Raw genomic sequence first — 241,399 nt, 5'->3', positions numbered from 1 at the left:
CAGCAATAAGAATAAACACGACGATACATGAAATTGGTACCATAGGTAGTAGGTACACGCAAAAAATGACGCTATATACAATGGTTGCGATAATAACCGACTGTTCTGGGCTCAGACAAGTGTCGGCCACCGAAGACAAAACCAGGCTCAAACCCTAACACTTAGGTGTTCTTTACGGGGGCGAGGCACGAAATATCCCTCAACACATAGTCTACTTTCACTTTCCCCGTACTCTCATCATAGTTGCAGACGGCAACTTTAGCTCTACGAACCACAGGCTTCCCTTTCCTAATTTGTGGAACTATCTCATGCACCCTCCCAAGTTGATACTTCCCACGTTTACCAATGTCCTGGAGAGAACCTACCACTACAAGTTGACCAGGCTCCAAATTCTCGGCCATTTTTAGCCATTTTTTTCGGCCCTGAAGACCTGGCAAGTAAAAATCGATCCATTTACTCCAAAACTGCTGAGAAAGTGACAAATTGAACCGATAATCCCTTCTTAATTGGTCACGATCATGTGGTTGCCCAACAGCACAGTATGGGTCTAAGTATGGGGTCAAAAGTGAGGCAGGGGTGATGACAGTAAAATCCCTAGGGTCGTCACTCAAAGGTACCAAAGGGCGTTCGTTCACGATCCGAACGGCACTGCCTGTGTACGTAAGCAGTTCAATAAATTTGGGCTTACGAATTGAAGAGTCCAAAATGTGAAAAAATGCAATTTTAAATTGTTTAACCATTGCCTCCCAGGCGCCACCTTGCGCCGGAGCATACGGAGGTATAAATTCCCAGTTTATCTTTCTCTGTCTCAGGGCGTTGTGAAATTCAGCTGATTCTATCAACTCGGGTAACTTCTTAGATGCTGCCTGAAAGGTACTTCCATTGTCGGAATAGATAGCATTAACCTGCCCACGTAAATCTGTAAACCTTGTAAAGGCAAGTAAAAAATCACTCAGCGACAATGACGTAACCAGCTCAACATGAATAGCGCGAGATGCCATACATGTGAACAAGAGTCCCCAAGCTTTTTTGTGACTTCTACTTTCAACAAAGGTTAAAGGTCCAAGATAGTCTAAGCCGCAATCAAAAAAGGGTTTCCTATGCGCAGTTGTGCGAGACAAAGGTAAATCAGACATGAGCTGCCTTATAGGCCGTGCTTTCTCAATCGCACATACACCACAATCATTAAGATACCTCTTCACGGAGGCATTACCATTAGCGATCCAAAACTTCTGTCGCGTAGACAACAAAGTGTGCTGTACTCCACAGTGCGCATTTCCATTATGATGCGACAGTACAACAAGCCTAGTGAAGGGGTGCTTCGAAGGCAAAACAATCGGATGCTTTGCTTCAAGAGAGATCTCGGGAGAATTACTTAAGCGCCCTTCAATGCGGATTACACCAGCGTCATCTACACAAGGTCTGTACTTTTTAAGTGAACGTAATTCTTTCAAGCGTTCCTTCTCACGTTGCGAAGCGCCAACACTACCTCGCTTTATCACTTCCTCAAGGGCATCCGGCGATCGTTTGGTCATTAAATGTACCACCTCGCCATACACGCTCTTCTGAACAAACTTCACAGCCAACTCTGAAGCACTGTTAAGATAAGATGCATCCAGTTTTGGCTTCACAAAGCTACGCTTTCTCGTTTTACAGCACAAAAATTCAACAAAAGCAACCAAATAAGCGATTCTCTTTTTCATAACATACAAAGAAGGTGCGGCCTCGATCAATCTGTGAAGACCACCCTGTCCAACGTCAAGCGACTCCTCTTCGTCACGAAGATATAGGCTATGGACAGGTACTGGAGTGGCATTTTCTACAGATAGAATTTCCTCACACTGGTAGAGAAGACTAGAACCATTTAACCACAACTCTCGAAATTCTTTCTTTGTAATAAGATTTGGCCTTGTGCCAACATCAGCTGGGTTCATATCGGTAGGGCAAAAACGCCAATCCTGGGCTCCAGACAACAATAAAATATGCTCAACTCGACGCGTAATAAACTTATTCAAACGTAAATCAGGGTTTTTAACCCACTGCAACACAGTAGGGGAGATGCAGGACCTATTATACATTTTTTTCTTTTTTGCTCTCATTTTTTCAGCTCATATCAAAATTAGACAATTTTTTTACAGAATACGGCCAAGGTCAATGGTTATTGACTGTATAAATATCTTGATAATCGGATTTATTTTTGTGAAGTTAGAGCTTATACAAACTTTTTTGAAGAGTGTATAATAGGTCCTGCCCCTGCAGGACCTATTATACACAAGCGAACATTGAAAAACAAAACATGTTTTTTCACTTTCACAGTAAAAACAAGAACATAAAAATGTGAAATAATAATACTTAGTGTTTATAAACACTTTAATTGCCAAAGTAAGATTGATTAGCATTACATCAATAGCTCTTAATTGGGGGAGAGGCGTCTTCATAAGGGGGGTGTTAAACTCTTTTCCGCCACGGCCAAAATTCACTATTTTTGTTGAAATGACTTTTGGAGCTTACGTGTAATATAATGTTGCTAGAAAAGTAAGGCTTAATTTTAAAACATACAAAAGTTAATTCTTCAAGTGCCTTAACTCATTGTATAATAGGTTCTGGACGTTACTGTATAATAGGTCCTTCAAGGAATCATTTTTATTTCTTAGTTAATACAAAAGTATCTACACAAGCAATCACTCTGAAATTTTGTGACAACCTAGGTTAATCACCACACAACCGTAAATAAATGCAAACTTTTGCAAAGAGCTTTAATAACAAAATTTATCGCGTTATTGCTGAACTTCCAAAAATTTACATTTTGACCCAAAAATGGAAAAGCCTGTGTTTCTCTTGAACCGAAAGCTTTTATCACACGAAACTTCATATAACTAAGTTGGACTAAAATCTCGATCCAAAACCATAAAAACCGAAAACATTCATTTTGAAGTAAAGAAAATACAGCGCTGTATAATAGGTCCTTCTGTATAATAGGTCCTGCATCTCCCCTACAAGAATCACACCAAAAAAACTTAAGGCAGTCGAGCATCTTCAATGCCTCGTAGGCCTGCTTCACGAGTCTTGCTGTATTCAAAGCGGCAACAAGCTCTTTCCTAGCTATCGGCCAAGAAAACTGATTTTTTACAACAATGGTAGATTTACCCAGAATGAAAGACACACTCGGAACTCCGTTAACCAGTCTACGTAAGTAAACAACAGAAGAGAAAGCTTGATTCGAAGCATCACTAAACCCATGCAATTGATATGAAACAATATCATCCGGACTGCACACACCAGAGTTTGCAAAATACCATCTCGGTAACGAAAAGTCCTTAAGCAGGTCCAAAGAGCGAAGCCACGACTCCCACTCTTTAACAAAGCTATCAGGGACCTCGGTGTCCCAATCAAACTTGTCTATCGCCAATTGCTGAAGTATAAGGCGTGCTTTTAGAAAAAATGGCGCTCCAAAGCGTAGCGGATCAAATATTTGTCCAAGCTGACTGAGCATACTTCGGCGCGTGTGTTTAGCTAAGGGCTTTAAGGAACATGCGATACGCATCTCGTCAGACTCGGTTTGCCACACACAGCCCAATGTCTTCGCTGATAGCAAAGTCATATTTTCAGTCTGAATGTCAATGTCACGAATCAAAGGTGAAAGCATCTCATTATCCAAATTTGACAAGACAATCATAGCCTCCTTGTTAGCACTCCACTTACCAAGTTTAAACCCACGGCTATCAAACAAAGCAATTGATTCATGAGTGATTTGCTGAGCTTCCTCTAAGCTATCAGCCGAAAATATAAAATCATCCATGTACATATTATTTGCAATATTGCAGAGAGTCAATTCACCAGCACTGCTGGGATTCTGCTCGATCATTTTCTTTATAGCCAAGCAAGCGATATACGGGCTACTCTTTATTCCCCAAGGGTGTACACAAAAACGAAATGGTACCATCCTACCATTTTCAAGGTCATCATCTTCAAACCACAATATAAGAAACAAATCCCTTTGCGACTCGGGTAACTTTATTTGAAAGAAGCATTTAGTCACATCAACCATGAGACCAAATCTACCAAGCCGAAATCTAGCCAAGACATCTACCAGAGGGTTTAACAAGTCAGGACCCGAAAACATTACATCATTAACACAAGTTCCTCGAAATTCAGACTTGCCATCGTAAACAATGCGCTTTTTTAATTGTGACGTAACAAAGTATGGTAAATACCATTCAAATCCCTTGACATTTCCTGCTTCACCAGTACGTTCAATATAGCCATTTGATTTAAGATCTTTCATGGTGTCAGTAAGGAAATCACGAAGTTCAGGTTGTTTTAAAGCCTTCTTCCCTAAAGCAGCAACTCTATCTGACGCCAACACAAATTTGTTAGGTAGATCAATATCTTCCTTCAACGGAACAGGTATCTCAAATCGACCATCTTTCAACTCAATATTCGGTTCAACAAGTTCTCTAGCCAAAATGTCATTGCAAGACAATTCACAGGTTTCATTTTGCAACGTCAAATCCTGAATGAATTTATTCAGGTCTGCTATTTCCATATCGCGAGACTCAATTTTACGCTGAAAGCCAGAGATGACATCCGACTCTGAAGACGTCTGCACTCTGCACACTTTAGCAACGCTTTCATCTAAGGGTGACTTACCACCACAAGCCAACCAACCGAGAGGAGTGAGCAAAGCATGTGGTTCACTACGATTTTCACCAACACGCTCTTTTTTTGCACGCATCAAATAAGCGTTGTCGTTGCCAATCAGTACATCTACAGTACTACAATCATTCAAATGAAACATATTCACGTCATGAAAATGACGGAAACCATTTAAATCTTGTTTATGCGGTAAAGTTTTAACATCGTCAGCCCAAGCTGGGTTAACCACCGAAGTTATATCACAAAACAGTTCATCTGTCTCTAACGACTGGATGTTGAGTTTGACAAGGTCAGCACAAGTAGCTTTCTGACCAGCCAGGGTATCCATTTTAAACGACGCTTTATCGTACGGTTTAAGATCAAGTTCACACACCAAATCACTCGAAACAAACGTCAACTGCGAACCAGGATCATGCTGACAATACACCAACTTCGATTTGCCAGTCATTGGATTCAAAACACGAGCAGCAGTAACGCGGTTAAAAGCTGCTTTAACATTTCCAATCTTAACATTACGCACAGGAACTCTGGCACGAGCATCATCTTTCCCAACCGAATCCAGAGAATCACGTGACGTCACATAAAAATCATGCAGAAGAAAATAGTGTTTCCTATCGTTGTTAGGCCCACACTTACGACAGTTATTTGCATGAACGCAATCCCTAACCATATGCTGGCGCAAACAATTCAAGCATTTGCCAGCTTTCACAATGACATCTCTCCGATCTTTAGGTGTCAAGCGCAAAAATTCTTTACAATTAGACAAAAAATGATATTCAACTTGACCACGTGACGAACAACAAATGCATGCCGGCAGGTCTTTACGTCTAGCCTCACCACCGCGCGGTGCGCCAACAACAGTCGAGTACTGCGAACTCCCTGACATCACATCATCATGGGGTTTTACGGACGTTTGCCTAACCGGACATGAAGGCAATTTTCCTTTGCCAAACTTTTTAAATTGCTGCGACTCACCAGAATCGCCCATTAGCATAATGCTAAAATCAGTCGACTTAGGCGTTTCCTCCCGTACTACAAATTCAAACAAACTCTGAAAAGTAGGCTCATCAGTGCCACCATACTGATAACCTAAAAAGTCAAGATAACGCTGCTTAGCGTCAAACGGGAGTCGCTTAGCCAAATCCAAAACAAAACGTCCTTCCAATTTGTCACGCTGACCATAAGCTTGCGCGTAAAGCAAACACTGCGATAATTCATCTTTAAACTCTTTCAGATCACTGGAAGAGGTCGAAGTCAATTTGCTACCATAGCGATACTTTCTAATTTCTGGTTCTGCGAAAAGACCTCCACGAACCCCAAAACGCTGGGACAAGCGAGCTAACGACATTTCTATCCTGTCTTCCTCTGACAAGCCAGGGGTGTCAGAAACCAAATTAGCAATCGTTTGCGCAGCTGTTCTAACACAAGCTGCTTGTAACAAAGTCAAACAAGTCCCCTTAAAGGGCGAAGCTGCCATTAAGGCCGTAACACGATTTTTAAAGAAGATAAATGGCATATTATTACCATCGTAACCAATCAAGGCCGCCTTATCGAAAAACGTCCTACTATTTTGGTATTCAAAAAAGCAATCCTGCTGTTGAGAACTTGATTTAGCGGGAGAAGACAAGCTATATCCCTTAAGGGGCTGAGTGAGCTCAGTCACGTGCACAGCCCGATCACGATCCTCACACACGTTAAAATCAGGAGACGCGATACGCCTCTCACAACCACCCAAATTACGTGTAGCTGGGCGATCAAAACCTAGCGGCGCAGAAAACTGTGAAGGGGGCAAAGCATTACTACTAATGGCGGCCCCGTGACCTGTACGCTCTGGGGGAGGAGTTCGGTTGTAATTCGCAGACCTTGGCTCTACAGCATTCGGAAGACCCTTAGCCGCGGCCCCGAGACCTCCTGAAACAGCTGGAAAACGTGTGGATTGCCCTGGTCCACTCACAGGTTGAACGGGCGTTTGGAAAAGGTTATGTAAATTAAACTGCGATTGATGTTCATTTCTGGAATGCCTAGAAGAGCCCTTCTTAGAGCTACGCCGAGAGCCCACCTCTGATCAATATTCAGCTAAAACTACCTCTTTACGTTGTTCAGCCCTCAACTGAGCGTCTTTGAGTGCAAACTCAGCAGCTCTCGCGGCGGCCTCAGCTGCTCTCGCTTCGGCCTCAGCTCTCGCGGCAGCCTCAGCTCGAATGGCCTCAGCTCTCGCGGCAGCCTCAGCACCTCTCGCTTCGGCCTCGGCTTGTATCTGGAGCTCCTCTCGTCTTAGCTGCAGGTTAATTTGTGCCACTATCCGAGACGAAGTCCTAGACATCCTAGTGCTTACATTTGAGGCGCTAGCCTCAGGATGTATGTCAGCATCCAACATATCTGAGAACTCACTTTCTTTTTGTTCAAAGTTATTTTTTAACGAGTTAAATTCGGGATCTACCCTATCACGAAGTTCTGCCAAGATTGCAGAGTTAAAGATTTTAGTCAAAAGAGCATGGAAATGCTGTAATTCCTCTTCTAAAGTAGATAACTTAGATCTAAAAATTAACAGTTCCTGCTTATCACTCAAAGAACCTAGGGCTACAGAAAGTTCCCCAATTTCAGTCAAAATATCCCTTCTAAGATGCCGGGCCTCTCGAACTGACTTAGCCTCATCGTTACTGGGTCCCTCCCCAGAATGGCCTGCCCGACCGCAAAGAACATCATCAGGCTTAAACTCAGTCGAGTCTACGGCGGTCGAGTCCCTGTCGCCACCGATGGTTGACATATTAACTGTTGGGGCTAAATTTAACAATTAAAAAAATTAAGTTACACAAACACACAAAATTATTAGGCTACAATAGTTATAAAAAACTTAATTGCAAAGGCCGTAAAAATACAAAAAAGAATTTAAATGCACGATACCGTAGCTGTACGGGTATGAAGTCCTAAAGTCCACAAACTTGCTTGGATTCTTCCACTTGAATCTACAAGCACAGATGGATTGTCTTTAATCTTCTTTCTTGCCAATGAATGTCAAAGTTATTTTTCTTCAGTACCAAACTGAGAAGAAATGTCTTTACTTTTCTTTGCTTCTGTAAGAGTGTAGACTACCAACCAACAAATCTTCTTTTATTATTTTTTGTACTTCTAAGTAGTTTTTCTGCACTAGCTGACAACAAACACGTCGTTTATTTTTATACCTTCAAGTGCTTCTTGGCATACCAGCTAACAAAAATCGTCTTTTACTTTTTGTGTGCTTCTTGGCCTACCAGCTAACAAGAACTCGTCTTTTATTTTTTATGGTCACAGCGGTAAACCATAATCTCTTCGTGGGAAAATTGTAACATAAAGTTCCCGGATCCGTTTGTCTGCATGTAGTGACCGAAAAAGAAACACTCCTTGAAACGTCTATTCAATAAGTGTATTCCTGTAAAATTAGCCCGCGGCTATCGAAATCGAGATGCAACGCCTTACACCTCTAAAAACTGTCACTACGATACAGATTACTTGGATAAAAGACGGAGAATTTGTCCAGCTAGCAAGCACCAAATAAACCAGTTAAATGTGCGACCGACTTCCAACAAACAACTTCGAGAATGAATCAGAAAAATTTGTGATAACTCAAAGGCACGTCAGCAGTTAGCGCAACGCAACATTTCATGTTTAAACAGGTTTCAACTGAAACAGATTTAAACAGGTTTGACACAAGTCTTACGAACCATGGTGCAATTTTGGCACATGTTTTAGGAATTTCCATGACGTAATATTCAGTAGACTTGAACGGTTTTTATATGACGTTTGATTAGGTGAACAATTGTCTGGAACACCTATCACATCACGATTTTAGCAGATTTTACACAAGGTCTTTGTCTTTATTGTGATATTTTTTCGTTTTTTCTACCTGAGACTTGAAGCCACTGTGCGAACAATCCACATAGCTTTCCTGACACAGTCTTTATTAAAAATCTTTTGCGTGTGCATCATTGGAAGTAGGCTAATATATTTTTCTGAGCTGCTGCACAAATTGTCCAGAACCATGTTGATTTGAGGAAAAGTTTGTTATTTTTTAAACTTGGATTTGAGACTGAAATTAAGAGCTTATTCAATGTAGATAGGGATATCTTGACACTACGGGATGCGAAAATCGAAATCTGCCCATCCAACTGAAGGGCTAAGTAGGCTATGCTGTCTTCATTGTGTTGAACAACGCCGTGTCACTGCATTAGAATGTTTGTTTTGCACTGGCTGTTTTCACTTGATCGTTTCATTAAAGTGGTATTTGTTATGTTTTTTACAAAAATATTAATAGCTTACCTATTTCATAAGTTTATTGCCTATTAGACCTACACAAAAAATTTTCATGAACGGACAAAAAAAAACAAAAAAACAACGACTATTGCCGTATTTTGCATTAACTTGGCTAGCATGTGGGCTATACAAAACAAAAATAATGCACATTAATATCATTGGACAATTAGATATTATAACTACAAACTGTAACCACAATCAAGTGATGACATAAATTCAAATGTTCGCAGTCTTGCGTGTACCACCACTGGTAAGCTTGCGAGCTGTTCGAGCCATCTTCGCGGGTTCCTCGCGCCTGGGAGCGTTCAAACGTTTTAGTCCATTTTTGCGAAACAATACGAAGTTTTTACAATCAATTCAAAGTTATAGTGGCCTATGGGACAAGCTTCATCAGTCTGCAAGCCGAATGACGTCCCTGCGGCATTCTTAATAGCTCTAACAAAAGCAGAGCGTGGGTTTGGTAAGGTGAAGATTTGCATACAATAAACGTTTGAACGCTCCCAGGCGCAAGGAATCCGCGAAGGTGGCTTGGAAAGTTTGCAAGCTTACGAGTGGTAGGCATAGTTCACGCAAGACTGCAAATATTTGAATTTATGTTATAACTTGATTGTGGTTGCAGTTTGTAGTTATAATAAGTTATCTAATTATCCAATGATGTTGATGTGCATTATTTTTGTTTTGTGCACGTGCTAGCCAAGGTAAAGCACAATAGGGCAACTGTTGTAGGCCTATTTTCAGAAGTTTAATATAAAATGAACAATAATAACAGTAGTAGCCAACCAAGTGAGAAAAGCATTTACCTCTAGTACTTACTGATTCAGTCAGTGTACACTGTACAGGGCCTATAAGAGGGGGGTACGGTGTACCCTTGAGGGCCCATAGGCCTGTGATTGTTGGGGGGCCCGAAATTGTGATTTTATACTTTACGCGCAAAAATGTTGGTTAAAACCATTCTAAACGACTAAATTCAAGCATAAAAGTTGTTATTCTTTAGTCCCGGGGGGGGGCGTAATGTAGCAAAAGGGCCCGGAAAAGTAATTGAGTGCATTGCACGCAAATTAGGGGCCCAAAATGGTGATTTAATGCTTTTCGTGCAAAAATGTTCTGTTTAAAACACCCTAAACTAAGTCATAAAAGTTGATTATTCTCCTGTGCGGGAGGGGGGAGGCATAGGGTGGCAAAAGCAATAGTTTGAGAGTGTTTTTGGAATTTTGTGTTTTTTAAAAATTATTTGAAAAAGGTAGTTTCATGCTTATTTCTCTTCAAAATGAATTTCGAAGTTGGAGCAGGAGTCAATACTTTCGGAGCAGGAGCGGAGCCGAAGTAAAAAAAAAGTTACTTCGTTCACCTCTGCTCTAGGCATGTGGTGAATGCAAAAGTTAATGAAGAAAGGTTATTAGTCAGATGATTAATTTGATTATGTCTTCACAAGATGTTATGTTGGAGCCTTGGTAAAGAGCTTGACTTGTTGTACCAGATTATATAACACTCAGTAACGTTAGCGGATTTAAACATTTTTTATTAAACACACAAAAAAACAAGAAAAAACTACTAAATCCAACGTTTTCGACACCACATAGTGTCCTCATCATCAGGAATAATTATACGCTACATCTAAGAGAAATAAATGAATAAATTTGAAAATTTTACATTTTAAAGCTGTACAAACGACACCTCTCAACAGCACCATCAACAACTGACACACGAATTCAATGCAGGATAGCCTACACAAATTGGCGAGGGACAGATCACATGATATGCACAACACTAAATAAGTCTTATTGCAGCCTGATGCTATTACTGCGCACAGATGTCCAACTCTGCAGTAAAATGTTGTATGGTGTGCAATACGCCGAAGCAAACATCACGCGTTTTGCCAAAGACAAAGGGGGCCCGGAATGATTCTTCGTACCCCTAGTGAAAATTTCTCTCAGAGGCCTTGTCAGTGTATTAAAGCAACGCAGTATATATGTAGTAAGAAAGAAACGCAAAACAATCAACTGAGGATTGTTGTACAGAACGCTTAATTGATTACACGCGCAGTGCGGTGGTAATCAATTCCAGCGTCTGTACCAGAAAACGCTGAATGTAATTAGGCCTATGTAGTGAGACAGGACACGAGTTACATAATATCAACTTAAATAAAATGGCGACTATAACACCTCCCCGATAATTTTATACACAAAGAAAAATATGAACAAGACACCAAATTAAATAATAAAACTCAAAGTCGTAAACGAGCCGGAGGTCTGCGGCGACGGCTCGACCTTCGTGGATTGTGTGGCCCGAATTCCGGTACAGTAGATGTCTCGTCCGAATCCGTTCGAGCTGAGGTGGAGACAGCGGAGGAGTCAACCGTTGGTGTAGGAGTTTCTCCCGGCTCCTGGTCCTCCGATGATGGATAGCGAGGTTGTAGTTGATCCATATGGCGCCTCCACGTTGGATCAAGTGGCAGTAGACGTACCAGGAAGATTCGTCTGCACTGTCGCTTAATTACCTCGGCTGGAATCCAATGAGGGTCCTGCCTATGTCGTGGAGTGAAGGATAGCGCGTAGCAGGGGTCTCCTGGTTTAAAATGTCGTTTTGTACATTCGGAGGCGTCCGTGTTGCGAATTTTTTTGTCTGGGTAACACTTGAGACGATGTGGGGAGAAGCGTGTTGATCTTGGTTCGAATCTGATGACGATTGTTGAGTAATTGGCGTGGAGAGTAGCCACCCGGAGTGGGCGTGCGTCGATACTGCTGTAGGAACTCCAAGACGGCTTGTTTCGGGAGTAGGGAAGATTTGCGAAGTGCTTGCTTGAACGTACGTACGAGGCGCGCCGCCGCTCCATTGGTTTCCGGATGGTAAGGGGCAGGGCCCGATTAACCATGAGGCACACGAGGCACAGGCCCCCTGGTTTTGGGGGCCCCCAATTTTTTTTCATTAATACCGTAACGTAGGCGTCATTACTTTTATAGGTTTCAAGCAGTGCCGTGTCAAGGGGGGCCCGGATCCCAGGCCAACCATCTCAAGGGGCCCACAAATAATAGCAGTGGCCGAGTGGTTAGCGCGTTGGGCTCGCAGTCGAGAGCCTGCATGTTCGACTCCAGCCACCCGCACTTGCTGTTGTTTCTCTGGGCAAGAAACTTTACGATAATTGCCTCTACCCAGTGTTCGATTTCGAGTAATGGGTAGTACCAAATTTAAGTCATAAGTAGAGTAGACAACCGGAAACATACATTGCCGTCGGCTGCAGCGTGGGTCAGGTGTATGTCGGAAGGCGTACACCGATGCATAGCGCTCAAGTCCGCTTTCCCGCAATGCAGGATAAAGATGAACAAACAAACAAACAAATTTTTGCATTTCAGAAAAGTGTTTTTTGAGTTGCTAAAGTTCACTGCATGTACTTGTCCATTAAGAAGATGATTTTGGCCCTTATTATACTACAACATCTCAAATTTGGGCCAATTATACAAATTTAGGCCCTAACTACACTGAAACATCTCTAAAAACACCATTACTATCTAAAAACAAAGTTAAAATGCGATAACGTTAGTAACATGATCTGCAGAAATGTATTTAACATGTAACAGGTTGGATGCAATTGAATATATGAATTCAAAAAGGGCCCAATTGCCACAAATTGTTTTTGGCACAACTGTTTTAATTATTTTGCTCATTTACTTTTGTGGTGAAACTTCGACAAAGAAGCATCATACCTAAAAAGTTCACTCAGTGAGGATTCTGTGGAGAAACTATAGAGATTAGAGAAGTTAAAGTGCAATTGCTGTAGTTAGGCCCATTTCAAAATCAATGGAAAAATTGATAGAGTATTTTTTATGTGTTTACCGATATGTTTGAAAAATCTGGCTGTTTTTTTTTAAGTATCATTTAGAAGACATAGAAAGAAATTGGAAAGCACAAATAGTGAAATAAAAAAAAACAACTGGAAGTCCCTTTCTGAATTCACATATTCAATTTCTTTTCATTGAAAGAAATCGAAAAGCACAAAAAGTAAAATAAAAAAAATGAGGTTGGGTCCTTTGTGAATTCACATATTCAATTGATTTTCATCAATAAAAGTGTTTTGTTTTAAAAAATTGTTAGCTGTAAGCAAAATAGCATTTCAGATAGTTTAATTATCATTTCAATTTTAACATTTACAATACCATAATTATAAATATCCTTGACTAATGATGTTGCGAGCATGAAAAATCTGTCCTGTACTTTTAGCAGAAACGTTCTTCTGTATTTACTTTTTCTGAATATATGCACATGAAATTGCTCTTATCTTCAAATACCTTAGGTTATAAGCCTGGCATATCACATGTTGTACGGTACAAAACAAAAATCATTCTTAACACAAGGGACCTGTTTATTCGTACCACTAACCTAGGCTACCATACCCTAAAAACTTTAATTAACTTGAATACCTACATAAAATTATGAAAGCTTTGCCTTGGAATGAAATAATGTTGAATAAAAATAATTTAACACCTGATCCTCAAAACGCTTTACACTGCTTTTGTATACAAATTACAGTACCATCCAATCCAATCAGGCAATGTTTTCACCTTGGTTGACAGAACAAGTAATGTTGCCAGATAAAACATAAAAATATACACAATATTAAGGTCTGCTTGACGATAGAGGGCCCAAAATTATTCTGGCCCCGGGGCCCACAAAGAATTTAACACAGCATTGGTTTCAAGGAACCATTAATAAACTCTGCTAGTTCAAATTCAAATGTAACCTATATTTTGCTAGTGTTTCCTGTATGAAATTGAAATGAGATCAATTGCCAATCTGTTAGAGAGATTTTTCATCCAATAATTTTTGTAATAAGTATAAAAGTGTTCATACTGTTAGAAAATTGTAGGTAAATTGGCTAAATTAATATTTATGAAGTTATAGTTTTGCTTGAACTATTTTTTAGCCCATATCATATTTCATCATTTGCAGAGACTACATGGCATTGCTTTGAAAGCGATTGCCAACAGGGGCCCCTAAACTTAGCTGTGCCTCGGGCCCCCGTGAGCCTTAATCAGGCCCTGGTAAGGGGCACCCGTGATGTGCACCATACCCCTCTCCTTACAGAAAGTTTGGAATTCTGTTGATTTAAAAGTAGTAGCCTAGCATTATCGGTAACTGTAGTATGGGGATTGGGGTGGAGTGAAAAAACATTTTTATAAAATTTTTATTAACTTGGGGTTGGAAAACTTGCCAATAACTACTAAAATTAGTTGTGCAAAATTAGAATGTAATCTGACGAGAGCTTGATCTGCCACCAGCCACTTGAAAATTTACCATTGGGCCATTCCGTGTCAATTCACACAGTCAAGAAATTCAACCTCTTCAATTTTTCTTAAATTTTACACACCTTTTCATTATCTTATATGATAAACACCTGCAAAATTTGAGTGAAATTTATTGTGAAACACAAGAGTTATAAAGCATTTAGTTTGGGGGGGGGGTCTGCCGAGGGGGCACATTTTTTTATTTTTGGCCATGTTTGAGGTCCTATTAGGCTACTGCTTAAGTAAATTAGGTAAGAACCCAATTTTTTTACAGGTGGTAGTACTGCTGACAAGTAGGCCTATTGAAAACACAACACCGTTCACATTGTCACTTTAAAAGGTCAAAGGTCAAAGACATCCAAATGTGTCCGTTTTCAGCTCTTGGCTAAAATTTTCCAAAATTTTAAAACCTTGCCAAGACCCTAATTTTTGATTGGTTTAGGCTGATATTTAGTAGAAATGTTGTTTACAGGATTCTATATGAACTGAGAAAATTTCAGTACAAAATATTAAAGGAGTTGGGAGGTATTTAATGTGAAGCATGGGTCGAAATGGCAAAAAGCAAAAAAAAAGGTCCTTTTAATATTCTGGTTACCCATGACCCAATGCCAATTGAAAATTTTTTTTGAAAAGACAATTTTTTTTCAATAATGTTCACTTTTACTACCGTACGCAAAAAAAACTTTCTTAGACAATTTTTAATGACGTTAGTTTCAAACAAAAAGAATTGGATAGTTTCGCAAAAAAAAAATTATTTTTCACTGTAGCCTATGAAAAGTCTTAGAAAAATTTTTTGAAAAGACAATTTTTTTCAATAATGTTCACTTTTAGTACGTAAAAAAACTTTCTTAGACAATTTTTAATGACGTTAGTTTCAAACATTAAGAATTGGATGTAGAAAAATTTTTGAAAATTTTTTTTGAAAAGACAATCTTTTTTTTCAATAATGTTTACTTTTAGTACGTGAAAAAACTTTTTTAGACAATTTTTAATGACGTTAGTTTCAAACATAAACATTTGGATAGTTTCGCAAAAAAAAAATATTTTTCTCTGTATGAAATGTCTTAGAAAATTTTTGAAAATTTTTTTTGAAAAGACAATTTTTTTTCAATAATGTTCACTTTTGCTACGTAAAAAAACTTCTTAGACAATTTTTAATGACGTTGGTTTCAAACAAAAAGAATTGGATAGTTTCGCAAAAAAAAAAAATATTTTTCACTGTATGAAATGTCTTAGAAAAATTGTTTTGAAAAAACAATTTTTTTCAATAATGTTCACTTTTAGTACCTGCAACTTCTCGTCCATGCCTACGGCAATGTTCACTTTTTTTTGAAAATTATCGGGTACCGTAGCCTAATTGTCATTGCCGTTTTTACATCGTTTCAACGTCGCTAAACGTTGAAATCGTGCAGAAAAAAATAGAAATAAAATGTTTGAACAATTAAATGAAAATTTGTCATGTCAGTTCAGTTGAATTGTTTTTATTTGTGACCATCATATCAAAAACAATACACGTCAACATAGCAAAGGTCGAGAAAAAGGTAGAAGCGACAAAACGCGAACGTTAAAACGTGCTTGTGAAAGAAATTTGGCACGGCCTCAACACCTTCAGAAAAATTAAAGATATGAAGGGAAAATAAAAAAAAGATGTTACAAAAAAAATCATGTTTATGTCTATAAGTTACTACTTTTGAATAGTTAAAATGATTACCGGTAGTTTGGATCAACAAATGTGTGGCCTACAGCTTGGATTGAAAGGAAATTATCGGGGGCCCACGTCTTTTAGGCGCAGACAGTTAGGCGGGTGCAACCTAGTTCGTACCTTGAAAAGATCGAGAAAAAAAATTAAAAAAAGCCGAAATCGCTGATCGCAGTTTAATAGCACAAAGCCGAAGTCGCTGATCGGAGTTTTCCCAAACAATTTTAAACAAACTCGAGGGTTAGGGTTAGCGGAAACTGCAAAACTGCGAAAAAATGTTTGTGGAAACTGCGATCAGCGAGGGTTAGGGTTAGAGCATAGATTACTCTATGGTTAGAGTTAGGGTAAGCGGAAACTGCGGAAAAATGTTTGCAGAAACTTCGATCAGCGAGGGTGAGAGCATAGATTACTCTATGGTTAGGGTAAAGGTTAGCAGAAACTGCGGAAAAATGTTTGCGGAAACTGCGATCAGCGAGGGTTAGAGTTAGAGCATACATTACTCTATTAATATGGTTAGAATTAGGATAAGGATTAACGGACAAGGATGCCAGAGCTTGGTTTTTCCACCTAGATCTGGGTTTTTTTGACCACATCTGGGTTTTAAGTTTTTTTATTTCAAATTTAGGTAAATCTAGGTTTTTTTGGTTTTTAAACTTTGTATTATACAGAGCTTGCACGGTATTAAGACACTGGGATCTTCGATAAATGGTCCACACTGCAACACAAAAATGATGTTTGTTTGTGGTATCCAGGCTTAGGCTACACCTGGTGGTTGAAGATTTAGATTAAGTGGACGGGAAGGCAAGGAAGTCAATCTTCATGTCCACCTTCAGGCATGTCTTTAAGTGTCCTGCCAAAGACACAGCCGCATGCTCTTGAGCGGTGTCGAACCGGCGGCCCTTCGATTGCCCTTTCAGGGCTCTCACCACTCGGCTATGCAGCCGACACAAAAAATGATAAGGTACCAGTAATGTTTTTTGCATCAGCTACTGCAGTCAGTGAGGTACAGGATGGAAGGAAGGAAGAAATGATCCAACTTTATGAAAATGTGGATGACTAAAAATTGGAGTAGTATTTGTGTTACTGAACATTTATGTATTGTGAATTTGAGTTATTCTTTTCAACATTATGTTCAAATGAAAAAGGCTATGCAGGGTTTATTGCTAAAAACCAAGTTATCATAGTTGCACACCAAACTGTAAGCAGGCATGATGATTCTTCTCAGCCGCAGTCTACGACTCACACAGCAAAAAGTTTAGTTCAAAAGTCAAAACTAACCTTAATGGCTAGCCTATACAGTACACTCATACATCTAGTCAGTTTTAGAAATTTTGGTTAAACACACACTGAACCTTGCTAGCTAGACGCTTTACCATAAAGGCAATTTTGAACGAAAATTTTTGCTGTGAGCCCATATAGGCCTACCAAGCTCTTGTTTTTGTATATAGTTATATTACATATATATTAACTACCATACCAACATAAAGCATGCACCGTATATTGCATAATTATATATACGATTATACGTGTCACTATTTGTAGCTTTCTGAGGCTTTTCTGTGTAATGATTTAAAATGGTGCTGAAAGCACACGCAGGTTTTTTTAACCGCTTTACTACATATTTTCTGGACCTGGGTTTTTTTTGCCTCATCTGGGTTTTTTTTAGCACACAATCTAAGTTTATTGGAAATTTGTCGCTGGCATCCTTGTTAACGGATACTGCGGGAAAAAATTTGCGGACACTGCGACTAGCGGAAACTGCGGAAACTGCGATCAGCAACTTCCGCTTTGTTTAATTTTTTTTCTCGATCTTTTCAAGGTACGAACTGACGGTCCGAACTGTTCATGCCGGTACGAACTAGGTTAGGTGCGGAGCACTGTGGCGCCCGTTCATTTAGGTGCTATTACTAGTAAAGTATAGACTAGAGATTGTATCAGCTTGGCAGGTAGGGCAATGCTTTTCACACAAAATCTTATATTGAACAGAAAAGATAAAATGTTGTTTTGTTAATGCGCGTGTGGAGATGAGGTGCGAGACAACGCTCTAATACTCTTGATATTAGCACATCTCCACAGGACATTTGCTATGCATCCTGAACACAGGTTGCAGAAAGAAGGAACCTTACTTAATCTGTTATCTTTTGCAATTATTTCTACTCGGGATGGATTGGTCGTGTGGCGAGTTCCTATGAGACAATGCTCTACTACAACTACATGAATACATTTCTAGAGGGCATATGAACCCTGGCTACAAGCATAATGGTGCGACTTTGCTCGTTATTAAACCTAGTCGGGGTTTTGACGGAAAACTAAGTTACTCTTCACTCAAGCCTACCACCTGCTTGAATATAGGCTGCGGTATGTTTTTTACTGATGTTTAGTGTAGTTATTATTTGACTTACTAAAAGTGAACTCAGTCATGTTCAGAAACTTGAATGTTTATTGATAACGCTATTGCCGACGCAAACCTGGACTAATAACAAATAAATGCCGAACACGCTCATTAAAATACAATATATATAATACCTTATACCTTTCTGCTCAATATTACATTTTGTGTGAAAAGCATTGCCCTACCTGCCAAGCTGCATACAATCTGCAGACTTAACTAGGAATAGCACCTAAATGAATGGGCGCCACAGTGCTCTGCACCTAAATATCTAGACGCCACAGTGTGCACGCCTATTTGACCAGCGCCTCACTGTCTGCGCCTAAAAGATTTGTTCCCATTATCGGGTACTGTACGGTACCGTAGCCTAGTTATCCCAACCAGTAAAAATTTGTTCCAAGAACCCAGTTAGCCTAACAGTTCATTTTTACATTGTTGTAACAGATAACCATTAACCAAATGTATGGTCTATCGTTTTAACGTCGCTAAACGTTGAAATCGTGTAGAAAAGAGAACTTTAGCAATTATTCTTGTATACCGGTACATATATATAGGCCTATATATTTAGTTTAGTTTGATTGTGTAAGTATTGTGTTGTTGTTTATCAGTAGATTTTCTGAAGCATATAAGCAAGTGTTTATAGTTGATGGAAATGGAGAAAATGACTAGTTCAAGCAACCCACAGCATTCCAATGGGCAACAGACACAGTACAATCAACACATTGATCTAAGTAAGTCATCTATTGGTTGTAAACTATGTGTGTGGTGTTAGTTGTCTGGGCCACGATGCAAGCAAGTACCGTAGGCTATACCAACGTACATAGTTGGTTAAATTGAAAGATTTGTTTACGGCGCAAGTTTGAATTAAACGTATTGTGAAATTCAAAAATCATTTGTATTATATCTATTTGACTGTTGTAGTCGGGTAATTCCATTTATAATCAAACACCCCTTGTAACCACTAGTCACAGATTTTGCTTATTTTAACATATTTTATACATACTAAAAAATGATGAAAATAGCAAAAAAATTTTTTGAAATATCTTCATTGGAGGCCGAGATAGAGCACTTTGAATTTTCGGCCACTAGTAGGATTTTGGGAGCTGAGCACAGCCATTTTTTCATTTCACGCCTTCATTTTTTGATAATAACTCTTTACCTTGAACGATTTTCATAATGAAAACATGCATTTTACCAATTTAAGACCCAAGGAATTCATTTTTGCATTTTAAATTATGCTAAGATGAACATTACAAATGGTAATTTAGGTTTAAAGTTTTTCTTATTTTATTTTTGATACGCTAACTTTGGGGGAATATTTCGGAGCGTTGGGAAAAAGGTGCAAAAAAATTTTTTTTTTCTTTGAACAAAGCAATTGAAGTATAATACTTTTACTAAATTTGGTTGATGTAAGTTTTGCATAAACCAAAATAATCAACTTAGAAAATACCAGTAATTTAACTAAAATTGTTATGAAGAAATGGCTATAAAGTTAAAACATAGGACTTAGAGCACATCAAATGCTCTTTGAACATGTTTTGCAAGTGTATTTGAGGACAGTGTATCCCTATTCCCTATTGCCTTAGTTCTGCTCTAGTTTATTCCTTTGTCTTAAACTACAACAGAATGACAAACTCAGTAAACTTATATATACCGGTACCATAAACATTGTAAGAGATCTCAATACAAACTACACAAACTGAAATCACTTTGTTCATCAACTTTTAGGGTTGGATGCATCAATAGCAGTTTTTTAAGTGGTTGATTAAGCCAATTTTCTGATTGGGTAATTAAGAATCAGTTTTCACAGTACACAAGTATCTACATTCTACAAAAGGTCATTGAAGGTTTGTTCAATTTTCTTCAAGTCTTCTTTTTTGATTACATAGTTGCGTCCAGATATTGTTACAGGGGTAGGAGATGAAACAACACATAAAATATGCTCAGAAGGAACACAGCAGAAATCATCCCTCGGCCAATAGAAATATTGAGATGGTCCATGAGGTGCCATGAACTTGATGTCGACATCTCCTTCGTCCCTAAAAACTTCTTGCACCATGCCAAGCCACCAATATAAATCGTATGTGAATGCAACATAGCCAAAGAGAGGCAGTAGTTTCAAAGAATTTGTGTATTCCAGTAAATTCTTTGTCATCACTAATCCTTTTACATGTAATACTGTGAGAAGATTTTGGTTTAAAATAATGAAAAGATTGGGTGCCATGCACAGTGGAGCCTTGAACATACCTTTCTATTGTGTCGAATTCTTTCAAGTTCATTGCTTTGAATGTCAAAAAACTGTATGCCTTATATGTACTCTTTACAGAATTTCATTAATGCATCAAAATCGAGAATTTGGTTTGTGTAAGGTCTTTGAAAACTTGCTCTAGTGGCCAATCATTTCACTGTTCCTCCTATTCCATCACAAGGAGACTTACCATGACTGGTGGCAAAAAAAGTCCAGGAGCAATCCATTCCAAAATCAGTTTTATGATACCGTAACACAGGTTAAGCAGGTTTTTGTAGTTTTTGTACTGAGCTGCACATCCATCAGCAAAATATTCAATTTTCTTTATTTTTTGTTTAGTTGAAGGCGTACAAAAGTTGTAATTTGTTGAACAATTTTGTAGACAAATCATGCTGTATTATGGCACAAATCATCTGAAATAAAACACTTGGATTGTTGGATCCGGCCACCCTCGGTAATGGGGACATCACCGGATTAAAACTGGACTACTACTACTGGTGGACAAATTTATTTTTAGAATTCTTGTAATAAAATGCCACTGGATGTATTGAGCATTGACTTTCCAGTGGAATGATTGCACTTCATCTTGAACAACAAACTTGTAATTTTCTGCAATATCTAAAATTGATTGATTGTTATGGTTTGTTTTATGTCGCTTTACAACATCTAAGGTCTTTTAGCGAAAGTCATTTTTATAACAGCCATTTAGCAGTTACAACACAACAGGGCATAGTGAAGGGTGCAATACGACACAACACAACATAATACGATAATACAGTAGTTTAAACACATCATTAGTGGAAACGAGAGTCTTGTGCGAGGTTAGGCCTACGAAAGTCAGATAGGTACTTCTTTGGAATTGCACGTTTGGTGTAACAAAAGGAAACAAAATAAGGAAAGCCCAGCCAGCAAATCAATCACCTTCCACACCGAATCAATGTCTGTAGACGTTGAATCAATGCAAAAGGCGATTGATCTCTGGCTGGAAGCAGACAAGACACAGGTGCACTACAGTATAACATGGTTGATTACAGTGATTAGAATAATAATTTAAATGAGCTTATTGCAGGAGTTTATAAAAGTCAGCAGATGCTTAATAGTTGGACGATTTACAGCAAAATTTTTCAATGATATATTTATTCCATATGTACATGCTAAGATTTTGTCCAAGACAATTATAGAATAGCAACACAGCTTTCAAAGTTTAGTGTTTGTTTGCGTTCTGACAGATACTTAGCTTGGCACTTAGCTATGAAAGAGTGTGCTGTAAGCTTGTCCACTGCTTGTGTTAGAATGTCTATGAAAGATGATGAAGAAACTAAGGTTTTTGGAGTTGATCGATCAGTGGACTGCCATTGTGTATAAACAATGTCATCTTCAGATTAACCTACTAGCTTTTCTGTTAAAAATTGGTGTAAAACTTCTCTTCCAGGACAACTTTCACATCTATGCACCATGCACATTGCACATCTTATTTTCTGTGTTACATACAATCATGGACATAAAATCTTTGTAATTTTGAGTCATATTAGTAGCAATACATAGTAAGATAGTGTTCTGGTGTTGTGTACACACACAGACTGAGTGTGTACCACTATGTGAGACGTTAATACACCATTTAGAGCACAAGTGTCACAAAATTTTGATCAGACTAGCTGTGTGATATCAGCTGACTAATAAAACATTGGTAATTTGACACATCAAAAATTCATAAAAAAACGCACGATAATATGGCTGAACCCTACAAATATTGTGACAAAGCATCAGTTATGTTTCAATAATATTCATTTTTTTGATCATATGGGTTGATATTTTCTAAGTTGAATATTTTGGTTTATGCAAAACTTACATCAACCAAATTTAGTAAAAGTATTATACTTCAATTGCTTTGTTCAAAGAAAAAAAAAATTTTTTTTGTACCTTTTTCCCAACGCTCCAAAATATTCCCCCAAAGTTAGCGTATCAAGAATAAAATAAGAAAAACTTTAAACCTAAATTACCATTTGAAATGTTCATCTTAGCATAATTTAAAGTGCAAAAATGATTTCCTTGGGTCTTAAATTGGTAAAATGCATGTTTTCATTATGAAAATCGTTCAAGGTAAAGAGTTATTGCCAAAAAATAAAGTCGCAAAATGAAAAAATGGCTGTGCTCAGCTCCCAAAATCCTACTAGTGGCCGAAAATTCAAAGTGCTCTATCTCGGCCCCCAATAAAGATATTTCAAAAAATTTTTTTGCTATTTTCATCATTTTTTAGTATGTATAAAATATGTCAAAATAAGCAAAATCTGTGACTAGTGGTTACAAAATTTGAAAAAATCTGATGATTATAAATGGAATGCCCCTTTCAATATCTGTACAGTAGGGTGGGTCGATTTCTCCATTTATCATATGATTTTGAACATAAGTGCCACTTTACCTTCTAAACATTTCCTCAAAGTTTAAACCCGTTTTGTGCACAGCAACCCATTACCCCAATGACCCTTTGTTTTTATAACAGGGTTGCCAAATTGGGCAAAAAGCTGCGGAAATTTTTGTCATTTAATCTCATTTTTTGCCCAATCCAGCAATCCTGCGCAGTGAGCAAACCTCTAATAGTTGTGCGGTTTAACACGCCACAAAAAAAAACCTTGTGAAACTGACTCTTCATCTTATTAATCCGATAATGATCTGAGTTTCAAAGAGAGTTTCTCAACAAGTAGTGCCTACAATACCATCCCAATCCCTTGTGTTGCAAGGGAAGCAGATCGAAAGATGATTTCTGATGAAACAGTTGCTGCTATTGCTACTGCTACTTTGCAGGGTGTGGTAGGAAAAGACTTCTCCACATATATCATTATTAACCCACGGAAAGTGAGACATAGCCGAGTCAAGAGGCGTACTGGATTGAAACCAACCCAACATGTCATCAATAATTTTATATCGCTCATTTTCGATGGGAGAAAAGATGAATCATATGTCTTTGATGACTACCACCACAGAAGAAAAATAAAAGAATACCATTAGGTTTTACTGACACAACCTGGTGACATCTACATCTCTCATGTCACAACACCAAGTAGTCGTTCAGTTGACATTTTTAAATGTATGATCGACGACAATATGAACATGGATGGAATTCTAATAACAGGTTGTGACGGGACAGCAGTGAACACTGGAAATCGTAATGGAGTAATTGCTAGAATAGAAGATCATATCCATTGTAAAGTTCAGTGGAATATATGTTGGCCTATGCTGCCCATCAATGAGTTACCATTGCAACATCTATTTGGATTATTTGGAAAGACATCTGGTCCAGAAACATTCATTGGTGAAATTGGCGATATTCTGTGGTCAAACCATATAGAGCCTTGGAGAACGCATTGTTTGATAAAATTGAGAGTCACCATTTGCCAAAATTGGACAATTCAAAGATCTAAGCACAGACCAGATATACCTTTTGGAAATCTGCCATGCAATCGGTTCTGGGGAATGCTTTGAAACACTCTTACACAGAGATTCTGGGAAATATATTTATTCACAGGAGCAAATTGAATGTGCCGCTATCATAGGCGTCGATTTTTTCTTAGAAGAGAGGAATTCTGGGTGGGCGAGAGTTTTCAAACAGATTTCATTGAATGTGTATGTTCGCAAATTCGCAATGGTTAGTCTTTCTCACAAAGACTGCTTTAGCGTCGCTGCAGCAATTAAGCTTTAATAGGTTTGATGTTTGCTTTCTTGCGATCTTATGAGCGCTGCTAAACTAAACAAACTTCTTTTATGTTTTCCTTTGCGACCTAAAACGCGTGTGACTCGTGACCTGTTTTCTTTAAAGTGGCGCCTTCGGATTTGCTGCAAAATGCTCGGACAGGTGACTACAGTAACAAGTACCATCAGGATTAAGACGCATCCACTGGAATTTGGAAAAAAGCTTCCTTTGCAACACACGACCTTCCCGAGCCGGAAGCTGATCCGGCAGCAACCGCAGCATGCTAACGTCAAATGGAGCAGGAAGAGATCCATAGCTCATGCTGTCTTCTACAACTACCGGTACATTTCCTGAGACATTGACTTCACCACTGTCCATCCTTGAAGCATTGCTTTCTTCATCAATGTCATCTCTACGTCCATTCGTGCTGGACGTGGTTTCTTCAGCGTTATCTTGACGCCTTTTGGAAGCTGGTTTTAAGAATGCGCGAATAAATGTTTGACTTTGCTTCATGTTTAGCTTTTCAATAATGAAATGACAACATCGCGCGGTGCCCCAATTTATACCCAGCAACAACTTAGTGAGAAAAGATTTGTAAAAAGCGATTGTTTCAGTTCGTCTTTAGTTTGTATCGGTTATTCTATTGTCATGTTCATTGTTCATTATGATGTCATATTCCCTTACGCTGACTCCAGCGTGTTGCAGTTGCCATAGCAACAACAATGCAGTGAAAACCGCCTTTTCTCAACGCAGCGTTGTTGTGAAATTGCTTTGTTCTGTCGGATACTTAGCGAGAGACATATCGTAAACAAGAAGTTGCGCTGCAGTTAGTTGGATAATTCAGCGTTTGACAAAAGCGGAAATAATTGTAACAAACACTATAAAAGTGTCATAAAAACAGGGTGGGCGAAACGTATTTTGCCCACCCTCGTTTCACGGCAGGGTGGGCGCCGCCCACCCGGCCCACCCTATTTCGACGCCTATGGCCGCTATTATGTTGTTAGTCAAACCCATCCATTAGAGATTAGACTCTGTTAAGACATTGACACGATTCATTACAACTGTATATGGGCCTGTATGGCTTGCACTAAGATGGCCACAGATATCAGCGATGCTCCAGCAGTACTTTCAGCAGTACTCCAGCAGTCGGAAGGCGTACAGCCGTACACCAATTCATAGCGCACAAATCCGCTTTCCCGCAATGCAGGATAAAGATATGAAAAACAAAAACAAACAAACAAAAAGTTAATCTTATGCAATGGATTATATTGATATGATCGATTGGACACAGATTGACGTTACTGAACCACCATTATTATCATCTAAGGACTAAGAGTGAGGATGAACTCTGGGATGCAATAAAGTCAGTCCCAACCACAGACTCAAGCCGTTGAAAGAATGATTCGTGTAGTCGCTGAGGTCACCTTCAAAACTGTCGGAAAGGAGAAAAGAAACTCTATCTTAGATGCAAGGAAGCAGCGGCCTACATTTGAATCAAAGAAAGACTGTGTTGTTTAGTTTAACAATCAGGTCAGGCCCAGATTTGGGGGGGGGCAGAGGATGCAGGTGCCCTGACCCCCCTCCCGACTTTTGAAGGGTCTCCCTACGTGAAAAAAATGTGATTTTATGTTATCATTATTTTTTTCTTTCAACCTTTGAAGTCTCTGCAAAATGCTGTGCAGAGCTGGATTAATGCTACTGTAGGTGGTTTTACGCGCCGTGGGTGCAAAAACATTTTTTGCGCTGGGACCCCCTGATCTGAAAGTGCCGGGGCCCCTCATCAGCTAAATTCGGCCCTGATCTAGGTGTGGTTTTAACTCATTACATTTCAGTTGTGTTTCGTTTTCACTGTAGCCTACCTATTGAATCATATAATTCACTGTGAAGTAGAAATTGTAATTTTCCATACCACCTGGGGCAAGTGGTTAGGAGCACACCATCACATTGAAATTTTAACACCTTATTTAGTATGGCAAGCCTCGCCTAAATACCGATTTATGCGACAATCTGACAATTTTATGTGAAAATCGACCCATCCTACTGTACAGTGTATGAAAGGAGCAAATGTTTTTGGGTCAGTTTTTTTTTAATAAAATGAGCTACCTATACACTTTATTTTAATTCAAGGTTTATCAGCTTACATTGATTTATTTAGGTGGAGGAGATCCTGATTATGGATGTTGTGGTTATTTACTTCTTATTCTTTCTGGGTTCATCATCCTCATTACTTTCCCTGTTGCCATCTGTATGTGCATTAAGGTGATGTGATTATGTTTAAAATATGCCTATATATACATTATATACATATAGTACTGCAATAATGACTGTACATTGTACACTTGTACAATGTACAGTCATAAGAAACAGCACAGTCACATGTAAAAGTATCACACATTTATATCTTATATCACACACTTTTATATCACACACTCATATCTCTATTGTCATTTACTTTTTTCTGAATCCGCATGATCACACTGAGCCGGTTTCCTGCAATTTTTATTTTTCTGAGTCTTTTATGACATCACAACCAAGTTTTTGAATGCGATACTCTCAAAGTAAAAACTTCCGGAAAAATGAGCTGTTAGGCTAACTGGGTTTTTGGAACAAATCAAAGGGCTTCTGTGAATGTTTCTCAGTTTCAACGTATCCTAGTCAGCAAAAGTTCCCTTTTCTACACGATTTCAACGTTTAGCGACGTAAAAATGACAATTTTTGCTGGTTGGGATAACTAGGCTACGGTACCCGATTATTTACTTTCAATCCAAACTGTAGGCTACACATTTGGTTACTGGTTAGCCTTTTCATTTTGTGCTACAATGTAAAAATGAATTATTAGGCTAACTGGGGTCTTAGAACAAATTTTTGCTGGTCGGGATAACTACTAGGCTACGGTACCCGATAGTAGGCCACACATTTGTTGATTCAAGCAATCACTTCAACTATTCAACATAAACATGACGACTTTTAATTTAATAGTTGAAACATTTTATTTTTTCTGCATAATTTCAACGTTTAGCGATGTAAAAACGGCAATGATAATTAGGCTACAGTACCCGATAATTTCTTTTCAAAAATTTCAAAAAATCACAGAATAGGGAACTCGCCGAAAAAGGCTCTCGCCGAAACGGGCCACTCCGTGCAATTCTCTTACAGTCATAAATTACATGTTGCTGTTTTCAAAGTGTAATTTGTAGCACCAACGTCAATGTAACATATACAAATAAAAATGTGAATCAAGTTATACAAATTCACATGTCCAACATTATTATATGTATAACTGTTGAATGTAGTTGTTTGAGTGAAAAGATTAAGAGTATTCTACTATATTTTACCCTTAAAAGTTTAATGAAGTGTATATTTATATCAATTATGAACACTATTCAAAAAGATATTTTAACCACACATAACTTCAACACGTGAAAGATGTCTATGTACAATATTTTTTCATTTTTATTAGATTTTTCATATGAACATGTTTGTAGCCTCTTGTTTAAATACGTATATTATATTGTATAACTTTTATTGGAAAATGACTTTGCAAATATGGCATTGAGTAAGCAATGTGTTTTTCATTTGAGCATGATTTATCAGGCGGTCTTATCTTCAATTGAGTTTATGAATTTTTTCCTGGTTGTAGGTATATAAGTGTTATAATTGTGTTTTCAGTAACTGCATTTAAGCACGTTGTATGATATAGACTGTTGTCCATTATAACAACCAACTTTGTACAACAGGTTGTCCAAGAATATGAAAGAGCTGTGATCTTCAGACTTGGCAGATTATCTCCAGGTGGTGCAAAAGGCCCAGGTATAGTTCAATTGACAGTAAAGCAACTGTAGAGATCTTGAGAAATACATGTAATTCAGTTGTATTATATAAAAGAAGTTTCACAAAAGTAATGATAGTGGCTCATATTCTTTGTGCAGGAATCTTCTTCGTCATCCCTTGCACTGATGAATATCGAAAGGTGGATTTGAGAACTGTTTCATTTGACGTCCCACCACAAGAGGTGTGAAGCTAATAAAAGTTGCTGAATCTGTGCAATGAAACATTCCTAAAATTTATTAGATAGGCCAAATCAGTTTTTGAAAATTGCAAGTAGAAGCATGGTAAGTGGCCATAGTAGGAGCCACTTAGAAAGAACAGTTTACCTGAGATGTGTATGCTTAAGCCACTGTATGTTTTTATAGTGATTTTGGTATAATCGCCACTGCTACATTCTCTATTAATTTCTGATTCGTAGTTGCATGATTTTTTACCCAAGTCCAGTGTGGTGTCTGTTAACAATCCCAGTTGCTCTGCTGGAATCTATGAACGTTTGATTGATTGCAGATTCTCACCAAGGACAGTGTCACAATTGCAGTGGATGCAGTTGTCTACTATCGTGTTCAGGACGCTATCATGAGCATTGCCAACGTTGCCAATGCAGATGGAGCCACTAGGCTGCTAGCTCAGACGACTCTGCGCAACATGCTTGGCACAAAGAGCCTCTCGGAGATTCTAACTGATCGTGATCACATCAGTGCTGGGATGCAGGTGAGAATTATTTGGAATGCAGATGGAAAGATATGACCAAGTTTATACTTGTATTATTGCATCACACGATTAAAATTGACTTAATGGTGTCGAATACAGCTCATGTGTAGTATGACATTGTCCTACAATCTAAATAGATTTTCTTTATCAAAATTTTTCTAAAAAGTATTTTAATTCAGGTTAACTTTCGTGCAATTGGTGTCTTTGTCACCCATCACTTATGAATTATATATATAGCTTTGATAGAGAGATACTTTTTGAAAACCATAAACAGATAACAGCTTTATAAGATTGAATTGCATAATTCAAAAAATAATGCATAAAATAAAATAGCTACATAACTTCAAACGTTTTCGGCAAATCTTTCTGCCCTCGTCAGGAAAATATCTTAATCCATCTAAACAAAAACAAATATATATTCGTGAAATGTTAGTAATAAATTACTACCAGAAAGTTTTGCCGAAAACGTTTGAAGTTATGTAGCTATTTTATTTTATGTATTATTTTTTGAACTATGCAATTCAATCTTATAAAGCTGAACTTATCAATTATCTGACTTATGAATTAAGATAGTAATTTGAATTTGAGCAAAACAGTGCACTGTAACGTCGCCACAACCATAAGTTTCCATTAAAAAAAGACATAGAAGAAAGATGAACTAAGTAGTACGGTACTTGAACATATTCGCAATCTAGTCATGACTGCTTCTCCTATGACCTTCAATTGGGTAACACGACACGATTGGTGCTTAGAGTTATATATTATGACGATATCTTGTGTGGCGTTCGTGTGGCAGGCTGTCAACATACTTGCCATTTCAATTCAAATTTCAACTATATACAACATAACTTAACGGTACTTACCCAGACAGCAAAATCTGTTGTTTCTACATTAATTCAATGTAAAATTGATAGATTTTGTTGTCTGGGTATGTTTCTTTTAACGAAGCGTGTGGCCTGGCAAGTCTAGCATCGAAATATTTTTACAGCAATGAACTGTCGTTGTTGCATGTAGTTATAATATAAATAATATCATAATTTATTGGATTCTTGGTTACTTTGCAACGATTCGATTAAATGTCTTTTAGCAAAAGTCTTTTCAAATTCTTTATATCATTGTTGTGCACATGTCGGCGATGCTTTTTATGTTGAAAATGTGTCCTAATCGTGATGTCCCATCTGCGGACTAGCTGTGTGTTTGCTCTGACGATTTATGTAAACCACTTCATTAAGTTTAATTTCCTTATCTGCTCATGTGATTGCTAACCTTGCAGACCACCCTGGATGAAGCTACAGACCCTTGGGGAATCAAAGTTGAGCGAGTAGAAATGTAAGTATTTTTGTTTGTGCTGTAAATAGTTTAAAACATTTGTTGGAATTCTTCAAACATATTCGTCTTGTTGTATAAAATTATTCAAAGATTTCTTTTGTAAATTTGAATAATGTATGACCGTTTCTATCTGAAAGCACATTATCGCGCTCTAGTTGCCAAAACTGTCATTTTGCATCAGATCGACGTTTGGCGATGTTAAACGTCGTTACGGCTCTCACCAAGCCGTCGTCCCATATCAAATTTTCTGGATGCTTTACAATAGCCGCACTACCGTTGGAACTCAAAAGGAAGTTTCGCTGATAAGCTTGTAATGTCATTAGTGCAATGTCATGTTAGCGACTCAATACGGCTTTGATAAGGTTTTAGATTTCATTATGTTGAATTGAAACCGATTCATCTCTACGTTGAGACGGTTTATGTTCTCAAACTCATAACAACTAGTTTATTCTTAAAAACGTCACTAGCACCCTTTCTATTTCTTATTGCCGCATTGGTTTGTTTGCGCATAGTTGAAATGCTTGAAGTTTCTGGGTGCTTTGTTATACCCAGCATTCTTTTTAGAAGCTTGGTGCTTACCAGCTGCGTGCCTGTTATGCATACGGCGGTAGTATGTCTTTTGTTGGTTTGCGAACAAGACTTTATGCTTAAATGCTTTTAGTTTCTTTTTTGGCAGCACGTTTACCACTCAGACTCGACATGGGCTTTGCAAGGTTTGTTAGCAGAAGTCGATTTTCTAAAGGAAATGACATCATCGCTTGTCATGCGTGCGCCGTTTGTTCTGTGCTGTGGTAAATTCTGGTCTTTCGTTCTTATTCAGTCGGCTTTAACTAATCATTGTCATTTTTGGAATAAATGGCTTGAATTTTTTACAACACAATCCAAGCGACCTGTAGTTCAACAAAATGCATCTTCACCAAAGTTGTATATATCATAAAGATGTTTATTTCGCTCCCAAGGGCCTGTGTTAACGATTATAAAAACTAATCTATAAAAGTCTCTTGTGACTTGTTCATGCCATACCAGACTCCCTGAGACAACCTTGCAAAGCAATGTAGAAAAAGTCAAGAAGCGATGTTATCAAAACAAATATGTAATATTTGATGTCTTTGTTAACAATTGTTTAAAGTCATTTTTACAGCTTGAAATTTGGAATATTCTTTGCTTGAACACTACAGTTAAAAACACTTAAAAGAGCATTGAATCTCCGTCTACTGATCACGATCATGAGCGAAGTGTTAATGCAAAAACAACATTTTCAAGCAAATACTACTCTCCACTCCAGACAACAATATCCGTTCTTTTCACTTTGATTCAACGCCTGTTCACGTTGATGTTAAATCAATGTAAAAATGACGGATTTTTGCCGTCTGGGTCACTGTTGATCTGTCAGGCTTTTCTTTAGATGTAGAGTTCAGAATGCTTGGTTGTTGCTTTGTAATCGGTCAATTATAGGTTTCTCGGCTGTCGAGTGTCAAATAAATCAATTGCAAACTCAACCATTTGGCCGAATTCGACATAAATGTGATGTGATTTGATGATTGGTTTGCGATTTTGCGTATTTTTGACTCGCTTATCAGGGCAATGTAATTTTCGGCTCTTGAGAACGACTTTGAGTTAATTCAGGGGTCACCAAATTACGGCACGCGGGCCGGAACCGGCCCGCAAACTAATTTCATCCGGCCCGCCACCTGTTGCGGAAATAACAGCTGCACTACAACTGTTAAGGGAAAAAGTTACCAAATTTTTTGTAAAGGACTGACATTACTGTTTATCATTGGGCCACCACAAATGGGGACAGCCTAGGCCAAATTTGGAAAGATGTAATGTTTTTTCAAGAGCACGATGCCCTGTAGTAGCCTATATCACAGCAGGGGGTAAAATTTCTAGCAACCTTTCGATTTTCATCACAACTTTGCTATTCCACCGCCAGGGTTGATCTCTAAGTGGTCAAAACTGGGTTTTGACCACTAAGCGGTTTAAACCTGGTTTTAACCGGTCAAAACTAGGTTTAAACCGGTCAAAACTGGTCAAAACCCTGTAATGAGTTGCTTGATTGTGTTCGCCAGAAAATCACTGAAAATGTGAGAGAGAAGGTAGAAGGTGAGGGAGAAGGAAAAGATGAAATTGACTGTTGAATGAAGCATTTGAATATACTGGAGAGACTTGTTAATTCCAATTGTTCAATTGAGGTGTTCTACATAAAGTAGATAGGCATAAAGCATCACAACTTGTTCCTTTTCCGATAATCCTTTCTTGGCTTGACGTGTACTTTGCTTCAAAGAACGAATCATAAACTATCCTGCCTTTAATTTTTAAAGCATCTTAGAATATGCATTCGCATTGTTTTATTTTAACTGGATAAAATTTGATGGCAAATGTTTTTCATAAAAAAAATTGTTGGAATAAGTTCTTGTACTTCAGTTGGCTGTGCAAATTGTTCATCGTTCTACCAAGCATTTTTTGGTTCATCAGAAACTTCTTTTTAGAATTTGAATTTTCTCAATAATTAAAATAACCAACTGAATGAAATATCAAAAACAAACAGAGAAGTTGAATATTTTTTGTTCCAAATCCAGCATTTAGGTTATGTTGATCAAAACAAAATATAATTGAACATCATTACTAATAACATGGAGGGTAATACTTTTAATTCTATTGAAAAGCAAATTGATTCATACACTAAAGGGGTTTTGACCAGCAATAGGTGGTCAAAACTGCCCGGTTTAAACCAGGTTTTAACCGGTTTTAACCGGGCGGTTTAAATCGCCCCGGTTTAAACCGGGCGGTTTAAATCGCCCCGGTTTAAACCGGGCGGTTTAAATCGCCCCGGTTTAAACCGATCAACCCTGTCCACCGCTGACTTTGTTATTTATTGTGCTCAATTCAAGTCAATGGAGATTCTAAATAGTTACATATCTTTTCGCAATTTGCATCCGGCCCGCAGCTGTTAATCTCGCAGCAATCCGGTCCTCAGAGAAAAAAGTTTGTTGACCCCTGAGTTAATTAATGCAACACTGGAAGTATCGAGTAATTTTCCATGAAATTTACTAATCTACAAGTCGGTGTTTTGACTAAGAAAAAAATTACGTAACTTCCAGCCAAACGCGAGCTCATTTGTTACTCATGTGTCGTGATGCTTATAATATGTGGTTAGTTTTTAAGATGAGTCACCTGAGCCAGGTGCAGTACCGTAATTTGACTTCAATTTTGGTTTATTTATGACTCCGTGGTTTGCAAACTTTTTTTCGCTGCAAAGCGCGGAAGAATTTGCTGTACTCGCGACGTAGTTATGACGACTAATCACATAGATCAGGGGTTCTTAACCAGGGGTACGTGTACCCCTTGGGGGTACGAAGCACCAAAGCAGGGGGTACGACGTGCAGTGTGGAATTATATGCTATTTAGGCATATGTGTGAAGAATGCGTAACAAGTCACTTTTGTATACGTCTATATACTGGAGAGGTTTCTACTTCTCAGGGATGGATCCAAGACCCATTTGTTTTCAGCCTACATTCTATGAATGATAATGACTAACTGAAAGACTATCTTATTGAAATGAAAGCTAGTAGTAAAAGCAAAATGGAGTTTGATCCAATGCAGTTGGATACCTTCTGGTGTGCACAGCTCAACACATTTCCTCAGTTAGAAAAAAAGCTTTAAAAATCCTTGTGCTTTTTGCGACAACCTACCCATGTGAAACTGGGTTAACTCTTGTAAACATCAAAACTAAGTCGGGCAATCGTTTGGATCCAAGAGATAATATGCGTGTGTCTATCTCAAAGAAAGTACCTCGTTTCAACATAATCATTGACGAAAAGCAGCAATAAAAAAGCCATTTGTAGATTGACTGATAAATCTTGTCGAACTTACAAGACTGTTTTTAATGCACACATTCAACACGTAAGTTATAAATAGAATGAGTTTAATTCTTATTATTACAACTTTATTTGCTTTCGTCGGCCATTGCAGACAGGGGGTTGGAGAAAATTTCATGAAAGCTCAAAGGGTACGAGCGCTAAAAAGGTTAAGAAACACTGACATAGATCTACATTAGGGTGGCCCTTAAAAACACTTTTTTGGAACTTTAGTGATGGTTTAAAGTATTCCATTTGGTGAAAAAATATCACATGCAAAATAATTTTATAAAAATTTTCATGCTTAGTAGCTCAAGCCCCCTCATTTTTCTGCAGGGAGCCAAGTAGCTCCAACGTCCATATCTCATGACCACAAATGGTAGAAGCTTTATTTAAGTATCAAAAGATGCAAAGTGTAGGGTTTTCTATTATATTATAATTCTTCCGTGCTTTGCAACGAAAAAAAGTTTGAAAACCACGGACATAAAGTAAACAAAATTGAAGTCAAATTACGGTACTGCACCTGGCTCAGGTGACTCATCCTAAACGCCATTTGTCCTGAAACCGTAAAAAAACTAACCAGATATTTTAAGCATCACGTGAAGTGCATCACATGAGTAACAGATGAGCTCGTTTGGCTAGAAGTTACGTAACTTTTTTTTCTCACTGTCTTAACACCGACTTGTAGATCAGTAAATTTCATGGAAAATTACTCGATACTTCCAGTGTTGCATTAACCCAAAGTCGTTCTCAAGAGCCAAAAATTACATTGCCCTGATAAGCGAGTCAAAAATACGCAAAATCGCAAATCAATCATCAAATCACATCATATTTATGTCGAATTCGGCCAAATGGTGGATTTTGCAATTGATTTATTTGACACTCGACAGTCGAGAAACCTATGATTGACCGATTACAATGCAACAACCAAGCATTCTGAACTCTACATCTAAAGAACAGCCTGACAGATCAACAGTGACCCAGACCGCAAAATCCGTCATTTTTACATTGATTCAACGTCAACGTCTGCAGACGTTGAATCAAAGTAAAAATGACGGATATTGTTGTCTGGAGTGGAGAGTAATATTTGTTTGAAAATGTTGTTTTTGCATTTACACTCCGCTCATATATCGTGATCAGTAGACGGAGATTCAATGCTCTTAAGTGTTTTTAACTGTAGTGTTCAAGCGAAGAATGTTCTAAATTTAAAGCTGTGAGAATGAATTTAACAACATATTCACAAAGGCATCAAATCCTTCATAGATTCAACTTTAATGCGTCATATAGGTCCAGCTCACGTAGATTTCACGTGCAAAAAACTGCATTTTCCAACAAAATGAAGGGAAATACTGATATTCACAACACATTAGTGATATCAAGATGAATCCATTGCTCTAAAAGAACTGACCACTACTTTTATGCAACACACGGATTTGAGTTGGTGAAATGACTATTAATAACTACAATTTTCATTCTATTTGGCAAGACAACAAATTGAAATATTATTTTTCACATAGCCAGTTCGATGAAAATAACTAGCCATCAATTTTTTTGATTTACAATTTTCAAGTATGTACATCTACCAATGAACACGTTGCTGCAACAATAGCTGATTGCAAAAATTATATCATCATGTTTATTATTGCTTATCAGCAAAAAGAACAGCTAAGAGATGATTATCTGGAGTTTTGGAGTTAGTTATGTTAAGGATCAAATTCGTGGCTCCTGGACCAAAGCACCATGCCAGATGGTCAAAGGATGGACAGAGTGATTTATGCCTTTAAAGTCTGAGTTTTTTGAAGTCAAGCGCAACTCACACAGCGAGACAAAAAGAATTACAGAAGTGAAAATATTTGCGCCGCAAATTTATCTCAAAACTTGAATAGTGTCACCATTAGCAGCCTGCGCTCATAACAATGGCTCACTTCTCATGAAATTGATGGTAAATTACAAAAAAATCAATGGAGACATTTCCAAGGCTACTTTAACAAAGTTAGCAGCTCACGTTTGTTATTTATCTGAAAAGGTAATCGGTCTGGCTTTTTTGTTATTGCAGCGTGCCATGCTCTATGAAATATCAAATGATTCAGTCACTAGAAATTGATACAAGACGATCCACCAAAGAAAGTATAGATTAATTAGGAATCAATGGCTGTGAGCTAACAGACCCCGAAACATCAAATTTAACAGTTTTTTTTTTGTTCTAAAAACTGAGCCTTCCTATGAGCTTTCTGAAGAAAGATCCGGAAACATGGAAAGATGATCTTATCAACAGTAGAAGAGTTAAAAGGGATTAACGATCATGCAGAACGTTGTGTAGTACTCATTCAAGAGTATTGTGAATTAATGACAAAAGATGAGGATCAGCTCCCAGTACCTTCAAGTTGTACCGCAGCATCGGAAAACAATTCCTGACAACAAGAAGGGTATCATACAGTAGTACTACAGTACACTTACACAAAAAGAATACCATTTAACTGAAAGATGAGCAGTTTCAATGATACTCATTTTCTTGCATGTTGTGTTGTAATTATCAACCATTATTCTAGGCATATGAAAAAGCGACAATACCAGGACTCTGGGAGCAAGTCTTTCAGGCGCGTACAGTTAGGCGCCGGTCAAACAGGTGCGCACACTGTGGCGTCAGGATATTTAGGTGCGGAGCACTGCGGCCCCCGTTCATTTAGGTGCTATTTATAGTAAAGTTTGCATACCCCTATTTGACCGGCGCCTAACTGTCTGCGCCTAAAAGACGTGGACCCTGCCATGTGTTCACTTGTTAGGCTACAATACAGTAGTTGTTTACGCATTGTTATTTCACAAAATCAGTCCATTTGTTGCATATAAGTACTAAGTAGTTGCCAGTTAATTTAGTGCAATGGATTTATGTTGATATCACTAACACTGTATTGTGAATACTGTAGCCTATAGGTATTTTGCTTAAAAATCAGTTTTTTCACTTAACATGAAATCTACATTAGCTACACTAGACCGATGTGAAGTATTAAAGTTGAATAGAAAACCCTACATTCTGCATCTTTTAATACTTAAATGAAGCTTCTACCATTTGTGGTTCATGAGATATGGATTTTGGAGCTATTTCGCCCCCTGCAGAAAAATGAAAGGCCTTGAGCTACCTCTAAACGTGGAAATAAAATTAAATTATCTTGCATGTGATATTTTTTCACCAAATGGAACACTACGCCTGGCACCAATACAGTAAAATTTCAAAAAAGTGTTTTTAAGGATCGCCCCAATGTACGTTTACGATATCATGTTTTAAGTAATATGTGGACACACGGGAACAAAAATCAATAATCTATCAAATTCTATATGCTAATTTGATGTTTTTCATGTACATGTTATCAAAAATTAATGGAATTTTTGCAGCCTCTGCTAAGGACTTCTCACTTATTTCATTTGTAATCAATATATCGTTAAATCAAAGGCATGGTAAAACTGTAAGTGCTATTAGGCTGCCGACTAACGTTTGATTTTTAAATTAAGCATTGATCAACATTCTGCTGCCATAAAAATATGAAGTTGAACATGAATTTTTTTTAGTTAGGAAACCGAATCTTTGTGTGACGCCCTTTGACTTTTCAAACGACGCATCAGATCGTAGCGACGCACAGTTTGAGATCCACTGGTCCGTGTCATGTGTTCACTGTTAATTCACTGTTCGCAGCAATGGCCGAGTGGTTAGCGCGTTGGGCTCGCAGTCGAGAGCCTGCATGTTCGACTCCAGCCACCCGCACTTGCTGTTGTTTCTCTGGGCAAGAAACTTTACGATAATTGCCTCTACCCAGTGATCGATTTCGAGTAATGGGTAGTACCAAATTTAAGTCATAAATAGAGTAGACAACCGGAAACAGACATTGCCGTCGGCTGCAGCGTGGGTCAGGTGTACGTCGGAAGCCGTACACCGATGCATAGCGCTCAAGTCCGCTTTCTCGCAATGCAGCATAAAGATAAACAAACAAACAAACAAACTGTTCCACAACGTTAGATTGCTGTATTTAGTGCAGCGCTTTGTCATGATTGTTTGTATGTTCTTGTCAAAAGTGTAAATGCTGGCAGTGGTACCGTATCTTATAATGACTTGCCAGTTTTAACCTTAAGCATTGAATTGGTAATATTGCATAGGTTTTGATACAATGCAACACAGATGATCGATTGTGGTATAAACCAAACACCACTCAGACAGCAAATCAAACGTTTTTACATTGGCTTGCAGACGTTGAATCAATGTAAAAAACAGTTGCTTTGCTGTCTGGGCACACATTCTTAATTCAACAAGTCAAAGTGAACCTTATATTTCTTTGAAATATGGACAAGTTTGCACTGTGTTCCAACATTGCAATTGTATTGTTTTTGCACAACGAACCGTCTTCAGCTGACTGTGATAGGCTTTATTGTGCTTAGAGAATTTATTCTTCATTGACTGAAGTTGTTCTTATCAATTAGGTTGTAAAAGTGGGAAAGTTTTGTTGGATAGATTTCGTATTTGAAACAAACAGTATGATGCAACAATCGCATAATCCAGCATTTCTGATAAATGGTTATGAATGTAATTTGACACACTGAATAGCACCTAAAACTAAATGACCGAGGGCCGTACCTAAATATCCTGACGTCACAATGTGCGCACCTATTTGGCAGACACCGAACTGTCTGCACCTAAAAGACGTGTCCTGCTAAGCTACACACGAAGTTTATGATAGTGGGGTTTCAGGGAAGTTTCAACTTCGAAGTCATCCGATGCTTTAGTAAGCAGGCTGCAAGTAGAAAAAAAAGGAACAGTAGATGAACAGCCAAACTTTTCAATGTTCATTTTTTTATTTTCTTTCAATTTGTTTTGAGCTTACTACTTTCTTTGAAATAAATAAAAGTTTGTGCAATGGATTGAGTTTCGCTTATCAGCAGCTTGATCGTTGCTTACTTCACAATTTAGATTTTAACGACCTGTTTTAGCTTGATGCTGCGAGTTCGCTGTGGTAATAGCGAGTCGCACTAGCTTTCGGAACATAGTTAAGCTAGTGCAATTCGCTATATTACCACAGCGAACTCGCTGCTTCAGGCTAAAACAGGTCGTTAATATCTACATTGTGAAGTAAATAAAAGTTTGATTAACTTATAACGTAACAGTTGATTAAGTTGGTGTGGGATGCACGGCACCTTCTAAATGGAAGTATGTTATGATGTCAGAAAACACTAATTTACGAGTTGGTGTGGTGACGGAAACTGCTGTTTGATGCTTTTGTTGGCGGTTTGTTTGTTCAGACTCTGCTATGTGTGTATGCACTTTATGTTTATTTATGGAACGCCACATAATATGCAAACAACACACAAGAAATCTTTACGTTCCTTTTTCTGTTGTCTTTTTCAACAGCAATTTTCACTTTGTAATCGAAACTTCATTTTAATTTTATACTGAGGTATACCAGCAGGTTCAGTCACTTATTTTTTGTCTTATTTATAACTTTTATTTTTGTCCACAGCAAAGACGTTCGTCTGCCTGTGCAACTTCAACGCGCCATGGCAGCTGAGGCAGAGGCTGCTAGAGATGCCAGAGCGAAGGTAAGGCTTTTCAACTTTGCTTGATAGTTGTTATATGATTCAAGGTTCACTAGAACAATTTTAAATTCGTCGTCGTCGTCTGAGCTTCTGGGGCCGAGGGTCTATCCTTTTACCACCCCAGATTCACGATGTTCCCGGACTACACTGGAAGGCTGCTAGAGAGCAGCCAGTCTTTAGTTTCATCATCCATGACGCGCAGACCTTCCACTCCGTTAGGTGGCTTGAAGATGGTACAGTCATTGATGATGTGGTCTGCGGTCTGTTCCTCGGCACCACATTCACAGGAGGAGGAAGAAGCCATTCCCCATTGGTGCATGGTTGAGCGGAAAAGGCCGACGCCCGTACGGAGACGGTTGAGGCGCACCCACGCCTGTCTCTGTAGTGTCAGGCCGATTGGGCGTGTGTCGGCGTCGGGGATGAATGAATGGAGTCTGGTGGTGCTTGACCCCCATTCAGAACTCCATCTATGGTCCGCCCAAGTAGCCGCAGAGATGTCTTGTTCATCAGCTTCGTTGATCAGAAGCCGAGCGGCTGGCACGAATGGGTGTCTTGATTTCAGTCGGCGGGGGTGCCCGTTTGGGAAGGCAGAGATCTTGTGGTGGAGAAGATGATTAGGCTCCAGTGCCCGTCGACCGAGGGACAGAGTGGCTTCTTCGCGACGAAGCTCAGCAGGTTGGATGCCAGCGAGAATGGGGAGATTGTCCAATGGTGTGGGACGCAGGCATCCGGTCACTGTGCGCAGGGCGCTGTTTATGGCAGTGTCGATGTTGTGGCGGTGAGCACTGCGGCACCAGACAGGTGCACAGTACTCTGCTGAAGAGTAGACAAGGGCTAAGGCTGCTATTCGCAAAGTGTCAGCCCTCGCCCCCCAGCTAGAGCCTGCCAGGCGCTTCAGTAATGCAGCGCGAGATGTCAGTTTCTTGCGCAGTGACACCAAATGGTGGCGGTATGTGAGCGATCTGTCTAGTGTCACCCCAAGGTACCTTGGCTCGGGACAGAAGGACAGAGGTTTTCCGTTGTTGTGGACATGTAACTCACGATCAGCTTCCCGATTGTGTAGGTGGAAAGCTGCCGCCACAGTTTTGGTTTCGCTGAGTTTCAGTCGCCAGTTCTGGAGATAAGCTGAGATGGTTTGCATGTCCTGGCTCAAGGTGTCTTCTAGATTTTCCCACGACTTTGTGGATTTTAAATTGAAAAGATATCACATGTCCAAGAATGCCACACTACCGCGATACTTAGAGATTCTTATCACAATATTCAGAAACCACATAGGAATGGTTAGAGAAAACAGTTTGGAATACTTTTCAATATTTCACGTAGGCTACAACTGATAAAAAGATGTTTATTTTACATAACCTGAACGCCTTTTGACGTTAAGATGACGCATTATTCTTTGTTCGCTGGGTCACCTTTTCACATTGTCGTTTGGTCAGAAAGTTATATTGTTCGGTGACAGTGGGCTTACTTATGACATAGGAGTTACTTTTCAACAAAGTTAATTGAAACCAACGTTCTGATGATTCACGATGACAAATCAATCACTTGAGAATGTCTGCGTTGTCAAGCGTGATCGTGCGTTGGCATGGTCACGTGCCTATTTGAGCATCGACAAGACCTAAAATAGAACGTCTTTGTTGTACGTCACGGTAAACGTCTCTCAACGTTGTTTTAATATCTTTGAACGTCAAAAACGATTTAAACGAGCGCGTGACACCATTTCCACGGCTAAATTTTATCAAACTAAAAACTGACACAGCTTGGTTACTTGCATTGCTGTGATAACAGGTCACGAGTATATTGTTCAAACTGCTTGTGTTTATACAATATCTTTGTGTGAAGAGGTGTGGTAGCTTCAACCTACTTTGCCAGTAATTTTTAACCTATTTGTGCGACACGATTTTCACAACTGTGCCTTTTAGATTTTGAAATAAGATGTACAAGTCCTTGTAGTTTCATCCAATGCAAATTTAGTTTGTGTGTACAAACATCGAAATTGAAAATATTACCTGAGAACAAAAGTCCCTCTTTTGGTGTTCTCGACTGACAAAAAACACTGAATCAAAGTAGTGACATGTAAATATCATCGTATATGCAAGAGAACATTGCACACTTGAACTACATGAAGTGAATTAGACTGCATGTGAGTGTATCTCCACCGACTGAAGCTTTGCAGTTGTTTTGATTTTTTGAAGTAAATCTGAAGTTACATGAGTTGTTCAGTTAGCTTTGTTTAATTATGTGGCATGCCTTTGTGTGAATGCTGCCAATGGAGAAATTCCCGAGCAACATTCAGGCTGAGAATCCCATTCAATCCGTCAACTGTTTCAACCTACATACCGAGAAATAATTGGAAAAATCATTGATGTTACTTATGTAGTAGCTAGCAGAGTCTTAATATTGGGGTAGCTACAAAAGAACAACTACTGTCATCATTTAAAAGTCTCAACTCCCAAATATTTAGTTTTTTATCATGTAGCTGTGAAATTGATATCAGTGGAATCAACCCGTAGCAGACTTGGTTCCATGTGTGCTCGTATATTAAACGTTGTAAGTTGGCTGCTATTTCTTCCTGTGATGCTGTGAGTTATTTTGGCTCCACATACAGCATATGAGTCATCCAGTTTGATTGTACACTTGTACAGTATATTATCGAGCAGGTTTATAAATAAGTACAATTTGAGAAATATTTTAAATACTAATTATTTTGTATGAGCTTTCAAAGCCTTGGAGCTTGTCATGATTGCAAGATAATAACTGAGCCTCTATTAACCGTATCAAGATTTGAACCCGAAAGTACGGTACAGAGCAGTGCAACACTATAAAAGCATATGAAAGTTCTCTTGCAATATATGTCATCCTGCATCTTCACTAGGTCATTGCCGCCGAGGGAGAAATGAACGCATCCAGGAAGTTGAAAGAAGCCGCGGACGTGATGAGCGAGTCTCCCAACTCCATGCAGCTCCGCTACCTCCAGACTTTGAACGCCATCAGCGCCGAGAAGAATTCCACCATCATCTTCCCACTTCCGATCGACATGATCAATACCATGATCAGCAAGAAGTAGATTCCCATGGCAACGGTCGTACTGAAGTAGAGATTGTGTATTGTTATATCACTGATCGACCTCTTGCGTCATTGACGTTCTCTTTGTGTGAGTCTAATTAGATTTATACTAATCGCTATGTTCTTCATCATGAAATCACTCGTGTACAGTTTCACCTATAGCGCTTTGAAATTGATATCAAGGGGTGGTCAATTTTAAACTTCAAGGGCATTTTCCCACCTCAAAATGTTTGTGAGTACACCAGCAAATGGAGATTATTCTTTGACCCGTCAATTAGAAGTACGGTAAATACTTTTTTAACGTACCGGAACTTAGAGGATTGTTTTCACAACCCATCAATGCACTACGATTGACCACCCCTGGTCTCAAAGATCTTTTTCATCTGGATATTTTAACCTCATAATGCTTTAACGAATTTCTGAATCTCTTTAAAGTCTTACTTTCAGAATGTTATGAGCTTTCTATTGATGCTGGTGAGATTTGGCTAATTCTTCTTAATTTACCTGTTTGAGGCTTACATTACTTGGTATGTATTTCCGACGCTAGGCCTACTCGTTGCGCTAAATTTGTTATTGAATCAGATAGCTTTATATCATTAACGATGTTTTATTTTTGATCAATTGCACTAAATGTACTTTGTATCTTGTTTATTCCACTCTGAAAGAATGAAGTTACAAATGAGAAACTTACTTTGGCGATTATGTTATTATTTCCCATCAATGATTTGCTAGTTAGATACAGAGAGTATACAACATGTTTTCTGGCAAACTTGTTGCACCTTGGATGATCAAATATATATATTATTTTGCATATTGTTCTTGTGCAAAGGTAGTTATATAGTTTTAAATGCTCAACAAATAATGCTTTCCGAAGAAATATCATCACGTGCAAGTCCATTCTAACGAATATGCTACTTTATACTAACTTGCAAAACAACAAACGTGCTTTCCGTCCTTGCTTAGCACTCACTAGCAGCTATAGTTCAAGTCTCTACAAAGTCATATTTTTTGATTGAAAAGTCATTCTTGCGTCATAAGGTGATCAACTGATCATTCTGAAGGATGACATGAAAAGGAAGTTGTTTAATCTGTCGAGATGACCTCAAATGTTTTGTTTGTAGCGAGTTGTAAATCTACATTAATACATTTAACTAATTTGTTTGCAGATTTTATGTTTTGGTTTTTCGACTGTTCACCGGTTTCATGGGTTCTGACGTAAAATGGATTGCAGTTTGATGTCTTGTATCATTGTAAATACAATAACATGTTGTCGAAACATCTTTTTGTTCTTTTTACCTAGAAATTACGAAATAACCAATCGAAAACTATTATCTAGTCAAGGGGTGGTGTTGAACAGCCGTTTAGTAACCCCTTTTAATTAGCAAATACTATTTGAACTTGTCTACGAATTTACAGCGTAAACAATTCTGGTACCGTGAGCATTATCACTAAGTTTGTCATGTTTTTGTTGAATTAAGTCAGCAAAACACCACTACACATCCAAAAGTATGCAAATGGCAATTGCAGAGAACCCACGATGTCATAAAAAGTCAGTTTGACTACATTTCAAGCACCATTGTTCTCCAAATTACAGCATCTACAATTCTGAACTGCGTTTCTCCCGATTTCAAATATTCACATTGAAACCGCTCTTTTTCGATGTGCGTTTGATAAGCCCGTTATTCCATTGTTTAAGTGAAAGTTATGATCCTGCAGACTACTGTAGCTACACGTCAAGGATACTTTCACCACCTTCGGGTGCGTGTAGTTTGAATATCATGGAAGGTCCTCCCTTTTTCTTCTTTAGATTCTGTCTACTTTTACTTTCATTCCAGAAGTAGAGAAAACAGGTTTGCAGTAAAGTTCATATGCTGAGCAATTTGCTGATGAAAACAAAAACACTGTCCGAGCATTGAGATGAACAAATTTATTAAGAAATGACACTCTTGTAGGCAATTTAGTGGCGCCAAACATAAAAATATTCACTGGTCGGAAAAGGCAAAGCCGTAAGATTAAAACCAGTAACATAATGAGCAAATTTTCCATAAGAAGGTAAAAACGACACTGAGTAAAACTTCTTCGGGACACTGCTTTTTCAACATACAGTACAACCAGATCCTTGCGTAACGATTCAAGAATTTCAAAGCATTCGATTTAACGTGGACTTGGCAGTGGTGCTAAACTAATCAAAAAACAACAAGTGCAGTTCTCAGTCAAGAGTCGCTGGTTTTTGTCGTCAAATATCATTGGCAAATCGCAACGTTTTTTCGCAGGCGTTAAAGATCAATTCAAATTGAATTTTGTCAGCAAATAACTTGCAATTTTCTGATTGCCACAAACACATGCATGTGTAAAAATGTACGTTGGCAGTGTGCGTGAAAATTGAGCACTAAGGAAACACTTTTGTACAAAAACAGTTACCATCTAAAATTGCTCAAATCAACCAAGTTTCCCAAAACAAACAGATGGCGAGCAGATCTCGGATGTGTAGAAACGTTAACTGGTGTCAATTGGTGAACAAGTTAAGCAAAGGGTTCCCAGCTGAGTGTAGATTTAACTTTTGCGATGAAATCTATTACCGTATACAAGGGGAAAACTAAATTTACTGAAGAAAAAAAACCTACAGACTATATGATAAGCATTAAACACGTATAATCTGAAAAACTGCCGGAGGTAAATTTATCTGCACAGCCGGGCAAAGGATAAACAAAAGTAAAAACGTGGAGAGCCTCTGAGCTGAGCGATCCACCAATTTGTATGAGATACAAAAACTAAGGTCAGCTACAGATAAATGAGAGGTGAAAACAACATCGAGTGAAAGCATCAATGCTTTCATTTGTTGCTGCGATTGAAATAGCTGCAACTAATTATTGTCGCTTTATCACCTTGGACGTGATTGACAGTTGCGCATGTGAAGAAAGAACAGTATCATGACGGGTTTATGGCAGCTAGCTTGCGGCATTGGTTAACAATCCACAGACAAAATTCAAAAACTGGCTTCCAGTCTTGTCCTGCGATATCTTTCGTTGCAATGAAAGCTGTGAAAATAATATAAAAATGAAACAAACAACCCTGTAACATTGAAGAAATGGCAAAGTCTAGCAAACGATGTCATAACGTTGGGAGCAAGTCTTTTAGGCGCGTACAGTGAGGTGCCCGTCAAATAGGCGCGCACACTGTGGCGCCAGTTCATTTAGGTGCTATTTCTAGTAAAGTCTGCATATTGTATCAGCTTGGCAGGTAGGGCAATGCTTTTCACACAAAATGTTATGTTGAACAGAAAAATGTGTTGTTTTGTTAATGCGCGTGCATTTATTTGTTGTTAGTTATGGCTTCAGTGAGTGAAGCTGCTTTATCCGGCAATACTTTTCACACAAAATGTTGTATTGAACAGAAAAATATGTCATGGCTTACCGTGAGTGAAGCTGCTTAAACCGGCAATGCTTTTCACACAAAATGTTATATTAAACAGAAAAATATATTGTTTTTTTAATGCGCGTCTTCGGCATATACTTGTTGTTGGTCCAGGTTTGCGTCGGCGAAAGCTTTATCAATAAATTATATTCAAGTTCCCGAACATGACTGAGTTCACTTTTAGTTATATAAGTCAAATAATAACTACACTAAACATCAGCAAAAAATATACCGTAGCCTATATTCAAGCGGGTGGTAGGCTTGAGTGAAGAGAAACTTAATTTTCCGTCAAAACCCCGACTAGGTTTTGCCAAAGCTGAGCTGATACAATTTGCAGACTTTACTAGGAATAGCACCTAACTGAATAGCACCTATCCTGACCCCACAGTGTGCGCGCCTATTTGACGGGCGCCTAACTGTCTGCGCCTAAAAGACGTGGACCCATAACGTTCGACGTGAGCGTTTGAACAGTGCAATTCAAGAAAAACTCGCTATTTTCCAAGAATGATCGAATGTATCCTATTTCGGCTCAAAGCTCGTCTCTTAACGTTCGAGGTTTGTCGCGTCAGCATTTTCTAAACCTCTGCTAAGTTAACATGTGCACTGTGCAGTTTTGCTGATGGTCAGAAATAAAAACAATCTGTTGGGATCAAGATTCCAATAAGCCCTCTCAACCTGAAGACGACCATTGTCTGTATTCGTCTTAAAAAATTGAAGTGACAGTAAATCATGTCTTAAACAATATCATATGCTTATTTTAGCTACGCTTGCTTAAAATTACTCGTTATGACTTGATTCACGTTCAAGTTCTTTTATTTCGCATCTTCAGCACATGTGAAAAAAAAAACAATACAAGATTACAATGTGAACTACGTTGTTTGCTGATGATGATGGGAGTGGCAGAAGGACCGAACTGGTTCAAATAACTCTATTGGGATGTAAAGTCTGATTCAGGTGGATTTATGCTACACTAGTTTACGGTAAATATAAAATATAATGTTGTGATCAGACGGGTAAAATAAACACTATCACTAGTGTTATACAAACTGACCTTAATTTTATCGATGTAAGTCATGGAGCCTTTCCACATGCTCTTAAACGAAATAACGTCAGGTTGATGCTTGTAGAACTCAACAATTTGATTCTGCAGTAGACGATTGAAAGTTAGTGATATTGAAAACTCAGCTCATGCTCGGCAAAAGGTTGTTGCCCGCAAGGCAGAATTGCGTGTGATACAATACAAGTAGGCTAAAGAGTTTTGCATGTCAGAAAGTGTTGTTTTTCCTCAGCCGAGTGAAGAAAACAATCGACAGCAATGGGCAGTTAGACACCAGTGTTTGCCTACGAAACTGGGCTCATCAGAATCGTTCTGCCAATTCATGCCACAGAGCTTGGTTACAAAAAAATAATAATACAAATACCATTCAATAACATGAGACACTCTTCTGGTGTAAACTAAGCTAAACTATCACGAGGTATTTAAGGGAAAGTCCACATTTATTTCGCTTTATTAAGCAGACACGCCGATACTTCTTCAGGCGGCCAGGTCAGGTAATGACTACTTATCTAGCATATAGAACAAACAAAATACCATTACTCAGCAAAACCTATCCAGTAAGAAATAGTCACGTGTACCTAGTTGAAATAGTTTCAAAGTTGACATGCGCAACTAAAAATATAATAGCTTACCAATTCATGGGGAAGATCTTCTTGAACGCTTTGCTCAAGTAGTTCATTGTAAGACACTTTCATGGGGACGCCGAACCATTGTATGTCAGGATTCAAGTCTGCCGGTGTTGCCATCCAAAACATGTCAAAAGTAGACTCTGCCCTCACGCTATCACGAAAGTCGTATGGACCTAAAAATCGAGAATATTTACAAATCATGTGCATTTCACAACCGTTTGCGTGTTAATGGCTAACGTCTGCACATGCTAACTTTGATAAGTGAATTATATGTATGTTGACTTTTGCCATCAAAATGATTTCCGTAACGTCAATAATAACTGTTCAACCGGAATGCTATGCTCCCTTTATAAACTGTAAGGCCACAATGGGGGATGTCGATTGTAGTTAGATTTCAGGTGTGTTTTGTTCCCGACGCCCCACGGTTAGGGTGCATCATCTCCCCCTTATTTTTTAAATCAAAGTTGTGCCATTGACAAATGGTGTCCATTTTAGGTCAGACTCAGCCAAAAAAATTATGGGGGTTGTGGGACCCCTCCTACCACCACCTCCGCAACCCCCCAAATCCGCTTCACTAAAATCGCAATAACTCAAAAACCAAACAAGATAGACAAATGGTGTTTGGTATCAACATCATTGCAACTACTTGATTTAATTCAAATCTGCCAAAAAAGTTGCAATTTTATGTGAATTTTAATTTTCGATTTTGCGACAGGGTTTGTATGTTCATGTGTAATACGAAAAATATGAAAATCAATCTTCATGTTGACTTTTCCAGTCGCTTGTAGATTTCTGGCTGGTTAAGTTTAAGACTGCTCAAAAGTATTCTAGTCATTCTCAATAAATTCATAACATTTGAACTATTGAACTTATTCTATTACAGGGATAAGTACCTGTACCGGTACTGTAATTAAGCACGGCTATCAATCTTGTTAATTTCTAGAGCACGCTTCTTGTTTATTTTGTTGCAAGTTGTGCTTTCATGACTTCAAATAGAGCATTATATGATGATAACAACAAGCTTGGTGGCAAGATATCATTTGAGGATGCAGTTTTGAAAGGAGCTAAACTAATTCAGGTGTTCCCCAGCTCTAGTCGATAAATGTCTTGTTGATCGACATACATCGGTATGTCAACAAGACATTTATCGACTAGAGCTGGGGAACACCTGAATTTGAATTCTGTACAGAAAAGTGCAATTAAAGATCACATTTTCTCATGTACAGAATGCCAAAATAACGTTTCTATTAAGCAATTTGAGATCATGTCCAGAGGCAGGTCTGAGTATCAAACTAAGATCTTGGAAGCCTTGTACATAAAACGTCACAATCCACTTATGAACAGACAATTGTATGCTTGCGGCTCGTCTTTCTTGCTCTCTGTATTTTTAAAATTAGTTTTTTCACACCTTGCCTTTCTACCATATCATGTGATCTGTTTAACACCTTTTGATGCAGTTACCTTTGATTCTCGTGGAGCCTATCATTGAGTTTGAGCTAGTCAGAAGTAATGTGTAGTTTTTTGTCTTTTCCTGTTTATAGATTTAGTTTAACCATTGTATTTTATTCAGATGTAGTTAAGTTGTATGTATATTATTCCTGAAGAGGACATCTTGTGATGTCGAAAACGTTCGATACTTAATTTGTTGCGTAGTTTTGTGTTTCTATATGTAATAAACTTGAAGATAAAAACAGAGAGAGACTGTTCACCAGGCATTTTATAATAAAAGTAATTTGCGTTCTTCTGGTGACTATTTACTAGGTTACCTCCTGGTTAGGTTACTTAGGTTACCTCCTTGATAAAGTCAGTCGTGCTGACTGACGAAACGTCGGAAATACAAAAGCTAGTTATCATCTTTAACATCAGGAGGTAACCTAGTAAATAGTCACCAGAAGAACGCAAATTACTTTTATTATAAAACTTGAAGATGTTAAACTTGATCACGTTACTCGGCTTCGTATGCCTATATTTCCTAAATAAACAAAGAAAAGATGCTACAGACCTTGCTACTCAACTGCTGACAAAAAATGATAGCAGTGATATCCCTAGGGCGGACTATGAAGAGCTTTTACAACTACTTCTTTTTAGTTTTCAAACACCCCTCCCACACAAGCCATTCAAATTCAAAAAACCAGGTGCAAATTATAAAGCTCGATGGATGGCTAAAGTGATTTATGCAATAAAACTTTCATTGCTATCTATGGAGGCGGAAAAAGTGATGGATCCAAATAATGCCAGAAAATGCTTGATTTTACAACCCAAGGACACCAAAAAGCTGAACAGATATGCATTATGCAATGTTTCTTTTGTATGTGTACATTCCTTGGTGGTTTCGTTGTGGTTCTGCAATATCTGCTCCACAGGCTGACCTAGCAATGATAAAAACATTGCATCAATACAAACAGATTGATGCAATAGCAGCGTCAAGTGCTTTAAAAAAGCTCCATTTACATATGTGGTACTTGACTAAAGAGATGGTCCCACTTTCCCTGTTTGATGACCACGTTAAAGATGAAGAGAAATGGGAAATTGCTCAAGCTCTGTTAAAAGTAAAGGAATCAGTCCCTCAAAAGAGACAAGGTAATGGAAAGCCAACATTTCCAATGCTGGTTGATGAAAAATCTTCCCTGGCAGACTTGATAGGAGAAGATTCATGGTAGTTTTTTAAACTGTTAAAGTTGGAAACAGATTTTTTAAAAAGAGATGTTAAAGAGTGGCCAAAAGATGAACAATATTTAACTGGAAGAAAAAAATCAGCATCAATTACTGTTGTTAATGACTGCTCAGAGAGAGGAGTTAAGTTGGCCACAGACTTCCAACCATCAGCTAAAATACCAAAACACTTTGAGAATACACTTCAAGTGGTGGAGACAAGCAGATCCAATAGGCCAAACTTAAGGAAAAAGCCGCTCACATAAGATATGGTAGATTTATCAATTGTCTTACCAAGTGAGCAACACATCATTATTCATTACATTATAATATACTGATATTGTATCTACACCATTCATTTTTGTACACTTTTTTATTCCAAGAGAATCTCCTGGTAAGCAAGCACGCACATGTATTCCTCACACTGTACTAAGACAGTAACGTGTTTTTGATGTGTTGATATATTTCACTCTATCAGTGTGTGTTGTGTATCTGTATCTGTTTAATTGGAAACTGGGTATGGCAGCAAATAACAGCAGGCTTGCTTTACACCAAGATGGAAATAGTGCAAAAACTTGTATGACAACATTAAAATAATACAAATTGGCTATGAACTAACTTTATTAGGCCAGTTATCACAAAATCAGATATTTTATAGCAAATGATATTTCAAAATTTGATTGATTTTCAAATATTTTTGTATTATGCATGAACATACAAACCCTGTCACAAAATCAAAAATTAAAATTCACATAAAATTGCAAATTTTTTGGTAGATTTGAATTAAATCAAGTAGTTGCAATGATGTTGATACCAAACACCATTTGTCTATCTTGTTTGGTTTTTGAGTTATTGCGATTTTAGTGAAGCGGATTTGGGGGGTTGCGGAGGTGGTGGTAGGAGGGGTCCCACAAACCCCATAATTTTTTTGGCTGAGTTTGACCTAAAATGGACACCATTTGTCAATGGCACAACTTTGATTTAAAAAATAAGGGGGAGATGATGCACCCTACCCACGGTGCAGCATTAGCATATTTCTAAGAAACCGTTAGTGTGGATCGACAGTAGTTCTGTGTTTTAACTTTTCGCTTATTTTGTAAAATATATATGAAGTTGTAATTTAATTGATTAAAAGTAAACACAATAAGCGAGATCACGTTAAAAACTCAACAAAGATTATCAACCAAAAATCCACCAATTGCCGAATAGTAGAAAACAATAATCTGAACTTTAAACCACGGTTGAGCTGAGCTGTAGATAAACTAATGTGAATTAAAAAAAATGATTACAACACATATCAAATTCACCACATATCAAGCCAACCGTTGGATGAGTGTTGAACATGAGTTGCAATTCACACTGAACGTCGATATCACGGACTGTGGGCTCAGTTGGGTTGTTCGGATGAGAGTGGTACCAGCCAACACGTAAAAGTCCTCTCAAACCCATTCCGTTTGATATCTGAAAAACCACAGCTAAATGAACAAAGGTTTATTATAGGCAAAAGGCTGTGGTGTTAACGTTTACAATCCTTCTAGCAACCTCGTGCAATTTTACGACAATCAAATTAGGATACTGTAAATGCAAATGGAAAAGCCGAGATTTACAAGATAATTGATAGTTGATGCCCTATTTTTGATCAATAGGCTACGTGAAAATATGTAATGTTAACGTAGTTTTACTGCAATTTTGGGAAAATCAAACCCAAACACTGTTTGTACCTCTTGTTCCGTCACAGCTGCCACCTCAGGATCACCAAGCTTGCAACGGCACGGAAAAGCTTGCATTATATATAAGCCTGGAAATAAATTCCTTTACTTCAAAATTACATGTTAGATCAAAAATTAAAGCGAACAACTAAATACATTCACACCTCAACAGATAATTTCCACCGATGAAACCAGATTGAGGTAAATAATAGCAATTTCAATCACACGGTAACAAACGAATCAGCTTCTTGTGGCATATGAGATAACTCTTAATCTGTTAAATTGACTCAAAATTGAAAAGTAAAAGCAGTTGCCTGCTAGTAGTTTGTGGCGAATACAGACACTGCTATAATTCAATCAAATGCAATGTGTATATAACAACAATATTGGTAAATGAAGATCAATCAAGCCCTTAAACAGAATTTGCCTGTAAGTATTTTGATGAAAGTTTTCGATAACAGCTTTAAATTTAAAATTTTATTTCATGAAACGATGAGTTACACAGTGCAGTAGGTAAAAAATAAGCATTTTCCAATGTGTAGACGATTTTCAGCAATATTTTCGTGCTTACATTTCTTCATAGGATCCCATTTTCCACCAAGGTAACCTAGCATCTCGTTGGCGGTCATGTGGCTGTGGAAATCAATCAGAAGCAGCACAGAAGCGGACACCATCACAGAAAATGGCTGTGACTTTCCAAGATTGTCATCGAAATATTCATACTCAACAAATGTGTTGGGATCACTGCGTGTAAATTTATTTATGAACACGGTAAAAAACTATAAATACGTCGAGTGTTTAAAAAAAGATGTTCTAGCCCAATGTTGAGTTTGGTGACCTTGCAAATGCCATTGGTTATAAAACTACATTTTTTAAATTCCTCTATAATAAGAAATAAAAAAATAAGCAAGTGCTGTTATCACATTCCACCTATCTCCATAAGGTTTCAATTATTCAAATGTACAATTAATACTGAAACCAAACAAAAAAGGTACAACACAGCTTAATACGAGTGTGATAATTACGACTTCTCCACTCCTCGTTACTTCAAAAAGCACAACCTTTTTTTCAAAAGCAAAGGAAAAACGATGTCAGATTCCGAAACAAATAGTCCTTTATAGCTACAAACACATGGTACACGACTTAATACCCTGGTCCAAATGACGCGCAGACGAGTGACGCGATCCGTAGGCCGTAAGGCACGAATGAGGTATAACCTGAATGCCGGAATGCATAAATGACAAAAGGCCCGAATGCCGCAATGCAAGAATGTCGCGAGATTGGATTATATAGTACAAAAATTAATGGTTTTTTTTAAAACGGTACTAGTAATTTCAATTTTCATTTTTTACACAAACAAAATTGTTTTTGCACCTAACAAAATAAAAACAAGTCTTATTTATTATTCACAAAAAGTAATCGTCTTTTTATATGTGTCTTCATTTTTGTCTGTTATGAGTTTTTTTCGTGTTGCGCAAAAAGTAAAAATGACCAGGTTTTATTACAAATGCGTTTATAAGATAATAATGTGTGAAACTTCACTTGATTGTTCTCATACCTTGGCAACTGCCGACGTCAAATTCAATAGCTGGCTAAGCCACTGCACTCCCTTAACACTTCTCTAAATAAACATATGTCATCGTGGGCTTTCGATACTGTTGCCATCAATGCCATCCAGACAAGTATGTTTCAATCATGAAACGCTGTTTGACAGCGAGTCCAAACCTAACCGGTCTTGTTCGAAAACAAAACAATGTATATATACAACTGATTAGATAAACAAACAATGGTAGATCTCCTGTGTTGTTCCTGAAGCAGTGAGGAACGAGATTAACTGCGGGAAACCAGACTTAAACTTCGAGTTTGCCAAATGCTTCTTCTGAAAAAGAGTTCCCTGCAGACGTGTCGATTAAGTTTAAAAACCAACAAATGCATTAATGGCACCTGTATTTCATCTCTTCATCTTTATTTTGTTAAGTGCAAAAAAGCAATTTTATATTTTTATTTATGGAAAAAAAAATGAAATTGCTACCGTATTGAAAAGAAAAATTAATTTTAGTACAAATAATCAAATGTCGCGTCATTCGTGCTTTGCGGCCTAGGAAACGCGTCATTCGGACCGCGGCATAAAGTCGTGTATCCACGAACACACGATAACATTTGTGGAGGCCAAGTTGTGGAAAGTTTAAAAGATCAGCAGCATTTTTTTTATTGTTGTCTATAATGTCTAATTGAACTAGAGGTAACAGTGGCTTTCCTTGTTTATAATAGAGAAACAAACAAATTAAGTCGTTATCAGGGTTGTTTACTTGTCATATTTATATACTGTGTTACCAGTTGAATTTATGCTTCAACTCCGTAGCCTTTATTGATCTTCTGTCCCGATTTAACTTGTGATCCGAGTTCAGAGTTTTGTCTTCTTCCAATGGCTGCGTAAAAATACACCCGTAGCTTAAAAAATCACGCGTGTGGCATGGCATCAATGTCTTGTGTGTTGGTATCACAAAAATACAGAAAGCCAAAACATTCTTGAAATAAGTATATAAATGGAAAAAGAACTCAATGACACAATAATGCAAAGAAAGCTTACAAAAAAACTGAACTCGATTGATAAACTACTCATTTTCTGGAAACAGATTGAAACGATTAATATGTAAATAAAACCATACGTTTGCTGAAGCAGGAGGTAATCCAGAGACAAGATTAGATTGGTTGTGTTTACGAAACCAATTTGACTTGAGCTTGTCCAGCTTTTTTCCCTGGGTACAAAAAACGGACAATGGACACATAATAATACAACTTAAATTTCAGACATTTACCAACAAAAGAAAGTGGTTTATTTTACAATTTAAAAAGTAGCATCTACAGAAAAATAACACCAGGAAAATATCTCACGGCAATGCGCATTCATTATATTCATGAACTTAACTCAATTTATCAAACATATATATATATTGATTGATTTCACAGAGAATTTTCAAAACCTTTTATACAATAGCCTATATCAGAGGTGGGCAAACTTTTTATCCCGAGGGCCGCATTCAGAATCGGAATTTGTTCGAGGGCCGCAGTAGCCTACAGTATAATTAAGATTATAAACCAAAACATAAAATCTAAACTAGTCAAAACACAAGCTTTTATTTATTTTTAAAGTGACGAAAGAAAGGGAGATTTTGTATGCAGGGGCGCGGGGAGTAGGGGTGCTCAATGAGCTGCAGCTCCCTCTAGAGCTAATTCAGCCCCCCCTGGAATTTTCAATAAGTGCTTCAGCCCCCCCGAGAAAATTATGACAATTCAAGGTAGGCTACATAACATATTTTCAGAAAAATGTTCGAACAATAATTGCTATTATGAATCGAGTTGCTGTTACTTGTGGTCACGCTCATGATTCGCAATAAAGAGTCGTCAATCACAGGGAGAGGTACCTCGCAGTAGAAGTACTAGCCACCCTCCCTACTAACACGGCGGTCCATCGTTTATTGGATATCAATCTACAATAGTTACATTTCACGCTTACTTCTGAACATTACTATAATACATGATATTGCTTTGTCATGTCTAAAGATAGAAGAAGATAGTGCAATGAGAGGAGAAGCACTTGCAAAGATATTCGGCTTGGTAAAACAAGCACTCACGATGCACCTTTATTTTGCGATTACCTGCAGCGGTGAAGTTTTTCAGCCTGCAGAAGCCGTCGCAAGACAGCTTCAAAACGGAATGGCCCGTTTCGGTGAGTCCGATCCCTTAACGGGGGATTTTTTCATTTTTTTTTTTAAATTATCGGGTACCGTAGCCTAATTATCATTGCCGTTTTAGGGTTAGGGGTTAGGAGTTAGGGGTTAGAGGTTAGGAACTCACCGAATCAGACTCACCGAATCGGACTCACCGAATAGTAGCAGACCCGCTTCAAAACAAGAAGATCTCTGCTTCTTCAGCTTTGGAATCAATCACCATTATCCGCGAACGGATAAAAAATCTCAGAAAAGATTAATCCGTTTCCAAGATTATGGAATTAGCGCACGTCTTTGCGTCTGCCAATAACCTAAAGACGCCAAAGGATCCCAACTCCTGCAAGATTTCGAAACACAGAGGAATCGGATGCTTTGTCGTCTGCGGGAGAAGGAGCGTTGGAAATGGCAATAGCCTACATCGAGGCTCTTGATTTGGTTCAAGCTGAAGATTCGACCATGCGGATCTGCTTACAGCAGCCAACACAGAGAAGACCCTTCTGAGCTGTGCAAACGGTGAGGAACGATCTGATACCGAGATCAGCTTACCCGATGCCATTAGAAAAGATCGCCTAAAAACGGAACTTACCTTGCTCAGCGATGTTGTAGCCTAAGTGGAAAAACCGCAAACTCCGTTCAAAAGGTTGCTGAGATACTAACGCAACTAAACCCTCAAACACCACATCTTTTCAAATAAACGCGAAAATTCGTGGAGCTCTGCTCTTGCCTCCCGGTTTCAGCTGCATCATCAGAACGTTGTTTTTCTGCTCTAAAACGCCTGAAAACGTGGTTGAGAAGCTCAATGACACAAAAAAGACTTAGCCTACTCATCTTGCGTTGATGCATGTCCACCAAAGCATTTTGGACAACTCTCGATGTCAAAGAACTTATGACACAGTTCATAGAGAAAACACCTGAGCGAAACCAATCTTCGAAAGCGTGTGAGAACTCATTTCCACAAACTGTCGTTTTCATATCACTTTCTAATCTGTTCTTTATCATTTCAATTTCCTGAAAAGCTCCTTTGTTGTTGCCGTTCTTCATTTGTTACAATTTACAATGTGTGTGTTATGGCGTCATTTCTTACACAGGAGGGATCGAATGCCCACTTCCTACCAGTTGTAAATGTTCTCCCACATAAGGGGGGTCTGGGGGGCGAAGCCCCCCAGAAGCTGACAACACTACGGCAGCTTCAGCCCCCCCTAGAGAAAAATAGTTCCCGCGCCACTGAGTACATGTATTACATAAAAGATATAAAAAATGTTTGTCTCAATTATTTATTTGAATACAACCCACATCAAGATAACACTTTGCCAGACGCACTTTGAGCGAATTAAACAGAATACATCTGTGAGCGAATTAACATAATCAGAAAAACTGTGGCAATCGCCGCTTTTCTCTCTACCAAGAGTCTTGGCCTTGATCCAAGACTAAAACGAAAAAGAAAGTCTCATGATGCGACAGGCTGAAGTCAGAAATTTCGATTGTGACGTAATCGGCTGTTTAGCAATGGCTGCTTTGACACTAATAATAGCCATATGCATTCATGCAAGATAACAATGTGGCTGGGGAAACAAACTACTACAATGCGCCAAAAGGCTATAGGCTAATTTATCTTTATGAAGATGACATATAGGAAGAAAACGTTTAATTAAGTCATTGTAATAATTAAAATTGTCAAGCAATTTTAGGATTATTTTTTTATATAATTGCTTTAGGCTTTTGCGGGCCGTACAGATACTGTTGCGGGCCGTAGTTTGCCCACCTCTGGCCTATATGATAACCAGTGTATTTGATAAATAGGAGTGACTTTGGTTCACTAAGTTCTATGGCAAAATTGTTTTAAGGCACAAAATCTATGCCTTAAAACAATTTTGGGTTTATTTGGTTTCTAATTAATTGCTTTCATCATAAAGCAGGAAAAACAGTGAAATATATACACTATACAGCATAGAGTAGAGCAAAGAATTTATAATATTATATATGAAGACTTTTGTGACATGACTTTGTGGTGGAATATGTAGTATGTACTGGTGAGGTCAGACACAATTGCAGAATGACATGTCTATTGTCTATCACTGCCAATTCTTACCACACTTGGAAATCTGAGTTTACCTTATACTTTACAGAGTTCCAACCACAACCAGATTTCTTGGCAGGATTTACTCTTTTTTTTATGTATGTCGCCCATGAACTCGGAGATGCAAATTGAGAGTTGTCCCATGTAATTTTACCATTAGGCAATAGATCACCGAAATATTTCTGGCCCTAAATGCAACACAATCAAGTATACAATTAACAGTTAAAAACACACGAGATTGGTACAGTAAACACACTTGTTCAATTGTTCATGAGAAATTCCTGGGCTATGAAAACCAGTTTGTTGATTGTATTACAAAGTTGTGTTTAATGCACCTCAATCCAACTGAATTATTCTGCATTATCCCACCTTTAAAAGTGATTGAACAACCACTTGACTTCAAATCAATGTTTCATCAGATACAAACATCACATGCCTTAAATATTTTTTATTTCATATTTTTTTTAAAAGCCAACAAATAAGGTGTTGTAAAACTTTAACACTCTGCAAGTTTTTATACTTCACAAAAAAAAAAATTTTACAATCGTCTATCACACATGTTAATGGAGTTCACTTTAATTGCAAAATGATAGTTAATCTGAAAATGTTTTGTATATATTGTAAATTTTAACTAGAAATCCACATTGCACAACCAATTGAAATTTTGTAAGATGTAAAGTTTGGCATGGGAGCATGAATTAAAAACATTCTGTCAGTTACCATAAGAAAACATAATTCCACATCTAATCTCATAACTATATACCAAGTATTCAATAGACAAGACTCCATTCCCTGGCTCAAGAACGCCTTCTTGAAGGAGTGTCTGCATTGTGATCCCTCGTGATGAGTTACGTGGTGTAACAGTGCGAGGGGCAACATCCTGTAAAATATAAACTAATGTGTAATTGTCAGCCAGTCAAACCAAATGCACAAGAGAAACACTAGTAAAAAGCAATACTGTTAAGAATTAGGAAATTTTGTGTTCCATTTTGTAAAGACGATTTATGGACTATTCCATTCTTGAAAGGGTTACCGGTACATCATTGTATTAAAGGCAAGCAAGGTAAACATGGCTGTCAAAGCCTGGTTCAGGCAAGGCAATTGAAAAAGAACGAACAACCAACTGTTGTACAATCTCATGTACAAACTATTTTGGAACAGATAATACCATTTTTTTTGTCTGATTTTATTGAGTTTAATGGACATCAACGGAAAGTTTTTCAAGGGGAAAATTGGAAAAAAATGGATCAGAGTAGATTTTCTATAAGCAGACTTGTCATCCACATATCGTTTTTCAAATCAAATGAAGTTATGCACATGTTGCCGGCAAATGTGGCAATTAGCCCTGTTTGATAGGCTAATCCTACTGGTAAAGCAGGTAAACCCATAAATCCATGTCATAAAATTTAATTTTCTCAATACTTTTAAAAAGTCAAGTCAATTTACTTTGTTTCAACAGCGCCATATATTAAAAAACAACCAGAGTAAATGTAATTGTCAAAACAATGCATTTTGATAATTACATTTTGCCAACAAAATCAGACAAAAAGTATCGCCCCGATAGCTCAATTGGTTAGCGCGTCACTTCTGGAACGAAGAAGCTTCAAAGGGGTCATTCCATTACATTTCAGGTCAAAATTAGAGGAAATGCCACCCACCCTCTCCGATTTGGTTGATTTTGACATATGTGAGAGATGGCAACCCACTGAGCTCAACAAAAAAAAAAATTTTGAAATTGGTCGAGGGGTTTTAAAGTTACACCATTTTCAATTTTAACCACACGGTGGCAGTATTTCAGCTCCAAAGAGTAAAAATGCCCCAATATCTGTTATACTGAAGCTAGGAAGTTGATGAAAATATGTAGAATACCATTTTGGGGGATGAGGAATCCAAATTTGCTAACAGAATATAAGAAAAACATGTAGTTTTGGAGTAATTTGATTATAAATATTTTTTGAGGTATATATTTTGGGGAGAAATTTGCCCATGTAGCCAAAGAAAAAATAAACATTTTTTTTGGGGGGGATGTTAAGCTGGACTTATATTTTGATGAACACACTCCAATTTTGTTGTTCCATATTGTTCCTTGCCTGGACTGGTGGTCAAAGTTCTTTCTAAAATTTTGCAAATTTTAAATGCTGTTTTAACATTGTACAGTGGGGCATTCCACTCATTATCATCAGATTTTTTCAAATTTGTAACCACCAGTCACAGATTTTGCTTATTTTGACATATTTTGTACATACTAAAAAATGATGAAAGTAGCAAAAAAAAATTTGAAGTATCTTCATTGGGGGCCGAGATAGAGCACTTTGAATTTTCGGCCACTAGTGGGATTTTGGAAGCTGAGCACAGTCATTTTTTCATTTTGCGCCTTCATTTTTTCACAATAACTCTTTACCTTGAACGATTTTCGCACTGAAAACATCAGGGTTGCACAGAAAAAAGATGCAAAAAAGGTAGATTCATGCTTATTTCACCTCAAATACTACTTTTTGAAATGTGAAACACTTCTGCTACCTCGGAAGTGAAATTTCAGACAACGCTGACCTTCAGGATGAAATACAACATCGTTTAAATTGTGCTAGCACTGCTTTTGGAAAACTTTGCTCACGAATATTTGACAACCATAACATACGAAAAAGTGCAAAGCTCGCCGTCTACAATGCAGTAGTTATCACAACACTACTATATGCTTCCGAGACCTGGACCACCTACCGAAACCATATTAAAACTCTTGAAAGATTCCAACAACGCTGCCTGCGCAAAATTCTGAATATCAGCTGGGAAGAGAAAAAAACAAATTTGAGCGTGCTAGAAGAGGCTGAAACAACAAGCATTGAGTCCCGCATTATTCGAAATCAACTTAGATGGTGCGGGCATGTAGTGCGAATGCCAGATCAGCGTCTCCCTAAACAAATGTTCTACTCGGAATTGGCTAAGGGTAAGCATTCGGTAGGTGGACAAAAGAAGCGGTATAAAGACTCACTGAAGAGTAATCTTAAAGTGTGTAACATCAATTATACAAACTGGGAGGAAACCGCAGAGGACAGGCTGCTCTGGACATCTGCCACTCAGAAAGGTGTCGCCACGTTTGAGAAGAGCAGATCTAAAAGGTTAAAAGAATGCAAAGAAAAGAACGACAATCACACCCACAACCAACTCTCCCAAACGATCTTAAATGTACCAAATGTAACCGAACTTTTAAAGCCAAGATTGGACTAATTAGCCATTTAAGAACTCACCGTTAGCTTTTATTTTATTGCGAAGGCCATCATCCTCGAAGACGAGGGATAGCCATCATCATCATCATCACTACTTTTTACCAATGAAGTGCCTCTCACTCACAGTACATGCTGGCATAACTCAATAAAATAATGCACTAGGGCTGATGAGGCCTTCTTGCATAAATGAGTTTTAGTGTAGTACAAAGTGGCATTACTTGATTTTTGTGTACAGAAATATCCACTGTGTTTTTAATTTATCCTTGGAAATTTCCTTCACAATCACATCCTTAAGTCCTAATTTGAAGTTTGTTTTAAGTACCTTGTAGTACTTTGGTTCATTTTTTCAATTTTCTGATAAAAATTGGACAAATATGATGCTCTGGGTTTTTTTAAGTGGGTTTTTTTAAGTAGGTTTTAAAAAAAAAAAAAACACACAGGTTTTTTTGGGTCGGGTAAAATACCGACAACCTTGGAAAACATGCATTTTACCAATTTAAGATCCAAGAAATTCATTTACCGTAAATTGCAATTAAAAATATGCTAAGATGAACATTTCAAATGGTAATTTAGGGTTAAAGTTTTTCTTAATTTATTTTTGATACGCTAAGTTTGGGGGAATATTTCGGAGCGTTGACAAAAAGATCCCAAAAAAAAATTTTTTAAACAAAGCAATTACAGTATAATATTTTCACCAAATTTGATTGATGTAAGTTTTGCATAAACCAAAATATTCAACTTAGAAAATATCAACCCATATATATAGAAAAAATGAAAATAATTGAAACATAACTGATGCTTTGTCACAATATTTGCAGGGTTCAGCCATATTATGGTCCATTTCTTTAAGAATTGTTTTATGTGTCAAACTACCAATGTTTTATTATTCAGCTGATATCACACACCTAGTCTGATCAAGCCTTATCATTTCTGAACTAACTTTTCATTGAAGTAGAAAACTGCCTGGCCATGATGTTTTTATTATTCAGCAGGAAAGGAGTTGTTAAACAGTTTGGTTTGGAAAAGACGATATGCTGGATGCCACCCATTTCTGCACTTTTGAAACTAACTCCACTTTCTACATCAAATGGTAGAAGTTACACTTTTAGCTCGCAAGAACTGAACAAACTTGAAAAACTTTTTAACTAGACTGATGTGCAATTTGGTGTATTTTTTATTACTTGATCCTCACTCAATAATTTCTAAGCTGTACCTATGGGATTTAATTATACTTCTAACTTTTTGGATCATATGGATTGAAACAAATCACTGTCAGATGACAGGCATTGCAATTTGCTGTTTCAAAAATGCCAAAACTTCATGTCAAAGAAATTGGAATTTTGCCAAACTGAGTATCAGTTTTAAACTGCAGTCCCTCTCAAAAAACAGATGGAACAACTAAAATAACTCATCATAAAGACATAACATGAACAGGTAAATAATTTCAGAAAATTTTTTTTTGAGTTTGGTCATGGCTACATGGCCAAAGCACCCCCCAAAGTTATCCCCTCAAAATTTTTGAAACGTTGTTTTCATCTATAAATGATATATTTTCACCAATTTTGACAAGAAATTCAGATTCCTTGCCCCCAAAAATGGTATTCTACATATTTTGGTTGTTTTTTTAGCTATAAATTACAAGATATTAGCAAAACTTGAATTTTGGGGGGGCACGATGCCCCTGTCAGGTGGTGAATTTCAAACCCCCACAACTTCTAAACCACTTGGTCAATTTCAAAAATTTTTTTTTTGGTGTGCTCAGTTAATGATTGTGAACTTACTGCCAAAGTATGAAACATTTCCAAGAGTATTGGTTTTTTCATGACCTGAAATATAATGGAATGACCCCAAGATCAAGCGGCACTGGTTCGATTATCGGGGTGTGCGCTTGAGCAACGCACGTTAAGGACTGCTCTCCATTCAGCGGCATCTAATAGGTAGATGGAATAGTTCCTTGGCAACAAGACTTCAACAATCGGAAACTTCACTCTGTCAACCTCGGTGACCGGGCCTGCGTCAGTGATTCAAAGCCTCTACAAGTATGCGAAACTGCCAGGATTAAGCTCTGCAAGAAGCTTTCCCAGTCCGAGGATAAAAATTCAATCAATCGATCAATCGTAAACTATAAAGCACTACTTTTTAGAGCAGTAAATTTTCAATTGGCAGTCACCAAATTCTGCTTTTATAACATTACCATTTAAAGTGCATAAAAGTAGCAATGTCAAAAAAGAAAAATCTCACCTTTTTCATACTATTATTGGAATCTAAGCTTTCTGTTTCATCTGCGGTTGAATCATTTTCATCTGCAATCGAAGGACGTGAAGGCACAGCTATGGATGGTGCATGTTCAACTTCGTGATTTTGTAGAGGCAAGTTAGCAATGTTGCTTGGAGGGCGGATCAATGGGCTGGTACCAGTTAAACCAGTAAAAGACCCTGAAGTATCCATTGCAGAATGAGAAAGATGAATAAAAGTCTAAAGCTCACAATCTCTACAAATTTTTTTACCAACAAACTGCTGTTATCTTAATTTAGATATAAGAGAGGCACCTAACACATTGCAGCTAAATCTAAAATAAAGACAAGCATCAAGCTAGCATTGACAGTTGAACATGGTTGCAGTTGAACAGTTGGCACATTGACATTTGACAATCTAGGAGTGTTTAAGAAGTGTTGCCAGATTCTGACAAACAAATTTTCATCAGTCGACAGGAGCCTGAAAATTCTCCAACTAAGTGATGACTCATTGATTGAATTTTTTTCCTCGGACTGGGAAAGCTTTTTGCAGAGCTTTATCCTGACAGTTTCGCATACTTGTAGAGGCTTTGAATCACTGACGCAGGCCCGGTCACCGAGATTGACAGAGTGAAATTTCCGATTGTTGAAGTCTTGTTGCCAAGGAATTATTCCATTCATTAGATGCCGCTGAATGGAGAGCATTCTTTAACGTGCGTTGCTCAAGCACACACCCCGAGAGTCGAACCAGCGCCGCTTGATCTTGAAGTTGAAGCTTCTTCGTTCCAGAAGTCACGCGCTAACCAAATGAGCTATTTTAAGAAATTTTAGAAGCAAAATATGTTGACTTGCCTTAGGTGGCAAGTAGTTGGTGCCTTACTAACCAACAAGGCACAAATCAATTAGTTAACATTGATGTAAGCTTGATCGTTGCACCAAGCGTGGTGTAGTCCAAACCACCCACTCATAACTAGCCGTCAGTGAGACGGCGCGTAGCCATTGTTTTCTATTTTTTTGCCATGGAATTGATGTTTGTAGTTAACTATTGATTGTTTTTCGCCAAAACCAAAAAATAGGCTGAACTCAACAGTTAAGATCACTTTCTCCACACATACATTCTGAAAGTTCAAAATTTCCCACAATCACTAATTTTGGTCCAGAACAAATGTAGCTCCGGGATCATAATGGGAGTAAAATTTTTCAATGTTATGGATAAGTTTTTTTTATTTGGCAACACTAATAAACTCTAGTGCTGCCAGATTCATATAAATAAAGAATTGAATGCTCACATTCATAATTAAAAAAAACAGGAGGTTTATTTTGTTTCGCAAAAATAGCAATTGTAAACGAATGTGCTGCATAAAACAAGCATGAAAATCATATACATAACCAGTTGCAAAAAAAAAAACAACAACAAGACAACGCACCAAGAAGCCGTGAATAAACACAAGGTTATAGATAGTCTAGAGCCGAGACAGAGGATAGAGGATATTCATCGACTAGAACTAGGAAAATTTATGTTTAAAATCCACCATAATATATTACCAAATCATTTTGAAAACATGTTCACAAAAGCTAAAGACATTCACAAGTATTCAACCAGAAGTGCTAAGAAAGAGTCTATATATATTCAGCAAATAAATTCCAATTCTGGGGAAAAAATGCATTAAATATGCTGGAGCAACCTTGTGGAATAATATCCCAAAGCAAATCACAATGTTGTCGTTTTCTTCTTTCAAAAAGGAATGTAAAAAAAACAACTCATTTCAAATTACTAAAGCTGATTTTTGGCATTATTTACATTGTTGGCATTGATAAACTGATTTTGGCTACTATAGTTACTGACCCATTTAAGTGTCATTTTGTGATTATATTGTTGCTTTAGGCTATTGTTGTTGATAACTTTTTTTTCCGTTTTTGTTGTTGTTGTTGTTGTTGTTTTTCTTTGTGTTTGTTTGTTTTTTCTGTACTATTAATCCAATTATATATTGTATCCAGTAAAACATCCCATGTGGGGGCACCTTGACTTAGATAACCGCATGGTTTTTTCGGTGCCTCCATGGTGTAGTTTCCATATATAAAAAGCTATTTGTTATATCTTCTGATGTGTACATTGAAAATAAATGTGGAGCTATGCTATGCGATTGATTGAGACCCTGTTTGTCATGCCAACTTCACGAGATTAAAGTTTAGGCTGCAAAATTTATAAGCGGCGAATTTCCACTTCAAAGTCTCCGCTGTCAACACTTCTATTATAAAAACATGATCTATTGATCTACCGTAAACTGGGGATACTTTGAACAACTTTCGTATTTTTTATATCGTAAAATTTTAAACTCTGAACCAATCGTCCTGATATTGCAATATATTAGGGGCTACATATATAGGCTACCCACCCCTTTTGACATGTGCAAGGAATGTTAAAATTTTTTTGCACATGTTACCTTTTTTTGAAATTATGTGGTGTTAAAAGTGTCACGAGATTTTGGGGTTACTTTGAACGGGCTCTAAATTTCTTTCTGTGTTCGATATTGTTTTGTGTAAGCTATCACACTGCTTTGAACAGTAAATTGTATTTTAAACACACAAGTCAACGAATATAGGCCTATACACACAACAGTCAGTTTAAGACATATAATCTTATCTGGGGGGTATTTGAGAGAAGGGGAAGGATTCCTCCAAATAGTGTTCAAGGTTTAGGCTATTGTCTCCTTTCTTTTTCAAGGTCAGGGAATCGGAACAGGCCACGATTGTTAACAGGAATAGTCTCAAAGTTACGTTTCAAAACGTCTTTCCATTTAATTCATAATCGATTTCATCTTCGAACGTAGGCTAGGCCAATTCCATCATACGTTTTTGCAATTCCTTAGTAGCCTATGGATGGCTGGCTTTTGAATCTTTATCCTCTGACTGACAAAGCCTTGAAGGTTATTCCTGGTAGTTTTGCATAGGCTACTTGTGGATGCTCTAGACCACGGGTTCCCAACAGGGGGTACTCGTACCCCTTGGGGGTACGAGATTAAACATCAAGGGGTACGAAGATCCTTGGGCCACAAAGCAGCTTTTCAAACAGATTTCACACTGCAGTTTTATTTTGGAATTGTAAATGATATTATGCCATTACGGTCTTTGCTTTGAAAAAAACAATTATCAACAAATAATGTTGTTAATAGGAAGCCATAACAAAGTGTTCTTTTACTTGCTGCTGCTGAAAATGAAAATGGAAACCTTGCTAATTTTCCTTGTCTTGATCAAATTGCAAATAACTCGATTTGCTGCAAAATGTCAAAAATGAAATTATGTCCCATTTAAAGATGCTGGTTGATTCTTTCGATGGTTACTTTTTTGCTGGTGAATTGAATTATTTCCAGCATTGGATTATAAATTCATTTTTTTTTTTTATTCAACAAAATGTCGGGTGAGGATAATTTGAAGGAAAACATCATCAAAATGAAAAGCGAAAAATTGAAACTGCTATTTGACAAAAGTTAGAAGATTTTTGGTGTGTTGCTATGAAACCTTCCCAAGTTTTGCTATGGAAGCCATGGCAGTGTTAATAGCCTACTCTTGTATATCAAAGTTGGAACACAAAGTTGGAAGTTGGAACACAACACTTCACCATGCTGTTTTGCTAGAATCATTCATTTATGAAATTGTGCAATGGAGCGTGAAGTAAATTAAGTCTCGAACCAAATTTCCAGACTTAATCGAAAGTAATTTTACCATGAACTACGAAAAAGTGACTTTTGACAGGAAATTTCGCTTTACTAGGGGGTTATTAACAAAACTATTACCCTGTCAACTAATTTTGGGGAACTGTTCAAAGTTTACCCCGGTTTCAAAGTATAGCCTAGGCCTATCCCCATTTTACGGTACTGTAACTAAGAGGGTGAAACAATAACTTCAGACAGACTTGTAATTCTAAACATCAAAGATGTTAAGCTACTGTGTAATGTGCATTGTGCGGTCTGACCATCTTAGTTCTGTTTTCGTTTTGTGTTGATTTGTCTTTGGCTCTGTCGGCAGTAGCCTATCGCTAACAGGGGAGTCCAAAGAGGACTTTTGAACCTGGAAATGGATCTAAAGGACCGAAATTTTTCCAAGGCGCCTGGAAATTTGAAAAAGCCATCACATATTTTCTGGATATGAAACTATAATTCGTTTTTAAACTCAATTTGGACCCAGAGGATTTCATTGGTATCTTGGAATAATCCCTCTTCAACAATCGGAAAACTTGACTTTGCCAATCTCGGTAACCGGCCCTGCGTCAAGAGCCTCTACAAGCATACGAATTTACCAGGAATAACCTACCAAGGCTTTGTCAGTCCGAGAATAAAGATTCAAAACCAACCAACCTCTTTTACAAAAAAAACTATAAAGCGTGCATATAGGCCTGCTGTTTTATTGAGTTATTAACACTTGCAACAAGGGCGATTTAAACTTAACCAAATTTAAGACGTGAAAAATTCCAAAATTTTAAACTAGGAAGTCTTATGACGATTAACAAAATGAAATTTTGATGTCATATTGGAATGACTCAGCAGGCAAAAAGTTAGCAGATAAAAGGTAAAAGGTTAATATAGTCATAAAATGAAAACGTCCATTTAAAAGCAAATTAAGAAGAACGATTAACTTAATATTGTAACAGTTTGCACAAAAAATTAAGGCTACAGAAAATCGTTTTTGACGATACAAATTTTAGTACGGTACATTATAATTTATCTAAGCACGTCTGACAACACTAGGCTACTTAAAAAAAACAGCAAGGCTAGCAGCAGTTAACTTTAATGACTATGTCTAATGATAAAAATTTAGTATAATTTAAAGTTTTATTTAATAATCAATTGCAAATTAGTCCAGAACAGTTTACTTTTTATAAGAGTCGATTTCCATTTGTTGGCGCACTTGTCTCTTTGCATTTATTAGTTCAGCAAATTTCTAACATTTCTTCAAATCGCATTTTTTTTAACAATTCTTGATCAACTGTGAATTTTTTGTTTCTTTGCAGTAACCAGAAACATATTCTTTTTTTAATTTTTTCTAATTTGACGTGTCTCCATTTTTTATTTTTTATTATTCTACTTTTTTATTAAAAATCGTCTTCAACCGAGCAAAAATAATACAGAAAGAATCGTCTTTTAGAAGCCGCTAATACTGAACTGAAAGGGCATGACGTTGATAGCCTCCAGGTTCTTTTGCTGGAATGCAAAGAGCGCCCGTGTCGATTAAGGAATCCAAGAAATACACAGTAAAATCAGTGGTAAATGTCCTATTCAAGATCAAACGGTTCTGTTCGGCTGTCGGAGTGGGCGCTTGAGCAACGCATTTTATGACTCCTCATTCATCAGCACGTAGTGGATGGAATTATTTACAAACAATAACTATTGGAAACTTCACTCTGTCAATCTCGGAAATCGTCCTTGGGTCAGTAGGTCCAATTCAAAGTCTCTACGCTACAAGTAGGCTATGGTAAACGGCCAGGAATAACCTTTCAAAGGTTTTTATCAGTTCGAGGATAAAGACTGAAAACCAACCCTTTTACCTATATAGCCTATAGTCTTATCGGTAGGCTACCGTACCAAAACAATTAAGAAGATTTGATTTGCGTAGTGTAACACTAAAATTATTCATTTTCTTGCTTTTTGGCATAAATAATCTAATTGCATGCCATTGTAAAATGCGATTCTCATGTATAGCCTGGTGTAGGCTACAGCAGGGTTACTCAACTAATGTTAACAAAGGTCCGGTTTGACAAATTGAATAACTTTAGCGGTCCGGTGAATAAGTTATTTCATTTGCAACCACGAAACCTAAACTATCAGTACCAAACCACTTTTTTAGGTAAAATGTAACTCAACTTAGATTTTTGAGAAAGTGTTGGGGAGTCCGGGGTGTCAAAGCTCCCCAGCAACTAGGATAATCACAGTAAAATTTGCTTTCTTTCAATAGAAATCTGTTTAAAGAAGCCCTGAAACGTGGCAATGAGGTTATTCTTTCAAAAGCTCAAGGTCTACCATCAACACCCAGAAGGTCCGGATTCCGACCGCGGTCCGCCAGTTCAGTAGCCCTGGTGTAGCCTACAGTATAGCATAGCCTAGGAAGTCAAGCTAGTCATCCAATTAACATCATTGTCAAAAGCAAAAAAAGGAGGATAATTACAGACCAACACTCCATGGTGCTGAAAACTAGCCTAACTCATTTATTGAATTGTTTAACAAAATTTGACAGGATTGTTTCAATGACTACGTTTTCCCTTGTCGGACTACTGTATACTACAACGTTCAGCATCCTAATTGATTAGTTTCACATCAAAACAAATCAAGAAAACACACGCCACAAGAGAAAGGTATAAAGATACATAAACCATCAAGTGAAAACACATGACTGCATAGCATAGGACTAACGTAGAAATAACAAACAAAGATGAAAATTAAAGAAGAAACTTTTTTCAACAACAGAAAAAGTAGAGTCCATTCTGGCTGCCACACTGAATAAAGTCAGATGATCTAAAAAAACAAGCCTTTTTTCTAGAAAACACCAAACAATTTTCGCAGATCCACTGAATGAATCCCAAGCTTCAAAGCAGGAGATCGCTTTCGTAACCTGAAGTCATTGCGTTTGATATTCCAAAAATAAGGGTTTTTAATGATGGAATTTTTGTCATTTCCAGTTTGGTTTTTCCAGCTTTCCCATGAACGATATTTCGGATAGAATATTTGAAATGTTTTGTTCGAAAATGGTTGAAAATAGTAGTCATTGCTATTAACAGCAGGAACATCATTCGTCCAGTGATCTGATTTACCATACATTAGAGCCGATGGGTTAGCAACAAAAATCACGTTTCGTTCAAACGTTAGAATCTGCAACACATAGGCTACGAGAGTTAGCTAAAATATTGTAGGAAAAGTGCTATTGTAAAAAAAATCATGCAACTAAGCCTATAGTTCGTTTAGCCAGTTGTTCTTATTCTTAAATGATTACAGCAGTGATGTTTTTACTTGGAAGAACAAAACATAAGTCACTTTACCTTATTCGTTTTAACCAAATTATTTGTAAACATGTAGGCTACAAGCAACTGCAATTTAATTCAAAAATTTACATCGAACGTTTTCATCGCATAATTTAATAACTTTGGATTAATAAGGCCATGGCCATCTAAAGATATGGCCTGATTTGTCACATTTTGCAGAAATGTCCAGGTTTTTCTAACTTTGGGCGAACGTTTGAATAAATTTTTCTAAAAATTATATTTTCACGCTTTCTTTATTCTTTTCCTCAGATGACACAAGAGGTTTTAACATTCTCACATGTTGAAAAACAAAGAAAAGTTGATTTCGAAGATTTTAGTCAGACTGTTAATTTTCAATAACAGTCTGATTTTGCGTTTTTTAACTTGCTTTTTCTCATTTGCTATTGCTTCCCCAAGGCAACAAAAAAGTTTTATTTCATTAGGAAGCTGCAAAAAGTAAAAACATCTCAAAAAATGTCAGTCAAACACAAGCAGTAGCTGTAATCAAAATCTGCAAAATGTGACAAATCAGGCCGCATCTTCAGGTGGCCATGATAAGGCTTACTAAATATGTTAGGCCTAGGCTACTAGTTTAGTAGACTATCGTACCGGTATTTCACTTTTTGTTTAAAATTAATTTAGAAACTTATTGCTCAAGATAGCCCTTGTATATTGAGAGGTTGGAAAACTCCTGGATTTATTGAAAAGGAAACAAATAATTACAGAAAGTTTGAGAACCACATCATTAAAATATATTGCTTGAACGCTTTCGCTGTTTAACCAATGTCGGTTAGCCTAAGTCTAAGAAAATCACTCTATTCAAAATGAAATATAAGAAGTAGCATATGTCTAAAAGTCAATCTTGGAAAATTAGACTATGAAGCTACTAAAGCAAGGATGGAACTACCTGCTTGGGTATAGAACCAGGGCCGATCGACTTGCAAGTTCCAAACACCCTCTGTGTGCTGATATGATAAATCATGTTGTTTACTGCTTTGTTGTGTTGTCCACAATGAAAATTGATAGCACAATCAGCCAACTTGTATAGCCAGTTCTTTTCGACTACACAAATGCAAATTAATATCATTCTATAGGCAAAAAAGTTAAAGCAAAGAGATAGGCCACAAACCGATATTCTGGCAATAAAAAGGCTATAAAAACTGGGTCTGTGGTCACTGGCTCTCTTTTATCTGCTTTCCCATAATAGCACAAGCATAAAATTATATTCATCGAATTAGGCTTAAACAACACACATCGAATAATTTTAATAATTCCTCTAGTCCAGCTGACGAAACCCGTTGTTTTATCATCCACTATAAGCAGACAACTATCTCCACAATGAACATCACGTTCACCAAAATCAAAAGTTCAAATGTGACGTAATGTTCAGTTCAGTAGGCCATCGCACTAAAAAGGGCTGTAGGAAGTTCTCCATAGAGCAGTGTAGCCTACTGTTCAATTCATAATCATGAACGAAATCAAGGGCTATAGTCGAAGATTTGTCCATTACGTAATCGGCGGCACGCTTTTCGGTGTCTTGTCAAAGACACAGCTACATGCTCGAAAGGGGTGTCGAACCAGCACTCAATCAACTTTCTGATCTTTCGTTGTTCATATATTGAGGAAATGTTGTCGTTGTTTGGCAGTGTTTTTTAATGTATGAAACTAAATGAAGCACACAATGAGATTAATCAACCAAAAGTTGTTAAAACAGTAGTCATCAGTTTTCATCACCATTTAAAAGAAAACATTTGGACTGGATGTGTGAATTACATAAAATTGACTTTGTTGACCTAAAATTGATCAAACGATAAAAAAAGACTTTTTATTGACTTACCAAAATAAGATTTTGTAACTTAGCCTACTCCTTGTGTCCAAAACTCTTACTTTAACCACACCGCAATAAGTTACTAAAACAAATCGATTTTATTACTTGTCATAACTAACCTGTCAGTGCTGATACGGCAGTATCTCCGTAAACACCAAGACCTCCGTAATTGTAAGCATCCGAATGGTGAACCTTATTTTCGCTAATAATGGCGTGTAGATAGCATTTCTTCACATTCTGCAAAATTGTAATTAAAAACGATAAACGCGGCATTACTGACATAACATTGTATTGTGACATATAGAGTCTTCAGTTATGCACCTTATGTGCCGGCTACCACAATTTCAGTCATTGTGACATAGCCCACGGTGCGTATTGAATCAAAGTTGCCAGTAAAACATTTTTCCCAAGCTTAGGGAATTTTAGAAGTTTTGGCGCGATAAAGTTGTGTAGCGAATGAGCCTTTTTCTTTTTGCGCAAAATAGCGGTCTCATAGAGGTGAAAAAGATTTTTTGTCAAGATGAATAAGCTAACTCTTGTTGAAAAGATACCTTGGTGAGGCTGAAGAAAAATTCGCAAGTAATTAGAAAAATTTTATAATGGAAGTCTGGCGGCTTTATTTAAAATTCTTGGGTTTATTTCATTCATATTCATAACAGTTGAGCATACTGTAGAGTGGAACTAAATTCAGTTTCCTTTTCACAAAAGTTTCGGAGTGTGGTTCAGTAAATTTGTATTTTAGTTAAATTAAATGAGCCCCGTCTAGTTCTGTTCATTTCCAAGTGATAATACTGAAAAATGTGCGCCACTAACAACATTTTTGTGATTGATTGATTGAATGTTTATCCTCGGACTGAGAAAGCTTCTTGCAGAGCTTAATCCTGGCAATTTCGCATAGCCTACTTGTAGAGGCTTTGAATCACTGACGCAGGTGCGGTCACCGAGATTGACAGAGTGAAGTTTCCGATTGTTGAAGTCTTGTTGCCAGGGAATTATTCCATCCACTAGATGCCGCTGAAGGGAGAGCAGTCCTTAAGTTGCTTTGCTCAAGCGCACACCTCGGGAATCGAACCAGTAACCAGCGCCACTTTATCTTGAAGCTTCTTCGTTCCAGAAGTCACGCGCTAACCAATTGAGCTACTGGGGTGGACAAAGTGCCACTAAAGTTGATAAAGATTTTTGCACCCCTGGGTTATCTCGTATCATACGTATTGGCTACTACTATGTTTAGCCTACTCGTAATTTCATTTTGAAGTGGAGTGAATTCGAGGTCTAAAATATAGACCTCATCTACAAGTAGCCAGTGCTAGTGTAGTTTAGAAACTTTAGAATATAGTCGATTGGGCTAGGTTAGTTTTTCGCCTAAGGTAGGGTACCCGAGCAGCAGATCCACACATTCCATTGGATGATAGGTAAATTCCTGCAAAGTCATTCAGTATTCCACTTCCAAAATTGTGAACATGGTTACGAGTGATGTAAAATACATAGTCATTTTTGGCCACGTAACTCAAGTTGAAAGTGGATTGCCAACCAACCTAAACAAATATAAACATTTTAAACTTAAAGTAAGACAACTGCTTTCGACCACCAATGAATGCTATATTGAATAGGTGAACTTTCAACTTTTGTGTAGGCTATGCTTGAGTTTTAGCTTTTTGCTGTGGTAAAAAGCTCAAGGCTTTATAGAAAAATTTGTTTTTTAAAAAATAATATGATTCAAACTTTTTGCACAAGTTTCCTAAAACAATAATTTACATGTAGGCTAGGCGAGGCCTAGGCCTTATGGAGGTAAGGCATTTGCTGTTACGGCCTATAGGCCTACTGGATACATGACAATAATTTATTGTAGCCTAACGTATTTAGGATAAGCTGCTTGATTCTAACAGATGTGGTAGTCTATAGCCTACAAGCAGGCTACCGATGAGTAAAACAAGCAAAAACATGTTCTCTTTAGGCTAATTTGTCTCATACTTCCTTTTAGATAACCCTTTTCTGAGGAGCTCCTTTATTTTCTTTTTTTTGTTTTTGTTTTGAGCAAGCAATACAAAATTGTCGATTTAGGTTTTTGAAGACAACGAAGTGTTGAAGTCTTGTTCGTGGGTCGGATTGTTTTGTTCAGTTTCCATTACAAAACTCGATGATAGTGAATTCGTACCTTCCAGTTGGTTTTATTGCAAATATTGTCAAGCCCATGTCGCAAATTAACACTTGGTAGGCCTATTTCAAGCGGAGTATCGTTTTAAATTATTTATCTGTTCTACTGTGGCTTACATATAAAAAAAATTAAAAGAACTTACTCGAATCGGAGCATATGAAGTTAAAGTGAGATCATTGTGAGAAACTGTAATATTCTTTACTCCTTGAATCAGCATGCACGAAGGCTACATATAAAAACACCATACAATAATATTTTACTGAAGCTATAAGCAACACTAAACTCTTTAAAAAACGCAACCCATTGGTTTATTTTCATGAAGAGCACAATAATGGTTTAATAGCAGTGAAGCTAGCTAATACTATTACAAAAAAATAAAATAAACTGTCCATAAGTCATGCACCACTTCATCATACCTTCCTACTCGATGGCCCAGCAAAGTATAAGACAAAAAAGTTTACCATTTGTTGCATATTTTTATTACCAATTATAATTTGTAGTGGGCCTACTAGAATGGTTGAGGGTAGGCTACTTTTTGAGATTTTCATTGATTTAAACCAGTGGTCACCAAACTTTTTTCTCTCAGGGCCGGATTGCTGCGTAATCAACAGCTGCGGGCTGGATGCAAATTGCGAAAAGATATACAACTATTTAGAATCTCCATTGACTTGAATTGAGCACAATATATAAAAAAGTCAGAGGTGGAATAGTAAAGTTGTGATGGAAATCGAAAGATTGCTGGAAAAGTTATTGCCTGCTGTGATACACTACAGGGCATCGTGCTATTGAAAAAACATTACATCGTTCCAAATTTGGCCTAGGCTGTCCCCATTTGTGGTGGCCTAATGATAAACACAGAACACCAACATGTAGGCTGCCTGGTGGAAAAATCCTTTACAAAAGGTTTGGTAACTTTTTTCCTTAACAGTTGCAATGCAGCTGTTATTTCCGCAGCACGTGGCGGGCCGGATGAAATCAGTTCACGGGCCGGTTCCGGCCCGCTGGCCGTAGTTTGGTGACCCCTGATTTAAACCATAAAATTTACCTGGAACATATTGATTACTCCGCATCCTTTAAACTGATTGTGGTCGATGAAAATATTTTTATTAGAAAATTCATAATATGGGTTCCCATTGGTATATATTGTGGTTATTCCAATATACCCAATGTCCTGAAATTTGTTTGTCCATACCTGAAATAAATTTCTAGTTTTCGTTGTAGGATTAATCGTAAACTTGGCAAACTTAATCAGAGCGGTTAGCATAGCGTTTACCTTTAATAAATATAACCTAATGGTTAAATTAAAACCATCACAAATGCAAAACGTACAAAATTATTTATTTTTAACTATTTCTCCCGTCGTCTACAAAAGTGAGCATCGATTACTTTACATTTAATTTAAAGAAGTTTATCTTTTATAGTTAAATTTTTTTTTTAATTACAATTTAAAGAAGGTTCGGTTATTTTGAAAGCGTTTGAAAGTTGCGGTCGTTTTACCATGCACTGCTTGTATACCTACTTTGACGTTGACACAGTCTGCAATGTATAAACCGGTATAACCAACGTTGGCAAATGTACATCCACTAAATTGCACAAAGCTTGACTTTTTTAATTCCAACAATCCAGGTCCAAGTTCGTAATTAGTCAAGTTTCCATTTTCGCTCAACGAAATTTCAGACTCTGCAGACCCGACCAGATTGTCATTATCTGTAGTGTGTCGAAACTCTACGTTTACGAAATTGACCTCCTTTACTCCAATAACTGCAAGAAAGCAAGACCAATTAAAATAATATAGGCGCTCTACTGGTGTAAATTAAGCTAAACTATCACAAGATGTATACAGTGACAATCTGCTTTTATTCCGACATTTCGTCAATCAGACACGACTGACTTCTTCAGGGGGCTAGACCAGGTAGTGACTACCCGTCTAGCAGGCAAAACACAGGAGCATGTAAGCAAAAACGAAATCGTACAAACAGTGTAATGAGAATGACCAATGAGAAGCTGGAATAACAGAACACTTTGTTAAGCTTGCTCATGTAGCTCGGCCATCTACTGCAATGCAGCAAGAATTGAAAGTGATTGCTCGTTGTTCTATAGAAAACACTCAGTAGGCCTATTATGCTGAGATCAGATAGATTGCTCTTTTTAGATAATATATTACTTACTTACGATTGCGGTAATTTGATTAATAGAAAATAGCTGAGTATGTCTTATTTCATAAACTTTTTATTTTTTCGCAGTGTTCGTCAGCCTTTGAATACGTTATCTTGCAACTAGAACGAAGTAAAACAATACAGCTTAACTACGACATTTCCAACTTAAAGTTTTGGCTACAGACAAGTTGTTGGTGACCTGATTGTTACTTTTGGCACTAACGAGGGTGGAATGGCAGGATTCTTTTTCTTCCGCAAATACGCCCACCAAGTTTATTACACCTTGGAAGTGAACAGTGTTTTTCAACAACCAACTGAGCCGTAGTAAAACTAGGATCGCGTATTTGGAAAACGAGCGCCTCATCCGTTACGCCACCTCACGAATTTTGATATTTTGCTGCATATCAAAATATTTTTTACTTTAAATTTTCCGAAACATTTTTTCTTTCGAGTTAAAGGTGGAGTTGACCAAGAAAAACCGAGTTGTTAGTTTGATGCATTCCATCGTAGAAATGATCGTAGCAGCCTCACAGAAATCAGAAAACAGTGGATAAAGCATTTTACGGTTGCAAAGCGGGGAAAAAAAAAAACAGAACATTATTATTAAGATAAATTTGTTAAAGAACGTGGAACAGTTTGTAAAATATAAATTGATTGAATTTTTACTATTTTTACTAACAAGCACAACCTACACAATTTTTATGCTATTATACTAGTAACACCAGAAAGTGTTTTCCAGTGTGAATAACTTTTTTATAATTTAGCGTTAATGTTTTAGATTGCTTGACTTACTAGAAAACAATCTTGTCGCTTGTGAAATATACACATCTTGTGTGTCCAGCGCATTCTTTGGTGGAATGATGTGAAGCAGATTGTTGTTTTGGTCACAAAAAAATTCGCCCACTGCATCCAATTCTAGAAACAATTTTAGCTGTTATTACAAAAATCAAATTTTTAGACAAATGTAACATGCGATGCAAGTTTTGTTTTACCTTGTTTTCAGAATAATTAGAAATTGAAAGAGTAGGCTACGTTTAGTTATGAATAGCTTAACTTAGGCCTGTTGCATCAATATTTAAAGTAAACAACTAAACATACAGGCCAGAATCCCTGATACAGGCATATGCTTACCATCCTTTACATTTTCCACAATATATCTCCAACCAGATGGCTTGGGGTGCATACCGATGGGAAATCTTAATGGTTTTGTAAAAAAGACTTTGTCAAGGTTTCTTTTGATAGTTTTAATGGCATTTCTTTCGGCTGTCCACGATTGAAATACTAAGATTTCTGCGGGCATTTCGTTTTGGGATTCTAACCAATTTGGATCAATGTCATCGTGTTGAAATATAAAACCATTCTTGTTTATATCTGGACAAATCTGGAAAAAAGAAATAAATACAAATTTAAAAATTCCAGTTTTTCATTACCGGATAACCTGATTGCAAATTAAACTGTTGTGTAAAGATATTTTAGTTAAGAGCAGAGCTGTGGAGTCTGGCGAGAATATATGGCCCCGACTCCTCGGTTTATAACTGACCGATTCCGGCCACGTCAAAATCCCTTCAACTCCGGCTCCACAACTATGACAGGGCTGTGGAATCGGGCAAAAAATATACGAATACGACTCTCTCTCATCAGTTTATAACCTGCCGACTCTGGACACGTTAAAATCCCTTCGATTCCACAGCCCTGGTCAAGAGGTCCACTCTTGCTCTACTCTTTGGGAGAGCAAACAGAGTTGTCTCACAGGGCAAGACTATTTGCTCTTGTTTAATTTAAAGAATGTGGACCATATGTAGTTGAAGTAGACTAATCAAAAGTGTTCAACTTTCACCACACTGCTAAGTTGAAGATTATCACCGGGCTGCCTTAACTGTATGAACTTGGTAGCGGGGCCTCCGTTATTGATCACGATTTTTTGCGTATAAAATGTCAAGCTTTTGAAAGACTTTCTTTGTCGGAACATAAGTTTTCTTTACAGTAAATCAGTACAACCGATTAACAATGTTAATTTTTAAACATTGTTTGCTAACTTTTTTGCGATAACGTGCAAGTTACTGGCTTTTACTGTACGGCACATGAAGCGATGACTATAAAATAACCGTCCATAATTTGCAATGTCTAGCCTACTTCTAAATCATAAGACTTTTTGGCATTTTTTTAGTGCAATATAACGAGCATCCTAATTTTAGCACTTGTAACTTACTTGTGTGAATCCTCCTGTCCCATTTCTATTGCATGCTGGGGTTGATAAAAGAACATCTTTAATAGTGAGATATGGACCTTCTCCACTTAAATTTTCTCCGTTCCATACTTTCAAATTGGGTTTCCTAAAATATTTTTAAATCGCAATTGAAGCTTGGCTGTAGATAATGCTACTTAGGGCAACGTTTAGAATTTTAAAATTACATGAAAGCAATCTTAATATAGCCTAGCCCTATAGTGAACTAAGTCGTTTAGTTTTTCAATTTTTTTTTAATTTTTTTGGAATTTTGCTGCATGGGTTCTGTAAATATTTTGTCACTGCCCCATTGCTATTGGCACCAGCTTGTTACAAAGCATACTGCACTGCGAAGCCTACTTGTACATATTTTGTAAAGCTATTTCAACCTTTGACTTAAAGTTTGTGAAAATTCAGTTAATTGTTTAATGAATTATAGGAATTACAAAATGGAGCTTCACCTGCATTGGCTTCGGTAGTTACAGTCTAATTTTAAGATTTTGTATTTACCACGTAGTCTGGTGCATAGGGTTGTTTCGGGCAAAACAATTATTTATTGACGAAACTTAAAACCTAGCTTCCTTTCCTTTTAAATTGGCTCAAACATGCAAGCATGTTACCTATAGGGTGTATCTAAGTTTTGTAGATTTAGCTAGTGCAAGATCAGTGCAGTGTCCCAATAGTTTTTCAAATTTTGAAAAAATATATCATGTTTCGCCAAAGTAGGCATGCAATTAGATTTATTAAAATTAAGCAGGCAAAATCATTCTCTACCTTGCTCGAATAAGCCTTTTGGTTCCAAGAAAAATGTGCTTTGAGCATTTGCCCTTAAATTGCGCAACCCACGTACGATTTTGTTGTTTAAAGTCTTGACCTGGTATCTTTAATGCTCCCGAAATAACAGGAGGTGGATCTTTTGGGTAGGCAATAAAGGTTAAATAGGAATCCTGCTGAAACACCGCAATTGTGTAAGTCTATGAAACAACCATCTTACGCATGTGATCGCCAATTTACATTTTTGAAGTTTCTATATCGACATCAGTTTCACTTTTGTCATTATTTTTAGGTCTGATAATTTTTGGACGTCTAATTAAGGTAGAGCTTCGGTAAGACTAACTAAGACTGTGGTTTAGTTAATTTAACAAAGATGTTGATTACGATGAGGCAAAAACTAGTCAGATGTCATTACAAATCGATACTCGCACTGCTAGTCCACTTGAGCTCTATAATATGGTCTACCTGCTTGTTCAAAAAAATAGTCTTTCGGACAAAATGCGTTCCGCCCCGCAGGTAAATAATTGTTTTATGTGGCCTGGTGTGTCTTTGAGATCTTACTCCAACCATTGCACCTTGCAAAGTTTTAAACGGTCCATCTCCATGACCATTAGGTTTCAATAGTTTCCCACTCCATGCATCGTTACCGTTGATAGGATCCACGTAAAATCGAAAATCATTATCTTCTAAATCTAAGTTGGTATCTGGTGGGTTTTCGGATAGTGTCCAATCTTTATTTCCATTATTGCGCCGCTTATTTGCAAAACTTACCTGGAATTAAATTGAGCGTGAGACCGCTATTTCTAACCAAATCTATTTTTATAATAAGGAATAGCATATTTACTTTGCACATATTTTGTAAAAAGCATTGTAATAAATAGTAGCCTAATGCAAGTAGTAGTCTATTTTGCAGCCTATTTGTAATTTATGGGCTATACATAGCCTACATTTCCATAGATTGTCACGTTTTGTTTCAGATTGGTTCAACGTAGGCTATGGTGTTTACAAAAATGTGGCAGTTAAATAGACAGCAAAGTTAAACTACTATTGATCAAGTATCAACATTTTAGCTTACACTCACCAGAAGTATAGTGATTGTCATAAAAATGCCACTAACGACTCCAAAATCTTTCATATCGACTCGTTGAGCTGTCTTATATTTCAAGCAGCAATGCCTGCACAAATTTTTTTAAATTTGCAACTGCTTGCAAACAACGATTGCACTTTCAATTTTGTTTAATCGCTCATTTCCGCTGGTCACTTTCATCATCTGTAATACTACTTCTTCACAATACTTCGCTCGTTATGTTACTTCTCTTCTGAGCATGCATGCATTCACGCAACAACAGAACAAATTGTTGAAGGCCTGTAGCTATACATGCACTATTTGTTTTGGTACTTTTATCTTCAATACCGTGCAGTAACTAGCGCCGATGCAATTTTCTAAAAGATGTCAAACAAAATGTCAAAGCATTCCACAACAGAAGAGTGGCAACTACACTGTTTCTGAATCTGTAGAGTACGTAAACTGCTGATACAAAAACACTTCCTGCTTGGATTGCTTGCATTTTAATTTAGTTTCATGCACACTAGCAAACTTTAAGTGCTTCTGTGATAACATTTTAGTCATTTTGAATCGAGCAAGTTCACTACCATAGGTTTTTCCTTTATTGAAAATGTTGTGAGTATTTGCAAGTGGCAAACTAATTGTATGTAGAGCGGAAATTTTTGGTGTTTACTGATTTTGGCCAATAGCCTACTTCCCAAATCTTATTTAGCATTTTAAACCTGAATAACTAGGGCTATTTCAAATGGAATTACCAGAAGGCTACGGTACCTGATTTGCATAGGTGTTCTTATTTTTTCAACGTTGCCTAAGCGTAGCCTACAGCCTATCTGAAACGCTACGGCTAACTACTGACCTCACCTAAAACTTAGAAAAATAGCCACGAAAAAAACAGAAAGACAATACAGTTTATACTAAATAGTTGGAACGCCTGTTTAATCAGTTCAAAAAGCAAAGAACCCAAAATTTGGATACTAAACTCATGTTCAGCAAACATTTCGAAAATTATATTGTTTTCATTTTCAGTGGTGTGTAGACCTAGGCTACTGTGAATGTAGAGCTTGCACTTATAGCACTGAAGATAAAGAAAGTGTAGTTCTCGAAACGTTTGCTAAACATGAGTTTAGTTTATATATTTTGGGCTCTTTGTTGTTTTACATACAGTGCAGTAGGCTATAGCATAGGCGTAGCCAGGGGGGGCGAAAGGGGCCATGGCCCCCCCAAATTTTCAAAGTTTGGATCTGAAGTTGAACACTTTGTTGAAAATATACTAAAATTTGTAAAAATTTGTAACGTTTTCCAAGACATCTGGCTATTAACACCCCCAAGGACTTGTTTTAGACACACAGAAAGACACCAATAAATTTTGCAAATTGTAAATCGCGCAAAATTTACTCGATTTACGTTTCTTTTAACTAATTTGTGGAAGCAATTAAAGAATGGCTTACTCTGTTGGGTTTTTGTGTAGCTGAGTTTTTAGTGTTCTCTAATTTTAGACACAGATTTTGCCCGTTCGTGTGTAAGAGCTACCTTTAAAAAGTTAATAGCTGCGTTTATCTGCTAATAAATTTCATACAAATATTACCCTAAATGTGTTTCCAGAAAGCGCTATAATCCATCATTTAAGTGTAATTTTGCAAAAATTTTCCGGGGGAGCATGCCCCCGGACCCCCCTAGAATACGCGTGCCTTTGGCACGCTCTAACCCCACCACTTTTATTGCTTCCCTTGCTCGAGCCACCAAGATACGCCACTGCACACCAGGTGGCAATGTCTTGACTTAAATCAAACACTTTCTCGTTCTCTTCAACTCATGAAATATTCGGCCCCCCCCAAAATTTTTTCCTGGCTACGCCACTGGGCTATAGCCTCCGCTTTTTACGCCCACGGTTAATTGGCCTACCCGCTCATTGAGTCCAATTTTGTCCGGTTGGAAATTAATGCATATATTTTACTGTACTTATTTTGATTTGGCCTTCACCAACGAAAATCATTTTTCTGGCCACACGTCATTTAAAACTTGGATTTTTCCATAGGCCAAACAGTTGCGAGCCACATTTGCCGCCACAGTTTGGACAATTGACAAATCGCTACACACCCTATGTGTATTGTGTAGTCTGTATGCAGAGTACCTAGCCTAAGTATCATACCATCATGGGCCTACTTGTGAACAGGCCTAGCATACTCAGACCACACAAAGGATGTTGATACTGTATGTGAACATGAAGCAACTAGGCGCTTTCAATAAATTTTGCATTACTGTAAAAGCGAAAGTTTAGACAGCAAACTATCATTTTTTAAACACAATGTGCGGATTAATATAATTTGGTCTCATGAAATATTTCAGTTCACAAATTATAGCCTAGTTGCTCTCCTGATTACCATTATTAATCTTCCGTAGCAGTGGCTATATTTAATAGATAATAAGCTGCAAAAATGTTTATCTGAAACAGCATAAAAAAATACAACCAAGGTTTAGCATTTTTGTTAATTGGATTGCGCACTTATGTCATGTTATATTAGGTTATATAACATAATGTATGTTGTTATGTTATATATACGTTGTTATGCTATATAATGACATTCACCAATTTCGCACCGGTAGGGCTGCCACTGTTCCAAAGCCATTTAACCTTCTACCACCCAATGCCAGTGTGCTACCAGTAGGGCAGAATTTGTTGTTGAACCAATCAACGATAGCCTGCAGTTGCTATTTAAGCTATATCGTCATTATAATAACGCATGTAGCCTATTTATTGCATGCAACAAATAAATTTATTACAAGATGATTAATTACATCTGACACTCCTCTTTGGGGTAAATATAAGGCATTAACTCCTGAACGGATGTAAATTCTGGACCGTTACACCGGCCTTCTTGAATCCGATTGATGACAAACTGTGGAAAGCAATGGCAACCTTGTCCCATCTCCTTCTACTCAACATTTAAATCTACACAGATGAAAAAGCACCACTAAGTGTGGTGCTGTTCATGCATTCCTACGCAATGAAATAATTCACGAGCAAAACTGCATCAGTAGAGAAACTAAAAAAATAAGAGGGGTAGAGTTTGAACAAAGCAAAAATTGTAAGACAAAGTGGACAATGCAAAAATTGAAATATGAAAAAGAAAACAGTTTGGTAAAAGGTCTGGGGGGCTAGCATGTGACTAACTATTCCCCTGGATTCGCTACTGATAGAAATCCACAGCAGGACCGATCTGCCAACCACACACCATCATCATCATTCATCATTAGGTTTCCTCTTCGTATTGAGGGTTGGATACAATGCGCCATTTTTCTCGACCATGAGTTGTTCGCACTGCATTTTCATAACTTAATTTTGCCCATTTAGTGATGTTTGATGTCCAAACCATTCTTGGTCTGCCTTTGTTTCTTTTACCGTTTGTTTTCCCTTCTATTAATGATCTTTGTAACGAGTTTTGCCTTATTGTATGTCTGAAATACTTCAATTATCTTCTTTTGACTATTTGTAAGAGAATTTTGCTTAAATTAAATTTGGATAATACTTCAGCGTTAGTGATCTTTTGTTTCCATAAAATTTTTAACATTTTCCTGTATGACCAAACAGCTCGAAAGCATCGAACCGTTTTTCCATTTTTTATGACACTGTCAAAGTTTCAGAGTTGTATAAAAGGGTTGACCAGATATAGCATTTTGATATCCTTTGACGAATTGATCAATTTAAACTTTGATTGATTAAAACATTTTTCATTTTTCCAAATATAGTTATTGTAATTTCTATTCGTCTTAGAATTTCATGTTTACACCTCCCATCTTCAGTTATTAAATGTCCAAGATAAGAAAAAGATTTTACTTTTTGTATATTTTCATTGTGAATTATAAATCTGAGTAGGCTACTGGAGTGTCTGGTGATTTTGAGATTATCATTGGTTTGGTCATTTTATTAACACACCATACGCAACTACAAACCATCCAGTCAGAGAATTAGGCCTACCCACATCCAAATGATACCTCCATCATTGCAACAAAGGTCTGCAACTCTCGCCACTGACAAGCAACTACTGTAAGTTCATCTTGGCGACTACAACCTGCTGGTAAACGAGTTAAGCGATATGTCAGTGGTTGTCATACTTTTTTGATTTAAGGAGCACCAAAGAATTTCGGAATCTACCGCTGTATATTGTCTTCTCACGTCATTATTTTTTGTCAAACACTGCCAATCACAACCGGTTTGATCGATGCTGCTGCATTGACAAAGCGATACGGTAAATAATACAAACTACAAGACAGGCAGCCGCCTAGACACAAATCAGTCGGTTTTTACATTAATTCAACGTCTGAAGACGTTGAATCAAGGTAAAAAATGATTGATTGTCTGGGAAGTTGTAGATGCTGATTAATCTATTCCAGCAAAAGCAATCATATATGGTACTTTTATTGTAATGGGAACAGACGTGATGTGTATTGTAATGTGAGGATGGAAATTTCTTTTCACTTGAATTCACATTCCAAATAATTGTCGCTATACTGTCGACTAGCTGGTGTTTTGAAAATAGGCCTACCTCCTTTTTTGCAAACAAGCGATTTAAGCAGTCAGTTGTGCATAATTTATCGAAGCCTGTGGTCCTACTGTAGCATGAAAGGAAATCTTCCCTTCTAAACAATTTTGACACTTTGCGGATTTGCGATACAGCTACAACATTTAAATCACCATACTTTAGCGGCACACTTGAGACCCTCTTGCGCACACAATTTGGAAAGCTCTGCGATATACAAGCGAAACTAGGCTCTACGACCATTCATCCAGATTTCCCAGCAGATAGATCCATACGTCATGCCTTTAACCGCCGTGAGTACCGTCATATCCCTCTGAATAAATAACTGCGATGCTGCGTTGAGTAACTGCACAATATAGCCTACTTCATTTTTTGTTGCATTACTGCAAAGTAGGCTATGTGTCGCAAGAAGTGAAGGAAGTTAACAGTATGTGTCTTCATTAAATTCTTTATCTTCGGTTTCAAGTTCTTTTTTTAATGTGTCGTACAAAGTTTGAGAATCACTAGTGTGAACATAGCAATATTGCAACAACCGAATAACACAATGTGTCCAAAAAATTACACACAGTGGCCTACTATAATAAGAAACGTCATTTGTGGTAACAATTCCATATCTTGAGACATTTATTCTCAATAAACATTGTTAACACTCTAATACGGTAATAAAAATTAACAAAATAGTATTAAAATGTATTGAAGCAAATCGGAGAACAAACTACAGCTAACACCTTGTTTAAAAGATGAATTCAGTGGCTCACATAGCCTTTGTGTGTACTTTATACGCGTACCAGCGTGTGCATTGTGCAATCCTCCAAACATGTTACAGTGCTTCCAGTGCATGCCATTGCCATACATGTAGGCTACTATTTCTTGCACGACCAAAGCCTTGTCAGTGCAGGCTAATTAGAACCGGAAGAAATTTTTAGTTTGAAAATATCATAATTATGTCTGTTGTAGTTGTCACTCATTGACAAAGCAGCAAAATAGTTTTCGCGAAGAGCAACCATGTTAAATTCGAAGCTGTGAAGTTGGATTCGTGGGTTTGACTTCGCAACAATTTTGCAAATCGTGGCGTATAAGTCGGTAAGAAGATAATAGCCTATATCTGAAGTTGCTTTCAGGTTCTTCATCAAGTTTAAAGTTGACAATGATAATATCATTGTTAAAATAATATTTATACCTTTGATCAAACTTATGCCTTCTTTAGCCATGTAGCCTAACATTTTTGCTGTTAACAGTTGTATTTAACCTACGAGTTAATCTCTTCGCTACTTTTCACATTGTTTCAAAATATGGCCACAGTTCAATCTTAAATAAATTAATAGTTTGAAAACATACATGCTATAGGTTTTCAAAAAACACGTAACTAAATCTTTTTTTAGTCATTTGTTTCTTCATAACAGGCTCCACTTTCTCTGATTACGTTTGTTAAATCGACTGACTGGATTCCGCGAGCAAGGGCAGGAGAAGTATTTGATAACCGAAAGTCATTGTTTTCAATACTTAAAAAATTTGGATTGCTGATGACAGAGTTCTTATCATTTCCGGTCTCACTTCTCCAATCTTCCCAAGAACGAAGTTTTGGAAAAAAACGATTCAAATCTCTTGCGGATATTCTTTCAAAATAGTAAACGTTGTTGTTCACTGTCGGTATTTCGTTTATCCACAAATCATTATAACCGTACATGCGTGCTCTCGAACTAGCAATGTAGATCACATTCCGCGTCAACGATAAAGTCTGCAAATTCGAAACAAGTTACAACTAGATTTATAACATAGTCAACTCCATAAATTTCTGTGTTTTACCATTAATTACTGTAACCGACACGTGATTTTGCTCTAAGGCTGTGGTAGGCTATCTTGTTCATTCAACGTTGAAATCAACGAGGATTATTACTTATTAACATCTGGTGATAGTTTTTTAACCCCAGAAGTATTGGATGTATAATGCTTAAAATTGGAAGGCTGATGAAAAGTCACAATAAATTTTTAAAATAGGAAAAACTTGTATATGCGAAACAAATTTTTTTAAGACGTAGGCTATATAATGTTAGGCCTGCTTACAGGCCCATTTGATTAAGATGCAAACTGGTTGTAAAATAAGCCATTTTATTTCAGCCTGGAGTGCCACCTTTACCGTCACTGTGCTGGTAGAAAGCACAGGATATGCTTTTTCACTCAAACATTTTTTAATATTAGGCCTACTGTAATTTAAGAAAAAAAATTATTTTTAATAAATATCACTTAAATACCAGGCCTATGCAAAATCATGTTGTCGCATCGTGGAAATTTCCTTACTTACACAGCTATGAAATGGAGTTAGACACAACAGAGGTAATCTACTCACAAAATCGCACTTAGGCACCATTTTACTTTTAGTAGGGATAGCACCATTTATCCACCTTTATTGGCCGGATTTCTAACATCTATGATTTAAGCTACCTTTGAATAAAAAAAGTAAAGAAAAAAAAGTGCATCGAAGAAAAAATACTAAGATCAGTGCTTTTTCATTAAAAAAAAATTATTTATTTATTTCAAAAGAATAAACTGACTTATCTGGCATTCTTAAACGTTTACCTGTTTTGGAATCGAACGCGGCCCGATTGACTTGCAGGTTCCAAACACTCGTTCGTTATTTGTGTGATAAATCATGTTGTTGGTTGCTTGGTTATTTTCACCACAGTGGAAGTTAATAGCAGTATCAGATAAATTATAAATCCAATTGGCTGCAACTGAACAAAGATATTTTTGAAAACTAAACACAATTGAGCATTAAGTTTCGGCTATATAGGCTATCACTACAGGGGGAGGAGGTAGATAATTTTGACTTCAAGTTTTGCCTTGATATTAGGATACAACAGTATATTTTAAGACTTTTGGTTTTAATTTTTTGTTTAATTTTTGTCCAAAAACCCTGAAAATTACTTTTCGCATTAAATTGCCTTGTATTGTATGGACATCATCTTTTATGGCATTTAAAGTTCAAATATTGTTTGCTACTGTACTAAAACACGTTAATAATGTTGCAAAACAGCGTAAACAGTCAGTTTTGTTTTGGTGTTTATTGTAAAACAAGGTAAAGTGGCAATTTCAATTTGTACACATGACTACGCGCATGCCCAAAGAAGTACCGAAAATAAAGATATTCCGTATGAAGGAAATGGAGAGTGGGCTACTACATTAAATGGATCCAAGGGTACTGCACAAATTTTGCCACACAACACTGACTTTGTCAGTACAATCAAGAAAATGAAATATCTTCTGACAGGTGTCAAACCCATTTTTTAGTGTGAAAATAAATTCTTTTGCTTTGTCAGTACACAGTCATTCTTACAAAATCATAACTTTTAACCAGTGGTTCTCCATCAGGGGACTGTCGACCCGGAGGGGCCCGAGAGGCGATTTCAGGGTGTCCGCGAATGTTTGCGAGCCTGCAGCAGGATTGATAAATTATGAAATTTAATAATTGGTTGTGCTTTATTTGTGTATTAGAGTGATACTCAAACTGTGCGTCGCAACACACTGGTGCGTCGTTTGACATTTCAAAGGATATCGCACAAAGGTGTTGGTTTCTTAAGACCAAAAATCATATAAAAGAGTCAAGTCTTTTAATAAGGCTATATTGGCTATATTCAACTTAATTCTTTTGAGACAGTGGATTGTTAATCAATGCTTAACTTAGAAATGCATACGTTAGTCAGCAGTTTATAGCATTCACAGTTTTGCCATGATTACAACGAAATATCGATTACAAAAGAAAAAAAGGGGGAAAATTCTCTGCAACGTTGGCAGTATATTCTTCAAAGTGTGTCGCTTCGAAACTTATGAAACATTTGGTTCCATTAGAAGACGCGGTATACCAAAATTTTAGATACATTTTTTAGGGGTCTGTGACCCCTTCAAACGCACCAAAAGGGGTCTGCCAAGATAAAAAGGTTGAGGACCACTGCTTTAAACCTTCTTCTTTGATAAGATAGATATATAGGCCTATTTACTAACGAAGCTGCACTTGTGTGGTGCAAGCTTTACAATACACTTGAATTTGTCAATTTAGTGCGATAGCTTACTTTCTATTTTTTTATTCGTACTTATCGCACTACGCATCTGTTAGGATCACTGGTAAATTCAAAATAAAAACGTTCATTTACGTAGATTTATTATCAATTTATGTATTCAGCTGGCTAAATTAAAAGTTAAAATAACTATAACCATATCCACTTAAACTTTCACAGGCATCTTGCTCTTTCGTGCAGCGAAGTAAATGAATATTATTTGCGTGCAAATATATGGAAAATCTACGCCATGCTCCAGATCAAAGTCCCTGACAATAACATGTTTATAATAGGTCTAACCTATGTGGTATATTTTTTCACTGTAGAAATAGCCTACTTTTGGACCTTAAATAATTTTTCCTACAACATCGGATTTTTCATAGAAATATTTACCTGGAAGGTTTTTTAAAGGCTACAACCATTGAATCATGTTATATGCTGTAACATAAAATTACTTGTAACTCTGTGAAAAATTGACAAAGTCTGATGTAGTTCATGGCGAGGAGTAGGCCTAATGTACGTAAATTAGTGATGGTTGCAACTATTGCTAGAAAAGTTTGTGGTGGAATCGCTTACTTGTAATTATAAAAGAAGTCAAATGTGCATCTACGGCTATAGGGTGAAGCTAATCAATATCTATAGCTGGCTGAGTTATAGATATAGGGTCAAGCTGACTGGTCTACGACAGGCGAAGTTAACCAAATGACGTGGAGCCAAAGCTCTACATATTTGGCTTGTGTGTCAAAAAACCTGTCGAATTAACAATATTTACAGAAAAACCAAGCAAACCTGTTAAGGAGGAAGATCCCGTATCTCCATAAATACCCATTCCTCCGTATTGAAATCCTTTTGAGTCGTGAATGATATTCTCACGTATTGTGGCAAATAGGTTACATTGGTCCAGACTCTAAATGCAGAAAGTAGGCTATATGAAATTTGATGTAAAGAAGCCATCATAAATTTTATACTTTGAAAAAGTTAGTTGTTTAGTCGGTGTAGTATATATGTATGTATTTAGTTACACCTTAATGAATCACTAAACAGTAGCCTAGACTGCATTCCGCAGGATTACACTTGGCTATGAAAGAGATTGCTTTCTGTAGCCTAAGCAAGAAGACCTTGCAGAGACCTAATGAACCCCATACATAAATATGTAAATCCAACAATGAAAACTATTAATACGGTTCTACAAAAAGTGCTCAATACCAAGCAAAAAGCAAAGCAGAGCGAATTAAATCAAATATAGTTATTACTATATAAACCTTTGAGAGCCTGTTTCACCTAAAAGAGGATTATCAGAAGGTCATCATTCAAATTAAATTCTATTTGAATAAGGACCTTCTAATGATCCTCCTTTAGGCCAAACAGACTCTCAAGGGTTTACGGTAGATAGGAATAACTTATTTGATTTGATTTAATATGTAAATTCTTGTTTCTAGGTAAGTACAGTAGCTTGTAAACTATGCTATATTAAAATTGTTTTGGTGATTAACATTTTTATGAGTAAAAGCCTGACTGAGATTCATTGTTTTTGATTTGAGCCGACATGTCGAGTGAGTAAATATCATCACATTTTATGACGCTTGAAAGTATTCTTGGTTTGTGGTAGGCTACGACCTAATTGTTCAAGATTAAGATAGCCTATTTTTTTTGGTACATTACTTGTAGCTTACGTCCAAATAGTTTAAGCTTCCATATTCAATCAATAAAAAACAAGTTTTCTTTGTATCTACATTTTATTTTTTTCATGTCTATTTTCGTTTCTTTTATTATAGCAAACATGACTTTGCTGCGATAGGTAACGGGCGTGTGCACTAGGGATTTGAGATCATGGGGATGAGAAACTACATTCGCTTTTGGCTTATATGCTGCTTTATGATTTACAAACATTTTACTTTTTATGGGGTACCGTACATAAGAATAGTAATGTTGGTTTTTAGATAATTTAGTTTTTTGTTGTTGTTGAAAGCGAGCTTGTAGAGAGGCGTAAAAACTTGTTAGCTCGGCAATTGATCCTTATAATGTTGCCAGAAAATCTGAGATACGCGTCCCGTAAGATAATGACCCTAGAGTGCATTTTGAAACTTCTGTAAAGTGGCAACTTTGTTTTTAGATTTACTTTTACGCCACATTTTGTTCATTTGCATGTGACGTCAGTAGATTATCATGGTTTGGATAAGTTCTGAAATAGTCTACTCTATACTAAGAATTACCCTTTCAGTTTGTCCGCATAATTTGTTCGTGGACAAATAAATACCAGCAAAGTCGTTCAAAATTCCGTTTCCATAATTATAGATGTGGTTGCGTTCAATGTAAAACACACTTTTTCCTTTAGGCATGTGAGCTGTGTTAAAGGTAGGCTGCCATCCAACCTGTGGAATCAAACAATGAAACACTGCGCCGCTATCTCAAAAACAGAACTTTAGATCTTTTGCCTTTTTTTATTTATTTCATAGAAATCAATTGTATATTCAGACATTTTGCAGTAAAAAGGTTATGCATGCCAAAGTATTTTGCAAACTTTAGATACAATACGTTTTCATTCAATTAAATTATATCTCACACAGTACCGTTCAAGATAAACTTGAAGATAAATCATATATGCAATGCAAATGGGCTTATCTTGTCAGTTATTGTAATAACTCAAAATTATTTTATGTAGTACTCACTCTGATACCAGCGTATGGAGTTCGGCTAACGTCATTTTCTCGTACTTTTATGTCAGCAAATCCTTGGATAAGCATGCACGCAGGCTGAATGCATGAAGAACAACGTTCAAACGTTCATAGTTTTGTTATTTACTTAGCACATAGGCTCGCATTCAATTGAAAAGAAAAAATGTAAGAATAACAAAACGCTTCAATGTTCTCAATAGCAAACTTTAATAGAGGAAAACGAAGTTTAGGCTTTTTGCCATGTTGTAAGTCATAAATTACCCACATTGTAGGTAGTCTTTTTCCGATAGGCAACAAATAATACGAAAACATAATTTTACAAATAAAAGTTTAAAAATAAATTATTTTTGGCTGGAAAGCTGAGTATAGTTATCAAGTTTAGTGATAATAAACGTATTATTTACACAACATGCAATTGCAATAGCTTACGTATGAAAACATTTTTGTAAATAATCATAAAAACATATCTTGTAAAAATGTAAATGATAATTATCGTTAGGTTTACTTGAAACATATTGGTAATTCCACATCCTTTAAAGGTATTTCTTTCAATTAGAATGTTCCTGTTAGCAAATGCATGGTTTTCATTATAAAGCGAAGTAAGGCCAATGTAGCCAATATCTTTGAACTTGTTTTCCAAAACCTACAAGTAAAATATAAATGTTGCGTCGGCTATTTATATTCTATGGAAATCAGAAGTATGATGAGCTTTAAACAAATTACAATTTTACATCATGTGTCAATTAGTGTAAAACCAATAGTTTTGTGAGATTCCTACATAGCCTATTACTCTTCTTCATGTTTTAATTGGCTCAAGTCGCATTGGCGAGTGATCTACGTAAATGTATCTCAACATATGATGAGAATGCACTTCATCCTCACATTGTGAATTCATCGTTATCTCTATATTTTGTTGCGAATGTGGGAAATGTTGTAAGGCCAGGGTAGTGGTTTTAGGAGAAACGTGTGTTAAGATTTAGCTTAAAATCAAATGATTTCACTGTTCACGTTCAACAATATCTCGATTTAGCTTATAAAGTTTTACCAAAAATGCTGGCAACTGTAAAAAATAAAAACTTATCTAAGCGATTTTGTCAATGGCAGTATTCCTTATCAAGAATATATCATTTCTTTTTCATCGCTTCTATTGAAAATTTCCCTAAAATAGACTGCAGATTAAGCAAGTCCATTACAAATCCTTCAAAACTATAGACGAATGCTTAGTTGTTTTTTTTAGCAGTTTTCAACTTACTTCAGCGTTGATAACATCCTCAAGTGTGACAGCAAGATAGCCAATGTGTATAAATTTACATCGATGAATCTTTACTCCATCGCATCTTCTAAAATCAAGCAGAGCCGGTGTTTGTCTAGTTCCTTCAAAATTATCGTCATGGCTGTGTCGAAACTCCAAATCAACAAAGCTGATTTGCTCAGCATCCCTCACTAGAAAACCAATAAAAGGTTATAAAACACATCGCTAACTATGCAGTGAATAGCCGTTAGTAATGTACGGCAAAAAAGTAATCGGACTGTTGCGATAAAAATTTCAACACATTTTGTTCATGAATTACAAATATTGTCCCATTCAAAGTAGTTAGTGTTTAGTTCCAATACAATTTAAGTGTTTGCAACAAAAATTTGAAAACTTTCACGAAAGCTGCGGAAAAGCTCGACGGAGAAACGAAATAGTTTACCAAAAGAAAAACAACCAAATCTTTATGAAAAAAAGCAAGATTCCAACTAAAATGTTTCGATAAACGCAATTAATATTAGCAACTAATTAGGTCTTCTGTTACTGATGGAACTTACAGCATTTTTTCGCTTTTATTATTTTTGCATCTTATCCGTGACATCAGATTAGGAATACAAAAACACCAGTAGGCTACTTTGATTTCTCAATATTACTGTACTTACATGAAAAAAACGTTGATGTTTGCGAGATGTAAACGTCTTCTGATCGTAAAGCCCCGTTTGGCGGTATGACGTATATCCGCTTCTGTACGTCATCGCAAAAGTATTCTCCAACTGCATCAAGCTCTATTGACAGAAGTATAGAAACGGTGGTAAAGGGCATTTTCAGACCAGGGCTTGGGATCATTTTAGTGTCGAAATATATTTTCAGGGTGCACAAGAACTGGAAGTGAGCACCACCATTGCTAGAAGTCCTATTGCAACATTATGCATTTGTATCCATTCCAGATTATCTTGTTTTTTTAGAGAACTCCAAACAACTTCTTTGGTTTAATGGAAACCACATTTTGCATTGATGAATGTAATAGCAATTTCTTCTTTTTTAAAATAATGTCTTTTGTGATAATGTAATGTTTTATTTTATTCACTAATTCTTTTCTCTAATCCTTTTTTCTAATCCTACATGTAGGCTATTTAGACAACAGCTTCAAACAATTTGCTAGCTAAATTCAACCAATTGGATCCTTACTCGTTTTCTTTTTCTTTCCATCTTTGCATGCTTTTGCCAGCAATGATAATTAAACCGAATTGAAAAAATATAGTTTTAAAATAAAAATGTCACCTGAACGAATATTCTCTGCTATGTAGCGCCAGCCAGAGGGAGCAGGATGTTGTCCAATGGGTACATTTAATGGTGCGCGAAACATAACTCTGTCTTTTGTAATCTCACGAATGACCGCTCTTTGTGCAGTCCAAGCGCCGAAAACTAAAATTTCCGCTGGATTTCCATTTTGAAACTGAAGCCAGTCTCGATTTACATCTTTACCACCAAATACAAATCCATCAGAGTTTTCTTCTGGGCAGCCATTCTACAAACATAGTTCATTTTAATTTCAAAACGTCGTTTACCACTAATTTGACATATAAGTGTTAACGTTTCAGTAAGACTAAAACTTAGGATTTTTTGAGCTAGATTGGTTTAAAACAATTGTGTGATCAACACACCTGTCTAAATCCACCATTTCCTTCTCTATTACATCCTTCAGTTGGAGACAAAAGATCTTTAATGATAAGATATGGTCCTTCACCAGTGAATTCGTTCCCTCTCCATGCGTTTAGATTTGGTTTCCTGAAAATCATTACTACAAGTATAGAAGACGCTACTCACAGTATGAAATACAGTAACCTACCGTATTAGACTATATCCAGCATAATTATGTAGATGCCATAGACATTATTCAGGCCTAACTACAGTAATTAAACATTCGCCTATGTTACATCAATAGTCCGACGCAGTTGTAGAAATGCAATGAAATTATATTGCAACAAAAAGTCCCCTACTATGTTTAGTTGCAGCAGTGTTGTTAAGCCTACAGTATCGTGTATTTTACACTAATTCTTGATCAAACTACGTGCATTCCTTCAATAATTAGCTGCATACAATTGTTTTAGACATAAAAAAATTTACCTAGCCCTAACCATCCGTCTATTTCCAAGAAAAACGTGTTTTGAACACTCTCCTTTGATTGTTGCAACCCATATGTCGTCATCATGTCTAGTAAACTCTCTCCCTGAAATTTTTTCTGCTCCGGATAGCATAGGCCGTTCTTCATCCGGGTGACCAACAATAGTCAGATTAGAATCCTAAAATAAAAAGAATAAATTGTCTAACCAACCCAAACAAAATTCTTTCATTTGAAAACTCAATGAACGGTTTACCTTTGATAAAAAAAAATGTTCACAAATTTTCTTCGTATTTCCCATTGTCATGGAAAACTACAACAAATATTTTTGCAGAAGATGCACACTACACAGCCGCGTACTTTTCATAGGTGTCGGATATTGTGTGAGTTGTGAGTATATTTTCTTTTAGACTGCACAGTTGCACGAAATCCTTGATGTTTAACTATCTTTTCACGAACTGTCATACGCAAACAGGCAGCTTTATTTGAATCTCAACCTGTACTCAGACTTCATTATAAACTAGCAACGTGAAAGCTCACACGGCCGTGATACCGGTATTATTACGATTGAAGTTAGCATTAGAATTAGAGTTGGAATGCCGAAATGCTATGAGAAAGCGGCCAACTATATGAGGTCATGAACAACGGGTAAAGCAAAACGCGAAAACCAGATACAAGCTCTAAGGGTAAGTTTTCACAAACAATCAAAAGCTTAAAGGTACGTTTCCAATATTACATAGGCATTAAGTTGCAGTAAGTAAACAGTTTCACAGTACGCAGGCTGCAAAATTTGGTTACCAAAAAACTCCAAAATTGTGTTTCTATTTATTTTGAAGAGTTTTGTATAAACTAAGTTATAGTTGATCTACTGTAAAAACAAGTTACTTTGATATTGATTCTATCAAAGGACCTTTTCATATACATATCTTCAGTAGCTATATACAGCAAAAACTGAGACGAAATCCTACGAAACCTACAGTCTCATATTAAATAACAATCATCAGGCGTAAACTTAATTCAAATAGAAAAGTCATATTAACAAGATATATCTTAAAAAAGTTATTTACAAATGTGTGATTTGTTGAAGTAAAAACTTAAAACATTTCAAAGCTTGTTCTTCGTTAAGTGTTGCTAAATGGTTTGGTTGCATTGATCAAGATTGTCAGCTCGTCAGTTGTATAGGTCAATATCTATAGCTGGTAACTAGAACCACTGTCATATGATTCTGGTTGGTTGGAGTTGTTCCAAGCAATAAAAGCCACAATTCCGACTACGTGGAACTTTTCATAGACTATATGCAACAACGTCATGGGAATGTGGCCAAAGCGTGTTATGACCTTTCTGTTAAATTAGTCATCTGATCATTGTGATACTTTTGAAAGTGTTAGCTGACGCACTAATGGTAGGGAGAAGGTTTTCATAAAACCTGCAAGGCCAAACAATCTTTCCACCTGTCCTAGTTAGGTTTACTTAACCTTGAAAACTTTGCGAGGTACGATCCGGTATAGGTTTGTATCAGCATTCTCCTTTATTACAAAATGTAACAGATATGCCACAAATTGGAATTAGGGGGTCAAGTAGGCCACCCACTCAAAAAAAATAACTGGAAAAAGTTGTTTATTGTACCTTTTGTAAAAAAAATTGTCTAAGGAAATATTTTTCATTTAAAAATCAATTTGTCTGGTTAATATAGGGTTAAAAAAATTGTATCCTAGTATGCCTATGTACAGTTTGTCAGCACTCATAAATGCTAGAATTTACGACATCAAGTCCTGTATACTTTAGAATCTAAAGGTACTGATAATTGTAATGCTGCCAGAAAAATGCGCAGTACCTTCTTCGTTTTAGTCAAAACATTGCTTTCAGGAAGAGCACGACGAAATGAAGTGTCAACAACTTGAGTTCCTTGAATTTCGATAGTGAAAGTATTTGTTTAAAATGTTTAACGTACTGGTGTTTTCACGCGTCATGCAGACTGTTGTAACTGGTCCGATGCAATCGGCTATTTGAGCTTGTGCGTATATAGCCTAATAGCAAAGATGTGGAAACAAGATTGTTTTAGATGCAACCGAATGAACAAGTAGACCTGTTGGTGAGCTAACACATGGACTTCTAAATAGTAGCACCTGGACTGGACACGCAGTGACCAACATGAGGCCAAACAGTTGGTACAACGGTTGGCCAACAGTGGGCCAACATCCAAGTAACTAACCCTGTTGGCCCACTGTTGGCCAACTGTTGTGCCAACTGTTTGGCCACATGTTGGCCACTGCGTGTCCAGTCCAGGTGCTACTATTTAGAAGTCCATGGCTAACAAGGCTTGCTGCAGCGTCTAGTGTTGTGCTTCGTGCCTAATGTTGAAACAAATTATTTTTCATGGTTTTCGTTTTTTGCTTCTGTGCATGACTAAATTTGGCAAACAACAGCTGTGATATCACTTACAACAGTGTGGAAACAGAGGTCAATTGGTAAAAACACAAAATTAAGATTGCTGCGAACTCTCGTTTTCCCAATTGCCACATATGGATGTGAAATTTGGACATGCAAAAAAACGTGACATTAAAAAGTCAAAAAGTTTTGAAATGTGGTGTCACAGAAGACTATTACGCATCAGCTGGATGGAAAGAAAAACAAAGGAATTTGTTTCTCAACAAATAAACAATAAATGGAGTCTCATTAACAACATTAACAACATTTCGGACACAAAGCAAGAAGCAACTCTTTGGAAAATTCAATGTTGACTGGGATGGTGCAAGGCAAACAAACAAAAGGACGACAAAAAATGAAATATTTTGGCAATATCAAGCAAATTACAGCAATAAAAAGCATGCCGGAAGAACTAATAAAAACAAAAAAACAGAACAAATGGAGGCAGTTCATAAGGGAGATCACGGCAGCTGATCAAACATGATCAATCTGTTGAAGAAGAAGATAACTAAATTCAGTTCGAAAGTAACACTCACGGATAACTTTATGCAACTTTTGATCGCTGGAACCGTCTTTTAACATTATCGTGACGCTGACAGTTTCCTTGATGACGCTTTAAGCAGAAACCGCTACGTGCTTCCGGTTTCAAACAACCTAATTTCCCATGTATTGCAGCTTAACTTTTGGACTGCATTTGTGAAGGTAAAATATTTATGTATTTGTGCACCGTGAAAATTAGTCTAAATAGTGTCATAACACTGTTTTAGCAGGTATTAATTGATACCGCTGCATTCCGTAAATTTGTTTAAAACTCGAAATCCTGAAAAACAAAACGCCGATACATTTTTTTACCAGTAATAGCTAACACACAATTCGAAGCCTAATTAAACTTCACAAGCTAGTTACCTCAAAAGTCATAGAGATGATAAATCTACAGTATAAAATAAAGCAGAGGATTATGAGATGTAATTAAAATAGTCTAAGTAGTAAACCTATGGGGTATTCACCCATATTTCTGTATTGCACGTACTTGACTTGCGATTTGTATTGTTTCGGTGACGTAATGAGTTCCTCCAAGCAAGTATATCGTTGCTTTACCAGGATTAGTACGTCTGTGGGACCTAACTCCTCTTATCGCCCCACTTAATGTTTTGAACGGGCCATTGGTTCCATTGGATTTTATGATGTTTCCATTCCATTTGTCGTTTCCGTTTTTAACATCAACATAAAAGATAAATCTGTTTTGATTTGCTGTCGTTATGGATGAAGAGCTTGGTCTTTCTGGACAAACAATTTTCCTTCCAGAATTGATCCAAATCAATAAAACAAATACGATCAAAAGCTGAAACAATGCAAAATATTAGCAATAAAATAATGATGACAAAGATTTAAATTCGATTTTGGTGGTGCAAGTATGCCAAAAGATCGTGCACATGCTCGGGCTAAAGCTCGGCACAAGCTCCGGCTAAAGATGGACGATTGTACTCACCAACATTATTACATTTCTTTTGTTAGATGGATTGTGAGATAACGCAGAGAATAAGGTTCTCGCTTTTCAATCATGCAAACCTGGCTCGACACCCAGCATGTGCTAATTGTTAAAATAATACCAGTTATCACTGGTAAGGTGTAAAAAAACCCAGTTTGAGATAAATTGGGTGAAGGTAGTTGCTGAAGCAAAAGTAGCAGAAAGAAGGAATTAGTCATGCTACTCACGTCCCTACTGAAGGTTTATTATGATCAGATCTTAGGGTGGATTCTCAAACTAGTTTATTATGATCTGATCTTCACATCTTTTAACGCTTCTTATTTCCCAATGAGACTGGGCTACCTTAGGGTGGATTCTCAAACTAGTTTACCTTTAAATCTAATTATTAAAAATGCATTGGCATATTAGAAGTGTAGCCTACTGTCTATTTGAGTTGGCCCAAAATGCAATTAACGGTAGAATCCAATGTTTTATCATATTAAAAGCAACATACCAAAACAACAAGGATTCCGCAACTGGCAATCTTCTTTTTGTCTAGTGACTCCTTTATCGTTGTTGTTGTCGGGCACTTCATATTACAGACCTTTAGGCTGTGTTTGAATAATATAGACTACTTTGCAAAGTATAATGTTAAAGCAATATCCTACCGTTGTAGCTTGTGGTAGAAATAGCAGTAAGCTTAGAAAGCTGCGTTTTTTTAAACTACAGTCAGGCCTTGGCAAACAAAACTTTGGTAGTAGGATTTACACTTTTCAAAGGAAACTATCTGAACGGAGGTTTTTTTAATACAGATTATTTCAGTAACCTACTTTGGGTTTCTCATTACCGGACAACCTCGTTAAACCGACACTATATTCAACGAATGAAAGTAGGTCGGATTAGTGCAGTGGTTCCGAACCGTTAGGCCATGACACTGTTTCCAGCGGGCCACCTAGCCAAGCATAAATCAAAATAATAAATTCACAATAACCTAATCATCATAATTTTTTATCAACAGAAACAGTCTTAAAAAACTTGTGGTTGTGTGAGTCAGTCTTTTCATTCTCATAATATTTTGTGCTATTGTCGCTTTGTGTCGTTTATTGCATAAGTTAATGAGCCACCATCAAAATCTTCCCAGTTTCATGGGCTATGAACAGAAAAAGGTTGAGAACCACAGAATTGGTGGGTCTGACTGCACGGTTAGCCAAATAACATAAGTTTAAAAAAAAGATTAAATAATAAGAAAAAACGCTTTCTATCTACGGCCTAATAATCTTATGCAGTTTATTTAGGCCTACCGCGTATCTGGCTGCTGCTGCTGCTGCTGCTGCTGCTGCTGCTGCTGCTGCTGCTGCTGCTGCTGCTGCTGCTGCTGCTGCTGCTGCTGCTGCTGCTGCTGATGATGACGATGGTGCTGTTAAGAACACTGCGTAAATTCAAGTAAGAAGGTTGCATGCACTACTATTCTTTGCCTTATATAGCAATCACTGCATGTGAAGCCTTGGTGTCGGCACATTCTACATTCTTAACTGTATCACGGCTAACCTATGCACTCAGTACAGCAGCTTGTATGTAAAATATATCAGGATGCAATGATCGCAATGGATTTACTTGTTTGCTTTTTATTCAATAAAAGTTACAGTACGATGCACTACAAATGTCTCAAAACTTATAAAACGTTTTAACATCTATCATCTTATAACGTACAATGCCAAATACGAAGTCTTCATTACAGATGTAAAATCCATGTTAAGTGCCATAGGAGGCACGAAACATGTTAAAAAATTATATGCAAAAGTTGTGATTTTTTATTCTTTCGGTCTATGCTCCTCTTCATAAATCAAATTGACACAATACACAGAACTTATTTAGTTTGGAAAACACGTGTCATTACTGTTTCTTCTATAACTTATTAACACTTATAAATATTTGAAGGCTTGCTCTGTATTTTCCACAGATGTATGCCTATGGCCTATGTAGTACTATATGACGTATTTTGCCTGAGTAATCGCTCTAATCCAGTACACAATCAGGTAAATCAATGCTTTTTTCAACCTTTAGCTTATCGCAGCTGTGACTGACCAACAACTACTGCTATTCTGAGCTTAAGGTTTTGTGTCATCTCATTTCCTTTCAACCTTCTGCTGAGTATCCTTGATCGTTTCATGAATAAGCAGCTTACGTTTTCCACTTAACAGCTAATAACATGCAAGCCTTCTGTTTGAATGTGAGTGAGGGAAAGCCTATATATTTTTTTAATTTGGCGTTTTTCAAAATGAATTTACAACACTATCTCCAAGAAGTCAAAACATTTGACCGACATTAACCGTGACTTCAGTACAGTTAAAATTACTAAAGCTAGCCTACAGTAGAAAGCAAAACTTAGCACTGCATTTCGTTTTATAATCTCCATACGCTGCAGCAAATTCCACAAACCAATTGCGCGTTTTAATTCTTTCAACTACAAATTTTGAAGCAATACAGGACTCGGAAAGATTTGCAATTGATTTCTAATAACTTATTACGATGTGGCTCTTGCCTGTAAACGATGCGTCTAACTCTGCAGCATTGACAACCAATCGGATTTCAATCGATGAACACGACGAGTTGATTAATCACGTTATGAGGAAGTGATTCGTTGTCAATCACTAGATACATTGGGCTTATTTGCCGAGGCTCATTTGCACCAAACAATGTAAGTATATTTGTACTTGTTTGATACCCTTTGATAATAATTATCTTTGATAATAATAGAAGTTAAACATCCGTTGATAGCATTTTCCTAAAGTTTTCATACCCATACCCACATACGGAAGTGCAACTTACGATTCCGCTTGGCCTGGCTGGCTGTTGTTTTTGGCAAAGTGGTAAATTTTTTTTCAATGAATGAATCAATTCACGAAAAGAATAGTTTCCGAAACATCATACAACACACGGACTGTTCTATTAATACATGTTCTATTTCTATTTAATATGTTAAAAGCAAAACATGACCGGTCTCATGCATGCAAAGCAAAAATAATGATACGCATATCGTTTTTACAAAATGAAACATTCCCGAAACCACCAAAAAAGAATTTAACTCAGCATAAAACTTATAGAATGAAATGTTTGTATTGATGAAGCCTAATATTAAAAAGTGCTAAAGGTTTAGCTTTCAAATTCATCTTATTAACCTATACTCTGAATATATCTTGTCTATACAGGCCAGTTGAGAGAAGATAACTTGGTCCAGGTACCAATGAGATCCTTTGGCTCCACATCAAACCAGTTTGTAAAAAAACGTGCTATATCCAAAGAATACAAGATGGTTTCTTCAATTTCCCGGGCCCCTTGATAAGGTTACGGGCCTCTAAAATCATGCTGGGCCCGGGTCTAAAAATACCCCTGGACCCCCTTGTCAACGATACTGTACATTTACTAAACTTCGTTCATAGATTTGGATTAAAAAAACTGTATTCATAAGCAATATTCTTGCAGTTTTGATACTTTTTTATAAGTTGAAATATTTTAGGTTATACAGACTTATTGCTAAAGAAATTAAAAATGCTTTCTATGAATGTGATTTTGCTGGTAGTGACGGCTCCCTGACTGAGCAGGTTATTGAGGCCGATGTTAAGAACCGATACTACATCGGGGTCTACCTTTAGCACGTAGCAGAAATTGTCCTGAAAAAGTATAGTTAACAACATGAATATTGTTTGGTTCCCTTGGCTTGCTTGGTGTTAGGTGGGATTCAATCTAAATAAAAATTGGGAAACAAACAATGAAATTTTGTCTTCTGACAAATATAACTTAATTTAATTCTAGAAAACATGTGTGACTGATTAGAAAAAAGTCACAGTTTTGAGAACAGTTTAAGATAGAGAACATACAGTAAAAGCAGCTGAAATGTGGTTTTATAGAAGAATGCTCCGGATTTCATAGGCTGTACTGATTATTTATCTATCACAAATGCAGAAGTTTTATACTTCAAGATAAGGAACTGTTGAACAGCATAATTTTAAGGCAACTCAATCATCAGAAAAAACGAGTTCGAAAATCTTTGTCTAAGCCATCGTCTTTTTGGGAAACGTGCTCGTGGCAGACAACGACTAACATTTAAATCTAATTTTCAACATAATAACCCAGACAGCCACTTTATCTGGTCTACATTTGGTAGAGATCTGATCAGATCTGTACCCGATTTTGTAAAGATCTGGACCAAATTATGTGGTTGTCTGGGAAATCAATCAGCTAACCAAGAACACTTTGGGATATTACACGACATAAGGAACTCTGGGAAAATTACGAACTGAGTATCTACAGTAGTTCATCAAAAACAGCCTCTGCTATGATACAGTAGTAGAAGCAGCAGCTGTAGTAGTTATAGCGGTACCATTAAACAATACTGCGTTAGATAAATGCAGAATTTGCTCCCTTTCTGTTTTCGTTTTTACTTTTCGTTTTCTTTCAAATAAGGTCATAGCTCCAAAATAAATAAGTTAAAGTTTTACAAAATACATGTTTTTTTGTTTTTTTTAAAACCAGCAGCTAAACTTTATTAGTCATTTGTTTCTTCATAACAGGCTCCACTTTCTTTGATCACGTTTGTTAAATCGACTGACTGGATTCCACGAGCAAGGGCAGGAGAAGTATTTGTTAACCGAAAGTCATTGTTTTCAATACTTAAAAAATTTTGGATTGCTGATGACAGAGTTGTTGTCATTTCTGGTCCGATTTCTCCAAACTTCCCAAGAGAAACCCTTTGGAAAAAAACGATTCAGGTATTTTGTAGATATTCTTTCAAAATAGTAAACGTTGTTGTCCACTGTCGGTACTTTATTTGTCCATAAATCATTGGAACCGTACATGCGTGCTCTCCGACTAGCAATGTAGATCACATTCCGTATTAACGATAAAGTCTGTAACAACAGAAACACTTTCAACATGTTTTATAATGTGTTGATTCATTACGATTGCTATTTGACGAAGTCTCTTGTAATCAACGCAACTGAATTTAGTTTTTATCAAGTATAGATACAAACGATCTATTTTAATCTGATGCTGTGGGTTTGCTGTGGTAGTAACGGATTGTCATAAGCTTTTGGTTCCCCAGGAACACAGTTCCTCAGTCATGTGCAATGACGAGTCAGTCATTTCACTCGTCATTACACATGGCTAAGTCTCAATTACAATGTCAATTACAATAATAATTATAATTACATAAAAAAATGTGTAGCTAATTACGTTCAATTGCAATTGTAATATTACAATTGTAATTGATCCCACTATCGTTTATACAACACACAAAAAAAAATTCACTTAAACATCACAAATCCTAGACCCATGTGATTTGCACCAAACAATGTATCAAAAAATTTGCACCAAAAATAGCGCATTTATGAAATTGCGTTAGTTGGGCTCCGATTCAGATTGAGACCCAATAAAAGTAACATATTCATGAAATTGCACTTCGAAACTATTTCACTCTTTACAGAGATATCATCCATTCATCAATATTTATTGGCCAAATTCCAAACATATATTGTTTGATTCAAGCTACTTTGACTAATAGAAAATTGATAACCAAGGTCCATGTTTTGCCACCAAAATATTTCTATATAATATTATTGCCCCAAAAGGACTGATGAGCTCACTTTGTCTGGCATTATTTTAAACATTTACCTGTGTGGGAATCGAACGCGGTCCTATTGACTTGCAAGTTCCAAACACTCGTTCCTTATTTGTGTGATAAATCATGTTGTTGGTTGCTTGGTTATATTCACCACAATGGAAGTTAATAGCAGTATCAGATAAATTATAAATCCAATTGCTTGTAACTGAACAAATGCATATTTTAAATTGAGCTTTGTTGATCAAAAACTTCAGGCTACGTACCAGTGGTGTTCTTGCTTACAAAATAATTTAATAATAGTTAATCAGTAGATAAGCGATTAACAAAAGTAACTTTCTCTCTACACAGCAAAGCTTATGTCTCCTGGATGAAGAAAAGAAAAAAGATGATATGGAATAAACAGATGTTAGAAAACGTCTAAACGTCACATTTACTTATTACATAAATTAGAAACATCTTCATAAAAGGAAATGGTAATTTTTGCACACAACACCTGTCGACAATATTGACAGAAAAAAATCAAGCAAACCTGTTAAGGAGGAAGATCCCGTATCTCCATAAATATCCATTCCTCCGTATCGAAATCCTTTTGAGTCGTGAATGATGTTCTCACGTATTGTGGCAAATAGGTTACATTGGTCCAGACTCTAATTAGTAATTAAGTTTCATATGGTGGTTAAATAAAAAAGTAAGATAAAAAATATTTCTGAAAAAGTTGGTTAGCGGTGTACTAATACTGTGCAGTATAGGCCTATATTTATTTGGTATCACGATACCTAACAGTAAACTACATTCCGCAGGTTTGCACTGGGCTATGAACGATATTGCTTTTAGTCGCCTATAAGTAAGGAGACAATACAGATATTTATTTAAGTTCATCCATTCTACAATCTACATATAGTTTATTTAAATTTTTGTTACTCAATAATTAAGTAACCTCCTGGTGAGTAACCAATTTTTCAAAATCAATTTTCTTGATTTTCTCATGATTAAATGCCAGTGACTTTGAAGAATTGTTTTTTGACTGCAGCCGATCTGTCGAGTGATGAAATGTTACCTAATTGTTTTGCGAATAAAAATATGGTTGGTTCTTATTATGTTAATCTCAACTGTCCATGATTGATAATCACGTTATTTCACGTTATTTATCACGCAGGGAAAAAGAGAAACGTAGTGGTACTTCTGGAGCGCAAATCTCAAAAACAAATGTAATTACAAATTTATTTTTAAAAGTAGATTACTTGCGTTACGTGTCAACAAAAATAACTTTAGAGCACTGTAAGCAATCATATAATAAAACTTTAAACACATTGCCAACACATTTGTACCTGTAAATAACACCTAAGTCTCAAAAAGTCCTTTTCTAACAAGTCACTCGTAGTTTATGTCAAAAGAGTTTACAATTCCATAATTCGTGATGGAAAATAAGCAAGTTTTGTATTTACATATTTTCTTTTAAGTCGATTTTCTTCTCTTTATTATGAAAAACATGACTTATAGTAGTAGCGCTAAGCACCAGAGGTGTGCATACTGTATATCAAACTTCTTATTAAACTATAAGTTTTTTTTCAGTATACTTTTGTGCCACATGTTTGTCTATTTGCATGCAGCATCACTAGATTATTATAGTTTTAATACGTTTTGGAAGAGCCTGTTGTATCTATGAGCTACCCTTTCAGTTTGTCCACATAGTATGTTCGTGGACAAATAAATGCCGGCAAAGTCATTCAAAATTCCGTTTCCGTATTTATAGATGTGGTTGCGTTCAATGTAAAACACACTTTTTCCTTTCGGCATGTGAGTTGTATTGAAGGTAGGCTGCCATCCAACCTGTGAAATCAAACAGTAAAACAATGCAAATAATTTCTTGAAAACAAAACTTTTAAAACTAATGCTATTTTGTATATTTTATATAAATTAAAGTTTTGGTGGACCTCCAGATTTTTTTTCCAGATCCGCTAGTGCTCTGAAATGACGTTCTTTCTTTAAATATTTTCTCAAGGTCTTTTTTCGTTGTTGATAAGCGTTGTTGTCATTCAATTGAACAATCCATGCTGAAGTGTACAGTAAAGGAACGTGATGTAAGCTTTGGCTATTTTTTGTTTTTCGGATCGAAGCAAACCACTTTTGCATCTACTAAAAAGGAAATCCTCATTCATAAACGTGACATGGCAAAAGAAAGACATTTGAAAACCTGCCAAACGTTAAGAATTCCTTGCGATTTCAAACGTTCCTTCTTTAACCCTATTTCCTGTGACGTATTTTGGCCAGTTGACTTGCGGAGGGGGGGGTCGGTGCGACACTATCACTTTCAGCTCGTGTAACTCAAAAACTACGCAAAATAGATCAATCAAATTTTCACATGATGCAGATAATTTATCTGACAACATAGCATCGAAAATCTTTTGCAATTTGTTCAACAGCGTAACTTGAAAAATCAAATAATTTGATGGTTGGTCATATTTTTTTATTTGACTTGAGAAATCGTTTCTTAATTACTTTATAATTGAGTGTGACGGGATAATTCCATTGTGTTGGATTTTAATCTCTTACGCGTGGACGTCGTCCACGCTTCAATGAAATCGTAATTGGCGTCTGACTTGCGTTTGCTTGTTGTTTTTCCCGAGGCATTGCAAAAATCTTTCGCTTTGTCTCAACATTTGCAGAGAATGAGACAAAATCACGGCAAAATAAACTGTTTCAAGTCATTTTTGAGCCATATGTTATAGTCTACACATTTTCAAATGTACTGTCATCGCTTGATATTAAAACTAAATCAAGCAATGAGCTTTAGTAAACATTTTATTTGTAACAATTGTGTTCAGTTCAGTTTTCTTTTCACACTCATACTGTCCAATTTGGTTATACATGATCAAGAAACACTTTGCAGTTTACAGCACATCCCAGGGAGCTATTTATTTGTTTTTAACATTGTTTCAACGTCTAGAGACGTTGAATTGATGTAAAAGTATCTGATTTGCTTTCTAGCTAGCGGTTGATACAGAAAAGAAAGGTAGCCTATTGGTGTCACATGGTGTTTGAACCACAACCTATCCAAAGGTAGTTACTTGCTTCGATAGGAGCTCGTTCCAACTTGGACCTTCATGCACTTCAAAAACAAAAAGTGTCTAGAACTCCTGACTGATAAACTATGTCACGATGCATTACAAAACTGATTTGTTTCCATACCTACCAACAATGATCACTTTGAATGAAATAATTTTGCAACAATTTTGATAAAGTGAAGTGATAATAATCGTTTAGTCAAATCCTATTGGTAGGCTATAGAAAAGGTCGTTTGTACATTGCCAAAGGGAACTCCCGTTCTGCGTGACAAACTCAAAGTCGTGGCATAACGATAGGAAAAATAAATACATTTAGCAAGATATCAAATCTTGCAAAAAAATCTTTTTTAGGCTGATTGTTATTATCATACAAAAAAATCACTAAAATTTTGACTTTTTTCTTCGGCAAAATTGAAGGTTTTTGATATTTTGAAAATGCACGTTTATGTCTAAGCGATTGAAACGGCTTTTTTATGTTGTCAACTAGATTTGCAAGATAAGGTTTTCTACATGTTTTTCTAATTTGTTGGACATGCATTTTGTGTCAAGCTATTTCTTACGCATTAGAAGATTTCTTTCTCTTCAAATTTTGAAATAACTTTTTAGATGCAGTTTACGGTTGACGGCATTACTGCAAAAGCCATCTTTTGTAATTGATAGGCTACATAACCAAAAACAAAAGGCGCATCAACTACTGCTGGCTGATAGACCACGTAACAATACATCATAATGATGTTTTTCCGAACCAAAGACCCAGAAAACCAATTTTGTTGTATATTAGTTCAGACGTTGAACCAGTGACAAAAAGTGATTTGCTGATTTGAAACAAAGTGATTGCTGTTCCCTATGTGCAAACCTTTTGATAAAAGTAATCAAGTTTTGGCCACAGCTTTCTGGTCCACTGAGGCTACTCTGGTCAATCGACTCACGTTGCAAATAACTTATCGACATTATTGGGTAGGCTCACACTGAAGTTGTTTTGTGTAAAGTCTTGCTTGTGAAAAAGTCGAAGTAAAAACACAAAAATGAAGTAAGTTATATTTACAAAGTATTATATTCTTGAATCAACCACAGTTTTAAAAAAAATTAGTTTGAACAGGTTTCATGTAATAGAAACTACAATTGATATCATCGCGAAGGATCAAATAGCTGTGAAAATCACTTCGAGCAATTGTTTGTTATGATTTTCATTTTTCATCATGCAAACCAAGGTGAACCTCAATATCATATTTTTATGCCAAACGATAAAAATCGTTTTTATTATTTTTTAGTTACTTTTAGGAGACAAGGAAAACAATCCGTATAAAAAATAATTCAATTCAACATATTTCCCTTATTTTGTCAGATATGTATTTCGTGCAACAATTTTTTAGAAAAATTGCTGAGTATGGTATCGCGTTTTAGATGCAGTCAGAGAATGCAACTTCGCGGTTGATGGCGTTATTACAAAAGCCAATCTTTTGTCACGGAAATGTATTCGAAAACAAAAAGGCTCAAAAGCGGCTGACTGATAGGATACGTTGCGATACGTTACAAAAACAAGGCATTGATTTCAGATTCTTTCAACCAAGCAAACAACTTTGCTCCAAATGACATAAACATCCAAATTTATTGGGAAAATGATATATGCCTACACCTTTTTGAGGTGAGCTTTTGTGAAAATAAGCTTTTGAAGATCAACATTTGAAAACAAAGTTTAAAATTATTGAGTTGGTCCTAATAGTGTTTCTGCTGAGATATATCAAAACTTTTCAATCCTCGTAGAGAAAAAATAATTTTGTAATCTCTCAAGCAACTGCAAAATTACCATTTAGGTAAAGATTCATTGCTGACAATACAGTATGTGCAATGTTTGTCAAAGCACAACAATTTCGCTGCGCGTGTTTTTCCACAAAAGCAGAGCAGTTTAGATAGACGATGTCAAGTTCTTTTCAGTATCCTTCAATCTCTCGTTTTTATAAAAACGTTTTAACAACATCCATAAATATTTATGTGAATATAATTGTACAGGTACATGCAGAAGTTTATTGGCGGGTCAAAAACTCACTCCTTGTTGCTTTCCGACAAGAAATCAACAAAAAACTTCCCACATCAGTTTGTTTGTTTTGTGAGATAGACTGAGTTTTGTCAAGAAATTTTCGTACGGCTTCTTGTTATAAGTTAGAAACAAAATGTATTGGCCATAGAAAACTATGTAAAATTACATCTTTTTCAGCATGGCTTATCGTGGAAACATAAAAAGCAGAGGCCAACAAGCACACTTTGTTTGATTGTTTTGTTGCATGAGACATGGACTTCTAAATAGTAGCACCTGGACTGGACACGCAGTGGCCAACATGTGGCCAAACAGTTGGTACAACAGTTGGCCAACAGTGGGCCAACAGGGTTAGTTACTTGGCTGTTGGCCCACTGTTGGTCAACCGTTGTACCAACTGTTTGGCCTCATGTTGGTCACTGCGTGTCCAGTCCAGGTGCTACTATTTGGAAGTCCATGCATGAGATAGAACCTGAAAAATTTGTTCTGTGATTGTGCACTGCCAGTAGCCTAATAAATAATTCGTTTAAGCAAATATGGCTATTTTTTGGTATTTAAATGAAACACTTGCGGTCTCTTAAAACTACTTAGCGGTCACCCAAACCAAACCTTAAAAAAAAACCTGGTTGCAGCTACCAACGGTGCTTAGACTGCTTAGTAGCCTACTTGAGCTTTATAACTGTGTTTTTTTGCTTTGTTTAAAGTGGATTTGGATTGTGGTGATGAATTAGTGGTGGTCAGCTTGGAAAAATGGTTTCAAAAATTGGTTTTTGTCATTCTGGCAATTTTTATTCTCCAGTTTATTTCCAAAACCGCTTATATCCACATTTCTAATTTTATAAAAAGGCGATTCTAAGCCTTCTAATATTCCTTAGATCTGGACAAACGTCATGGCTCAATTCATAAGGTAGTTATACATCGTTAGAAATCAAAAGCGCATTACATTTACCAAGCGAAACTGTCATAAACGTTTTTCGTGGTTTTCTCGAAATCACCGAAAGTGGACGTAAGCGGTTTTGGAAACAAGCTCTTCAATTGTAGAAAACCAATCAAATAAGTTCTTGCTGATAAATAAAACATGATTAGCGTACTTACTCCACTTATTTTTGCAATATTAATATCTACAAGAAAAAACAATCTTTACATTATTCAGTTTCAATTCATTACTAAAACATGATTTCAATCATACGTTGCTGTGATTGTGCGGATAAATAGAGCTTTGGTATTGTTTAAATTTGAGTATAAATTTTGTTGTACTGGTAGGCAGGTTTTTTTAAGGTTTGGTTTGTGTGACCTCTAAGTAGTTTTAAAGCCATATTTGCTTAAGACATAGCGAGAAACAACCATTACTTTTCTATCTGTAGTTGCAAGTCCAAATTTTGGGAAACCGCTGGAGAAACTTGGGGGACCGTTTCGGTCCCCCAAAACACCTTAAAAAACACTGCTGGTAGGCATACAATTTATTTTTGTAATAACCATCGGTCACTGTTGAGCACTTTCATTGCGTTAGTGGTTGAAAAAAGAACTTATATCATTTACTAAATTCCGATAGCGCATGGAAAGAACCTTTAACGTGTGATCGATGCAGACCAAATGCTGACAGAATGACTTTCCCAAAATGAAATTGACGTATTTTCTAAAGTTGAAATAGACTTTAGGGTATCCGCATGGTGGCATTTGTTGACTGACATCGCCAGATCTCACGCACAGAAAAAGAGCAGTTATTTATTGCATTACCACCCGCATGTATTCAATTGCAAACCAGACAACCACTCTATCTAGTCTAAACCTTTAGCAGACCTGAACCAGATAAAGTGGTTGTCTGGGGAGTGGGCTACTTTTGTCTACTTGTATTTATTAATTTTTTTTTTTTTTCACAACTAATTTGCATTGAAATTTCAATTTACTTGGCTGTTATAGTGACATATGTATAGATAGGCCATGCTAACGATCACGCTTTAACTTCTGGAAGCTGATCTGACACTTTAATACCAGTCTGAATCGCTGGTATAGATTTCTAGTCTGAGTGGTACCGGTAGTCTTTGTATATAGATATATTCTTGTTATACAATATAACTGTAAATTGTATTTGCTCTGCTAGCTGCATTGAGCACTTTGTTTGCAATTGCTACAATTTATACCTAGAATAAATATATTATTGTGCATATTTTGTTTGCTTTTGGGCTACTATTACCATGTAAATATTGAAGTAGATTTAGGCATTCGGGTTGGAGCACTGAAGATCATCTGGCAACACCAAAAACTGTGAAATTTGTTTAATTTTCAAACTTTATTCTCGGACTAAGAAAGCATATGATAGATTATTCCTGGCAGTTTCGCATACTTGTAGAGTAGATGCTTTGAACACTAACGCAGGGCCGGTTACCGAGATTGACAGAGTGAAGATTCCAGATGTCTCGAAGTTTTTTTGTCTGTAAGCTACATTATTTCATCCACCACGTGCCGCTGAATGGAGAGCAGTCCCAAAATGCGTTGCTCAAGCGCATACCCCGAGAGCCGAACTATCGCCGCTCCATCTTGACGCTTCTCCCTGTATAAAGTCAGACACTTTGCTAACTGAACTAGCTGGACAGTAATTGCAGTTTAGGGCTTGATTCCGCAGAAACATGAGTTGATCAACATTGTTTTTTTTTACTCCGTGAAATTTCAGAAATAATTTGGTAAAGTTTCCGCATCCAACGGTTTATGTGACTTCACATTATTTTTTAGTGCCAGACAGCAAACTAAAATATTCTTGTTATGGTTTCTACGCAACGTTTGGTTTTACAGCAGGGCATTTCACAAAATTCAATTTTCTGTTGTGTTTAGTGTTCATGTGTTTAGTGCGAAAGCAAAATATATGACAAAATTGCCCTTAAACGATGTCACAAAATCAATCTTGTATGAACATTTATCTGCAACAAGGACCCTAGCTAACTATTTAGAGGCATGTAAAATGATTATGAGAAATAGCTTGCCACACCCCAGCTAGAGCATTGCAAATGGTACCCCAGGGTGCCGCGCCACTCCGGTTGGGAATTATACTGGCCTACAATATCACTTCTTTCACATTATCTATAAAAACTTAGTCAACAGTTTATACTGTACAGTATATTTGTAGAATTTAAAAAAGGGAACATTCAGAAAAACAACAATTACCACTAAAAGTTTTTATCCATGACTGTAGATACTTTTCCCTAAGCAACAATAAAGAATTTGAGCATTGCGACATAGAGCTACCAATACCATTACCATTGCGATTGCAATCAAGAAGAATAGTGAAGAATAGAAAAAAAACACAAAATGCAGCATAAAATGAAATTGTGATGTTGGCTACGTGCTTTGCGTATATTACAACACGCGGCTGCCAAGGAACATACGTGCTTTGTGACACAAAGTAAACAGAAAAAAATCTTTGACATGAAATACTAAAAACCTCTTTTCAGAAAATTGAAAAGATAATTTAATTCGGCGTAATGTTAGCATCATTAATAAGTAGCTATTTTCCATATCTTACAATTATTATGTTCCTTGCAACATGTTAACAGTTTCTGATTTCGTTTGATGTATATTTCTACAATTCCCGTGATGTCATTGCTGAACGCAAAATGTCGTAATAAAATAAAAACATAAAATTAATTGCACACAGTATCCAGTCCATCAATGAAATATTTGACAAAACATCAGATGTAACTCTAGTTTTACGTCATTTAGAACTTTTGGTACTCATTTTATTCCTTGACGTTTTTGATAACGACAAAATTTTAATTACATATCGTACGCAACGATAAAGTTTTATTTCGTTTTTCGACAAATTTGATAAGTTTTATGATACTTTATTCGTAGAAAGTTGTTTTGAAACAAAATGTAAAGACATAAAACAGAAAAAAAAGACATTATTTCATCACTTCCTGTTTTTAGAAAGGTTAGTCAGCTTACAAAATTTTTCAACACATTATGATAAAATCAGCATGGGAAACAGAAAATTTACTGTTGTAGCCTACAGGGAACATGACATTCGTCGATACACAGAGGTCTATGGTTCTGATCCCTTCTTACTGTTTTTCATTTGATAAAAATTCACTGGTGTCTGTTGTAAAACATTGTCAAATATTACAACAGCAGAGAAAAGCAAAACGGTCACCTTACATCTACGTAAACATCTACGTAAAATTAACCTATAAATTAAATTTCAACTTGTGCAACTGTTATAAAGTCACTGCTAATGGAAAGATGAGAAAAACCTGCATCTACTTCCTACTGTATATCTTTAAGAAATGTGCTTGATAGGCAGAAGAGTATCTTCCATAATTTTGAAGTCTAGATATTACATGTAGTGAGAGAATGATTACAATAACTTCAATATTTTGGGATTATTATTCGCAACAGCACTTGTTTACGTACAAAACGTAGTAACAATTTCCTCCAAATTTGAAATACACCACAGTGGTAGGTATTCGTTTATGTTCTAACATAAAACACCCTCATCACAATCATGAATGAATTGATATAGCCTATTCATTTTAATCTTCTTTTACTCTCAACATGGGAATCAAAAAATTATGCGTAAATACATTTGAAGTGTTTTAAATATAAAATTCTTTAAAACTCCTAACAGTTTTACAAATAAGCTAACGTTAAAGTTTTCTGACCTTTTAAGAATGTCGAAAACACAAATACTATAAATAAAAGAAAATCTAAATTTCAAACTTCGAATTGTGTTTGTAATTTTAATTTTGACTAGTCACTGTTGCACGACACAAATGAGTTGTGTTAGTAAGAACTGTATCTCTATAATGCCTTTTAAAACATTAAACTTATAAATAAAGTGACATCAAATGCCTGGTGAACAGTTTCACTTTGTCTTTATGAAACCTATAGCTATTTGAAATACAATATCATATGTGAAAAAACAGCGTTAAAATTATTCCACTCAAAATTATAGTCAGCTTAGTGTTTGCAAACTTTAAAACCCAGTTAATTTTACCGCGTGCTGTTAATTGAACTAAAATATTTTATAACATTTGCAACGTTTTTTTAAGCAAACTGGTATATTTGGTCTGGTGTTGGACAATCCGTGCGTGATATATTACATCATACATAAAAGCTTTTAGTATTCATTGCAACACTAAATAATGACTTTGCAGTATGTTAGCTTGCGCAACTTTGTTCAAAACTTTGGTTATAAGTAAAAATAAATGTAATTGTTTTTCTTAATTTTTTAATGTTTATTGAATTTGAAACTCTTAAGAAATTAAAATCTACTTACCAAAGACACTGATCTTTTGTAAAACTTTGCTATAATGAAATTTAGTCATATAGCAATGTAGCCTACAGTAAATTAAATCAAACGTTTACAATACATTTTGGAAGATACTCTTCTGCCTATATCTATCAAGCGCATTTCTTAGAGATATAGGTTGTAGATGCAGGTCTTTCTTATCTTTCCACGAGCAGTGACTTTATAACAATTGCACAGGTTGCAATTTAATTTATAGATTATATATATACGTAATTTCTTAAAAGGTACCCGTTTTGCTTTTCTCTGCTATTGTAATATTTGACAATGTTTCACAACAAAAGCCAGTGAATTTTTATCAAATCAAAGGCATCCATTATTATTGTAAAGCTTTATTTTCAAACACATTTTAAGCTCTTTCCATTAAACTCAGTCATTAATTTCTTGGCGTCGTTCTTAAACAAGAACAATGCTAAACTCAAAATGTTACCATAGCAATTTAAACTCTTCTACAACTAATTTCTTACCTAAATAGTTTCAGCTCACGATGACCTATGGGAACCATTCGCGATGTATAGTATCACTTTGCAAAAAACATTATTTCTAACATTTTAAAAAAGAGCAGAGTTATAGTTGCTGAAAGCCTTTTATTAAGTTGTTAACATAGTTAAAAAAAAAATTAAAATTCTCTAAATGCTTCAAGATAACAATGCAAAAAAACTTCTTTGGGCGTTTTTGACCTATGTTATGCCTTTTAGAGTTAAAATGAAAAACATTGTCTCATTAGGTTTTCTAAAATTTGTGTGACTTTATGTTTCAATGACAATTGATGTGGAAATAATTGAGAAGGAACTGCTGAAAATCAACATCTTTTAAAATTAATGATAAAGCTTTGGTAGAGAGTTTGCTTTGTTGAACCATAGACAAACAAAACAAAGTAATTTTAGCGGATTTAATATGTGTTATTACAAAGAGGTATAACATAATTAAAAAATCAACTCAACGTTTTCGACACGTACGTTTGTCTTCATCAGGAATTACCTAAATTTGCAATATGCATAAAATGAAAATTAAAAGATAAACCTGACTAGGCATTACTGTATAACTGTAACGACACTCCTAACTGAAAAGCACAACTGAACAAGTGATACAAGAATGATTACATGTAAATTATACGGCGGGAAACAGATCACATGAGGTGTAAGTACAGGCATGATTGTAAAGTAAAATGATTTTAAAGTGATTTTAAAATTAAATATGCTCAAGGATTTTATCGATTGCGAATTAATGACTACAAATTTTATTTACTGTATAAACAGTACAAAATCTAAAAAAAATATTGTGGGCGACACATGAGTTTTAGAAAACAAAAGTTTTTAAAAGTAATGGACAATGTACAAGGATAGAGCCAGATAGTACAAATACTTTGGTAGGAAGTCTACGGGAATGCCTACAGAAAATGTTGACAAATTTTACCTTGTTTTTCGCACTTGTTGGGTATGTTTAAGCCCAAATTTTGTTTGTTTAAGATGCACACTTTGTACACAAATTCATCAACGTAAAACTTCATTTCTAAAAAAATTTAAGTTACAAGGTTTGATTTCGAACAAGTGCTTTCACTACCACGAAAGAATTTCAAGAATTTATTTATTGGCAAATGTTTTCACAGTGTTGTGTAGTCATTCAGAGACATTTTTTAAAGTTTGTTTGATACGTTTTCTCCTTTTCTCTAAAGTATATAAAACACATTTTTCTTCACATCTCCTTCAACACTGTAAAAACTAAACGTAATCGTTAACAGCTGAGTGATCAATGTTTCACTTCGGAGTGCACAGCAAGAATATTTTGTGTTTAAATGTTTCATAAAAAAAACTATTTCTCCTCTTAAATCTATTGCTGAAAATATATATGTCCTACTCCACCGATTAAGTTAGTTATATGAGATCAAGTGACCAAGACATTTGTGTGAAAACGTAAAAGTTTATTTTTTTTATGCTTTTTGGGGACATATAACTAAGTGCCTATACTGCTAACTGAGATGCTTTGTTGGATGTTTACTTGTAAAAGCAATTCAAAAAGGAATCAACATCTATCGTTTTATCGAGATTGGATATACAAAAATTGTCACTTATTGATAAGAACAGAGGTTTAAACTTTTTTTAAGTTGCATTTTGTGGAATAAATTTCAAACCGGGGCTCACATATAGTATACTAACATTTTATAGGAGAAAAATTTTTATTTATAAAATCACGTTTTATTTATTTTGGTATGAGCATTAACAAACAGGCTTTTCCAAGAAAAAACGAAAGAAATTAAGCTATTTGAACTTTCATGTCGTAATGATTTTACGATCGAAAATGTAATTCCTTCAGCTTTTATGCCATTTGATCGTTTTTTTCTGAAATTTCAACGGAAACAGTTTGAGAGGAGATGGTGGGGCCAATGTACAATTTTCAATGATTCAGTTTTAAAATAAATTGTTAAGTTATTTAGTAAATTTGTTAAACATTAACTTGCAAAAACAAACAAATATGGCTGCAGACTATAAAAAGAATAACTTTTAGTGCAGTTTTAAGTGTTAAGCCGACCACCTAATAAGGAAAATTGTTGAATCATATCCTACAAGTGCAACACACAACAACAAAACAGAAATATTGAAATTTGATGCTGTTTAAGCAGAAATTTAGCACAGTAAATTTACAAATTTTGCTAGAAATTCTGTTGAAGCTTTTCCAAAAATCTAAAATGTCGCTTTTCGTATTTAAACAAACGATCGTTGAGACCCCTGTTATCGATTTCCTTTCGGGAAATGACGTAGTTATTAAATCTAAAACTGACGTAATAAAAGTTATTCGAACATGCATTAGCATTCCATGAGTAATAAAAGGGTGCCTGGTATGCTGTGCGATTATTGAAAAGCGCTGTATCTATTATCCAATATATTGCTATATGAAGTCATGCTGTTTTAAAGTTTTTTTTATCCGTTTTGTAAAGACGTGATATTGTTATTGAAATCACTCTTCTCCAATGAATTTGATTTTTCACTTAAGATGCAGTGATCTTTATCGCTGTGTTACAAAAAATGTCCTGAAGTGAACGGAAATTAAAAACTCTTGTAAGTTAACTGAAGGTTGTGGTAACGTTCTTAGACGTCATGGGAATTACCGCAAAGCAACAAATTTTAGGAAACCCATGAAAAAAAATGCAACTTTTGAGAAACTTTCGGTTTTGCATGTTGTGTAGCATATATAAGTCCACACCATTTCCACTTGTAATAAGGGTTAAGGTGAAACAAAGTTGTCGTTCAAGACACAGATGCTTTACTTCTAGGTTAGCAAAGATCTAATTTAATTTACAGAAAAACGTGTAATTTTGAGTTCATGAATCGATGTAGAGTTATAGTAAAACAAAAATAAAACCTTGGTTTGCTATGAAATCTATTGGTCTTTAGCTTTCATAAGCAGTACTGCATCTTTGTTGAAGAGTTGATAGACATATCTCAGTATGCCTCCTCTGCTTTAATCTACTGTTTTCTGGGAAAGTTCAATGGTACACTGAACTAAACAGCTTAAGAAATCTCATTGTTGTGTTGAGTTGTTGCTGTATTATCTGTTTATTTTATAAATGTTTGCTATTCAACTTGCAACTTGGGTTACATAGTTTGCAGGTTTCCATGCAATACTTTAATTTTTCGTCTGATGGTGCGACAAAACAACATAGATAAATACTGATTTTTAGTAGGAGAAAATAGATTAAAATGTATTCGCAATCCGAATGTAGGCGTGTCAAGTTGTAACAAAAATCAACATTTGATTTTTTTTAATGCAATAACTGTCTCAGATTGTTTTTTTTTTTTTTTTTTTTTAGTATCCGGTATATGTTTTTGACAAGCTACCATTTCTGAATTCCCATCAGTTTTAAAAGTTTAGACAATTTTCAGTGAAAAAAGGTTCAAAACGCGTAGCAGATGGAAAGACCAGATACCATCCTTCAAACTAAAATATGCAATTTTTGTTTTTCCAAAGCTTTTCTAGCATAAATACTATAAATAGCTGAGCAGGTTTGGTGGCAAGTGTAGATTTACTCTTTTCGGATAAAATTGCTGATATATGTAAGACAATAAAAATACAATTACTGTAGGCTATATATAAGTGGCATTGCTCAAACATGACCTGATATTGTTGTAATAACTTCCTTTGTTTCATCTATACATAATCTGTAAAGGATTTGTCATACTTTTTGAAGTAAAGATGGCGCGTGATCCCTTACCAAAGTCGATGTACAAAGTGTAAACCGTCCTTAGCAATTCTACTGTACCTCAACAGCTTCAACAATGGCGGCCCGTTAAATGCAATTGTGTTTCAAGAATGATAAAACTGTAGTTTAGAAAATAGATGTGTTCTTACTTGACGCAACGATAGAATACGTTTAATTGTCATACCCTTCAACAATCTATTTTTCTCGATCGATTCTCTAGCGCATTTGCTTTAGACTCCAAGCAGATAGAATATAAACCATGCAATCAATTTCATTTTGTTGGTTCAATGACTAAATGTTATTCTATGTCCTGACAGCTGGCGGTAGCCTACGTTGTGTTACCTGTATTCAAACATCTGATAGTTTAAGCAATGCAATGGTCGAGAGGGTGATTTCATTGAGTCAAGGAGTGACTAACACAGCCGGCTATGTGATCTACTTGCACAATTGTGAAACAGCCGAAAAGATTTATGAAGAATACAGTAGCCTACTGTTTAAAAGGGTTAAGCTTAGGAGATGGTCAATCAAACACTTTTTCTTAACTAAGTACAAAATCTTAAAAAAGATAGAAATTTAGGAAAATTTTGTTGATCTCGATATTGCAATTTCATGACACTTTCATCAGTCAGAACAAAAAGTATGTTGTAATTGGTTGAACTTTTTTTAAAAGTTTTTTAACTTTTAAATGTACGCCAACGTTTTGCAATAAACCAGCAAGTTTTCACAGCAAAATCGTATCTTCTACCTTATCTCTGCATTTGAATGTTCAATTGCTTTGTGTTGCAGTTTTTGACTCAGTATGTAAAGCTGTATGCGAAACACCAAAACAAAACCAAATCAAAAACTGAAGTTTTTTTTATCTTGACATCTAATCAAAACTAGAAATTTTTGTGTTGGACTATCCTGTAACAAAAGTTTAACCAATTCTTGACTACTTGTAAAAAGATTTTTAATGTTCGTTTGCACCAAATTTAGAAAGTTGCAAAAAATATAAAAAAGAACATAAGAAAGCTCAAGTAAACTTTGTAGTGCAAACGTGGCATACGTTTCATCTCTTTACGCTAGTGAAATCCTTTCTCACTTATGTAATGAGAATGAACCTTACAAGCCACCGTATCAAGTGCAGGTTACTTTCGAAAGCAAGGTAAAGGCCCAACAATAAAAAAGAATAAATGAGGTAGATGCGACAATAATATTGAAGGCGTTTTACTCGTCATGCTATTTTTATTTCCATTTCGCGTGGTTGTTGTTTTCAAATTTGACTGAGCAACAGTAGTTAGTGAACCATGACGTGACGTGACGTCAGCTATGGAAAATATGATTTGACTTTCCTCAAGATCAAATTTCATTTTCAGGTTTCTGTGTTTCTACTTTTAAATTTTCTTAAGTTGCTTATCGTAACCAAATTAGTTTCGAATGGGCCTGTGTGTCCGATAATTATGTCATTGGTTATACTTTGATAGCCTTATTTTAGAAATCTCAAAAACAATGCATTTTTCCATTAACTGCAACATTACTGTATGACGTCAGTTAATGTAAGTCCGTTTTTCAACCATTATAAAAAGCTTTTCAAAACAGCATAACTTATCAATGTTGTGCAGTACTCTTTATCTTAAACTTAAAGCTTCACATAATAATTGTTAAGTTTATGGAGAAGTTTGAAAAGGGTGTGTAAAGGCAATTAATAGGCTACTTTAAGTTAACGAATTCCGACAATTGATTTGGGATTAGAGCATAACTTTCAACGAATGCTGTACATTAGGCTGAATAATGGTTTTGAGATCAAGCTTGGTCTATCTCCAATCAGAAATCAACGTACATATTCTGCACATGGTCTTACAGGCTTTGTCGTTTACTAGTGCCACAGTTACCAATGCGTTCTAGCAACTCAACGAACTTTGAAGATGTTTAAAAATAAGCATAGGCTACACACAATAAGTGGATAGATTCTTTGCAATTTAGGGTCAATATAGCTTAATTATTATACATAGCAGTTTATACTTATTAATGTGGTGCTGCTTTTTTACATGTTTGCAGGTTTAATTGTTTAATTTTTGATTTTACATTATATCATTCTCTACAATAGTACTGATTTTCTAAAAAAGAACTTTTTCGTATATGATGTTCTCGCATTCTGCATTAATCGCAATTGCCTGCTGTGGTCTTTTTTCGGTGAGTGATAAAACGTTTTTAAATTGGCCATAGACGAGGTTTAACTGAAAAGCAAAACTAAAAATGCTGCCTGCACTTAAACTGTGGCAATTGCAGTGTTAAATTAGTTAATTTTTTTGATTTTATACTGTAATATGTTATACTGCACTACTGTGTTGTGTTAGTACTAATTTAAGTATTGTAAATTGTAATATGTCGCTTCAAAACATTTTTATATCAATATACTGTTTGTTTGAATGAAAAAAAAAATATTAAAAAACTTTATATTCCACTTTTATCAGTGGCGAGTGAATATACAGTAATATGAATATTTTCCATATCATTTACAATGATATTAATTTTTTCTTCTGTACTGAATAACTCCACAAGAATTTATCACTTAGTAATATTTGTATAGTGATATTTAAAAAATTATGTGTTATTTGCAGATGTCAGTTTTGGCACAAAAAACGTGCCCTTCACGGCCAAGAGCAAAAAGTGTCTTTCAGAAAAACCGAAATCATCTGAAATTGTATGTGGATCCAATGCATGGAAACGATATCTTGAGAGGGACTACTTTGAAGCCTGATGGAGATGGAAACGGACCCTTTAGAACGATTAATGCTGCTGTTAAAGGAGCTAGAACACAGCGACAAACTTTGTCTAAGAAAGTGACCATATTTCTACGTGGAGGAACTCATAGAGTTAGAGAAACTATACGCATGGATAGACGGGTATGCTGTCTTTGGGTTACTGACAATAATTTTTCATAAACTAATCTATACTATCATAATTATGCAGTCTTTTACAAGAAAAGATTACTAACAAGTTTTTGTCAAAGCAACGTTTATGTCTTGTGCTTGTAAAAGACAAGCCAATACTCGCAATAAACGCTGCACACTTGTAAAAAGTTATTAGTCCAGGCTATCACTAAAAATCATGATTGTTAAAAATTTAACTTCTAACATATCAAAACGCATATCCTCCAAAAAACTTTCTTTGTGACATCCAAGCTTACACAGACCAGTTGAAGATTTAGATGAAGTGGATAAGAAAATAGTCAATCATAATGTCCACTTTAGGCGCCCTTCTGAGTGTAGACTGTAGAACCTATAGTCTCTCACAATTGGGCTATGCAGTTAACAGATTGCTCATGGACATAAACAGAATATAAACCACATTTTGCTAATAGGTCTACATAAAAAACAGTGATATTTTCTTGGACTTGTTTCATCAGCAGTTGTTTTATAACAACCAGTTTTTCAAGTTTGTAAAGTTAAATTGCATAGAATGAAAAAATACATCATTACCTACGATTAATTTCAGATTATTTCAAATGCATCTCGAAAAGTTTACAAGCAAAGTAAATGTCAGTCTTACTACTTGAATAGGAAATAGTGAGTCACAATTTAGTTCAAAAAAGCACTGGAACAAAAAGTTTTTTTAAATATAAATTGCTTTTAGATACAACAAAAACGGAAATGTATTTTTAAATAATAAGTCATTGCATGGCCACCTAAAGATACGGCCTGATTTGTCACATTTTGCAGAAATTTCCAGGTTTTTCTAACTTTGGGCCAACGTTTAAATAAATTTTTCTAAAAATTCGATTTTTACGCTTTCTTAATTCTTTTCCCCAGATGACACAATAGGTTTTAACATCCTCACACGTTGAAAAACAAAGAAAATTTGATTTCGAAGATTTTAGTCAGACTGTTAATTTTCAATAACAGTCTGATTTTGCGTTTTTCAACTTACTTTTTCTCATTTGCTACTGCTTCCCTAAGGCAACAAAAAAGTTTTATGTCATTAAGAAACCGCAAAAAGTAAAAACATCTCAAAAAATGTCAGTCAAGCACTAGCAGTAGCTGTAATCAAAATCTGCAAAATGTGACAAATCAGGCCGCATCTCCAGGTGGCCATCGTCATTGCATGCGTTAAAAGTTGCTTTTGGTTGTAGTGTAATATCATTTGAGTGTCGGTAGCTACCATATGTTATCGGAGTTGTTACATCAAAGTTAAATCAACAAAAATAAACTTTGATCAGTCTTGCTATCAGAAAACGTAATTAACATCAAAATAAAGCGGACACTTTATCAGCAGGAGCGAGTTACACTACAGTTAGATTTATTTTAGATTTTCCACAAAAAAGGTAGTGAAAAACTTAAAATGAATGCAGAAGCGAGGTAAAAAAAAGAAAAAAAGAAGCGAGGTCCAGACACCGCCAAAGAAAAGAGAATTATTTGCCAACTTTTTGACGCGTTATGTAGCCTACGATCGCATTTTCGAAATCATACGATTACAAACAAACAGTTTTCTTCAAAAACATAAGACTAAAAACATAAGGAAATTAATGATTTTTTTGCACTTCAAAAAAGTAATTATTAATACATGGTCAAATCAAACGAACTATCTGAGGGTTTAATTTGACCAATTATCCACTGAACCAAATCCACTAAAGAGATTTCTGTTGTTCGCATGCCTACACTGGGATGTGTATTGACTTACTGCAGTTTGGATATAATTAATTCATGCCTGATCTCGATTGTAGGACTCTGACATATCGATCGTTGGATACCCGAATGATAAGCGACCGATTGTATCTGGAGCTGAAACAATTCCTGGAGGAAGGTTTACAAAATTTGATAAGAAAATTTGGGTTGCACCTTTCGAAGGCAGTTGTTCCCGGCATGTGTTCCTTGGAACTAAACGTCTTGTCAGAGCAAGGTAACTTTTATATAACTTTTAATTTTACTGCAGCATTATCTGTTGATTGGAATTAAAATTTGCGTATTTACTTCATAAAGTTCGAGCAGAATTCGAGAAAAGCCATACAAACCATAAATGCAATGCAATAAAATGACTGACCATTTCACCATCATGAATGAATATGCTTATTGCTGATAAATGAAAGTTGACATATCTTTTTAATAGTCAATATGTATTTCTTAAAATTTGTTATAATAATTCTGGGATTGTAAAGTTTTAAAAATTTCACAATTTTACATAGTAATTGATCGAACTCTAAACATATAACTTTTAAATTGAATAAAACATTTATTAAGAATATATTAGCAGACATATTGAACTAATCTATACAGGCATGTTACTTTCGTCATACAGTATAAGGTTTGAGATTTAATTACAAAATTTCTAATCTTTCCAGGAAACCAAACATAAAAGCTTGGACCGGAAGTGATTTAACAGGAGAAGGACCGTACTTAAAAATCAAAGACCTGTTGCTTTCAACACCAGATTGCAACAAAAGAGGCAGTGGAGGTTTCAAACAAGTGAGAAACATATCTTAATGTTTAAGTTTTTTGTTGTGAGAATCTTCATCCTTGGACTGAGAAAACCACTTTGAAAACTTAATGCCGGTAGTTTTGCATACTGATAGAGGGATTGAACCACTTACCCAAGTTCAGTCACCAAGATTGACAAAGTGAAGTTTTCGATTGTCGATATGTTGTTTGTTGTCAGTAAGATAATCCACCCACTATATGCCGCTGAACGAATAACAGAGCTTCATTGCTCAATTGAACACCTCAAAAGCCGAACCATCATACCGCGACCTTGCCGTTATTTGTTCACAATATGTCGCTTAAACCGAACCGACTTGACCGACTGAGCTTATCGGAGCTTACTGCATTAGTTTATTGGCAACCTATATTTGTAGCTTTTCTTTACTATGATTTGTTAAATCCTCAATAAAGTAAACGCAACATTTTTTCGTGTTTTTCTGGATTCTGTTTTTAACTCACAACTAATTAATGCGTCTCATGGTACTTGTTTACAGCATGTGCCAAGGTGACAATCGTTTAAACTCTTGCTCATCAATATGGTTTAATTTTGATTTTATGCTCGTTAAAATTTCACAAAACTATGAATTTGTAAGCCTAATTGAAATAACAAAAAGCTAATGAAGACCATGCATATTTTTGATTTTTAGGTGAAATGTTCTTCTAAAAATAAAAACGGCTTTGTATTTCGATCCAAAGAAATAAAATCCGAGTGGGTGAAATCACAAAAATCTAACGCTCCTGAAATTGTGATCTTTCAAGCATGGACAGCAGAAAGAGGCCGCGTGAAATTAGTTACCAAATCAAATAGAGTGTTTTTTGAGCGCCCTCTGAGGTTTCCAATTGGACGCCATCCTAAGCCTTCAGGGTGGCGCTATATAGTAGAGAATGTCCGTGCAGGTAATTCTGAATTAAATGCTTGGTTTGCATAATAAAGTAACAAACCCTTGGTTAGATTTATCTAAAAACTTAACTTTACTTTTTTTAGAATTGGATGCTGTAGGTGAGTATTTTTGCGACTCACGCGAGAAGTTACTTTATATAATTCCTCCAGCGGGTGCCTTTCCAAATGAAGACGTGCATATTGCTCAAACAGCAACATTTTTTGCCGGTAAGAAAATTAATTGTTTATCAACTCTTAGCTACAACAAAGAAAAAAAAATGTTGCTATAGTAAGATAATGTAAATCTACGTAATATTATAGCAATACGATGTAGCCTACTACAAAAGTGCAAGTATTTTTATTTCTTTGTTAATGCTACAACGTATTAGTATGAGCACAGTATTTCAGATACAATAATACATCTTTTTAATGTTTTTCCTTCCTTAAGTAAAATTGCTCAAGTTCTGCTGTTACTTTTTGGTACTTTTTTTACTTACTTTCCCCTGCATTTCGGCTCATCGAATCGCTGCTAGAATGACTTAAATGTTAACACTAGAACAGCTTGTACAATGAGATTGAAAGCGCGCTACTCAATAGACTTGATCGTTCACAAAATTAAACTGCAGAAGTTCTCTAATCATTTTTATTGACGACACGTATTTTATTATTCTTTATAAGTGATTTGTTACAGTATGCACCGTAAATCATAATGCAGCAAGGAGTAACCGTTATAGAATCCAATATTCTTGTTTGCTTTCAGGAAGAGAAGTTAAACGCGTTGCGTTCAGCGATCTGGAATTTCGCTACAGCCAATCCAAAGAAATTGATAATTACAGCGTTTTTCCCGCTCTCATGGACATGCGCTTTTCCGACACTATCTCAGTTAACAAATGTGAATTTAAAAATGTTGGTTATGTGGCTCTCTCACTCCTTGATTGCATTAATGTTAAGGTGAGGAAATAAAATTTACGCCTGCATTATCCAATAGTGATTTGATAACCTATGTCAGTATCAACGTTAAATTGAAATCTCAGCTCTAAAGATGTAATTGGCTACAGTGCAGTATTGAAAAGCTGCAAAAACAACACGGGTAAATTATTAAGTACTACAACCTAACAAAGATTGCACTCGTTACATTGTTACGCTTCAATTGTCTGATTCGCTAATTTCCCCTACAGCATACTAAAAGTGCGAAAATTTATGATAAAAAAATTGCACGATAAAATAAAATCTATTCAATATTGAGTTTGTTCTTAAATGTCTTGTATATGAGACTTACTTACCCTTATGTCACGTAAGTGGATCGTAGTGTAAAAGATTTTTTTTTTTCATTAAAAAATGCGTAACATCACTCGTGTTTTTTCTTAACAAAATAACATTGATCAAATAACAAATGATTTTATGGTGCAGATTCAAGAGAATTTGTTTTTGGATATCGGTTATTTTGGCATCACTGCTATTCATAACCACAATACTCCAAGAAATGCTCTGTCTAATAAAAATATTGTTATTGAATCCAACACACTCAGAGGTTGTGGAGTCACTAATATGTTTCAGGTTGGTAAATTGACAATTTTTAGAAATTAATGTTGTATGAATTTCCTAAGAAATCTTACTTACGCAAAGTTCAATTGGATCTAGTACCTGGTTTGTACGCTTAAAATATTTAACTACCGTATTTAGATTATGCAAGTTGATTTACATAAGCAGTATGCATTATCAAGCATTGATGTTGAAAAGTTTAAATTTTATCAGAAAATGCTCATTTTTATAAAACTTTATAAGACTTTACCTTACAGTACAGTGTTGCTACAACATTTACTTTCACAACAATTCGTAAAGTTAGCTCAAATATTTCTTTATACTGAGGAGGAGAGGAAAATGTAAAAGAATAACTGCAATCTCTCCTTGGTGATTGTAAAGAAGAACGTTTGTCACGAGCAATGCAATGTAATGGTGTTTACTTTATACAGCCGGCCTGCATGTTTATTCAAGGAGTAAAAAACATCAACATCAGACGGAATGACGTCAGCATGTCATCTTATGCTGGAATTCGGGTAAGGCACTTAGTAAAAGTAGGGCAACTGTCTGTGAGCTGTGTATGCGTATGATTGTATCTTGTATAAATGATAAGCTCAAAATTCTTTTTATAAAACGGTAATATTTTCACAAGATGTCACATAACCGCAAATTGACTTTTTTTTTCACTTTTTTAAGCCTTGCATGAAATTCAAATTCTGAAAACATGACATCTTATTCCAGTAGTGCTAAGTACGCTTTTGAGATGCCGACAATAGAAAATGTTAAAAAGTAACAAGTTTTGCAAAGTATCAATCAAAGCTCTCACGCTGAATTGATCTACTTTTCTTGTTTTTTCACTTCAAGCTCCAATGTCCTTTTTGATTTTAATAGGTTGGTTGGCAGCCAACTTTTCACAAAAGTGAGTTTACACCAAGGAACAGTGTTTTTCGGATCATAGGCAACAATGTTTATGATTTTGGAAACGGAATACTAAATGATTTTGCTGGTATATATTTGTCTTCAAATGCAACCTGTGGATCAGCAAAAAGGGTAATATTTTAGCTATTGCTAATTTTTATTTTGTTTGCAGTGTTACTTTCACATGTCTTACAAGTGTAGCTAATATCTCTTGATTTTTTCAATGAAAGAAATAACTTTTAGATAAGTACCAATGCTTCTGTGTAGCTTAAAGATTATATTTGATGCTAAACCGTTTGGATTCTTACTTTTTTATGCGTATATGTTACCCTGCTGTTAATAAAATCAGTTGGCTTTTTTAATAATCTGTCGCATTAATAACGCCACCAATTTATTTACAAACTGCGTTAACACGATTTTAATTTTAACACATGATTTCCTGTATCCTAGAAAGGAAGCTTTTCAATTAACACTATTAATACCATTTACAAAATATGTTTTAATTTGTTGTTTTATCTATTTATTTGTTTTCCTGTATGTTCACACCTCACATATGCATTTTTTATGTAGGACTTAGATGCTTGCCATCTTCCAGCACTCATCAGTCGTAACACCATCCACGACTCAAAACCATTTTTATACGGTGGTATCGGAGTGTATGGGGATACAGCTGCATCTTCTTTAAGAGGTATGTATTCAGTTGCATGTGACTTCAAAGTTGCGATGAATTGTCTAATTTGGTGAACACTCAAAAGGATAAGAACTTTTTTATATTAGATTGTGTGTGTGTGTGTGTGTGTGTGTGTGTAAAAGAGAGAATAGTAGGTATACTGTATAGCGTTAGTTACAAAGAGCTTTTGTTTCATCCTGTGGTGAATCTTCATAAATTGTCATATTTGTTCAAACATTTTATGAAATCTAACGTAAGGTTTTGTTGTAGTTATTAAAAACTGGCTGTACAACTTGGCTGAAGCTGCGATCAATTTTCACTGCGGTCACGACAACGTAGCCATCAACAATATGATTCACCATACCAATGGTCATCGTGTGTTTGGAACTTGCAAATCTATAGGTCCAGGTTCGGTTCCCAGACAGGTTAGTTTGGTGAATATTTGAAAGATAATTGAACAAAACGCTTTTGTAGCTGTAACCGCTACAACAACGGGCTGAAACACAACCAAACTGATGCAACACATTGCAAGTTTTATCTATTTATGTTTGTAATTCTGCAATGCATATTATGCTTTCGCTAAATAGGCTACTAAGCCCTACAGTTTATGAAACATTTTATGCTTATTTAGACCTCTAATCTGTTTTACATATAAAATTACAATTACAAACATACGTTTGTTATAGTAATTTGCACTTTGCTTTTTGGCGATGGTGAAAAGAGTGTTATTTATAGGCTATAAATTGCTTCATGTGTTTTTACATAAAAATTCTATCAACAAAAAGCGTTGGTATTATGATGCATATTATTTACAACAATTGCTTTTAAACACATAAATTTTGTTTTCTACAGCTGTTGACATTTGTAAAAAATGTCTTATACGTTGCTGATGCTGGAGCTCGAATGTTTGGTCGTGGAGATGCCTGGACATTTGATGTGCCTCGGGTCGAAAGAAACGTGTATTTTTTCAACCCTTATTCTGAACCCAACGTTGAGCTTTTCTTTCCAAAGTACCGATCCTGGGAAAATTGGCGAAATATAACCGGAAATGATAGAAATTCCGTCATATCCAACCCTCAGTTCTGGAGCTTGAGAAACAATGACTATAGACTAAGAGCTACTTCTCCGGCTCTTCGTTTGGGCATCCGTTCAGTTGATCTAAGATACGTCAAGAAAGCAAGTGGCATATGCAAAGGACACCAGCTTTAATTCTTGCATTAGATCATGAAGCAAAGTCTCCGTTAAAATATATTAGGCCTATAACTTCATGTTGAATTACAAAAATCGCTTGGCGAAAGCTTTAACTTGTTTACATTTTATCCTAATGGATAAAGTCTGTCATAATCTACATTTTCTGCTATTTTTATTTTCTTTTGTGTCATTCCTTGTAGAAAAATCACTTCATTTTGTAGAAAAATTACTTGTCTATCTATTTCAATTATTTAATTATTACAGTATTTATACGTTTATACCATTTTTAAAGTCACCATATTTATTTATGACCTGTACCTTCTTTACATGCTGCAACAGACTGCAACAAACAGCCGATATGGCTCTATTGAAAAATGTTGTATCTTGCACTTATTTTAATAAATCCCTGTTGTACATTTAAGAAATTTTTGTAATAAAAAGACATAACTTAATTTGATGTAATCATGACTAAGTAATTTATTTTTATTAGTTTGTTGAAATTTGCTAATGTTTTTACATCTTGTGGATGAACAGAATTCCTTTTTTAGTCTATTGCCAGCTTAAAATTTTCTCTATAAATAGACAAGAAAAATAGGTTAAATTTTCTTCAGGGCTATGGTTATCGCTACATTGTAATGTATATCAAATTAGTGTTGTTTTCTATACCAATATTAACGTCATTAACAGTGTCATTAGGTCTACAGTGTTTGAATTTTGTTTGGCGTTATTTTAAAGATCTTTTGCCATGCGTCGCATTGCATTACAATACAACTGCGTCTGGCATCCCGATTTTTATTATTAAACACTTGCCTACATACAAATAGTAGAAATGAATTTCATCAGTTCTCAATAACCATGGTAGTTTGTGTAGAGATAAAGGTTTAATAAATTTATGAAGAAAACATTTTACAGTTGATATTGTCTCTAAAAGTCTACAATATACAATTATACATAGAACATACTTTTGCTAGAAAGGATCATTCAAATGTATTTCAATGAATGTACTGTAGGCTCCAAGTAGGAATTGTAGATCATAGGCATGCAAAACTACATCTGGTTTTTGCTTATCCGCAACACTAGAAGTTTTATTTTTTTATTTTTTTATTGATTTACAAAATAATGTAATTTTTATGGGTTGTATAGGAAGAGTGAAGTTGGTTTTAAAGCAATTTAAGATTTTTAGCCTAGTTGAATGCAAGCCAATGACAGTTAAAAAAAATTCAAATTGACAATTGACCCTTACAATATTGCCGAAGCAGCAGAGTTGCGCGTCCCGTAATGTAGGCTACTCTCTCCAGCTACATGTCAATAGCAAATACTGAAGAACTAGTGCGATGGAGTTGATCAAAAGAAATAACTACGGGCACGACGCAATGCTTCCAGTTCCTTTGTATAAACTTTATAGAAAGACCACTTCAACAAATGAAATGTCGTTTATAAAGTTGTGTGGATTCCTCGCACTGGCTGAAAAAGGTCAATCTCCTCTGTGCAAATTGAAATCACTTGAGCAACATGCAAATAAAAGCTCACAGGAATGCTTAAATAGAAGCCAAGTTTATTCTACTGTATGCAGTAGATTTCAACGTTTTTGTCTTGGCGAACCCCTATTGCAATCCTCAAAGCGGTTGCAGATCCCTATAAAGTTTATCAGAAATTTTAGTATATTGCGTCACCTAACGGAAACAAACATTTCACAAGTTTCGAAGAGACTCATCTGGAAGAATGTGCTGAGCTGGCGAAACAGTTATGAAATTTGATGACATTGACAAAGTTATGCTATGAGCTATCTTTTGTCACACAGCATCAAGACAAGTAATCTGTATGCTGTTTTTATGTTTTTCTACAAATTTTATTAGAAATTAATAAAATTTTTGCGATCTTTTTACAAAGTAAGCTATTTCTACCTTTTTTGTAACAATTGTAGTCAATATTTAGTTGTACTTACAGTCATGATAAAAATGGGCGTGCTAATAGGATGCTGACCAACGTTTGTATTTCTAAATTAAGCACTGCTCGACAATCTGCTGTGTAGAAAAACTTAAGTTGAACATACAGGAGGCCTACAATAAAAGAATTACCTTATAAAAGTAAAAGGTAACTCTTTTATATAAAAACTTTTTAAATTCGGAATCCGATCCGATCCAGGGCGTCGCGACGCACAGTTTAAAAATCAATGCAATACACAAATAAAGCACAACCAATTTTTTAAATCTTGCAATTTATCAATCATGCTAGAAATTCCGAAACTTTCACAGACCCTCCAAAAACGCTCCACGGACCCTTTGGGGTACACGGATTCCCAGTTGAGAATCGCTTTATAGACTTAATTTTATTTTTGACTTATATTCAGCGTCAATAGTGTTTTTTCACATGCAGATGCGTTACATAAACGCTGATGAAACACGTTGTACTTTTGTTAGCAAAGCACACAAGTGTGTGATAAAAAATTTAACAGATGTCTTTTTCCTTCATTTCAATACCACAAGCATATTGTAAATACACTTCTTTTTAACAAAATTTTAGCTAGACCACTGCAATATATCCAACAACTTAATGAGCAGGCTTCATGTCTACTTTAGCACAGTTGGAGACGTCCTCGTAATTCAATTTCGTCTCAAATATTTAGTTCGTTTCAACTGTTTCGGCCTTATTTTTAATTGTTTGAAAGTTTTATGTCATCCAACGTAGCTTAGAAAGTAGCCGCTCACACATCTCTTGTTCACTATTTGAAATAATGTCTGTTTCACCTTTTTCGCTCGCTTTCAACCGCACTACAGTGCATAGACATAGACCTAGCCCTACTTCGTAAAATTTATTTTGTAGGTACCGTATATTTTTACTTCTGAAGATTTGCATTGTCATGGTGCACGACACTTTTGTGAAGCAATGAAACAACGCACGTGTTTGTGCTTTTACTTTCACATTCATCAGATGAACGTTGCAAGTTGCAACTACTGCTAGAAACGATAAACGTTATAGTTTCATGCATACTTTCTACTTTGAAAACGTTTTTATTTCTGTGAAAGAAAATGATGTAGCCTACATCAAGAAAAGTTTTTACTGATAAGATATTGACAAGATCGCACAGTGGAAGAAAGTGGTAGGCTAAACGTGTGTGTGGTAAATAAAAAAAAATAAAAAAACGATAAACAATACCTAAACAAAAAGCTATGGAAAGGTTTAAGTTGTATTAATAGTCTGTAGACTACTTTACTCTATAATGGTGTTGCCATTATTTAAGCTAGAAAAGCCATTGTTCTTCTGACCTAAAGTTTCAAAAGGCCACAATGACGTATCTTGCCAACTTCATACGACATGCATTGCCCAGAAGAATGCTGTGTGCGTAGTCTCATAGAATTTGCTTTGCAACAAATGAAAGTCCTCAGCAACTAAAGCTTTGCTTTTAGAAAATTAATTCCACCATTACAGAAGACTCATTGTTTGCAGCAGAAAATTGCTTTTGTTTTGTATAATTTGACTAGGTAGTTCATTGCACAAAATGAGTCATCTGGACTTATAAAACTTTCCAAAAATTCCAGACCAGCATAATAGGCGAAGAACCTTTAAAAAAATTTCAAAAAGGTTATTCAATTGTGTTTACCAGGAAAAAACTGCGATTGTTGTTTGTCGGTTTAGCTAATTTAAAAGTCGTTTGTTGTCGAGTTCAATCATGTTTCTGGTTTTTTAAAGTGCTGAGATGTAACAAATTGACTGCAACCATCAACATACTTCACCTCTACAGTAGTTTTATGACAGTGTCGTTTTTTGTCCTAATATAGTTATTCTAATGACTTGTTCATCTGATTGGAAGACAGCAGATGTGTTGTGACGTAACCTCAGCTGTTTAATGCAGCAATCTGGAAGAAATTAAACTGCAAATAACTTCTGAAAAGCACTTGCTAGATTACTTTAAAATAGTTTGCGTAAAGCGTAGGCTACAGCCTGTTTTGAAATAAGAAAGTTGGATGCAATAACCATATTATACCTTTGCGTTGTGTAAAATCTTTGGAAAATTGTTTTTTATGTTACATGAGTCGAAAAAAAAACTAGCATAGATATGAGCATGATAGCTATTCATATCATATTCGAAGTACCCACTAGAATAGCGAGCAGTTGCGATTCGCTAAGTATAAAGGTGTAGCTTCTACTCTAGCTATTTATACCATCCAATCAACTATAGTATGTTTCTCGGCAGCCGATTTCAGCAAGAATTGACAGCGATAGACACCCTGTTTCGCCCATGAAGCTGGGCTCGTCAGTATCGCACCACTAATTTATGGCTAATTGATTGTGATTACTATAATACTGTTAATTTAATTTATTAAAATCAATATACAATTACCGTGATGTAACATATAGTATTTGATCTGTCTGTTCAATATCGTTGCGGCAGTCATTGGTGCGATAATAAATAAATCCAACCGTTCGGTAGTCATTGGTGCAATATAATCATTTGCTTTGCTGACACTTCAACACCAATATTAATCAGCAATTTTCTTGGGTGACACCTTAGATGGAAAAACTATCTTTTTTATATTGTTTCAACGTTTGCAGACGGCAAATCATTATGAAAACCTTTGTCTGTTAGTTGGTTTCACTTCGTTTGAATAACTGCATTATATCAATGCGAGCAAAATAAAATCTTATCAGTGGATGTCACGCTGTTAATCCCAGCCTACTGAAACAGCAACTGCATTACGTGAGTCTCCGCATCATTAGCTTCCACTGCAGAGTTAACCACCATCAAATTGAGGCAACGTTTAACAGGAAAAGGTTTTGAAAGCTATGAATATCACTTCAAACAAACATCCAAAATAACTGTGAACCGCAATAGATTCCAACACCTGAAACTCTTATATTCTACTTCAACGTATTTTACTCACAACTTCTCATACAACTTTAATCTCGATCACAACTTTAAATAGCATCAACTCGCACTCTACTCGTATTTAATAACTTCAACTTCAATTCAACTCTCAATCAATAATCATCTCAATAATAGTCTCCATCTCAATATATCAATTACGCAAATTATGCCACTATTTATAGCAGGTTTATTTTGACTAGTAACTTCCAGAAGATACGATAAAGTTACGCAATGAGAACTTATTGTTCTGGTAAAGTTTTACTACCTGTAAACATATTTGTGACGTCATAACAATCTACTACCTTACAAATTGTTCGATCTAGCTGGAGAACCTTCTAGTCTTGCACGTATGCAGAATCTTCTAGAAATATATAACATAATCAGGATTTCGCAATCAAAGGCCATTATAGGACAGTAACCAATAAAAACATTTCGCAAGATTTATGCAATTAAAACAGTACGCTTGGTCAAGACACATGATTGTGACACGTACCTATGACTCTTTGCGTAGCAGGCTGCACAAATGATGTTGAATTGCAAACATTTATTCAAAGACTGTTTGAAATGAACCGGTGCTTTGAGTGCAATGCCTAATTTAGTCTTTCAAATACTTAACAAGAGCTAGATGTACAGTCGAAACACGTTGGTAATTTCGTTTTCTTTGGAATCATATCACGCTCTGAAGAGTTTAATTTTGTTTGCTCATGGCTTTGATCGAAATTAGAGTTTTATATTAAGCTAGCTAACAACAATTCACAATATGGTCAAACATTGATTCGCACTAAACTCAGGCAGTATTGATTTCGGCGTTTTTTAACTCCAATACGTATCTTTTGACAATTGCTCTTTGACTACGATTGTTATATACTGTCAACAAGTTTTTTTTAGTTTAATTTCAGCACAAAAATTAGAATAAAAGTCTTAAAAATTTAGAATTAGAATAATTGTATTTTGAGGTAATGTATACCTCAAATTCTGAAGACGTCTATTTCTACAATTTAGTCTTTTAAATTCATGATACCTTACTCCAGATACTTTAAACTTTATGCTAGAGCCCATATGTTAAATGATAATCTATCTAGTGGTAACTGGTAAGCTGCTGCAAGGCAATATCGTGAGGAACGATATGTTATTGCTTTGTTGTTTAGCATGCTGAAAAACACATAAAAAACTGCAAGTTGCAATTTACAAATAGTCTCCATATTTGGCAGTGTTTGCCGGAAATACATAGTATATATAAGAAATTCCTACAGCAGCCAACTAAAATGCTCAGTTCTTATTTATTATAGAAGTGCAAAAATGTAGCGGAAGTACCGCTACTTTTTTGTAAAAGTAGCGGTAGCGCCGCTACATTTTTGTTGGAGTAGCGATTGCAGTAGCGGCACTTTTTTATTCAACGCGAGGGTAGCGGAAACGCGCTACATTTCTTTCAGTCGCACTCCCGCTACCCACTGCTTTCCAATTTAAAGTAAAAAAATGACTATTGTTAGGAAATTTTTTATGGAAACAATGCGTGAAAATATCAAAGCAGAAATCATTCCACTATCGCGAGAAACATCAAGTCACGCTGATAACGATAAGAGTGTCACCAACACTTAGGGATGGCCATTTTTGAATAGTCGAGGATTCGAATCTAGAATAGTTTATATTCTATAATAGCTAACTGCTCTTGGCTGATGCTGAGCTGCGTCGGAGTCTGCCTCGCTTTCTGACCTAGTCTTATTCTGAAACGATCCCTGTTCCATATCTAGAAAGCTAAAACCTCAATTGCTAAGGTAACAGGGATCAGTTGTCAGTAGATGTTACAGAAAATATATTTCGCACTTATTCAGTGCATCGTCAGTTCCGATAAAGGGCAGTTAAAACCTACAAGTAATGTTTTAAACAACATTACAGTGACGCAATAATGTCAAAACAAGGTTTTAACTTGCAAGGTTTTAACTGCTCTTTATCAGAACTGACGATGCACTGAATAAGTGCAAAATATATTTTCTGTAACATCTACTGACAACTGATCCCTGTTACCTTAGCAATTGAGGTTTTAGCTATTCTATAATAGTTTAGAATATGTTTGTAGATGTAGATGAGAGTATGTATGTTTATAGTATGTATGTATGTAGTATGTATGTAGTATGTATGTAGTATGTATGTAGTATGTATGTAGTATGTATGTAGTATGTATGTAGTATGTATGTAGTATGTATGTAGTATGTATGTAGTATGTATGTAGTATGTATGTAGTATGTATGTGTAGTATATGTATATGTATATGTAGTATATGTATATATATAGTATGTATGTATATATATGTATGTATATATATGTATATATTGTATATATATGTATATATGTATAGTATGTATAGTATAATTATGTAGTATATGTAGTATGTATGTATGTATGTATATAGTATGTATGTATGTAGATAGTATGTATGAGTATGTATGTATGTTTTGTAGAGTAGATGTTACAGAAAATATATTTCGCATTTATTCAGTGCATCGTCAGTTTTGATAAAGGGCAGTTAAAACCTACAAGTAATGTTTTAAACAACATTACAGTGACGCAATAATGTCAAAACAAGGTTTTAACTTGCAAGGTTTTAACTGCTCTTTATCAGAACTGACGATGCACTGAATAAGTGCGAAATATATGTTCTGTAACATCTACTGACAACTGATCCCTGTTACCTTAGCAATTGAGGTTTTAGCTATTCTATAATAGTTTAGAATATGTTTGTCAAAGAAAGTAATTCAAACGCCAACTGAAGTCAACGTATTGATTGAAGTACAGATTATGCCCTTTAAAATGTGAAATAAATGCTGTGCTGTATGCTGAACCATTCGTTGAAGTCTTTCAAGAATTTTTATTTATTATTTCACAAAATAGAACTATTCGTCCATTTAATTGACTGCTTTACAGTGATATCCCAATAAACTACATCATTAGTCTTTCCCAAGTCTTCCTGGTAAGAGATGGAAGGAATCATGACTGTACGATAACCGCACCTTCTTAGCTGCTAGGCTATTTGACGCTAAAATTGCTTGTTCATATGTACACTCATTGTCTCTCTTCATCCGTTCAGTCGTTTACAACTCTCGGTCACTCTATATGTCATCTTTCTCCACATCTCTCGATCCCACGCAGCCTCCTTCAATTCATGCACTCCCATACCACTGTCATTTACTATTGTGTCAAGCCATTTTGTTTTTGGGCGCCCCCTTCCTCTTCCTCCGCTCACCAAACCAAGCATGATGTCTTTTTCCATTGATTTGCTTCTCATTATGTGGCCAAAATATGAAAGTTTCTGCCTGACGATTCTAGATTCTAGCTTCTACTCTCATTGTACAGGCTACAAAAATTTGAAAAAATGTAAAACTTACATGAACATGCCTTTCAAAGCGGATATGGTGCTATTTAAGTGAAGAGTGTCCGTGATATCTGAATACAGTATGCGAGTAGGTAGTTTTACTATCAAAATCACTTTCCCATAAGGAAACTCACAGGTTTAGCTTTATACGAAAAGTATCATTGCTTCCTATGAGTTGCTCTATGTCTGGATATTTTTGCTTCCAAGTCTGTTGTATTTTAACTATCAATTCCTGCTTTGTGAGTTTCTTACTAAATAATTTCATACCAAACTACATTTTCGGCAACGAAGCATTACATCTGTTAAATCATGGTTAGGCCTAAATATATTTTTTGGGAATATAAGCTGTATTTTTAATGACGTTTTTGTGTAGGCGTGGATACCAAATTGCAAAAAAAACATTTCTGCACATTGGGGCAGCAACTTGTGACAATTTTAGTATTTTTTATTGAGAGAAATTTTCTAGCGGCTTATATAGGATTTTGTAACGGATGGAGGCGTTCAGTTCCATTTTTGACAAAGAGTACCTGTATCACTTTAATAATTATCTTATAACCTGCACAACTTATAGCAAAGTTTTTGTAAGAAAGCGAGTCATGTCCCAAAGCCATGGGCTCCGTTAGAGGGGGGCCGCGGGGGTGATTAACCCTCCCCACCAATCGGAGTGGGGGGGTAGCTAATGCAAAATTATCCCCCCCCCCCCACTAATGTAGAGATGAAAATTTCACTTTTAATATATTTTTTACTTTTGTGTTTTATTTTCATGTTTTTATTTTGTTGCACAACTTTTGAGGTTTTTTGCTTGGAAACTCCGACTCGCAAGACAACGCCAAACTATGTATCCTGTCAAAAACATACGCATCACAATGCGCTATGTGTGACGTCATAGTTTCTCACTGCTGCAAACTGCTTACCACTCACAAACGAAACCCACTACAGTTGCACTGGTTGCACTACAGTGATACTGGAAGAAAGCAATTTTTACTGTGATTATCCTAGTGTCTGGGTGGCTTCGACCCCCGGACTCTCCAACACTTTCTCAGAAATCCAAGTCGAGTTACATTTTACCTAAAAAAGTGGATTGGTACAGATAATTTAACTTTCGTGGTTGCGTGAGAAATACCTTATTTACCGGACCGCTACATATATTCAACAGAACTTGTCAAACTTGACTTTTGTTAACATTAGTTGAGTAACCCTGCCCTAGATGCTGAAACTTTTTCTTTCACTGCGTATGATATGGCACAGGTTATCGTGTTGTATTCATGCAATTGTAAATGAAGTTAGCCCATAGAAAGCTTTGACCTTAACGCTTTTGATCTTTTATGTCTAACCATTTAGCGTATAAAGTGCAAAATTTGGAGGACTTCAGCCAAGGAAGAATACTGAGAGGAACTTTTGCGCACGTCCCTCTTCCAGTCAAAATTGTCTGAAAACCTCAAAGAATGTGGCAAATGTTAAAGAGCTTTTGCTCGTGATTTTAGATTCGTTAAAATAATTTTTCGATTTTAAGTCGTGCTAAAAGGCAAAAATTTTGCTCCTTCGGCGCGAATCATGCTGCCTAATACGCTGTATAAGAAACTGAAGCTTTCAGTGATGCGAAGGAGAGTCTGGGGGGCGACCTCCTAGAAGTATATGTGATGCGATAATCCAATAAGCCCCTTGTCGATGTAAAAACATCGTTCCCACTCCTGCTTAAATTACCCCCCCCCCCCCACTCTCAGGAAGTGTCCGGAGCCCCTGCTCAAAGCCCCCCTTGCTTACGCCACTGGTCCTAGCACATCGTAGCTTACGCTCAACTACCTTGCCATGATCAATTTAAATGCTAATGCAATAGTTCTATGTATTTTGTAAAGCTAATAATCATTCGCTATCTCCGCTTGCAGCAGATTACGCATCAACATGGGTTACTTGACAGGGTTCCATGTGATTTTTATTTTTTACTTTTAGGCTACCATGTGATTTTGTAAGGCTAACTGGAAGTTAAATTTGGCATGTTTTTACACTCTGGCTCATCTTCATATTCGAGGTAATATAGAAGCGATGATATTTTATCTATCCCAGCGTAGAATCTAAAGAATAAGTCAAACGTAAATAAAAAGTCTTTAACAAAAGATTAGTTTGAACCAAAAAAGACGTAGTTGTAGTAGCAAGGGCGGTTTGTACGTGATGAAATGCCAAATTAGCACAGCATATTTTTTCGCTATTTTTGAGTTGGATCGGTTTGTCTGCTAAGGAAACTAGTTTATGACAAAATCAAACATAATAGATAAAGTTTATTTACTTTTTAGGCTACTTTTACGCTCACTTTTTAAGGATGAATAACCGACAACTCACAATGCCAGCTCAGCGTGTCACGTCAGAAACTTTTGGAAGTTGAGTCACTTCACGCGCTAAACGTGAGCTCAGAGAACAAAACTTGTGGCGTAACTTTAACCACAGAGTTTTTATGCATGAATTCACTACAGATAAAATCATTCATGTATAACACAAGGCATTTATGACAAAGTCTAGGGCAGATAAAGCAGATACCTTTTGTTGTACTGTATGTAATTTTAGCTTGGTAAATTTATTGTACAAAACCTTAAGTAGCCTAGTTGCTTTGAAGAATCCTTACGGCAATCTCTTTTTGTGTCATGATCAGATATCAATATTCAAAGATTAAAGATAGTCTGTCGTTTCAGTGCGCTGTTATTATATGATTTAAGTGCAAATTGGATTCAAATAAAATTTTTGAATCCATTGAGACCTAATTTTTTACTCCATGACGTTTGGTCTCGTTTCTATCTACCCAAGTAGTGTATCAGTTGTTTTTCACATGATTCAACATGGACAAACGTTAAATCGACGTTAGAAAAAGATTTGTTTTCTGCGTAATTCTACTCATAAAGACAGAGCGCGTGAAGTCACGAACATGAGCGAACATTTTATAAACATCTTTAAGAACGTGTGGTTTTATGTAACAACATAGTTATAAAAAGAAAGTAAACAATTTACAGTCAGAGCTTAATGGCAGAGCTCGAGGGGTAGGCGTTAGACCAGTATATACACCTTACTTGAAGGAAAAGAAAGCGATTTATCCTACAGACTCAATTCAGGTAAAACAACATTATCATCGCAGTTCGATAAGTGGCTAACATATAGCTTGTGCAGCAAGAATCCGTGCACTGCAAAAAATTATTGGGCCTGAAGAGTTGTCTACATTTTATGAGTTATCAACAAAGTCGTTCAACATTGTCCAAACACAGAAAAAAAAAGATTAGATTGTTATTGAATTTTTAAGTGTAGTTTTCGCTTTGACAATAATGTACAGTACTGCATGATTACAAACCATACGAATAATGAGAACGATTAACGCAAAAATTATTTAACAATGGAATAATTAATTATCTAATCAAATAAAAAGCTTGAATAATTTCGAAGTATTGTTTCGAAGTGTAATGCTATTAACAAAAGATTAAAAGCGCTTCGTAAAGCAGTTAGAATTTGAAACAAAAATTGTCTTGTAAAAAGGCGTCCATAACAGATTGCTATGGTTGGGACTCAAATAAAAAGTGTGCTTTCCCATTTAAATTTCTTAGGCTAATTTCCCTTCTACAGTTCATCAAGCAAAAATTTTATAACTGCTTGAATGCGTAGTTGTTAATGTGAATAAGTTAACTCTGATGCAATAACATTTTAAATAGTAATTTAACTCTATTTACTAAAAAAATGATTGGAGAAATGAAACTGTGACCTGTGATAGTGGATTAAAACTGATGAATTACCATTTACTTGAAGAAGAAAAAGTAGAATAAATTTACTAGGTTAGCCTATTTGCTTTGTTTTCTTGTTTTACAATTCTTGCTGATGAGTACGTCTGGTGATCTGTATTTCTATTGGCTCTACAAAACTGAACAAAAGCAGAAATGCATAGCAAAACTAACTGAGGCCTCTTTTATCGCAAATAGTTATCCCTTACGTAGGGATAGTGTTAGTAGGTTTTTGTTTGGATCTGCTTTTGAATAATTCGGATATTTAGAAACTGTGGTATCCGGTAAATCGGATATCGGCAAAACATAAAATTCAACTTATCAATATTAAGAATCAATTGAACAATTCAGATTTTCTACTTGGTCATGTAGCTAAAAAAACGTTTGCACTATCGATACTTTTCTTCTTTAGTCTTTTGCTAAAAACAAAACTATAACAGCCTAATTGTCTTATTAAAGTTGAATAGATTTATGAGAAAAGTTTTGAAGTACAGTAATGTGTCTTTAAATTTCACAGCTCTTAGTACAAAAATACGCAACAAAATCTGTTTACTTTTATTAGGGATTTATGTTTTAAATTACTATTTTACTGTAATAACATAAATGCAATGTCTACATTGATGAGCCTGAAAGTTACTACGTTACCAAACAATATTTCCAACTCATCTTGCCATGTTCCAGACGAATCAACTCATGCTATGTTGTTGTTTTGCATTGTGCCAGTTTTGCAGGTACAGTGACTTAGCAGATTTTGTCTGTTTACTTACAACTATAAATGGTTATTCCGGAAAAATGTGATGGATACAAAAATGAGTGTAAAATGACAATTACATCACCGGTAGTAATTTTGTAGCTACTGTAAACATCATTGACTTTGTTTGATTGAATTGTTGCAAAATGTATTAGTGCTATGATATAGCAAGTGACAAGACAATGATTGCACGGCTTTGATACAGATTATTTGTCGCTTTGATTCTCTATATAGCCTAGTATCCCACGGCAAACATTGCTTGTATAATCTTATAGACTTGTAAAATCTAAAAGATTTTTTGAAGTGTTGACGTATTTGTAAATGCTAATTATCAATCAAAAATCTAATTCACAAGCTACGAACATTTTGTCTTAGATAATGGTGAATTCCATTGCTATAGCTGCAGTTGCGCGTTCTCACAACACCTTACGTCACAAATTCGTGTATGGTTACGTGATCAACCTACTTGTTGCAAATGAATTGTTTGGCATCTTTTCATTATATAAAATTTTAAATGATAGACTGGCATTGGAAAGAAAGTGGAATTCAGTTTCACCATTCAGGTAAAACGGTTTTATTTGTATTAACCTGGTGTAACCACTTCTTCTCTTATTAACTTTATTTAATTATTTTTTGAAAACGAATATCTGGTTTGTTTCATCTTGTTAGATTTTTGGACTAAATAAACACTTTATCCACTCACATTTGTTTGCCCTTTAAAATTTCAAATTCTATATCTGTTTTAATTTCCCTTCTAAACCACCCAACATGCCATCTCGCGATGTTTCACTGCAATACTCACTCTCAGTCAACCCGATTTCTGCTTCACCAAGTACTGTGGATCAACATACTGGACTTGGTTTCGAGTTTCCATCACTGGGGCGTTCGGGGCACGTTCATTCGGTGAGACCCTGAGGCCGGCGAGGATTAATTGTAAATTTTTGCACTGATAGAAAACAATGTTCTGGCCACTGGTATCACCATGGAGGTTTTGCAAGATGTACATACAGGGCCGTTGAGAGGATATTTTGGGCACGATAACAATGAAATCCTTAGTCCCAAAATCAAGACACTTCTAAGAAAAACAAACTATATCCAAACGATACACGGTGGTTTCTTCAAATTTTTGGGCCCCTTCGAAAAGTTGCAGGCCCCTAACATTATCTTGGGTCCAAGTCCAAAAGTACCCTTTGAACCCCTTTGTTAACGATATTGTGCACATGTGCAGTTGTGGTCCACTGGAGTGAGTCTTCGCAACAATCGCATGTGAACAGCGGCGCTTGCAAATCAAAAGCTTATTAGATTTACTTTTTCTGACTAACAACCATTTCTTTCAATACCACGCAGTAGGCTACAACGTCTAACGAAATTGTGCACGATAGGCCTATACTAAACATTTAGTTCAATCTAGTTGGAATCCTGAGGAAGACCAAGCCCGTATGAACTGGTGGGTAGTTCGTGAAGGTTTTGTATTTTCCTTGTTTCTGGCAATGAATGGATGTATTTGCCTGCTTTGTTATGGAATTCGACAGAGTTCGTATTTTGTCGGAAGGATTTCTTCCAGCAAAGTTAGTAGGCTAATAGGCGTACTGTTGATAAAAATACCTCTAATCAAATCTTGTGTTTATCATTATGTTTTTGTAAATAAATGAAAACAGTGGGCATACAACGAATCTTTAATCAAAGCCTTTTGCCTAGTCATCATGGACATTTACAGTATAGTATTGTAGTATTATACTACAATACTATAAAATAAAGTTGGCGAAGGACTATGACTATATATTGGCGAAGGGGTATATATCAAGTTGGCGAAGAGCTGTGACAGTGTACCGGATCCTTTGATAAAATTCCAAAAAACTTTTTCAGAATAATTACTAATATATCATGCTGTATTATGCTCACACTTACACTTTATTTTTCAAATTAAACGTCTTGAAACTAAAGGACATATCATACGACATTGAGATAAAAAAACATTTGCACAAAGTTTGTACGAATCAGTATCCTCCATGTATTGTGGTTTATTGACAAATGCTTCATTTATTCATCAGCATAGCACAAGATATCAGACTAGATGTAACCATTTAATCAATAGATTAAACGCACAATTTGGAGAAAAAAATCGATGCATGTACTGGGACCAATGGTCTGGTCAGAGGTTCCAACAAGCTTGAAACACTTATCATTTTGTAGTTTTAAAAAAGAGATAAAAAGCCTAATTTTACAAAGTCATGGAGAATCGTAATTTGTATGTTAAAGAAATCTAATCTCTGCTTATTTCTTGTAATTTTCTGAACGTTATCTCAATAAATGTTTTTTTTTCCTTTTGTTGTGTATTTTGAAACATGGGAACATTATACTTTTCTGTTACATTTTTTCTTTTGTCTGAAATGACAAAATCGTTATTTTTGTAGGGTGGCAAATGAATATTACACCGTATGGTCGTTTCGTTGTCTCCCTGTCAGTATGGAAACTTATGCCACTTTTGCTGTGTGTAGGTTTTACAACTTGCACATTCCGACCATGTAGCCTACTACTGTTTCTGCAAAATAAATCGTGGATTGATTGATTAAGGTTAATGCTGGGATATAATTTAGGCTATTGGAGAAGGAAAAGCAAAGAGAGAAGACTGCATTCGAAAGATATTGATAACACTCAATTGGCTTGTTTCACTTATAACTGCCATTGTTGTAGGCAGTGGAGCGAATTGTGCACATTTTTGTAATTGCATTCCTTTACCTTTTGCCTCAAACGAAAGACATCCATGCTTTTCAGGTACCAAATGTCTTTTCAAGTAAAAAAAGAAATCTTGAGGTATACAATATTTAAGAAGATGTTATTTGAGATTCACACTACAAACGCTTTTGTTTTCACACTAATTAATTCAATCATAAACAGGTAAAAATTGATTTTGATAAGATAGCACCTAGGTCCTAGGTCCCAGATCATCTTCAGTTAAACCTGTTCAAATAGAACTTGATTCTATTTGAATATGCTTTACTAAAGATGATCTAGCTGCTATTTGATCAAATCGATTTTTAGCTGTTTATGATTGAACTGACTCATGTAAAAATAAATTTGTTTGTATTACAAAGCATGTAACCGAGTCGTTCATATCAAGCATTGTTGTGGGTTTAACACCTGTTAGATTAGAAAATATTTCGTTTTCTTGATTATTAGATTCATTGTAGATTCATCTTAATGTACTGACGTTATTTATACTTTCTTAGCTTTACAATCAAGGTAAAATTGAACTTCCGAACCAATTAGTCCACATTGTGTCATTTGTAACGAATTTGTTTTGTTGTAGGCCTACCTCAAATGTATAAATCTAAATTACATAGCCCAGTTTAACTTTACTACATTTTGAGACACGAAATAGAGAAATCATTTGAATTAAGGAATTAAGGTAACTACATGCCAATTTGACCCTATTCTTAAACTTTGCAGATGAAGACATACCGACGACAAAACACTGTTCACAGGTTTTTGTTCCTCAAACAAAATCATTCTTGATGTTTATTGTTACTGGGTGGCTTGTTCAATCTTCAATGATCATTTATCTAAATATCACAGTTCTTAAAAAGTACCAAAAAGCAATGCATCAAAAAGTGATAGGCGTTGGATCGGATTTACCAAACAATTCACCACCGAATCAAGGTACAGTATCTGTGCATTAAAGGTTCATAAAAATTTTCAATGGAAATATTAAAATTGTTTGCATTGACTAGAGGCTTTTTAAAATGTCAATGGGACTTCTCATCAGGGCCGCTAAACAAAATTGTTATTGTTAGGGAGCAATTGTTTGAAATAAAGAGTTTGTTTAAAAATAAAGAAACTAAATGCAGCCAAAGATATATGAAACGTCATATAACATGCAATAAAATGCGATTAAAACTTTGTAATAGTATTAAAAATATTTTTGAGAGGTCAAGATAAAATTTTTCATGGTGAGGGGCAATTGGTCTCCCAAGCTCCTCCCACTCCCTACCTTTCATTGAAATATAAAAGCCGTGATTTATCAGTACATTATTCTTAAGTTCGAAAAGTATCTATTGAAATTCACATCGATGCAGCCTAGCGATGGAGCCATGGGTGTGTGCCTTGCCAGTTGTACAGTAAATTTGATTTTATCGATTTATTGTGGTACTCTCTGCTTGTTTTTTGGAGAATATTTGAAGGCGTTTTTCAATCAGACCTAAAGGTCATACAAAACTTTGGCGCAGTATAATTATTATATACTGTAAAGTGTTTGATTCAGGGAATGCTGTAGAATTTGAAATTTACAGTAGGCCTATACTATATATATAATATAGGCACAGTACAGTATGTACAGTATGATTATACTGAATAATAATGTGTTCGTTAAACTATTTATTAAGAAATCTTAAGCCAGTAGCCTAGAGTTGACAAAGGATTACAAGGGAAACTTTTCGATCTGGTCAGATATAATTTTAGGGGTCCGAAAACTGGAAGAAAATACCGCATATTTTTCGGAGCCTTACACTTGTTACGATATTTTAGCATTCCTTTTGGATTAGCATTTATTTTTCAAAACAATTTTCTTTTTGATCGAGAATTACTTTTTTCTTTTATCAACTCATTACTAATTTACATTTAATGATAATGTCTTTTGTGCTGTTTTGGAAGTGTTTTGTTTGGAGAGACCACGCCCTTTATTGGCACTGGACTTAAATTATATTTTTGTTGACTCTACGTTGAGCTTGGGTCAATATTATTATGATAATCTAAATTTACGTTTGGTTTTCTTTACAAATGCAGACGACAATAAAGCAAAATCTCGAGTAGTAGAAGGACCTTTACCTGAACCAGAAAAGAATAGAAATGAGATGAATGACGTCGTACCACCAAACAATGACACAATTGATGACAGTATCGCAATAAAGAAATCTTCATGCAGCGTTAATCAAGTGACCCATGCCAACGTAAGTAAAACACACTTTCATTGCATGTGGGAAGTATTTTGTAGGGTTTGTTTATGATGCTGGTTGTGTATCTACAGTAAGTTTTAACAAACACTTCAATAGTTATCCATTTTAGAATCACCAAAAACCCATGATTACTCTTGTAAAAACTTTGACTGATGTGCTTGAACGTAGACACTGATATTTATTTTCACGAACTCCATCGACATAAAGTCAAATGATGGCCACTGAGACATTCGCTTAGAATTGACTCAAGACTGTGTGTAACTTTATAGTTACAATTATTGGATGCTGACAATTACCCTAAATTGGTTTGTAATGGCGCAAAAAGTGCAATTCTGAATAGCAATGATGAACGTGGCGTGCACAGCACACTCCTTTGAGTGTATGGAACTGGTAATTCCATTTTCTCTCCAGTAAAATACACCAAACTGTGACGTTTAAAAAGTTGCTCCTGTTTAAAAAAACCTCAGTTTGAACCGAGTAAATTTTTGTTACAGTGCCGTTCTATTTTACTGTGGTGATCTTGACGAACTTTCTTGATACTGTAAATTACTTTGCAATGAAATCAAGTGTTTTTCAGGATTTAAATGAAGACAAAAAGGATGCAACTTGCTGTTCTAGTCTTAAATTTTCAAACCTAAACCATAACGTAAAACTACTTCTGATTCTATCAATGCTTTTCATAATCTCTACTTTGCCAGTGATGGTCATGGTGACAATTGATGCTACAAGTGAGACAAAGATACTCAGTTCTACATATGTGAACTTTGTATCAATGCTTTGTTTCCTATACAGTTCTGCATCACCTTTGCTGCTGATGCACTACCTGGGTGGATTACGATCTGCAGTCAATAAAATTATGTTTAATCTCAGCTGTTGTACAAAAGCGACTATCTCTAAAAATTCTGAACGACAGTCATCTAAAGTATAGAAGGCTGATATTAAAATCATTTGCGTAATTATTCGTACGCCAGGTCACACTTTGTTGATTGTCTTTTGCCAAGAACCACACAATTAAGAAAAATTTAAAAATAAAGAACATTTACCACGTTTTTCTGCATTTTTTATTGTTTTTGTGGTTACTTTATATTGTATTTTATTTTTGGTGTAAATTATATTCAAACATGTACCCAGATGATCGTTTACGTCAAATTTATTGCAACGAATATGGAAAACACAACCATCCATGAGTCTAACACAAACACGCATTGGTGTACGAGAGACAACGTAGGCTACTTCAGGGTTTCATGAGCTATATGTACAAAGTTACGTTGAACAAGATGGGGCTATTAACTCAGTTCGATTCAGCTCAACCTAAAATTGTTTGGTTTAATTCCACTGAGCTAAGCTGTAGATTGATACCTTCAACAGTATGCAAGTGTAGTGCAATAAAAACAAAGTGCCAACATAGTGCCTAGCTGATTTACAGTCGAATACATTATGATCAATATTAACGCAGTCTGAGTACTGTAGTCATGTGTAGATTATAAATTTTGACATATGCAAGGGACATGGGTTTTTAAGTCTAGCCCTTTGATTTCTTCTGACTGGTTAATGGCGAAAAATGTTTGCTAATCTTATCGAAGGACCCGCATAAGAAAACTCTTTCAACACAGCCAACCACAAAGTAATGAATTTAAAATTTAATGCAGTAATCTCTTGTGTATCTTTAGTATCAAATTATGAGATGCTCGTCCCACAATAGGGGAAGCAAGTCATCGTACTGTTACAATTCGTTCATAACATTTCCGGTTGAAATAATCAATCTTTGTATACCGTTCTCTGCACTATTCGGTCTATTAGTTGAAACAAGCGCTGTGTCTTGGACAGAATTTACTGATTTTAAATGTTCTTGATTGTTGGAAAAAAAAACAATTACTGATGATATAAATGAAGTTGTAAAATGGTATTAGACTTACCTGGAATGCGAGGAAGAATGTCTCGTTTTGCCATGCTGTTGGCAATATTTCTATACGTGGTAAGGTGATAATGTGCAAGAATAAATGGTTGGTTGGGTTGGTTGGTTTGAATCTTTATCCTCGGACTGACAAAGCCTTGATAGGTTATTCATGGTAGTTTCGCATACTTGTAGAAGCTTTTGACGCAGTGCTGGTTACCGAGCTCATTAAGTGCCGCTGTATGGAGACTGGAGAGGTCCTTACCATGCGTTGCTCAAGCGCACACTTCGAGAGTCGAACCAGTGCCGCTTGATCTTGAAGCTTCTTCGCTCACGAAGTTACGCGCTAACCAACTGAGCTATCGGAACGGACTCTTTTTATAGGGGCGGACTATAATGCTTTGACACCAAATGGAAAATTTAGAGAAATAAAATCTATAACAATGAACTATGAGTATTTACTTCTATTATATGAGTGCAAGACAACATGTGGTATAACCATAAATCTATGTGTAATGATTTGTAAAAATAGGCCTATCTAATGCCTTACCAACTTTGATGCTATGGTCTTACTTTAAAGATAATCAAGAACTTGGTAGTCCTAGCACATTTTTCTAAAGTACTTTCACCACATTTAGGACGGGAGAGACAAAGGTACCTTCCTGTCAGCTAGCACTTAATATTTATTTCTTTATCGCCAAATATTTTAACCCTATTGGACATGGATAAGAAATTCTGATCTCACAAAGTTTGAGTACTGCTATAATTCATCGAGACAGTAGTTTATCATACAAGTGTTTACATCTTTGGTGGAAGTGAAACAAAAATATGAAAGTAGGTTCTACAAACGAAATGGTGTGAAGGCAAATATCATTGCGCAAAGAGAAACAGAAACATTTTCAAACATCTTGGTTACAAATATCCTTTAGGCAATTGAAGGAACGAAAATTTATCTATATATTTTTGAGATCGGTTTCAGAAGTTGTATCACTTTATATAAAGTGATGACGTTGTTCTCAAAGTGACGTAATTTTAACAAAATTTAGAAACAAATAAATACAGTTGCTATAGCTTATAAAACATTTAACATGTGCAGCTTTCTTCCGCAACGGCTTAGGTTGTGTGATAAACGTACCCCTTATCAGTCTTCAAACATTTTTAGCAAGAAAAAATAATATTGCAATTATATTTTTGATCTTAAACTTTCTGCATCTTGATACTTTTTTCAAGGAAAGTCGTATGCAATCGAACGCTATTGTGGATAAGACTCAAAAGTTCAATAATTTACACAACCTTATTACGTATAGTTCTAAACTAAGTCTACGGTCTGAACTTTAAACCAATAACATGCAAACATCAAATTGATTTATGTCAAGCTTCATAATGTGACGTCAGCAGCGAGTTATCACGTTTATTTAAGATTATTAAAAGTACTGACACAAAATACTGTATATCCTTGTTTTGAAACAAAAAATGATCAGTAGGCATATTTTACTTCCCAAAAATACAGTAGTTCTAAAACAAAATATACTTTTTTTCCAGTTAAAATAAAGAAACAAGTCTGAAACTACAGTATTCTTGTTCTTACACATTTGGTTGTTGGTTTACATTATCATCGTATGACCAACAAAGTGTTCGATAGGTTATTCCTGGCAGCTTCGCATGCTTATAGAGGCTTTGAAGCATTGACACAGGGTCGGTAACAGAGATTGACAAAATGAAGCTTCCTCTGGTTGTTCTCTGTGAACTTTTCCATCTACAAGGTGCCGCTAAATGGAGAGCTCTGAAATGCGTTGCTCAAGCGCACACCACAAAAGCCAAATCAGCGTAACATCTTGAGATTTCTTTGTGTGTAAAGTCGGGCGCTTAACCCACTGAGCTAACGGGGAAGAACATATTTTGTGATTAAAGTTTATAATTGAAACTATGCGTACGGTATGCCACAAAGCGACAGCATTATTACAAACGTTCCAGAATAAGGTAAGACAGCCAATGTTTGTTTCCATATTTAAACATCACAATTCAAACAGCGCTTTGTTAAAGACACATCCATGTAGCCTACTCTGTGATAGTGCAACTGTCTCACGGGTGTCAGTCAGGTGTAATATAGGTTACATAATCAGTCAGGTGTAATACAGTTATTAAATACAGGTTACAACTTCTGGTGAAGCTCCGTGCCCAAAGCGACCAATTGCAGCTGAAACGTTTGAAGCCAACAAAGGCAACGATATATTTTATGTTGACGCAAGCAATGGTGATGACGCGTGGGCCGGTACGGCTTTGGAACCTACTGGACAAGGGAATGGACCCTTCCAGACGCTTTCAGGTGCAATATCTGGAATGAGACAACAACGAGGCTCAACTGATGACAAGGCAACTTTGTATGTAAGAGGAGGAACGCATTTTATTACAAGCAGAATTTCAATGGACGGAAGGGTAAGTTTAGCAATATGATTAAGTTAAGGCTACATCATAACGAAGAAAAACGCAATTGAAGAAAGAATGAATAAGTATTCTAGCTTAACAAACAAGTCATCAGATAGACAAAGACAAACTTAACGCAAAATTAACCTATAAAAAGTACCTTAACAGGCAGTCGTGACACTCTATTGCGTTTCTTTAAATTGCAAGGACATCATAGATTTCAAAATGCTATTTTCAACTCTTGGGAATTTTTCAGTACCATTTCTTTGATCGTATCTTTTATTCACCTTTATACATATGCTTTTGAAATAGTCCTAGAAAAATACACACCACACTTATTTGCTGTAAGCGTCCACAGAAAAAACTACCGCATTTTAAACGAGAAAAAGCACAAACCCAAGTTAACTTTGATCAAAACGTTTATTGCACCATCTCAAAGTTAAACAGTTGTCATTTAACATATTTATGTTTCAAAGATTGACAACCTCTAGGTGGCGTCTTCGAGAAGCAACACGATTGCAGGCGATTTCTGAAGTTTTTCATTCATCATCATTCCACTATTCCAGTTTTTCATCATCATTCCACTTTTAATATAAGTTATGATAACGACAATTTTTTAGTAGCACTTGTAGTTTGTGCAGTTAATAAACAGTTAATATCTTGTTATAAACAGGTCATAAACAGGTCAGCTGTATCAGTTTGTACTGCCTTGTCATTCAATTTGGTTCTTTGACATGGTTTTTATTGTTTGGCTTCAACACAGAAATAACTTATTTTCTATTTTTACGTGAGACAGAAATTAAACTTTAGAAAAAAAAAATTGTTGTTTCTTAATTTATTCTTTACTTTACGGTATTGACTCGCATGATAATCAGTTTTGAATATTACTGGTCTTTGATTTTGCTATGTAGAACATATAATTCAACTATAATGCCAATTGCAGGATTCAAAGTTGTCAATAGTTGGATATCCCGGTGACGAAACCCCAATAATATCAGGAGCTAGCGTAATCCAGGGATCAGATTTTTTGCCTTTTGATCAAGTAGCTTATGTCGCTACTTTTAATGGACGGTGTTCAAAACATGCTTTTCTTGGAAATAAACGCCTATACAGAGCAAGGTCAGCCGTTCTTTTGAATACATACAGAATCGACAAACTAGAAAACAACGTATTTCCTAAATTTTATTGGAATAAAGACCTTACGATTATCCCAATTTGGGTGAAACAAGCTGTAAAGGTTTTTGTGTGACTAGCAACTGTATTTTATATATTGCCTATATCAGGGGTGTTCAAATGATTTACGCCATGATCCAGTACAACCAAACCTGACAACATGACAATCCACTTAATACAAATAGTAAACGTATTGGACATATTTTAATTTTTATGGTGCTTTATTTATGTGAATGTACCCTACAACACATTAATAACTTTGTAAAAGTCAAAAGTGAAGTGTACAACAGCTGCAAGATTGTTTTAGTGGGAAAAATAATGAATTGGTTTAGATCTCACAATAACATCGATACGGGGCTTTCTGTCACCCTACTGATATCCTCAAAAGCTCAAGAAGATGAGCATTTGTGAGTCTTGTTCTATGCTCGCTTTTTTTACAAAATTCATTGATGAAAACAACGACTCACAAAAGTACGTAGAAGCGAAGCAAGTAACGACCTTTCTAGCCAGCCTGATTATAACTGGGTACCTTTTCAAGGTTACAAGTGATAACCAAAACACATTTGGATCTGCGATACAAATCTCATCTCCTATAAATTACACAGCTCTACCTACATTTGACACCAGCAATGCATATTCAGTGAAAAGCTGGGTTTTCCAAGTGCCATCAACATCAGCAGACGGTGGATGAGTGTAGCTCGATAACTGAACTGATTTCATAAAATTCCTTGAACCTATTCCAGAATTCAGTGTCCAAATTTTTCAGAAATTCGACTAAACATGACAAATCGTTATCACAGTTAACTTCTTGTAGAGTCACTTTCAAGCATGGAAAGTGGAGCATGTCAACTGCATTACTAACGGGTAGCAATAAACATGTGAGGGCATAAATCGACAAGTCTTTGAATGTGGGATGCTAAAGCACACCAAACCAAAATGCTTCATTGTCATCCACATGGTATCCCATCTTTTCCATTGACATTGGAAGGTTCACACAAAAAGTTGAAAAGATCCGGAACCGGATCGAGATCCGCCATTTGAACACCTAGATATATATTTCCCCCGATACTTCAAAGTACAGTGTACTTCACAACACTGGGAAACTTTTTACAAATCACTTGGTGTTTGTAAAAGTAACAAAGTATGTCTTTATTCTTTGTGAGTATAGTATCCAACGATTCTTAAATATTCATTAACCATTCTTCAGATAATTATTTAAAATTTTTTTTTAAATAATTCAATTGGTAAGCTTATCTTTTAATTTTTAGCCTACCCATATTTTTTCTCACTTTACGATGTTGGAACACTGAAACGTTTAAGCACTAATAGGGATTGCTTTTTTTTTGCATGAAACAGTGCAATGGCTAGAAAAAAATGTTTCATAAACTTATTTAAAAAATATTGTTATTGTATCGTAACTTTGAATAAAACATCTTTGATTTATTTTCACAGGCGAGTATTAATGCTAAATAAACTTAAATACAAATTTGCCATTTATTTTGAAATAAATGAGTGGATTTCAAAAATTTGAACGAGAAAAAAGGCAAAGCTTGCAAAAAATGTGGGCTGTAGCCTACTGTTATACCGGCTGTTCGGAGAGCTGATTGCTTGTTTTCCTTTTGTCTTGTTATCTTTCTTGTTTGTTAGTCTGTTGCTCAGCAATGTTTACCGCATCTTCTTTCTTTCAAGCCAAAAATATTTTTCAAACTTTTTCTAGAAAACCTAGTCTGCAGAATTGGGACGGTAACGAGCTGATGGGAGAGGGTCCTTATCTCATAATCAAAGATCTCTTGATGCCTACTTCTGATTGCGACAGAGCAGGATCCGGAGGATTTCGCCAGGTAGCTTAATTTTCAAGAAAAAAAGTTCTTCTACGTAAAGCACCGCAAAGATAGTAGCATAAATCAATAATTGCTTTTTGAAATTTACCACAATTGAAAGAAATTATTTCCTTTTGTTATGGTTAATTTATTAGGTGTCACTGTATCGGCTAATCCGTCATGATCAATGTTCTTAAAAGTGCTTTTGTAAATTTAAAGCAGTCCTCTGTACTGTATAGAAGAAAATAACAGTAATGTAAACAAAAAAACATGATACAGTTCAGTTTATTTCCATTTTTGACTATAACAATGAACATAATACACGTCCAACATAGCAAAGTTTTGAAAAAGGTAAGGAAACGTTGTAACTTGCTTGAAACCGAAACAGCAGGCTATAGCCTCATCAGTTTCAAATTTGGTACGGTCGCAACACCTTAGCCCTACAAAGCGTTGATAAATTTATACGAGCATGAAAGAATGCAACCAATGCTGTTGGCTGCAATAGCAACAGAAACGATCTTTACTCAGCCACTTCGCTAAGTTAATTGAAATGACGTAAGAAAATGTTTATAGAAGACAACGACATTATCTTGGTGTGACATTATCTGATACCGAAGCTGTGGCAATATCTTTGCAGAATAATTGCCCTGATCGTAACAAAGATGGTTTTGTGTATGAGGCTGGAGACATCATTCCGTCTTGGTACACATCATCACTAACTGACAAACCTGAGATCATCGTATTTCATGCCTGGGTTGCAGAAAGAGGTGTAGTTAGTAACATCACATCTGACAAAGTGTTTTTTAATCCTCCTCTCCGTTTCCCTGTGGGAAGACATCCTCAACCTTCCGGATATCGCTACATTGTAGAAAATGTATTTCAAGGTAAGGTTGTTTTATTATCATTTTTCTTGGGTAAGAAAAAAATGGGGTTACACCTAAAAACATCTCGGGTTTATCCTTGAAGCAAAAAAGCATCGTTTCTTTGTGTTTACAGCATAGTTAACCTAAAACTTCCCTTGTTTTAAAACTTTAGCGTTGAAAGGCAACAGCTCTCCGGTAAATAGAGAACAAACCGAGCAGTAAACCAAAGTTGCTAGACATTTTTTTTATATCTGCAATAGTTTGTATGCACTTTCATAAATCCTGTTTCTTCAGCGTTTAAAATGGACATCGAAGATGTCATAATATGAAGGTTATTGAATATTTAAACCAACTTTTGAAACAGCAAAGTTAGTTTTGATAAGTACAAGATTTTAAACGATGCTTTAGCTAGAAATTTGTTAAAATAAGTTTTCAAGTAATCAAAATAATAGATTAGATAGATAGAAAAAAAAATCAAATTAGACCGATTTCATTGAAGAATTCGCAAAACCCAAGTAAATACTGTATTTATATAGGGTTTAATATTTTTCTACATTGCCGAAGTATCTGAGATATCTTTAATTTGTCGGCGTCGTGTGAGCCTCTGGGGCCGAGGGTCTATAATTTTACCACCCCAGATTCACAATGCTCCCGGACTAAGCTGAAAGGCTACTAAAGAGCAGCCAGTCTTTGGTTTTATCATCCAAGACCCGCAGATCTTCCACTCCATTTGGTGACTTGAATATGGTGCAATCGTTGATGATGTGGTCTGCAGTCTGTTCTTCAGCACCACAATCACAAGTAGAGGAAGAAGCTATTTCCCATTGGTACATGGTTAAACGTAAAAACTCGACGCTCATACGGAGACGGCTGAGGCACACCCACGCCTGTCTTTGTAGGGTCAGGCCGGTAGGACGGGTGTCGGCATGGAGGATGAACAAATGAAGTCTAGTGGTGCTTGACTTCCATTGAAAGTTCCATTTATAGTCTGCCCAAGTAGCCACAGAGATGTTTTGTTTATCAGCTTCATTGATCAGAATTGAGCGGGTGGCACTTTAATTGTATTACAACTTGTCATGAAATTATGTGTCTATGATAATTTTTATTTTTTAATTCATTTCGTTAAATTGCTTGAACTTGTTGATGCAAGTGTCATGTAGCCTCATCACGTAGGCTACTATAGTTTCAAAGATGGTAGTTTAGGTCTCTATTTTTAACTATACCTTTAGTACGTCTCAAAATTATTTCACTATATTACAGTATACTGTGATAAATCCAAATAAAAAGTAAATTAAACCAGATTTCTGTTGAAAACTTTCAAAACCAGACAATATTAATTTCTCGGCCACGTAATAAGAAAGAAAAGAAGGAAAGTTTTTCTTCAACTTGTATAATAATTGTTGGAAAGCGGACACCTGACACACTAATTTAAAAAAAGTTAATGCCAAACCACAAACACGTATCCATAGATTGTATAAAAGGATACTTGGACTAAATATTCATCTGAGGCTGTCGTGTCTGGTTCAGGCAAGACAATTGAATAAAAAGTATTGGCCGTCTGAAGATCATTTGCAGTTGTTAATTGTTTGAATAGTTTTTCTTAGTCCTTGGAGTGTTCTTTCTTTGAGAAGGCACTCGGGGGTAGTTGCGCTTTACGCCAACTGTCAAGGAGTCATTGTGTCCTTTCGTTGTGTTGTCTAAGTCTGAGAAGTCACCCATCTGCATTAATTTAAACTGGAAAAGGATCATCTAAGCTTGACTTTTTAGCAAGTAGGCTAAATGTTTAAATGTGAACTCAAAATTGTTAAAACCGAGCCTCAAGAAAGAAGTTGGTGTTTACTGGAGCTATACAAGTTATTTATTGTTTAAATTAAGATAGGTAGCTTGGTTATTTAGAACTGGATGCCGAAGGAGAATTCTTTTGTGATGGCGACTTGGGTAGATTTTATATTGTTCCACCAGACGGGGAGTCTCCAACAGAAGACGTATATGTTTCACAAGAAACAGAATTTTTCAGAGGTAAACTTGCTTGTCTGTTCATTTATAAGAATTTGCTTTATGAATTACACCAACTACTACAAAAAACTTCAAAGGATTTTCAACTATTGGTAAGCGAAATGTAAAGTCACTGCTTTAGTTAGAACAGTATAGTCAAATGCCGTCAAGGAGTAAGAGTACCTCAAAACGCTTGGAAGTATGTCAGTACCTACCAAAGTATCCAACTATGTCTCTAAAAGAAAAGTGAACATAATGGTTGATTTCATTGCTTTCCGGTCTAGTTAATCCAAACCCTCAGTACTTTAGCATCAGCCTAAATACGATAAAAATTAATATACTGAAAACCAGTTGCTTATCCATATATATTTGGTTGCCTTCGATTTCGGCTTACATGTATTTTCAAAGGCATTTTGTGGTTAAATTACAATGAGTAGCTTAATTCAATTGGATAACTTTTTTTTAATTCCACTGCAGCATGACATCAACATATTGTTGCTTTTTCAACTAGTGGTTAAAAAAAGTGGCAACAACTACGCTTTTCCACTATGTTGTAAATGCGCAGTGCATGTGATGCGCAATCTGCTGCCGCAGAGATGACGACTGATGATAGATGATCTTGTTGAGCATACTGTGCAATGTGTGTTACATAAACTTTTTGTACTATAATAACACTTCTTTTTATGCATTTGCATTCCAGTCAGTGGAGCAACAGAAATATCTTTTATTGACTTGGATTTCCGACACAGCAGTGACCGTGGAATTGATGGCTTCAATAACAGACCCGCTGTGTTGGATTTCACAGACTGTGACGAGATTACGGTTTATCGCTGCCGCTTTAGACACCTTGGTCACACGGCAATTTTTGCGGAAGAATCCAACAATTTAAAAGTAAAAGGGAACTTATATTTAAATAAAGAATTATTTGTGCTTAGTTAAATTTTATTTGTTTACCTGTCTTGTATGGTGTCGTAGCAATTTCGAAGCTATGCATTCCTAACAAAAATGGATACGAAAACAAGTGTTTTTGCTTCCACTGTGGTAATAACAAAGAACAGGAAGTAATCACAGATGTAACACAACAAAGAGCCGAGATGGCAAAATGCAAAAAGTCATCGAGTCAACTGCTCCTATTTAGACATGTCATTGAGGGTCTTGTCTAGATAAAGTCTTTCTTTTATATTGCATTTACTGCGATATAACACTCGATGATACACAATACAATAGTCCCCATTGCAGAATGACAAATGTAACACAACTCACAGCTGGAAACAGAGACGTTACACATGGTTATCGAATCAGCGGCTCTAACTTATTTTGGCATTCTAATGAGTGTTTGCAAAGATAAAGACAGTAATTCATGAAAAGTAACAATTTTTGTTTTTGAATCTCGTACAGATGCTCTCACCACTGGGTACGCAGACGACAAACACGCGTGCTCTCAAACGGTGCTGAACCAATATCATCACTGCTCAGCCTCGTTGGAGACAATAATATCATCTTTGTAGTTTCTTACAGTCGAAACACGTAGCTCTTGGCAGTCAAATTAAAAACCACATGAGCTCATTAAAATTTTAACCTTATTGAAAACACTTGCTTTAGTCAATCGATGCCAATCTTTTGCAGTTTTCTTACAACGAAATATTGGATGTAGGTTATTTTGGAATTGGAACAGAGTTCAGCAACTCAGCAGATTCCAACAACTTGTACAATAATGAAAACATACTTATAGATAAAAATACCATAAAAGGGTGTGGAGTTTCTAATATGTTACAAGTAAGTAAAATATATTTTTTATGAGTGACGATTACTCTTCAATGAAATCAATTGATATCATATCATACTAGCAGTTGTCATCTGAGGAGATTATACCATACATTCCAATGTTCTACATTTTGCCCACAAAATGGGCCCAAAAAAATGCCCACATTATCACGATTGTGACCATTCGTATAAACAGTTACAGTGTGTAGAGAAGCGCGGTCAGATGTCAGTGTGAGGTGCATTTGTGAAAATCGGATCGATGAAATTGAAATGATTTTTAGTGATGTTATCAAATTCACGAAGTCCCCTCACAGCTTCGCGTTCATCCAATTCTAAGGCTTTGATTTTAAGCATAATCTCTTTGCCACTTCAATGATTTCGTTTTTTCATGGTGTCATAGATATGTCCAATTAACGATCATTTGACCCAATATACTATATTATAAGTGCAGACGGGCCACTTTGAAACCATACGCTGCGTCTTGGCGAATAGAAACTCTCCACTTCAATGTAGACTCTGTCTTTTGTGCAGATGTAATAACGGTACAATAATTCCGGTTACATACAAGCGTCAGTGTATGAAATTTAAAGTAAATTTAATTTGGTGTACCGCTTGCTATAGCAACGAAAACTGACAAGCAATGTATAGAATGCAAGGTATCAAGTTACAAACTGTTAAGTGCCAAGGAAGCACAGACAAATGATGAAATGTAAATGACAAAAGATTTTGAGACAAAAACTAATATTTGCCAGTTGCAAATTTATGAGAATTTGTGATCATACGCTAAAAAGCAACATGTTATTATCGGAAGTTGGTGGCAACACAGGTTTTAAAAAAATGCTATCAAATCAAAGCCAATAAGTGATGTGTGCAATTGAGAATTAAATTATTTTTATTTCAGCCTGCTTGCATGCTCATCAAAGGAAGTAGAAATGTACATATAACAAGAAATGATATTAGTTATTCCTCGTATGCTGGAATCAGGGTGAGTTGTGACTTCTTTTTTGGTTTATATATTTTATTATTCATGAAGTCCATTTTCTCCATTCACCTTGCTAATCTTTGATGTTACCATACAATAGTTCTTGAGACATTTTCTTATTTTAAGATGAGTGCTCTTTCTTTATGTAGGACAGGATGTATTTATATCTGCAGTTCAGTTTTTTAGAACGACTCATAAAAACATTTTAAGTCAAATGAAGCCGGTGCCAATAAATAAATAAAATAAAGATATCAAGTTTGTGGCTTTTTTTTGCAGCTTTGTCTGCAGTTGATTTTTAAAGCTTTGTTCAATATAAAATTGTTAAAAAAATCACCTACTCAATTTTATAACATAAGCTACACAGAAAGTCATATTTTTTTCATATTATCTGAGTGCTTAGAAACTAGCGAAATGATTAAACTATGGTGAAGTATTGCAGACGTAACAATAGACTTATCGTCAGGGACGAAAAGAAAATATTTTTTTCTTGTTCTAGGCTGGTTGGCATGATACCTTTGCTTCTGATTACGTCACTGGTGACCATAAAGTCTATTACATAAAGTACAATCACGTTTACAATTATGGTTGCGGAATCCTGAACGATTTTGGAGGAATTTATCTTTCATCAAATCAAGTCTGTGGTTCCGCAGAAAGGGTAATTATTTACGTATATGGTTTTTAAAAAGTCACAGTAAAGGCTTTGCTACGGTCACAGGGTCATGTCTTTACTTTACATCATCTTGACAGTTTGTTGACGACTATATAACGCATTCTATTAATAAGTAATAACAAAATGAAAAAGAATAGTTAGTGGTGACTCTTAAAGTGATGAGAGCCCAGGTTTGGCATTCGAATGGGCATCGCTTCGGCACCGCTTTAGAGCATGTGGCTGTGCAGCACAACCATCTAGCACTCGAATCCTGGAAGACGTGCAAGTCTACATAACCCAAAATTTACTGTAAACAAAAGTGCTATTGGAGATGATGTTGTTGCCAAACGGTACAATGCGTTTGTTTGAGATGGAGTCGAAACATTTCAGAACAAGGTCTCTTCGCAACAATGCGCCATAAGCTGCAGTGAAGTCTTTTAGTACATACCCACACTTTTTCGTGTGTCTTCTTGTTTTGTTCGATGCCATCGGTGGGCTTGACAATAATTTTTAGAACAATACAATACTCTTTAGGTAGCTGTGAGTCTGCAACTTTTATAAACCTAACAAGGAAAGAATTCTCCAAAAACTTGCGTGGAAAACAGGAAAAAGATTGTTTGGTTAACTTTCGGGTATCAACTGGGCAACTTTTTAGTGGGGATATCTGGCAACAGATATTATCATGCGAATTTCAAAGATCTGAAACTTGAGAGATTACTACTGTGCCCGGAGATTGACAATTTATGTTAAAAGGAAGGAAAATCAAGGAGACAACATTCTTGCTTACTCTGTTTTATTAGGTTACTATAATATTATGTTGGAAGCTTTTTCTAAAATAATTTTTCAAGTTTGATCAGGTGACAACTTAAAAAGTTAATTTTACAAATCAGGACTTGAATTTCTGCTTTGTTCATGCATTGATTTACAAAAATACGATATACAACTCCCGTGCTTTCTTTTATGGATCTCTTGGAGTTTTTGGGGACACTGGGGCGTCAGGGATGACAGGTTTGTGTTGTCATTTTATCTCAAAAACTCTGCAAATAAAAAAAAATGGTTATGGTGAATAAAGCAAAAAAACATTTACCATACTGCATCTATTGTACAGTTTGCACCAGCGCTGCATTTTATGGTTATATCAATAAGACGTTTTTCTTTTTGTAGCCTACCCCATATTTTATTCTTGTTTTGACACGTGATATAAACACGTTTATTCTTAATGCAATATTATTCGTTCGGAAATTTAACGTTTTTTTTTCAGGATGTTTTGATCAGTTATGTTTATTCATGATCTAAACAATAACAAACGCGTTATTTAATTTATTTTGCAATGATACACTTCTTTTCAATGTATCAACCCATAAACGACGCATAAACCCGGCAATTGTTCTACTTATTGGTAAAACCGACCGGTAAGGCACAAAAAGTAAACTGTTGTGCTTATTAAAATAGTCTTCAACTATACTGTAGAAAAAAAGGTTTAATCTTTGTTCCTTCTAATCTGTTTCACTATTGTATATAAATTGGCAAAAGCGCTATTTATTTTCCAGAAAAATATAGAATCGGTGTGTGTAATTGATTTCACTTAGACTTTTAAAGTAAAACATGTAATGTAAAAAATAATTTGCAATCTTTTTGTTTTAACATTGTTAATCATGTGAGTCTTCGTATGAAGGATTTCACAACATTACCTGTTAACACTTCGATAAAAAGCTTAAAAACTGATTGATTAAAAAATTCCAAAGCGCATAAACTGAATGCCCTCATCTGAAAGTCAAGGTGCTAACTGTATCATTTTTCATTAAATACAACACTCGTTGTAGTTAGATTGAAACAAGACGGACGGAGTTGCCAAATCAACATTGCTTTAAATACTCCAAAAAATATTTGGAAATTTTTAAAATCTTTGGTATAAAGATTTTTACGTGGCATGTGGTTTGCGCTATTTGGTAAAAATTGTTGCAAAATGTCTGTTTCTTCAGAATAATCTAAATGTATTAAAAATTTGAAGGGCGTAGGCTATCCTGAATAGATGACCATTCCAAAGGTAATTTACTCATTTGCTTATATCTATATCCATATGACTTTCCCATACTATTGTATTTCTAATTTGAGTAATCTCTTTACTAATTACAGTTGAAAGGAACTGGCTGTACGATTTGACCGATTGCCCAATCAACTTTCATTGTGGTCTCAACAACAAAGCAATTAACAACATGATTTACCACACCAACAGCAACCGTGTTTTCGGAACTTGCAAGTCAATAGGTCCTGGTACAATTCCGCGACAAGTCAGTACTTTAACAGATTATGTTACATTTCATTTCTGGGTTTCTATCCACGGTTGCTTCAGTATATTTTTAAAACTCGTAATAAACTAAGTTGCCCAGTTAAATAAAAAATAAAGATCTAACATTAACCATACCAAAAAATATATCGGGCCAAACAAAAAAGATAAATATCCATTTTTTGTAGCTTCAAAGTCACAAAAACGTAAAATGAAACTGATCATGGTAAGAGAAGGGAATAATTTTAAAGAAAATTAATTGCTTGACACAAAACTTTCTTGCAAATGGTTGTTCGGTTAGACCATAGTTTATATTTGATTGAACAAATTACTTTCACAAAATTAGTCCCAGCTGTTTTCCATACTTGATCACCAACATTAAAACCAATAAGCTTTTTGTTGCTTACTTAAAACTAGCTGGCCAAATTAATTGATGCATAGTGTAGTATTCAGTGTGATTGTTTCTAATTTGAAAAAGCTGAAAACTTGTGCAGATCATGGACAAGTTGCATGTTTAGAAAGTTGCTGATTAGTTTGGTCTAAAGAAGCATTGAAAACCTCGATTTTAGTCCGATAAGCAAATGAGAATGTAGTTCAAAAGCAAAAATAAAAACAAATAGAAGCAATCTAATTCTTTTTTTTTAATAAAGTCACTAATAATTCTATACAATTTTGTTCAGGCTAAATCTATATTATTTTACTGTAATTCAATATATTAAATAATTTATTATAACGTACTGTAGGCTATGTCTTTACAACTACCCAAGAATCATGAGAACCAGTATTACTAAAAAGTACCACAAGTTGTGTGCAAAAGTACATTAATTTGTTTCTTGTTTGCAGACAATGTCGATTGTTGACAATGTCATCTACATTGCTAATAGCAATGCACGGATGTACTCCCCGTCAGATTTCTGGACAAATGATGTTCCTTTAGTCGAAAACAACGTATATTTCTTCAACCCTTTCAGCCAAGCGAATTTCGATAATTTTTTCCCTAAATCTCGAACCTGGGATCTTTGGAGATCGGAAACAGGAAACGATGCGAAATCCATCATCAAAGATCCAAGCTTCAGAAGTATTGAAGATGATGACTATCGCTTGAATTGTACCTCCCCTGCTCGAGATTTAGGAATTAAGTCGGTCGATTTGCGGCATGTACGATTCAAAAGTGGAGCTTGTAATTAGTTGGTTACATCGTTCAATCATTTATCGCTTTATTACTATTATCCAAGATCACTATAAAAGTTGTATTTTGAAGGTTTATATGGTTAAATGGGTTGTGGCTTACTAGTGGTGACTGAAAGACTATGGTCTTTCGCTACCATCCTGAATGCGTCATTATATAGTCAACATTTGTACAATGTATTGTCTTGACAAGCACATTCATTCAGTCTGTTTGTTTATTCATGGCGTTATTGAAACAAAATAAATTGACTTAACTGAATTGACTTAACTGACTGACTTAAATTGACTAATGATTTTCTTAGATCCTTTCTTTAGCCATTAATTGTCAGAACAGTCGCATTCCATTTGAAATGTTTATTGTTTCGTCATCAACTATTTTTTATATTATTTGCATCTTCTCCACCTTCTTATCCAACTTCTTAGCCATTCTTTACTGTGGACCTTCCTCACCTTTACTTCCCTTTACCTGAAATTAGTATGGCACTCAAAAGGGCGTCTGTTCGACACCGCTCGAGCATGTGGCTGTGTCTTTGACAGGACACTTTAAGACATGCCTAAATGTAGACAAGAAGATTGGCTTCCTTGCCTTCCAGTCTACTTGATCTAAATTTTCAACCACTGGGCGTAAGCCTGGATACGACAGACACATTTAAAATTGTCGTCGGTTGCGTAGGCCTCAGCGTTGGAACAACGCCAGAAAGTTCTCAGATTTGACAGCACTCAAAAGCTTGCAGCATTGTCTTCAGCAAGACAGCAACCTACATACAGGGCCGTTGAGAGGCTAATTTAGGCCCGGAACCAGTTAAATCTTTTGGCCCAAAAACAATACACCGCTTATTGCCGTTGTTCGTATGAAGCAGACAGCTTGTGATCAGCCGAACGGAAGAAATTGGAGCCACATTTTCGTCAAATCATCAAGTTTGTGGAAGTCTGTTATTCCATGGAGAAGGAAGTACATGAAACAACCAAAGATGATGCAGTTGGTTGTTTGATCTATCGCTTCGCACTGACATGCAGCAGCGACCCTCATGCCAAACAAGTATTAAAACGCTCTTCTTCTTTCTCAACTGGCTCAGCGTAACCCACTCCTGTCTCTGAAGCTCAGAACTAAGTGGGAGTGAGGAGGTAGGGGAGCTGTCAAATAGAGTGAGGTGAGATTTTATGTTCAGAGCAGTGCTTAATTCGTCCAACCAGGCATCCGATATGTTAAAACTAGCGAGATGGAATTTTGCATCATGCCTTCCGAAGAGACACAGTGATGATAAACGTAGCAATACACAGCTAAAAATTGCACTATGGCAAACGTTTTTCTTTAACTTTCGGAGCTTTCTGGAAAAGGTTTCGGCCCCTAAAGTTACTCCGTTCCAAAAGTGCTTCATGTACTTCCCCTGTCAATGCTACTAGTTACTTGAGTAAGCTATAAGAAGAAAGAATATAACATTGATGGCTTACTGACATGTCTTGACACAATTTCTGGATTCAAGTCGTTACCACTCAATAATGAGCACTATTACTCACATCTTTTACACTAGGCTACCAGTATTCTAATCGGTTTGAGTGGTGCGATAAATTAAACTATTAGTCGTGTTTTGTCTTCGAAGTCAAAGAATTTTCTTCAAGAATTCAAAGTTTTGTATTTATGATGGTCTTTCCAATCTACTATAATTAAAAATTGTATTCCGCGCTCTCTTCAGTTATAATTGTTTAGTCTAGGTTGGTCTGACAAACACTTGCTGTAACCAAGCCTAATGTTCATTGTCACATGTTCCGAGAAATAGGAAGTTTGTCAGCTGATGTGGGATAAAAAGTTTATTGATATGCAAAATTAGAATAATGAATATAGGCTAGACTTCTAGAGGAAGGGAAGATAATTTGATACATTTTTTACATTTTTGCCTGTTGACTGAAAAATCCGTGACACAAACTATTGACTTTATACATAAATGAAAATCTGATCCTTTACACACTTTTTAAAAACATATTTACCACTCTATTTTGTTTTAATTTGAAATGTTAAAAACGTCAATGAAATGTATCAATTTGTTTTTCACGAAACGTAAATTGATACACCGGAAGGTAATTTGATACAGTAAAGCTAATACAGAAATCCCCTTTGACAGCAAAGCAATAAATGAAAATTTAATATGTGATTGGCGTGCTTGGGTGCAAAAATGACTGTTGTGGCCCATGTGTGCGGCAAAGCTTCTGCTGCATAATGGACATGGGAAGGATGATTTTCTGGAGTTCTTATTCAAGGTTCGGGGCTTACGTTGCTCTCGTCACAAACACAATTCCACTTAATGATAGTATTTTCTACTAAGCTTTTCGTACGTTGTTGCAAGGGGTGTATCAAATTACCTTCCGTATCTAATTAACTTCATTTTTCTGTTTGCTTAGTATGATATCCCATTAATTCAAGGGGAAAATTTCTTCATCAAATGGATTGCGGCTTCTTTGCAAACTATAAAGGCTATAAGAAGACAATGAAACTGTGGTACAGACAATTTATACAGCTACATTAATGTTGTTTGTACTCTACCGACCATAGTTTGGATGAGGTTATGAAATCAATGGAACAAAAAAATAGTCGCCTGTGTAGCTGAGTGGTGAGAGCACTGGTTCGATGCTCGAAAAGACGCAGTGGACGCCACTAAACTGCAGTGGTTGTGTTTTTGGCAGGACATTTGTTGACATGTTTGAAGGTACACTCGGGACTAGCTAAACTAACAAAACAAATATACATCACTTTGATGGAATCCTTTAATGAAGAGTTTATTTAAATCATGTTCGTCTGTTTTTTGGTGATTGTTTTCAAAATAACATTTTGTTTTGCCCAAATATCACTAAGTTCAAGGACATTTAGCTTCTGCTCTTTGGGTTAAATCTTTATAGAAAATTCTTTTGAATAAACAAATTCTAAAATTGTCATTGTACACAGTTAATAAAAGAAATTTATGTTTCGTAGCCAATATTGCACTTCACCTTATAGGCTATACTGTATATACTGTAGATGCAATAGCGTTACATAGAGCTAAAAGCACTAAAGCTATTCTCTATTAGTTATTATGGCATTGCTTTGCAAGGATTTTCTAAATTACACAAAAAAACATACTGCAACATAGAATGCATTCTTTTATTGATAAGTCACACACACATGCATCGAACAAAGGTTTATATTGGAACTTCAAGAAGAGTGATAAAAAGAAAATACAACAGAATAAGCGTGAGTTGATATCTTGCTGGTTTAAGTGGAGGATCTACATTTTTATTTATCCATTCCATTAAACACGTTTCAGTGTTTTCAAATCTTTTCAAATATAAAGATGCATACAAATTTATTACACACATATTGAGAGCAGTATGTACAGACTGAAGTAATATTACAGGCAAGTCTCACAATGGGCCGCATGTTTAGTCCGTCTTTAAGTCGGATAAAAGCTACAAATGTGGCTCGCTGATTTAATACAAACATAAAATAATAATTGAAAAACGTCGTCATAGTTCGCGATATAGCATGGCAGCCGTCACCTTGCAGGCATTGATATTTACGAAAGAGCTTAGAAAGTTGGCACTGTGGGAGAGTTGCAGTCAAACTCCATACACTCACAAGCCACGACTACATGATGTTCATGGGTTCGTCTTTTACTGTCGTCACAATACATTTCAAATTCTCGCTTGAAGCTCAATGCAGGTTGACAGCAGCGGCACACTCCTGAAAATAAAAAAAGTGATAATATTTTAATACGGAATATCCCAAATTAAATTTAACAAAATTGTTCACCAATTGTTTTGAAAGAAGTTGAAAAGATGTTTTTATGATTTTGAAGAGGACAAAGTTGTTAAGTCAAAGCAATCTCTGTAAGTCGTTTGCTTACCTTCAACTTGACCAGTATCTTCATCCACCATGTGAGAAGTTGGACAGGCTCCAACACAGTACGCAACATCAACCAGCTCATCTGTCCAGCATCTATGTTCTTCGATAGTTGCGTTCAAAGTCACTTTTTTCAATTTCTTTTCACAAGGGAACGGTAGAATTTCGCCTAAAAAAACAACAAAGAAAAGTTGAACTTGACATGCATTTCTACAAATTTATCTTTTCAAGGTTCATAATTGAACCCTCAGCCTGTAAAAATTTTATTGTTACGTTCGTGTTACTATAACTAGTTTTAACAACAAATTAGATTATTTTGATGATTTGAAATGTTGATGATTGAAGCAAAAAGAATTTCCTAACGTGAGATATAAAAATTGTCATAGTAACACGAATCTGCATTCTGCACGCTGATAGTACAACTGCTTTCAGTTACTGTAACCAAAGCAAGCTTTTCCAAGATTATACTTACAGTATCTGCAACAGTGTTGTGTGCTTTCATTTGTTGCAACTCTTCCACCCCTCTGCGAAGTATATAATTAATTAATTTTACTTGCTAACATAACAAACACAGATTCCAATACCAACATACCAATGGGCAAAAAACGTTTTATGAATAATGATCTTGAAAAGACTAATTATAACTTAGGCAACAAAGTAGATAACTAAGAATGCAAGTTGAAAGGTGTCATTCATAATTTCCATTTCTCGAACAAATTAAGCCAATAAAACATAGCTTTGACATGCTTTTTGAGCTGAAAGTTTATTTGTAATTGGCTATGAAAGACATCTTTCTACTATTACTCAACTACAATCTTTAAATGCTTATTTTTTGCTGTAGTTTTTTGAAACTATAAGATAAGACATTATAGTAACTTTTTGAAATGCAATTATAAGTATGTATTTGTCAAATCAACTCAATTTCATTGTCCATGTTTGCACATTTCATTTCTCCGTAGCAGACAAGTAATGACCAAGTTACTTTCAACTTAATACTTTTATCTAAACATCTCTTACAATGATGCAATCAGTTGCGTTGAATGGGGCGCATTCATATTTGTCTTTGGTCACCACTTCAGGACACTGGGTGTCATCGTTCAAGACACACATACTTGTCGAACAGACATCTCCCTTTGTCGTCCAGCTATTGTTTACCTTTAACAGAAAATAATGTATCAAAAACGTCCAAAGACTTTTTAGAATGGCCTCTCGTAACAACTTTTAATAGCAGTTTTATTTCTGCGGGAGTAGAGTTATCTAATCATAAGTGTAAAGGTTCTCAAGAAACAATCCATTTAAACCACAAGTGTTAATAAAGTTAAAGTAAGCAAGATGATGTATTAAAGCAGTATTTTAAACTTGAGAGTCAAATAGCTGTAATTGTTTGTTTCTTTTTTAAAAATTTAAACAAATAGTACGTATGCATTATCACAAATTTATGAACGATCATACTGTACAATGAATTCATTTAACACTATAAACCGCGAGTTCCATTGTCAGTCACCAATCTATGAAACTGCAATTAATATTTCATTTAAAGCTGAAATATTTGTTTTATTGAAAAAGTATTAACAGGTAGGCTGCTTCCCTTAAACTTACCGGAATAACAGCTTTTTCTACAACGCATTTTTCGCAAATGCAGTTGAATTCTGGGCAACACGGGTCATCTGGGTTTGGTACCTTTATAATACAAAAAGAAAGGTTGTTTAAACACAACAGGAAAGTGCTTTTATGCTAAAAAACCTTATTTTTTTAATTTACAACCTCAATTCAAAACATTAGATTACTACATGAAAGGAGTTTATCATAGCTTGTATTTGTTGTAAAAAAGGTGTGTGGCTTACATTAAAAAAACAAGCGTTTACCAAAGTGTTGCATCGCACGTGGCGTTAACAATCATGATCCGAAAGAAAAAACCTTCAAGATTTTGAAGCACAATGCAAAGTAGTGAAACGATTGGCTTATTACAGAAAAACTGAGCGCGGAATGAGTAATCGACTTACTCTTTCTGTTCTGTATCCAGGCGAGCAGGTGAAGTTGTACCACTTCTCACATGAATCAGACAAAATCATGTCAGGCAAACAGGTGCAGTTTGTATAAACTGGACAGCATGAATCGTCTTTGGTACCGGTTAGTGTCGACGTTTCGTGAGCAGAGCATTCTTCTCGTATACAGTGAGATGTATCATTTTGACATATTTGTCTCCATTTTGGACAACATTCTTGATTTGGATTCTCTTCGATTGTGAAAGGAACAATTTTGTGATACGGCTTCGGTTTTGGCATTTCACCTGAGAAGCCGGAAGAGCATGGATTGCACTTACACTCGTATGTTGGACAGCAGGTGATACCATCAGATGGAACCTCAACAGCACTTTCGTATTCAACGTGACAATGTTTTGCTTCGTAATTTTCACGTGATTCACAAGAGTCTCTTTCATTAGATTGCTCTTTAAGGAGGAAGCATGACGAGTTGTCGTTACCCTCTCGTATATCAGTGCAAACTTCAGTATAATTGCAATTACTTTCATCTACTGATTGAATGGTTGAACCACGTTCAACTACTACAGTGCCGTCTTCATATACACAAGCAGTACAAATAATGTGCCACTGTGGACAACATTTCTGGTTTGGATTCTCCTCTTCAGTGAAAGGCACAAGTGTTTCATAGGACTTCGGTGTTGGTTTTTTAATTTCTGGGTTGCATGTGTTGCACTTACACTCGTATTTGGCGCAACAGGTCTTGTCGTCAGATGGAATTTCGACAGCACTTTCGTATTCGCTGCAGAGTTCTGCTTCGTAATTTTCAATTTTTATGCAGGAATCTATTTGATTTGATTCTTGTTTCATTTGATAACAGGAAGAGCTGTCGTTTCCTTCTCGTTCATTGCTGCAAACTTTGGTGTAATTACAATTACTTTCATCGATCGAATGAATGACTGATCCAAGTTCAACTGCAGTTCCGTTTTCCAAAAGACATGATGTGCAAATGATGTGCCACTGTGGACAACACTTCTGGTTTGGATTCTCCTCTTCTGTGAAAGGCACAAGTTTTTGATAGGGTTTCAATTTCGGTATTTCAACTACGTAATCCGGTGGGCATGTGTTGCACTTACACTCGTATTTGGCGCAACAGGTCTTGTCGTCTGATGGAACTTCGTCAGCACTTTCGTATTCGCTGCAATGTTCTGCTTCGTAGTCCTCAATTTTCTCGCAAGAATCTTTTTGATTTGTTTCTTGTTTCATTTGATAACAGGAAGAGCTGTCGTTTCCTTCTCGTTCATTACTGCAAACTTCAGTGTAATTACAATTGCTGTCATCGATCGAATGAATGACTGATCCAGGTTCAACTGCAGTTCCGTTTTCCAAAAGACACGATGTGCAAGTGATACGCCACTGTGGACAACACTTCTGGTTTGGATTTTCCTCTTCTGTGAAAGGCACAAGTTTTTCGTGTGACTTCAGTGTTGGTTTTTTAATTTCGGAAGTGCATGTGTTGCACTTACACTCGTAATTGGCGCAACAAATCTTGTCGTCAGATGGAACTTCGTCAGCACTTTCGTATTCGCTGCAATGTTCTGCTTCGTAGTCCTCAATTTTCTCGCAAGAATCTTTTTGATTTGTTTCTTGTTTCATTTGATAACAGGAAGAGCTGTCGTTTCCTTCTCGTTCATTACTGCAAACTTCAGTGTAATTACAATTGCTTTCATCGATCGAATGAATGACTGATCCAGGTTCAACTGCAGTTCCGTTTTCCAAAAGACACGATGTGCAAATAATGTGCCATTGTGGACAACACTTCTGGTTTGGATTTTCCTCTTCTGTGAAAGACACAAGTTTTTCGTGTGACTTCAGTGTTGGTTTTTTAATTTCGGGAGTGCATGTATTGCACTTACACTCGTATTTGGCGCAACAGGTCTTGTTGTCAGATGGAACTTCGTCAGCACTTTCGTATTCGCTGCAATGTTCTGCTTCGTAGTCCTCAATTTTTTCGCAAGAATCTCTTTGATTTGTTTCTTGTTTCATTTGATAACAGGAAGAGCTGTCGTTTCCTTCTCGTTCATTGCTGCAAACTTTGGTATAGTTACAATTACTTTCATCGATCGAACGAATGACTGATCCAAGTTCAACTGCAGTTCCGTTTTCCAAAAGACACGATGTGCAAGTGATATGCCACTGTGGACAACACTTCTGATTTGGATTTTCCTCTTCTGTGAAAGGCACAAGTTCTTGATAGGGTTCTATTTTCGGTATTTCATCTACGTAATCCGGTGGGCACTCATTGCAACAGCACTCATATTCTGTACAGCAAGTATCTGGGTCTGGGTGAGTGGAGTTATATGTTTTGTTACACGCATGTTGGTAAAGTCCACATGCTGGCGGAAGTTCACAATGGTCAGTTTTGTTCAAAACAGAACATGACTCTGTCTCTTCGCATGTATACGTTACTGGGCAGCCATCTTCATCTACCTCGTTCCAAGAAAACTCGATTGGATAGGAGATGCCTGTTGCTGGGGACTTACATTCGTCGCATGGTGTGCATATATATCGTATACATCCACACACAGTTGTTTCCACTTTCCGTTGTTTTTTCTCACAAGTTACGTCATCTGGAGCTTGATCTTCACAGTCTGTGCACTCGCAAGTGACGTTTCTACAGCATCGGTCAAATTTAGAATAGTTGATAGGAGTAGTAGATTTTGGCTCATATGGATCTTCGCAAAGCTTTTCTAAAAACTTCAGTGATCCGCAAAATGCATTAATCATTCTTGTGTCGTCACAGACGCATTTAGTTTTTGGTTCACACTTTGAAGTAACATCATCCAAATGAACAAGAATTTCTCCAGGCACAGAGCAATATGAGGGCTGGTTAACTGTGCATTCTTCTTTGTATGTTGCGCAGCATTCTGATTCAGAATTGTTTCTCACTAAATTACAGCAAAATTCAGTTTCGGGTTTGTTTGGGCAAATAGTTTCCAATTTAGTAGGAGAAGAACACTCTGCAAAAGAACGTACAGTTAAATTAACATAATCTCCAGCATAACACTTCTTTTGTGTGTTTAACTAAACTTGTTCCAAAGAGTAAAAATCAAAATTGCTTGGAAGGATATTGCTTGTTGTAATTCTATTTGACATATTTTTTGCGTGTATATCAAAATACGTAATTGCCAAAGCCGCCATTTTGTCAACTTACCACATGCAAAAGTGTCACAGCACCCTTCTGTTGAATTTATCACCACTTCCTCTCCCAGTCCACATTTCACTGAATCTTTTCCGATACATTTTTCTCTTGGGTCGTTGTGTATTCTACGAGAATAACAACCTCTCACGTCGTGGCCGTTTGGATCTTCATCTTCTTTTATATCAGTACATGTGTAGATCACCGGGCAATCACCAATATTCTCAACCCATTCTTTTCCACGCTAAATCGAAACGTTAATTATGTGTTGTTAATTGTTAAATACTATTCCATCATTTTGTGCTTTGAAAACGTATTTCTGGCTGTTGAATGAAATTTCTAGTTAAAAGTAAAGGTTCTTCTGAAACCATTTATATGCTTTGTTGTAGAATTGTTGTAGACAGGTAGCCTGCTAGGCTGCTACTGATGCGTATGCAATAATGTTTTTTATTACTGCAGCTTGGAGTAATATGTGCTTTTTACCATTTTCAAACCAACATAAACTAACATAATTATAATTTTTTTGCCTTACCTCGACATTAGTTCGGTTTGGTAAGAAGCAAACATCACATTCAATTGATGGACAACAAACATCACTGTCCTCACTGCTTGATAAGCGATATCCAGGAGGTACGTTTTCAGTTGTCCATTTTGTGCCTTCGCATTGCTTTTCAACGCATTGGTAAACCGCACAGCAGTTGTCACATTCGTCAGATGAGTTTGAGACTGGAGTAGAAACTTCAATCGCTGTGAAGCATTCCCCACAGCTCGGCGGTTCAGGGCATAGGTCGGTGTTGCAAACACATTCCACGCTGATCGGGCATCCACATTCGTCCTGTCCCGTTGCTGCAGTGAATAGGAAGAGATGAAATAATCTCAATTAGATTTATATTGAACATTTGGTAATATCAAGCCAAAAAACACATTAAAATTCTAAGTTCTTACATTTAGCATGACAACCCAACAGCGAAGTGCAGTTGAATGTAGCTGAGCAATTGTCACATGGCACGCATATTTTCCTGCTGCATGGTGGATCGGTGTATTCGGCCCGCAGTGGATATTCACAAACCAAATCGTCATTTGGTGGATAACAACATTCTGTAATCGAAAAAAGTACATTTATTATGTTATATCAATAATATGTTCACTGGCTAATGGCCATGTTGCAAAACTATTTTATTCTACTGAATATCAATAGTTGAAAGCAAAACATTTGCTTACACATGCAAGCGGGCATGTGATTTAATTTTGAAACAGACACTGTTATTGTTTTTCTGAATCCACATTTTAATCAGATATGGCATAATCGCTTGATAAAAAAGACCCATCAAAATTTTTTACGACAAGCTTATGAAATGTTTGAATTCAACACTGCAAATTTGTAAATTTTTTCCTGCATAAGTTTTTAATACTTTACCAGCAATTCTACCATCGCAAGCCATTTGTACAAATACTGCTCTATCCTACATAAAAAGCGAACGCATGACCGAAAAAAAGTTTTGGTTTTGACATAACTTACTGTAACAAGATATCTCATTCACCTGCAAAGTTAACTTTCAAATATCAACTTTGTTTGAAAAGCACTCTTTTAGAAAAATCACATTCCAAATTCTGTTTTCTTTTATTTCTTAGCCATGGGCTGTATCCAAGGAGGGTGATGGGGGATTGGGGGTGATCGCCCCCACTTATTGGAGTGGTTTGGAATGACTAAGACGATTTTAGCCCACTGTCTAAAAATCCCCCCCCAAATTCTAAAAATGGATAGAGCCCCTGCTCTTAGCTATATTTGCATCAAAAATTTTCTAATTAATTTTAACGTACCTTCAGTTTCAGGAATGCATTCATGTGAAGTTGTGTTTCTGGGAACGTATCCATCTTTGCAGAAACATCCACCAGTTTCTCCGGTGATGGTGCATTTGTCAAACTCGTCCTTGTTTTCACAAGTTTTTCTAGCTTCGCATTCAGTGATACATTCCTTGTAGATGAGATCACCAGGACATTGAACTAAAAATAAATTAAAAATATAATTATTTTATCTTTATAGTAGTGGTAATATATTGTAAAGTGAGTAGTTGAAAAACTTTGCAAATTTTTATCATTTTTTAGTGAATTTTGAAAACATCTGCATCGATGCAACGATGCAGTTACCTGATGGAAGTTGGCAATCTAATCCTTCTCTCCATTTTAGACAAACTCCGGTTGTTTGTTGGCATTGCATGGCAAAAGTTGCGATTGCTGTAGAGTTGCAAACTTCACACTACAAATAAAATATTCACAGAGCATTAAAATTTTCAAAATAAGTAAACTGTAAAACAGGTGACAACTTTAGTAGTAAATTTGTAGTTTTCTATAATTGAAATTTCTCCGTTAAATTTAAAAAGTCAATGCTAGTGTAGTTTTGTTCTCATAAAAAACAAATCATCACTCTACCTGGCCAAGAATATCCGCGTCGTAATGGCAAAATTCTATTGTTGTTGTAATGTCTAAGTGCTCTTTACATTCGCTGAATATGTCATTGTATATGGCCTCGCATGGATCGTCCTCGCATTGGGGTGTCTTACACTTCCTGAAACACACAGAAAAATGAAGCACAAAAAAAATCAACGACAAAAATATTGAACTATTGTAGATGATAAATTTGGTTTTAAATTAAGTTTTTATGTTTTTTCTCAAATTATCTAAAGAAAAATAAAAGAAAAATAAAAGAAAAATATCTAAAAAAAAATTATCTAACTAAAGTAAACACAAGTCTAAGTTTTTAACTCTTTTAAACCCTAGAACTACCGAAAAATCATTACCTACCTAGAAAGACCGCACAGGTCAATTTACCGATAGATAAGGGTATAGCACTATTTTCAAACGTTCTCGAGACAAATTTACCCGTTTGTAATTGATAACAGAAATAATGATAGGGCTGACATCAAATGAGTGTGGTCATTCAATATACAGTAGCAATATCAGAAAAAAAGTTAACAAAAACCTAAACTCCAAAACTAATGGAAACTCGATATACCTAGAACGACTCCATCGATCAATCGACCGGTAAGTAAGCAGATAAACAAAACTTTTTTGTAGATGTTTCCGAAACAAATTATTTGATTGGGAAGAAAAACCAAGCCTATGCCCAGATATTTTGTCAAATAAGTTTGATTATTCTATATCTACAAGAACAATTTTATCTAATACTTGCACTTACCGGTCAACCGACCAGTGTGGTATAGTTCTAAATATATTTACAATTTTTTCGATGGTGTTTGAGTGTATAGTGTTAAAAGAGCAGCATTATTATGTTCAAAGAGCAGCATTAACATCAGCCAAATATATGCTTATTTACGAAAAATATCGCACAAAATAAATGCCGTACCGGTCAATTAACCAGTATGGTAGTTCAAGGGTTAAAAAGAAATAATGACAAACATGATTAGAAAGTTTTTTGCACAAAAATAAAATCAACCAAATCACAATTATTTCAGGAAGCATTTTAGTTTATTAATTATTGTGTATGATTGAATACTATTGTGTATTGATGTACCATAACATAACTCTTTAGTTAGCTTTTTACTTTTGAAAAGATTTCAACTTAAAGCAGTTAAGAAGATTGGCTTCGTCTTATCGTCGACTTAATCTAAATCTTCTACCACTGAACCTGAATGCGATAACATGATTCCTTACTCAGAATCTTATTTTTAAGCATTTTCCATTTCATCTTACTTACTCTTGTTCAGGATAACAATCACACGTTTTGTTTTCCGGATCACATCTGTAACACTTTTGTTCGCTAATGTCTTCCACTTCCCAGTCGTAGCCGAAGTCAGTGGGATGCTCTATCATGCTTCCATTCTTCCCTTCAAAGTCATCATCTTGGTCGTACGTGCAGGTTCCTTGAAAATTAACATAAAATAGTTGATTATTCAGATTGACACGCCAAAGTGCTCATGATTTCAATTAGTTGAATGTGGTACTGCAAGTTGCAAATCAGCATTTTATCAAACCAGAACTGTACCGCATAATCCAACACTTTGGTTGTAGAATGAACTTGGTTGAACGCTGATTAAAACGGCCGGAAGTCTGATAGCGAAATAAGAAAGATCCAGTTTGATTTCGTCAATGGTGAGATAGACAAACGCTCCTCTCGTGGTGATTTTAATTCCAGATCCAGACCATGGAAGTTTTGTTTGTAGAGTATCATTGATAAATATCTGAAAGTAAACATGTATTGAATAAGTCCTCGTGGCATCTCTCCTCCACTTGCATTTGTCGGTCTAACAAGTTTTTTTTTCAGCTAAATACGTATTGGTTACTTTTGTATAATTCCATATGCAATAATTCCATTGCAATAATTCCATACTGTACACTTCAAATAAAACTATTTGTTCGTGCATAGCTCATGTTTGGATATTACTAACAGGCGCCATGCATAGCCAATCGATCCATTTTGAGACTTACCAATGAGCTTATGCTGTCCTCGTTTTCTCTGACGAGTTTCACAACAGTGTCATCCCACTGCACAACTACACCGCTCAAACAGGTTCCTCTCAAGTTTGGCAAGTTTTGGCAAACGTAGTTGTCGCTGAATTACAACATATTGCAAATTAAACCACACTGCTAAAAGCATTTAACGTTTGAATGGGTTAGGTTAGTTAGAAGGATATGAAACAAACTTTCAGCAGTTGATATATTTTGACATCCGTTTCCGTTAAATATTTTGGTATACTCTGTTAATAGCGAAAATGAAACCAAAGGAAGAATACGATAGGCGTTTGAGTTCATAAATCAAATCATATAACATAAATTTGATAGTCAATTTTTAAACAGATAAAATTACTTGAAAGAGATGATTTCAAAACTTTTTTTTACAATATTTGCATCAGCATTTCGGTTCACCTGTAAATGTGTAAGCGATCATTATCTTTGAACTTCACCAGTGTGTAGGTGCATTCTCCTTGGAATGTGTACCCTTTTCCATCGAAGGTCGAGTAATGGGGATCACCAAACACCATGCAATCACCTGAATACAGTTTCATGAATCTTAATTAAAACTATTATTGCAAAAGGTAAAAATTGTGACATATTTACAATATTTAGTTTACTCAGTATTCATGCTTCACGTGCTTTATAAGAAAAGTATATTTTCAGTTTTTGTGGATTATTTACAAACTATTTTCTAAATCTAACGCTATGCAATGCTCAAAAACAAAAAACTATAATACCATACTCTCCCAAAGCTATAGGCTACATATCTACGATTTCTGTAAATATTTCGATAGCATGATAGTAAATTGACCACAAAAGAAATTTTGTTTTGCAATGTGTTGAATATACTCTGAATTATTTACGATTTTTTTTTATGGGTTAAAATACTATGACTCAGTCAAGTAGGTAGTATCTGGTGAGTGCTAGCGTAGGAGCAACGTTCAGAAAGGAACTAAGATGGTCGATCAATTGAGCTGTGTTGAAAGACAGGCTTGAACAAGATAATTATGGTGAATAAAAAAATGTCAGTAACCTCTCAAGCACATGTAGCTCCACACAAAGTGAAATTCGCATGACTTTTGACTCTTTTTTTTATTTCTTTAAAATGTAATGTCTATAAAGACATTATTAAAACTAACTACAGACAGTGGCCAGTATTTCGATCTTAAGGGTCTCTTCAGTGTAGTAAAATAAAAGTAGAAAGTTGTCTTGAAGTTTTGAGATGATGGTTTCTAAGAATGATTTTAATAAGCAAATGAGAATTGATTTAATTTCATTTTCTGATGCCAATTAAAAAGTGTGATTTTTTGAAAAAGCTGTGCTAAGCAATGATTGGAATTTGTTAAAAATAAAAACTTGAGAAAAAGACAGGAATTTGTCATCAAACTAACATATAACAAAAATCTGAGATGGATATAAAATACAGGAAATTGGATACTAGTGGCACATATAAGTATTTAGATTTAAATGAAAATGAAAGCGTGCACCAACAAACATCAATAAGATTGGCCCATGATACAAGAGAAGGATATACAGAGTATACAAGCTTATATGCATAAATCAAAAAGTAAATAAAAAAATAACAGTCACCTCTCAAGTACATGTAGCTCCACACAAAGAGACATTTGCATGACTTTTGACTCTTTTTTTTATTTCTTTACAATTAAAATCTAAAAAGACATTTTTAAAAGTAACTACGAACAGTGGCCAGTGTTTCGATTTTACGATCTCTTTAGCGTAGTAAAATGAAAGTAGAAAGTTGTGTTGAAGTTTTGAGATGATGATTTCCAAGAGTGATTTTTAATAAGCCAATGAATTGATTTATTTTTTTATTTCAGACTCCAGCTCATTATTTTATTCACTTATTTTATTTACAATATTTTATTCACTTATTTGCATTATTTTATTTCACTTATTCAGCTTATCTTTTTATTCACTTTTTGATTTATGCATAGCAGCTTGTATGTTCTGTGGATCCTTCTCTTGTATCATGGGCCAATCCTATAGATGTTTGCTGGTGCACCCTTTCATTTTTTTTTTTTTAATAATATGCTTTGAAAAAATATGATCATGAGTACGCTTAACAATTCTAAACTTGACATAATTTTGAAAATTTTCAATTTTATTTGTTTTCGAAGAAAATTATTGTATTGCCAGTAAAATTCAAGAGCGCACTGAATTCATCCTTATTTAATATTTTGAGTACATATAGATTTTAACTTGCATTATCGATATGTTACAATTAAGTCGTCATCCGAGGTACTTTGCTTAGAGGAACTTTATTTCAATCTTAGAGAAACGCGTATATCTGCCATTGCCTAATTCACATGCAATTCCAGGAATCAGCACATGCATACAGTACACCAAATAGTCTTAATAGCTGCAACTACTGCACATACAGCGGCATTCCTGTAAGGTGCAGCATCGATCATCTGGATTAGGAACGTTGATCACGTCTCCTTGTGGACATTTGAGCTCTTCACGAACAGGACAATCAGGTCCTGTGACTGTTGTAGTACAGCCGTCTGAGTTGCAAGTACATACTTTTGTGGAACAATAGTTATCATCTGTCCATTCCACGCCCTCCTGAAGAAAAAATAATATTTTGTTATGTATTATAAAATCAAATTCTAGCAAATTAGAAGATGGAATGGTGACAAAAACTTTATAGTACTCAACCCAACTTAAAGTAGTCAATAGTGCAGTCCATTTTGTTCGAATGTGCACAGTGCTTATCAGGTTTGAATGTGTACTGTGTACTGTGTAGGCTTTCAAGCAGGTGGGTTGAAAACTAAAATATTTCGGTCTAAGAAATGGTTTGTCATTATGCCCACGACACGAAAACGAAGTAGATTGCTGTGCAAAATATTGATACAGATAGCATTTTAAAAGTATGATCATCTGACTACAAATTTTGTTTTTATAAAATTAATGTTTAAGGGTGTTTAAAACAAAATTAACCCTAAAAAATGTGATATGGGTTTCGTATTGTTTTTACACTTTTTAATTTTCTTGAAAGAGTGTAGTTACAATAAAAAAATTAGATTTTGGCTACTTTTAAGGACTTTTAATTATGAAAAAAGAAATAACTACATGAAATTACACAAGCAAAAAAACAGAATGAGTGACACATACTTTGTGGCATCCACTTGCATCTTTACACAATGGCACGCATTTTGATACGTTGCAGCAGGCGTCGCTCTTCTCCGCATCATGCACCAATTGGTGGCAAGGCTCGGTACACTCAGTAATTTCCTCTGGACAATGATCTCGACGATTATGTTGAACTCGACTGACTGGACATCCGTTGCTTGTGTCGTTTGACTCGACGCATTCCTGGCAAAAATGAAAGTATAGCTTGCTGATTGACGCTGGTATTACTGTGGCACACAAGCATTACAATGCACAGTAAACTACTTCAATGTTTATTAAACTATCCAGTAAATCTTAATTCTTTTTTTTTTATTCACACGTGATATTTCAGCACCAAATCTATGTCTTCAAAATTTTTTGATCTTGAATCTAGACAGTCATTTTTATTTGACACTAGACATTTTCATTGTTTTTCAGGGCCAGTCAATTTCGCATTGAATGTAATTCGAGAAAAGAAAAATATAGGTTAAAAATTAAATAAATAATAAATTAATTAAATAAATATAGGTTAAAGATTCTATTTGAATAAGACCTTCTGATGATCCGTTAGGTGAAACAATTTGTAAAGGCTTCAGATAGTAATAACTACAATTGATTTAATTCGCTCTGCTTTGCCTTTTTGCTTGGCATTGAGCACTTTTTGTAGTATTAATAGTTTTCATTGTTTTAGGTTAAAAATTACACGATTTTAAATACAGTGTGCTGTTCTGATGCAACTAATCCAATATACAGTAGGCTACATGGAGCTTCAAAAAATAAGATGGAAATGTTTATTTTTGAAATTTTAATACGTAGGCTAACTATAACACTGAAAAAAGGCTTACAATGGTGAAATTTCAAGTATTTTTTTTTGACTTACGAAAACTGTAAATTAAACAAAAAAATACCAAAACAGTTATCATTTGTAAAATGTGTGAATGAGTGTCCTTAAAAAAGTAGAACTATGCTTCTAGTAGAAATTTTTTTTTAGCACTTTATGAAATTACATTTAATTGGCGTTTTAAACATTACTGTAATGTAAGTTCATCCCAAAATTTGCATTCTATTATTCAACTTTTTCGAGTTCCCTTAACATCTTGCACGTATTCTGGGACTAGAAATAAAAGGTCACTTACTCGATCGTCTGGCATGTTTAAAAAAACAACGCCAACCCGTCGAAATACCCACAATGCAAAAGTTACCATAAAAACAGATTTGACAAAATAGAAAAAAAAAAAACAAGTTTACCATCGTTACGCATTCTTTGTCAGCGGTGGCCATCCAGGTAGTATTGGTCTCATGTGGGTTGTTGTCGGCATCAAGGCATTTATTGCACTCACATATGAAGTCGTCACAGCATTCATTCAGGGCTCCAACCTGTAGCAACAACAAAGATATGTTGAAAATTGCTTCTTTAATTTTTTTATTTATTTTATAGCAGCATAAAAATTCATAACATTATAAGACTTTACATGGCTGTAGGTGTGACTAAGTTAGGTTTGACGGTAGAGCGACTAGGGAAGTGATAAATTTCACTTTCCGTTTTAAATTTTCTAATAAAGACCTTTAAAAAAATTGCACTTTTTTATACTTATTTCTGTCAAAACCAGTTTCTTTTATTTTCTTTCTATTACAAACAACAATGTGTATTTTGCTTTAACTTTGCAAATTGCAAATACATTAAGATACTGTAAGTACAAGTCTCACTTTCGTTTTTTCTTCATTGATCTTGCAAGTCAAGTTTGCATCTGCACAGTGCTGGACTAAGTCAGAACTGCAAGCGCATTTGTATTTTGGGCAGCAAGGATCTGATTCTTTCACAAGAACCTGCAAAATTATTTTACCAAAAAATTTAGGGTTAACGTTGGCACAGAATTACACTATTCTGCTGCACGCTAGGAGTATACATTGTGATTTAGTATTGCTTCGATTTGAATTTAAATAACTTCTTGATCTCGCAAAGCACAGTACCAACTTTTACAACGTTTGCAAAATACAAAAAATGATCAATTTTACTGGATAAGTAAAAATTCACCATGCCTTAAAATTAACAATCTTCTTTCAGTTAGGCTACTAACTGGAAGTAAGCAACGCATAACTTATCGCTCATCACAATTTAGGTGCGATTACCTTTCGTTCCCACTTCTGACAAACAGTTGTGTCAAGAATGCATTTCTTGAGAACGCATTCGTATTTGGCACAACATGTGTCGTCAGCACATCTTGTATCAGGGGAGGTGATGTTGGAAGATGGAGATACTTCCTGTGGTTCTTCGCATGGATTACTGCAACTTGGCTCCAGACAAGAGGATGGATCGCATTCTAAAATTGAGGTTTATGATAAACAATGTTACTGTGTATCACAATCGTCTTAATGTTCCATATATTACTGGGATGGTAATTATTCAAATCTACGTTGATATGTTCTCAATTTTTATTTTTATAGAAAGGTAATATCTGTATTGCTGTTTATGTCGTTTTCAAACTTACACCTGGTTGTTGAAGATTTAGAGTTCAGAGAATGTGAGTTGGGAAGGCATCTGCATTGCTGACTCTCAGAAACACGAGTATGATTTTCATACATACAAGCAACGTTACTTAGTTTTTAAGTTATTTCTTAAAAGTTTTATAACGGAAAATTTTCATTTTAAAGCGTCTCCAAGTATTTGGGTTGCCAAAATGTCATGAGTAAAGTGCACTATAAATCAAACTTACCACATGTTTCTTCCAAGATACAATCACACACTCCTCTGTTGGTGTTGCGACATCCTTCATTCAAGCAGATGCTGCTCTCATCCAGGCAACCACTTCTGTCCATATCGTCAGGGTTTGGACACGTGCAGTTGAACTCTTTACATTCCAATGATCCCTCAGTCAACAGATTTGTTTCCAAAACTTTCGGATAATCACATTCCGGTTCCTCTTGAGAATCCTTGCAAGCTAAGTCAAACCATAATAGTTAACTTTCAATAAAAAACTAGCATTGGTATGGCTCAAGAAAATGGTCAAGGTGTTAAAAATGAGATTTCACGAAATGAGAAAAAACTGTTTCATATGAATGCAAGTGAGATGTTTTAAAAGGTTACTTGGAGTTAAATTAACATCGATTTTGCAAAAATTGTCTTACTGAAGCAAGTTCGTTTGTCGCAAAAGAACACAACATAAACTAGCTGTTTTATTGACAAAAACGTTTAATCGACTTGCTTTTTTGACTGTCTAATATGCATCTTTGTTGCTTTTTTTTCTTTAAGCAAATGTTGTATGGGTGCAATATGATTATCTGTATTGACATTTTTTTCATATTTTGCATGTAAACGTTTAACAGTTAAGTTCTTATATTAACGAATGTATTATTTATTTTATTGACTACAAATTTAATTTAATTTTAATATAAAATTGACGATTACAAAAGCACATTTTATTTTATTTTTTGCAGTTTTATTCTGCCGTTTTTTGCTAGATTTAGCTTTTTCTATTCAACTTAAAAACTTATATGCTTAATGTTAACATTAACTCACTGCAGTTGTACGTAGTGCAACATGGTCCTTTTGTAGCGTTCAACTGTCCAAAATACGGACAAGTTGGCACTGGTTCGTCGGAACAAATAGCAGTTCTGTTTATTATAAAGCTTTCGTCACCATCAGACGTGCAAGTGTGAATATAACAGCCTTCGGTTTCCGATTCCCCTTCATCCTAAAATAAATATACGTATTGTAAATATCATCTAGTAAACATGATTTAAAGCTCGTCACATCATAAAATTATATTTGTTATAGTTTTATATTTCTACAACACTTAACAACCGAACAAAACAGCCTCTTTTTAAAGTTTTTTTTTTTGTCATTTTCAATATCACATCCATATCAGAAGAGAAGAAAAGATTTGATTCTTGCTACAAATGTCTGTGTTTTTTTTTTAATTCATCATTGAGACGTTTCACTATGAAATTAAACAAAATTGTTTGGATTATGTCGTAACAAACACAATAGAACGGTTTTTGCTGTTGTTACTTCCAAGAAAATTCATTATTTTTTTTTTATTTACGTTTACGTAGCATCACATTCGGCTCTAGCATCCCAGTAGTTTCAAGCTAGAGACGTTCCAGATAACTTTCGCTAATCTTCCTGCGTAAGCATCGCAGTGTATTGCATACAATTACAGCAATGGGACATTTTTACAATCTCCCAGAGATGTCGATAAATTAAACAAAAAAAGACTTACCAGTGTCGTGTCCTTGTATATGCATCTCACAGGTTTACATCTATGGACTTCACAGCATGAGTTATCTCCAGTGCCGTTCCTGGTTATTAGTTCTTCGTTTCTTCTGCATTTCGGAGCAACTGGGCATTTTTCCCTCTTGTTTTTTATAACGTCAATACTGGGACAATCATCTCTGGACCTCCTGACGAATAGGCTATGGCATGTCTAAATAAAGAAAGGTGTTTTTTAGAAATGATATAGCTAAACAATAAAATTAGAAAAGTGTCCCTTTTATAATCCATAATATAATGTTTCGAATATCTTTGGCATGTCACAAATGATGAAAAGCTTGGTATATCTGTTATCGAATGCGTAAAATTATCCATAATATTGCAATAAATGGCAACTTGACTTGCATTCAGATTATAATTCGAAGTGCAAAGAGCATAAAAGACCAATGGGTAAACGTTTAGGCCTAATAGAAAATTGATAAAATAAGCCTAGCACATAAGACAACAACTAAATCTACACCAACAACACCTTACCAAAGTAATGCATTCACTGTCAAATTTGTCTGGCCACACATCATTAATCTCTCGTGGGTTGTTGTCAGCATCGATACATTTGTCGCATTTGCATTCGTAGTCGTCACAACACTCATTTAGGGTTCCAACCTAAAGTAAGTATAATTATAGCAATTCGTTCAATTTGTGTCGGTTGTACTTGCACTAGAGTCTAGTAAGGTGTTTATTTTCCCCCTGCAATGAAATTCTTTGCTGTTCAAATCAAATCTGCAAGCGGCCCACACTCATTTATTGTTCCAACCTGAAGCAAAAAACAGGAGGCATGCGCTTTACTGCACATTTTCAAAATTTTAACAATTTGAAGATAATTATAAATTCTTAACACAGTGATTTTAATGAAAGAATCCAAAGTCCACCTGATATTATTTCCATATCTTCAATGGCAACATTTATCAAAATTTAGAAACCAGTAACATATTATTCATCATTACTAAATCATATTCTCACCTTTTCTATTGATTCATTAAGTTCACATGTTAAATTAGCATCCGCACAATAATGAGCTTGGTCAGAGTCGCATACGCAGCGGTATTTTGGACAGCAAGGGTCTGCACTATCTATAGCCATCTGCAAAGTTTTCAAGAAATTGCAAAAAATAATTTTTACAAGGTCATTTTACAAGAAAAAATGCTTGTCATTTAATACGCCTAAAAGCATTATAAAAATCAAAAATTGTAGATGAAAGTTTCATTTAGCCACTAAATATTTATACAGTGTTCCCAACTACTATCAAAAATATTTTGATGGACAATGATTTTACAGTGAACTTTAAGGAGCATATCTTTGCAAAAAAAATAACAATATTGTTTGTCAACTTACATCCTCTCGTTTGTAGAGACGTGGACATGTGTAATTGTACCATTGTTCGCAAGAACTAGCCAAAGTCATATCAGATAAGCACTCGCAGTCTGTGTAAACAGGGCAACACATGTCATCAACTTCACCGGTTGGTGAAGATACTTGGCGCAGTAAGCATTCTTCCCGTACGCAATGAGATGTATTACTTTGGCAAATCTGTTTCCACTGTGGACAGCATTCCTGATTTGGATTCTCTTCTGTAGTCAATGGCACAATTTCGTGGTACGGCTTCGGTGTTGGCTTTTCAGAATCATAATCTGATGGGCATGAGTTGCAGCAGCACTCATATTCTGTACAGCAAGTATCTGGGTCTGAGTGGGTGGAGTTGTATGTTTTGTTACACGCATGTTGGTAAACTCCACATGTTGGCGGAAGCTCACAATGGTCAGTTTTGTTCAAAACAGAGCATGACTCCGTTTCTTCGCATGTATACGTTACTGGGCAGCCATCTTCATCTACCTCGTTCCAAGAAAAATCGATTGGATAGGGGGTGCCTGTTGCTGGGGACTTGCATTTTTCGCATGGTATGCATTCGTATACTATACATCCACACACAGTTGTTTCCATTTTCTGTTGCTTCTGCTCACAATTTATGTCATCTAGAGTTTGATCTTCACAGTCTTCGCAGACGCAAGTGACGTTTTCACAGCATCGGCCGAAGTCGGAATTGTCGATAGGAGTAGTAGCTTTAGGCTCATATGGATATTCGCAAAGCTTTTCTAAAAACTTCAGTGATCCACAAAATGCATTAATCATTCTTGTATCGTTACAGACGCATTTAGTTTTTGGTTCACACTTTGAAGTAACGTCATCCAAATAAACAAGAATTTCTCCAGGTAACTGGCAGTATCCAGGCTGATCGACAATGCATTCTTCCCTGTATTCTGGGCAACATTCTGATTCAGAATTGTTTCTTGTTAGCTCACAGCAAGGTTCGGTTTTACGGTTCCATTCGGGGCAGATAACTTCCAGATCCTTTTCGGGAGAGCACTCTGCAAACGTATAGGCAGTGAGTTTTGTATGGCTTTCATCTTGCGAAAAAAATCAAAATCTTGAAATGTTTTTGGGTTACTTATATGCTATCTTGGGTCTTTTTAAGCACGAGTTCATTTGCAATATAATTGGATTTAGCTTAGTAGGAGACATCGAGCTAATTTCTTAAGATTTGTGATTTCATTAGGCAACAATTCTTTTTTTTTGCAATCAGTGAAATGGACAAAAATGATTAGTTGATTGTCTAATATTGGTATACAGTCAAAGCCACGCAAGACAAATGAGCAATTTTATAGCCTATCATGTGTAAAAAAACATAAATTTATCTAAATTTAAAAAAATCCATGGAAACAACAAAATGAGTAAATGAATGCAAACAGTCGCAGAACTTACCACATGCAAAAGTGTCACAGCACCCTTCTGTTGAATTTATCACCACTTCCTCTCCAAGTCCACATTTCACCGAATCTTTTCCTATACATCTTTCTCTTGGGTCGTTGTGTATTCTACGGGAATAACAACCTCTCACGTCGTGGCCGTTTGGATCTTCATCTTCTTTTATGTCGGTGCAAGTGTACGTCACCGGGCAATCCTCAATATTCTCGATCCATTCGTTTCCACGCTAAAACAAAGTCGTGTTTTTTTGGTGATGGGAAACGTGTTTTTGGCTGATGATCAACAATACAAATTAGAAATAACAACTTATCCTAGAAGTATTTATTTATAACATGGTGGAAAGGCAGTATTGTAAATAAATACTGCAGTTTGGTACAATTGCCAGTACAACAGTGCTTCTTTGACACTAACGCTTGAACAAGTTTGTGCGTTTGAGAGACTTTCAAAGCGACAATAACCGAAAAGAATCGTATTTTTCTCACCTCCACAGATGTTCTGTTTGGTAAGAAGCAAACATCACATTCAATTGATGGACAACAGACATCACTGTCTTCGCTGCTTGATAAGCGATATCCAGGAGGTACGTTTTCAGTTGTCCATTTTGTGCCTTCGCATTGCTTTTCAACGCATTGGTAAACCGCACAGCAGTTGTCACATTCGTCAGATGAGTTTGAGACTGGAGTAGAAACTTCAATCGCTGTGAAGCATTCCCCACAGCTGGGCGGTTCAGGGCATAGGTCGGTGTTGCAAACACATTCCACGCTGATCGGGCATCCACATTCGTCTTGTCCCGTTGCTGCAGTGAATAGGAAGAGATGAAATAATCTCAAATAGATTTATATTGAACATTTGGTAATATCAAACCAAAAAACACATTAAAATTCTAAGTTCTTACATTTAGCATGACAACCCAACATCGAAGTGCAGTTGAATGTAGCTGAGCAATTGTCACATGGCACGCATATTTTCCTGCTGCATGGTGGATCGGTGTATTCTGCCCGCAATGGATATTCACAAACCAAATCGTCATTTGGTGGATAACAACATTCTGTAATCGAAAAACTTATGTTATATCAATAACATGTTCACTGGCTAATAGCCATGTTGCAAAATATGTTATTACTTTGAAAACAAGCTGTTTAAGTTGAACATTTACTTACACATGCAAACGGATCTGTGATTCTCAATTTCAAAACATATATTAATGTTGTGCACTGCAGCTTATCAAATCAAATATATCATATTTGTTTACAAACAATGTAAGTTTTTTGCTTTGACATCTTGTTACAACAACATGACTAAATGTTATGATGACAATTTTTTTTTGCATAATGCTTGGCAATATTTTGTATATTTGTTAAAAGTCAACATCACACAGGTGAAGCTTTATTCCCTGCATAAGTTTTTTAAATGATTTGTGACAACTTTTACCGCAACCATCATGTGGAATTGTGATACACAGCAAAACGTGTTCGGTTTTGACATAACTTCTGGTATGAATGTGGTATCAATTCTTTTTCAAGAACATGGATTACATTTGACTTAAAGTTAATGGCACTCTTTGAGAGAGAGATCACGATTCCGATCCTGTTTTCTTTTATTTGTTAACTATAGCCTATTTACATCAAAAACTTTCTAACTAATTTAAAAGCACCTTCAGTTTCAGGAATGCATTCATGTGAAGTTGTGTTTCTGGGAACGTATCCATCTTTGCAGAAACATCCACCAGTTTCTCCGGTGATGGTGCATTTGTCGAAATCGTCCTTGTTTTCACAAGTTTTTCTAGCTTCGCATTCAGGGACGCATTCCTTGTAGATGAGATCACCAGGACATGTAGCTAAAAAATTTAAAACATATGCTTTTATCTTGATGGTCGTGGTGACATAGTGTAAAGTAAGCAGTAGAAATAAAGTTTGCAAAGTTTTATCATTTTTCAATGAATGTTGAAAACATCTGCATCATTGCAACAACGCAGTTACCTGGTGGAAGTTGGCAACCTAATTCTTCTCTCCATTTCAAACAAATTCCTGTTGTTTTTTGGCATTGCATGGCAAAATGTGCAATTGCTGTAGAGTTGCAAACTTCACACTGCAAATAAAATAGCCTGTGTAGGAACTTTAGCAGCTCAAGAATGTCTGCAGTTGATAAGTCTTTTGCATTTAAGAACAAACTATTTGTTTCCAAACTTTTATGCTGCTATCATATTTTCCCCATGACAAAATAAATTATGATTTTACCTGACCAAGAATAGTAGCGTCGTAATGACAGAAATCCAATGTTGTAGTTATATCAAGGTGTTCTCTACATTCGCTGAATATGTCATTGTATATGGCTTCGCACGGGTCTTCTGTGCATGACTTTTTACATATACTGAAACACATTCAACAATAAAATAATTTTAAAGATTTTTTTATCGTTAATTTAGTAATTCTAAGAACTTCTATTCCAGTATGATTGTTTACATCTGCAAAATGATTTTCATATTTGGATTTGGTACGATAAAATGATGTGACAAGCATAACTGCTTGGCAATGTCTACAAAAAACTTTACTGGAAGTAAAACAAATAAGATTTATTATTTAGTTGTTACTTTTTCACAAATTTTCATCCACAGCATTTTCACAGTATTGGTATATAAAATGGTATCTAATGGTATTTTTGGTTGGATGGCATTCATACACAGCTGGGAAATATTTTTAACTGGTGAAACAGAATTTTTTGCTTGTTTTTTAAGTTATCAGCATTTTTAATTTCATCTTACTTACTCTTGTTCGGGATAGCAATCACACGTTTTGTTTTCCGGATCACATCTGTAACACTTTTGTTCGCTAATGTCTTCCACTTCCCAGTCGTAGCCGAAGTCAGTAGGACGCTCTATCATGCTTCCATTCTTCCCTTCAAAATCATCATCTTGGTCGTACGTGCAGGTTCCTATAAAGTAAAGATAAAACAGTTGCTTGTTAGAATAAAAACTTTAAAGCGCTAATTAATTTAAGTATTTCAACGTCGTTGCAAATCAACATCTTTTCAAACCAGAACTTTACCGCATAATCCAACACTTTGATTGTAGAATGAACTTGGTTGAACAGTGATTGTAACAGCCGGAAGTGCGAAGGCAAAATAAGAAAGTTCCAGTTTGATTTCCTCAATGGTGAGATAGATAAACGCTCCTCTCATGGTGATTTTAATTCCAGATCCAGACCATGGCAGTTTTGTTTGTAGCTTATCGTTGATAAACACCTAAAGGTAAACATCCATTGAACAAATTTGCTTAATCCTTCTGCTTTAATTTTTTGATTTTTACGGTTTTGCGTACTTTCATATTTTCTACTACACTATATTAATGTTCTACTTATTATAATCATATTAAATATTTGCTTGGTATTATGTACTTTTTTCGGCTAAGTTGAGTGAAGAAGCCCTGGAACGGCCCGACGACATGGACATAGTTTAAAACAATATTTTTTCAAAGTTAAACCAAATAAATTTGTTACAATCGCAAAACCTTTAACAGATCTTTAGAATGTTTTTATTTAAATACAAATTGTTACACAAACTTCAAATCAATTATCACAAAAATGTAAAGAGACCCATAACTAACAAATTTACGGCACTTTGAATTAATACAATGAATTAAAAATAAAACGTAAAATTATTCGTTTCAGCAATCTTTTTTAATCGGTTATTCTCAATTGCTATTTTTTATCTCAATTATTTTCCTATCAGTTGTGCAGTTTTTGTAGTGATACTGGCATACAGTCACCATAGCCGTTTTCGCTCAATGTTCACCTTCCATTGGTGTTCAAATATCCTATGGTTTGTTATGCAGTATTTGACACCAAAAAACTTCAATAATAAAAATGAACAACAGGAAATATAAAAACAAAACAAGATAGTTTTATAATTGAATCAAGCTTTTTCTTTGCAAAAAAATTGCTATATATTTTTGTCGTAAAAACAAACGTTTTTGTTTTTTGAATCTTTTAATCTTGTTTACCCTTCAGGTCAGTGTTTTCCAGCCTTTTTGAGCAACGGAAAACTTTATGCATTAAAATCTTCTTTCAGAACACCAAATGAAACTTTATAGTGATGCAATAAAACAAACAAAACAACAATAATTTATTCACTTTCAGTTTTTCTCAGTGCGATATCTGGGCCTGTTTGGATGAGCACAAAGTTGATATTTGGTTCGGAACACGAGTCAAACTAAGAAATGTCTCACGAAACACCAGACGATCTTTCACGAAATACTAATGTTCTTTGGAACATCGGTCGAAAGTTACTGCTTCACTGTAGATGCATGCCATGCATAGCCAATAGATCAATACATAAGACTTACCAATGAGCTTATGCTGTCTTCGGATTCTCTAACGAGTTTCACAACAGTGTCATCCCACCTCACAACTAACCCTTTCAAACAGGTTCCTCTCAAATTTGGAATGTTTTGGCAAACGTAGTTGTCGCTGAATTACAAAACGACAAAATGACACTTTGACTGTTGATTAACATATTTACTTCCTACACTTTTCTGAAAACTGCATTGCTACACATGTGTTTTAAAATTTTTGAAAATGTATTTGAACACTTTTGAAAATCGCCATTTTACAAACGAAAACACTTGTAATTAGCATCATTTTTCCTAAACAATGAACAGTTTTGTTTCTTTTTAAAAAGTGTTTACAAAAACATTTCATCAAGTGTATTTACGGTTCATCAACATACCTATAAATGTGTAAGCGATCGTTATCCTTCAGCGCTACCAGCGTGTAGGTGCATTCTCCTTGGAATGTGTATCCCTTTCCATCAAAAGTAGAGTAATGGGGGTCACCGAATACAGTGCAAACGCCTGAGGGTGTTTTTTGAAAGTGGTGATTAAAACTAAACAACTTAAAAATGAAAATTATGCTGTTTTCAAAATATTTAGTTCAGTAATGATCTTTACTACAAATATGACTATAAAAAATAATCTTAAAGAAACAATAATAAAATTAATTTGCGTTCTTCTGGTGACTATTTACTAGGTTACCTCGTGATGTTAAAGATGATAACTAGCTTTTTTTTTCCGACGTTTCGTCAGTCAGCACGACTGACTTTATCAAGGTGGCTAAAACAGGTTAATACAACCAGAAACAATAATGTTAATCAAGAAAAAATTGTTTGCTTAAAAAGCAACACGTTTGCCTGAATTGCCGTTCAATAAGAAACCATGTTTGCACCAAATCTAACCAACAGCCTTGCAAACAATCAAAACTTCTGTACATACAGTGGCATTCCTGTGAGGGGCAGCATCGATCATCAGGATTATGAACAGTAACGACATCTCCTTGTGGACATTTGAGCTGTTCACGACCAGGGCAATAAGGTCCTACAACTGTTGTAGTGCAGCCGTCTGAGTTGCAAGTACATGTTTTGTTAGAACAATAGTCATCATCCGACCATTCCTCGCCCTCCTGAAAAATAATAAATATCGTGCGTGTGACATAAAACTGTTGCACAATAGGCAAAACAACCAAAACAAGAATGAGTTAGTTAACCTATTTAAGATAACGTAATGTAGCCCTGGCCAAAACCCCAATCCGTTTGTGTGTTTTAATGAAAGCATTGATTCTCAACTTACAAAATTTGGATCTTATTTTTTTAGTTTGAGTACAAATTCTTAAATCTGGATTTTACTTGTCTTTTTATTTAAAATGCCCGAAAAGGCTTTTGGCAATGAAGACAATTTTTTTTAACTTCTTACTTTCTACAGTAGGGTATTGTTGCTGAAAAAAAAACACCTCACTTAAGTTCTTTCCCCAAATTACACAATCAAAGAAAAACCAGAATGAGTGACACATACCTTGTGGCATCCACTTGCGTCTTTGCACAATGGCACGCATTTTGATACGTTGCAGCAGGCGTCGCTCTTCTCCGCATCATGCACCAATTGGTGGCAAGGCTCTGTACACTCAGTAATTTCCTCTGGACAATCATCTCGACGATTATGTTGAACTCGACTGACTGGACATCCGTTGCTTGTGTCGTTTGACTCGACGCATTCCTGGCAAAAATGAAAGTAAAGCTTGCTGATTGACGCTGGCATTATGGTGAAATACACGAATTGGAATGCAGACTTGCATTCCAATTCGTGTCGGCAACAGTGGCCGAGTGGTTAGCGCGTTGGGCTCGCAGTCGAGAGCCTGCATGTTCGACTCCAGCCACCCGCACTTGCTGTTGTTTCTCTGGGCAAGAAACTTTACGATAATTGCCTCTACCCAGTGATCGATTTCGAGTAATGGGTAGTACCAAATTTAAGTCATAAGTAGAGTAGACAACCGGAAACAGACATTGCAGTCGGCTGCAGCGTGGGTCAGGTGTACGTCGGAAGGCGTACACCGATGCATAGCGCTCAAGTCCGCTTTCCCGCAATGCAGGATAAAGATAATAAAACAAATAAAACAAGACTTGGCAAATTAAACAAAATAATGAGTTTGTTTGTTTTCACATTGCAGAATCAAATTTACGTTTTATTGCTTTGTTGATATTAAATCCAAATACAAATATTTAATAATGAAAGTTAACTTTGTTTCTTACAAAACTTATTTACTTTCAATCCATTATGATTTGATAAATGTAAAATACAATCAACAACATTCAAGAATTTTAATTACAAGTATTTTCTGACATGATCATGGTAATAAGATAAATATGAGGTAAACAACTTATAAAGTTACCACAACCAAACTTATCTATCTAAAATTTAATGGTCAAATTTCTGGTTAATTATACATGAACTTTGTTTAAATATTCTGTGCATTGCATGAGCGTTGTTGAGGAAACAAAACCATGTTGTAATTGACAAGGTTTGCGACTAACAAAAACAAAAAATGTCAAGTTTACCATGGTAACGCATTCCTTGTCAGTGGTGGCCATCCAGGTAGTACTGGTCTCATGTGGGTTGTTTTCGGCATCAAGACATTTATTGCATTCACACTCGAAGTCTTCACAGCATTCATTCAACACGCCAACCTGGAGCAACAAAAAACATTTGTATATTTTTTGCAGTAGAAACGCTTCTGGTTGTTACGAAAAAGCTTAAAAAATCGTACTTTTAGAAACACAATAATATTGCAGTGCATCTAAATGTTTAATTGAAACATCAAAGTTTTATTTGTGGCAATTGTCTTTAGTAGACGTCAATTAAAACTCATAATGATACAAATTTACATTTTTTTAAATAGTCTGCTTAAACTATTATGTAAAATTGATCTCCTTGTTTGTCATTTCTATTATTAGCAACAATCGCTTTTTATTTTGTTTGACATAAAAAATGATGTATTTTTTCAGCAATTTTGCTTATGATAAATGCAAGAAAAGTATTCTGCCTACCTGCTGTTTCTCTTCGTTGATTTTGCAAGTCAAGTTTGCATCTTCACATTGGTGAACTAATTCTGAACTACAAGCGCATCTGTATTTTGGGCAACAAGGATCTGAATCTTTTTCAAGAATCTGTAAATATGTATTTCCATGCAAAGGTTTACTAATGCACTGCTGCCCTTTTAGCAATGTGATTGATAAACAAGTATCGTTTGAGCCTAAGTAACCCATTACAAGACCTTTCAAAAATTAAACGACTGTACAATAAAAAACAATGTTTATAATGCTACCAATAAATTTAGCGACCACAATTTTGCAAAAGTTACAATTTTTTGTCAGTTAGTTAAAGTTATTGTTCTTGACAAAATATATATAAATCTACGTATTAACCTTTCGTTCCCACTTCTGACAAACAGTTGTGTCAAGAATGCATTTCTTGGGAACGCATTCGTATTTGGCACAACATGTGTCGTCAGCACATCTTGTATCAGGAGAGGTGATGTTGGAAGATGAAGATACTTCATGTGGTTCTTCGCATGGATTACTGCAACTTGGCTCCAGACAAGAGGATGGATCGCATTCTAAAATGTGAGGTTTAAATTTGAAGCTTAAAAATAAATTTTGGTAGAGAGTAAGCTTTGTTGAAACATAAACAAATAAACCAAGCAACAACACAGCTTTTAACATAACATTTACAAACACATTACAAGCATTTTCGGCTATACACACGTTAACCTTCATGAAGCATCTGGAGGCAGAGTTACTGTGATTGTACGTCATTTCATTTTAGCCTTCAAATGATTGATAAAGGCTAACATACAAATAACCGAAAACGCTTTGCATATTGTTAGCTTTATTGTTAGTTTATTTTGTTAAATGCGCGAGGTTGCTTAGTACTAGGCCTATCTGTTTGAGATTAAGAATTTCGTTAAAATTGATTGCTGTCCATTCATTCAGGACCATTTAAGACTGCTCTCCTTTCAGCAGCACCTACTGAATAAAATAATTTTTCGTTAAGCACACTTCAACAACCATCGGAAACTTCATTTTGCCAATCTTGGTAACCAAGAATAACTTATCAAAGTTTTTTTTCAGTCCGAGGACAGATTCAAAACAAAACATAATCATGACTTGATGTCTCATTTACTGATGTGGAAAAAAACTATTCAATTTTTTATTGTGATAATTTTTATGCTTTTCTAAATTTATCTAATAAAATGTTTCCAAATACTAATGAGCCAAAAGGAAATATTTTTATTTTTAGCAACAAAAATGCCTTTGCATAATATTGTGATAATTGCTAGAGTTAGTTTTCTGTATTTTAGTGGCTTTGGTACGAAATTGCAAGTTACACACTTACAGTATAAATTCCTTTTTTTTAATTGTTAGCTGTTTTTGAACCCAACATCCGACAATGAGATATGTCTTGGCAGTGGGAAAAATAATACACTAAACAAATGTCGCAGTGTGCTGCTTAGGCTATTGGCAAAAAGGAAGATACAGGAGTTAAAGATTAATTTCTAAACAGACATTTGTTATTTGTGCTTAAAAAACACACTTTTTTATCTCCATTTTTTTAAATGTGTTGTTAGTGAAACATACTTTTCAATCTGTTTCCGATTACAGTGCTGAAAACTAACATCCTGTTTAATATTTTTTCGTAAAGAGTTAACTTACCACATGTTTCTTCCAAGATACAATCACACACTCCTTTGTTGGTGTTGCGACATCCTTCATTCAAGCAGATGCTGCTCTCATCCAGGCAACCACTGCTGTCCATATCGTCAGGATTCGGACACGTGCAGTTGAACTCTTTACATTTTAATGATCCCTCAGCCAAGAGATTTGTGTTTAGAGTTTTCGGATAATCACATTCGGGTTGTTGTTGTGAATGCAGACAAGCTGTTCCATGCAAAACAAATATGGGAATACAACTGAAATGCTTTTGTCATCAAATAATCATAAATGAAAAGCTACAAATGCAGAACAGAATTCAAAGTGTTTTACTAATAATAAAAATTTTAACTGCAATTTTGTTCAGCCAAAGTCTACATTTGTGGTATTTTCCAATTCTGCAAAAGGATGCATTAAGTTTGCTATTGATAAGTAAAAATGATCAGCAACCTTTAATGATGTCAGATTACAAAGCAGTCATTAATTAGAATTGGTGTTCTCTTTTTTTCTGAGCTTTTATCAACTTTTTCTCGTTTTAAGGAAATGGATATACACCTATATAATCATTTCCAGTGTACCTAGATCAGGGGTGACGAATCTTTTTGCGGTCGCGGGCCACTTTGTCAATTACACATGAGTTATCGGGCCACACTTTTTAATCGTAACCTACTATGACTTCTTTTAGAAGCGACTCAATATACTATTCATGAAAAGTAACAAACGGCAGATAAAAGTAATAAAACCCACACAGTTGAAATTATCTTAACATACAGTACATCAGTAAAAATAAAAACAAATCAACTTGAGCAAAAAGGATAGAGCATTAGTACTTCCATTGAAAAGGAAGACAGTTTAATTTTTAAAGCGTTTGCTTTGCGGGCCGCACAAAATTATTTGACGGGCCGCAGGTTCGTCACCTCTGACCTACATTAATATGGTCTTTTGGTCGGAAAAATGTGCTCCTGTTTGGTGTACTGTACATAATTCCTGTATTTGCTTATATATATATATATATACAAATTAGGTCTTACAGCAGTTGTACGTGTTACAGCATTCCCCTTCAGTAACTTCCAATTTTCCGAATTCTGGACATGTTGGTGCTGGTGTTTTAACACAAACCGGAGTTACGTCCACTTTAAAACACCCCTCGCCATCAGAAACGCATGTGTAAATGGTGCAGTTCTCCGTTACTGTATCACCATGGGCCTGAAATTGAATAATTAAATCTCTTAAGCGCGAAATAATTTGGTTAAAAACACGGTGGCATTTTAGTTTTTTCAGTCCCGTTCATTGCTGGCAAAATTGTTTTGTGGTATACCTTTGAGGGATTGTTGAAAATAAAGCTGGATTTTCAAAATCATGGGGTAGCTGAGCCTGTGGTCATCAGAAAAAAGCAATATATTTTATAAGCAAAAATTAACAACATTGAGGGCTATACTGTGGATAGGCCTCACGACCTATGCTAAGCACCAAACATTTAAAAACATGACCTAAGTTTAATGATTCAGCAACAGTTTTATTTCTAATTCAAGTAAAACAATGGTGTTAAGGTGGTACCCTAAACTCATGCATTAGAATAAAATAATTTTATTTTTTTTACCAGTGTCGATTGTCCGTGAATGCAACTGACGCACACACATTCATGGACTTCACAACATGAATTGTTTCCCGTTCCTGGAGTAGTTACGAGCTTCTCGTTTGATTTGCACTCTGGTGCGGCTGGGCACTCACTTCTGATGTCGCGATGTTCCTCGGTTACTGGGCAAGGAGAAACACCATCATCTGGCTGATTACAAATCTGGAGCAGAATATATAACGTGTGAAAATTTCCAAACATGTCAGGTCAAACATTTCAATTTACATGTCAGGTCGATTGTAAACTAAAACTAATTTTATTCAACAATAAAGATAGAATTGCAAAATGTGATATTAAACACGTCACGTGTCATGATGTACCATTAGGCAGCATCACTTTGATATTATGATAGATGATGATGAAGACTAACCATAAGCCGACATTTATCTGAGGCATTCTCCCATATTTCCTCAGGTTCTCTCATTTTGTCGCTTTCATCAACGCATCTTTTGCAGGTGCAGTTGTAGTCGTTACAACATTCATTCAGCTTTCCAGTCTGTGAAAGTGTGTTTCTACGTTAGATCTTTAAACCAGGATATGTAAAGAAATGTTTAAGCAACTCGTGTAGCTAAAAACATGTTTTAAATGCACAAGGCGTTTCAAAGTTTAATGCGTTTCGTTCCATGCTTGAAAATAGTGCTTTCAAACCGACATAGCGCGCAAATAAAACAATTACTCTGAAATTCACTTTAGTGTAAATTTTCTTTAAGATAGAAGTGGTATATTTTTATAATTGCAAACTGAGGTAACTGCTGGTATCACATAGGCCTATAAAGTATCAAAAATTTACTTTGCTTGTTGCAAAATTTGACGTGTGAAACAAGCATTGTGTTCTATTTATCACCATTCTATAATTATTGCTTGTCAAACAGTCATTTTATTTCATTGGAGTGAACTGAGAGTTGTTTATTTGTTTCAGTTTCAAAGTTTTAAATACTTGGTGCTAAAATCTATTAATAGTAAATAGCACGTACCACTTCCTTATCTTCATAATCTTCACATTTTGTATTTTCTTCAGGACAATACTCTTCTTTCGTTTTGTTGCATGAACAAGTGTACTTTGGACAACACAGATCATCACCAACAGGAGTCTAAAAAGAAAATATGGTTCGTCTTTTTAAACTATGACAACTACTTGACATTTTTATCACCCACTTTATCAGAATTTTTATCTCCAAACGAGCTCAGAACAAGAAGCGTTAAACACTGTAAACTAAAACAAATTACAAAGATATTAAAATTGTTAAAAATTTTTAACATGGTACCCTGCTTTCCCAGTCTTCACATTCTGTAGGAGAATCATCAACTGCGCAAGTTTTGGGAACGCATCTGTATTTGTCGCAGCATGAATCTTCTGCACATCTGTTGTCGGGCGAAGTAACATTGGAAGCTGATGACACCTTTTCATGAACGTGGCATGGATCAGAACAAGGCTCAAGAGCAGGGCAAGACTTGGGGTCGCACTCTGCAATATAAAAGAAATTAATTAAAAGTAGAACATACGAGATGCGTTTTACACATATCGTGCTTAAAGTAAAGGATTTGGCGACAACAAATGTGATACAGAATTGCGTTAGATAACATTACAATAAACTATGTCATATTTGGTGGAATGCACTGTACAGTAGTCTACAGATTGGCATTTATGTTGAAAGTTATAATTTTTCCATTAACACGTAACTTGTAAAAACTTTAAAAGTTTTTGAGAAGCGGTTTCACTTAATATTTTCATAATTAACCTTAAAAAAGGGGTGTCTTGTTAACAACTTTGATAAAGAAATTAAGTCGACAGTTAAACAAGGTGTTTGAAATTGAGTGATATCTGGTTAATCCCTATAAATTATAATGAGTTAGGTTACACACTATTCAAGTTGTCCAAATGTTATCGTAAACTTTACGTTACCAACTTACCACATGTTTTCTTCAAGATACAATCACACACTCCTTTGTTGGTGTTGCGACATCCTTCATTCAAGCAGATGCTGCTCTCATCCAGGCAACGACTTCTATCCATATCGTCAGGGTTTGGACACGTGCAGTTGAATTCCTTACATTCCAATGATCCCTCAGTCAAGAGATTTGTGTTTAGAACTTTCGGGTAATCACATTCGGGTTCTTCTTGGGAATAGCGACAAGCTGTATTTACACAATAAACAAAGTTGATTTAACAAATGCAATGATGAAAATATTTACTTCGCTCATGCTTAGCATGACATGGTGTAGCAAAATATTTAAGCTAGTTATAGTACAATAGACTTGCGCATGAGAAAGTGTTGCTTTATGATAGGAGAAGCTATTTTGGGTGTTGTATATCTTGAATTTATTTAGCAATAAGTGCCATACTGAAGCTATAATTATCAGTAAAATCAGACAATTTGATTTAATAAGAAAATTCGAGTATTTCAAGAAAAAACGTTTTCCTATGAGTTTTTTTTAATTTAAATCTTGCAAACGTTTGTTATTGTGTTATTTTTGCTGTCAAGTTTGAATACATGCAGTGTGTTTGTAAACTATTTTAACTTACAGCAGTTGTACGTAGTGCAACATGGTCCTTTTATTGCGTTTATTTCTCCAAAATACGGACAAGTTGTTGCTGGCTCATTGGAACAAACGGATGTTGTATTGATTTCAAAGTATTCGTCACCATCAGACTTGCAAGTGTGGATATAGCATCCTTCAGTCTCCGATTCCCCTTCATTCTAAAAAAAATACAAGAATTAAACATATTATTAACCTATTAGCAATTTTGTTGAAATTAGAAGTTTTGATATCGAGTTATTATGTAACTGCATCGTTAGCTTCATCTTTCAAATAAATGCTTTGTTCGTCGGATAGTATCTTTAAAGTTTTACCTATAACATTAAAATTACGTAAATATCAGGCGTAAACAGTTTTGTTATTGAAAGATGTTAAGACAAAACATGTGTTTGAGCTTTAACATGAATAACGAAGCTACATGTACTGGAAATGTTTGCAACGCAACATTTTTTTTCTATTTCTATCTTCTGTTATTATTCCACTTATTGATAAATTAAATATAAAATGCCTTGTTGAATCACGCAGAAACAGTTTGCCAGCTTCGTTTTTAATGATAAGAAATCAATTTGGCTATAACGTTACAGCATCGTCAGTCTCAGCTAGTTATCTTTTTACTTTTTGGTTATCGGTTTAAGAGCAATTAGACGACGTGAACCTCAAAGCTATAAGTAAAATAAACTGGGCACATGTACTTAGTTTGTAAGACTGCTGATATTAATCTGGTTTGAACAAACGCGAAGTAGTGTTGGACATGGCGGCCTTGAACTTTTGAATTATTCCGTAAACACCTTCTGGTCATTGTATCAGTCGAAAAAGTTTGTTTCACAGTTACCAGAAGATTAAAAAAGGTTGGTATGGAATGTAGGAAAACATTGCAAAAATACAGTTCTGACAATTTTAGGTATATGTTTATCATGAGCAGATCCAAAGAGTAATAATAATTTTGTGCAAAAGTATAAAAAAATATATATATAAAAGTCATCTGTCAAAACTGTAGTGGGCTATAGTTGATAGGAACCTTAACAAACGTATGAAGAAAAGTGGAATGTTACTCTTATATCACATGGAATGTTGTTTTTTATAAAAAGTTCTAATAAGTCGCTAGTTCAATCTTATGATGAAATACGTTTCTTTCAACAAACAGTTGTTTTCGCAGAACTTTGAAACAATCTATGCTATGTATAAATACTAACGAAATGCATGTTTTGAGAAATACATTAAATAACTTGACTGAATAAAAATTAAAAAATGTTTTATTTTCAAATTTCTTTCAGTAATGATGAAACAAACAAAAACAATACTTACCAAAGTTGTGTTTTGGTAAGTGCATCTGACAGTTTTGCATCTATGAAGATAACAACAAGAATCATTTCCTGTTCCAAGCTTGGTTTCAAGTTCTTCGTTTCTCTTGCATTTGGGAGCAGTGAGGCATGTGTCTCTTTTGTTGAATTGCACATCAACAAAAGGGCAGTCATTTTCAGAACTACTCTTACGGCAAATCTGAATGAAGAATGAAGGATTAAAAGATTTGCAATAAGTAATAAAATTGTCAAGTTTCTTAACATATTTAAGATTTGTTTTTAAACTGTAACCTACTGTATTGCATTTAGGGTGTACCATTTTTCAAAAAGTTTTTAGAAATTATTGCGGCTATGTATTACGGGTTTCCACTTTTGTTAAAAAGTATTTTGGTAGAGTTTCAGAATTTTCCCGCCAAAACTGTGGTTCTGCCGCCATTTTGAAAAAATCGCGTCCAGATAGGATATTATGAAAGTCTACAGCTTTAAACTGGCGCAATGTGATCATATAATATGTCGATTACGGGGTTTTTGGGGTCGCAGAACTCGAATTTGAAGTTAAAAACACTCTACGGCAACAATTTTGCAAAGTGAATTTTGACATATAGATGTGACCACACTGTTTTGGACCGCAGATTTACATGAAAAGAGCATCTTATTGTCATTTTAACCTTGAAATGCATGTAGGCTATGCATAAACTTTTCTAGTCGGTGTGATTATATCAATCAGTATGAGGGAAAAATTAACATGTACTTTCTTGTGTACTTTCACATCCGATGAAAATCTACTAACTAGTCCACAGTATAGCCTATAGCCTGTACTTAGTTACTAACCTACCTGCTTATTAACTAATGGACGGCAACAGAGTACCCCATGGCAGACCAAAAAGTTCGAAAAGCCGAAGTGAACTCTCCCAACTGGGTAAATGCTTTACTTCTACACGACGAAGATCATCATTAGCTCAGTGACTCGAAGAGTAGCTAGTGATCGTACGCAAGTTACAAGATTCCGATCAGTAATAAATGGCACTGAATAAGACGGCCGGTGAAGCACACCACTCACTGGCACAAAAACCAAAAAGAAAGTTCTTCCTCATTGGGAACACTAGCGAAAGACTAGGTGTTCCAAAGCTTCCTAAAAGCTCTGACGTTCTTGCTAGGCTATTGTTCCTCAGAGACGAAAGTCACAGAACGATCAACCAATCCATCGTGATAGCAAGGGAGGAAATTCCCCTGGTATGGAAACATCATTTTGGCAAGAATAACGAGAAACAATCTGGAAAAGAGAAGTAATCGTGAAAGGTTATTGTTAAAAATGCGGATATAGACCGGCATCTGAAGAATTTGTATGAAACTTGGTATCTAAAACTTGATTCCAGGCGTGAGAGGAATAATAGTGATTCATTTAAAAAAACATTTGCGTGATATGGAAGAAAAGCTCAAGGATCCTCTGAATATATGTAAGACTACTTAGCGATCAATTCTCATGCATTCCGGTATTATTGACTGGGAGATAGATTTGGAACATCTGAAAAATTAGCTCCAGAGAGATCAAGTAGGCTAGGTTGCGCATTGGGCAGAGATGCTCTATAGAAGAGACGGGACTGACCTAGAGAAAAATGACACAGTGCATCTGGTGAAAGGAAACAGAAAGAGGATGTTGCTGACAATCTGAAAACCGTCAAGTTGAACTTAAGTGCAGATGAAGAAACAGAAAGTGACAGTGACAACTGGAAAACTCCTGAATGGAAAAGAAAATGGGTATTACGTCGCCTAGCCTATACCTTTAACATCTGATCGACTTGGATGAGCTATCGGCAAAGAACAATGTTCGCTATGTGGCTCAAGCGTCCGGCATACAAGTCGAAGATACTAATATCAGTCACAGCAGCTCATAGACTGGCTAATAAGACTATAGGTCCTCTCACTCCCAAATTAATTATCAGAGATGAGTTCCAGGCCCCTGATTTGGCAATAATTCACTGGGCCGGTAAGATTCTGAAAATGAGAGGAAATGTTTCATCAGAACAGTGCTGTGTATATGTATCTGGCGTTAGTTTTGATGATGAAGGTAATGCAGAAATGAAAGCTTCTGGGGGTGCATGAGACCAGACGGCACCAGATCATCTCAGAAACAGGCCATTATAAAATTGGTGGAAGACTGGAGAGAGAAAGGTGTCATTGATGGAGGTATTTGATACGACTGCCGTCAATTCAGGGAAGTGGCAAGGTACTTGTAGGCTACATTGCTGGAGGCAACAATTGGGAAAGCAATTTGGAACTTACTGATCAAGAGTGGCAACAAATGCCAGTATCAGAATGGAAAAACTTCAGTGATTATAAGAAACTAAGCAAATTCGTTTTGAACGTAAGGATGGTCAACGATATTGCGGAACGCGGGATTAAGCTAATCACTGATTTTTTTGACAGGTGTTCTGACGAAAGCCACCGGCAAGCTCTCTTGCTTGCCATGCAAAGGCACAGTTCTCAAATTACAAAAAAGGTACCTTAGCCAAACTCAATTGTTAAAGAAATTCGTCAAAAATTCAGTGAATTGAGTGCTTGCATAACTTTGGTAGGCTATTGTGTTGATGAAATACTGGGAATTGAAATTAATCAGGACTGAAGCATAAGGAATAGCATGCAGAAGAAACAGGGATGGATCGTGTTTGAGAGTGATTAAATCAATTTGTTTGTAAATGAATCGTGTTGTTATTTCAACAGTTTGACAATATTTCAGGAATGCTCATTCTGGGGTGAGGTATTCTTGGTCAGGTTGTGTCCATGTCTGCAAAATTTCACCATAAATTTCAAGTGGTAAAATTTCACTTTGCAAAATTGTTGTCGTAGAGCACTTTTGACTTCAGATTCGTGTTCTGCGACCCCAAAAACCCCGTAATCAACATATTATATGATCACATTATGTCAGTTTAAGGCTGCAGATTTTCATAATATCTTATCTGGACGCCATTTTTTCAAAATGGCGGCAGAACCACAGTTTTGGCGGGAAAATTCTGAAACTCTACCAAAATGCTTTTTAACAAAAGTGGAAACCCGTAATACATAGCCGCAATAATTTCTAAAAACTTTTTGCAAAATGGTACACCCTATTGCATATCATATGGTAGTCAAAAAAAATTAAACAGTAAACAGAATTGCTAAATGTTGCTGTCTTTGAGTTGCATTGGTTCTGCACTTATTGTGGTAATAGCCTATATTGTAATCTGTTGGTTCCAGCAGTTAAATTTATTTTTTGTATCGTGGGATACATTTACCTGTTACAACAACAACAACAAAAATAACTTAGTGTAAGTTATTATATGAATTTCCACTTTACTTTATGGCTCGCTCCAAGCTAATTGGTTTGATCACAGTAAATCATCAGTAGAAAAAAAAGGCCAATGAAATGATTAAGACAGAATGACAGAATGATTAAGTTATAAAACTTCTATTACTAGATGCATTAATTTCATTGAAAATAAACCTAATGTAAATAGTCGAAAGTAGCTCTATAAAAATTCAATCTACTTTCCAATTTTTAAACTGAACAACATAAGCTCATGTAATTCTCGTATGCTCTCTTAAATGCAACTATCCATAATTTCAGTCGTCGTTAACAACCTGGTCTACTTGTAAAGCAAACCAGCAAAACACAATCGATCAACTGAGCAAAAAACAAGCCAAAAACACGTTGTCAAGATAAAGCTTTGCCGTCTGAACTACTTAGATTTTACCATAGTGATGCATTCTCCGTCCACAGCGGCTGGCCAGGTTTCACCAATTTCATGCATGTCATTCTTAGCATCGATACATTTGTCGCATTTGCATTTGTAGTCGTCACAACACTCATTTAGCGTTCCAACCTAAAGTAAGTATAATTACAGCAATTCGTTCATTTTGTATCGGTTGTACTTGCAGTAGAGTCTAGTAAGGTGTCTATTTTCCCCCTGCAATGAAATTCTTTGCTGTTCAAATCAAAGCTGCAAGCGGCCCACTTTTTGCCACAGTGCATTATTTCAAAAGCAATGTCGTGTACTCATACAGTCAACTCACATCCAAATCGCGGGTAATATTCAACTATCGGAATCTTGACTCTGTCAATCTTGGTAACCGAATCTGCATCAGTGGTTCCAAGCCTCTACAAGTATGCGGAACTGTCAGGAATAACTTATCACAGGCTTTGTTAGTCCGGTAATGAAGATTCAAAAACCAACCAAACAACAATGAAACCAATAACCCATTGACTTGCAATGGCTTCCAATAGTTGTCTAATTCTGAGACTTATCTTCAACACGAAGAGATGAAGAAAAGACCCCGGGCTTCAAAAGCTTATGGAACAACGACGCAGACAAGATACGAACATCAGCTGTCTGTTTCAAGAAGTTAAGTCAGTCACTTGTCAAACAATCCGTTTAAATTATGGTTAGATAAATCTGTAGACCATTAATTCTTTAAAAAGACGTAACTATTCATATAGCCCTTTTCAAGCTTATAAAAGTAAATATTGTAAAATAAATACTAAAAAATCATAAAGTATTTCGTATACTATTTCAATAGCAGTTCTTTTACAATATTTATTTTATAGGCTTGAAAAGGACTATTTGAAAGCCAAAACCGTTACCTTATTGTTTTTAGTTTTTATAATATAAAATGTAGTGTCGTTACTTAGTTATGTCAGCTTACGATTAAAAAAAGTAACCTCTCTACCTAAATTGAAATACTATATTAACATACTTTATTAAGCGAAGGACACGTACCTTCATTTTACTATCAGTGCTATTACACGTTAAATTCTCTTCAGGACATAAATGTTCCTTTGTCTTGTTGCAAGAACATTCATACTTTGGACAGCACTGGTCGGCATTCACCAGGGTCTAAACATCAAAAACATTGTATGAACAAATTATGATGTAAAAGTTACATAAGTGCTGCATTAGCAATCTTAAGATACTTTACCAATTTGAGCATACATTTTAGAGTTTCAACTGATGCTCGTTTATAGATTGGTTATGTTTTTTGTTTTTTTTTGCTTAATATCCACAGTAGCCTATCAATAACAATAAAGTCAATACTATACGCCAATATTAAATTTTGGATCACGCTAATCCATATACTGTACAGTTGTGTTCCCAAGCCTTTCAAGATTTCTGTTCATTTAGTTAAGAATATTCAATTCAAGAGAATAATATTCAATCCTGTTGTTCAAATCCAACAGCTTTAATATTTCAAATTTATTCAAATATATATCACTTGCTTTATCGCGCCTTATCCATAGAAGTGGCTTAGTTGGTGATTCTACAGTAAAGCGAAATATTTCTGTGCATTTAGGATAAAAATAATAAATTAGTTCTTTTTTGTTCTTTTTATTTAAAAAAAATTGTTTCCCTTTGTTGAAACGAAGTGCGACATTATTAACTCTCTTTGATGATTACGATGATGTATTGATCAACCTTGCTTTCCCAAGCTTCGCAAACAGTTGTGTCTTCTTCGCATGGTATCAGCAAGCATTCGTATTTATCACAGCAGGAGTCATTCCTACATCTGTCAAGAGAAGTGTCGTTGGAAGCAGAAAATACTTTTGTTGGATTGTGACAATCTGGACATGTGGGAACTACAGGACAACTGGACGTATCACAAACTGCAACCAAAAGGTAAAAATTTATAATGCATTTATAATTATAATGTGTATATTTGTATATATATATATATTGTAACTGCAGACAGTGGAACACCGTTTCGATATGCATATATTGTATTTAAACAATAAATACTACAAAAAGTGCTTAATGCCAAGCAAAAAGCCATCAGAGAGAATTACATCAAATATAGTTACTATTCGCTAAAAACCTCTCCAGCCTGTTTCACCCTAAAAGGGGGATCATCAGAAGGTCCTTATTCAAATAGAATTCTATTTGAATACTGTATTTATATATTTTTTATTTGTAATGCGTTTCCAAATGCATTTTCTTAAGTTTATAGTGACTTTACTGTAATAGAGATTGCGGTCATGTTATGCTTTTTTGTTTCTATTTACTGTATAAACTGCTGACAAATGATTAAAGTACAAATCAGACCTGAAATGAGTTGAAAATCAATAATATGATAAGCATTTCTTAAGTCACTCGATGTACAGTACAATACTCACCAAAAGACTATTTTTTTAATGTGATGTTTTATAGGAATGGTAAGGAAAACTTAGTTTTCATAACAATTAATTTTTTTAAATCAAATTCAACCTTAATATCTCAAAATTAAAAATAATTTCACGCAAAGCAAAAACTATTGAAACATAATTATACAGTATTTGCATTGTCGTTTGCGCAGTACTGCCTTATAAAGTATGATCTACTGCTGCTAGAAATGTGTATAAAGTAGTGTACAAATGTACAAATACTTTCTTTCAAGAAAAATCCTCTTTTTAATATGCAAAAAAAAGCATAATCCACTTACCACACTGACTGCTAATCACACAACCACACTTTTCATCATTCTTCCTACTGCATCCTGATTGAGGGCATGTCACGCCATCAACACAATGTTCGGTGCTGCTTGCGTTACAGGCGCAATCGTGGACAACACACACCAACTCTCCAAACGTCTCTAGAGTTGTGTGAACTATTTCGGGATATGTGCAAGTTGGCTTCGACATGGTGTTGCATTCTTAGAAAGCAAAGTAGAGTTATATTAATACTATGCCACTAATTCCGATTTGTAGTTGATTAAAGGTAGTCTGAAAGAATATACTTTACTGTATATACAGGTATTTTCTTAGGCATTTTAATCATTACATTATTTCACATTTGGTCATGTCAAACTTTTTACTTTATAATCTCAGGTTTATTTACAACTCAGGTTTAACGACATCAACTTTCAAATGCATTTAGAAAACTTAGAATTTTTTTTTCATTAAAAGTGTTAATGACCGTTTTGCTTTGATTAGTAACTAGGCTGTCAGCATTTCCTTTGTCAAATTCATTCATTTGTTTGCATATTTGGACGTAATTCCAGTAGGGGTTATGGTTATCGAAATGTGGAAACTTGCGACAATAAAGTTTTGGAGTAAACTGTGCAGTGAAATGCGCTAAAAGAATACACTTACCACACTCATGAGTGTTGCAGCATCCGTCTTCATAAGACACACCAACTTCGTGTGTGAAATCTGGGCAGTTTGGTGCTGTACGATTGCAAGCGATGGGAACTGCTGTTGTAGCATAGCAGCCTTGTCCATCGGGGTTGCACTCAAAAGTTGTACAGTTTGAAATCCATCGCTCATGAGGTTTCTGAGAAAAAAATTTAAAAATATGTATAAATAATAATTTATACAAGAACTGCAGACAGTGGTACACCGTTTCAATTTTTTTTCTCTCTGTTTGCGATTTTTCAACTGTTTAATTTGCATCAACAACTCGCGCAAACAATGTAGCGATTTTCCATTTGTGGTGTGTAGAAAACAAACTATAAAGTGGTACTTTCATCAACCTCGCCAAAATGCTCAAACTGCAAGCAGAGAGCGTTTATAATGTATACAATACGAATAACAAAAAAGAGCATTTTTTTAAATTTTTTATTGTTCTAAAACGAAGGTTTCCAAACCTTCCAATCTCGTTCACCAATTGCCAACCATTAAATATTAACTTAACTTTTCACAAATCTCAACTTAGTGTTTCTCATGCAGTTTATTTTTCTTCCCATATAAAACGTAACTTTTTGATGTTGGTAATTTACCTTCACAGATAAATTTACCTCTGGTTAAGAATATCTCTTGTTACAAGGGCACTATGTCATAACCCTGCATAAACCCAAAGCACAATACATCACTACACGAATGCACATGACATACCGCCACTAGTAATAGTGAAAAGTTTCTCTAATTTCAATGTTTTGTGTGCAAACTACAGCGTACAGATACTCGGTAATTATTCTTTTTTTTTTCTTGTAAAGTATACAAAACAGTGTTTATATTACTTGATACCCTTTGTTATTAGTACAAATATTTCAGTAAACCTCTGTCTGCATCAAGTCACAGTAATCAGATAGGTTTGAAGGCGCAATCATTGTATAGTAGAAACCACTGCACTGTTATCTATATCTCTGGTTAGAAATGAAAGACAATATTTTCCACTGCCATTCTTGGCAATCATAAAAGCAAGAAAAGCTTGCTTCGTTTTGACAAGATGATTTAGTTTTGGTGATCACGGTGATTTTTTTACCAAGATTGTAATCTGCCACAGTAGCTTTTTAAAATCTGAACACAAACTGTGTAAAATGCTTCAAAATATTTTTTTTAAAGTTTTTAATGACTTAATGCAATTTCTGCAATCATAATGCAATTACTGCAATTGTACAACATCTAAAAATGGAAAGCCAGCACAGAAGTGATTTCATTTCAGACTCAGGTGCATTTTCTTGTTGTTTTATCTTTGTAATTTAGATACAGTACATATATCATTTAACCAAAAGTCGTAATATTCAATAGATAGCACGGACAAAGTTAAAGTCTGTGCAGCAGGATCAGCCAACGTAATTGGTAGATTTAGGAGGATGCCTTAAGCTAGCATTAAGTTGATAATTACTAGTTAACATAGCGCAGCAAATACAAACAAAAAACTAAATAAAAAACGTTCATTTTTTTTTCTTACCCGGACTTTTCCGTCGTGATAGCATCCAATGCATTCACATTGAAATATTTCACAGCAACCATCTTCTGATGTGCCTACGAAAGTAAGCTCCTCATCTGTTCGATTACAGGAGGTTGGGTTCTCAGGACAAGTCACGTCACCACAACATCGTGGGCATGTGAATCGAATTTCATAATCATCACATTCTGCACTGTCCTAAAATACATCAATAAGACATGACATGGTTAATTTGAAAAGATTATTTGGTTAGAAGGGTAACAATAAATTCAAATAACTGATTTGTATACTTTTATATCCATTGAAACAATTACATAGCCTGTAAATTGCATTTCTCTTCACCAAAATTACTTTGCTGCAAATAAGCTAGTGTGTTTTAAAAGCCAAAAAGGCTTATAACTGTAGCTCAAGGTTTAATATACATTTGTATGAAGGTATTTTAATAGTTTTTAAAGTTGTATGGTTTATCAATGGGCAGAAACTGTAAATAATTCTAAAAAAAATTGGCCGCATAGCTTCATCTTTTACTTTTTTGTGAACCAATTACTTCTATTTTCCTCTTTTTAATGCTTTACAGATTAGAACACTTTTTTCATTCAAGCTTTTACCTGATCAGAATTGAGGCATGATAACCCGAACTCAGTTGTACACTGCACTGTTGATGGGAGTGATGCATTGTGATTGGTTGTTGAGCGACACTCAATTTCCTTTACTGCAGTACACTCGAGGTTATACGTTTCGTTAAGTGCTTTGATTTTTTCAAACTCTCCTCCGTTGTAGATAGACGGAGTGCTTGAACTCATCCATTCAGTCCAAATCCAAACAGGAGCTTCGTCGTTCAGGCACTTTCCTGTTATAGTGTTATAAACAACATTTGACTTGTCACATACACAATTTAATAAGGTGACATTCCTTCAAATAACTACACTTTTAAATTCAAAGTACACAGCTATTAATTAACTAAGCAATGAATTTCATAGAACATGTTTATGGCAACACATACCTGTCGGTTCAGCTTCCACGCAAAAACATTCTTTTTCTGGCAAGCATTGATTAGTATTGACATCATAAAGTGTTCCATTCGGGCACCTGAAAATTTGATTGAAGTAAGCCTAACAATTTAGAGATTTTTGACATAATATTTTAGAATCAAAAATATTGACAAAGTCAAGTTATTAAGTCTATATTTCAATATTTTTTTGCAGTTGGTTTTATTTATGTGGCTTAAGCGACGTCCACGTTTGAGCCATAGAGCCACAATACACAAAGCTGTAATTGGCCAACGTAGTTTTTTTATATTTGTTGTACAATGGTTGGTCATTGTACTACTCATTTTGTTCCTGCAAGGTGTAAAGTTGACATTAGAAAACTGAACCATTTTTTGTAAACAATTTAAAAATTAAAAAGTGTTTTTAATTCTTGTTCAATGCTAGACTTTTGTCATCAGGTAAACTGGAGTCAACAGCTGCTAGACTATCTTCAGAACTGATCTTTAAAAAGTTCAAATCGTGTATTTACTCCGGGGTTACAAATCATCAATACATCTACTGTATAGGCTATGTCTTATGTAGTCAATTAGTACAAGATTAAAAGCTTGGTTTATAATTGCTAGCTTGAATCTTGAACTTAAAATCAAACAAACGCAATAAGCCATATCTCTGGCACCTTGTGAAAATTTTATTGTTTTAGTTAATTAACTTTTAAAGGTTTCATATATTGCGTTTTTGGAAACAGAAGAAGAAGAAAAAAATTAATAGTTTCACCAGAAACGTAACAATATCCTACAACGGACAGATTTAACTCAATACATTATTTTCATCTTTCTCATCACTCTCTGTTTATAAAATCATGCCGAAACAAACTCTTAAAATGTATTTTTGACTGTGGAGCCGTTACATTTACAATAGGTGTTATAGTGCATGTACCGTACAATTAAGCTTTGCTAATTCTAGCATGCCAGAATGAATTCTAATTAGTTGAGTTAATTTCACAGCTTAGTAAACTTCTGATAATAGACGAAAAAACACCACATACGTAGGATAGCATCCTTCAAAACAGCTAGGGTAGCACTCTTCATGGCAGCAAACCTTCGTGCAAAGTTGGCAAGGTTGGTACTCCCACACACAGTTAGACCCTGTGTTGTAACTTTCACACATAGTAGCTGAAATGTAGAAAGGCACTGATTACATTATGTCACCTTAGGCTACAAATCAAAGCGTACAATAAAAAGTTTTTGCAGAAGTTTAAAAATGCTTCGTTTTTATTTCTTGTGAAAGAAAATAGCAATAATAATATTTTTTAAATTATCTTGACATAGTCATTAAAATCAATTAACACTGATATGAAAAAAGCGTAATCTTTCTCTTCAAACATCATTAGAAGAACATTTTGGATTGCTTTCATTACATTCAAGCGACTTCGGTTATAAGCAATATGATAGAGACGCGTAGGATAGACAGACAAATTCTTTGTTCATTATGATTAACTGTTAGTCGAAAATATAGCATGTAACCGATAGATATGTCAAATCAATGTCTTTTTTAAGGCGCTTTTCGCTACCCAATTAGGCATGGTTACTGAATCAAGATATCCAAGGCCATTAAGAGGAAAATTTTGGACCGATATCGATAAGGTCCGGAAGTCCTGGACCCATGTGTCAACACCACTGAAAGAATCGGACTATTTGCAGTTCATTTCGAGTTTTAACAGTACGTTACTTTATTTTATAAAATTGCCTTTTTGTGATTTGTTTAATATAAAGATGTAACCTCACTAGCAACTTCGAATAAGGGCAACTGCTTCGAAACAAATAAAGAAACCTTTCTTGAATTTATCTTCACTTTTTTTTGAAGAAAAAAAAAATTATTAAAATTTTCTCTGAGCAAGGAACGTTCGGAATGCAATTTTACATGTGAATAATTATATAATTGCATCTTGACTAAAACTCACGGCAAATACTAGGAAGCCTCCAGTTTACTAAGACTCCAGCTTCGGCGCAAGCGTACGCATAAGCCGACACCGCTGTGCAGAAGCATTCGCAATCCCCTCCTGAGTCACAGGAGCAAGTTTCAGCAACGCAAGTGTCGTAGAAGTAATCCAGTTCCACCTAGGTATATAAATGTGACATGTATTAAGCTTTTTTTTATTACAACAGCCTACTAAGCAGCAGATAAAGAGAAAGATTAAAAAATGAAAATGTTGAGATGTAATTAAAGAACAGATTGATAACACTTTTATGAGATTATCAAGTATTAAGTAGATTAGAAGAGTTTATGAACATCTTCTGTCAGCAGTGGCATAGCCGGTAGTCGATGACGATGATAGCAGCCGATTAGTATAGGCTAAATACAGTTTATGTTGTTTTTGCTTTGCTTTAAAGTTTATAACTATGTTGAGATGCATTCACAAGTTAAAAATATGTAAAGTGCTTCAAGTTATGGATTTTAAGACGCGAGCTAAATAAGCGTCATCGTATTTTAAAAGAGTTTAACTACCAAGCATCCAGAAAATAAAAATGAAACTTATCTTAAACTGAATGTTATCGTATAACACGCCAAGTTTTTCATAAGTATAAGAACTTTAGTTAATCACTCACCACGTCACGACACTCATCAAAGGCTGAACTGTACAAGACAGAACATTTTTCTTGCGCCCATGATCTTTTTGTTCCACAAGAATCCACTGACAAAGAGTTGAAGTTTTCACAAGAAGATTCAACTTTCCAAGAATTCCCAAAGTCGTCAGCAGAAACAGCCAGGTTTTGAGTTATAGTGTTGAAATCATCCTTGTAGTCGCCGTTGTTGTTACCACACATTCCACACGTCTGCTTTGCCTAAATTTAAAATAAAACATTAAATTAACTGCCTCAATCTTACTAAATTACAAAAAGCCAACAACGACATTCAAAGCAGTTGAAGGCTTAGCTTTAGTAGGCTAGTAGTGAAAATGCAAATATTGATATTACATCATCACAAATAGTAAGGAAAAATAATGAAGTTTTAAGCCATAACAGATTATCGTTGTATGTTTAGCATCGCACAGTTCACGACTCGTTTCTTTTACTTTCTTAACCGTTGTACTTCTGTTAAAGATTTACATAATATTATGCTTGCTTTGGCACTCAGCAAAGAAATGGAATCAGGATAATAACGTAATTAGCTGCTCCTTTATAGGGTTGCGCTGACACTGTCTGTTTTGTAAAGCGCTGAGCAACGCATAATCCTTATCATTATTATTAATTGCACTATTTACCAATAATCCTTCGCTCAAACGAATATACGTCTTGGTGCTTCCATCCCAAGCAATAGTGATTTTGTCGCTCGCGGAAGATGCGTAAATGACAGTGTACATGCCCAGAGTCACGTTCTGTATGGCCCAGTCTTGATATTTCGTATGCAACTCATCAGTTCCACGCTGATAAAACTCTACTGTAGACTTGATTTCTTTGTGTAGATGAATATCAAAGTTCTGAAAATAGTACGCATCCGATTGATAATAAATTTTATATCAACTTACGTAAGTAATACCAGCTCCAAGATGTACAGACACTCTGCTCAATAGGTAATGGTAACTGATGATAACTAGTGGTTAGTAATTACGTTTTTTTAAGACCAATTACAATTTGTTGTACATCATGCTTTAGGCTACCTCGTCTATGATTACGCTATGACTGAGCAACATATTTTTTCAAGACTGAAAAATATAGTTTGGTGGCCAAGTAGACACTCGTCAAAGCCACAGCCTTTAACTTTGTTGCACACAAACGCTGAGATGTTGTTGGCAGAAAAACCACAACTTCTACAGCAAGTTTTTGCACAAATGTTTTCATGTGATTTGCCAGACCTTTCATATTTTGTCACATGTTTAGAAGATTTACTTTAATGTAACATTTTCGAAGAATACAAATTTTTACGATGCGCATTTACAGTTGGCATAAAATCAATAAAAAAGACATAACATCGTGACATGCACATATTATATTGACTCTTCAATTAAAACCTTTTTAGAGTTTTAATTGAGAAAAGGCAAATTAACAGTGCCTCAACGACGCGATTTAATAAATATATTTTTTCAGCATACCCCAATTATTGCGTGTATTCTTGTCTCACACATGGCTTTGTTTGAGCCAGGACAGTCGAAACTTTGAGCAGTTACTCGGAAGAGAAAGTCATCATTTTTGTTGTATGACAAAAGACTGCCGCAGTGATCTGTGGCCAACAAGTACTCGCAAGTGCCACGGAAAGTAAAGCGTCGGTTGTCAAAGGTTTGATAAAATGATCCTCCAACAATTTCGCACTCAGAGAAACAGTTTTCTCTGGAAGTCACCTCCCATCCCTCAGGAGTACAAAGTCTGTAGTAAAACAGATTTGAAGAGTTCACTAATTTCTTTGTAAGAATTCGTTTAAATCGTAAACAATGTTCTCATAAGAAATTATTTTTGATGTTATTTAACTAATGCAGCACATTAATCTTTATTCACCGTCATATATAGTTTCATTAAAAACAGTCGCTTTAAAAATTTTCAACAAAAGTAATGCTAACTATAACGTATAGTGTACTACTGACAAACAGCCAAATTTAAAGTTAAAATGAATTTAATACGTTGTATACATACACCGTTATACACCGTTATATACAATGTATAGGTTTAGAAACAAGCTTTCCATTGCTGCGTCTTGATTTTCATATAGAACTGTTTTTATTTATTTCTACAGTAGAAAAAAAAGACAAACTAGTCCATTCTTACATCTTCTCGCATCCACTTTCGGTTACATTTCCGACCGGAAATTCTTTGTTGTGTATTTTACAAGGACACAAATCTGGTTGTAAGCACGCACCATTGTGGTACACAAGACCATCAGGGCACACGCAACCTAATAAAGTTGAAAAAACACTTTTGTTGACACAAATTGAGATTTAGCCAAAGTGATAAACTGATAAAATATTTTTTGATACCTTTCATTGCAAGAGCGTGTTGATGAATATAAAATAGAAAGATATCTTTACAGTCAATCTAGGGACGGATCCAGCAAGTAGCTTTAACGAGAAAGCTTCAACAATTCACAATGATGTGTAGATGTACATTAACCCGACCTTGCAAATGTACCCTAAATGCAGTTACTTTTTTGTGTTTTAGAGGATGGCTATCGCTCCAATTGCCTCCTTTCCAAGGATTCTCAACGGAGTTAATCTTAGTTTTTAGTTTAGACAAACTATGTGTGTATTTATACAAACCTGATTTGCATTGCGTGTCTGGGCAAGGTTCGCCTTTGTTACGACAAGTTCTGATGCATTCAGCTCCTTTTTCTCCTTGGGTGAGATTTGAACACAAACGCTTTTCCATGAATGATGGGCATTCTAACTCGGTAGATTCGTCAATTTCTAAAAAATAAGTTATGAGCAAGTTATTTGATTGCCAGATAAGACCCTTTAACTTCAGCAGGATTGTAAGTTATGGTTAGAGTGTTTTGAGACGTTTTTTCTAAATGCGTGCTTTACCTGAATGGCACGCAATGCCATTCCGGTCAACTTAATTTACCTAAGCTCTATATTTACTTGCTTTTCTTATCTCTAACGCAAGCACAATAACGTCAGTTTTTGGATTGTTTTGCATTATTTTTAGAAACAGTTTTACTGCTTGACTTCAACGCTATTTGGGAATTTAACGCTTCAAGTAATAAACAGCTTTTCTTATTTGGACATAAACGAGTGCCTCCGATGAGATGACAAAACATGGTGGATGATTTTTATCCACTTCTTTTCAGGGAGATTACGCTTTTAGTCATTCTGGTAACATGCAACAAATGAACCAAATCGCTTAAAAAGCTTCCATTTAGCCATAAAGTTTACGCTTCATTTCTTTATTTTTTATTGATGATTTTTGTTTGCGATCATTGCCTGCTATTTGCTGTGCTTGCATAAAACTTAACCACTTTCTTTCAGTAGTTTTGATATTAAAAATCTATTTTAAAAAACTGTGGTACCAAATTTATTATTTTACTAAAAGAAAAACTTTTACCCTGGTGGTTGTTGCAAACTATTTTCCCGTTGATGCAGTAGCTGAAAATAAAAAGATAATTGATGCAAACAAAGAATAAAATACCAAGCAATAAGATTTTTTGCTTTCATGAAGTAGCCTACACTTGATGAAATCATTTGGAATTAATGTTCATAAAAGTTAAGTATCCGAAAGGCATCACTTACAGACTTACACCTAGGTTCTGCCAGTTGGCTAAAGTTGCAAACAATAAAAATGAAAAACAAATAAAACCGCAAAATAAAAATTGCATTGTAATGTAAAAAAGCTACATGCAAATGTTTTGAATTGGATTTAAGGTGCATAGTTACAAAGTGGATACATACAAATGGATTTAAATTCAATAATACCATGGTCCAGATTTTTGATGGATCACGTGGCCTACATCCTTCCAATCATGATCGTAGTAGCATGGGCAGTCTTGCAGTTCAACGCATGTTTCTCCGTCCTTGGATAGGTATTTGCCTACAGCGTGATACTATTGTTCAAAAGGGCCCACAAACAAGTAAATAAAATCACCCGAGTTGTACAACTTGTATAATTATTTGATAAAGTTTTTTCCACGCAAAAGCGGCTTTTGCGATATCCATCTTCTTTATCACTCATTTTAAGATGATGGATAGAACTGGTTTTCAAGCGACAAATATTTAAACATGATATGATACTGCATTCTTTTGCAATGCAAAAAAACTTCCATTGCTTTTTTAGAAAACTTATTATCCTCAACAAAGAAGACCACAACAAAAAATACATCAATCAATCAATAGCAAGATTTCGTCAGTGGTTGCTTTGTTTTTTGTTGCGTATCGTTTTAACCCTTAACGTTTTTAACCTTTAACCCTTAACGTTTTTAACCTTTAACCCTTAACGTTTTTAACCTTTAACCCTTAACGTTTTTAACCCGTTTGTTGCGTATCGTTTTTAAAGTTTCTAAGCATACCTAACCTAAAGTAGTTACAGTACAAGTAGTAGTACTTTAGGTTTTTTATAACAACCCAGTGTCGATTTTCTGTTTTACCTTCAGGACAGTTACAGCCTTCCAAGAGCTTTGTTGTAGAACAGGACTCCGTTTCCATTTGTGATCGGCATGTTCGTCCGCAAGTTGTCGCTGCAGTCTGATACTTTAAATCTCCGTCGCAAGAAACATCTGAAAACGTGGTTTCACACAATCAATAACCTAAAGTTAATTAAACTTAATTTGTTTATTTCTATCTTTAATTTGGATAGACTACCGCATAAACTATTATATCACCCTTGTTGAAGTAAGTTATTAGGCTATGATGTGTATTATGACTGTTATTATTCGTACACAAAAAGTTCATAAAGAACAAAAATGACTTTCACGGTTGAATGGGCGAAAATCTAGTCATCTTTTTTCGAGATCATTTGCGGCTGCCTTAAATTTACAATGCAATTAGTGATTTTTGGGGATTCTAAAGCACCAAATACCTTCACGCACGCACATTCCAAGCACCGGTTCTGCATCATTGAAAACCTATAACTGTTACGTCATTTATCTCAAGTGCAAACGGAGCATTATTGCACAACGCACAAGGATTGTTGCGTGTTTATCGTCCAAAACTTAAACCAGTGGGGTTACTAGGTTTAACTGTAGGCTTCCGCTTCAGCACTGTGACTTGAAAAAATTCTTGGAGCAAGGAACCGTGCTAATTTTAAAGTAATATTTTACAAACAAATTTTCAACAAAAGGTTTTTTCAATGCTTTACCGATGCTAATCAGAAATCGACAAACAGAAAAGTTCTCAAGTCATGTAGGCTACATACAATTAACCTACACTACAGTAAAGCAATTTTTTTAGTGCCGAGACCAGATTAATACTTGTGCAAGGTTAAAATACTATTGTTCTAATACTGATTCCACAAAAAATAAAGCTTCTGTCAACAAAGCAACCTCCCCAGACAACAAATCTTACAAAGCAACCAACCTAACGTCTGCAGACGTTAAATCAATGTAAAAATGACGGATTTTGCTGTCTGGGTCTACCGCTTTTAGAAGCGATAAAATCTCACCACAAAAAGTTGCATTTCTCCAATTGACGTAAATGCCTTCCAAGCTACATTTCAATGCGTAGTCAGCAACGGCGTCACACAAGCAATTTGTTCCCGATTCGCAAGCGCACACATCTTCTTTGCATTTTTCCATGTAGAATTCACAAGCAACCACAGATTTGCAGTGGTCAAAGGCCTCGCTGCATATGACAGAGCATTGCTGCTCTGCTGCGCTTGCTGAATACAAAATCAGAGTTGAAATCACTTATCTTATTATTGATCGGAAGTCATGTACCCTACAACTTGTTGCTATTGGCAGCACCCCAATTTGAAATCTAACTTTCTGAAAAAGAATCTCTAGCAAAAATAATACGTAATAAAAGTAGTAAATGAAGAAAAAATGTAATTTTTAATTCGTAATGCTTTTTTATCAATCACACAAATATGGTTAAAAAGTTTGATATTTGATAATTACGTCAAAGTTAATTTGTGATTAAGCTGTTTTAATGAAAATAATTGAAAGTACATCGAAAGTCAACAGCCTACAATGTCGTAAATTTTTATTTCAAAAAGTGGTGTTTATACTTGGCTCTGGATATTGTATGCAGCTACAAAAAAAAGGTAACCAAATCTCTAAAACTGGAAATTTTTTTCTTTATTTGCAGAAGGGATCACATAGCAATCTTTAAAATTGCAGGATCAATTCAAGTAGCTTCAACTTGAGTATGGATTTCCACAAAGTGCAGATAAAAAGTAGATTTATCTATATTGTATTCTAACGTATGAGGTTTTAGTGGCTTCATGTTAAACTTAACTGGAATTCAGTTGTTTTTTAACGACTAAATTGTCGGCTTAAAACGCCTTATTTTTGTTGGTTATTCTCGGTTAAAAACGCTTTCGCTTCAAGCTGCAACCAATAATTTGCTTATCCAGGCTTATGTTAAACAACTGAGGAATTTGTTGCAAATATTGTACTATAATATAGTGCAACCACTTCATAGCACTATCATGGCACTATTAACAACAACAAAAAACGTGTTGAACAATATTTGTAAGAACATCTGATTTTGCACTGTATGTTACCGGTTCGACGTTCTCACAGCATATTTCGGCTGTGATTAGCATGCTATAACTATTCAACAAGCTTAGTGTTTGAACTATACTGACCACTGACCAGTTATCAGTCAAGATTAGATGAATGTTTTTCACTGAGAATATACTTCTGTGAAGCAGTACCAAAGACAATCACTTATTTTTAATCAAATTATAAAGCAATTTCCGTAAAACCTAAAGCATATCATAATTCAATGACTCAAAAATTGAAACTTGTCTATTGCTGCACACAGTCTCATGCTTTAATTTGTTCTGTCTTGGTGATTAAATTCCAAGTTTTCCATCCTAAAATAACAAAAACTAACTTTACACTATTGGCATATCCGTTTGCCATTACTAATGTTACGTAAGCACAACATGGGCAAAAGTTGATGTGTATGTGGCTTAATACTTTCCATGTCAAACCTTCGTGGATCAGTGGTCAACCGTGCTTACTGACACAATTTGATCATTCACTAAAATAGTTGTGAATGTATGAGTGAAACTTTGTGAAATAAAGGTATGTTTTATTCCTATTTTTTATTTACTAAATTCTTACCAAGATTGCTATTAAGAGCACAAGCTTTTTCTGATGTTCCGGCTGTGCATGGCTCTGTTGGAATAGCGAATTCCCACGATTTTGAAAATGTAGAGGCCATTGCAGCCAAACCGTCTTTTGTTGTTAAATCGTCTTCTGATTTTGCATTGTACTTTCCACCGAGTCCACATACCTTATCTGCATTTATATGACAACAAGGATGATAAATGTAAGCTTTGTTTACAAAACAGCAAACAGTTCACTTTCAAAGACAACACACTAAACACAATATTGATACAAGAACTGATGAGCCTTCCCACTGCTCATGTAGAAAATTAGATTCAGGAAAACCTTTAACAACAGTGTATTGTTAAGATTTCTTTAGAAAAGTGTTTTAAAGGACCAGTAGGAAAATTAGCCAATTTCTCTGCTTTAAAATTGTAAAAATGAAAAAAGGTTCTAATGTTGAAAAATTTTTGTCAACCAAGTTTGTCAACTAAAGTTACCTTTAAAGTGAGATGGCATTGTGACGTGAATGGACGACCTTTTGTCCCACAACACAGAGACTTGGACGTGGTTAATGATAACTTCGATATATTCAGATGTCAGGGAGTACACCGTAATTCCTCCTTCAGTAATTAAGAGTGTTAATACATTGGCGAAGTGATATAAAACACAAATGTTAGATATGCTTTGTTAGTCATGTTCACATATTGCGATAAAACAGGCACTTTGTTATCACAAAACATCAGATCCTCATCAGTGGCACTGCTTTGTAGCATGTCATTATCTAAAATTAAAACTGCTAAAACACACAAAATCTATTGGTCCCTTGTAAAGCTCTGCTGCTCAGCAGCACTTGGATAATCCTATTTTTGTTTTCAATTTTTTTTTTTTAAATTAACCTAATTGGTGTTTTAACAAAACCCCCGAATAAAAATAACCATACAAAAATAACCTCATAAACAATACCTTTCTGACTGTCAAGTCAAAAGGTCAGATCAACAAATCATGGAAGTAATTTATTGGTACTTGAAATGTGAACGAAATTGCTCATTCAGTATGTATTCTAACAACATGACTCAAAGCACTTGAAATACTACAAAGTTTGAGTCATACCACTCAAGTGTAAGGTGATGGCAAGTTTGTTGTTCATTTTTTATGGATCGTTAAATACTCAAAAACCGTCAAAATGACCAATTTCTACATCAACGTTGTTCGATTAAAAGTAAAAATCAACAAATTGCATTTTAAGCACATTGTCAATTTTTGCTGCATTATGTTTAATGGTAGACAATTATATAAAAAATTGTATAATTTATCTGACACTATTTTGCTAAAACACACGATTTGTTTTTCAAACTTATAATATAATATAACATAAACTTATATTTTATAATATATTATTGAATTTTCTAAAGCGCAGTAAAATGTACTAAACATCCATAGTAGTGAAAACTTACAAGTTTTTTAGTTTGAAACAGCAAAACTTTGCCTTCTTAGAAAATTCTAATCGAATGTTTGCTGTATATTTCTATACACTATTTACCTGTAACAACTGGCAAAAGTGAGGGAGAATTGTCATTTACAAAAACATCACCACCGTTTTCCAGTGTCACTGATGTGTGCAGTGAAGGCAAGTATGAGAAGATCTTTACTTTTCTGAAATTGAGCAAATAAATTACAACAGCATTGTTCGTATCGTCACTTTATTGAGTATACTATAATTGCTATTTGATAATTATACAAATGTACTGCTTGAAATAGTCATGAACAGAATAGAAGGGCAGCTACCTAGTTGCTTTACATACCTCAAGCAAGAGAAGTCCGCTTGTGATCCGCATTCACCTGTTTCAATGTAGATAGCAAAGGTGCTGTCAGAGTTTGGAGTGCAGTCGTAAGCGTAGGTGTACGTACATCTGCCAGGAAAATGATATTGGATTCCGTCAAAGGTCTGGAAGTGAGAGAAACCGCTGACAGTGGCAAGACCTAACGTTCAAAAAATAAAAATGAAATCAGTGAAAATTACATTGATTCTGTCATGTATACAATAAGTTCGCATCACTAGTAAGGACTGAAGCCAAACCGCACAGTTAAAAGTCTATTGTTTACTATATCCTTTTTATTTTCGAAATAGAAAATTTTGACTTCTAACCAACCTTAAAAATGAAACTTAATATATTGAAGTAACAAACGCATACTAATAGATTCGCATATTACTCATCAGCACAGCAAGCAAAAAAAATTTGCTCTGGTGTATTTAAAAAATGATTAAAGAGTGATCTATGTCTGTGGTATTTAAAAAAGATGCAAACTTGACAAAAATTAAAATATCTATTTACGTGCAGTAGATACCTATGCTTGTGTATATTTTATTATTAAAGTTAGGGAGTAGGCTACAAAGGAACAAGAGACACTAACCTGGGCAGATATTGTTTGTGCATTGCCATACTGATCCAATACAGGTGCTGATAAAATAAAATAAAACATTATAAGTTAGGTTTGAAATGAGTTGCTTTTTGTAAAACCTCACTTAATCCAAACAAAACGATCCATATAGAAAATGCACAGTATTTTACCATGTTTCAAACTTTGGGATTGCGAACCTTTATTATAATTTATAAAAAGTAATCTCTCTTTGATTTAATAAAAAAAAATATTTGCGCCTTAAATATCACAGAATTCGTTTTATGAAACTAATAATAACCTACCAACTGTTACATTCTTGAAAATATTTTTCTCCCGGCTGATATGACACACCGGCATGTGTACATGGGCACTCAGCAAGTGGGACACACCAATTCTTTTCTTCGTCCCAATAGGTGTCTAGAAGTAGTGATAAATAATTAAATATATATAGTGATAACATGTTAAAATTTATATGATGGTAATATTATAGCAACTTGAGTCATAACCGGCTAAATTTAAAAAAACCAAAAGTGTCAATTATCACCTGCGGAGCACATATCAAAAACTATTAGGTATGAGAATACTGTTGAAAGGATATTTTTAAGTTTAAATTTAAATTTGTAAACTGCCGCATTTGTTTTTGCAACAAACATCCCTTTATTCCTGGGGAGATTAGCCTGTTCAGCAATGTGCACGAGTCAGTGGCGTAGCCAAGGGGGGTTTTGAGGGTTACAACCCCCCCTCCCCCCCCTTTGGCACGCTTGTAACATCACGATATTGAGTATGATGCTTTCAGTCTAAAAAAAAATTGCCTAGTTTTAAACAAAATTGCATTAAAAGAGCGCGTTTTGCCAATACCAAACATTCAAACATCTCAGCCAGGAATTAGCAACAAGAAAACACAGAGACTTAGCTTTATTTCCGAAAAATGCCGAAGAAAACATGATCTTATTCTTTTGCTATGCTACCAGACAGCACCATTTTACAGGAATATTCGTACCCACATTTTTGTTGAAAATGCTCTCAGAATGCACCAAATTCAAAGTAATTTTTCAAAATTTTTTGGGGGAGGCCCCCCAGACCCCCCGCCGCTGGGTGGTCAAACCCCCCCCCCTTTCAAAATTCCTGGCTACGCTACTGGCACGAGTACAATCATATAAAGTTATTGTGGATGTATCGTCTTTGTTTGTGATGCCACTTTTCAAACGCTGCTAATATTTTACCATTAGGTCAACGTTACTTTATTTTTCATTTTAATTACTAGCTAACTTTAAACAGCTACAAATTTGCTGTTGAAATACAATGTAAAAGCAAAGGTATGTGCGGTGATGAAAATTAATGCCTAACTTTTTTCACTTGAACTAACTAAATTTGAAAATCAAAACAGTTTTTTAATGTTACCAGATTTTATGAGATTTGTCTATCTAAAAATATGTTTTAGATATTATAAATTGTGATACAGCTTTCAAAAAATAATTTTCTTGTAAAGCTTGATTGATATGATCTACTAAAAAGCTTGTCACATATACTGCAAAGCGAAGTATCCACGTTTTTAATGCTAATCTTGCATTATTGTTACTTATTTTCACCTCCTGGACATTCGCATGTTTCTCCGCACTCAGTGGAGCAAGTTCCATAACTTGGGTTGCTGCAACTTGGCAGAGAACATGTGGATCCACATTCGGCATAAATTTGATTTCTCGGGCAGCCAGCAGCTGTAAATTCAAATGAAGTTATTATTAATTGGGAAGTCTTTACGAAGTCTTAATCTTTTACCTGAAGAAAAGTCTTAATCTTTACGTGTAGTAACTGACTTGAAAAATCGAAACGCTTGTTTTAATCAATTGTTATTATTGGTCAATGACATTTAAGATCAAGCATTAATTTCTTTGTTAATTTGTAAAAAACATTTAACAGTACATGTTCATTTTCAAGTCTGCTATAGGGTAGGTTTTGACATTGAGACACTATCAAAATTGGAAAGTTTATTTCTCACCACACAAAGTTCCTGTTCGCCACTGACGAACTGTGTATCCCAAGCGTGTGCACTCTTTAGCGTAGTTGGCTACAGCTGAGCAATGACAATCTGCTTTTGTTGAAATGTCACATCTGCAAGCATCCGAACGGCAAGTTTCGTAGAATGAAGTAACAGGGAGATGCTCTCGGCATTCAGCGAATGCTGATGTGTACAGAACGTTGCAAGCATCAAGCTGATGAAAGAAAGACACTTTAGACATAATATTGTAGATAAAGAAGTATCATAATAATGCTTCACCCACTAGCTTTGAAACAAGTTATTTCACTAAAAGGGGCCTTCCCCAATTTAAAAAAATTTCAAGACATAGATATTTCATTTTTTTATTTTCTGTCTAAAATTAAAAATGCACATATTTTTTTCGTTATTTTCGTTGAAGCTCAGGAAAAGTCATGCTAAAAGCAATTAAGTTCAGTTTTTTTCTATAATTTTCCCATTCTCCTAAAATGTGACCTACTAGGTGAGATTCAATTCTAAGATTCTAAGAGTCAATTCCAATAAAATGTCTTGAACCAAAAAATTTTGTGAAAAATTAAGTGCGAAAACATGTAGAAATCCCTACATCATATAAAGTTATAAACAATTGCTAATGCATTTGCACTAATACGATTAGGTCTATTTATTACTAAAAAAAGAAACAAAAATTAACGCTTAAATAACTGAAGATGTTTACCAAGAATCTTTAGATTTATAATACCTGCTCCTGGGAGCCTGAAATGCAGACGGCTTGGCTTTTTTCCGACCCCATTGCACACGTTTCACCTCCATCATTTGAAATGTACTTGTCAGCTGTCAAGAAAAACTGTCCATCAATGTCATCATCAGGATTTCCGTTGTAATTGCCACAAAGCCCTTCAGGAGACTTTTCTTTCGGAACAGTCAGCGTGATTGTAAAGTGGCTCAAATCAACAGACAGCGTTGCCTCTTCGAATCTCACTGTGATCACACCCCAGTCAGTTTTTGTCATGTCGAATGGTCCGGAATTCAATGGAAGATCCACCCTAAAGCAACAATCAAATATATGTTCAGATATCAACAAATAAACAACAGTTAGTTATATTCGGTTGATGCAAGAAAACTCTTAATCAATGGAAATGCAATATCGCAGTGATAAGGTATCCTTTGTTTTCCTTAAAAGTGAGGTCAGTATATTTAAAATGCGTAGGGTATGCTGTTAATATAGAGGAGATGTAGGTATTACAGTATATACTGTAGCGTAACAGTAGGCTAATGCCTTTCATACAATTGCTTGCATTTGACTGTACACTGAGGTTTTTGTTTTTTAGAAGATTTTTTCATATAATAGGCTACATTAAAAATTATGAACTCTCGCGAAAACAAAAGGCTTAGAAGCTTAAAGCTTCTCCTCTTTACAGTAAGAAATGCATTGAAGCACACCAAGAAGAAATTGTCAAAGACAAACGTCTTACCCTGCTTCATCAAGTGTGACTTTACCGTTGCTGAATATTTTTAAGGTTTGTGAAAGAACAATGATCGACACTTCTTTGTTGCATGACACAGAAGAGCTGACACAACTCGGGCGTCGGCGAACTAATACCTAAAAGTATATAAAGATTATTGAAAAGGTGCAGTAAAACTAAAGAAATTAATCATATCCATTGTCAAGTCTATAAAATATGCTTTGATACATAGAAAATTATATTTTTAAAACAAAACTAAACATTAGCTGGAAAAGTTACCTCTATCTTATTTCCTCTTTCTGTGCTTCCCCACCGAGCAGCCACGTACTGACAGGATCCAGTGAAGCTTCCGAAGGCTTTATCGAACGTCATCACGTGATCCATTCCGAACAACGAACAGACCTCTGTTTGATTGTTAACGCTGGGCAAAGTTGGCGTAACAAAGCTGTCCTTTGATCTGCTGTACTTTTCTATAACAAATATCAAGCCGTTTATGTTGTAGACATACAAAAATGTACGTGTCCGTGGTACAGCAAAACTAACTCTCCCCCAAAGCTTTATCATGTTATAGTAATCTAACTAACAAGTGAGAAAAACGCAAACTCATTTTAAAAGCTTGTGCTTATAAAACAACAACTTTCAAGGCTAAAAGTAACAAAACTTGACATTTTTCTTTGCTTTCTATTAAGTAAAGGAACTTGCTGGAAGCGGTAACAAAACAAATACACCTCAGAGATGATTTGAGTTTATTGGTACATTACAGTAGTCACTAATGGAATTTAGTCTTGTATTTTAGGTACGTTAGCTGAAACACAAGTCTGCATCGGGTTTGATCCTTTTTTTTAATTCAAGTTTGAAAAATATGCGATTATCAAATGCAAGCTTCAGTGCACTGCAATCTTCGATTTGAATAGAAGCCAAGCCGCATTGCCTTACGATGTTTCAAAACGCAAAGTTGAACACTACCCGAAAAGGGAAAGCTATTGAATGCCCATACAGCAAAATCTGTAATTTTTACTTTGATTCAACGTCTGCAGACGTAAAGCAGATGTTGAATTACGTCTGTAGACATTGAATCAAAGTAAAAATGACGAATTTTGCTGTCTAGGTATTCATACCATCTATACGAACAATGTAATGTTAATTGAAAATTGTTATTTGTCGCTTACCGTATAAGCATCTGTATCCAAAATACTTCTGGTCCGGACAGTCGCAAGTATGGTTGCCAGAACAAATCCCTCCATTCGCACAAAAGTCATCGCTGCAAGCAGCTAAAAAAAAAATTTTTAGTGAGTATTTTTTATTCTCAACAGTACGCATTTCTTTTGTATATATTTTGTGGGTACTTTACAAGATTCCGATGTTAAGTCAAAGTAAAACCCTAATATAGGCCAACGGATGGTGTACTATCGAACAGAAACACACTTTTCTATACTTCTAGCGTTCAGTTTGCAATCGTTGATTGGCCATTTTATAACTACTTTGCCTTGAAAAGAGACTTGCATCATTCAGTTGCTGGTAATTAATGAAGAAAAAACTAGAAATATTTGCACATTCCTTTACTGTGGCTTAACGATAGATGAAAATTAAATTATCACGACAGAGAAAGTGAAGACCTGGCAAATACTGTATGTTACACAAGTTTTTTTTTTAGAAGCTACTCTGCAAACAAACAAATTTAATACTTACGAATACTTTTACTTTCGTAGCGGATCAAAAATCCCTTCTCAGAGGCAGAGGAGTCTGACACAAAGTGGAGGAAATACTCGTGGTCCACTGACTCAAATCTGCTCCCAGAGACCAGAGTTGTGCCGCAGTATTTGTTAATGTTCTGTGAACCAGGCTGAAAGGCTTCGAGGTAATCGGCACTGAAATTTGTAAAGGAAATCAATGACTAATGTTTTTCTGCGATAAGCCTGCAAAGAATTCAAAATTAATATTTTTTAAATTTGGAGTGGAATAAAAAAAAATTATAACTCATTTTTTTTAATTTTTTTTTTTTTCTTTTTTCTTAACTAAAGTCTGAAACCCCCGTTTAAAACCTCATCATCGAGAGCCAAGACAGTAAAGCATTGTGGCAAGTTCTCATTTTTATAGAGTTCTAACCCTAATCGCAACGAACTTGTTAGTTTGTTTCGTCTCCTTTTACATAGAAAAGACTACAAATCCTCAGCAATCAATCGATGGCAAGACAACAATGAAAAAAGGGTTTGACACTTTATACAGACATCAGACATTTTAAGTTGAAATTCGTTGAAAAAAATAAAATAATATTTATTTACCTGCAATCAGTCGAGTCTTGAAGATGAAACTTTTGAACATAGAAGGAAAGTTTGCTCCCTGGTTCCATGTTAAAGTGCCATGTGCAGTTTCTGTTTTCCGGATAATTATTCGGATAATTTGGCGTCTGAATCTCTCCATATGGAGCAGTCAATGTTCCCCCACATGCTTCAAAAAGAAGAAGCAAATTAATATATTAGATGAATAAAGTATTAAAAAGACGGATAGGCAATGTCAAGTTTGACAAAAGCTCACTTTATTTATTGGTTTTGAACAAATTCTATAACTTTTTAAAACTGAAGCAAAAATAAATTATGAGACAGAATAAATATGGCAGTATATCACAGAAGCGATTATAAAGTCTATCCATGACTTTGCATACTTTACATACATAACCTGAATATTGCATAGTTCTTGTAATTAAATTTCATAAAAATTATTTATTACCTCTAGTTTGAAACTTTCGTTTTAGGATACTTTTACTTCCCATTATTATGTTTGAATACCTTTCTTCCCAAGCATAAGTTTGTGATGGCCTTGTGGTTTATAAGATAATTGTAGTATCGCAATTACACTTAGTAATAAAAAATTGCTTTTAATTTAATGACAAAAAATTTCCATTAGATTTTGTAAAGAAAAATATTAATCTCATGTGAGGTCTCAAATAAAATCACGTACGTTTCTCAGCACATGGAGATAAATTGCAGACTTCCGATTCGATTGCATTTCCAACGCAAGGTCCATTGCAGATTTTTTCTCTGAATCGGGATCCTGTTCCACAAGTGGCGGTGCATATGGACCAAGGACCCCACTCTTCAGCGACTACTTCTACAAATAAAAGGCAAGCATACTCTTAAAATATCTGAATCATAGCAATGTTCTTTTTTTCCATGCACTCTATCATGTATATTTTAAACAAGCATATATGTAGATGCAATTACTTTTGTATTGATCATACCAAAAAATATGTCTAATAACGTTAAATTATTACAAAGTATTGGTACTCTACAAAGCCCAAAACGAAGAATGTTACAGTTAGACATAGCATGATGTCAGAGCACACATAGTAGGTTATGCAATATGTTTTTGTGCTATCTTATTAATATTATTTGTAATACTGCTTCAGATATTTGCGTTTCTAATCATTTCAAGTAGGTTATTCAATAGTCTTGAGATAAAAAACAGAAAAACTTGAAACGTACACTAAAAATAACATGTGCTTACATCGGCGGAAAATTGTTTCAAGCAGGAATTAATTGGAAACACTTCTTTTACAAAAACCGCCTTGAGTCGAGCTTTATGCAAATGTTGAAACGTAATATGTAAGGTCAACGGCTGAGGTTCACTTGAATTTTTAATCACCACTGACGTCAGGTAATTTTGTTTGAAAGCAAAGTTATCAAAATGGAAGTCAAGATGAAAAAAAGGGCACTGAGACCTAGCGGAAATGCCAAGATCGGATGACAATGCCTATTTCAAACGCCAACGCAAACATTCCTTTATAGGGTTCTATTGTTAATGGAGTGGAGCAAAGCATTGCACAATGCGGTCTTGACCTGTCAATGTATTTCAGCGTGCAATTGGTATGAGTTGTTTTGCGTCATTGCGTGACTCCAGTTTCATCTTAGCATCACTAATGACGTTTTTGTTGAACAAGCACAATTGCATATTTTCTTTGTTGTTAAAGGCGTGCTAAAGTGGACTTTTACAAATCGACAATGAGATTCCTTAAAAAAAACTTTGTTAATGTGTGTTTGGTATTAAGTGCAACTTTAATGCCATCTTGAGTCAAAGGCTTTAAAATAAAAATAAAAAATAAAAAACTGCGAACTGTACTGTAAATGCACTATGGTTCAACATGAAATAGGAACGTTTCCACTGAACCAAAAAGATATAGCCCAGACCTAACCAACTCATTGAGTGCAAACTTACTTGACATTGTGTTGTCATGCTAAGCATGCAAGGCGTAACACATGAAAATTGCGTTTTTTAAGGATTTGCAAAATACATTTAAATTTTAACATCGTTCATGGAATTCAAACAGACTATTTTAATCAATAGTTATGACTTCTGTGGTATTATGAAGAAATAGAAAGCGTAATTTTTACAGAACGTTTTTTACAGTTTTTAAACTGCAACCATACAATGTAAAAAATACGACCGACCAAGTACAACTGTGTATGACAGTTTTTCCCTGTCAAGAGAAAAATTTCAAGCTTTTTTGAAAATCTATAGGTCAGCCGCGTAACATTTAGTTTACATAATTTACGCTTCTTCATTTACAATGTAAAAGAAGGGTGAAAATTTGTGCACTGGAGTGTCTACTTTCACTTGAAGAGGGACACCTCAAGAATCTTATAAAAATATGTCGTATACGACACTGAAAGCTTGAAATCATTGCCGATTTAATAAAGATAAAGTTTTTGACTTGAGTGTGGGAATATTCGTGGCATTTTCAGCCATTTGGGCCTTTCATTTAAAAATGATTTTTTTACGCAACTTTAGCTCAAACTCATATTACTGTTGCTTAAAAAAAGTCACTTGAGCTTTGAAATTTCTTGAACAACATTTGCTAGTGGCCAAGCCCTATTATATTGCATGCAGCTTGCTGAGAGGTTTAAAGTCGTTTAAATTTTTAAAATATTTTTTTGAGGAGTGATAACGAAAAGCAGTAAATCTTCAAATTTTCAAATATGCTATATTAACAGATTCTTGCACAAACGCAACTCTTCAATTTTTAGCATCTTAAACTAAAAGCTTCTGTTTAAGATGATAAGGACTGGTTGAAAGTGTGAATTTTTTTCAATGTGTACGCAATTAAAACACATGAAAATGTTTGAATTTGCAATTGGTGTGCATTCTGAAGTTAAACGAATTTTAAAGTTTAAACAAATATTTTATAATTTCAACATACCTTTTCCGGTTTGATAATGTTTTTTTATAATCAGTTATAAAAGAACTGCTTAATCATTACTTTGACATCTCGAAGTATTATTTTAAAATAAAGGGTTAAATTATGGTATAATTCTTATAGCAATTCTTGCAGTTATGGTACAATTCTTCCCAGTATTTCTGTATTTATATAAAAAAAAATGTTACATTTAAACATCTTTTATTTGTTGTGTTTGACATGGGCAAAAATTTTGATACGTTTTATGATTGCAATGTGAATTTTTTCACAAAAGATTACAATTATTGATTTGCAAAGTTGCCCTAACACAAAAGCTTCGTCAAAATCAATATTTTTATTCACAACTTTTCTATCAAATGGTAATTTATAAATTTGAAATATACTACCATTGAAATTTTCCCGAAGATGCCCCAAGGCAAGATAAACAATGAAAAATAGATAATATAAAATGATAATGTTGAGCGTTAGAAATAAGCAATGCATTAGCATTGTTAAATAAAACTTTTGTTAATAATAATGATCTTCTCCCTTGATTACGATTTAGCCAACATCATGAGTCATTGGAGTTTGGTGAGTTTTCTAGATTATTTTGCACTTTTACAACAACAAAAATTATGGGAAAATATTTAAATCAAAAATTATTTTTAACAAAAAGTAAAAAATGCAAAAAAAATATCAAGCCCAAACTTACCAGTGAACAAACCATCGGATCCATCAATTCTTAAAACCGTTAGTGAAAGCAGAGCAAGGAAAAACATGAAACGCGGCTCTGACGCTTTGAGACGCATGCTTACTAGAAGGCAACAAAATCTTCCGGGTATGGCGGAATAATAAAGAAAAATGATTAGAGTTTCTTTATATACTGTTCCGTTGGTTTTCCCCCTTTAGAAGTCCATTGACCGGAACGGTATATGGCAGCACAAACGATCAAGTACGCTTTTCAAGAGCAACAACTCAGCCACAAAACCTCGTCTGCACATGTTGAATCGATGTGAAAATGACAGATTTTTCTGTCTGGGAACACTGTGAAGCCAGAATCACAAGATCTATGAAGCAATGACAAGGTTCTGCGTTTACGCTTTTACGTCATGATTACAAAATAAGCATTTAAATCCTTGCGTTTTCATTGCATATTTTTCTTTCCTTTTTGGTGTTTTTAGTACCACAAAACCAATGTATGAAAGCTCTTACAATTTTTTTCATTTGTTGAAACTCTGTTTTTAAAAAATCCCTTTTCTTTTATTAAAGCACGTTCAAGACAACAGATATATACCGATTACAATGTGATGGAGCATACTGTAGCCTATATCAATATGCCAAAGAACAACAAAATAAAAAAACATAATCAGATGCATACATCTAACTAACTGGGCCATGTCACCAGAAGTGCGGACTGTTTCGATTTTATTGCAGTTTTAAGTTTGTTTCGGAATTCGCAAATGCTTTGACCTTCGAGTTCATGTTTTAGTTTTCTTTTCAGATTTTGCTCCTGTGAAGAAAAAGATTTTGTATTGTTCAGCTTTTAGTATTTAAGAAAAATGTGAAGCATTGGCTCATAAAATTCAGTTATAAATTTATACAATTTATACAGAATGAACCAAATCTTATCATCAGCTTCCGACACTCAATCTTTACTGTTCGCAGAGCAGCAATCGTTTTATTCTTTTTTTATTTCTGAACTCATTGGTTTTGGATTATGGTGCAAGAGATGTATTTTTGGGATCAAAAGAAAAATACTGTTGGAGTTGGAAGCATTTTGCATTGCTGGAAAGACAACAACAGAATGCTTCTCACAACTAACCAGCGCATTTACTTCAGAAAAAGAAAAGTTTAACTAAAGATTTTATTTTTATTGGAGTTAAATTATAGCATAGTCTACACCAAATCCTTGATCATTATCAAAAAGAAAACTGTCATAATACTATAGATAACTCAACAATGGCTATTGTCATTATAGTTGTCAACAGGTCATTAGAGTGGCTTACGACAATATGTAGAGATTTATAGACAAAGCCGTTTGTTCACATGACCTTTCAGGTAGCCTAATATTTGTAAAAACTCAAAAATGGAAAAGAATACCAATGTTACTTTTAAAAGGACAGGTAATAAAAGGGTATAACTATGTCTTTTATATCTTCGATGTTTGTAAAATCCCATGCTTTACAGCTAAATAACACATGTAAGTAAGTTATGCCTGTACAGTACTTTGAATAACATTTTCAAGTGGCATTCGTAAATCTGAGACTAATCGTTGTTACAAAAGTCAAATAAGAGAAACCAGACGATAAATAAGAGAAACCGTGTCTTATGAAATCAGAAAACACAAAGCAGAAACAATAAATCGCAAACATGCAATTCAGGAATTGTTAAGTTTTATATGTAATGTTTCCAGGAGTTTTGTTTGAAACTCAAACCTGCATGTGATCTGGATATGATCTGCAATTGGTAGATCAAAACCTAACTGTGACATGCTGCACATAAGAAAATGTCATCTCTAATTAGACTTTTTATGCATAACATTAAAATTTGGTATTTTTTAATCATGCTGCGTTTTGCAGAGATGTCGGTTTGGTATAGCCTACATATATGTGTTTGGTTTGCATTGTATTTCTTTTTCAGTAAGCTGCTCGCTATTTACATTTAAAATCTGTGTTTAGTTTTTGTTGTAAATGTCATAGAAGCAATTGAAATATATATATTTTTTTAATTTAAGATTAGGCCTACTGTAGCCTATATTTTATGTTTATGGGTGACCTTTTGTCTTGCCATGCACTAGGCTTTGACCTATTGTATTTGATCATTGTTTTAGCCGCCTATTTGAATAAAATTGTTTGGTAAAACTATCCGTAAAAAATTGTTCAGTAAAAGAGTTAAACATCTTCAAATTTTATAGATATTGACCAACATTCATTTCTTCTGGTCTCAGGGAATATGTTACATGTATGATCAAGTTTGAAATCGCAACCTATAGGCTACGTGGCCATTGGTTTCTGCTTGTTTGTGTGCAACTCTGAATGACTTGATAAGCTCAAGAAGTACATGCTTGGAACAAGCTTTACATGCGTGGTGATAGAGTTTCACCAGAGCTGAAAAGAGAGCTGATTTGAAATGATTAACAGAGAGGCAAGAAAACTAACAATGGTGTCTGCCGGACGTCTTTCTGAGAGCCATACAGGTATTCTTCTCACTCTACCACGAAGCCTAGTCGACAATTAATAGTGTAATTAAATCTGGATAAAAAAAAGTTGGCCACCTTGTCTTCCCGTGAACTTAATTCAGACATTTCAACAGAACAAACAACAGCTTGGATCAAAGGAATCTATGAATCCACACACCAGCGCTACCTCGCTAAAAATGTATAGGCTAATTACTAAATAAGCATTTAAAATTAATTCAGCCTACTTTACTGAATTCAGCAAAATATTGTTTTAACACAGTAGAGTAATCAGATAGGATACAAATTTTCGGATGGAAAATCAAAACGAATCAACATTAAACGAAAAAATACTCAAAGTATTCTATTTTGTCAGTTTAAACTTTATGTTGTGTTCTGCTGTTTTGCCATAAGAAATACTCTATGTCTCGCTTTCGCTATGAGGCAGAAAGAAACAAAATTATTCGAAATTTGAGCAAAAGCATTTTTTAACAAAACATCTGTTGGAAACAAATATCGCGCGGCTTTGCTTCCAGCAGTCTGACAAAGTAGTTCATTTTCTTAGATTAAATTCTGGCATTGTAGCTGGCTATTATCGTAACACAGAACCACTATTGAAAGCTATTCACAAAAGCTACCTAGTATGAAATTTCAGATTATAGGTTAAGTGTTGTCAGCATGAACGTTACAATCCAGCAAAGCTTTTGATGCACAGGGAACAATCCCTGATGTATCACGCTCAGCCGCACGTATCACCCTGTTATTTGTCTGTTGAGCAGAATTTGTTCGAAGTGTTCTGATTTTTTTAAGTAGGTAAAGTTCAAACAGTTTGATAACATTTGTTCGAAAAAGAGCATAATCACCAAACAGTTCTCTTTTACAGTGTTCTGTGATGATACGACACGCTTTAATTTTAGAGTCGTTAGAGAAAACAGTGCTTTTCAACTTTAGTGGTAACAAAAGATTGGCATGCGAGCAGTTTTGTATTTCCACATCTAAAATCACAGAATCCAATATAAAAACTCGACCACCGTCAATATAGTTCCAAAAATACTTTAGAATTAGATTGTACTTTGCGTTTTACTAGCAGGCCCACAAATGTTTGGCAAGAAATTTGTTTTTCTTTCATTGCCGCTCTGTAACAACTAACGTTAATCGACGTTTGTAGCGCTTTTAGCCTTTCGTCACATCAGCGATTTGAATACATAATTATCCAGACTTTGTTGTCACTGTCTTTAAGCAAGAAACAACACAATGAGCTATAGCCAGTTTATAGTCTTTGCTCTGACTCTAACTGGTTCGGTTGGTTTAGTTTAAAATGTTTATCTTTGGACTGACAAAGCCTAGATAGGAGATTCCTGGTAGTTTCGCATACTTGTAGAGGATTTCGACGCAGGGCCTGTTACCGAGATTAATGGGTGGAATTTCCGATTGTTGAAGAGTTATTGTCGAGGAATTATTTCATCCATTTGGTAGTGCTGAATCAGGTTTAGAATGCGTTGCTTAAGCACACACCTCGAGAGTCTAACCAGCGTCGCTTGATCTTGAAGATTTTTCTTTCACGAAGTCACGCGCTAACCAATTAAGCTATGGAGTCCTGCAACGGCTTTTGAATCAGGGGCTCGTTCCATAACTAGCAGAGTCGTTGAAAATAAAATTTGAGCCGATTCCAAACCAAAAACTCACTATATCCAAAGCATACGTTTTTTTTCAGGTTTTCGGGCGCCCATAAAACCATCCCTGGTCCAAAAGAACTTCTGGACCCCCCTGTCAACGCCACTGATGGCCAGTCAGATATGAAACTAGTCGGAAACACAGCAGTGCATATTAATTAATTATGAACTTTTAACTTTCGTTTAATTCAAGAAACAAGATGAACGATGAAGGTCAAAATCAGTGGTTCTTAACCGAGGGTCCGCTGTCACCAAGGGGTCCGTGAAGCGATTTCAGGGGGTCCATAAAAGTTTCCAAATTTTCAACATGATTGATAAATTACAAAATTTAAAAATTGTTTGTGCTTTTCTTATGTATTAGCCTACAGTGATTCTCAAACTGTAAGTCGCAACGCACTGATGCGTCGTTTGAAATTGCAAAGGACATTGCACAACGGTTTGGTTTCTTAACTAAAAAATATCATACTGTATTAAGTGACTTAAACCTTTTAATAAGGCTATGTTAGCTATGTTCAACTTAGGCTATGTTAGCTATGTTCACTACCAAAATTTCAAATAGAAATTTTTAGGGGTCCGCGACCGCTTTGAAGGCACTAAAAGGGGTCCACCAAGACAAAAAGGTTGCAAACCACTGGTCTAAATGTCGTGCTTTGTATCTATTTGATTTTGTAAGCGTATTTTGGAAAGTACCGACATAGTTTAAGTCGCCATAGCCACGCTTGATTGCTATCTCTATGGCTAATGCTATGTACCTTGACTTAGTGTTTATTAGCAACTGCTTAATTTAAATGCCAAAATGAGCAGACTAAGCAAAGCCATGGATTTGTCAAAGCGTACAAAGCGTTTTGAAGCTTGCACACATACTACTTACTTTAAAGAAAATATGCTATATTTGGGCTAAATATGTATAAAAAAAAAAAAAATCATGTGGAGTTTTAAGACTAACCTTTCATTAAACTAAGACAGGCATTATAATCTGCGAAAGATTTATGGTTCTATTTGAACATACCCTTCAAGTTTATGAAGAACATACTTAACCTTATTCTGGAACCAACTATCATAGATTATGTAGTCTAAAATGTAATTGTAGGATTACTTTACAAATTCTTTTTTCGTCTTTCATCTTCAAAATTACCCAAGATCAAGACGTTGGTCATGTACTTTCAGAAGCGGATCCAGATAGGCACTTGTACACATGCGCCCCTTCCACATTTCTAAAAAATAAAATCCAAATGTGTTTCGTTCACTACACTCTCTCAATCACATTTCATTAATTTAATCGACAGCTCAAGGCGTGCGCGTTTTCGTCAGCGACATCAGACGTAGCAAGTTTTTGTGTCCTTTAACAACTAAAAAAAACGCTGCAATATTCCAAAGCAAGCACTCTGTTCACTCAACGAATGTTACTAGTTCAATTAACTTATTGCTGTGTTGATAAAGGTGAAAGGTGCCTCGTAGCGTATAGCCCACTGCAGGGGAAGGTGGGACAACTTAAACACATTTTCGAAATTTCACTCTAATACTCACATTGCACAATACCACAGAAAAAGATAATTAAAAAGTTTTAATAACAAATAAATTATCACAATCTTTCGTGATGACAAAAACGTTGTTTTAAAATTTACTTTAGTTTTAAACCAAAACTTATTTCCAACTTCTACCAAAGTCTAGTTTCAGCTTCATGAATTTGATCAAATACAAAACGTGCTTTTTAGCCTATACAAACACTCATTTTTGGGCCACAAAAAGCGATCAAGTTAAAGTAGTTTTTAATTTGCTAGTGGGCAGCTCATCATGCAAATTCAGATTAATTGTTTTTAGAAACTCAATTTTTACATTGTTTCTTTTGTCTTAGCAAGTTTTGTTTTGTTGAAACTCTGATGCCTCCATTTTTTTCTGGATCCACTATGGACACTCTGCAACATGGGCTATCAGAAAAAGAGTCAGGATTTCTTAAAATGCTCGATTTCATCACGAATTTACTTTCAAAGAAAATGTTAAAAAACTTACCAAACAATAAATGTGTGGTTTGGGTTCTTGAGCACATCGCAGATCAAATTTAGCATTCAATTTAAATATAAGGTTTGATGAATTGAATGCATAGGAGTTTAAATCATGAAACAAGCATTTTTCATGAATTCGTTCAAAGCACTCGAGCAATACCAACAAGAATTTTGTGGAAAGTGTTATCGACGTCATGCAAATCATTGCTTTCCGACAGTTTCAACTAGTCTAAAACACCCAAACTCAAGTGCGGGAAAGTGTTGATAGGCTTGCCATTATCTTGTTTAAAAGGAATATAGGCTAAGCGCGTCAAGACAAACGATTGGCTGCTTTGTAAAAAGACGTAATTTGACTTGAAAATATATCGATGGCCAGGTGAAGTCAGGCAAACTTGGAATCACAAACCAAACAAAACAGATTGAAACGATTTTCTTTGTATTTAAAAGCAATTAAAGCTTTGATAAGATTTTGTACAATTGGCCACACGTATGCTACGGAATATTTGTGCATACGAGTGTTTGTGTGCGCGCAGTATTGTGGTTTCCTGGATACAATAAACAGGTTCAGCCCAAAGTTTTTTGCAAATGCAAGTTAAGTACAAGCCACAGAACTTCACATAAATTGCTGCAAAAAATATAAAAATTCAGTCTGCCAAAAGATTGTGTTTTTATGTTGCGTACAAAAGTGTACCAACTACCAAACATGGTATTTGATGTCACATCAGATACATGAAACAAATTTACTTCATGAAATCTTGCGGACAGAGTGCTGCCAACAGATGTTCGATGATTTTATAATTCATATCTGCATTAAACCAGTCCAAATCATGCTAGCTCACAGTAATTTGATTTTTTTTTGCTCAATCAGATTCTGCTTTTTTGTCTTCGACAGGTGCGAACTTTTTGACCAGCTTGTTCCTAGGTTGAATTGCCAAGTAGAGAGTTGTAACAAAACTGGAAAAGATGGCAACTTAACACACACGCAGAGCAATTTGTCTAACTTTTTCTGTTGACAGCTCCACAGACAGCATATTTGTTTTCTCACATGGCTCATTGTATACCAGCCTATACGGTACAGTTAAATCAGAGAACTTAAACTTTTTGGCAGGATAAGAATCTCATCTAAGGCATAGTCAAACAAATATTGAAGTGTCATTACAGTATATTTTTCAAATGTGTCTGTCACAGTCAAAGTTTGTCAAAGTATTTTAATAACAATTGTTTGTTAAATTCTGGAAACTCCGGTTAAAAATAAAACTTCAACCACTATCAAAACACAAGAAACATTTTCAATTTTCCCAGCGTCGATCTCCAATAGCTAAAAGTTCACGTACAAAACCAAT

At 35.6% G+C, this 241,399-nt stretch overlaps 8 protein-coding genes across 9 annotated transcripts; 4 read left to right on the top strand and 4 right to left on the bottom strand.

Moving 5' to 3' along the window:
- Nucleotides 1-18,916: 18,916 nt before the first annotated feature.
- Nucleotides 18,917-43,894, top strand: LOC145769523 (stomatin-like). The gene is made up of 8 exons (XM_082581173.1): nt 18,917-19,044; nt 26,405-26,508; nt 27,987-28,059; nt 28,179-28,261; nt 28,585-28,788; nt 30,062-30,117; nt 39,477-39,555; nt 42,428-43,894. The coding sequence occupies exons 1-8, from the start codon at nt 18,960-18,962 to the stop codon at nt 42,617-42,619; spliced, it is 876 nt and encodes a 291-aa protein (XP_082437299.1). The 5' UTR covers nt 18,917-18,959; the 3' UTR covers nt 42,620-43,894.
- A 636-nt stretch (nt 43,895-44,530) lies between these two features.
- On the bottom strand, nt 44,531-63,676 carry LOC145768800 (MPN domain-containing protein-like). 2 transcript variants are annotated; one of them, XM_082580395.1, is made up of 11 exons: nt 63,353-63,676; nt 58,651-58,767; nt 57,923-58,075; nt 54,749-54,838; nt 54,414-54,508; nt 52,651-52,823; nt 52,092-52,168; nt 51,678-51,831; nt 47,722-47,891; nt 47,084-47,176; nt 44,531-45,656 (listed from the first exon to the last, which is right to left on the bottom strand). In XM_082580395.1, exons 1-11 carry the CDS (start codon nt 63,557-63,559, stop codon nt 45,567-45,569), a joined length of 1,419 nt encoding a protein of 472 aa, XP_082436521.1. In that variant the 5' UTR covers nt 63,560-63,676; the 3' UTR covers nt 44,531-45,566. The 2 variants fall into 2 exon arrangements, with proteins under 2 accessions (XP_082436521.1, XP_082436522.1); XM_082580396.1 differs by having other exon boundaries at nt 54,755-54,838.
- A 5,882-nt stretch (nt 63,677-69,558) lies between these two features.
- LOC145768878 (uncharacterized) lies at nt 69,559-106,508 on the bottom strand. The gene is made up of 15 exons (XM_082580484.1): nt 106,383-106,508; nt 105,241-105,358; nt 104,762-104,916; nt 98,654-98,965; nt 95,202-95,377; nt 94,739-94,862; nt 94,356-94,602; nt 93,737-93,859; nt 93,075-93,265; nt 92,328-92,465; nt 91,817-91,900; nt 91,374-91,519; nt 72,302-72,429; nt 71,262-71,416; nt 69,559-70,205 (listed from the first exon to the last, which is right to left on the bottom strand). The coding sequence occupies exons 1-15, from the start codon at nt 106,506-106,508 to the stop codon at nt 69,873-69,875; spliced, it is 2,556 nt and encodes an 851-aa protein (XP_082436610.1). The 3' UTR covers nt 69,559-69,872.
- Nucleotides 73,508-80,626, bottom strand: LOC145768223 (uncharacterized). The gene is made up of 9 exons (XM_082579710.1): nt 80,573-80,626; nt 80,053-80,262; nt 79,492-79,691; nt 78,703-78,826; nt 77,625-77,874; nt 77,286-77,408; nt 75,857-76,098; nt 75,383-75,529; nt 73,508-73,717 (listed from the first exon to the last, which is right to left on the bottom strand). Exons 1-9 carry the CDS (start codon nt 80,624-80,626, stop codon nt 73,508-73,510), a joined length of 1,560 nt encoding a protein of 519 aa, XP_082435836.1.
- A 15,496-nt stretch (nt 106,509-122,004) lies between the features above and the next one.
- On the top strand, nt 122,005-129,959 carry LOC145768877 (uncharacterized). The gene is made up of 12 exons (XM_082580483.1): nt 122,005-122,193; nt 124,011-124,186; nt 124,626-124,749; nt 125,409-125,658; nt 125,747-125,869; nt 126,402-126,592; nt 127,052-127,198; nt 127,615-127,698; nt 128,054-128,212; nt 128,651-128,768; nt 129,021-129,175; nt 129,603-129,959. Exons 1-12 carry the CDS (start codon nt 122,005-122,007, stop codon nt 129,957-129,959), a joined length of 2,073 nt encoding a protein of 690 aa, XP_082436609.1.
- Nucleotides 129,960-142,506: 12,547 nt separating this feature from the next.
- Nucleotides 142,507-148,564, top strand: LOC145769352 (uncharacterized). Its single transcript, XM_082580964.1, has 7 exons — nt 142,507-142,661; nt 143,057-143,244; nt 144,093-144,249; nt 145,279-145,456; nt 146,132-146,341; nt 147,464-147,627; nt 148,211-148,564. The coding sequence occupies exons 1-7, from the start codon at nt 142,539-142,541 to the stop codon at nt 148,559-148,561; spliced, it is 1,371 nt and encodes a 456-aa protein (XP_082437090.1). The 5' UTR covers nt 142,507-142,538; the 3' UTR covers nt 148,562-148,564.
- Nucleotides 148,565-149,471: 907 nt separating this feature from the next.
- Nucleotides 149,472-164,925, top strand: LOC145768876 (uncharacterized). Its single transcript, XM_082580482.1, has 13 exons — nt 149,472-149,608; nt 151,679-151,963; nt 152,895-153,070; nt 154,842-154,965; nt 155,582-155,828; nt 157,704-157,826; nt 158,503-158,693; nt 159,429-159,578; nt 160,468-160,551; nt 161,045-161,203; nt 162,088-162,205; nt 163,334-163,488; nt 164,328-164,925. The coding sequence occupies exons 1-13, from the start codon at nt 149,534-149,536 to the stop codon at nt 164,670-164,672; spliced, it is 2,232 nt and encodes a 743-aa protein (XP_082436608.1). The 5' UTR covers nt 149,472-149,533; the 3' UTR covers nt 164,673-164,925.
- Nucleotides 164,926-167,791: 2,866 nt separating this feature from the next.
- On the bottom strand, nt 167,792-234,036 carry LOC145768875 (uncharacterized). The gene is made up of 86 exons (XM_082580481.1): nt 233,918-234,036; nt 230,994-231,143; nt 230,318-230,483; nt 229,725-229,903; nt 229,205-229,306; nt 228,315-228,505; nt 228,045-228,172; nt 227,312-227,615; nt 226,576-226,789; nt 226,169-226,294; nt 224,882-224,996; nt 224,592-224,638; nt 223,978-224,159; nt 223,720-223,822; nt 222,677-222,799; nt 222,192-222,368; nt 220,562-220,777; nt 219,549-219,677; nt 218,881-218,995; nt 218,513-218,553; nt 217,729-217,875; nt 217,241-217,367; nt 216,574-216,844; nt 215,746-215,961; nt 215,090-215,326; nt 214,444-214,600; nt 213,529-213,655; nt 212,498-212,583; nt 212,103-212,344; nt 211,498-211,692; nt 209,958-210,138; nt 209,309-209,518; nt 208,309-208,496; nt 207,616-207,732; nt 206,593-206,721; nt 202,866-203,060; nt 201,547-201,721; nt 200,934-201,158; nt 200,288-200,487; nt 199,997-200,113; nt 199,393-199,518; nt 198,987-199,184; nt 198,418-198,592; nt 197,390-197,614; nt 196,103-196,293; nt 195,725-195,844; nt 195,236-195,364; nt 194,196-194,396; nt 193,620-193,806; nt 193,079-193,202; nt 192,696-192,819; nt 191,401-191,596; nt 191,122-191,287; nt 190,594-190,726; nt 190,336-190,444; nt 190,011-190,193; nt 189,252-189,404; nt 188,839-189,152; nt 188,354-188,582; nt 186,929-187,959; nt 186,557-186,676; nt 186,071-186,199; nt 185,547-185,750; nt 184,844-185,018; nt 184,041-184,265; nt 183,457-183,647; nt 183,034-183,153; nt 182,575-182,703; nt 181,330-181,530; nt 180,594-180,780; nt 178,606-178,729; nt 178,168-178,291; nt 177,725-177,920; nt 177,437-177,602; nt 176,152-176,287; nt 175,870-175,978; nt 175,543-175,725; nt 174,667-174,819; nt 174,254-174,567; nt 173,737-173,965; nt 170,547-173,542; nt 170,143-170,223; nt 169,561-169,698; nt 169,016-169,067; nt 168,548-168,712; nt 167,792-168,384 (listed from the first exon to the last, which is right to left on the bottom strand). The coding sequence occupies exons 1-86, from the start codon at nt 234,012-234,014 to the stop codon at nt 168,230-168,232; spliced, it is 17,763 nt and encodes a 5,920-aa protein (XP_082436607.1). The 5' UTR covers nt 234,015-234,036; the 3' UTR covers nt 167,792-168,229.
- Nucleotides 234,037-241,399: the final 7,363 nt, after the last annotated feature.

This window comes from Aplidium turbinatum, chromosome 4 (genome assembly GCF_918807975.1).
Source record: "Aplidium turbinatum chromosome 4, kaAplTurb1.1, whole genome shotgun sequence".
Classification (NCBI taxonomy): domain Eukaryota; kingdom Metazoa; phylum Chordata; class Ascidiacea; order Aplousobranchia; family Polyclinidae; genus Aplidium; species Aplidium turbinatum.
Note: the sequence above shows the minus strand (reverse complement) of the source record. Positions and strands in the feature narration are given on the sequence as shown.

Excerpts from the sequence above, each read along its gene's own strand:
- LOC145769523 (XM_082581173.1), top strand. The coding sequence starts at position 18,960 with ATGGAAATGGAGAAAATGACTAGTTCAAGCAACCCACAGCATTCCAAT. Across the intron at positions 26,509-27,986 it reads CCATCTGTATGTGCATTAAG|GTTGTCCAAGAATATGAAAG; the intron begins GTGATGTGATTA and ends TTTGTACAACAG. Across the intron at positions 28,262-28,584 it reads TTGACGTCCCACCACAAGAG|ATTCTCACCAAGGACAGTGT; the intron begins GTGTGAAGCTAA and ends GATTGATTGCAG.
- LOC145768878 (XM_082580484.1), bottom strand. The coding sequence starts at position 106,508 with ATGCCGAAAGGAAAAAGTGTGTTTTACATTGAACGCAACCACATCTAT. Across the intron at positions 105,359-106,382 it reads TATGTGGACAAACTGAAAGG|AGTCTGGACCAATGTAACCT; the intron begins GTAGCTCATAGA and ends ATTACTAATTAG. Across the intron at positions 71,417-72,301 it reads TGCCGTATCAGCACTGACAG|TCGAAAAGAACTGGCTATAC; the intron begins GTTAGTTATGAC and ends GCATTTGTGTAG.
- LOC145769352 (XM_082580964.1), top strand. The coding sequence starts at position 142,539 with ATGTCTACATTGATGAGCCTGAAAGTTACTACGTTACCAAACAATATT. Across the intron at positions 142,662-143,056 it reads GCATTGTGCCAGTTTTGCAG|ATAATGGTGAATTCCATTGC; the intron begins GTACAGTGACTT and ends ATTTTGTCTTAG. Across the intron at positions 146,342-147,463 it reads CAATTCACCACCGAATCAAG|ACGACAATAAAGCAAAATCT; the intron begins GTACAGTATCTG and ends TTACAAATGCAG.
- LOC145768876 (XM_082580482.1), top strand. The coding sequence starts at position 149,534 with ATGGTATTAGACTTACCTGGAATGCGAGGAAGAATGTCTCGTTTTGCC. Across the intron at positions 155,829-157,703 it reads TGTAGAAAATGTATTTCAAG|AACTGGATGCCGAAGGAGAA; the intron begins GTAAGGTTGTTT and ends TTGGTTATTTAG. Across the intron at positions 159,579-160,467 it reads GAGTTTCTAATATGTTACAA|CCTGCTTGCATGCTCATCAA; the intron begins GTAAGTAAAATA and ends TTTTTATTTCAG.
- LOC145768875 (XM_082580481.1), bottom strand. The coding sequence starts at position 234,014 with ATGCGTCTCAAAGCGTCAGAGCCGCGTTTCATGTTTTTCCTTGCTCTG. Across the intron at positions 215,962-216,573 it reads GAATACACGCAATAATTGGG|AACTTTGATATTCATCTACA; the intron begins GTATGCTGAAAA and ends TACTATTTTCAG. Across the intron at positions 177,603-177,724 it reads CCAAAGTGTTGGATTATGCG|GAACCTGCACGTACGACCAA; the intron begins GTACAGTTCTGG and ends TTAATTTTCAAG.
- LOC145768877 (XM_082580483.1), top strand. The coding sequence starts at position 122,005 with ATGCATGGAAACGATATCTTGAGAGGGACTACTTTGAAGCCTGATGGA. Across the intron at positions 124,750-125,408 it reads GCAGTGGAGGTTTCAAACAA|GTGAAATGTTCTTCTAAAAA; the intron begins GTGAGAAACATA and ends TTTGATTTTTAG. Across the intron at positions 127,699-128,053 it reads CATCTTATGCTGGAATTCGG|GTTGGTTGGCAGCCAACTTT; the intron begins GTAAGGCACTTA and ends TGATTTTAATAG.
- LOC145768800 (XM_082580395.1), bottom strand. The coding sequence starts at position 63,559 with ATGGATACTTCAGGGTCTTTTACTGGTTTAACTGGTACCAGCCCATTG. Across the intron at positions 54,839-57,922 it reads GGAACTCTGTAAAGTATAAG|GGAAAAAAGCTGGACAAGCT; the intron begins GTAAACTCAGAT and ends TTTTGTACCCAG. Across the intron at positions 47,892-51,677 it reads AACGGTTGGCTTGATATGTG|GTCCATACGACTTTCGTGAT; the intron begins GTGAATTTGATA and ends CTCGATTTTTAG.
- LOC145768223 (XM_082579710.1), bottom strand. The coding sequence starts at position 80,626 with ATGAAAGATTTTGGAGTCGTTAGTGGCATTTTTATGACAATCACTATA. Across the intron at positions 78,827-79,491 it reads AAAAGGCTTATTCGAGCAAG|GAAACCCAATTTGAAAGTAT; the intron begins GTAGAGAATGAT and ends AAAATATTTTAG. Across the intron at positions 73,718-75,382 it reads GAGTAATCAATATGTTCCAG|GTTGGTTGGCAATCCACTTT; the intron begins GTAAATTTTATG and ends ATATTTGTTTAG.